The sequence below is a fragment of the Oncorhynchus mykiss genome, chromosome 8, assembly GCF_013265735.2.
Source record: "Oncorhynchus mykiss isolate Arlee chromosome 8, USDA_OmykA_1.1, whole genome shotgun sequence".
In the NCBI taxonomy this organism is placed as follows: domain Eukaryota; kingdom Metazoa; phylum Chordata; class Actinopteri; order Salmoniformes; family Salmonidae; genus Oncorhynchus; species Oncorhynchus mykiss.
In genome coordinates this window covers 74,185,443-74,468,836 of record NC_048572.1, presented here as the reverse complement: position 1 = coordinate 74,468,836, position 283,394 = coordinate 74,185,443, and the positions used below count along the sequence as shown (strand labels likewise).

General features: G+C 43.1%; 19 protein-coding genes and 3 long non-coding RNA genes across 33 annotated transcripts; 14 read left to right on the top strand and 8 right to left on the bottom strand.

Annotated features, from left to right (window-relative positions):
• Positions 1-1,380: 1,380 nt before the first annotated feature.
• zgc:66427 (mRING-CH-C4HC2H_ZNRF domain-containing protein) lies at positions 1,381-15,243 on the top strand. The gene is made up of 5 exons (XM_021613772.2): positions 1,381-2,131; positions 4,224-4,319; positions 6,621-6,726; positions 12,908-13,007; positions 13,176-15,243. Exons 1-4 carry the CDS (start codon positions 1,615-1,617, stop codon positions 12,963-12,965), a joined length of 777 nt encoding a protein of 258 aa, XP_021469447.1. The 5' UTR covers positions 1,381-1,614; the 3' UTR covers positions 12,966-13,007; positions 13,176-15,243.
• A 125-nt stretch (positions 15,244-15,368) lies between these two features.
• Positions 15,369-22,000, top strand: si:ch211-284o19.8 (protein lifeguard 1). Its single transcript, XM_036986223.1, has 7 exons — positions 15,369-15,982; positions 18,235-18,497; positions 18,739-18,821; positions 19,129-19,329; positions 19,720-19,848; positions 20,000-20,143; positions 20,284-22,000. The coding sequence occupies exons 2-7, from the start codon at positions 18,251-18,253 to the stop codon at positions 20,431-20,433; spliced, it is 954 nt and encodes a 317-aa protein (XP_036842118.1). The 5' UTR covers positions 15,369-15,982; positions 18,235-18,250; the 3' UTR covers positions 20,434-22,000.
• An 8,255-nt stretch (positions 22,001-30,255) lies between these two features.
• On the bottom strand, positions 30,256-37,093 carry parp2 (poly (ADP-ribose) polymerase 2). The gene is made up of 17 exons (XM_021613765.2): positions 36,855-37,093; positions 36,330-36,539; positions 36,081-36,248; positions 35,758-35,828; positions 34,321-34,371; positions 34,141-34,237; positions 33,982-34,057; positions 33,720-33,822; positions 33,218-33,371; positions 32,992-33,130; positions 32,837-32,900; positions 32,550-32,684; positions 32,270-32,397; positions 32,031-32,130; positions 31,825-31,923; positions 31,381-31,505; positions 30,256-31,174 (listed from the first exon to the last, which is right to left on the bottom strand). Exons 1-17 carry the CDS (start codon positions 36,928-36,930, stop codon positions 31,015-31,017), a joined length of 1,956 nt encoding a protein of 651 aa, XP_021469440.1. The 5' UTR covers positions 36,931-37,093; the 3' UTR covers positions 30,256-31,014.
• Positions 36,899-40,575, top strand: mettl17 (methyltransferase like 17). Of its 3 annotated transcripts, none has more exons than XM_021613768.2 (14): positions 36,899-37,309; positions 37,511-37,652; positions 37,817-37,966; positions 38,154-38,235; positions 38,343-38,424; positions 38,528-38,601; positions 38,688-38,782; positions 38,872-38,942; positions 39,030-39,137; positions 39,238-39,306; positions 39,406-39,456; positions 39,548-39,640; positions 39,777-39,967; positions 40,055-40,575. In XM_021613768.2, exons 1-14 carry the CDS (start codon positions 37,241-37,243, stop codon positions 40,140-40,142), a joined length of 1,365 nt encoding a protein of 454 aa, XP_021469443.2. In that variant the 5' UTR covers positions 36,899-37,240; the 3' UTR covers positions 40,143-40,575. The 3 variants fall into 3 exon arrangements, with proteins under 3 accessions (XP_021469443.2, XP_021469444.2, XP_021469442.2); XM_021613769.2 differs by having other exon boundaries at positions 38,148-38,235; positions 39,575-39,640; XM_021613767.2 differs by having other exon boundaries at positions 38,148-38,235.
• Positions 40,576-40,694: 119 nt separating this feature from the next.
• sdr39u1 (short chain dehydrogenase/reductase family 39U, member 1) lies at positions 40,695-44,390 on the bottom strand. Its single transcript, XM_021613770.2, has 6 exons — positions 44,025-44,390; positions 43,160-43,266; positions 42,759-42,841; positions 41,667-41,788; positions 41,392-41,544; positions 40,695-41,245 (listed from the first exon to the last, which is right to left on the bottom strand). Exons 1-6 carry the CDS (start codon positions 44,038-44,040, stop codon positions 40,815-40,817), a joined length of 912 nt encoding a protein of 303 aa, XP_021469445.2. The 5' UTR covers positions 44,041-44,390; the 3' UTR covers positions 40,695-40,814.
• LOC110530579 lies at positions 41,440-42,700 on the top strand. The gene is made up of 2 exons (XR_002474549.2): positions 41,440-41,580; positions 41,966-42,700. It is a non-coding gene; the product is annotated as an uncharacterized LOC110530579 (long non-coding RNA).
• A 673-nt stretch (positions 44,391-45,063) lies between the features above and the next one.
• Positions 45,064-46,459, top strand: LOC110530578. The gene is made up of 3 exons (XR_002474548.2): positions 45,064-45,290; positions 45,914-45,951; positions 46,139-46,459. It is a non-coding gene; the product is annotated as an uncharacterized LOC110530578 (long non-coding RNA).
• A 9,172-nt stretch (positions 46,460-55,631) lies between these two features.
• ltb4r2b (leukotriene B4 receptor 2b) lies at positions 55,632-60,452 on the bottom strand. Its single transcript, XM_021613764.2, has 5 exons — positions 60,218-60,452; positions 56,991-57,613; positions 56,486-56,686; positions 56,328-56,371; positions 55,632-56,199 (listed from the first exon to the last, which is right to left on the bottom strand). Exons 2-5 carry the CDS (start codon positions 57,594-57,596, stop codon positions 55,944-55,946), a joined length of 1,107 nt encoding a protein of 368 aa, XP_021469439.2. The 5' UTR covers positions 57,597-57,613; positions 60,218-60,452; the 3' UTR covers positions 55,632-55,943.
• Positions 60,453-65,049: 4,597 nt separating this feature from the next.
• On the top strand, positions 65,050-72,477 carry nfatc4 (nuclear factor of activated T cells 4). Its single transcript, XM_036986215.1, has 13 exons — positions 65,050-65,623; positions 67,153-67,316; positions 68,371-68,880; positions 68,972-69,147; positions 69,267-69,429; positions 69,541-69,641; positions 69,750-69,851; positions 70,035-70,222; positions 70,564-70,704; positions 70,880-70,935; positions 71,023-71,149; positions 71,320-72,018; positions 72,178-72,477. Exons 1-13 carry the CDS (start codon positions 65,443-65,445, stop codon positions 72,234-72,236), a joined length of 2,667 nt encoding a protein of 888 aa, XP_036842110.1. The 5' UTR covers positions 65,050-65,442; the 3' UTR covers positions 72,237-72,477.
• A 13,361-nt stretch (positions 72,478-85,838) lies between these two features.
• On the bottom strand, positions 85,839-91,990 carry ftr66 (finTRIM family, member 66). The gene is made up of 6 exons (XM_036986222.1): positions 91,280-91,990; positions 90,397-90,492; positions 90,001-90,234; positions 87,489-87,648; positions 87,306-87,365; positions 85,839-87,129 (listed from the first exon to the last, which is right to left on the bottom strand). The coding sequence occupies exons 1-6, from the start codon at positions 91,871-91,873 to the stop codon at positions 86,600-86,602; spliced, it is 1,674 nt and encodes a 557-aa protein (XP_036842117.1). The 5' UTR covers positions 91,874-91,990; the 3' UTR covers positions 85,839-86,599.
• Positions 91,991-92,060: 70 nt separating this feature from the next.
• Positions 92,061-100,700, bottom strand: si:dkeyp-66d1.7 (myeloid-associated differentiation marker homolog). 2 transcript variants are annotated; one of them, XM_036986227.1, is made up of 2 exons: positions 95,364-95,384; positions 92,061-94,540 (listed from the first exon to the last, which is right to left on the bottom strand). In XM_036986227.1, exon 2 carries the CDS (start codon positions 94,413-94,415, stop codon positions 93,531-93,533), a length of 885 nt encoding a protein of 294 aa, XP_036842122.1. In that variant the 5' UTR covers positions 94,416-94,540; positions 95,364-95,384; the 3' UTR covers positions 92,061-93,530. The 2 variants fall into 2 exon arrangements, with proteins under 2 accessions (XP_036842122.1, XP_021469436.1); XM_021613761.2 differs by lacking the exon at positions 95,364-95,384 and adding an exon at positions 100,542-100,700 and having other exon boundaries at positions 92,064-94,540.
• A 16,989-nt stretch (positions 100,701-117,689) lies between these two features.
• LOC110530569 (peroxisomal biogenesis factor 19) lies at positions 117,690-122,629 on the top strand. The gene is made up of 8 exons (XM_021613760.2): positions 117,690-117,844; positions 118,855-118,952; positions 119,168-119,330; positions 120,013-120,098; positions 120,257-120,430; positions 120,593-120,766; positions 120,877-120,921; positions 121,093-122,629. The coding sequence occupies exons 1-8, from the start codon at positions 117,781-117,783 to the stop codon at positions 121,177-121,179; spliced, it is 891 nt and encodes a 296-aa protein (XP_021469435.1). The 5' UTR covers positions 117,690-117,780; the 3' UTR covers positions 121,180-122,629.
• A 7,801-nt stretch (positions 122,630-130,430) lies between these two features.
• On the top strand, positions 130,431-147,507 carry LOC110530568 (coatomer subunit alpha). Its single transcript, XM_021613759.2, has 28 exons — positions 130,431-130,648; positions 131,046-131,159; positions 131,243-131,316; positions 131,441-131,521; positions 131,695-131,771; positions 131,877-131,986; positions 136,200-136,309; positions 136,490-136,589; positions 140,032-140,250; positions 140,479-140,629; positions 140,793-140,859; positions 142,536-142,611; positions 142,715-142,797; positions 142,928-143,153; positions 143,411-143,549; positions 143,739-143,901; positions 144,004-144,150; positions 144,241-144,430; positions 144,518-144,613; positions 144,755-144,967; positions 145,173-145,262; positions 145,358-145,464; positions 145,585-145,731; positions 145,819-146,142; positions 146,269-146,379; positions 146,480-146,641; positions 146,724-146,918; positions 147,083-147,507. Exons 1-28 carry the CDS (start codon positions 130,609-130,611, stop codon positions 147,140-147,142), a joined length of 3,672 nt encoding a protein of 1,223 aa, XP_021469434.1. The 5' UTR covers positions 130,431-130,608; the 3' UTR covers positions 147,143-147,507.
• A 3,557-nt stretch (positions 147,508-151,064) lies between these two features.
• Positions 151,065-166,890, top strand: LOC110530567 (nicastrin). 6 transcript variants are annotated; one of them, XM_036986212.1, is made up of 18 exons: positions 151,065-151,177; positions 154,385-154,568; positions 159,654-159,755; positions 159,881-160,004; positions 160,169-160,284; positions 160,387-160,532; positions 160,699-160,843; positions 160,941-161,053; positions 161,306-161,458; positions 161,571-161,675; positions 161,795-161,872; positions 162,000-162,169; positions 164,351-164,453; positions 164,577-164,675; positions 164,988-165,075; positions 165,245-165,411; positions 165,528-165,740; positions 165,970-166,890. In XM_036986212.1, exons 4-18 carry the CDS (start codon positions 159,973-159,975, stop codon positions 166,090-166,092), a joined length of 1,851 nt encoding a protein of 616 aa, XP_036842107.1. In that variant the 5' UTR covers positions 151,065-151,177; positions 154,385-154,568; positions 159,654-159,755; positions 159,881-159,972; the 3' UTR covers positions 166,093-166,890. The 6 variants fall into 6 exon arrangements, with proteins under 6 accessions (XP_036842107.1, XP_036842106.1, XP_036842109.1 ...); XM_036986211.1 differs by lacking the exon at positions 151,065-151,177 and having other exon boundaries at positions 152,943-154,568; XM_036986214.1 differs by lacking the exons at positions 151,065-151,177; positions 154,385-154,568 and adding an exon at positions 157,968-158,434 and having other exon boundaries at positions 159,881-160,082.
• A 5,364-nt stretch (positions 166,891-172,254) lies between these two features.
• Positions 172,255-186,056, top strand: LOC110530566 (vang-like protein 2). The gene is made up of 8 exons (XM_021613756.2): positions 172,255-172,646; positions 179,419-179,813; positions 180,044-180,167; positions 180,428-181,035; positions 181,236-181,369; positions 182,896-183,031; positions 183,494-183,740; positions 183,978-186,056. Exons 2-8 carry the CDS (start codon positions 179,743-179,745, stop codon positions 184,236-184,238), a joined length of 1,581 nt encoding a protein of 526 aa, XP_021469431.2. The 5' UTR covers positions 172,255-172,646; positions 179,419-179,742; the 3' UTR covers positions 184,239-186,056.
• Positions 186,057-187,993: 1,937 nt separating this feature from the next.
• Positions 187,994-194,127, top strand: LOC110530565 (high affinity immunoglobulin epsilon receptor subunit gamma). Of its 2 annotated transcripts, none has more exons than XM_021613753.2 (5): positions 187,994-188,239; positions 192,505-192,599; positions 192,876-192,935; positions 193,602-193,664; positions 193,783-194,127. In XM_021613753.2, the coding sequence occupies exons 1-5, from the start codon at positions 188,185-188,187 to the stop codon at positions 193,849-193,851; spliced, it is 342 nt and encodes a 113-aa protein (XP_021469428.2). In that variant the 5' UTR covers positions 187,994-188,184; the 3' UTR covers positions 193,852-194,127. The 2 variants fall into 2 exon arrangements, with proteins under 2 accessions (XP_021469428.2, XP_021469429.2); XM_021613754.2 differs by having other exon boundaries at positions 188,003-188,239; positions 193,644-193,664; positions 193,783-194,117.
• On the bottom strand, positions 189,069-193,511 carry LOC118965552. The gene is made up of 3 exons (XR_005052952.1): positions 193,182-193,511; positions 192,448-192,593; positions 189,069-189,106 (listed from the first exon to the last, which is right to left on the bottom strand). It is a non-coding gene; the product is annotated as an uncharacterized LOC118965552 (long non-coding RNA).
• A 13,520-nt stretch (positions 194,128-207,647) lies between the features above and the next one.
• LOC110530562 (nectin-4) lies at positions 207,648-222,913 on the top strand. 2 transcript variants are annotated; one of them, XM_021613749.2, is made up of 12 exons: positions 207,648-208,658; positions 208,795-208,907; positions 210,547-210,744; positions 210,924-211,091; positions 211,337-211,615; positions 211,703-211,820; positions 219,417-219,568; positions 219,782-219,947; positions 220,187-220,262; positions 220,387-220,449; positions 220,563-220,775; positions 220,898-221,380. In XM_021613749.2, the coding sequence occupies exons 2-12, from the start codon at positions 208,844-208,846 to the stop codon at positions 221,195-221,197; spliced, it is 1,797 nt and encodes a 598-aa protein (XP_021469424.1). In that variant the 5' UTR covers positions 207,648-208,658; positions 208,795-208,843; the 3' UTR covers positions 221,198-221,380. The 2 variants fall into 2 exon arrangements, with proteins under 2 accessions (XP_021469424.1, XP_021469425.1); XM_021613750.2 differs by having other exon boundaries at positions 207,649-208,907; positions 220,898-222,913.
• Positions 221,550-224,436, bottom strand: LOC110530563 (zinc finger protein 165). The gene is made up of 2 exons (XM_021613751.2): positions 223,999-224,436; positions 221,550-222,840 (listed from the first exon to the last, which is right to left on the bottom strand). Exons 1-2 carry the CDS (start codon positions 224,276-224,278, stop codon positions 221,897-221,899), a joined length of 1,224 nt encoding a protein of 407 aa, XP_021469426.1. The 5' UTR covers positions 224,279-224,436; the 3' UTR covers positions 221,550-221,896.
• A 14,287-nt stretch (positions 224,437-238,723) lies between these two features.
• LOC110530564 (gastrula zinc finger protein XlCGF48.2) lies at positions 238,724-240,726 on the bottom strand. Its single transcript, XM_021613752.2, has 2 exons — positions 240,299-240,726; positions 238,724-240,043 (listed from the first exon to the last, which is right to left on the bottom strand). The coding sequence occupies exons 1-2, from the start codon at positions 240,582-240,584 to the stop codon at positions 239,121-239,123; spliced, it is 1,209 nt and encodes a 402-aa protein (XP_021469427.2). The 5' UTR covers positions 240,585-240,726; the 3' UTR covers positions 238,724-239,120.
• tep1 (telomerase-associated protein 1) lies at positions 240,322-265,514 on the top strand. Of its 2 annotated transcripts, none has more exons than XM_036986208.1 (56): positions 240,322-240,898; positions 241,860-242,380; positions 242,510-242,686; positions 242,833-242,982; positions 243,095-243,259; positions 243,568-243,705; positions 243,800-243,871; positions 244,893-245,014; positions 245,149-245,306; positions 245,403-245,512; positions 245,764-245,842; positions 245,929-246,121; positions 246,349-246,580; positions 246,879-247,031; positions 247,199-247,273; positions 247,364-247,485; positions 247,715-247,780; positions 247,875-248,021; positions 248,296-248,587; positions 248,778-248,899; positions 249,066-249,179; positions 249,267-249,384; positions 249,479-249,667; positions 249,802-249,986; positions 250,124-250,265; positions 252,521-252,700; positions 252,967-253,059; positions 253,143-253,275; positions 256,707-256,866; positions 257,056-257,192; positions 257,290-257,378; positions 257,470-257,584; positions 257,693-257,737; positions 257,848-258,049; positions 258,168-258,288; positions 258,455-258,579; positions 258,684-258,783; positions 258,875-259,027; positions 259,142-259,354; positions 259,589-259,645; positions 259,734-259,893; positions 259,992-260,213; positions 260,331-260,488; positions 260,972-261,079; positions 261,214-261,318; positions 261,532-261,661; positions 261,780-261,865; positions 261,981-262,116; positions 262,215-262,345; positions 262,454-262,575; positions 262,779-262,910; positions 263,007-263,106; positions 263,228-263,342; positions 263,460-263,542; positions 263,642-263,746; positions 263,857-265,514. In XM_036986208.1, the coding sequence occupies exons 2-56, from the start codon at positions 241,862-241,864 to the stop codon at positions 263,974-263,976; spliced, it is 7,776 nt and encodes a 2,591-aa protein (XP_036842103.1). In that variant the 5' UTR covers positions 240,322-240,898; positions 241,860-241,861; the 3' UTR covers positions 263,977-265,514. The 2 variants fall into 2 exon arrangements, with proteins under 2 accessions (XP_036842103.1, XP_021469423.2); XM_021613748.2 differs by having other exon boundaries at positions 240,720-240,898; positions 241,857-242,380.
• A 312-nt stretch (positions 265,515-265,826) lies between these two features.
• On the top strand, positions 265,827-271,161 carry LOC110530551 (zinc finger and SCAN domain-containing protein 20). The gene is made up of 5 exons (XM_021613732.2): positions 265,827-267,495; positions 267,616-267,716; positions 267,853-267,967; positions 268,125-269,138; positions 270,660-271,161. Exons 1-5 carry the CDS (start codon positions 267,282-267,284, stop codon positions 271,088-271,090), a joined length of 1,875 nt encoding a protein of 624 aa, XP_021469407.2. The 5' UTR covers positions 265,827-267,281; the 3' UTR covers positions 271,091-271,161.
• Positions 271,162-283,394: the final 12,233 nt, after the last annotated feature.

Here is a 283,394-nt window from a genome sequence, read left to right as displayed (position 1 = left end):
AATTCTTTGGTTGTGCAAACCTACCGTTTCATCAGCTGTCCAAGTGGCTGGTCTCGGAATATCCCACAGATTAAGAAGCTAGATGTGGAGGTCCTGGGCTAGCGTGGTTAGAAATGGTCTGCGGTTGGTCATGCTGTTTGTGCATATGGAACATTTCTGGGATCTTTTATTTCAGCTCATGAAACATGGGACCAACACTTTACATGTTGTGTTTATATTTTTATTCAGTAGAGATTTATAGGTTTTGATGACTGTGGCACGTTTAGGAGCATGGAGAGGCCAGAGATAGATAGACTAGTAAATTGGGCTAAGGAACAGAAGGTGGGTATTGGAGAAAGGCCATCAGTATTTGTTCTGCAAGCAGTATAGCGAATGAAGATGCGGCATGAGCGTGGTGAACTGATAGACGTGGTTATGGACAGCGAGGAAGAAGGAGAAGAGCTGAGTGCAGAGGGAAGATGTGTGTTGAGGAAAAATGGCGCCAAGTACAAACCATATTCTGCTGTCTCTATTGTGATACTGGCCGTTTGGTGCGACTTAGACCCGGTGGCGAGTGTGGTGAAACTGAGAAGACACTGCCCTTTCGAGTTTTGAAGCAGAGTCTTTACCTGATATATTCCTGTTAGGATATGTCAGTTATCCAGTGAGAGCTTTGGTGCTGAACCCACTATAGCGTTTCAGATGCCAAGCTGAGGGTCATGTTACAGCAGTGTGTAGGTGGGAGATTCTGAGATGTGAGAAGTATGCAGGAGTGCATGGGACAAATGTGTAGTATCGGTGGAAAAAACGGTCAATTGTGGAGGTGACCATGTTGCTGGGGATCAGAAGTGACCAGTGCGAGGGAGACAGGTTTAGGTTGTCAGGGTCAGAGTAGAACAGATGTTGTATGCTGAGGCAGTGGAGAGAGTAGAGGATGATGGGTCAAGGGTGAGTAGTAGGCCTTAAGCCAATACAGAGTGATAGAATTTTCGCTTCAGTAACGTTGGCTTCTTAGCATTCATTGCCATGGTTATCAACTGTACCGCAGAAATGGAACGCAAATCACAAAAAATAGATGTTGTGGTGGCAGCTGCAGCGATGTACTTGGGTGCACAAGGTTTTACGGCAGAAGAGTTGCAAGGTGTGTTGAACTAAAGAGTGCCATCCTCTCATGCCGTTGGCCTGGTGTAGGATCAGTAAGGGTCAAAGTAGTGGAATAGGGTGGGGATTTTTATTTTAATGAAATAGTGGTATGTAGGTGTAGGGTTAGTTGGTGGTGCAATTTTTCATTTTCAACCTTTTTATGTGTTCACAAAATGCAACGTGATTGAACACACACTTCCGCACAGTAGGTGGCGGCATGCACAAACAAAATGTGAAAACGCCATGATACCGAAGAAGAAACTGAATTCACTTCCGCTGCTGCCAGCTGAGGGATATCAACCGGTAGACAATACTCTATTTATAGAACAAATATCATTTAAGAGATCGTGGGAAAAAAATTTAATAAAATTTTCGAGAATAACTCTATCTAAAATCTCCTGTTTTGTGGTCCGTAAAGGTACTGAGAAGGCTAGTTTATCTAACGTTAAATAGGTGAGTTAGCTGGCTTGCTAACTGCTCTCAACGAAAGAGATGGGGACAAGAGCTAGTCGTTTACAAGAGGACCCAGTGCCTTCGACTTTCGGGAAAGATGGCATCACTCGGGATTCCTATCGACGACCCCGGTGCAATAGGCCCACCAGTATTATGGTAGACTTTTTGGGGAGTTTTGACGATTCAGAGACCAACCGTAGCCGATCAGAGGAGGGCAGCGATTCGGACATGGGGCAACAGGCGAGCACCGGTGGAAGCCCCGTCGACCACAAGAGCCACCCGTCCATCAGCCCATCATCACCAGCAGAAGACAACAGCGAATGCAAACGAGAGGAAGACTGCAATAGCAGTCCTGCGGATGCTGTAAACGGGGAACATCTGCCTGGAGAGGAGACAGGCCAAGTGCCTCACCGCACTTTCTCTGAACGTTTACCCGGTAATCGACACTCTTCTGGGCGCAACGTCAGCGCAAGATCCGCACGGATGAGAGGCATCCATCAGCGCCCAGTGTCGGAGGCTTGGATTGGCCTCTACCGTGTCAACAACCGACATGGCAGTAAGTTTATACGAGACCACCCATGTTGTGTTTTTGTGTGTGTATTGTTTAAGTTGCTGTTCCTATTTTCTCTCGCAGATTTGACAACCATACATTATCACACACACAGTGTGAACAAAAACACAGTGAAATGCCCCATTGGTATAGAGCTTTGCCAGCTTGTGGTCCAAAAAACTTGAAATTAGTTATATCTGGTTCGTCCAGCCATTCTTGTAGGGGAAATAAATGGGGGTTGGGGATTTTGGGTCTGGTGTACTGTTCAGTTTATATATGTTACCCCTTGGCAGCATTATCAGAAAGCACAGCATTGATTTTCACTGCTACGCAGACGTTATAAAACTTTACATTCCTGTGTCACCAGATGATTTTAGCTTCATAAATAAATTAGACTGTATTAGTGATTTAAATACCTGGGTGGCTCACAACTACCTCCAGCCAAATCAAGACAAGACTGAGGTACTTATTGTTGGAGCCAAAGCACCGAGAGAGAATCTAGCCGCACATTTTAATTCACAGGCAATAAAGATACAACACCAGGTAAAAAACCTAGGTGTTATTTTAGATTCTGAACTAAATTCTGAATCACACGTTAGGATTGTGACCAAAATAGCTTTTTACGCCTTATTATGCCTCCAGCCTCTGGAATAACCTGCGGTCAGGGTGGCTGAAACTGTGGACATATTTAAAAGAGCTCTTAAAACACATATTTTTTAGCTTGGATTTTCCTGAATGTGCTTTTTAGTTGTTCAGTTTGTGTCATTTAGTTTTTTATGTTGTGTAGTATATATTTCAGCTTTTATTTTCATTGTTTTGTTATATATTTTTTTCCTGTAAAACACATTGCGTTGCATTCTATGTCTGAAATGTGCTGTATAAATAAAGCTGGATTTGATTAGATAAACACCTAAAATAAGGTCTGAGGTTAACACAGGCTAGGAGGTCTTATACATTTTGTTCTATGAGATAATATCAGTCAGTTAACATGACCATTATGAAGCCTTTATGTGCTTGTTTTGATTACATAAATGCTTAAAAATTCACAAAAAGTGCCGTTAGCTGATTGAACAAAATATCATAGAACAAAATGTATAAGATCTCCTAAGCCTGTATTTAACTTTCTTTCTGTGTTTATCCAAAAACCCTCAAACCCCCATTTAATTTCCCTATATGCTTTGGCCAAAGAGCCAAAGAGCCATGATGAAGTTAGTGGCAACAAAAATACTCCATTCTCTATTAGGCTAGGGCTCAACAATCAGTTTTACGGTGACACAAATTGTCCAGGCTTACTACTGAACCTGCATTCTTGGAGGTATGATCTTCTCTCGTGCTTACAAGCTACTTGACTTATTACAGCAGAACCCATTGTTTTAAGTTGTAACAATCAGGCTGCTGTTAATAGATTAGCTAGCTAATACAGTAGTACTACAAACTGACTGCTTTGACAATTTCAGAATGTAGCACACCCATGAATTCATTCGAGATTCATCAATGAGCTCTCTAACAATAGCCCATGCATCACTCTCAACAAAATCCATTGACTTACGATAGCTAGGGACGTTTCCAATATGACCCGTCCCAGACTGAGAGAGAGTCTCAGTGTAGACCTATGTTGTGTTATTCATTAGACAGATGGACAGATGTGGTTGTATATGAGTGAGACCCCTGCCCAAACACAACGTTGGATTTATTTTCCCACGCGCCATAACACACAAACACAGCTCAGAGCAAGTCTAGGAAATGGGTCAAAGTCCTCACTTGGGCATGGCTGACAGGAGGGCCAGAGAGGAATGTAGGCCAACTGGGAACGCTCTCCCCCACGTCGTCCCATCCCCGAGGCTGGACTCCTCTTCTTATGCGTGATTGCCTGGTCTGTTAGAATGATGATGACTAGAAAACTAATCACGGGTCAGTTGACCTTAATCATTCGTCATGACACGCTGATCACGCAAATGTCAACATCTACTGAAGACCAATGGCATGCATGATGGACAAGTTGATTTCATTAGTTGACTAGTTGATTTGATCAACTCCCCTCTTTTGTTTTTCTAATGTGTTGTTGTTAAACATGAGCATGTTGTCGTCTCCTCCCCAGATATCCGCTGTCCGTTCTGCTCCAAGCCTTTCCCGGGTGGCAGAATTGAGGATCACCTGTTGAGCTGTCTCACATCTCCCCCTCTCCCTTACAACAGTAAGTATCTCTCTTCAGCAAATATATAGTGAGTAATAAAAGAAGGGGGATACCTAGTCAGTACAACTGAATGCATTCAACTGGAATGTGTCTTACGCATTGAACCCAACCCCCCCAGAATCGGAGAGTTGCGGGGGGCTGCCTTAATCGAAGTCCAAGTCATCTGCACCCGAGGAAAAGTTGTTGTTGGGGGTAACTGCCATGCAGAACAGCAGATATTTCCACCTTGCCAGCTCAGGGATTAAACCAGCGACCTTTCAGTCACTGACCCAACTCTCTTAACCGCTAAGCTACCCTAATATGTTTGGAACATCAAATAAAATCGCAGTATCGACTCGCAATACATATAGAAACGGGAGAATTGCAATACATATCGTATCAGCTAGGGTTAAATATTTTCCAGGTTTTTTACAAATGTTCCATCACGAGAATAAATCACTTTTCACCCGGATAGCCCAGTATTTCCCGCCAAAGCCGTAAGTGTCATTCAAAGAAGCATATAAATGTCTGGATTTGATTAGAGATTTGATCAGCATGAACATTCAAACCTGATGCTAGCTGAGCCTGATGAGACATATATTAAATACATTTTACGAGCCATACATTTATGACATTTAATGAGCCCAAGCCCAAAAAAGCCCAAATGATTGGGCCGTTATGCAATACATATATGATATAGGCTACTGCACATTACGCACGACATTAAAACATAAAAGCCCATAGATGTAGCTAGCTATATGTGCTCTTGGGTAAATAAATTAAACTAACTCCTGTAGGCTCATCTTTCTGAGTGTGAACTGTATTACTGTACTGTATTATACTGTATTGCGCACATTGTTCAAATATACTGTATTGCGCACATTGTTCAAACCATTATAAAGCAGAAGAGAACATGCGATTCTGGTGCAGCACATGCAGCCTACAAAGTATAGGTTGGCGAATTTGATTTTAATTTTGAAATATAATAGGGCCTATTTGTATAATTAGTAGGCTGACGCATTTATACCTTTTATAATATTTAGACCTAATGCTATTAGCCTACCATTTTCTCTATTGTTGCTTCATTCTTTCCTCGCGTTCAACAGTTAAATTAAATACGTTTTGTTGTCCTTATCGTAATCATTCTAAAGACATCCTTGAATAATGTAGGACTACAATTAGATGCAGAAGGCTTTCACTTCTCTTCATGAAGACTGAATGGTTATGAGTCTGAATAAATAACTGCTATAGCTTACCACCATCTCGTGTTCTGCAGTATTTAACATTCAGCAAAAAAATAGTTTGCGTCTCTCTTCAAATTGTCTATTGGTATAAGAAATGCTAAAAATAATTATGTCCAGCAAGCTATTCTGGTCTAGTTTTTCCTGCCTGGGACTCCAAGAGCTACGGAGTGTTTTTTAAGGAGAGAGGGTAGTGGAGCACAGGTGCTTGTGTTTTGCTCAAGAGACATAGGCTATATGTAAGAAGCATATTTTGCATAACCCATCATTAATTTGCTAAATATAAGCTAAAACTGCATTGAATATATTGCCTGAAAGAGATAGGCTAGGACATGTATATCAATCTAGAACAGAATTATGTATTTTGGAAGCAATTTGAATGGAGTTGATGTAGAGAGAGAGAAAGAAAGACTGTGAGAGTACTCCCGCGTGCACTTATTTCAAGCAACGATATTCGAGTGATAGGCTGTTTTAAAACTCTGCAGCTGCAAAAAAAATATTATCTTACAGTTAAAAACAAGGTGACCCCCGAAATTCAGATGGAGATGTGTAAATTAGACACGCATTCGGTCTTTATATTACTGCAGATATTGATGCAATTTTTTTTCATGAGATGATACTGTAGGTCTACATGCATTGTGAACTGCTCTCCATACTGAGATGGGCTGTATGTCCCCACCCTGAGTGTTGATTCAACATGCAGAGGCCGTAGAGAAACCAGATTTAGATATTGCATATCATTTAACAGTTCCATTTCGTGCCATGGTGTTCATATAAATTATTCATTATAATTTACTGGTTTTGGATGGTAAATCCCGGTAACCGGGTTCCTGCCATTCAACCCTAGTATCGGCAACTAAGTATCGTGATAATATTGTATCGTGAGGTCCCTGGCAATTCCCAGCCCTACTGTCTTTACATTCACCCAGAGAAAGGGTTGACATTGCATGCTAAATGTAATACTCACGTTGGGTCATGAGTGGTGTTATTATGGTGTTATTACAGTCTATTACACAAACTGTGGTCTCAGCGGATGTGCTTTGTCTAACTGTCATTTCTGTGATGTGTGTGGTGGTCTCAGTGGACGTGCTGAGTAAGGACAGCGGTGAGTGCTCCATCTGTCTGGACGAGCTGCAGCAGGGAGAGACCATCGCCCGGCTGGCCTGCCTTTGTGTCTACCACAAGAGGTAATTACACTGAGGATTTAATACACACAATATATCTGTCTCAAATGGAACCCTAGTCCCTATATAGTGCACTTATTTTGAGCAGGGCCTCGAAAGTATTTCACTATATAGGGAATAGTGTGTCATTTTGGGATGCAGGCATACACTTTGCCCAGTAGGGAAAGGGGTGACATTTCTCACACACAAGAGCACAGATCTGATAATTCATTGATACTTTTCTATTCTATCTACCAGGAAGCAATTATGCAACTGTGATGCATGGGAAGCATCACATGCATGGGAAGCATGTGATACAATCATGAGTTGTATTCTTTTGAAATCTCATTTAGGACTGTAGCAGTTATGACAATTTGTGAGCTGGTAACTGTCATGCAAATCACCGCCGGTCTCATAATTGACGGTTAATTAACAAACACTTTAAAGCATCTATGGGCTTACACGCATTAAGCCACTGATGCAGACCCTTGGAACATCTACATTTTTAAAAAGTTTAATAATTCCATTTAATACACACCATCAAATTAAATCCATGATTTATTTTAGGCAGGTCTTAAGAACCTATGAAGAAAATGTATTTCAGAAGAACATGATTACTGATCTGGCATTTCATTTAGAAGACATGATTTTCTTATAATTCCCATGCCATTATTTCATATTATATTATTTTTATAGTAAGAAGAATACAATTTAAAATAATACAATTGAACATAGCTGCATGAAATAGAAAGGATATTTTCCGCAATCAATTGCAGTGTGATACTTTTTAACATGTCCTATATGCTTAATATAGAGTTATTTGGCAACTTTAGTTGTAATCCAAACCTTAGAATGTTTTTGAAAAATCAAACATATATGGGCTGCATGATGCGAATTTTGATGATGTGAAAAAGTCGCAAAAAAATGCATGCACTATTTTATTACACACATCAAAAAGCTGAGGAGCTGGCTCTCAGCTGCGTGACAGGTGATATTCAAATTCAATCATGAAGTGGTTGAATTGATTTTCAATTGTATTTGCATTGATGTCAGAGTGATTACAGGGACAATGGAGTGCTGAGTACCAGGCCATTTGTGACTTGAGGGCCATTAACAAGTTTGGTTGGCTACTAACGACCATCAGCATCATTATTTACAGAGAACAGTTTTGGAGTAGCCTAGTTATTGTTACTCAGCGGTCACTTGGAATTTGACTGCGGTCATGAACGGTCACTTGGAATTTGACTGTGGTCATGACTCGTGAATTGGCAATAGAATGGCCTTACTGAGGAACTCAGTGACTTTCAACGTGGCACCGTCATAGGATGCCACCTTTCCAACAAGTCAGTTCGTCAAATTTCTTCCCTGCTAGAGCTGCTCCAGTTAAATTTAAGTGCTGTTATTGTGAAGTGGAAACATCTAGGAGCAACAAAGGCACAGCTGTGAACAGGGCCGACAAATGCCGAAGCGCATAGTGCGTAAAAATCGTCTGTCCTCGGTTGCAACACTCACTACCGAGTTCCGAACTGCCTCTGAAAGCAACGTCAGCACAATAACTGTTTGTCGGGAACTTCATGAAATTGGTTTACATGTCTGAGCAGCTGCACACAAGCCTAAGATCACCACGCACAATGCCAATCTTCGCCTGGAGAGGTGTAATGTTCGCCACCATTGGACTCTGGAGCAGTGGAAACGCGTTCTCTGGTGTGATGAATCACGCTTCACCATCTAGCAGTCTGAAGGATGAATCTGGGTTTGGCAGATTCCAGGAGAACACTTCCTGCCCCAGATTTTTGACGAGCAGGTGTCCGTCCATATGTTCTTTAAAAGTAATTTCCTCACCATCTTAAATAAGCATGCCCCTTTCAAAAAATGTTGAACTAAGAACAGATATAGCCCTTGGTTCACTCCAGACCTGACTGCCCTCGACCAGCACAGAAACATCCTTTGGCGTACTGCACAAGCATTGAATAGTCCCCGCGATATGCAACTTTTTAGAGAAGTCAGGAACCAATACACATAGTCTGTTAGGAAAGCAAAGGCTAGCTTTTTCAAACAGAAATTTACATCCTGCAGCTCTAACTCCCAAAAGATCTGGGACAGTGTAAAGTCCATGGAGAATAAGAGCACCTCCTCCTAGCTACCCACTGCACTGAGGCTAGGAAACACTGTCACCACCGATAAATCCACGATAGTCAAGAATATCAATAAGAATTTCTCTACGGCTGGCCAAGCTTTCCTCCTGGCTACCCCAACCCCGGCCAGCAGCTCCGCACCCACCCGCAGCTACTTACCCAAGCCTCCCCAGCTTCTCCTTTACCCAAATCCAGATAGCAGATGTTCTGAAAGAGCTGCAAAACCTGGACTTGTACAAATCAGCTGGGCTAGACAATCTGGACCCTCTCTTTCTAAAATTATCCGCCGCCATTGTTGCAACCCCTATTACTAGTCTTTTCAACCTCCCTTTTATATCGTCTGAGATTCCTAAAGATTGGAAAGCTCCCGCGGTCATCCCCCTCTTCAAAGGGGGTGACACTCTAGACCCAAACGGTTACAGACCTATATCCATCCTGCCCTGCTTTTCCAAAGGCTTTGAAAGCCAAGTTAACAAACAGATCATTGACCATTTTGAATCCCACCTTACCTTCTCCGCTGTGCAATCCGGTTTCTGAGCTGGTCACGGGTGCACCTCAGCCACGCTGACGGTACTAAACGATATCATAACCGCCATCGATAAGAGACGGTACTGTGCAGCCGTCTTCATCGACCTGGCCAAGGCTTTCGACTCTGTCAATCACCATATTCTTATTGGCAGACTCAACAGCCCTGGTTTCTCAAATGACTGCCTCGCCTGGTTCACCAACTACTTCTCGGATAGAGTTCCGCGTGTCAAATCGGAGGGCCTGTTGTCCGGACCTCTGGCAGTCTTTATGGGGGTACCACGGGGTTCAATTCTCGGGCCGACTCTTTTCTCTGTATATATCAATGATGTCGCTCTTTTGCTACGGGTGATTCCTTGATCCACCTCTACGCAGATGACACCATTCTGTGTACATCTGGCCCTTTTTTGTACACTGTGTTAACAAACCTCCAAACGAGCTTCAACGCCTTACAACACTCCTTCCGTGGTCTCCAACTGCTCTTAAACGCTAGTTAAACTAAATGCATGTTCTTCAACCGATCGCTGCCCGCACCCGCCTGCCCGATTAACATCACTACTCTGGACGGTTCTGACTTAGAATATGTGGACAACTACAAATACCTAGGTGTCAGGCTAGACTGTAAACTCTCCTTCCAGACTCATATTAAGCATCTTCAATCCAAAATTAAATCTAGAATCAGCTTCCTATTTCGCAACAAAGACTCCTTCACTCACGATGCCAAACATCCCTCGTAAAACTGACAATCTTACCGATCCCTGACTTCGTCGATGTCATTTACAAAATAGCCTCCAACACTCTACTCTTGGATGCAGTCTATCACAGTGCCATCTGTTTTGACACCAAAGCCCCATATACCACCCACCACTGGGACCTGTATGCTCTCGTCGGCCGGCCCTCGCTACATATTCGTTGTCAGACCCACTGGCTCCAGGTCATCTAAGTCTTTGCTAGGTAAAGGTCCGCCTTTTCTCAGCTCACTGGTCACCATAACAACACCCAGCCGTAGCACGCGCTCCAGCAGGTATATCACAATGGTCATCCCCAAAGCCAACACCTACTTTGGCCGCCTTTCCTTCCAGTTCTCTGCTGCCAATGACTGGAACAAATTGCAAAAATCGCTGAAGTTGGAGACATATATCTCCCTCACTAACTTTAAGCATCAGCTATCTGAGCAGCTCACCGATCGCTGCAGCTGTAAACAGCCCATCTGTAAATAGCCCATCCAACTATCTACCTCATCTCCATATTGTTTTTAATGACTTTTTTGCTCTTTTGCACACCAGTATTTCTACTTGTACATCATCATCTGCACATCTATCACTCCAGTGTTAATTTGCTAAATTGTAATTACTTCGCTACTATGGCCTATTTATTGCCTAGGCCTTACCTCCTTACTCCCATTTGCACACTGTATATAGATTTTTCTATTGTTGTTGACTGTACTTTTGTTTATCCCATGTGTAAATCTGTGTTGGTGTTTTTTGTCGCACTGCTTTGCTTTATCTTGGCCAGGTCGCAGTTGTAAATGAGAACTTGTTCTCAACTGGCCTACTTGGTTAAATAAAGTTGATATAGAAAATAAACACTAAATGACCAAAAGTATATCACTAAAAGCTCCACTGAAGAACTCTTGTGCTAGCAGCAAACAATGAGCATCTAATAACCTCATTCATTTTTTCCCTGAAAGACCTAACCTTATTGTAAGTCATTCACCTCTTTAAGACCAGGAAGTCTCTTGAGGTGTGAACCTCTAGGCGTGTAACCACAACTAGGCCTGTGACAAATGGGGAAAGATTTCTTTACGTTTAAAATACAATTTTTTTCTTTGTTAAAAAGATATGAAAAAATGTATGAAATTGCATGCGAATTCAAAAGGCACAATATTGTCCTGCATATGACCTCTGGGGGGCAATGCAGCTCCTTTTACTGCAGTCATGGCTACTTCATCCCTGATCACTCTTCCTTCGTGTGAAGCTGTCTTATGTCTGTTGTTGGGGGCCTGAGCTCCTGCCCGCTACAGTTTGGGTCTCATGGTGCGTCTCATTCAGATGGTTAAGCATTGCACCTGGACTACAATTCTTATAAGTTTGTATTTCACCACCTTCTCATTTAACTTCTGAAAGTATTGCCATACAGGACTTCGCTGCTATCGCGTGCCTTTCTCTGCTATTTTTCCAACTGTTGACGACGATGACGTAGTGCTGGATAGTCAACTCCAAAATAATAGATTCCTCTACTCCTTGCATGTCGACTCCCGGTGTCAACTCCCATTTCTGAGTGTCACGATTCAATTCCACACACAATTGACTCCTAAGATTTTGTATTTTTGGAACAGAGGAGACTGATTAGTTCCTGTACTTTCGAGAACACAAACACTTCCATATTTCATAGCGAGTTAGCGAAGGAACGGATAGAGAGGGGAGGGGCACGGTTATAGGCAGGTCGGCTACCAGACAGACTATCCAAACCGTTCACTCGGCCTATCTATCGGTAATCAAAAGCTGTATCTCGCAATTTCTTGGCTTGCACATGTCTTGCAACTTCTGTAAAGCAAGGCCCTATTATCAATGAATAGGCTAGGACCATATTGTTTTATTTGATTTTAGTTTGTTCTTTTTACCCCTTTTTCTACCCAATTTTGTGATATCCAATTGGTAGTTAGTCTTGCCCCATCGCTGCAACTCCCTTATGGACTCGGGAGAGGTGAAGGTCGAGAGCCGTGCGTCCTCCGAAAACAGGACCCTGCCAAGCCGCGTTGCTTCTTGACGCACTGCTCGCTTAACCCGAAAGCCAGCCGCACCAATGTGTCAGAGGAAACACCGTCCAGCTGGCGACCGAAGTCAGCTTGCAGGAGCCCAGCCCGCCACAAGGAGTCGCTAGAGCGCGATGGGACAAGGAAATCCCGGTTGGCCAAACCCTCTCCTATCCCGGAAGATGCTGGGCCAATTGTATGCCGCCTCATGGGTCTCCCGGTCACAGCCGGCTGTGACACAGCCTGAGATCGAACCCAGGTCTGCAGTGATGCCTCAAGCACTACGATGCAGTGCCTTAAATTGTTGCGCCAGGCTATGTTATTCTACACACAAAAAAACTCAAACTGAACACCCATTCGCATCATTAACAAAGAGAACAAGCAGGCGAGCCAGCGTGAGGAAGAGAGAGGAGGGCCAGGCAGAAAGAACTCCATATGTCTTGGTAATCTGTATCTCACATTCACCAAAGTAGCCTAAAGTTTGCCTCTTCAGCCCTGGTTTTATAAATATTATTCAACTTTCCCTAGGCCTTAGGGATTTTTAAACGCCAATGATCCCAATGTTCTTTAAACGTTCACACCCCTAACCACAACAAGTGTTTCTAATCAGGCTGTCTCACAGTGAGTCAGCTGCACCATGGTCATAGTTAAGTCCCACCCCGGGACCACAGATGGAAGTTAGTTATGTATCTAAAACTCTGTTGTAATAGACATATTATGCATGGTCCCTGACAAATAAGTGAATATGTGATAATCAAAAGGGAAAATAGACATTTGTTTCTCTGTCCAGCTGTATTGACTCCTGGGCGAAGGTGAAGACCTGCTGTCCTGAACACCCTTTTGATTGACTCATGGGTCACATGTCCTGCTCAGTGACACACCTGACTCAGGTATGTACATGTTCATAACCACATTTGTTCCATCCTCATGATGTCACATTACCCAACTGGGTAGAAGTTAGTGTGGACATGATTATGTACTTGAATATGAAGAGATTTTTATATGAAGGATTACACAATCCAAATGTTTCTGACGTACTTTAGATTTTTACCCCACAGGAGACTGCAATGTATCTACAATTGCAGAAAATATACTACGACAATGATTAATACCAGAGGCAAGCCTCCTAATAACAACACAACCCCACAAGGATGCGACCAACAACCACTTTACCATCTTGGACCTGGTTTAGTCCATTTGAACTCAACGCAGACCACTATAATCACCCCTGGAATAGATGGCACCTTTCCTCTGTCAATGTAGCCGAAACTATAGCCAAAACTGCTGGAGGGGATATATTATCATACCAGGTTGGCAGTACCCTGAAAGACCTTTGGAACTCAAGGAAAGGAAAATGTGTTTCTGTGCTCCCTGCATTCTTCTTACCCTAATGTGGACTATCCATATGAAAAGGTAATGTTATCTTTCCTGATGCTGCAAAACAATATTGTGCAGAGATTCACGTTACAGTGGATAAATGTTTCTGTTCAAAAAACAACAGCCCAGCTCCGGAAAAAAATAAATGAGTTGATTATGCGTAAATATTGCAATGTATTGTTTGTAAAAGCCATATGTTGGAACGCAGGGCTTTATTTTGTGGGTGGGGTTGTTATAGTGATTGTAGGTGTTTTTCTGTTGTCACCATGACACATTTCAGGAGAAGGATGGTGGGTGTGAGTTGATTGATAGTTTGGTCAGTTTAGGTCAGTTTGTTTGGTTGGTGCTGACACCACTGTATTAGGTCCTTTACTGCAGCGGTAGCAGGTTGTTGATAGTTCCATACGGTTGTTTGTTTGTGTGTGTGTACACCGCCTGACTGGACCGCAGAAGTGAACTGCAGTCCTCTCACTGGCTGTATACATGAGAGGTGTGTGTGCTTAATGCCCTGGGTGAAAGCGATACTTTTAGGAACAAAGTATCACAATGATTAAAACTATCTGTGTGATTAAAACATTCTGCTACTTTGACATGCCCTCCCTCTGTGAGACCCACCTCGCCTGTTGTGATGAAGGCATGTGGTGGTGTTTGTGGGTCTTCATGTCCCCCTGCCTCTCTAGGGTGTTGTTCGGATTGTTGGACCAGGCCCTGTGTGCTAGTCTGGCTATCTGGCTCCCTGCATTCATGTCTGAATGGGAGGGATGATGTATTTAATGGCATGATTACTCCATAAGGCTGCCTTGCCTATTCCATGATTCCTGTCGCTGGAAGCAAAGAACAGCTGATGGGGTGATTCTTATATTACCCCACCCCCCTTTCCCCATAAGAGGATTTATAGACATTCTATTATTCCAGTTATTATTATTACTACTAAATGTGCTAAGCAGATACATTTGCCTGTGTTTTGGTTGCCTTTGCCTGGTGAGATTTGTCTGTCCAGGCTCCTCTGGTGTAGTGTACTCTGGGGATCAGTGGTGATGCTACAGTGATGCTACCAGCATGAGGATCAGCCCTGTTCAGCATTCCTATTGGATGATATCCCCGAGTTCTTGCCCCACATCTTGCATTCTGAAGTGAGGTGCTACGACCTTTCCTGACCCTAGATGGCAGCCCGGTGCATGTTACTCTTTCGTTCCCAAAAAATAAGAACTATTCCGCCAAAAGTATGTATGCATGTCTGTGTACATGAAACAGTGGTAGGGGATGTGTGAAAAAGAGAGAAATTGATCATTAGACATAAATGTTACAATATTTGTGGTGATGATGAATAATGATGTGTACTTCTGAGGGAGCGGAGGGAGGGGTTGTCAGTGAAAATATGGACAATCTGAAGCCCCAAATGTTCCTTTACTTTACTACTCTTCCCTTTTAGCTGTGTGGTGCAATACCTCCATTTTTACATATGTTATTACTCGGCAGCATAGCTTTTCTCCAAGGACGATAATTGATATATTCAATGATAATGTTTTTAAGGTCACCATGGTGATATCTGCATCCCAAGATATGGACAATCTGCCTTCTCTGGTATAACAGAACAATCCGTTTATTTATTAAAGTGTACATATGTATTGCAATTCAAAATGGCTTGGTCTTTGTCTGTTCATTATACTGTTTCTAAGCTCCAATCTTTTGTATGTCTCAAAGTTGTTTTTATATGTATTTTTTTACAATAAATATACTTGTGTGAGCCATGTTTTGTCATTGTCCTTGTTTGCATATGTGAGTACTGTAGTGTTCATAAGTGTTTTGTGGAATGTCTGCAATGGTCATTGCTAAAGAGGTAATGGTGTGACACTCATTTCTACAGTTAAGTTATTCATTGTAAATGACTATCCTACATTTTTTTTTCTCTCGACCATGTGAAATTTGGGAGTCAGTTTCACAATTATGTATATTCCTAACTGGTTGCATTCTTTAGATTTACCAAAGATGGTTACTCAAACCTTTACGAGCACCAGATTACATTATTGCATTTCCTGTTGTTAGGCCTCTTAACGATTAAAGTACATCCCCTTCTGACTACATTTGTGGAAAAGAACAGTGGAGAAACTTTGTGGTTTTCCATTTCCCCAAGCTACAGATCTGAAAATGTATGTTGGTTTGTTCTGTCACACGCTGGGTTTACACAGGCAGCCCAATTCTGATCTTTTTTTCACTAATTGGTATTTTGGCCAATCAGATCTGAAAAATATGTGATCGGTCAAAACAATTGGGCTGCTTGTGTAAACGCGGCCTTAGTTCCTCTAATCACCATCGCTGTCAGTGACAGTTAGGTTCAGGAAATAACACAAATGGGCACAGGCTGCTAAAGGTAGATGTTCCAGAGTCTGTCTGAGCCTAGCAGCAATTGACAGTCTGTGTGTAGGCTAGATCAACAGGAAGGACAGTACGGTCATTGAAGTTCAAGTGAAACCCAGGTGTAAAGGAGGTAAGTCATCTCCTGTTTTGTCTACCAAATTGAATTGGAAACAAATATGATGTGATTAGTTAAAAGACCAATTACTGGGGGGAAGAAAAGTCAGAATTGGGCTGCCTTTGTAAACAGCCAATTCATTGACTGAACCAGATGACAGAATTTTGGGGATGTCAAAGATCTCAGGCTGTTGTGGATGACCTATAGTATGTGTCAGTTTGGATAAAAACATGTAAGATACAGTACCAGTCAAAAGTTTGGACACACCTACTCATTCCAGGGTTTTTATTTGTACTATTTTCTACATTTTAGAAAAATAGTGAAGAAATCAAAACTATGAAATACACATGGAATCATGTTGAAACCCAAAAAACGTTAAACAAATCAAAATATATTTTATATTTGAGATTCTTCAAAGTAGCAACCCTTTGCCTTGACAGCTTTGCACACTCTTGGCATTCTCTCAACCAGGTTCATGAGGTAGTCACCTGGAATGCATTTCAATTAACAGGTGCCTTGTTAAATGTTAATTTGTGGAATCTCTTTCCTTAATGCGTTTGAGCCAATCAGTTGTGTTGTGACAAGGTAGGGGTGTATACAGAAGATAGCCCTATTTGGTAAAAAAACAAGTCCATATTATGTCAAGAACAGCTCAAATAAGCAAAGAGAAATGAAAGTCCATCATTACTTTAAGACATGATGGTCAGTCAATGCGGAAAATTTCAAGAACTTTGAAAGTTTCTTCAAGTGCAGTCGCAAAAACCAAGCTTTATGATGAAACTGTCTCATGAGGACTGCCACAGGAAAGCAAGGCCCAGAGTTACCTCTTCTGCAGAGGGTAAGTTCATTAGAGTTAAGCAGCCTCAGAAATGGGGAATTAACCACCTCAGATTGAACCTCACAGAGTTCAAGTAACAAACACATCTCAACATCAACTGATCAGAGGAGACTGTGAATCAGGCCTTCATGGTCGAATTGCTGAAGAAACCACTACGAGACTTGCTTGGGACAAGAAACACGAGCAATGGACATTAGACCGGTGGAAATCTGTCCTTTGGTCTGATGAGTCCAAATGTGAAATTTTTGGTTCCAACCGCAATGTCTTTGTCAGACGCAGAGTAGGTAAACGGATGATCTCCGCATGTGTGGTTCCCATCGTGAAGCAGGGAGGAGATGTTGTGATGGTGCTTTGCTGGTGACACTATCAGTGATTTATTTAGAATTCAAGGTACACTTAAACAGCATGGCTATCACAGCATTCTGCAGTGATACACCATCCCATCTGGTTTGTGTTTAGTGGGACTATCATTTGTTTTTGGAGAGTGATGGAGTGCTGCATCAGATGACCTGGCCTCCATAAATTCCTGACCGCAACCAAATTGAGATGAGTTGGACCGCAGAGTAAAGGAAAAGCAGCCAACAAGTGCTCAGCGTATGTGGGAACTCCTTCAAGACTGCTGGAAAAGCATTCCTCATGAAGCTGGTTGAGAGAATGCCAAGAGTGTGCAAAGCTGTCATCAAGGCAAAGGGTGGCTACTTTGAAGAGTCTAAAATATATTTTGATTTGTTTAAGACTATTTTTGGTTACTGCATGGTTCCATATGTGCTATTTCATAGTTTTGATGTCTTCACTATTATTCTACAATGTAGAAAATAGTACAAATTAAGAAACACTTTTGAATGAGTAGGTGTCCAAACTTTGACTGGTACTGTATATCTGATGATGAATTGGACAACACAAACATTTGATCTAATTTTGTATAACTGATACAGTAAAAGTGATTGCTTTTTGGGCTTAGCTTTCCAGTTGTCATTTTGATGTGTTCATCGCTGAACTCTGTCACAGTGGTTTGACCTTCTTCTTGTTTCTGCTACTAAGAACTGCATTCACACACATAGACAAAACCACCTGTGTCAGTGAGTACACTAATACAAAAAAAATATCTGGTAGTAACATGCACAGTATGTTCGATTGGTCGTAAATGCAAGGATGTTATTGTTGCATGATTTTTCCGATACATGGCTGTTATATTTCTTCTACTATATATTTCCACACAAGGAGAAACCATGGTTTACTCAACCCAGGTTTCTCCTTGTGTGGAAACCCCCCCCCCCCCCCCCCCCCCCAATGAGGCAATATGCCTGCAACACATTTTTACTTTCAAAATTAAGTTTTGCACCTCTATTTTCTTACTAACCTTTTGATATCAACGTCCTCTGTACTTTCCTTTCAACATCAGTGTCTTCTAACCACTCCTCCTTTTCAGACTACACTCTGCCAGAATGACAGATGCTCAGAATTACTCCATGCCCACAGAGTCTCAGGATGCCCTGAACTCTAACCTGCCACCCCCTTACCCCCATGGGGAAACTCAAGTGGACCCCATGCCACCATACATACCACCCCCATACTCTGCAGCTCCAGCCATGTATCCTCCATCCGCCTACCCCCCAGTCCTGTATCCACCACAGGCAGGGGTAGACATGGGAACTCTCCCCCCTGGAGAGTGTAACCCTTTGGGAGAGCCAGGTATATATCTGTCCTGCTATAGCAAGGAAAGAGGGAATCGATCATGCGGATGGATTATTCATGTCTTTCCTCATATTACTGCCAATTACTATAACATTGAACATTTCTGATTGAATAATTTATGTCCGCTAAATTCACTTGTGTTACATAACCACTGAAAAGTCTGCAAAGTCTGGTCACTACAGTATTCCAGTGTTGTGTCCAATAACAACATGGGACTGTTGTTCTGTCACTCACAAAGGATCGTCTTCACCAGAGGCAGACGCCGCCCTATTGGTGTCATCTTTTGATGACAAGACCATAAGGAAGGCGTTTATCAGAAAGGTCTGTACTGATGAGTCTCAGAGATTTGGGGCTTTATTCAATCCATATCGCCAAAGTTCAGAGCTATAGCGTGCTTGAAATGTAAAGGTAATTTCCAATTTAGTCGACATATACAGTGTTTAACACAAATGCAGTCTGCTACCGTGGGAACATTGTCTTTAAATGTAAATCGGGCTACAATGCGGAACTTCAGCGCTACGGATTGAATAGAGCCCTTAGTCTTTGACCCCCAGGTTTCATGGTGACCTCCCCAGTATACCTGGCAAGCAAAGTGGCTAACGGTAACCCTGTCTTTCTACCTGTGCAGGTGTTCAGTGTCGTAACCCTGCAGTTGCTGGTGACCTTCAGCATCGTGTGTGTGTTCACGTTCTCCAGTGTGGTGAGGGCGGCGGTGCAGAGCAACATCTGGATCTACCTCAGCTCATACATCCTGTTTGCTGTGGTGGCCATCTCCCTTAGCTTCTCCAATTCCTTCAGCAGAAGGCATCCCTGGAACCTGGTGGGACTGGTAGGTCACACACAGACAAACACAACCCCTTTCGCAGCTAGGTAGAGCAGTGACTGACATACTGGCTAATGCAGTCAATGAGTTAATACTGAAGTGTGGGTTAGATTGAATTGAGCTCAAGGTTCATCTGTTGTCTGATATACTGTATATAAACTACGCAATTGTTCTTTAGATGTTCCCAAACATTATTGAAAAAGAGAACTTACCTGTGATGGTTATAAATGCTTCTTCCTGTATTCACAGTTCCCTGTTAGTTAATGCCAAAGCCATTCTCCTAGAACCTAGTTGCATGACTAATGAGAACAACTGTCTTAAACACATAAGACAAAGATACAGTGTGATTTGTGGTTGGGTGAGTGTTATTCTAACTGTGTAATGTACTACCTTTAGTCAGTGGTCACTCTCACCCTATCTTACTTGGTCGGCACTGTGGCCTCATTTCACAATACCACTGCTGTAGTCATCGCCATGGGAGCAACAGTGGCAATCTCCTTCACCATCATCATCTTCTCAGCCCAGGTCAGACTCAGTCTTTTCAAATAACAAAAAACATGATGTTATGCTTAATTGGACCACTACTGTAGTACCTACCATGTGTGTTTAATGTGGTCAGGCTGATCAGTAACCAAGCCTATCTAGCCTTACTCACTATCCTCTCTTTGGTCTGCAGACTCGAGTGGACTTCACAATTTGTAATGGCATCCTGCTGGTGCTGGCAGTGGACCTTCTCATGTTCAGCTTCTTCTGCTGTTTCTTCTACTCCAATGTGCTGCAGATAGTCTACGGATCTCTGGGAGCCCTGCTCTTCTCACTGGTACAGAACTCAATGTTACTTCTCCTTTTAGGCCATTTCTGTTTATCCAGCCTTATAGCCAGAATGAATGCCTCCATCCATTGCACCCTAAACGCTTTCTTTCCTCTGTCACCTTTTCCCTTTCTGTGTCTCTCCCTCAGTTCTTGGCGATTGACTGCCAGCTGGTGATGGGCAGGCAGAAGTACGCTCTAGATCCAGAGGAGTATGTGTTTGCTGCCCTGATCCTGTACCTGGACATCATTAACATCTTCCTCTATCTGCTCATCATAATGGGAGGCTCCAGCAAATAGTCAACACCTGGCAGAAACCTACAATGACACACATATGTAGCTATAGTCCGTAGCACTCCAAACTAGAGCTGGGCAATATGGACAAAAATCCATATCGCGATAAATTGCATGAATTGATGCGATGACGATAAATAGAACGATATGTTTATAACAATGTGCGCCATTCTTTTTTTGTATCCTTTAAAACTACTACTACTACTTTGATGGTTGTAGTCATCAATTGTCCCATTAACAATCATCCATATTAGCAAACTTATTTAATTTCAAACATCACATTTCTTGAGCCTTTGGGTCCAGGCTTGTAGGGGGCCCAAGAGGCACAAAAAAAAGGAAATACATACAGTATATATAGGTAAAATATACATATTTTTTACTACAACCACCAAACACAGGAGGACTCAGGAGCCCGCTCTCAATGAATATAGACATCCTTCTGCCACTCTGCTAATCATCAGATGGGGGAAGAGAGGAAGTAGGGGGCCCACATGTGTAAAACACTTTAGTTGCCCCGCTACACATTTTGCCATGGGGCGGAGAGTCATTTTTGCAGTTTTAAAGCTAATTACCTGCAATTCTACACATTTTGCCATGACTTATGCCATGTTAATGATATCTCAGTGAGAGTGAATAACAAAATCAAAGGAGGCCCCCAGGAGGTCAGTGCCCCTGGGCATGTGCCCTGCATGCACAGTCGATGGGTATTCAGCCATGATTATTACAAGATTAGATAGTCTAGCCAGCTAACTTGTCTAAAAAGTGTTAGCTGACATGGCTTATTGAATGACTGTCAGTAAACAGGTTTCCATCCAATATTTTTATGCGAGAAAAATACATGTCACATAAAACATTTTATGACAGGCCTGATGGAAACAGCAAATTTGTTGGTAAACTTTCCAAATGTTGACTAAACTAAATATGCTAGACAAGGTGGGATCTTTTTGTGTCGGTAAAATTAATAATGCGCGAAATGGCAGTGGAAACTCTTTTAAGCACAAATATTGATATAATAACCATCATATCGATGTAGACTTGAAGTCATGCGATGACATGTTGTGTTATTCTCCCACTACGACTTGGGAAACCATGCAGTTTATTAGGCAACAGGTGAAATAAATTCTGATGAACTTTACAGGGTGGTGAAAGTGCAAGGTGATGAGCTTTATGCTCCTTTCCAATAAATACAATGGTTCTTATTCTGGTGACATGATGACAGATGCTTAGCTGCCGTTTGACAAATAAAATAAACTTGCTCTTTAGTCCATATTAATAACATCATGTAGGCTACACACGCATTGTATATACAGTGCATTCGGAAAGTATTCAGACCCCTTCGCTTTTTCAACATTGTTACGTTACAGCCTTATTCTAAAATTGATACATTTCATTTTTCCCTCATCAATCTACACACAATACCCCATAATGACAAAGATAAAACAGTATTTTGTTTGTGCAAATAAAAAAAAACAGATACCTTATTTACGTAAGTATTCAGACCCTTTTCTATGAGACTTGAAATTGAGTTCAGGTGCATCCTGTTTCCATTGATCATCCTTGAGATGTTTCTACAACTTGGGAGTCCACCTGTGGTAAATTCAATTGATTGGACATGATTTGGAAAGGCACACACACGTCTATAAAAAGGTCCCACAGTTGAAAGTATATGTCAGTGCAAAAACCAAGCCATGAGGTGGAAGGAATTGTTGGTAAAGCTCCGAGACAGGATTGTGTCGAGGCACAGATCTGGGGAAGAGTACCAAAAAGTGTCTGCAGCATTGAAGGTCCCCAAGAACACCGTGGCCTCCATCATTCTTAAATGGAAGAAGTTTGGAACCAAACTGAGCATTTGGGGGAGAAGGGCCTTGGTCAGGGAGGTGACCAATAACCTGATGGTCACTCTGACAGAGCCCCAGAGTTCGTCTGTGGAGATGGGAGAACCTTCCAGAAGGACAACCATCTGTGCAACACTCCACCAATCAGGCCTTTATGGTAGAGTGGCCAGATGGAAGCCACTCCTCAGTAAAAGGCACAATACAGCCCGCTTGGAGTTTGCCAATAGGCACCTAAAGATTCTCTGGTCTGATGAAACCAAGATTGAACTCTGGCCTGAATGCCAAGCTTCACGTCTGGAGGAAACCTGGCACCATCCCTGCAATGAAGCCTGGTGGTGGCAGCATCATGCTTTGGGGATGCTTTTCAGTGGTAGGGACTGGGAGACTAGTCAGGATCAAAGGAAAGATGAACGGAGCAAAGTACAGAGAGATCCTTGATCCTGCTCCAGAACACACAGGACCTCAGACTGGGGCGACGGTTCACGACATTAAGCACACAGCCAAGACAACGCAGGAGTGGCTTCGGGACAAGTTCCTGAATGTCCTTGAGTGGCCCAGCCAAAGCCCCGAACTTGAACCCGATCAAACATCTCTGGAGAGACCTGAAAATAGCTGTGCAGCGACGCTTCCAACCCAACCCGACGGAGCTTGAGAGGATCTGCAGAAAATAATGTGAGTCACTCCCCAAATATAGGTGTACCAAGCTTGTAGCGTCATACCCAGGAAGACTCGAGGCAATAATCACTGTCAAAGGTTCTTCAACAAAGTACTGAGTAAAGTGTATGAATACTTATGTAAATGTGTTAGTTTTTAATTTTAATTTTTGCTTCGTCATTATGGGGTATTGTTTGTAGATTGATGAGATTTTTATTTAATTTAATCCATTTTAAAATAAGGCTGTAACATAACAAAATGTGGGAAAAAATCAAGGGGTCTGAATACTTTCCCAAGGCACTGTATATACCTTGTTTGTATTCATTTGTATTTATTAGGGATCCCCATATTCCTGGGGTCCAAACACACCAAAGCACCCACATTTCATATAAAACAAAATATAAAACAGTGAACTGTTTGTACTGAATGAGCTAAAGATAAAACAGTGCATCATACAACATCCCTACACCACCACACATCCACAACACAAAATGTTCAATACCACCATACAGCAATATCACAATGTGTGCATATGCATGTGTCTGTACCTTTGTGTGTGTCTCTTCACAGTCCCCGTTGTTCCATAAGGTGTATTTTTACCTGCTTTTTAAATCTAATTGCTTGCATCAGTTACCTGATGTGGAATAGAGTTCCATGTAGTCATGGCTCTATGTAGTACTGTGCGCCTCCCATAGTCTGTTCTGGACTTGAGGACTGTGAAGAGACCTCTGGTGGCATGTCTTGTGGGGTATACATGGGTGTCCGAGCTGTGTGCTATTATTTTAAACAGACAGCTCGGTACCTTCAGCTTATCAACACCTCTTACAAAAACAAGTAATGATGAAGTCAATCTCCACTTTGAGCCATGAGAGATTGACATGCATGTCATTAATGTTAGCTCTGTGTACTTTTAAGGGCTAGCCGTGCTTCCCTGTTCTGAGCCAACTGATATTTTCCCAAGTCCCTCTTTGTGGCACCAGACCACACTACTGAACAGTAGTCCAGGTGTGACAAAATTAGGGCCTGTAGGACCTGCCTTGTTGATAGTGTTGTTAAGAAGGCAGAGCGGCACTTTATTATGGACAGACTTCTCCCCATCTTAGCTACTGTTGTTTCAATGTGTTTTGACCAGGACAGTTTACAATCCAGGGTTACTCCAATGTTATTAGCCAACCTCCTCTTTCTCTCTCTATTGTTGCTTCATTCCTTCCGTGCTTTCAACAGTTAAATGAGGGGGGGGGGGGGGGGGGGGGGGGGTCTTGTGAGGTTGCTTTGGGCCCCCAATTCAGCCATTTCCAACACCCGAGTGGCGCAGCGGTCTAAGGCACTGCATCTTGAGGCGTTACTACAGACACCCTGGTTTAAATCCAGGCTGTATCACAACCGGCCGTGGTTGGGAGTCCCATAGGGCGGCACACAATTGACCCAGCATCGTCCGGGTTTGGCCGGTGTAGGCCGTCATTGTAAATAAGAATTAGTTCTTAAACTTGCCTAGTTAAATAAAGGTTAAAAAAAATGTAAATGTGATATTTCTGTATTTCATTTTCAATACATATGCAAAAATGTTTAACATGTTTTCACTTTGTCAATAGAGCATATTGTGTGTCAATGCCTGAGAAAAAATGATGTAATCAATTTTGAATTCAGGCTGCAACACAACAAAATGTGAAATAGGTCAAGGGGTATGAATAGAGTGGCTGGTGAAGGCCAACTGGGAGAAAGGGGTTTGACCTTTTGCTTTGGTCATCTGCTTGTGGAGAATGAACGCATTTACTGTAGCAATGTCCACAAAGTGGTAAAAAAAGTATACCACTTCCTTGTCTTGATACAGTTGAAGTCGGAAGTTTACATACACCTTAGCCAAATACATTTAAACTGTTTTCCACAATCCATGACATTTAATCCTTAGTAAAAATTCCCTGTTTTAGGTCAGTTAGGATCACCACTTTATTTTAAGAATGTGAAATGTCAGAATTAATAGTAAAGAGAATGATTTACTTCAGCTTTTATTTTTTTCATCACATTCCCAGTTGGTCAGAAGTTTACATACACTCGATTAGTATTTGGTAGCATTGCCTTTAAATAGTTTAACTTGGGTCAAATGTTACGGGTAGCCTTCCACAACCTCCCCACAATAAGCTGGGTGAGTTTTGGCCCATTCCTCCAGACAGAGCTGGTGTAACTGATTCAAGTTTGTAGGCCTCCTTGCTCGCACACACTAAGTTCTGCCCACAGATTTTCTATAGGATTGAGGTCAGGGCTTGTAATGGCCACTCCAATACCTTGACTTTGTTGTCCTTAAGGTATTTTGCCACAACTTTGGAAGTATGCTTGGGGTCATTGTGCATTTGGAAGACCCATTTGCGAACATGCTTTAACTTCCTGGCTGATGTCTTGTGGTGTTGCTTCAATATATCCACATCATTTTCTTTCCTCATGATGCCATCTATTTTGTGAAGTGCACTAGTCCCTCCTGCAGTAAAGCACTCCCATAACATGATACTGCCACCCCCGTGCATCACAGTTGGGATGGTATTCTTCAGCTTGCAAGCCTCCCCCTTTTCCTCCAAACATAATGATAGTCATTATGGCCAAATAGTTATATTTTTGTTTCATCAGACCAGAGGATATTTCTCCAAAAAGTACGATCTTTGTCCCCATGTGCAGTTGCAAACCATAGTGTCTTTTTTTAATGGTGGTTTTGGAGCAGTGGCTTCTTCCTTGCTGAGCGGCCTTTCAGGTTATGTCAATATAGGACTTGTTTTACTGTGGATATAGATACTTTTGCACCTGTTTCCTCCAGCATCTTCACAAGGTCCTTTGCTGTTGTTCTGGGAGTGATTTGCACTTTTCGCACCAAAGTACGTTCATCTCTAGGAGACAGAACGCGTCTCTTTCCTGAGCGGTATGATGGGTACGTGGTCCCATGGTGTTTATACTTGCGTACTATTGTTTGTACAGATGAACGTGGTACCTTGAGGCGTTTGGAAATCACTCCCAAGGATGAACCAGACTTGTGGAGGTCTACAATTGTTTTCTGAGGTCTTGGCTGATTTCTTTTGATTTTCCCATGATGTCAAGCAAAGAGGCACTGAGTTTGAAGGTAGGCCTTGAAATACATCCACAGGTACACCTCCAATTGACTCAAATTACGTCAATTAGCCTATCAGAAGCTTCTAAAGCCATGCCATTTCGTGGAATTTTCCAAGCTGTTTAAAGGCACAGTCAATTTAGTGTATGTAAACTTCTGACCCACAGAAATTGTGGTACAGTGAAATAATCTCTCTGTAAACAATTGTTAGAAAAATGACTTGTGTCATGTACAAAGTAGATGTCCTAACCGACTTGCCAAAACTATAGTTTGTTAACAAGAAATTTGTGGAGTGGTTGAAAAACGAGTTTTAATGACTCCAACCTAAGTGTATGTAAACTTCCGACTTCAACTGTATGTACATGCCTTTAAAAACCTAAGAGAAGGACCTCAATGTAAATCAGCTATAAGGTAGTATGCAATAGTTACTTGAAATATATATAAATGAAGTTTAATTTTAAGTTCACATGAAACTAGTTTTTTGTCCTTTGTTCCCCAGCTGTGTCAAACATGTTATTTCTCTTTTCTCTCCTTTAATAAATACCATACCACATTTTCAGAATGGTTTCATTAGGTTGTGTGGATGAGAACGGAGGTGACAATATTTGATCATATATAAACAATGAATTTGTAGAAATGGTTGAAAACTGACCCACTGGAATTGTGATACAGTGAAATATAAGTTAAATAATCTGTCTGTAAACAATTGGTGGAAAAATTACTTGTGTTATGCAATGTAGATGTCCTAACCGACTTGCCAAAACTATAATTTGTTAGTGGTTGAAAAACAAGTTAATGACTCCAACCTAAGTGTATGTAAACTTCTGACTTCAACTGTAGGTCAACACCCCCCATGCTGGCATTGTAGTCCTTCACAGAATCAGGAATGGGGACATTCTCCTTTTTCACCCTCCTTGAGACATGGTCGCTATTGAATGCCTTATGCTGTGTGGTGAGCATGGTTACTTCCCTACTTTCACAAAAAGCAGCTTGTTCGTCCTGATACAACATATGGTCCCCCTCTCCGCTGTCTTTGTCATGTTGTTTACTTTGGTCCTGGGGAAACCGATTATGTTAGGACGAATGGTGCCACAAGCCCCTATTTTCTTTTCAAGAGGTCTATGAAAAGTGGATGTAGAACCATCAGATGGGGTGATTGACATAGCAGTGGGGAGTGAAGACCTTGACCGGGGGCGCTTGCTGGGGAGGGGTGGCTCCCAAACGTCATCATCATCCAAATCCTCTGCGGTGAATTAAATTATGGGATATATTGTTGTAAGACACACAGAATTGCAATTGACTAAATTTACAAAAAGGACATTACTGTAAAGTAAAAACACCAAGCCTTAACTTTATCTGTACAGTGTCTCATAGGTGTGAAACACACACAATGCAAACAATAACACTTTGGAGACAAAGGCAGAGGTGAGAACCACAAGTAAACATGGCCATGAGAGTTTAGTGGTCTCCCCAAAATTACAAGGATGAAATTTAGGAATTATATTACATTGAAATGACTTGTTACATAGGCCGAGGTAAACTAAATACATAGTAAAATTAGTTAAATAAAAGTCATGAAAAAAATTTACTTACAGATCTAAAAGTGGATCCAATCCTTCTAGAAAACTATCGTCGTTGGCCGAGTCTAAATCTCGTTGTCCAAATCGCTCCCCGATCCGAGTCCGACCAAAGCTTCTATGCCGGTATGCTCATTCATAGCTGCCTCCTTTTTAGCTTCCTGTTCAATATTCTTAGTTTTTTACACCCTGAGAAGCCATCTTTTATGCTAAAGTGTTGAAATTAAAGCAATTCATCGGTTTACAATCGAATGTGGCATACTCAGTGTGTCTCGTCTCTGAGCCAGGTAGCAATAGCTCGCATTACGCATCAAATATTCTAGGCCTTACTTTGTCCCACCCAGGTCAACTGCATATCCCTGGAAGCTCATCTCGCTGGCTACAAGACCGTCAAGGTGCCATAGTAGTCAATCCCGTGTAATGGATGCCTTCAGCGTGTAAAACGGGCAACGTCATATTTTTGATGCGCAAAGATAGTCACTCAGTGGACATTCGATGTTGCCATTTAGTCATACATCATCAGATAACATTGGCAATATGCTAGATTTGTTCCTACCAACCTAAGGATTAATTTGATACCACCCATGTATCTTTAGCGCAAACACAAACCAAATCGAAGCTTACTTTGTAAGATGACAAGCATTTCGCTACACTCGCATTAACATCTTCTACCCATGTGTATGTGACCAATAAAATTTGATGTTTACTGTTTGGTGAAAAAAAATGTGTAAAATAAAACATTTGGACTCTTGGGGCTGGTGATCAATAACGGTAGGTCACTGGCAGACAAATAAAACATCCTCATGATCTGTGGAGTCCCGGCTTTCGGTGTGTATCAACGTATTCCGTGTTTATTTCCTTTATGCTACACAACGCTAACCGGAATCTATGTAGCAGTCATCTTGAATTGTCATCACCTCAGCATGCATTATATTTTTGTATGCCCATATATGGTAATAAGTTACACCAAAGATTTTAAGGCACAGATCAATAGCCAAGATACTCAGCTTTCCACAGACACCCTGCTTTTGCAGATAGGGGCTACTGTTCTCATACCAGACTGAATTTAATTTTAAAAAATCTAATAGAGTCCCCAAATATGGGGACTTTACATTTATGTGGTTAAACACTAATTGCACACAGAGTGAGTCCGTGCAACTTATTATGTGACTTAAGCTAATTTTTACACCTGAACTTATTTAGGCTTCCCATAACAAAGGGGCTGAATACTTATTGACACAAGACATTTCAGCTTTCATTTTTTTACATTTTTTTTTATTTAAAAACATTATTCCACTTCAACATTATGGTATTGTGTGTGGGCCAGTGACTGTAACACTGGTATTGTGTGTGGGCCAGTGACTGTAACACTGGTAGTGTGTGTGGGCCAGTGACTGTAACACTGGTAGTGTGTGTGGGCCAGTGACTGTAACACTGGTATTGTGTGTGGGCCAGTGACTGTAACACTGGTAGTGTGTGTGGGCCAGTGACTGTAACACTGGTAGTGTGTGTGGGCCAGTGACTGTAACACTGGTATTGTGTGTGGGCCAGTGACTGTAACACTGGTATTGTGTGTGGGCCAGTGACTGTAACACTGGTATTGTGTGTGGGCCAGTGACTGTAACACTGGTATTGTGTGTGGGCCAGTGACTGTAACACTGGTATTGTGTGTGGGCCAGTGACTGTAACACTGGTAGTGTGTGTGGGCCAGTGACTGTAACACTGGTATTGTGTGTGGGCCAGTGACTGTAACACTGGTATTGTGTGTGGGCCAGTGACTGTAACACTGGTATTGTGTGTGGGCCAGTGACTGTAACACTGGTATTGTGTGTGGGCCAGTGACTGTAACACTGGTATTGTGTGTGGGCCAGTGACTGTAACACTGGTATTGTGTGTGGGCCAGTGACTGTAACACTGGTATTGTGTGTGGGCCAGTGACAAAAAAAGAAGTCTATTTAATCCATGTTAAATTCAGGCTGTAACACAACAAAATGTGGAAAAAGTCAAGGGGTGTAAATATTTTCTGAAGGCTCTATATGTGAGCTGTTGGCCAGATCGCACATGACAATACCAGAGCGGGCACATTCTATATACATGTTTTGTGACAAAACCATCAGTAGAGTGAAAATGCGATACCAGTTTTTTGTTTTTGTTTCGGTAAATGGGAATTTAAAAGCAAAATATATTTTTACGAGCACTACGTCATCACGCACATCCTTTTATCCGCAACAAGTCAAATAGAATGTAACATCTCTGGTGGGAAAATGTGTATATTGTTTTTATGCGTATTTTAGTATATTCACATGAAAATCTGTCACCAATTGGAAACCTAGCTATTGACTGACAGAGAAACACTGCCCCTCTGTATATAGCCTTATTGTATTGTGTTACTTTAGTTTATTTAGTAAGTATTTTCTTAACTCCATTTCTTGAACTGCATTGTTGGTTAATTAAGGGCTTGAAAGTAAGCATTTCATATTTTGAAATTGCACCGTGTATCGTACCATTTTAACTCTCAACAGTAAGTTGAGACCACGACTGAGTTAAAAAAACTAAGCGTAAGGCCTATGACTTGTTAATCTGGCCCTGGATAAGTGATCAGTATGGTTGGTGCTGATCATTTTTGGTTTATCGTCCCAGCTCTACTCCAAGCACACATGCAAAACCCCTGTTCACAATGAAAACAGTCTTTATTTAGTTTTACATGGAAACCCCTGGACATACATATTTGATGAGTGATATCTCTCGCTCTTACAGACTTACTTTTCATATTTTTGTTATCAATAAAAATCTGTTTTGTGGTGATAGTTATAGCAATAGCTTATATATAAAACAACCTTCAATTCATGCATTTTTATTATTTTGTTTTACATTAGAAAGAAACACTCAGGGTGACATTTGACAACATAAAACAAAATCTGTGCTGATGTCTAAACAAGCTGTATCACTTCAAAACACTCACATCATCCACTATTTCAAAAAATGCTTGGAATGCAACAGATGTATGAATTTAACCCATGTTAATTGTTGCTGCCCTCTTATGGACATCATACAATGCAAGGCTTTGAAATAAAGCTATTGGGAGTAATACAGCCTCAACACCACAGACATTAAAACCCCTTAGGGATCGTTTCATGAGTTGTGAATTTTTTTTAATCAGAATCTCTCTGGGTCTACTCTTCCTTTTTCATAACCACCGCTTAAGCTTAAGGGCGGCAGATAGCCTCGAGGTTGAAGCATTGGGTCAGTAATCGAAAGAAAAACAAAAAAATATGTTGCTGTGCCCTTACGGCATTTCCATTACACACTTGTGTGTAACAGGACAAATATAAGCACCCCCCCCCCCCCCCCAAATTACTAATATGCGACAGTTTACTTCATGTGTTAATGTCTCTTTTTGCTACACACGTCTTTACAGTATATCCCTGTCTCACCACAGCGAGGAATAGTTAAACTGAACTCTTAGTAAATACCTCATGTGGGTTTGGGCAGGGTTATAGACAATGAACTCGTTGTAGAGGAGGGAGTAGCCGCCACCTGCTCCCACCCCAGTCTTCATTCCAGGCCCCATTGGGACTGTCACTCCATTCCTGAGAGAACCACAGAACAGGGAAAGAGAGAGAGAGGAGACAATAGTGAACAATGGAAGACTCAAGCGAGTCATATACAACATGTAAGACGGAAATCTTGATTCAGGTTCAAGTAAAACTATTAGATATGTCTGTTTTTTATTACTCATCTGTGTTAGAGTAAACCAACCAAACATTTACAGTGAGTGAAAGGGAGAGAAACTCACAATGTGACAGCGTTACTGGGGTCTGGGCTTGTCTGTCCAAGGCCCTTGGTGCTGTGTTTCCCTGCAGGTAGTTTGGCAGCCTCATAGTCAGCTGCTAACAGCTCGTTACTGTCACCCAGGGCAACCTGTTACCAAGACAACGAATAAACAGACGACTTGTTACCAAGGGAGTACACACATCATATTGCATCACACACATATACATACATATAAACATTTTTTTTTTTTTACATGCATGTAAATTGTAATGTTTTTTTCCGTTATGTGTTGGATCCCAGTAAGACTAGCTGTCGCCATCGGCTAATGGGATCCTAATAAATCAAATGAAAAATAGCAGGTGTATGGAAACAAACGCTTCATATGATCATTTCCAGAAGGGTTATTCTCAAATTGGAAACAACGCATTTGTGTAGAGGAAAAAAAATAGAACTACAAATCTCATACCTCGCTCAACAGTAGGAGTCCAGTTTTGTTGCGTTGATTGGCAAAGCAGTAGTTGGCACTTTTCGATGACATGTCAGCAAAGTAAATACCTTTCCCAAACTAGGAGAAAGAAACAATTGTCATCGCCCTGTTATGCAGCAGGTGAACATGTGCCATTTCATTTCAGTCATATTCTCTCTCACAGTCTCTCACTCACACAATCTCACCATGTATCCAGTGACAGGAGCCTCTGGAGGGGCCACTCTGAGGCCCTGGCTGAGGATTCCAACCCAGTTAGACAGACGAGAGCCATGCCACAGCAGCGTCCTGAGGGAGACACACACAATAACAATGCAGAACACACCCCGAAGGACAACCATTCACCACGGGTACCATCTTTATTTTAAAATCCCTTTCAAAGTGGCATTGGACAGCCTGTGTAAGCAGACAATAAAATATTAGGCACCTGTTGTGTAGTTGTGAGAGGATGCCATTCTTCTCCCCCTCCCTGTCCACAGAGAAGATGTCCAGAACAGTCATGGTGAAGTCAGAGTGAGTGGGAGCATGGGTTGTCTGAAGATATCTCTCAATCACCTTCAGAGAGAGAACAACAATTGAGCAGTGGAAGGAAGAGACACCCTACCTGATCAATATATGCAGGCTTTTGTTCCAACCCAGCTGTAACAGACCTCTAAACTACACATGAACATACTTTGAGTAAACTCAACCAAAGCACAGGTGCTCACCTGATACTCTTGGCTACAAGAGGACAGTGGCTGTAGCTGGCACTGGAGGGCGTTGTACTGTCTGTCCAAAGGATGCTCATCACCGTAGGCACTGGACTGGACCATCTTCACTGCTATCTGGATGTCACTCAGTGCCTGGAGATAGACAACACACTGTCAAACAGGCTGCAGACGGCGTGATTCCATACCAAACCAACATCCAGCAATTTCAATTTGTAAGAACATGTTATTGAATGGTATGATCTGCAGGTAATAGAAAATATAGTACTCAAATAAGTCATGCTCACTTCTAATAAAGCAATTTTTTCCTTCAGCTCCTCTTCTGAGCGGATTATTGGGGGAGTTCGCAACCTGGGAAAAATATAATAAAATTGTTATTTACCATGAATGGACACATGCCAGTGGATAGAGCAGCTTGAAATACAGAACATTCATTACTGACCCAAAGTCATGGGGGATGCGTGTGTAGAACTGGTTGCATGCCTCCAGTAGCTCGCGGCTGCTTCCCTTTCTCTTCACACACTCCTCAATCTTCTTCAGTGCTGAGTAACCTGCACGGATCTGCTCTGTTGTAAGCTTACCTACCGGGGAAAACAACCACAATGAAAAGTTACAAAAACAATGTCACATTTACTTTGTCAGTTATTTTGACAGTTACACATACTCACCGAGAGGAGCTTTTCGGGTGTCAAACTTCATCTCCAGCACACATTCCTCCATGGCCTTGATGTCACAGATCAGTTCGAGAAGGGACTGGACCTTCACATCCAGCTTGGAGGGCTTTTTCTGGGACAGTGATGCAAGCAGGGGCTGGGGCTCTTCCTGGAAAAGGAGGAACACTGGTTAGGCACAGATTCACCTGCCTAAAGCTGGAGAACAGTGGACCATTAAGGTCAGAGGGGTGGGAGAGAAGATATGGAATGGAGAATTAATGAATGCAGAGCAGGGGGATATGTAGATGATTTCACACTTGTGTGTATAAGGTAGTTTTTGAGAAATTGTTAGATTACTTGTTAGATATTACTGCACGGTCGGAACTAGAAGCACAAGCATTTCGCTACACTTGCATTAACATCTGCTAACCATGTGTATGTGACCAATAACATTTGATTTGATTGAGAGATAAAACATTGACGATATGAGGAAAGTCTGAGATGATTTATTCCTTGCCTTTCCATTGGTACTGTAGTCCATAAACACCATGTCATATTTTCCTGCCACTTTCTCAAAGTCTGTCCGGTGTGCCCACTCGTTCTTGGTCTTATCCAGAAACCTACATCAAAACACAAATTTATACATTATCCTCTTAGCAATATTCACTTAGTTCAAAAATGTAGCTTTTTTCCCCAATCATTCAAACACCCAATATCACTCAACTCCCATCATATACACATACACACACACACACACACAACACCCCCAGCCCACTCACTTTTTCTTGAAGACTTCTTTGGCTTGAAGAAGATCTCCACCACAGGAAACTAGATTGTTCTGTCCAACCTTACCAACTAAATAGAGATGGCACCATGTGTTAGAAAACACTACTTCCCAATATCACAAAACATTTGGGAAAACAAAGACATGAACCCACCTCGTCCCCATCTAAACCACACGCTGTAGGCCTTAACACTGTCATCCTGAAGTAGCTGGATCAGGAAGAATTTGTTGTTGTTGAACTCAAGATTTGTCTGTGAAACAACAAACAAAACATCTCCCTTACAAATCATTTAGCAAATACACTTATGTAGTTACTATGTCGTTATGTTTTTACCTGGTTTAACATTACATCATATACGTCATCTCCTTCACTGTAGACATGGGCCTGTGAGGAAAAGAGAGGGTTTACAATTGGTGAGAAGGGAAGTCTGGAATATCCAACCCTAGGCAACAGTGACTAGAGACTGGTTTCAATTATGGACTGTTTAGGCATAGAAGAACTACGTCACTGCCTACATCACTACTCTATCCACTTGAACATTTTTATTTATTTCACCTTTATTTAACCAGGTAGGCAAGTTGAGAACAAGTTCTCATTTACAATTGCGACCTGGCCAAGATAAAGCAAAGCAGTTCGACACATACAACGACACAGAGTTACACATGGAGTAAAACAAACATACAGTCAATAATACAGTATAAACAAGTCTATATACGATGTGAGCAAATGAGGTGAGATAAGGGAGGTAAAGGCAAAAAAAAAAGGCATGGTGGCAAAGTAAACACAATATAGCAAGTAAAACACTGGAATGGTAGATTTGCTGTGGAAGAATGTGCAAAGTAGAAATAAAAATTATGGGGTGCAAAGGAGCAAAATAAATAAATAAATAAATAAAATACAGTAGGGAAAGAGATAGTTGTTTGGGCTAAATTATAGGTGGGCTATGTACAGGTGCAGTAATCTGTGAGCTGCTCTGACAGCTGATGCTTAAAGCTAGTGAGAGAGATAAGTGTTTCCAGTTTCAGAGATTTTTGTAGTTCGTTCCAGTCATTGGCAGCAGAGAACTGGAAGGAGAGGCGGCCAAAGAAATAATTGGTTTTGGGGGTGACCAGAGAGATATACCTGCTGGAGCGCGTGCTACAGGTGGGTGATGCTATTGTGACCAGTGAGCTGAGATAAGGGGGGACTTTACCTAGCAGGGTCTTGTAGATGACATGGAGCCAGTGGGTTTGGCGACGAGTATGAAGCAAGGGCCAGCCAACGAGAGTGTACAGGTTGCAACGGTGGGTAGTATATGGGGCTTTGGTGACAAAACAGAAGGCACTGTGATAGACTGCATCCAATTTGTTGAGTATGGTATTGGAGGCTATTTTGTAAATGACATCGCCAAAGTCGAGGATTGGTAGGATGGTCAGTTTTACAAGGGTATGTTTGGCAGCATGAGTGAAGGATGCTTTGTTGCGAAATAGGAAGCTGTCTGAGGAGGACCCGCACGGAACATATTTTTTTCCCGTATTGAAAGTTGCAAAAAGTGTCCCATCATTGAAACCAGACCCTAGTCAATTTTTCTAGATTTTGTGCATACATGGTAGATTGTGTCAGAGGCATGTGACTAAAACACTTTCAAACAGAAACACCACATTGAGAACTGTGACCAAAGCTTGTCTTAGAAAAGCTCACAGATGCCGTGGTTTTGTCACCTAGACGAGGGGTGAGCATCATAAGAGAACATTTCAGTTGCCAGTCTAAAAAAATCCCAGTGTACTGTACCTTGCCGGCTTTGGCTTTGCATTCTGAATCAACTGGAGCCTTTCCTTTCATGACCACAGTCTTCACAATCTCTGCACAACATAAACAGCACCGTTAATACACAACACATCAAAAAGACATCTGACATTAACCACAATTATTAAGAGAACATGAACACATTACATAGAGCCATCAGTATACAGTAATTGACACAACCCCTTACATTACTGTATCACACATGAACAAAAATAGATGTCCATGTCCTAAAACAATGGGTATTTATAGCATTGAAAGCACTTCAGACAACACATTTAAATTATAAAAATGGAAGGAAATGCTAGAACCTTTGCTCTCTGTTTCATCCATGGGCATCACTTTACTTTTCTTCTGGCTCCTTCCCTCACCCCGCTTCTTCTTGGCGATTGGCTGCTCCTCCATTTCCTCCACTTTAATCTGGACTGGACTCGCATCTTGTTGGGTTAAATCCACTGCATCTCCTCCATTTAAACTCTCTACAGGGGGATAGCATGTGTTGATTTGTTGTAGGTAACACACATACATAGACACATGTAATAACAACATTGACAACTAACCTGGTTTCAGTGTGTGAGAACGTATTTTCCTCTTGTACTTGGTTACTGTGTTGACCTGGACCATCTTCTTCAAGTCTACGTCATATGCTGCCCCAGAGCCAAACGTCAGTGAGACCGTGGCGTCTCCAGAGCTGAGGGCTGAGTCTAGCTGGGCACATGCTGATGGTGGGTATGGCTCCCACTGACCCTCATCCCCCTTCCACTGCCACACTGAGGAGAGAACAGTCACAGAGATATTAATTTCAACAACGCAACAGATGCTGTAGACTAGACATACACGTTTTTGCATAGCTATGTTTCAGTCAAACAGAGAGCTATACAGCTTTATAGCCAATCAATGTCACAACAGACTGAGTCAAGCAAACTTTTCAACAAGTTTTTAAAAAAGCAGAATAGTTATCAGCTCCTGTCAGTACTTTGTTAGTGTCTAATTAACGTTAGGTAAGCAAAATTACACGCAACCGAAGCGTAGCTAGCTAGCCAGCTAACAACAAAGCTAACGTTAGCCTGCCAGCAAGCACTAACCTGTCTTGGACGGAGACACTCCATTTGCTGATGCTACACCTTGAGATGTGTTCCTGGAGCTTCTTGTGCGTCTCATGTTGTACAATGTTTATGTTACTTGCCTAATAAGAACGTTTTTTTGTATCTAAGAACACTAAAGAATTTAGACAGATGCAGACTAGAAAGTGATCAACGCGGGAAATCACCCAACCAGCTAGCGCCTCTGTTGAGATATGTTGTGGATTAGCTCGGCAATAAAGGTTCCGCCTTAGCGGTTTCCTAGGCGGAAGTATTTGGTAAACGTACACGTGATCGCTTCGCATGTTGTGTCAGCCAGGTAGCCAATAGCTAGCTATTTAGTATAGTTATTATTCCATGTAGACATTTGGGATTGTTAAAACGAAGATATGGCTTTTCGAGTTTATGGTGCGCGTGTCCTTTATCAAAGGGTGGTTGCTGTGAGGATAATGTACAGAGTATGTATTGTTTTTGCTCTTCTCGCCCTGTCGTTGATCCATTCTCTTAAATGTGGCCTATTCTTCTATGTTACATCCTTAATTTTTTGTGACCTTAAAGTCTAATTGAAGACTGACCATCCTTATTCATAGAGGTTGGGAATAATAATATTGAGGATGTTAATGTCAGTTATGTCTCGAATAATTTATCTTTACCCACAGGCACTAAGTGCAGAAGTGCATCCCCAATCCCATGCAGACTTCCTAAAAGGTGCTCCCCACAGGAAACACCCAGGGGTGACAAATCTGAAGACACTGCGCCTGCCAGATGAACTCCAGAAAGCAGCACAAGCTATCATTCATGGTAGAGGATATTTGACATCCATATCTCAATAGTGTTACTTCTTGCCATGGTATTTATTTAGAGTAATAAAATATCACGAGACAGTGTTACCATTTAGTGACAGTGTTAATCTATTACCATTTAGAGACAGTGTTATTCTAGTCTTTTATCCTCCCAACTTGCAGGCACAGAAGTGAGTGGGTTGGTTGACAAAGCACGCAGTCTCACCAACTTCCTGTGGAGCAGGAAAAGAGCACCTGAGGATGTAACACTAAGGGAAAGAGCCATGGCCCTGGAGAAGAATCTGTGGGAGAAGACAAAAGAGAAGGGTGGAGGTGACAGACTTAATACAAATGGATGTTAAAAGAAAGAGAGGGGCAGAGATTGGCGATATGGAATGTTGGGTGTGAGGGAAAGGTGAACTGGATGAACAACTTCCAGGAAAGTGTCTTGCTCAATTGGACACAAGATGGAGAACATGTGGTAATGTGAAATTAACGTCTGTTTTTATTTAAGATGTAGATCTTCAACTACTGAAGACCCAAATCACAAAGAAAGTGCTCTCCGATCTCAGGAAGACAACATACCACTGGTCCCCTATGAGGTAGCTATGTGTGTTTTCCTCAACTATGTACATCTCTGCATGGTAAGCTTAAAGTAGCATGTAAATTAGTCTTTCTGTCTCACTCTGCTCTTCTGTCTCTGTCCTAGGTATGATGAAGAGTTGGGTGTGGTGTACATGGTTGCTAAGCTGGCAGGTGGCTACGCTGCAGTGAAAAGAGTTCTAAATGAGGTAAAGTAATCAGTCTTGCCACATACTAACATGCTTTATATACAGTCTGATCCCCTCTTGCCAACAGTGGGACCTCTTCACTTTTTTTCATCACTCTTTCCAGATAAAGAAAAGAGATCCCTCCTTCTCCCCTCATTCTCTCCTGGACTTTGGTTCAGGATTAGGAACAGCTGTCTGGTGAGGATCAGAACAATAACATAATTTCAGTTGTCTGTCTGTGTAGTGAGACTTCACATTTAAGATTCTCCTTCCTTTTTTCCCAGGGCATCACACTCATTTTGGGGTGATACGTTGAAGGAGATGGTGTGTGTCGACAATTCTGGGGCAATGAACACTATAGCAGATCGCCTTCTCAGAGGTAAAGTATGCACCTCCAGTCATTCATGTCAATGTACAGGGAGCGAGACAGAGAATTACATAATCATTATGCTGTTCTTTGTTGAGCAGGCAGCAGCGAAAAAGATGAGCCTGTCATCAAACAAGTATACTTCCGTCAGTTCCTTCCTGTCTCCCCTAAGGTTAGTCTAGTTACCTTCAATGTGTCTAGTTATGTGCAAGACTAACAATGTGATGGCATTAGTGATGATGCGGTGTTATACTTTCAGGTGCAATTTGATCTGGTGGTGGGGGCCTTTTCTCTGTCAGAATTGGCCAGTCAAAAGGAGAGGGAAGATGCCATACTCACTTTGTGGAGAAAGACCAGCTCTTATCTGGTTGGTGAAAATGTTCCCTCAAACCCCATCCATTGTACAATAAGTAATATTACCTTGAATCACCCCAACCTCATTTCTTTGAACTCTGCTTTTGTTGTAGGTGCTGGTAGAAAATGGGACCAAAGAGGGCCACCAGATACTTATGGATGCCAGAGACATACTACTTAAGGTCTCACTCTCTCAAACATATACTATAATCAACTGCTTTTAATATCTAAATACATGAGTCATTGAAAGTATAATGATGCCTTTATTACTCTAATCCCAGAAACAAGAAAGAACAGCCCATGACCCTAGAAGACCATCTGTGTTCGCCCCAGTATGTTATTATACATGAACCACCTTAAAATACATTGTCTCATTCGGCAGTTTATTTCACCTATGTGGTTTTTTGTCTGCTTTGTTTTGAGTGTCCTCATGAATCACCTTGTCCCAAGCTGTTCCAACTGCCCGTAGTACCCTGCAACTTCTCTCAAGCCTACAGCCCACTCCCTTTTCCTGGGGTAAGAGATCATTCTGAAGGATCTGACTGTATTTTCTGGTTGTTGGCATACTTGACCATGTGTCAACAATGGTGTCAACAATGAATGCAAGATAATCTGGCCTGTCCTATTCTTAGTCCTGTTATTTCTTTCACAGGTTCCAGACCGACTGACCGAGAGGTTCAGCTACCTGGTTCTGTCAAGAACAGACTGGGCAGGTGGAGAGGGGCTGGACTGGGCCAGGCTCACAGCACCAGTGCTGCGCAGGCCGAGACATGTTCACTGTCAGGTCTGCTGCTCTAGTGGAGAGATTAAACGGGTTGTGGTGACAGCCCATCGACATGGCAGGTACGTTGAATCCTCCAACTAGCATCATTACACTTCCACTGTCCAAGTTAAACTGCATACATGACTGATGGTATCTTTTCCACACAGAGACGTATATCGCTGTGCCCGGAGTAGTGATTGGGGAGATCAACTGCCAATCATTCAGCCAGAGGATGACTCAAGTAATTTAGACTGACCAGTCAGTGCCATTATGAATGAACGAGATGGAGGGTGTTTCTAAGGTCATTCTTCCTGGTGCTGTGAAATCAACTCTTCCCTTCATAGACTGATCAAAAACAGGTTGACATCATCATACTGAGGATAACTGACATGACATGAAACACCAACATTTGATTCAAGCGCAACTCTCCTTCTAAAAGGGTATGTGGTGAAGATTGTTAATGTGAACATTGTTCAGTATATAACTGTCAAGGACACGGCAATAAGTGTATGATTTGTTAAATCCTGTGTTTAAGTGAATAAGTGCCAAACACATTCATCATACTTTGGTCAGAACCCCACCCTCCGCTCACCACGGTCCATAAATTGCATGTTGTTTCCTGTAATGGGGAATAACATATTTACATTGTAAATAAGAGTTAATAAACAGTGAAGTTCAAGTGCTCAAATCATGTTACTCATTACATTCTGAGGTCACAGAAACCTCTAGGCTGAGAATGTAATATTGACTAACGTGTAGAAGATTTTATATATGTACATAATCCTTTCTTGCAGTGGACACTGGACACTTTTTTTGAAAGACAGGGTCCATCTCATATTTATTCAGGAAAAAAGCTCACATCAGTGAAGTTCTCTCACGTTACAAAATCTAATCTCATTCAGTCTCTTGACATCTCCTGTTTCACATCTAGCTCCCAACAATCTCCTTCAGGGCAGAGCTCAGGTCTGGGTACTGGTACTGAAAGCCTGACTCCAGAGTCCTCTTGGGTTCTACTTTCTGACCCTGGGTTAGCACTATGGCTCTCTCTGAACCCATTAGGGCATCAATGACAAATCCAGGCACAGGGAAGACAGTGGGTCTCCTCAGAACCCGGCCCAGCTCTTTGGTGAACTCGTAATTGGTGTTCAGTGCTGGGGCGACACCGTTAAACACTTGAGGGACAGCAGAGGAGGGGGTGTCGGGAGAGGGCACCAGGGCATGAGCGATGATTCCAGCCAGGTCAGAGACATGGATCCAGGGGAATGGTTGTCTGCCAGACCCCAACGTGCCTCCAAGGCCTAGCCAGAAAGGAGTCATCATCTGCTTCATGGCCCCACCATCACGGCCCAGTACTACCCCTGTTGGAGGAAGGCAGTAGAGCAGGGGTATCAGTGGTGAAATCACAAGACTGCTATCTCATTCAATGGACCGTATTCATATTAACATTGTCCAGTTGTATCTAACACACATACACACACTCTGATAATAAATGTATAGTACTCACCTGGTCTGATTACTACTTGTCTGGTATTCTGTGCAATGTTTTCAGGAAGACGCCCCGCCGACTCCCATTCCTTCACCAGTCTCGACAGGAGGTCAAATGGCGTCCACTCACTGTCTTCTGTGTACTGAGCTGTTAGACTGGGTTTATAACATGCTGTGGGGAAGAGACAAAAACCAACCAACAATTGTGGTAAAAATATTGTAATATTGTTTGTGACTATCTAAGGATGCTTTAAGTGTCACTGAAACTTTATGCAAGGAACCTAGGATACTTACCTACACCTGTGACAAGGACCCAAGCATGAGGGGGATTGGGGGACCCAGCAATGGCTTGAGACAGAATTGTGGTTGTGTCAACCCGACTGGAGAACAGATCCTTCCTATAACCCTCATTCCACCTGTACCAACATGGAGGAGGGAGAACCAATGGGGGGGTGGGGTTGAGAGGGACAAACATAAAAAGAAAAGAGAGAGAGGGAGGCAAAGAGTGGTATGGAAAGAGTCCAGTCCATGATGGATATTAACCTGTATTTAAAACGTTTTCATCAAACTGTCCCCTTTTCTTTTTATGTCAGATAGGGCCTCAGATCCTCAAGTTCTACAGTTGCACCAGAGAGCATATTGACTCGCTACATCACCACTTTGTATGGCAAATGCACCGCCCTCGACCGCAAAGCACTACAGAGGGTGGTGCAGACGGCCCAGTACATCACTGGGGCCGAGCTCCCTGAAATCCAGGACCTCTTTATCAGGTGGTGTCAGAGGAAAGCACGAAAAATTGCCAAAGACTTCAGGCACCCAAGCCAAAGACTGTTCACTCTGCTACCGTCCGGCAAATGGTTCCGGAGCATCGGCTCTCGGACCAACAGGCTCCGAGACAGCTTCTACCCCCAAGCCACAAGACAGCTAAACAGCCATAAGACTGCTAAATAGTTAATTGAATGGTTAGAAGGACTCTACGTTGACCCTATCTTGCAATGACTATGCACAGTCACAAGACTATATATACGCACCGACACAACACACTCATCATATGCAGCTGCTACTCTGTTCTTTATTCTTACTCTTATTATTATCTATCCTGATACCTAATCACTTTATCCTGCCTTTATTTACATATCTACCTCAAATCCCTCTCGCACATTGATCTGCTATTCATACTCTCTGTATACATCTTCATGGTTGTGTATTCTATTCCTCATGTATTTTACTCTGTATAGTTGGGAATGGCTAGTAAGCAAGCATTTCACGTCAGTCTACAACAGTTGCATTTGCCACGTGACAAATTAAATCTGATGGTCCAGCACCCTCCTCAGACAATTGCTTTCATTTTTGGAAAAGGCTTAAAATGAGGGCTCCATTGCTCACCATCGCAGTGGGTTCATAAGATTCTCCCCAGACAGATTGACAGCAGCCTCACATGGTGGGAGGCCACCAGACTCCAATTCACCCTGCAAACAGGGCATGAGATAGCTTTTTAATAATTGTTTATTAGATGACACCATATGTTATGTTTGGGTGTCAACCTGAAAGATTCCAATAGATAATAACTTCAATAATAAATGCCATTTAGCAGATGCTTTTATCCAAAGTGACTTATAGTCAGTCATTCGTGCATACAAAGATCACTTATGGTTGCTAATATGAAGAATGGTTACTCTGTAGGAGTGAGGAATACTTGTATTATAATACTAAAGGAAAATTAATTACAATTATTTCAGTGCGTGCTCTGCCCATGACAGTGCTATAAAATGAGGTCATAATCATACCCATGTGATCTTTCCCAGACCTGGCTGTCGGGATATTATTGTGACTTCATGACCTTTGTTCTTGAGTAAACGAGTCAGCTCTCTTCCCACAAACCCAGATCCTCCTCCTGATGAAAATAAAAGGCAGAGAGCATATTACAATATTACAAGCCAGGATAAGTACAAGATTGATTATATTAGTGGTTCTCAAACGTCTCCTTGGGGACCCCTAGATGTTTCACAATTTTGTTGTAGCCCTGAAGTAGCTCACCTAATTCACCTAGTCAAGGGCTTGATAATTAGTTGACAAGTTCAATCAGGTATGCTAACTCTGGAATAGATCAAATACATGGAACAGGTTTGACAACCACAAGATTAGATTAGGGAAGCTGCTGTTACTAATTTGTATTTTATTTTTCACAGTCCAAAACATAGACGATGCTAGAAATTTGGATGAGAACATGAATAAAACTCTGAACCTGTATTAACAACCAGCAATTACTCTAGGCATAAGAATCTTAGCTCACCAAACAATACAGATAAGTGTTCAAAGAAACGTCATTGACGCGCATGCGCACTTTGCTCAGTTACAAAACAAGGTAGCTGGCTATATTTACAAGGGTTTTCAAATGTGAACGAAATGTCCTTAGCAAAACTGACGCGGTTCCTCTACAGTTACCGCACACATGACATGAAACTGGAACCACAGAATGCATGTTTGATAACGATTTCTTTAACTAGCTAATAGTATACGTTCAATGTAACAAACACTCAGTTACAAGTAGCCAAGTAACGTTACGCTATTGAAGATCAGTGGTAACGTTAGGCCATCGTTGTAACTGACTTGCCTAGTTAAATAAAATAAAAATGTCTGATTTATACATACCTATTAACACTCTCATATCACACAATTTCCAGTTCCAGGGTTGGAATTCTGCTTTCCTGTGTTGATTGTTCACAGTACACTAAGTCAAATTGGCACGGCGCTGCAGGTAGCCTAGTGGTTAGAGCGTTGATCTAGTAACCGGAAGATCGAATTCCCGAGCTGACAAGGTTAAAATCTGTTTTTCTGCCCCTGAACAAGGCAGTTAACCCCTGAGTTAACCCCTGTTCCTACACCGCCATTGAAAATAAGATTTGTTCTTTAACTGACTTGCCTAGTTAAATATTATTTTTTTTAAAGTGTACGCAGAAGAATTTGTCCAACGGTGTCCAGTAGATATGTCACATGCCATACTGAACAGAGCCCTCCTCCATTTTTGTGAGGTAAGGAAAATAACTTACTGTCCTTTCAATCCAATTATACAATCACTATCTTGTATTATGCTTACAAGCGGAGATTTTTTTTAAACGCAGTGTTTCCAGCAACACTTTCAACTAAATGGCAATAGTGTCAGACATATGCATGTTTCGAAAATATGGATATACCAGATCAGTTATCAGCCAGTTATTGGTTTGTCAGTCAATTGGCCTTTATAAATCAATATCAGAATAATGGAACAAATGTTTGTTATGATAACATTTTGTTTGTATTATAACAACATAATAGTTTGATCCCAAATTATTGATTTGGACTGAACTAGGTGCCGGTACTCTTTTTAGGTGTCGGTATTGTTTACATTAAGGTTCAGGAGCTCCATAAAGCTTTTGAGCTAATGCTCTTAAAGAGGCACATATGAGCTCAAGCATCCGGTGAGTTCCTGCCCAAGTCAAGCACTGCACACGAGAAAGTGTGACTTGTTGTATTCTCAGATATCCAGATCGAAGGGGAAAATTATAGCGAACCATGACAATTTCTATATTACATCTTGGAATGATCTTTCGCGGTTTAAAGTGTTCAGCGTTGATTCGTTCCACGCGGAACTGAAACAAAGACATGTCTTAGGGGGAGATACCACACCCGGAAGCAACATGCGTGTTTCCCACAACAACACGTGGTTTTGTAAAACATATAAATCCGCCCCCAGTCCCCTCAATCAGTCTTTCTCACCTACTGCGGTTGGAGGACAAGTGGACATCAGCACATGTGGACGATTTCGCCATAAGCTACCAATTGATTCATTTTGATAGTCAGTTAGTTATTTTTTTATAACAATTTTTTTATTAGGTAATATTTGACTCAAGTTTTGGGTTATTTGCTTGCAATTGGCCGGTAAGTCATTTTGGTGGCTAACTTGCTAGGCTAGCTTTAGGCCAGCCTAATATATCTTGATACATTTTTAGTTTTATCCGATTTTTAAAAATGTAAGTTGGTTCAATAAACCGACCATTCAAAGGCCTTGGCTACGGTAAACATCAAGTATTTTCTTAACTTTTTACCTGTCTGAGAATTGGGCCTAACTATTTACATTTCTTTTTAACCACGAATTCGAATGCCGTAGGCCCTTATATAGACAGTAAGCAGATGTTGGGCATGTACTGTACAGCCGCAAGCCAGATGTGTTTAGTCTGAGGCACTATCGAACTGGTTCCATGATGAACCATGGCAGTATCTCTAAACGTAATTTTTTTTTGGGGGGGGGGGGGGCTTTGGTTCCGAGGACTAGTCATTTTGCTTGCTACCTGGGTCCATTATTACATCGCTAACGTTATTTACCTGTGACCACTTGCAAATGTTGTATCGTCAAACCCAAAATGATGATTTGCATGTGAGTCCGTGTTTCAGCTGAACCTCGTGATTATAATTTCACTGCACTGACTGGGTTGACAATGTCAACATTTAACACTTCTGTCAATGACTATAGGTAACTGACTTTTGTTTGTATGTCACTTTAGAGAATCTAAGCTCAATCCTTGCTGTGCTGGAAAATCGGGTAACTATAAGCTTTTCTGCTCCTGAATCTAGCCTTTCAGTAACCTTACTATGATGAGTTTGTTGCATGATCCGTGTTTCACCTGAATCCTAGTGATTATACACATGCGCTGAGTAAATTTAAGGAGTTGTTGTAGAATCTCTTCATTCTGTGTTGTACTAACGGTTTCCCATCTGTCCATCTCTAGGTAATGTGAACTGCCATTGTAGGACTGATCACCGCTTCCATTCAACCCCTGGATCTTCAGATCTGTTAACTAGTTTGAGGTCAAATTTATGTACATCTAATGACTACGTATGTACTCTACAGTTGCTAACCAGATGCGTTTTGTCTGCGGCACTATCGAACTGGTTCAAAATTGTACAAAATGTTACTTTTGGTTCAAAGTGTTCAATAAATGCAGTGAATGTTGACTGTTTATAATTTATGGAATGTCATTGGCAGTTAATACCTCTTAATTAATATACTGTTAATACCTCTTTAAAATAAAATAAAAATAAAATCATCACTATAGCGTCTCACCATTACTGGATTGGCTGACTAGCGGTCGGTTTCTAGCCACCACATGAGGGCTAGGCGAGTGCTGCTTGTAATAGAGAATGTTCTAGCGGCCCCCAATTTCCATGAGCATTCAAATAGCCCCCACGAGGGGGAGGAGTGTAGAGGATGTCTTGCTGCTGGTTTAGGGAGTTCCAATTCGGCGTGACCTCTGCATTGCTAGCACACGTGACCGACCTGAAGCGTTTTACCTAACCCATGAGGTTCCTTATTGCGTTTATAATCCAGTTACACATTTTAGCGTCATACCCGTGGTATTTTGCAATTGCGGCACCCCGTCCTATGGTCGATAAATCATTGGATTTGATTCAATGCAATTTTGATCTGAGGACTGCAACCCTAGTAAAATGTATACCTTTTAATAAACCATTAACTTCCCATCTATGGTTATTTTGCTCACTGTCACCCTATGTTTAAGTTTCTGCAAATGGAACTGGAGCCATGTGGGCTAAATAATTGTTAGGGTTCTCATTTGAATCCACTGGTGGCACAAGCCCGATTGGCCGCCAAATGGCACTTCTTTTAATGACGTAAAAGTTTAAAAGGAATAATGGTTAATATAGTAACCTACACATTCAAAATTGGCCGACAAAACGTTTACATGTGCATTATGACATGTGACTTTCCCATAGTAACCGTGCCATTCCAAGCACAAACGGGAAAATTAACAAATACAAAACACAGCACGATTCTTTTGATCCTAAAATTAAGGGGGGGAAATCGCTAAATTGTATGAGCGGACCCTCAGCTGAGGGTTAAGGTATTAGATGTACCTTTATAATGGTTGGCTCTTGAAATGATCCTGTTGTAATTTCAAACTAATAGCCCATCTATTTTATAAGCTAAATCAATAGCCTAATTACGGCACAATTTATCGCTACTATGGCGTCACCAGACCCCCCCCTATAGCCATATAAAAGTCATTCAGTCTTATCTATCAATCACAATTCCCAGAAGTCGCAGAGCATCCACTAGCTGCCCTGTCCTCAGACACCGCCGCTGCTCTAGTGCTCTAGTGCTCTACCTGACCTAACCGCCCCCTCCCTGTTCTCCGACTCGACCCCTGGTAGAGCAGCGATGTTAGTCTGTTTACCAAGATTACATTGAATGTTCCTGAGTGACCTAGTTACAGTTTTGACTTAAATCGGATTAAAAATCTATTGCAAGACTTGAACATGGCTGTCCAGTGATGATCAACAACCAATTTGACAGATCTTGAAGAATTGTAAAAATTATAATGTGCATATATTGTACAATCCAGGTGTGCAAATCTCTTACTTACCCAGAAAGACTCAACTAAGCCATTGAGTGCTTCTCCAGACCCCTCTCTGAAATGTGTTAATTCTACAGCCACTATGTATACTGTGCCTTCAGAAAGTATTCACACCCTCTTACTTTTTCCACATTTTGTTGTGTTACAAAGTAGGATTCAAATGTATTTAATTGTTTTTTTGTCAACGATCTATACACAAAACTTTCATGTGAAAGTGGAAGGCATTTTTTTTTTACATTTGTGAAAGATTTATTAAAAATTAAACACTTCAACCCCCCGAGTCAATCAATACATGTTAGAATCATCTTTGGCAGCAATTAGAGCTGGTTGTCTTTCTGGTTAAGTCTCTAAGAGCTTTCTACACCTGGATTGTGAGACATTTGCCCATTATTCTTTGAAAAATTCTTCAAGCTCTGTCAAATTGGTTGTTAATTATTGCTAGACAACCATTTTCTGGTCAAAATTGTAACTCGGCCACTCAGGAACGTTCACTGTCTTCTTGGTAAGCAACTCCAGTGGAGATTTGGCCTTGTGTTTTAGGTTATTGTACTGCTGAAAGGTGAACTCATCTCCCAATGTCTGGTGGAAAGTAGACTGAACCAGGTTTTCCTCAAGGATTCTGACTGTGCCTCTCCGTTCTGCTTCTTTTTTATCCTGAAAAACTCCCCAGTCCTTAACGAATACAGTGCATTCAGGAAATTATTCAGACCCATTGACTTTTTCCACATTTTGTTATCTTATTCTAAAATTGATTAAATAAAAAATGTTCCTCATCAATCTACATGCAATACCCCATAATGACACAGTGAAAACAGGTTTATTTTTTTTTTTAATTAAAAAATGGGGGGGGGTTATCCGGGTGGTCTCTGAGGTACCATAACACTTTGAGAAAAAGTGTCAAGCACAACGTAGCAGCCAAGTAGCCTACTATCTATGGAGGTGAAACGTACAGCACTCTGCAAAGTGCTAATTAATTCAAAGCATTTTAGACGTCACTGCAGTAAACCCACATACTTGAGTATAGCGTGGGGCTTACACAAGTCAGAATTTCTTATAGCCTAATTTTATAGACATCAATGTACAGCAACATTTTTATGCGACACTGCAGAACACCCACCATATGCACACATACTCAGCTGTGGGGCTCACAAGACCCGTATTTCATATTTCACGACAAATTTCGCAATATTGGAATATAACATAAAATAAATCTATGTAGGCTACAGCAGAACCCACATATAAGAATTTGTAGGCCTCCTGCCTATGTGATAATATGAAGCACATATTCAGATTACAAACTCCCACAATGACTTTACCCATGTCAAGTCCATTTAACTCTCGAGAGTCAACTTCTTGCTAAAAAAAATACTAGCTAGTAGAGTGAACTGGTGGGATAATTTGTTTACTTTATTTATTTAACTAGGCATGTCAGTTAATTAAGAATAAATTATTATTTACAATGACACCTACCAAAAGTCAAAAGGCCTCCTGTGGGGACCAGGGGCTGTGATTAACAAAATAAATACAATTAAAAATATAGGACAAAATACACATCATGACAAGAGACAACACAATATAAAGAGAGACCTAAGACAACAACATGGCATGGCAGCAACACACGGCAACACAGCATGGTAGCAACACAACATGGCAGCAGTACAACATGGTAGCAGCACAAAACATGGTGCAAACTTTATTGGGCACAGACAAGAGCACAAAGGGCAAGAAGGTAGAGACAACAATACATCACGCAAAGCAGCCACAACTGTCAGTAAGAGTGTCTATGATTGAGTCTTTGAATGAAGAGATTGAGATAAAACTGTCCAGTTTGAGTGTTTGTTGCAGCTCGTTCCAGTCGCTAGCTGCAGCTAAATGAAGAGAGACGAGCGACCCAGGGATGTGTGTGCTTTGGGGACCTTTAACAGAATGTGACTGGCAGAATATCTCAGATAGGGGGGAGTGAGGCTTAAGAGGGTTTTATAAATAAGCATCAACCAGTGGGTCTTGCAACAGGTACAGTGGCATGAAAAAGTATGTGAATCCTTTGGAATTATCTGGACAACCTACACTGTAGGATAATAAAAATACAGTAATTTGTGTGTTATTAGTTTAAGCACACTATGTTTGCTTATTGTTGTGAAGATCAGATCAAATTTGATGACCATTTTATGCAGAAATCCAGGTATTTCCAAGGGTTCACATACTTTTACTTGACACTGTATATTAGCATTGCCATCAGGAACAGTTTGCCCCTCACTCCTCTCACGCACTGACAGTTCTCTGGCCCGTACTGGGTTCGAATTCACCATCTTTCTCTGGATTTTTGGACTTCAAAAATGTCAAACTCGATTGCCTTTTTTTTATCAATTTTTTATTTGGCTTTCCCATGATTCAAATTCAGTAGGGAGATGACTAGACTAGGCTACGTGACGTGACTACGTAGGGACTAGCTGACCACCACTACCAGGACCTGTGTCAAGATCAGTTACTTACCCCACTGTCCCTCCCAATAACCTCTATGTACAGGATAGGATGATTACATAGAAGGATCACCGCACTTTTACATGATGGGGGGCAGGAGAAATAACGAGGAGACTATTTTTTTTTATTAATTTTTTTTTATTTAATTTTACCCCTTTTTCTCCCCAATTTCGTGGTATCCAATTGTTTAGTAGCTACTATCTTTTCTCATCGCTACAACTCCCGTACGGGCTCAGGAGAGACGAAGGTTGAAAGTCATGCTTCTTAACACAGCGCCATCCAACCCGGAAGCCAGCCGCACCAATGTGTCGGAGGAAACACCGTGCACCTGGCAACCTGGTTAGCGTGCACTGCGCCCGGCTCGCCACAGGAGTCGCTGGTGCGCGATAAGACAAGGATTTCCCTACCGGCCAAACCCTCCCTAACTCGGACGAAGCTAGGCCAATTGTGCGTCGTCCCACGGACCTCCAGGTCGCGGCCGGTTACGACAGAGCCTGGGCGCGAACCCAAAGTCTCTGGTGGCACAGCTGGCGCTGCAGTACAGCGCCCTTAACTACTGCGCCACCCGGGAGACGAGGAGACAACTTGATTTAATGCTTATTGCTTTTATTAGAATGTCTACAGTGCGAACAATGAAATTATGAATAAATCATGCTGCGAGGGGTACCGGATCTGGGCAAATAGGTGCTGGAACAAACAAAGTCAAATCTGAGAGGTGCAGGATCCTGTTCCGACAGGATCCGGCTCAAGTTAAGTACTGCACACCTGTCTAAAGAAGGTCCCACAGTTGCCAGAGCAAAAACCAAGCCATTAAGTTAAAAGAATTGTCCATAGAGCTCAGAGACAGGTTTGTGTCGAGGCACAGATCTGGGGAAGGGTACCAAAACATTTCTGCAGCATTGAAGGTTCCCAAAAACACAGTGGCCCCCAAGGTGACAGTGGGGTTATGGTATAGGCAGGTATAAGCTACAGACAACGAATACAATTGCATTTTATCAATGGCAATTTTAACGCACAGAGATACCGTTACGAGATTCTGAGGCCCATTGTCGTGCCATTCATCCGCCGCCATCACCTCATGTTTCAGCATGATAATGCACTGCCCTATGTCGAAAGCATCTGTACACAATTCCTGGAAGCTGAAAATGTGCAAGTTCTTCCATGTCCTGCATACTCCCCAGATATGTCACCTATTGAGCACGTTTGGGATGCTATGGATCGACGTGTACAACAGCATGTTCGAGTGCCTGCCAATATTGAGCAACTTTGCACAGCCATTGGGACAACATTCCACAGGCCACAATCAACAGCCTGATCAACTCTATGCAAAGGAGACGTGTCGTGCCCCATGAGGCAAATTGTGGTCACACCAGATACTGACTGGTTTTCTGACCCACTCCCTACTTTTTTTTAAGGTATCTGTGACCAACAGGTGCATATCAGCATTCCCAGTCATGTGAAATCCATAGATTAGGGTCTAATTAATTTATTTAAATTGACTGATTTACAAATAACTGTAACTCAGTAAAATCTTACATTTTTTTGTATGTTGAGTATATATTTTTGTTCAGGGTAAATACCTATAATGCTGATGAGTGAGATAGGAAGCGATGTGAATTATGAGTTTACTAGATGAATTAAAAGTGATGATCCATTCAGACCAGCCTTACTGATTTAACTTTCAGAACTGCATTTCTTCTGGAAGATATGCAGTCTCCGACAGCTCTTCACAGATATACGACAATGCTGTGAATCTGTTTACAAAGGTTATGGTCCATAAAGTCATGGACAACTTCTCTCAGTTTTCTGATTCAGTAATGCAGAAATAGTACATTGGGCGCTAAAGAACATCTGAAGATGGGGCCAGCATCCATGACAGAGAGGTGGACATCTCAACTGTTCTCCCCACTGAGTCTGAGGTTGATAAACAGAGTAATACCTGTCTTCCTCAGGCTAAGGCTGTCTGGAAAGGCAACAGCTTCCTGTCAAATATCAACTTCAGGATCATCTCTGAGGTAGACAAAAGATCACAGCTAAAATTGAAACATTGCAATTACATACAGTTGAAGTCGGAAGTTTACATACACTTAGGTTGGAGTCATTAAAACTTGTTTTTCAACAACTCCACAAATTTCTTGTTAACAAACTATACTTTTGGCAAGTCGGTTAGGACATCTACTTTGTGCATGACACAGGTCATTTTTCCAACAATTGTTTACAGACAGATTATTTCATTTATAATTCACTATATCACAATTCCAGTGGATCAAAAGTTTACATACACTAAGTTGACTGTGCCATTAAACAGCTTGGAAAATTCCAGAAAATGATGTCATGGCTTTAGAAGCTTCTGATAGGCTAATTGACATCATTTGAGTCAATTGGAGGTGTACCTGTGAACGTATTCCAACACCTACCTTCAAACTCAGTGCCTCATCATGGGAAAATCAAAAGAAATAAGCCAAGACCTCAGAAAATAAATTGTAGACCTCCACAAGTCTGGTTCATCCTTGGGAGCAATTTCCAAATGCCTGAAGGTACCACGTTCATCTGTACAAACAATAGTACGCAAGTATAAGCACCATGGGACCACGCAGCCGTCATACCGCTCAGGAAGGAGACGCATTCTGTCTCCAAGAGACCAATGTACTTTGGTGCGAAAAGTGCAAATCAATCCCAGAACAAAAGAGGACATTGTGAAGATGCTGGAGGAAACAGGTACAAAAGTATCTATATCCACTATAAAACAAGTCCTATATTGACATAACCTGAAAGGCCGCTCAGCAAAGAAGAAGTCACTGGTCCACAACCGCCATAAAAAAGCCAGACTACGTTTGCAACTGCACATGGGGACAAAGATCGTACTTTTTGGAGAAGCGTCCTCTGGTCTGATGAAACAAAAATAGAACTGTTTGACCATAATGACCATCATTATGTTTGGAGGAAAAAGGGGGAGGCTTGCAAGCCGAAGAACACCATCCCAACCGTGATGCACGAGGGTGGCAGCATCATGTTGTGGGGGTGCTTTGCTGCAGGAGGGACTGGTGCACTTCACAAAATCGATGGCATCATGAGGCAAGAAAATTCTGTGGACATATTGAATCAACATCTCAAGACACCACTCAGGAAGTTAAAGCTTGGTCGCAAATGAGGTTTCAAAATGGACAATGACCCCAAGCATACTTCCAAAGTTGTGGCAAAATGGGTTAAGGACAACAAAGTCAAATCAAGTCCTGACCTCAATCCCATAGAACATTTGTGGGCAGAACTGAAAAAGCATGTGCGAGCAAGGAGGCCTACAAACCCGACTCAGTTACACCAGCTTTGTCAGGAGGAATGGGCCAAAATTCACCCAACGTATTGCGGGAAGTGTGGCGTACAGCAGGTCAGCCACCAGGGGAAGACTCGTCAAGGCCTGGTGACAGACGGAGTCTACATCACAAGGCGATGGCTCCCTCTTCTGGATGTGCCAGGTCTCGCCGGGCTCTCTGGCAAGGACTAATTGGGGCTGAGTAATCAAGGGCTGATTGATCACCAGCTGGACAAGTCCCATAAAGCTGCCGGAAGGGAAGGGCAGCACATGGGAGAAGGGACTGGGGGAGGAAAGGTTGATCCCGCATAGTTGGGGACGGTTCCAGAGATAAAAGGAGGGAGCTCAGTTTTGTTCAAGATGGCCACCATTGTTCCTGTACCCAAGAAGGCAAAGGTAACTGAACTTAATGACTATTGCTACTTAGCACTCACCTCTGTCATCATGAAGTGCTTTGAGACTAGTTAAGGATCATATCACCTCTACCTTACCTGCCACTCTAGACTGACTTCAATTTGCTTACCGCCCCAATAGATCCATAGACGATGCAATCACCATCACTCTGCACACTGCCCTATCCCATCTGGACAAGAGGAATACCTATGTAAGAATGCTGTTTATTGACTATAGCTCGGCATCCAACACCATAGTACCCTGCAAGCTCATCATTAAGCTCAAAACCCTGGGTCTGAACCCCACCCTGTGCAACTGGATCCTGGACTTCCTGACAGGTCTCATTCGGGTGGTGAAGGTAGGAAACATCACCTCCACTCTGCTGATCCTCAACACTGGGGCCCCACAAGGGTGCATGTTCAGCCCCCTCCTGTACTCCCTGTTCACCCATGACTGTGTGGCCAAGCATGCCTCCAACTCAATCATCAAGTTTGCAGATGACACAACAGTATTAGGCTTGATTACCAACGATGATGAGACAGCCTACAGGGAGGAGGTGAGGTTTCTGGGAGTGTGGTGCCTGGAAAACAACCTCACTCAACATCAACAAAACAATTGAGATGATCGTGGGTGCACCCTCCTAGCTACATCGACGAGACCGCAGAGAAGGTGGAAAGCTTCAAGTTCCTTGGCGTACACATCACTGAGATGGACCACCCACAGACAAACTGAGATGGACCACCCACACAGACAGTGTGGTGAAGGCGCAACAGAGCCTCTTCAACCTCAGGAGGCTAAAGAAAGTTTTCTTGTCACCTAAAACCCTTAAACTTTTACAGATGCACAATTGAAAGCATCCTGTCGGGCTGTATCACAGCCTGGTATGGCAACTGCACCACCTGCAACCAATGCTCTCCAGAGGGTGGTACGGTCTACCCAACGCATTACCGGGGGCACACTACCCGCCCTCCAGGACACCTACTGTACAGCATCCAATGTCACAGGAAGGCCAAAAATATCAAGGACCTCAACCACCCGAGCCACTGCCTGTTCACCCCGCTAACATTCAGAAGGCGAGGTCAGTACAGGTGCATCAAAGCTGTTTTTCAGACTCTTGGTTCCAGCTCATGTCATGGCCACTAGCACATTAGAGGCTGCTACCTATAGGCATAGACTATAAATCTCTGGCCACTTTAAGGAATGGAACACTAGTCACTTTAATGTTTACATATCTGGCATTACTCATCTGATACCGTTTTCTATACTTCTACAGTATATTGGTCCCTTAATGAAGTTTACATATAAGTCACGGTATCTTAGTCACTTAATGTTTACATATCTTGCATTACTCATCTCATATGCACCTCTCTCTCTACTGTATTCTATTCTACTGTATCTTAGTCCTTTCCGCTCTGACATCACTCATCCATCCATACATGTATATAGTCTTAATTCATTCCTACTTAGATTTGTGTGTATTGGGTATATGTTGTGTAATTTGTTAGATATTACTGCACTGACGAAGAACAAGCATTTCGCTACACCTGCAATAAATCTGCTAATCACGTGTATGTGACCCTTAAAATTGGATTTGTTTGGTTAGGTAATTATAACCTGAAGTTGAGTTTACATATTCAGAACTTAAATTATTAATCATTTTCCACACTTATTTTAATCACAATATTCCACAGTATTATAAGTGGTATTTACAACATGGGATGCAACAAACATTCAAGCAGTACAAGCAGTGTATATTAAAAGTATTTTAATTTTTGGGGGGGGGCACATTTACAAAACGCATTTACAAAGATTAGTGGCAGTGAATTTGGGTCTACTGAGAAACTTGTCTAACACAAGGTGCACTGAATATTGTAGGGATTCTTTCAGATGGTCCCATTTGGACAGGTAAAGGTTTCGAAGCAGTCTGTGTGCAGCAGTGCATCGTCATGATGAGTGGATAGCATCTGCAGTGCAACTCTACACAAGTGTCTGTTTTTCGTTCTTCACAGCATTGCCCCCAGTGCTGCTGAAAGACAACGCATCTTTTAGTCCAATTCCCTTCTTTATCCCAGTGTCCAGAGATGTCCCCTCAAAGAGCCGAGCCATGAAGGCAATGCCGTCCTCTTTGATGTAGGATTTTCCAGCAAAGGTGTAGAGTATAGGGTTAGCACAGCTGCTGATGAAGGCCAGAGCGGAGGTCACGGCACGACTGGGCTGCCATACCATATCTAGTCTGCAGAGAGAGGGATAGAGTTCATGTTGCAGTTCCAGTCCTTTTCTTATTGTATGGGTGTTGGTGCTTATGTTAAATTTAACTTTAGCTAAATGGAGGGGAAAGATGTTGGGTTGGTTGGCACATACCTCTTTTTTGTTGGTGAGCTGTCATCAAACTGTTCAGCCACCACCTAGGAGAGAAAAAAAAGTACAGTCATTCACTGTAAAATAGTATAACTTTCTATGCTACACTCCACACTCTGAGTGAAATTGCAAGATAAACAATACCGTATGATCACACAGACCTGTATTATGTTAATGAGGTGATATGGCAACCAGAAGATGCCAAACATCACAACGATGGCCAGGATGAGTTTCTCACTGCGGACCTTACGACGGAACTTGGTCTGTCTGAGGCGTCTCAGGATGCAGACGTAGCTGTTCACTATAACCCCGTACGGAACCAGGAATCCCACTACTGTCTCAAAGGTGTACTGGTACACCACCTGAACATGAGAAATTATGTAATGATAAACTGCACACATGTAATGACATGGTACAATACCAGGCTTATTTGAACACGAATGGGTCTGTCATACCAAGATCAAGCTAAATGTAAGATTAGTTAGGATTTATGATGTCAGGAAGAAAGGGAGGCTCCTGTGATTTTAGTAGTCATATAATGACTGTACCTGTATCAACATGTAAACCTCTTCCTAATCCTGAATAACTATATACTTAAACCAGAAAAAATATATAATGTATCTAACTTCATTATTAACTTAATATTCACTTATCTCTTAAACTTACATATCGAGACCGGGAGTGATTTGAGGCACACACCAGGCGGGTGTTGTTCTGTTCATCATGATCATACCTCACCTGCCTGAACACCAGAGCAGGGATAGAAATTGAGAACACTAGGGCCCAGAGCACAGCTATTGCCCGCACCACCATCTTCTTGCTGGCCAGGGCCGCCACTCGATGGGGCCACACCACTGCAACTAGCCTGTGCAGGCTCATCAGCGTGATGAGGAAGATGGAGGCGTACATGTTAGTGTTGCACAGGTAAAACAGTCCTTTGCACATGAGGTCGCCAAAGTCCCAGTTCTGCCTGGCCAGATAAATTAGGAAGAAGATGGTAAGGCACATGAGAAAGCCATCGGCGCACGCGAGGTTGAGGATGAGGAGGGTGGTAACGGAGCGTTGGCGGGCACGGGCCAGGATGCTCCAAATGATGAAGAGGTTTCCTGGGACGCCGAGGAGGAAGACCAGGCCCAAGATGAGGGCTCCTATGGCTGTGGTGGCGTCATTACTCACGATGCTGGAATCCTCAACAGTGTCTTTGGTGAAGAGGATAGAGGTGGAAGTGGACTTGTTGAGATAATGGAGGAGGGAACTGCCATCCTTAGCCATAGTGAGGGTTATCAGCTCTGCGGGAGAGAGGGAGAAAGACAGAGTTATCCATGGACTCTAATGGCTACTGTGTGTTATCAACCTTCAAGTTGAAAAGTAGCACAGAGCTTGGGTCATTGACAAAGAGTATGACCTACATAAAACACAGTTATCAGTAGACATTTTACTTATTGAAGCTAAGGTAAGAACATATTGTTTTGATGTAAAGGTTTTAGTTGAGGGCTCAAGGTGCTGTCTGTCATCTTCAATTCTGTGTGATTAAAGAAGGAAGGAGCTGGACGAGTCAGAAAAAAGGAGGAAATCAATGTCATTGGCCATTTGTACGGTTATTTGCTCTGAGGTAAAGGGTGAAACAATAGCCCTGTTTATACCTGTTGCTAACATGTGCCCTTTGTCTTGATCATTTCTACATTCTGATTGTGCCCAGGCTACATTTCTAGACAGGTGTAGACAATAAAATTGTGATCTGATTGTGATCAGGCACACATTGTGTCTGGATATCAAACAGACCTGGATGGTGAAACCATTTAAATCATCATTATAATCATCACTCTAAAATCATTGACACAGGTAGCACCAATGATTTATGGTATCATTGTCTTAAATAAACTCCGATTATTTTTAAAGAATATCTGTCAAATAGTTTCCATACAGGGAGGCACCAACTTAGTGCTGACACGGTGGAAGGATAAGAGACACATTTTAATACAACGTGTAGACGCGATAAACCTTGATCAGATAGTGATCGGATCATATTGATCAGATCTCACAAAACTCACGATAGCACAAGATGTAAACGAGGGTAGAGAGAAAGAGACATATGTTTGGGAAGTACACTCTATGTGCAAAACTATGTGGACACCCCTTCAAATTACTGAATTTCAGACACACCCATTGCTGACAGGTGTATAAAATTGAGCAATCGCCATAGACAAACATTGGCAGTAGAATGGCCTTACTGAAGAGCTCAGTGACTTTCAACGTGGCACCGTAATAGGATGCCATCTTTCCAACAAGTCAGTTTGTTAAATTTCTGCCTTGCTAGAGCTGCCCGGTCAACTGTAAGTGCTGTTATTGTGAAGTGCAAACATTTAGGAGCAACAATGGCTCAACCGCGAAGTGGTGGGCCACACAAGCTCACAGAACAGGATCACTGAGTGCTGAAGTGCGTGACGCGTAAAAATTGTCTGTCCTCGGGTTGCAACACTTACTACCGAATTCCAAACTGCCTCTGGAAGCAACGTCAGCACAATAACTGTTCGTCGGGAGCTTCATGAAATGGATTTCCACGGCCGAGCAGTCGCACACAAGCCTAAGATCACCATGTGCAACAGGAAAGGGCTTTCTGTGGGCCTCCCGAGTGGCGCAGTGGTCTAAGGCACTGTATCGAAGTGCTGAGGTGCCACTACAGCCTTGGGTTCTGAGGTGCCACTACAGCCTTGGGTGAATTGTTTTGCATATGGTTTACACTAGTTTCACGAGTCCATCCTTCCAAATCTCACCTCATTGACGTGAGTGAAGCATGGGCATCCAAGATCATGTTTACACTGATAGAAATAGCTTTGGGATATAATTCTATTTGAGGTTGGGGCTACATGTCGCTCAACCCTCACTCACTGTTGTATCTTTGCGGTAGACAATGTGTTTGCAGCACACATAAAACATTTTGCCACTGACACAGGCAAGCAAATATTCACATTAGCCCTCCTGGCCAACAGTATATTGTCACAACACAGAGATGGCATGCTAAAACATGCCAAATATTAACGCTGCTCCTTTAAAAGACTCCACTTCGATAGTCATAGACTTCTCTTGATTTCCTCCCTCCTGCTCTCTCTCTCTGTGTCTCTCTCTGTATCTCTCTGTATCGCTCTCTGTACTCTACATTGCCACAATAATTTCCTCTTATCATCACAGGCATTATGCTTGTCTTCCTCCGTGGTGTAATTTCTATTTCTACCCCCCAAAAAATATATTTCTGTAAAGTTATGAAGAGGAAGGACACCAAATAATGGTTCACAGAAGTGGACATTTTGTCAATCAGGCTATGAACAGGGCAACAAGTTTCCACTTGTGCAGTTATTTTGACAAATAAAAAAAGTGAACAGCAGTGGAAAGTGCATTGTATTATACACTGAGTGTAGAAAACATCTGGAACACCTAATCTGTTGTCTTGCTCATTCACCCTCTGAATGGCACACATACACAATCCCTGTCTCAATTATCGCAAGAATTAAAAATTCTTCTTTAGTCGGTCTCCTCCCCTTTATCTACACTGTTTGAAGTGGATTTCAAAAGCTGACCTTATGTGTCAACATAAGAATCAAGGCAGAGTTACGTCAACAGCAAGTAACACACTGAACCACACAGAGACAGGATTCACTCATCAACACATGGATATGAGAGGGAAAGAAGATAGATAGAGGGAAGAGGATGGAATTGGAAAATAAGATAATTGGAAATGAATTAGGAATTATTATGAGATTAGGAATGATTATGAGAGAGAGAGAGAGAGAGAACGAAAGAGAAAGAGAGAGAGAGAGAAAGACAGAGAGAGAGAGACTGAAAATGAGAATCGAGTATATCCCAGGGAAAAATTCAGGATATTTGCATCCACTCACCTTACTACACAATCAAGACTTCAGAGGATGGCGAAGAAGGTGATGAAGAGCAATGGATCTGAGTAGGGTGTGTAACCATATGGTGGCAATAGTTTTGTGTTTATCTATACTCTTTGTTTATCTCTCTTTTCTGACAGCTTGTATCCAACTCCCTCTCTCATTCTATTTTTTTCTTTACAACTGCTTGTTTCCCCTGTCTTTCCCTGTTACTGTGTCTAATAAATGTGCTGCCCCACAAGCTGTAACATGCTCTGAAGGGCGAGAGAGGTGTGTCCTTCCTTTAGTCTCCAACCTCTCACTCTCTTTCACACACACACCCTCCACAGCGGTGTTTTTCCTGGTGCTAACCTTCCCCCCTTTGTCCTGATCTTGACAATATTCTGATTGTACCCACATTATCCGACAGGTGTAGAAGATTAAAAGACACATTGTGATCTGATTGTGATCTTCCTTTAGAGGTAGTCAGGCACGCATTGTGTCTGCCAACTGGGCACAGACATCAGTTCAATGTCTAGATTTGATTTACATTTAGTTGAGTTGTCAACTAACGTGAAGTCAACAAAAAATGTCACCATGTCATTGGATTTAGGTTAAAAATACGAAATGCCCTAAAGTCGATTACTTTTGCAAATCCAATCAGTTTTCCACGTTGATTCAACATCCTCACTCATGACATACCCTCTTCTAAGGCACTTATATTTTTTGTCTTGCCCATTTACCCTCTAAATGGCACACTATGTCTCAATTGTCTCAAGGATTAAAAATCCTTCTTTAGCTTGTCTCCTCCCTTTCATCTACAGTGATTGATGTGGATTTAAGAGACTTCAGTAAGGGATCATAGCTTTCACCAGGATTCACCTGGTCAGTCTATGTAAGGGAAAGAGCAAGAAAGGACACCTGTATAGTTGGGGACGGTTGCAGAGGTAACAGGAGTGAGTTCAGATTTTGATCCCCACAGGACACAGCAAGACCCGGAGCCCAGAAGATGGTATCCCGGAGAGGGTCTCATGGGGGAGACCTATTCTTTTCTTTTGAACTATTATTTTAATAAACACCTTTGAAACTGAGCTAATCCTACTCTGTGTCTGATCTGTGCAAATGTTTTGACACAACCCCCTGGTCTGCCACTATATATATACATATACAGTGCCTTGCGAAAGTATTCGGCCCCCTTGAACTTTGCGACCTTTTGCCACATTTCAGGCTTCAAACATAAAGATATAAAACTGTATTTTTTTGTGAAGAATCAACAACAAGTGGGACACAATCATGAAGTGGAACGGCATTTATTGGATATTTCTAACTTTTTTAACAGATCAAAAACTGAAAAATTGGGCGTGCAAAGTTATTCAGCCCCTTTACTTTCAGTGCAGCAAACTCTCTCCAGAAGTTCAGTGAGGATCTCTGAATGATCCAATGTTGACCTAAATGACTAATGATGATAAATACAATCCACCTGTGTGTAATCAAGTCTCCGTATAAATGCACCTGCACTGTGATAGTCTCAGAGGTCCGTTAAAAGCGCAGAGAGCATCATGAAGAACAAGGAAAACACCAGGCAGGTCCGAGATACTGTTGTGAAGAAGTTTAAAGCCGGATTTGGATACAAAAAGATTTCCCAAGCTTTAAACATCCCAAGGAGTACTGTGCAAGCGATAATATTGAAATGGAAGGAGTATCAGACCACTGCAAATCTACCAAGACCTGGCCGTCCCTCTAAACTTTCAGCTCATACAAGGAGAAGACTGATCAGAGATGCAGCCAAGAGGCCCATGATCACTCTGGATGAACTGCAGAGATCTACAGCTGAGGTGGGAGACTCTGTCCATAGGACAACAATCAGTCGTATATTGCACAAATCTGGCCTTTATGGAAGAGTGGCAAGAAGAAAGCCATTTCTTAAAGATATCCATAAAAAGTGTTGTTTAAAGTTTGCCACAAGCCACCTGGGAGACACACCAAACATGTGGAAGAAGGTGCTCTGGTCAGATGAAACCAAAATTGAACTTTTTGGCAACAATGCAAAACGTTATGTTTGGCGTAAAAGCAACACATCTCATCACTCTGAACACACCATCCCCACTGTCAAACATGGTGGTGGCAGCATCATGGTTTGGGCCTGCTTTTCTTCAGCAGGGACAGGGAAGATGGATAAAATTGATGGGAAGATGGATGGAGCCAAATACAGGACCATTCTGGAAGAAAACCTGATGGAGTCTGCAAAAGACCTGAGACTGGGACGGAGATTTGTCTTCCAACAAGACAATGATCCAAAACATAAAGCAAAATCTACAATGGAATGGTTTAAAAATAAACATATCCAGGTGTTAGAATGGCCAAGTCAAAGTCCAGACCTGAATCCAATCAAGAATCTGTGGAAAGAACTGAAAACTGCTGTTCACAAATGCTCTCCATCCAACCTCACTGAGCTCGAGCTGTTTTGCAAGGAGGAATGGGAAAAAATGTCAGTCTCTCGATGTGCAAAACTGATAGAGACATACCCCAAGCGACTTACAGCTGTAATCGCAGCAAAAGGTGGCGCTACAAAGTATTAACTTAAGGGGGCTGAATAATTTTGCACGCCCAATTTTTCAGTTTTTGATTTGTTAAAGTTTGAAATATCCAATAAATGTCGTTCCACTTCATGATTGTGTCCCACTTGTTGTTGATTCTTCACAAAAAAATACAGTTTTATATCTTTATGTTTGAAGCCTGAAATGTGGCAAAAGGTCGCAAAGTTCAAGGGGGCCGAATACTTTCGCAAGGCACTGTAAATACTACTGTTTAAAAGTTTGGGGTCACTTAGAAATGTCCTTGTTTAATATATATATATATTTTTAAATGTGTCCATTAAAATAACATCAAATTGATCAGAGGACAGTGTAGACTTTGTTAATGTTGTAAATGACTATTGTAGTTGGAAACGGCTGCTTTTGAATGGAATATCTACATAGCCATACAGAGGCCCATTATCAGCAACCATCACTCCTGTGTTCCAATGGGATGTTGTGTTAGCTAATCCAAGTTTATCATTATAAAAGGCTAATTGATCATTAGAAACCCCTTTTGCAATTATGTTAGCACAACTGAAAACTGTTGTCTGATTAAAGAAGCAATACAACTGGCCTTCTTTAGACTAGTTGTGTATCTGGAGCATCAGCATTTGTGTGTTTGATTACAGGCTCAAAATGGCCAGAAACAAAGAACCATCTTCTGAAACTCATCAGTCTATTCTTGTTCTGAGAAATGAAGGCTATTCCATGAAAGAAATTGCCAAGAACTGAAGATCTCGTACCACGCTATGGCCTACTCCCTTCTCAGAACAGAGCATACTGGCTCTAACCAGAATAGAAAGAGGAGTGGGAGACCTCGGTGCAGAACTGAGCAAGAGGACAAGTACATTAGAGTGTCTAGTTTGAGAAACAGATTCCTCACAAGTCCTCAACTGGCAGCTTCATTAAATAGTACCCGCAAAACTCCAGTCTCAACGTCAACAGAAGAAGCGACTCCGGGATGCTGGCCTTCTAGGCAGAGTTGCAAAGAAAAAGCCATATCTCAGACTGGCCAATAAAAATAAAATATTAAGACGGGCAAAAGAATACAGACTGTGGAAAGACTGTTCCACCTTTCTACCACATGGTGGCAAGATATCCACATTGTTATATCCTCCTTCCTCTGTCAATTAATTTGACATTCAACCGTTGACATCCAACAGCAACTGAAAGCCAGCCTGAGGATTTGACCCACATTAGCATCCTTTTCATTTGTAACACTCATATGCCTCCCAAATAAAACCCTACTGGTTATATAAACTCCAAAAAACGATTTTGATCTCTTGCCAAGACCTTATGAAGGCGAGATAATTCTACAATCCTATAGAATAAATCCCAATCCCCCACAATATAAACTATATTTTACCCTAAATAATGAGCAGTCTTTAGTCAATCTTGATTGCGCATAAACATTTACCAAATATAATCATCTTCATTTGGATAGAAGATACCCACATCTCCAAGAGTATGAAAGATAGAAAGTGAGAGAAAAAAGCATCCAGCTCCAGTATAACATGATGATTGTGAGAACTGGAGGAAGGGGTGAGAGAGAGGCAGGGGGGCGCAGGGGGGGGGGGGGGGGGGGGGGGGGGGGCTAGGGAAAGAGAGGGATTGAGGGAGGGAGAGAGCATGTTTATTTAAGTTTTTCGTCTCCCGTCTCAGACAGAGTACAGACTACAGAGGATAATGAGAAACAGATCTTGCAAGGGAGGGAGAGGGAGGGCGGGAGAGAGGGAGGGGGGGTGAGCCTGGGAGAGCAAGGGGAGTAACATGGGGGAGGGAAAAGAAAAGGGCTGAGATGGGTAATGGGAGTAGGAAAGGAGGATGACAAGACAGAGGGGGTAAATCATGTAAACACCACAGGAAACAGCCTGGCCTCCTTATGCTCTCTGAATGACAGCGAAGAATCATGGTCCTTTTTATGACAGAGAGCACAGGGACATACAGTGAGGCCACAGCAAGGAGGAACAGCCCACCAGCCAAACATCTGGCTCAAGAGGGTCACTTCATTACTTTTTTACACTCGAGTTGATACCTTTAAAAAGTTTAGTGTTTGAGGGAGGGAGCGAAAACAGAAAACTTCTGGAAATACAAGGATGTACTGTCAAACTGTCAGAGGAAATGTAGGCAATAATCTATAGGCTATAGCCTACTTAACATATTAGTTATGTTAAGAACTGGGAAAAAGTTTTTTTTTAAACGTAAACTAAGCACAGCATGTGAAAAGAAACATCCCGGCTCATGGACACAGGCAGGGGGAACAGGGGAGAGGGGAGGGTGAGAGGGTCTCATTGACTGACAAACGAAATGTCCAATTGAGATCGAGTAACTGTCCAAACTGGGCTGGGCAACTCACCCAAAGGCAATTAAGGGTAAAGGACGACAAAATATTTGATACACTTTTTTTTCTGGTCGGATAGAAGAAAGGATGGCGACAGAGCATTAGAATTAAAGACTGATAGATAGCCTGTGATGGAATAGATAGATACCGGTCCTATGGCTAACGGACTTCAAAGAACTCGATATATTTATTTAAATCTGTCTTCTCCAAAACTTCGAATGAACAGGACCAAGGAAATTATCATTATGAAATAACACAGCAGATCACACTATCTGTTCAACTGGGAGTTCTCTTCATCCGTTTCGCATACTTTTTTTTCGCTTGCTGTGGGGATGGGGGCTGCGCCGGGTTCTGGTTGGGAGGAGGGGGAGTTCGAGTTCAAGTTGGTTTTTGAGGAGGACCCGACGCGCCAACTCCGGGGCCCATCCCCGCTGTGCAACGCGGACCAGGAGCACACTATCGTGGGGGAGAGGACAGAGAGCGCCCTGTCGCTCCTAGAGTCGAGCAATACTGGTTAGAACCCTTTCTTGAATAGTGTGTGTGAATGTTTGTGAATGTGGGAGAGATTGACCGAGAGAGAGATTGACAGATAAGGAAATGAAGATTGAAGGCCGTTCAATGGTCCCCAATGTAGGCAACTCATCCACAACGTAGAGACATTCCTCTGTGTGTGGTGTATATAATGTGAATGATTTAGTTGACTTGTTCTAAGTACGTTTATCATTTATTTGTACAATTATTTGGCCTAATGTTCTCTCTCTCTCTACCCAGGTATAGATGAGTTATGTGTCTGATCAGGGCTCTCCAACCCTGTTCTTTGAGAGCTACCCTCCTGTAGGTTTTCACTCCAACCCCAGTTGTAACTAACCTGATTTGGTTGATCTACCAGCTAATTATTAGAACTAGACACGCTAGATTGGGGTTGGATTGAAAAACTACAGGACAGTAGTTCTCCAGGAACAGGGTTGGAGAGCCCCGGTCTGGATGTACTGTATGTGCACACGTGCTTATCTGTGTCTGGGGGATGTGTTCATGTGCATGGAGTTCTTGTGTTCTGTAGCCTACTATGTGTGCTGTGTGTGTGTGTGTGTGTGTGTGTGTGTGTGTGTGTGTGTGTGTGTGTGTGTGTGTGTGTGTGTGTGTGTGTGTGTGTGTGTGTGTGTGTGTGTGTGTGTGTAAGAGCAGAACTCAATGTGGTTTTAATCAGCTGTGCGTGTGAGTGGAGTTAACAGCTGCCATCTGGATGGAACCGCAATCTCTGTTTACTGAGCATGCACCACATACACACCTCCCTCCACTCTCCTCTCCTCTCCTCTCCTCTCCATCTACTATCCCTCTACTCTCTTTCTGTTCTCCCTCTCCTCTCCCTCCGTTCTGCCTCTCCTCTCCCTCCGTTCTCCCTCTACTCTCCCTCCGTTCTCCCTCTCCCTCTCCTCTCCTCTCCCTCTACTCTCCCTCTGCTCTCCATTTACTATCCCTCTACTCTCCCTCTGTTCTCCCTCTCCTCTCCCCCCGTTCTCCCTCTCCTCTCCCCCTCACTCCTTTCCCCTTTCAGCTTTTGATACACACCCCTCTCACCCACTAAAGCATTTATTTCCTGCCCACACTGGCATACAACACATATACCACACCCCAACCTAGGGATGTTACCACAGTGTATATTGTACCTTATAACTGATGCACTAGGCTGACCAATGATCCATACTGGAAAGTGATGCACACAGTGCTCTACAGTGAACCTAACTGTCCTGTACTGTCTATTGCACCACAGCAGGGAAATGTTTGATGTAAAAACACAAATATGGAACATTTACTTACCTATTTTATAAACAACCTTAAGCCCCCTCTACATTATTTCTGAAGCAATAGAGTTAGGGTATGTTTTTTATAGTTAGTGGACATAACTGGTTACTCTGAAACTTTAATGTATTCTAGATCTGTACCATCTCTTTACGGTGAACTCAATAGGCTAAAGCTTACCATGTCAACCTGTAACTGGGAGACTACTAACATCCCTCTCCAACATTTTTGTTTGGTCACAGAGAGCCACCTGGATACCACTCACGTAGGCCAGCCAATCGGCATCCCTACCCCAACGTATTCTTCAGCCAGTCAAAGGGCTGGGATGCATTCCCCGCCCCCCAGACGTGCCTTGGTGAGGGAGTTCAGTGGGACCTATGAGAGCCTTCCAGCGAGATCTGTACAGGTGAGCGAATCGGAGATGTCCAGTTACTCTCCTGGTCAGTGAGAGTGGGACAGTGACTCGTAAATGTATGTCATAAATGATGCTAAAAGCCATACAGTTCCCTACAGTATGGTTGCCTGACGACTCCAACAATTCTTCCGCTTCAGTCTGAGACTGTCATCATTGAAGTCATTTGTGGTGAAATTGAAGGGTGTTGTACAAAAGAAAGTCATCAGCGATTGGATCATCAGTAACCAATCAGAGTATAAAAGCCAATTACGAATGTTTATTTATTTTAGTGATATTTTAGTTTAATGATTTTGTGATATTCAATTACGATCTTGTCTTATCGCTGCAACTCCAAAACGGGCTCGGGAGAGGCGAAGGTTGAGTCATGCGTCCTCTGAAACATGACCTGCCAATCCGCGCTTCTTAACACCTGCCCTCTCAACCCGGAAGCCAGCTGCACCAATGTGTCGGAGGAAACACCGTTCACCTGACGACCGAATTCAGCCTGCAGGCGCCCGGCCCTCCACAAGGAGTCGCTAGAGTGCGATGAGCCAAGTAAAGCCCCCCCGGCCAAATCCTCCCCTAACCTGGACAACGCTGGGCCAATTGTGCGCCGCGCTATGGGACTCCTGGTCACGGCCGTTGTGACACTGCCTGGGATCGAACTCGGGTCTGTAGTGACGCAGTGCCATTGAGCGCTGCGCCCTCGGCAAATTTCCTAAATGCCACTTTACCCATGTATGTTCTGAATCTGGCCCAACCCATCGGTTTATGGGACCAATCAGAACGGTTAGAATGTGTTTGCATTCTAGAATTTTTGGGGGAGGTACTCAGATCCCCACTCATTGCGGAGAAGAAACTAACGGCCGTGGGGGTGGCGTAGCATTTCTCTATTGTTAATGTTCTAACTTATCTGTCTCTCTCTCTCTCTCTCCCATCTCTCTCTCTCTCTCTCTCTCCCATCTCTCTCTCCCATCTCTCTCCCATCTCTCTCCCATCTCTCTCTCCCATCTCTCTCTCTCTCTCCCATCTCTCTCTCTCTCTCTCTCTCCCATCTCTCTCCCAGGTGTCAGAGTCCCATGTGTTGGAGTGCCCTAGCATCCAGATCACCACTATCTCCCCAGAGGATGACACTGCCCCAGCAGGAAGTAACTTCTGGGACACAGGAGGTGGATGGGACAGGGAGCGCCTCTACCTTCCCCTAATGGACCCATTCTGCTACCGCGAAGGCAGCACCGGCGCTGGGTCCCTGAGCCCAAGCCCTGCCTCCAGCCCCTCCTCTCGCGGCTGGCTCAGTCCTGCGTCCAGCTGTGATTCACTGCTGGTGGAGGAGGAGGAGCTCAATGAGGTCACCTCCCATTTCTGCCTGTCACCCTCCTCCCGGCCCACCTCACCGGGGGGTAAGAAGCGCAGGAACTCCCCTCTGGCCTCCCCCTGCACGTCCCGCAGGAGCAGCTACTCTGAGGACCACTCCTGTACCCTGGAGGGAGAAGACTCCACCTCTCAGTCACAAGCTCACAACAGCAGCTTTGAGCTGAGCATTCCACAGAAAACTAGGAAGACGTCACTGGAGCAGGTAAGGTGGCTGGCTGGTGGTTCTTAGAACTTAGGTTCCATAGAGGTTTGTCTTGATGCTCAACCAGAAATCCATTGTTTGTGTCCTCCAGGTCTCCCCCAGGGATGTGGAGCAGGAGCAGGGTCCAGCCCATAGCTCCCACTGCCCACTGCCAGAGCCACTGCAGCAAAGGAGAGAGGTTGCATCCATGGGCATGGACTACCTGTCTGTGCCCCCTGCTCTGGGCTGGGGGAGGACCAGAGCCAGCGCCCACAGCCCTATGTTCAGGTTACACACTATGTTTATACAGTATCCCTCAACACTGTGTTGACTTGCCATTATTATTGTTTGGATGGCCAGGATAGCCCGCTCCGCCCACACATCTGACAGGTCCATTGTTCTTACAGATCCAATGCTCTACCGCCACTTGATTGGCCACTGCCAACTCAGTTTGACCAATATGAGTTGCGTATCGACGTGCAGCCCCGCCCACACCACCGAGCCCACTACGAGACAGAAGGAAGCAGAGGAGCCGTCAAGGCATCACCAGGGGGACATCCGGTTGTTACGGTATAATAAATAGATTAAATTAAAGAAAGCTTGATTTGTTTATGGCTTCAATCCCAGACTAACATATAGAGTATATATCTAAACAACAGCTCTCCTTTCTGTCTCTCCCAGCTGACTGGGTACACAGAGAGACAGCCCCTGTCTCTGCAGGTGTTTGTGGGAACAGCTGATGACAGGTCCATCCGGCCTCATCCTTTCTATCAGATACACAGGTAGGTTACCGTGCAACAATACACCAATCAATCTATGATAGTATGTGCTACATCAGTGTTTTGATGTGTTTTTGTTTTTATTGTTAAGATGCTTCTTTTGATCCTCAGGGTAACAGGTAAGATGGTGGGTACTGCCAGTCAGGAGAGTGTACAGGCTGGCACCAAAATACTGGACATCCCCCTCAACCCAGAGACCAACATGACTGCCCTGTGAGTATCTACCAGAGAGATAAAGCTCATAGATATCAACGGCTTTGTATGGGGGTAACTGAGTAGGCAGAAAGAATAGCTTTCCTGTATGTGTGTAAATACTAGGATGCACTTTTACATGCTATTTTGCACTGTGTGAGTGTCTGTCTGTGTGCTGAGTATAACAGCCTATCTCTGTTTCAGCATTGACTGCGCTGGCATTCTGAAGCTGAGGAACTCGGACATCGAGCTGAGGAAAGGAGAGACAGATGTAGGGAGGAAAAACACGCGTGTGCGCCTAGTGTTCCGTACCCACCTCCCCCTTGGCCTTCCCGTGGCCCCGCCTGGACGGATGCTGGCCCTGCAGGTTACCTCCGTGCCTATTGAGTGCTGTGAGTATGGCAGGTAGCCTAACGGTTAGAGCGTTGGGCCAGTAACTGAAGGGTTGCTGGTTTGAATACCTGAGTCAACAAGGTGAAAAATCAGTCGATGTCCCTTTGAGCAAGGCACCTAATCCTTATTTGTTCTAGGGGTGCTGTGGCTGACCCTGTAAAACAACACATTGTGACAATGCAAAACTTTTTTTGAATAGGTTTCTGAATATCCTAGTGAATCATCTGTATTCTGTCCTCTCTCTCTGTGTCTCGCTGTGTCTCGCTGTGTCTCTCTGTGTCTCTCTGTGTCTCTCTGTGTCTCGCTGTGTCTCGCTGTGTTTCTCTGTCTCTCTCCTCAGCCCAGCGCTCTGCTCAGGAGCTGCCAGTGGTGGAGTCAGTCAGTGTCATATCGTGCTCTGTGGAAGGAGGGGAGGAGCTACTGTTGGGTGGATCTAACTTCCTGCCCATGTCCAGAGTGCTTTTTATGGAAAGAGGGACAGGTAAGGGGTTCGGGATAGGGGAAGTTAGAAGTTAGGGAATGTAGGATTTTTAATGAAAATGAATCTTAGGTTCCCACAAAGATAGGATAACATAACATTTGTGTGTGCGTGTTCTTCTTTTCTTCAATGTGCACCATCCATGAAATTAGGTATAATTAATATCCATATTTACCAGATGGAAAGCTGCAGTGGGAAGAGGAGGCACATGTTGACCGTGACAACAGTAGTGAGGTAAATAGTATGTTTCTGGGTCTATTTGTGTTTCAGCGCACATGTATTAAAACTGTAATGTACATTGTTCATATTGTCATCCCACAGTGCTTGCTGTGTGTGCAAATTCCAGCCTATGGTGACCTGTCTGTGAACCGCCCAGTATCTGTGTGCCTTTATGTCTCCAACGGGAAGAGGAAAAGGAGCAGCACTCATTGTTTCAAGTACCTGCCGGGTGAGTCTCCCTTCACTTCATCCATCAGTCTCTCAGCTTAGACTGGAACTATCTTTGTTGTTTTTGGTTCATTTTGAACAATTTATCCTGATTTATCTACGAGGTTAGGGGCTTATTACCACTTATTTTCTCTCCCTTTCTCACTCTCACGCTCTCTCTCTCGCCCTCAGTCATGTTTAAAGAGGACGACCCTCTGCCCTCGCATCCCTCTGTCTTGCCCCTGGAGGGGGTGACACTCTGCTCCATGGGGGGGCCCAGCAGGGTGGACAGGGGTCTGCACCTGAGGAATGATCCCACGCCCAAGGAGAGAGGGCTAGCTTTGCACCTGCCCCCCTACCCTTCAGCCTACTCTCCCCCCTACCAAGGCCATGGCTACCAGGAGGAGTACTGCCACAAGCCTGAAGCTGTGGGTGACAGTAGAGGTTCTCTGTCAGAAAGACGCCCCAGCTTTGAGAACTTGGAGCTGGGCTTCACCGAGCTACTGCCTCCCCTGTACCCCAGAGTCTCCCAACCTCCCTCTCCCTCCACATGGCTGGACTCCCCATACCTGTCCTCCTCCCCCTCTCCCTCCCACTCCTCCTCTCTGAGTCCCTTCCCCGCAGGCAGCCCCATCTCCTCCTCCTCTCTTCCCCCCATGACTACCTCACCCTACCCCCACTACCCCTACCCTCAGGAGGTCTGCCCCTCGCCTCCTTCCAACTCCAGCCAGTATCAGGACTTCTACCCACCACCATACTCCCACAATGAGGTATGGGACCACCAGGGCAGGGGACCTCGGGAAAGGGAGGCTCAGGCTGGGTCTAAAATGCAGACGACCCCCCTGGAATTTGCCAGCTCATCATCTATTCACCACATTACATTAGAGGAAGGTGAGAAGTTTGCATGTACAGTACGAAGTTCTAATTGGTATTGATCTCCATTGTTACAATAATAACAATACATATAATATAACATGTTTGATGGATTGATATACAGCATAAATGAATGTCTAAACTTCTGACTGGCTGCTGTGTCTTTTTTGACTACAGTGAATGAGTTCATAGGAGAAGACATCAGATCGTTCCAGACGGACAGCCAACCAGGATGACAAGCTCAGTACTGTCCTGTCTGGTTCAGTTGTTATAGTATGAAGCGCTTTATTGCTACCCATATCACACCTTTTTCTATGCACTTGGTTTATGATGTATTGCTCAAATATGACAATACTGAATGGGGATTAAATGGTAAGGGCACAGTTGTAAGTATGATTACAGATACATTTTACCGTTTATATAAGGGAGACTAATGTTTTTAACCAGTTTTCAATATAAATTATACAAGTAAATGTGTGTTATTGGTCTGTTTGTGGATATGGTTTTGTGTGTGCTTGAATAGCCGATCTCTCTCCTCCTGAGGGTAACATCTATTATCACTGAAGATAAGTCAGTTTCATTAGGCCCATGTATGCATACAGCCTAAAGCTAGGCTAGAGTGGCTGAGTGAATGCAGTCTGGACTCTATGGAGGCTCATTGTGTCAGAGACGCTGTAGAAGGACAGATCTCCTGCCCTGTGATCCAGGTACACTCTTATCCTAGAGGACTCGGGGTCAGATAGTTTAGTCTTTATGTTGTTATGTAGGAAACTACATTCTTATTTGACGCAGAGTAAATTCCAGGACTTCTCATTATGAGGCCAAACTGGGCTTCTGGACCAAAGCCTGTCCTCCTGATGTCCTTGTATAAGACTGGTATGTAGGGCCTCTTCCCGCTCCACTCTACCTCCCAGTAACAGCAGCCTCTCTACACAGCACCTGGATACTGTGAAACCTCTCTGTGTGGTTGAGGCACGGTTTGGGCTCCTTCATTGTCACTTTCTGGTCTCTTTCAGTCAGGTGGAGATTGTAGAATGCTGTGTTTGGATCCAATGTGAGCTGACAGAAATCTATGGAGAGAGGAGAGGGAGGAAACAGAACAGAGGTACTTACGACATGTGATTAGTGTAGAATAGACCTTACATTTTGTGTAATAACATACATTTATACTTTCATTTTAGCTGTTTTTTTAGCAACAGTGTCTCCTGGTGACAGTGAAGAAAGACATGGATGCACAATTGAATGAAATAGATAATTGATTTTAGATATATTTGTGAAGTATTTCTCTGAGAGGGGCTCTGGGGTGTACATAATCTCCATTGTATTGACTGCAGATTGGGAAAGTTTTCAATTAATAACAACAAAGGGCTCAATCTGATTGGGTGGACCTGGCAGGGCCTGGCTCCCCAGGGGGCGGGCCTGTGTCAACCCAGGCCCACCCATGCCCACACCCCTGATCAACAAAGGGCTATCAACAATTATGCACCAATCCATTTTAGAGAAACGATTGAAGAGCAATATCATTTTTCCCCCAGTTTTATGAAATAGGTTATGTACCACTGCCAAGTTCTATTTATGTAGTGGTGTGGAATATCAGACATATCAGTGTCACACCTGCTCTTAAAATCTGAAGCCAATTCTCTTTCAGGATGTCTTCCTGTCTCTCTGTTAGTTCAGAGCGATAGAGTTTCAGGAGGGGCGTATAGAGACGGCCATATCTACAGAGGGAACAGTGAGAGGATACAAAATGATACAAATTAGAAATCCGTCAACATGCAATCATTGTGTTTAAAAAAACCTTTTTACATGTAATACTTGATAATACCTGGAGGAATGTGATCCTCTGTGTGTGAAAGGTGCTCCAGTTCAGTGTTTCTTCCTCAGCTCAGCTGCCTGCTCCAGTCTCTGTGTGAGTCCTTCAGGCTGACTCACTGCAGTCTTCTCCTGGGCTCTGATCAGCTCTCACACCTCACAGCACCTTCTCTCTATGGAGTGTATCAGCTCAGTAAAGATCCTCTCACTGTCCTCCATTGTTGCCTGTGCAGAGTGCTGGTGGGAGACGCAGAGAGTAACCTGCAGTAACCTGGAGACTGTGTACTCGTGCGCAACCATGGCAGCCAAAGACTCAAACCCAGAGGAAACTGTGGTAACCAGGATAAATGCGCAACCTGTGCGCTGCCTAATACCCACTCCTGGACCCAGCCATGAGAACCATGTGAGGCACACTGGGATCAGTTACATCCAAGCGATAAATCCTCAAAGTTATGTTGGGAAACCCAACTTGCTGCAGCACAGATATCACCAATCATCATGCACCTGAACAACGCCCAAGCAGCCACCACACCCCTAGTGGAGGGAGCATGTACACCAACCCTTGTCTTTTGCCGTCATGTTCCATTGAGATAGCCTCCGCAATCCAATGAGAAAGACACTGCTTAGAAAATCACCCTACCTTGAGCTGGATTAGCGAAACAGACCAAAAATTGGTCACGAACTGGGATATCCTTGGTCCTATCCATATACAGTGCCTTCAGAAAGTATTCAGACCCCTTGACTTTTCACATTTGTTACATTACAGCCTTATTCTAAAATGGATTAAATTCCTCTGCAATCTACACAGAATACCCCATAATGACAAAGTGAAAACAGGTTTTAACATAAGTATTCAGACCCTTTGCTATGAGACTTGAAATTGGTGCATCCTGTTTCCATTGATCATCCTTAGGATGTTTCTACAACTTGATTGGAGTCTGTGGTAAATTCAATTGATTGGACATGATTTGGAAAGGCAAACACCTGTCTATATAAGGTCCACAGATGACAGTGCATGTCAGAGCAAAAATAAAGCCATGAGGTCGAAGGAATTGTCGGTAGAGCTCAGAGACAGGCACCGATCTGGGGAAGGGTACCAAAAAAAGACTGCAGCATTGAAATTCCTCTGAGGAGATGGGAAAATCTTCCAGAAGGACTACCCATCTCTGCATCACTACACCAATCAGGCCTTTATGGTAGAGCGGCCGTATGGAAGCCAATCCTCAGTAAAAGGCACATGACAGCCTGCTTGGAGTTTGCCAAAAGGCACCAAAAGACTCAGACCATGAGAAACCAGATTCTCTGGTCCGATGAAACCAAGATTGAACTCTTTGGCCTGAAGGCCAAGTGTCTGGAGGAAACCAGACACCATCCGTACGGAGAAGCATGGTGGTGGCAGCATCATGCTGTGGGGATGTTTTTCAGCAGCAGGGTCTGGGAGACTAGTCAAGATCGAGGCAAAGATGAACAGATCAAAGTACAGAGAGATCCTTGATGAAAACCTGCTCTAGAGCGCTCAGGACCTCAGACTGGGGCGAAGGTTCACCTTCCAACAGGGCAGTCTTGTAGGAAAGGACCTTCAGGTCCACAGACTCCAATGGTTCAAATAGAGGCTTCCCTCCATGGAAGGTGCCAAAGGCTTAGAAACTGGCCTGAGCCGGCGCACGCCTTTCAGGAACCGCACCACCAGAGTACGAGACCCCGGGGTAGGGCTGTCAATCCTAAACTTGCGGACCTTGAGGTGCTTATTTAAAACACGCAAGTCCAGGATGGGACACAACTTTCCATCGCTCTTGGGAACTAAGAAGTACCGGCTGCACCAACCGCTCTATACTTCTGACACTGGAACCACCCGAATAGCCTGCTTTTGAAGACGACAGGTGCTAGGACCGCCACGAAAGGAGGAGGACGCACAGCAAACGGCAGGTGGTACCCCTTAGTCACTGTCCAGGTGGTACCCCTTAGTCACCCATGGTGAAACTGCATATGCCCGCCACTGGACGGAACATGCTCCCAGTCTCCCATACATTATGTCCTTAAGGGGCAGAGCGCCACCCTGAGGACTGGGATATTCAATTTATTTGTCATAATTTTTAAAAGTTTTTTAGGGAAGGATCTGTGTTTATTATGTCCACACCTGGACGATACCTCACTCTCGATACCCCTGAACACTGAGGAAGCTTGGGTAGAAACAATGTGCTTACGTGGTACAGCCATTCTGATACCCAGACCACACCGGATTCGGGAACTTCGGAAACCAGTAAGTTGCCCCCATTGACCGAGCCACTTGGGAGCACTGTTGCTACAGTAAATTCTTGGGGAGGTGGGCCCCGAGAACATAACTCTTCCCTCGGCCTGCAGCTAGGGTCATGAGATCTGCTCTTTCCCCGTGCTGTGGAAGAACCAGTTTGTACCTCCTCGAAACGGGCCTGTAAGGACTCCATAGCTGAGCCAAACAACCTTGTTGACGAAACCGACTCATCCAAATACATCTGCCTGTTCCTCTCAGGAACTGCAACCAGCTGATCTGCTGATAAACGGCATTGTTTATTCAGAAGCACCGTGCTAGGAATAGCCCCATTGTTAGACTCTGGAACTAAGTAACTCACCAGCTTTCCATCAATTGGCGATGTGCAAACGATCCTCGCCTCCTCCATACCCCCTACATTCATGAACTCCCCATAACCTGGTAGCACCAGCCTGGCTGAATGAGGGGAATCTGAGGTTGCCTTTAGGTCATGAGAGAAATATTTAAACAGGGGTAAGCAATGCTTCACCGCTGCATGGACAGGAAGTAAATACCTTCCCCCAACCTGGGGGAGAAGATGTACAATCCACCCCCAGATGGTTTCCGCCCTACGACACAGCTCCATCAAAGGCGCATTAACAACCAATGGTCACTCTCCCCCACTGAATCCAAAGCTGGGCTTTAGGCTGCCCCGGACTGATGTAATCCTATTCACACTGGATGGAGCCTCACTTGCCTGTGATGACACCCCTATCAACTCCGACCACCGCTGCTGCTCTCTCCTGACCTCCGACAACCCCATTCTTGAGGTTGCTTAACCCGAAGACCCTTCGCCAGCAGCCCCAATCTTTTCCACAAAGTCAGCCCGACACCCAATGGAAGTTGAGCCCAGCCGAAAACAATGGTCACACAAACTGGTCTGAGCCAAAGCCTCCTGTGTGTGTTTCCACCCCAGACAGCACTCATGAGTATCTTTACATGCCTTAGTGCCCTCAAACTCAACTCTGGACCTTGAAGCCAGTTCAACTGCATTTTTTCATTGTTCCCCTCTAATCAGGGACTGATATAGACATGGGACACCAGGTGTGTTATCAGGTAAAACAGAAAACCAGCAGGCTCTGGGCCTCGTAGGGTAAGAGTTGAGTACCCTTGTCCTAGGGCATAGTCGGAGGTCCAAACTCTGCTGGTTAGCCTTTTTGAACTTACTCTTACGACTGGCCGTCTTACTCAAGCAAGGAAGCACTGGTTACACAAGCAGAGCAAAAAGTAGTTCAATTTTAGCAAACACAAAAAACGATACCAAGACCCAAAACTCACAACATCTAGGGGGACAAGTACCCTCTCCCCACTAACAAACACCTAAGTACAAATGTTGAAAAGTTAGCAAATTGCGTGACACGTTCTTCCTTCAGGCGAGGTGAAGAGCAAAGAATTTAGGGAATGGATGCCTAGCCTGCCCTCGAAGACCCACTTCCTGGGCATAATACTGGGGCTTCGAGGGCGGGCTAGGCATCCATTTGCCCATTGGGCGTGATTTCAGTTTTCTTCAGGTGAATATGATTGGTCGTTGATTCCCCATAGTATTTTATACCGAGTGACCGACTGAAAGGGAACTAGACATTTCATGTCAGCTTTCCAGGCATTGTTTGAAAATATACATTTCCACATATTTATTGAAAATAATGATTTGATTGTTGTCTTGTGAATTTCCCAAAAACACTGCAGTCATTTGTCTCCCTCTATTGATAGCTTTAGTGTTACAGACAGGCATAAACGTGTATGTTTGATGCATTATTCTCCAGTCTCCAAATTAAGACCATGCATTTGATGACAATATTTCCTTTTGCACACAAAAAGAACACACCCTTTAAAAAATACAGCACTTCCCTGTCTCCCTGTCATAACCAATGGGCCCTATATGGGGTGTGTGAATGCTATGACAAGCCCCGTCTGTCTGTCTGTGTCTGTCTGTGTCTGTCTGTGTCTGTCTGTCTCTGTCTGTCTCTGTCTGTCTCTGTCTGTCTCTGTCTGTCTCTGTCTCTGTCTGTCTCTGTCTGTCTCTGTCTGTCTCTGTCTGTCTCTGTCTGTCTCTGTCTGTCTCTGTCTGTCTCTGTCTGTGCTGAAGCTGAGACGGTAGCATGGCTCCTGTGTTCATCCATCACACAAAGCATACAGACAAACTGCTGATCAGTACGACAGTAGATGAGAGCAGATATTATCCTGTAGTTGCCTGGTGGCGTCAACCAGTGAATGCTTCTTTAGAGAGGGTGATTCCAAATGGCGCTGAAGGTGAGTCTCACAAAATACAGCCAGACACACCAGACAAGACTTCAGGCCCAGCATAGCAGCAGCATCTTCAGGCCCAGCATAGCTTTGAACAGGAGGAGGAGTTTGGACTCCTAAGACCTTAACTTTCCTAACCATCTCTGCCAAAATGGTATTCCTTTCCAGTTCTGGTCTTTTGGAAAAGGGAGTTTCGCGCTGCACTGAGGGCAGCTGTATTCTCCTCAGCTTTGTTCAGCCTGGTCCCAGCAGCCTTCAATATAGACCACCCAGCTAATATCTCTAGGGGTAACGTTACCCGTAATGTTTGAATGTCCAGTTTTTCGTTATTCTCTCAATGTTAGCAATGACTTTTTGTTGCATGTTTTGGTATTAAAGTTAGAACATTCCCTTAAAGTCAAACATAACTTATCTAGAACATAGTTACAATGTTCTCAGAATATACAACAATAATGTTCTAGACACGTTCTGTCCAGTTTTCTGAGGATTGGAGAATATTTAATAATTTTCACATCAAACATACACAGAACTTTGGTTGCCAAGTTCTCAGAATGTAAGATATTAAAGTCCTAGACATGTTTCATGGGTACGTTGCAAGAGCATTTCTGTGTATCAGTTGTCAGGATGTCGCCTGAATGTCCAAAGAGACCCCCCCCCCCCCCAAAAAAAGAAAAAATAAATTAAATTACACATTACGCCTTGTTACTGTTGCCATGCCCATAATTGGTGAAACACTGAACCACCCACAGCTCCATTTGTCTGTTGGCAAGATTAGGCATAATCACACAGTGATTTTTACATACAGCGTTCTCAACTTACGTATTTGACTCACTTTGATATAAATGATTATGTTGTGCATGTTCATTTAAACAGTAATAATGATTCAATGTGTCCTCATCTGGGATTTGAAAACAACACCTCTTCGTTCACAACATTCAGATCTCCCTCCTACGCCACCATGTCTGTTAGTTATCAGTTAATAGGACTGTTCTCTCATCAATCATTTGATTTACTTATTTCAACAATATAATTAAGGGCTGTTGGTGGGACATATTAACCTGTTTTAATAATACTCCTGAATCACTATGATTAATACAAGTTTTTCTTGAGTGTACTTTTATTGGGCCTGTATAGTTGGGCCCTGTCCAGAAGATACCCTACCCCCTACTTCCTAGGCGGCACTTGTGTAGATCTGAAACAACTTGATAGGTATAAGCAATAGGGTGAATGCACTTTAAATTAAATCTCAGCTCTGTTAAAACACATAGTGATATCCCTTATTGGTACAGTGGTTAGGGTGTTTGTCATTGGTGCTGGTGGGCTCAGTTAGAGACCCACTTAGGGACTCATCGTATTCTTAGCATTATATGTTAAAGTCATTATTTGGCAACAGTTACAACAAACCTATCTGATCTAATTAAAATTTGTTTCTCATTGAAAGATGGGAATTGATAGAATTCTAGATAACTGAGAATCTCAAAGATAACATTTTTGAAATCCACACCACATACAGTATACCATGTAGAACAAACATGTCTTTGATATGTTTTCACTTCAGCTCTCGTCATTGCATTTATATCTTTAACATTCCTAATTTGTAACTGAAGCATGGCCCAGGTGGTATTTCTATTTTATTTAACCATTATTTTAACATGTAAGTTGACTGAGAACACATTCTAATTTATAGCAACGGCCTGGGGAATAGTTACAGGGGAAAGGAGGAGGGATGAATGAGCCAATTGGAGGCTGGTAGTGTTGCTGGTAGTGTTGCTTCTGATAGAAACATACCCAGAACATGGTTTCCATATTCTCAGAATATCATAACTTTGCAGTAGCATGTCTGTACTTTCTCACACTTGCCATTTAAGCAATGATGATGTCAGTTATACCAAAACAATACACAATACATAGGTCCATCTCCAAGTTTTTATGTGAAAAAATAGACAAATTGCAAAGAATTCACTTGGGACCAATATTGGGGGTAATATATTACTTAGTTACTAATACTTAGTTGTATTACTTTTATGAGTAACAGAGTACTAGGACAAGTTACTGTATTTAAAAATGGTAATATTATTAAAGTTACTTTTTCAAGTAAACCGTATATTACGTTCAGAAACATCTCTCTACCGGCATGTTATATAATTTTTTTAAGGTCTTGTCTCATGCTAACGGAATTCATGCTGTAGGCTATCTTAAAGCCGGAAATCTAAGAAAGATGTCAACTGTGTTGTGTCCACACTTAAATTTTTCCTTGTGGAAGTGCTCCCATTATTTGTGAGTTAATTGAGGAGAAAGAGATCAACATTTTAGACAAACTGCAAAGGCAGCATTGATCTCTTCATCTAGAAACACCACATCATACCTGAAAAGCATCTGTTTCTCAGAGGCACAAAGCTGGTAGCCAAAGTTCCAGAAACCTATGAAAGAGGAGAAATCTTTCGACATTATGGTAATGAACAAAGATGCATAAATCATATTTCCAAGTGTTCTTGGAAAAAACTACATTTCCACATAAACAATAGAAATGTCTGATAAAGGCTATTCCAAACTGCAATGATGACATTAACATATATTAATACGATTTTGAGAGCACCAATGACAAACACCCTAACTAATCTCCCAATAAAGGATATCTCTAAAGAATACAGAGGTAAAGTTAGTTTTATATTCACACATTCGTACATTCAACAGACATTCAACAGACATTCAACAGACATTCGCCATTTCTTAATCTTTAAATACAATTTGAGATTTTATGTATTTCTATCAAATCAAAACTGGAATTTCTACTCAAAGCAAAGGCTGTAAAAGTATACTAGTATACTAGACATTTATAGAACAAATCATACCTAGTTTGATGATTATGTCATAATCAGAGAAAATGTTGTTGATTTTTACCACTTTAAATGGCATTTTATAGAAGTTATGTATTTCTATCAAGTCAAAACTGGAATTTTTCCTCAAAATAAAGGTTGTAAAGTATGCTAGACATTTATAAAATAAATCATAATTAGTTTGATGATTCTGTGACAAACGGTGAATTTAGTTATTTATTTTTACATTTTGAAATGGCTTTTGGCGAATGTCTGTTGAATGTCCGAATGTGTGGATATATAACCAACTTTACCTCGGTCTAAGGAATGTGCTTAGAGATATCCCTTATTGTTAGGACGTTTTTCATTAGTGCTCTCACATTCTTAACAATATATGTTCATGTCGTTATTGCCATTTTGAATAGCATTTATCAGACATTTTGATTGTAATATGGACATTTCGTTACAACACTTAAAAAAATATCATTAATGCGTCTTTGTTATTATTGCCCCTTGACTTCTTCCACATTTTGTTGTGTTACAGCCTGAATTTGAAATTGATTCAATTTAGATCAAATTCATAAGAAATTAAAAGCAGAAATATCTTCAGTCAATAAGTAGTCAACCCCTTTGTTATGACAAGCCTAAATAAATTCAGGAGTAAAAATGTGCTTAACGACTCACATAAGTTGCATGGACTCACTATGTGTGCAATAACAGTGTTTAAAATAATTTTTGAATGACTACCTCATCTCTGTACCTCACACGTATCTGTAAGGTCCCTCAGTCGGACAGTGAATTTCAAACACAGATATAACCACAAAGAAAAGGGAGGTTTTCCAATGCCTCGCAAAGAAGGGCACCTATTGGTAGATGGGTAAAAAAAATTAAGCAGACATTGAATATCCATTTGAGCATGGTGAAATGATTAATTATACTTTGGATGGTGTATCAATACACCTAGTCACTACAAAGATACAGGCGTTGTTCCTAACTTGAGCAAGGAAACCGCTCAAGGATTTCACCATGAGGCCAAAGGTTACTTTAAAAAAGTACAGTCACATAGTTTAATGTCTGTGATAAGAGAAAACTGAGGATGAAGCAACAACATTGTAGTTACACCACAACTGACAAATTGAAAAGAAGGAAGCCTGAACAGAATACAAAATATCTCAAAACATGCATCCTGTTTGCATCAAGGTACTTCAGCAACACTACAAGTGTTATGTTTGGGGTAAATCCAATACAACACATTACTGAGTACCACTCTACATGCATTTTCAAGCATTGTGGTGACTGCATCATGATATGGGTAAGCTTGTAAAAGTTTTTCAGGATAAAAAAGAAATGAAAGGGAGCTAAGCACAGGCAAAATCCTAGAGGAAAACCTGGTTCAGTCTGCTTTCCACCAGACACTGGGAGATGAATTCACCTTTCAGCAGAACAATAACCTAAAACACAAGGCAAAATCTACACTGACGTTGCTTACCAAGAAGAAAATGTTCTTAAATTACAGTTTTGACTTAAATCTACTTGAAAATCTATGGCATGAGCTGAAAATGGTTGTCTAGCAATGATCAACAACCAATTTGACAGAGCTTGAATAATTTTGAAAAGAATAATGGGCAACTATTGCCCAATCCAGGTGTGGAAAGCTCTTAGATTCCCAGCTAAACTCAGCAAAAAAAGAAACGTCCCTTTTTCAGGACCCTGTCTTTCAATGATAATTCGTAAAAATCCAAATAACTTCACAGATCTTCATTGTAAAGGGTTTAAACACCGTTTCCTATGCTTGTTCAATGAACCATAAGCAATTAATGAACATTCACCTGTGGAATGGTCGTTAAGACACTAACAGCTTACAGACAGTAGACAATTAAAGTCAAAGTTATGAAAACTTAGGACACTAAAGAGGCATTTCTACTGACTCTGAAAAACACCAAAAGAAAGATGCCCAGGGTCCCTACTCATCTGTGTGAACGTGCCTCAGGCATGCTGCAAGGAGGCATGAGGACTGCAGATGTCGCCAGGGCAATAAATTGCTATGTCTGTACTGTGAGATGCCTAAGACAGCGCTACAGGGAGACAGGACGGACAGCTGATCATCCTCACAGTGGCAGAGCACGTATAACAACACCTGCACAGGATTGGTACATCCGAACATCACACTTGCGGGACAGGTACAGCATGGCAACAACGACTGTCCGAGTTAAACCAGGAACGCACAATCCCTCCATCAGTGCTCAGACTGTCCGCAGTAGGCTGAGAGAGGCTGGACTGAGGGCTTGTAGGCCTGTTGTAAGGCAGGTCCTCACCAGACATCACCGGCAACTATGGGCACAAACCCACCGTCACTGGACCAGAGAGGACTGGCAAAAGTGCTCTTCTCTGAGGTGGAGGGTCCGTCATGGGCTGGGACGGTGTGTCACAGTATCATCGGACTGAGGTTGTTGTCATTGCAGGCAATCTCAACGCTGTGCGTTACAGGGAAGACATCCTCCTCCCTCATGTGGCTCATCCTGACATGACCCTCCAGCATGACAATGCCACCAGCCATACTGCTCGTTCTGTCCGTAATTTCCTGCAAGACAGGAATGTCAGTGTTCTGCCATGGCCAGCGAAGAGCCCGGATCTCAATCCCATTGAGCACATCTGGGACCTGGTGGATCAGAGGGTGAGGGCTAGAGCCATGCCCCCAGAAATGTCTGGGAACTTGCAGGTGCCTTTGTGGAAGAGTGGGGTAACATCTCACAGCAAGAACTGGCATATCTGGTGCAGTCCATGAGGAGGAGATGCACTGCAATGCTTAATGCAGCTGGTGGCCACACCAGATATTGACTGTTATTTTTTATTTTGACCCCCCCTTTGTTCTGGGACACATTATTCAATTTTAGTTAGTCACATGTCTGTGGAACTTGTTCAGTTTATGTTTATGTTCTTTTTTTGCAGAGTTTATAATCGCTGCCAGTGGTGGTTCTATAAAGTATTGACTCAGGGGTGTGAATTCTTACATACATTAGATATTTCTGTATTTCATTTTCAATACGTTTGCAAACATTTCTAAAAACATGTTTTTTGACTTTGTCATTAGGGGGTTTTGTGTGAAGATGGGTGAGAAAAAAGTATATTTAATCATTTTGAATTCAGGCTGCAACAACAAAATGAATGAAAACTTTCTCAAGGCATTGTAGGCCCTGTCCAGAAGAAACCCTAACCCCTCCTCCCTGAGCAGTACTTGGGTAGATCTGAAACAACTTGATAGGTGTAAGCAATAGGATGAAAGCACTTTAAATTAAATCTCAGCTCTGTTAAAAGTACACTCAAGAAAATATGTATTGATCATAGTGATTGAGTATTATTAAAACAGGTTAATATGCCCCACAAACATTAGATAACTACAGATGTAGGATGTTAATTTGAGCCAGAGTGCTACAGCGGGAAAATAATCCTGCAGCTACAGGTAGTGAGAATTATTATGTGAATTATAATTAATGGATATTTTTTGTAGGGGTTGACACATTTTACATTTGGGCTAATCAAGTCTGATATTTTTTTGTTAAAATTACAAACTTCAGAAGCCTTTTTAAACCTTGAGTACATAACAAGTTTGCATTTCCTTCTGTGGAGGAAAATTCACATCAACCAAAGAGTGATCAAATAAAGATCCATCTGTATACAGAAAGCACTTTAATTGCTGAAATAAGTCAATGAAATCAATGATGAGCGAATAGTCAGATGAACTGATACCTGACATGGACATGGTGGTGTTGAGATCGGAGTACTGTGAACTAAGAGGATGTGAGTTCAAATCCCAGGTGAGTACATGTTTAATAATAATTCATGTATGAATGAACCTGCACAATGTAATCATGTATGCCAAATATGTAAGTTAAAAGCACTGTGTGTGAATATCCTTACCAACAGAAAAAAAGTTATCAATGGTTCACTAATCAGGGCCTTGATTGGCTCAGCAACAGTGATGTGTATAGCTGTTTTGGGCAGACACATACATGTTCATGAAACGTGTCTAGAACATTAATATCTTACGTTCTAAGAACATGGCAACCATGTTCTGTGGATGTTGATGGAATACTCTCTTAACCCTCAGAAAACTGGGCATGAATGTTCATGAAACGTTCCCATTAAACATGTCTATAACAATATCTTAAGTTCTGAGAACATGGTAACCACGTTCTGGGTGAGTTCTATTTGACATTAAGGGAATGATCTCTTGGAAAAATACCTTGCACATCCTATGAAAACGTTAGTTAAGGACCTAATGAGACTCTTAAGGGAACGTTCTCCATTCTCCAGTGTTTGTTGTTAGCTGGGCATGCAGTAACTGTGTCCACAGGGGATAGCCACTTGATTTCCTAGCACATCTAGACACACTGGACAGAGAAGTTGATCTTGGTAGATGAGTTCCTCTGCCTGTGAGATTTCAAAGAGGGAGAGGGAGAGAACCGTATTGATTTCTTTTGATAGTGAAAATGTAGGAATTATGTTGTACTTCCTGGTTCAACCAGCAGTTACAGGAGGTGTGGTTACTGTATAACAAAGAAAAAGGAACTTCCGGCCCTGTTCGTGAGTGTGTGCGTGAGAGACAGTATGACATTTGTTCATGTCTATTTCTGTCATGGCTGTTGAAGGAACTGGACCAAGGTGCAGCGTCGTGAGCGTACATTTTCTCTTTATTAACTCAAAATGACACCGACTAAACAATACACAAACAAACCGTGAAGCTTCATGCTATGTGCCATCAAACAAAGTTAACTTCCCACCAAGACAGGTGGGGAAAAAAGACACCTAAGTATGGTTCCCAATCAGAGACAACGATAGACAGCTGTCCCTGATTGAGAACCATACCAGGCCAAAACATAGAGATAGAAAATCATAGAAACACAACACATAGAAATGCCCACCCCAACTCAAGCCCTGACCAAACCAAAATAGAGACATAAAAAGGATCTCCAAGGTCAGGGCGTGACAATTTCGCAACAGACTGGACTTTTGCGCACTGCTGTGCTGTTGCCACGGAGGTTACTTGTGACACTTTTGATAAAAACATACCACAATAAATGTGTTTTAAAAACACAAATGTCAGTGCTATTGATATTGCCCTTAATTAGACAATTTGGAATCAACATAATGGGGATGTGATGACAGTCAGATTAGAGAATGGGGGAACAGGATAGACGTTTCTTTTAATTTCACAAGAAGGTATTTGCAGAATTTGCATTGAAATTATTGTACTTTGTTTTGCCAGCAAAATACAAATGATAAAAACTCTACAGTAACTAAACTACTAAACTATACTTTAACTCTTCAGTAATAAACAAATACAAACTGGTGTGAGCGACATTTGAGACTATCAATTATTAACTTCACCATTAAACAAATTTTCACACATGCTACTGCCTTTCTCTCAGCTGTTTCGCTTTCACTCCATCTGGCACAATTTAACGAAGACTCCGAAACACATAAACTCAAAGCCAAGATAGAGGGGCTGAGTGAATGTGGTTTGGACTCTATGGAGCAGGGTCATTGTGTCAGAGACGCTGTAGAAACACAGACTTCCTGCCCTGTGATCCAGGTACACTCCTATCCTAGAGGAGGTTGAAGTGGGTATTCTAGTGGCCACGTTATTGTGCCAGATGGTACAACCTTTTCTGGAACAGAACAAACTCCAGGACTTGTCATTGCGTCCAAAGTGGGAGTCGTTGCCCTCTCCTCTCCTGGTCATCTCTTTGTACGCCACAGCCATGTTGATGCCACTCCCGCTCCACTCGGCTTCCCAGTAGCAGCGTCCTGACAGGGCCTCAGTACACAGCACCTGGCTCCAGTGATCAAACCTCTCTGGGTGCTCCAGGCAGGAGTGGTCCCTGGCCCTCACTGTCACCACCTTGTTCTCCTCAGACACACTCAGGTCCCTGTGGGCTGTCCGGGGGTCCAGTGTGAGCTGACAGGAATCTACAAGGAAAGAAGATGAAGGGTATGAAAGGAGGAGTTAGTGTACTACACTATAAGAAAGGAAAGGTAACAAGAAGATGAATGGAATCCGTAGAGCACCGCCACGATGCAGATTTAGCCCTGAGCTAAGAGCAGATGCAGCGCTCTGGCTATTAATGGAGTTGAAACCGACTTACAGTATAAGAACTCTGGTCTGATCCGGGGCTCTGGACACTGCAGGAGTTTCACTGTGCCCGCTACAGAGGAATACGAATTAGACAGTGAAGAGTACTAATGTTCCATAGAGAAAAAAAAATCTGTACTTTTAAAACAGCTTTAATGCAATATAGAGTGAGTTACAGTAAAGTGTCCAGTCTCACCTGCCCTGGATATTTTGGGCCATTCCCCTTTCAACAGGTCCTCCAATCTCTTCTGGAGTGCTGATACCGAGGCTCGAACTTGACCGAAATCCACCAAAGGAACCACTGTGATTCTGGGTGTGTCTGTGAGTTCAGTCGATTTAGAGATTGACTGGCAGTTCTAGAACCCAGGAGAGTGGAAGACAAAGTGTGGGACGGATTACAAGATACAAATACAGTGGGGCAAAAAAAGTATTTAGTCAGCCACCAATTGTGCAAGTTCTCCCACTTAAAAAAATGAGAGAGGCCTGTAGGGGGCCCAGGTCTGACAGAATCTGTGCAGAAGATCTAGGTGCTGCTGCAGGCCCTCCATGTTTGGGGACAGAAGCACCAGATCATTAGCAAACAGTAGACATTTGAATTCAGATTTTAGTAGGGTGAGGCCAGTTGCTGCAGACTTTTCTAGTGCCTTTGCCAATTTGTTGATATATATATGTTGAAGAGGGAGGAAGCTGCATCTCTGTCTCACCCCCTGGGCCAATTTTAACCGCACACTTGTTGTTTGTGTACATGGATTTTATAACGTTGTATGTTGTTTCCCCGACACCACTTTCCATCAATTTGTATAGCAGACCCTCATGCCATATTGAGTCAAAAGCTTTTTTGAAATCAACAAAGCATGAGAAGACTTTGCCTTTGTTTTGGTTTGTTTGTTTGTCAATTAGGGTGTGCAGGGTGAATATGTGGTCTGTCGTATGGTAATTTGCTATAAAGCCAATTTGACATTTGCTCAGTACATTGTTTTCCCTGAGTAAATGTACGAGTCTGCTGTTAATGATAATACAGAGGAATTTCCCAAGGTTGATGTTGACGCATATCCCACAGTATATATTGCGGTCAAATGTATCTCCACTTTTGTGGTTTAGATTTTGTGGTCTGTATATTTTGTAATTTCATTGAGGATACCATCAACACCACAAGCCTTTTAAAGTTGGAGGTTTTGTATTTTGTCCTGTAGTTCATTCAATTTAATTGGAGAATCCAGTGGGTTCTGGTGGTCTTCAATAGTTGATTCTAAGATTTGTATTTGATCATGTTCAGTGGGGCAAAAAAGTATTTAGTCAGCCACCAATTGTGCAAGTTCTCCCAGTTAAAAAGATGAGAGGCCTGTAATTTTCATCATAGGTACACTTCAACTGTGACAGACAAAATGAGAAAAGAAAATCCAGAAAATCACATTGTAGGATTTTTTATGAATTTATTTGCAAATGATGGTGGAAAATAACTATTTGGTCACCTACAAACAAGCAAGATTTCTGGTTCTCACAGACCTGTAACTTCTTCTTTAAGAGGCTCCTCTGTCCTCCACTTGTTACCTGTATTAATGGCACCTGTTTGAACTTGTTATCAGTATGAAAGACACCTGTCCACAACCTCAAACACTCCAAACTCCACTATGGCCAAGACCAAAGAGCTGTCAAAGGACACCAGAAACAGAATTGTAGACCTGCACCAGGCTGGGAAGACTGAATCTGCAATAGGTAAGCAGCTTGGTTTGAAGAAATCAACTGTGGGAGCAATTATTAGGAAATGGAAGACATACAAGACCACTGATAATCTCCCTCGATCTGGGGCTCCACGCAAGATCTCACCCCGTGGGGTCAAAATGATCACAAGAACGGTGAGCAAAAATCCCAGAACCACACGGGGGGACCTAGTGAATGACCTGCAGAGAGCTGGGACCATAGTAACAAAGCCTATCATCAGTAACACTATGCCGCCAGGGACTCAAATCCTGCAGTGCCAGACGTGTCCCCCTGCTTAAGCCAGTACATGTCCAGGCCTGTCTGAAGTTTGCTAGAGAGCATCTGGATGATCCAGAAGAAGATTGGGAGAATGTCATATGGTCAGATCAAACCAAAATATAACTTTTTTGGTAAAAACCCAACTTGTCGTGTTTGGAGGACAAAGAATGCTCAGTTGCATCCAAAGAACACCATACCTACTGTGAAGCATGGGGGTGGAAACATCATGCTTTGGGGCTGTTTTTCTGCAACGGGACCAGGACGACTGATCCGTATAAAGGAAAGAATGAATGGGGCCATGTATCGTGAGATTTTGAGTGAAAACCTCCTTCCATCAGCAAGGCCATTGAAGATGAAACGTGGCTGGGTCTTTCAGCATGACAATGATCCCAAACACACCGCCCGGGCAACGAAGGAGTGGCTTCGTAAGAAGCATTTCAAGGACCTGGAGTGGCCTAGCCAGTCTCCAGATCTCAACCCCATAGAACATCTTTAGAGGGAGTTGAAAGTCTGTGTTGCCCAGCAACAGCCCCAAATTTGAAAATGTCCCTCATTTGTCTGTCTGTCATAGTTGAAGTGTACCTATGATGAAAATTACAGGCCTCTCTCATCTTTTTAAGTGGGAGAACTTGCACAATTGGTGGCTGACTAAATAATTTTTTGCCCCACTGTAAATAAAAACACTGGACACCTTAATTATACCGAAGCCAGAGCAGCAGTGATGCTACCTGTAGAAAATAGATATGATCCTCTGTGTGTGAAAGCTGCTCCAGCTCACAGTCTTTCTTCCTCAGCTCAGCCACCTCCTGCTCCAGTCTCAGTATGAGCCCTTCAGTCTGACTCACTGCAGTCTTCTCCTGGGCTCTGATCAGCTCTCTCACCTCACAGCACCTTCTCTCTATGGAGCAGATCAGCTCAGTAAAGATCTTCTGGCTGTCCTCCACTGCTGTCTGTGCAGAGTGCTAGTGGGAGACAGAGTGTGGTCAAGATATAACATTTAGCCTAGTATGAACAAACTCCCAAAACCTCCCCCATCCACTAAAATATTAGCTTATTAATACTTGAAAGTCGCTTCGGACTTGTCCATGGCTGCCATTGCTCTACGGATCGCCACAGTGCATCACCTTCAGCGATTGCAGAGCCTGTCTCAGATCCAGCAGTTCCTTTTCTTTGGCTTTCATTCTCAGTTTGCATTTCTTCCTCGACTTCCCCAGCTGCCTCTGCAGGGACAAGGACACACCCACAAGCCTATCTTAGTAAATATTTGGGGCTCATATAAGCAGGCTATTGGTCTTATGGTCGTTCACTTTGTCAAATTGAATATTTAGCTGATGAAAGCTGTGAGGTTGTTTAGTCTCCATAACACTCAACATACACTATTTTTTCCTTTTTACATTCTACATTCCTCAAATGAAAAAAAGCCTACTCAAAATGGACACATTGAGTCATAAAATGACCTACACATTCTATAACCTGTAACAGCTAGGCTATGGATGAAGGGAAAATGTAGCCTTCCCTTAAGAGAATCATGTTACACATTGGCATATCATCTCAGTCAGATAGTCAAAAGAGATGAAGAGGTTTTGCATGTGGAAACAGTGTATGGTGCCACATTCAAAGCAACTGACCGAACCGATGACAGGCACCTGACACACCTTATTCAGGATAGAATAACTTCCTCAGACCCCTGGTTACATATAGGCAGGTGTCAGATACAGAGTTAACATTTGAATTTGGGAAAGGAAGTTCTATTGATATAAATGTACCTCTAACCTTTAGATTTTATGGCCTCAACTCTGATCATTATCAGGGAAATGTTCACATTGTTCAAATGATATCCATCACTCCCAGTATAGAAGGCACCAAACATACCACTTCCTTATAGTTACCAGTCATAGGAATGGGCATAAGTATTCTTAATGCACATAACATACTTTCAGAAATATACATATTCTGTCATGGTTAAACAACTGAGTTTGAAGGACAATATTGTTTTTCAGTCCTTACCTGTTTCTTGGTGCTTTCTGCTACAGCTGAGACGGTAGCATGGCTCTTGTGTTCATCCATCACACACAGCAGACAGACACACTGCTGATCAGTACGACAGTAGATCTCCAGTAGTCTATCGTGATGAGAGCAGATCCGCCCCTGCAGTGGCATGGTGGCTTCAACCAGGGTGTGCTTCTTAAGGGCAGGAGATTCGTTGTGAGTGTGGAGGTGAGCTGCACAGTAAGAGGCCAGACACACCAAGCAGGAACTGGTGGCTTTGATCTGACCACCGAGGCAGATATCACACGCCACATCTCCAGCTTCAGCATACCGGCAGCGTTGACCAGAGGGTACAGCTTGGAGTCCTCCTGTATTCAGTTTCTCCACCATCTCAGCCAAAATGATGTTTCTCTTCAGAATTGGTCTTGGAGTGAAGGTCTGTCTGCACTGAGGACAGCTGAAGATGTAAGAGGAGTCATCTTCACCCCAGCAGGCCCTGATACAGCCCATACAGTAGCGGTGTCCACAGGGAAGAGCTACTGGCTCCTTCAGTATCTCCACACAAATTGAGCAGCACAATTGCTCTCTATCCAGAGGACCTGTTTGTGCCATTCTCTACCACAGAGACAGGGGGAGATTGTATAAGCTTCTCTGGAGCCGCCTGTGGCATCCCTTTTATAAACCTACATACTGTAAACAAAGCAGCAACCCATAACCACACCTCCCACAGCGGTTTGGGGTGTGTGTGTGTGTGTGTGCACATTTGAGAGAGATCGAGAGAGAGAGAGAGAGAGAGAGATTGAGAACACCAAAGTATTAGTTTATTTTGTTCAATTAACAAGGACAAAGACAGATATACATTGGCTATAATTCAGGGACTATCAACTACATTCAGCCAGACTGTAGACTGCAAATTGACTGCAAGAAGCCCAAACAGAAAACATTTGACTCAAACATAATAATTTGAAACTTAGCTGTGTATACAATCACATTACTCGCTCTGTTGTGTGTGGAAATAATTTTGAAACAGATTCCCAAAATTAAAAAAAACAGTTGAAGTTGATTTGCTGGTGTTTTTAGTCCTTTATGTCAAATCATTTAAATAAAACAACTTGGGGGCTAAATAAAATGACCCGTGGGCCCCCAGTTGACAAACCCTAATATAAATGTATCACATTGCTTTTACTGAACACCAGATTGTATGTTCCCATAACACTGATGTGGTACGCACAGTCTCAACAAGCACAGCGGGGGAAAAAACGTCATGTTTAGTAACAGCAGGAAGTAGTGAGGACGATGCAGCAAATGGATGTCTCCCTCTCTGACAAAGTGGACATTCTCATCCACAAGAGCAGACTGTTACAGAAGTGCAAAGCAATGGGCCAGATTAAGAATAATACATTTTCCTAACAACGTTTTGTTTTTATTCTGAGATGTTGTTTTTTGGAGACGTCATAGCCTACAGAGAACAGGTTATAACAAACACATAAGTGTCAAACAGTAATTGTTCATTACACAGTGAGTTTTAATTCAGTTACCGTCTGCATATATTATTTCAACATACAATATACTCCTGACATGTAGCTTGGCAGAATATGAAAATAGACAAATAAAAAAAAGGGTAAAAACAGGAATGTAAAATTAGCAAAAAACCTACACTAACAGAGTATATCTTTACATTAATTCAAACAATTTGTTCTACTTCATGTCTTGAAAGCATTTGGAGCAGTGTACCAATCTTCTAGGAATTACTTCGGGGTTTGATTGAATTACTTCTATCCCTTCGTAACTCATCTTAAACAAACTAGGAAGGTGTGAGTTGTTCTGTAAAATCTACCTACAGTTTTCCATCATGTAAAAAGTCATGCTTATTAAAAGACCATTGAAAGTTGTAAGACTTTACATGATCTATAGTAATGTCAACATACTCAGCAGATCCATCCTGTCTTTGGAATACTACATTTATGTGTCAGATAATCAGAGCTCAAACTTAGAAAACATCTGTTCCATCTGATCATAGTTCTTGGGTCCATAAAATCGTTGTGTAAGGACTTTTCCTTATGCATGAAATAAGAAATAATTGAGTCTTTCTCTATGTGTGGAGGTGACTAATGGCTTAACATTGATATATAAATGACACAAAATACAGTAAGCAGTTTCTTTGTTTCTCCCTCTTTCTTCACCTCTTCATTTCTACTCCTCAACCTCTCTTTCCATCCTACTTAAAAATCAACTACCTCTTCTCGTTCTTCCCCTCTATGCCTTTTGCTCACACAGTAATAAACACCAGTCGGGCAGAGTAGATCAGGTCTGCCAGGTAGAGCACAAAGTTGACTGCAGTGAGCACAGCCACAGCCATCTTCTTGTCCCATGAACACAGCCCTTGACTGTTACCACAGAAAGCGGGCCTGGAGGAAGTGCCCCCGTGCTCCTTGTCAAATGTAAAAATGGGCCAGACGATGGTAGCGGAGAGGTACATGATGACAGCCAGTAGGGCGTAGGCAGACAGGAAGCGGGCGAAGGGGAAAGGCAGGCAGCCAGTGCACTCGCAGATACACAGCACAATGATGGCCGCCGACAGGATGAAACAGATGCAGTAGACGGCCAGGCACCACCTCAGTGCAGCATGAGAGTTGTAGGACACCGGGTCGCTGATGAAGACAAAGATGACGCAGGCCACGAAGGTTTCACACACTTTCAGCAGACCCGGGGCGGTGGCCATGTAACCTGCTACCTCACCTGGCCGGGCTTTGCTGATGCTCACCTCACTCATGTAAGCGATGGTGGCCAGGCAGGAGAAGACGGTGGCCACGATGCGGTAGTTATGAGTCTCGTTGCGGGAGGTCTGGCCCTTGAGGAAATAGAGGGGGAAGATGATGGAGGCAGAGAGGCAGAGCAGGGAGGCATAGCAGGCGAAGGTGATGGGGAAGTTTTTCCAGGAGACGGGGGCACGGGTCTGCAGGCCAAACAGCTCTACCAGCAACACCAGCAGAGTCCCAGCGAAGCTGAAGGCCCAGCAGAACACACACCAGTCCCCTGTACCGTGCTTGAGCTCAGCCCCATGGATGGTCACAGCAAAAGCCACACAGGAGAAGACCAGAGCACACAAACGCACCCAGAACAGGGGGTTGGAGTGCACCACCACTATCGGCATGATGAGATATGGAAGATGCTTGACAACTAGGATGGGTTAGACTGAAGGGCTGAATTGGTCAGAGATGTAGGTGTTTGTGAAATACCCTAGGCCTACAGTTCTTGGTGCATCTGTGGCAGAAGGATCTATAAGGAGACACAGAATAGAGAGCAGCTGTCAGTAACAAAGAACAAATTGACAGCATGCATTCATATTTTTAAAAAAATCTCAAAGCAAGTATTGATTCCATTATGATTTTCAATGTACATTCTTGATGAGATATCATATTTGGACTCATGAGGGCAACAGTAGCAATGTGTCATTATCTCCATCTCAACATGAAAGTTAAAAATAAAAATCCTATTTTGATACCTTGTACAAGGAGAATCAAAAGTATGGATTCTCTTCAGTTTTATACTCTGTGAGAGTGCTTTATCAGCTGAGGGATTCCTGTTCTGTGAGTCAGTGAGTCCGTGTCACTGGACATTCCTTCACCCCCCCCCCCCCCCCCCTTTCAGACAGATGTGGTGCTGAGACCTCTACCCGACCTCTCAGCCAATCTGTCATCAGCCTCATCCACTAACAGTCCCAACATCCAGAGACACTCAGGGCTGCTCCCTCCCACTATCCCCCACAAGTAAGTGAGTCCATGTTCCCAGTTTACATACTGTTGAAGGACTCAAACAGAGACACACGTTTACATTAATAAAATAAGTTGTTCAAACAGCAGGGGACAGAGAGTAGGGGGAGGGATATGGAGAGAGAAAAAGAGAGAAAGAGAGGAAACAGACAGATGAATTAAGATTGGAAAAATGGACAAACTCAAAGTGAGAGTGACCAAAACAGTCAGGCAGAAAAGGCTAGCTGAAGTACGAGGAGAAAAAAAAGGAAAAATGGGGAAAGCCCTGTGCCTTAACCTCAGAAGGACACATTTTAAACATGATGAGGAATAGCAGAGCAGTGAGTCACCTCTCTCCCTCTCTGCCCCTCCCTTGTTCTCCATTTCTCTTCCCCGTAAGATTTTCCAACTCGTTGATTTATCCCAGATGTGCAGACTGCTGCCGAACTGCAAACTGGGTCAAAGGTGCCAAGTCCCTTCTACCTCTCTCACACACACACACACACACACACACACACACACACACACACACACACACGAAAAACCACATGGAAGGCAGTAATGGAAAATCCATCCCCTCCCTTCCATTACTTGAGTGTTAGGAAAATTGGTAAAAGACCATAAAGTCCCTACATGGAAGCCACCTTATAAATGGTGGCATGAAAAAGACTAGGTTATCATCCAAACAGAGGGACTTCCCTTTAGAGATACACTCACAGTCCCACACAGCCTGGGCAGGAGAGAAAACAGGATATTAGTCAAATTATCTCCCTCCCTCCCTCTCACACACACACACACACACACACACACACTTGAGGGTGAGGAGACTCAGTGTTTGTTTGCAGCCAGGGTCACGAGCGTTGTTATGACAACATGGTTAACTCGATTTCACCCATAATTCAGTTAAAGAGCTATGGGCTCCCAGGCTGGAGATGTTCACATGTTTCATCATGCTCCATAGTTCAGCTGCAATAATAAGGGGAAATATTTGCTTCCACGTGTTCTGATCAATAGTAGACTATATTCACACAAAATACACTAATAAATGTATGTATATGTACAGTTGAAGTCGGAAGTTTACATAAACTGAGTTTAAATGTATTTGGCTAAGGTGTTTCACAATCCCTGACACTCAATCCTAGTAAAATAATCCCTGTTTTAGGTCAGTTAGGATCACCACTTTATTTTAAGAATGTGAAATGTCAGAATTAATAGTAGAGAGAATGAATTATTTCAGCTTTTATTTCTTTCATCACATTCTCAGTGGGTCAGAAGTTTACATACACAATTAGTATTTGGTAGCATTGCCTTTAAATTGTTTAACTTGGGTCAAATGTTGTTTCGGGTAGCCTTCCACAAGCTTCCCACAATAAGTTGAGTGAATTTTGGCCCATTCCTCCTAACAGAGATGGTGTAACTGAGTCAGGTTTGTAGGCCTCCTTGCTCGCACTCTCTTTTCTGCCCACAAATGTTCTATAGTATTGAGGTCAGGGCTTTGTGATCGCCACTCCAATACCTTGACTTTGTTGTCCTTAAGCCATTTGTCACAACTTTGGAAGTAAGCTTGAGGTCATTGTCCATTTGGAAGACCCATTTGCGACCAAGCTTTAACTTCCTGACTGATGTCTTGAGATGTTGTTTCAATATATCCACATCATTTTCCTGCCTCATGATGCCATTTATTTTGTGAAGTGCACCAGTCCCTCCTGCAGCAAAGCACCCCACAACATGATGCTGCCACCCCCGTGCTTCACGGTTGGGATGGTGTTCCCTCGGCTTGCAAGCCTCCCCCTTTTACCTCCAAACATAACGATGGTCATTATGGCCAAACAGTTCTATTTCTGTTTCTTCAGACCAGAGGACATTTCTCCAAAAAGTACGATCTTTGTCCCCATGTGCAGTTGCAAACCGTAGTCTGTTTTTTTTTTATGGCGGTTTTGGAGCAGTGGCTTTTTCCTTGCCGAGCGGCCTTTCAGGTTATGTCAATATAGGACTCGTTTTACTGTGGATATAGATACTTTTGTACCCATTTCCTCCAGCATCTTCACAAGGTCCTTTGCTGTTGTTCTGGGATTGATTTGCACTTTTCGCACCAAAGTACGTTCATCTCTAGGAGACAGAACGAGTCTTCCTCCTGTGCGGTATAACAACTGCATGGTCCCATGGTGTTTATACTTGCGTACTATTGTTTGTACAGATGAACGTGGTACCTTCAGGCATTTGGAAATTGCTCCCAATGATGAACCAGACTTGTGGAGGTCTACAATTTTTTTCCTGAGGTCTTGGCGGATTTCTTTTGATTTTCCCATGATGTTAAGCAAAGAGGTATAATGGCCTTGAAATACATCCACAGGTACACCTCCAATTGACTCAAATTATGTCAATTAGCCTATCAAAAGCTTCTAAAGCCATGACATCATTTTATGGAATTTTCCAAAGCTTTTTAAAGGCACAGTCAACTTAGTGTATGTCAACTTCTGACCCACTGGAATTGTGATAGTGAATTATAAGTGAAATAATCTGCCTGTAAACAATTGTTGGAAAAATAACTTGTGTCATGCACAAAGTAGATGTCCTAACCAACTTTACACAAACTATAGTTTTGGCGTGGTTGAAAAAATAGTTTTAATGTCTCCAACCTAAGTGTATGTAAACTTACGACTTCAACTGTATGCATACACACAAAAGTACAGTACTAGTCAAAAGTTTGGACACCTACTCATTCCAGAGTTTCTTTATTTTTACTATTTTCTACATTGTACAATAATAGCGAAGACATCAAAACTATGAAATAACCCATATGGAATCATGTAGTAAACAAAACAAAAAAAGTTTATAACAAATCTCAAATATTTTATATTTGAGATTTTTCAAAGTAGCCACCCTTTGCCTTGATGACAGCTTTGCACATTCTTGGCATTTTCTCAACCAGCTTCATGAAGTAGTCACCTGGAATGCATTTAAATTAACAGGTGGGCCTTGTTAAAAGTTCATTTGTGGAATTTGTTTCCTTCTTAATGTGTTCAAGCCAATCAACTGTGTTGTGACAAGGTAGGGTTGGTTCACAGAAGACAGCCTTATTTGGTAAAAGACCAAGTACATAACATGGCAAGAACAGCTCAAATTTGCAAAGAGAAACGTTAGTCCATCATTACTTTAAGACATGAAGGTCAGTCATAGCGGCAGTTGCAAAAACCATCAAGCGCTATGATGAAACTGGCTCTCACGAGGACCACCACAGGAAAGAAAGACCCAGAGGATAAGTTCATTGGAGTTACCAGCCTCAGAAATTGCAGCCCAAATACATGCTTCACAGAGTTCAAGTAACAAACACATCTCAACATCAACTGTTCAGAGGAGACTGCGTGAATCAGGCCTTCATGGTCAAATTGCTGCAAAGAAACCACTACTAAATGACACCAATAATAAGAAACTTGCTTGGGCCAAGAAATATGAGCAATGGACATTAGACCGGTGGAAATCTGTCCTTTGGTCTGATGAGTTTAAATTTGAGATTTTTGGTGTAGTTCCCACCATGAAGCATGGAGGAAGAGGTGCTTTCATGGTGACACCGTCAGTGATTTATTTAGAATTCAAGGCACACTTAAATAGCATGGCTACCACAGCATTCTGTGGTGATATGCCATCTCATCTGGTTTGTGCTTAGTGGGACTAACATTTGTTTTTCCAACAGGACAATGACCAAACACACCTCCAGGCTGTGTCAGGGCTATTTGACCAATAAGGAGAGTGATGGAGTGCGGCATCATATTACCTGGCCTCCACAATCACCCGACCTCAACCCAATTGGGATGGTTTGGGATCAGTTGGACCCCAGAGTGAAGGAAAAGCTGCCAACAAGTGCTCAGCACAGGTTTATCAAATCGAGCTCACAGCCTTGCAATCTCCATAGACAAACATTGGCAGTAGAATGGCCTACTGAAGAGCTCAGTGACTTTCAACGTGGCACTATCATAGGATGCCACCTTTCCAACAAATCAGTTGGTCAAATTTCTGCTCTGCTAGACCTTCCCCAGTCAACTAAGTGCTGTTATTGTGAAGTGGAAACTTCAAGGAGCAACAACGGCTCAGCCGCGAAGTGATAGGCCACACAAGCTCCCAGAACTGGACTGCTGAAGCGCGTAAGCGCATAAAAATTGTCTGTCCTCGATTGCAACACTCACTAGTTCCAAACTTCCTACGAAGGCAACGTCACCACAAGAACTTCGAGAGCATCATGAAATGGGTTTCCATGGCCAAGCAGCCTCACACAAGCTTAACATCATCATGCGCAATGACAAGTGTCGGCTGGAGTGGTGTAAAGCTCGCCACCATTGGACTCTGGAGCAGTGGAAATGTGTTCTCTGGAGTGATTAATCACACATGGTCTGGACGAATCTGGGTTTGGCGGATGCAAGGAGAACGCTATGTGCCCCAATGCATAGTGCCAACTGTAAAGTTTGGTGGAGGAATAATGGTCTGGGGCCGTTTTTCCATGGTTTGATCTAGGCCCCTTAGTTCTAGTGAAGGGAAATCTTAACGCTACAGCATACAATGACATTCTAGATGATTCTGTGCTTCCAAATTTATGGTAACAGTTTGGTGTAGGCCCTTTCCTGTTTCAGCATGAAAATGCCCCGTGCACAAAGCGAGGTCCATACAGAAATGTTTGTCGAGATCGGTCTGGAAGAACTTGACTGGCCTGCCCAGAGCCCCGACCTCAACTCCATCGAACACCTTTGGGATGTATTGGAACACCTAGTGCGAGCCAGGCCTAATCGCCCAACATCAGTGCTCGACCTCACTAATGCTCATGGCTGAATGGAAGCAAGTCCCCACAGCAATGTTCCAACATCTAGTGGAAAACCTTCCCAGAAGAGTGGAGGCTCTTATAGCAGCTAAGGGGGACCAACTCCATATTAATGTCCGTGATTTTGGAATGAGATGTTCGACGAGCATGTGTCTACATACTTTTGGTCATGTAGTGTATATCAGAGCCCTCCTTCAAAAGAGTCAGCTAAAATCGGTTTACAACTTCCCCGTTATTCTGGCAGCTGTTGCCTACCGTTATCCTCCCGTTATTCTGGTTGGGCATTGACAACCACAGTCCGAGGTGATGCGTGAAGTGCAAATTGTGCCGCGCACTGGAGTTTCCCAGTGTTACAAAAAAACGAGTGTATCCACCATCAAGTCATTCATAGAAAACAAAAACATTTCCATGGCAAACAAGTTTTACAACACCGCAGCAGTTATTTTCTTGACTATCCTATCTTGTGTCCTAAATACTGCTAATAATAAACAATTTACTTGATCCCGTGCAAAAGTGATGTTTTATTTCCAGCGCTCACGGTGAAAATAATTATATTCAATGGACTGTTAAAACTATAGAAAAGCATGCAGGTAGGCCAAGTTGCAACTGTTTGTAGAACATGCTGTAGAAAACATGTATAAAAACTACGCTAACTCTCGGATAGACCAGTATTCTATTACACAATCTCAAATATAACTCTGAAACAAAAAGGTATTACCTTATCGTTAGTTTTGGGACTGCAAAATGTTTCGTTCTCTCTCAGGATATCTAATCGAATACGAATTTACACTGGTAGCCTTCCTAGTCCTGAATTTAACACAGTCATAGTGCGAAAAAACCCTCCCCCCAGATTCCCGCCCATTGCAACCAAATTAGGTATGAAATGTCTCAAGCGTTATTTCCACATCTTTCTACTGCGAGTCATCCGATACCACCCTCCTCCATTTAGATGAATAATCTTTATATTAACAACCTGATATAAATTAATGAAATAATGTCAATGAAATAATTACAGTTTAATTAATTTAATTGATTGTCATTTGGTTATTATTGTTTAATTTGGCGTGATGGTTCCAATTTAAAGCAGCAACGTCCTGCTATGGGATAAGATAGAGTGGTGAGGGCTACAGAATGATGTCATCATTGGCTAGGCTACCAAGATAATACATTATTTTGCATGTACTACTATTCTTTTTTTTTTTGCTCACATTATTTGTATTATGTTGCTAAGAAACAGAGGCCGTTCCCCTGGAAACCACTATTTATTTACTTATAATGTGATTTAAGTGACTCAGAAACATCCGTTTCCGGACCTGGGTCAAAGATTGAAGGCATACGAAGTTGCACAAAGCTGCACAAAAAGTGTTGCGCTTCAGCGCGACAAGCAGTCAAACACACACACACACACACACACATGTAACAGTACACACACACACACACACACACACACACGATTCAGAGGTTTTGGAAACATACTTTTACTTCACTACATTCATAAATAAAATACTGTACTTTTTACTCAATACATTTTCCCTGACACCCAAAAGTACTCGTTACATTTTGACAGGAAAATGGTCAAATTCACACACTTATCAAGAGAACATCCCTGGTCATTCCTACTGCCTCTGATCTGGTAGACTCACTAAACACAAATGCTAGATTTGTAAATTTGGTCTCAGTGTTGGAGTGTGCCCCTTTGCTATCCATCAATAAAATAAATACAAAATAGGAATTTAAAATTATTCATACTTTGACTTTTACTTTTGATTCTTAAGTATATTTTATAAATTCCATTTACTTTTGATACTTAAGTATATTTTAAACCAAATACTTTTAGATTTTTACTCAAGTAGTATTTTACTGGTTGACTTTCACTTTTACTTGAGTCATTTTCTATTAAGGCATCTTTACTTTTACTCAAGTATGACAATTGAGCACTTTTTCCACCACTGTTCAGTTGTGCAACTGACTAGGTAGGTATCTCTCTCTCTCTCTCTCTCTCTCTCTCTCTCTCTCTCTCTCTCTCTCTCTCTCTCTCTCTCTCTCTCTCTCTCTCTCTCTCTCTCTCTCTCTCTCTCTCTCTCTCTCCTCTCTCTCTCTCTCTCTCTCTCTCTCTCTCTCTCTCTCTCTCTCTCTCTCTCTCTCTCTCTCTCTCTCTCTCTCTCTCTCTCTCTCTCTCTCTCTCTCTCTCTCTCTCTCTCTCTCTCTCTCTCTCTCTCTCTCTCTCTCTCTCTCTCTCTCTCACTCACTCTCACTCACTCTCACTCACTCTCACTCACTCTCACTCTCACTCTCACTCTCACTCTCTCTCTCTCTCACTCTCACTCTCTCTCTCTCACTCTCTCTCACTCACTCTCACTCTCTCTCACTCTCACACACACACACACACACACACGCACAGGCACAGGCACCACTGTGTGTGCGTGTAACTACGGACATGCAGCCTAACATTCTGAATATTCAAAGGGAAAGTGTTTAGCCTACCCTCCATTCATGTCCTTGATCCCACAAGAACACCTGGTAGTAGCATTTAAAAAAAAAAGTTTTTTATTTAACCTTCATTTAACTAGGCAAGACAGTTAAGAACAAATTATTATTTACAATGACGGCGTACCAAAAGGCAAAAGGCCTCCTGCGGGGACGGGAGCTGGGATTTAAAAATATATAAATAAATATAGGACAAAACACACACCACGACTAGAGAGACAACACAACACTACATTAAGAGACACCTAAGACAACAACATAGCAAGGCAGCAAGACATGACAACACAGCATGGTAGCAACACAACATGACAACAACATGGTAGCAACACAACATGGTAGCAGCACAAAACATGGTACAAACATTATTGGGTACAGACAACAGCACAAAGGGCAAGAAGGTAGAGACAACAATATATCACCCACAACTACAACTACAGCAGCCACAACTGTCAGTAAAAGTATCCATATTGAGTCTTTGAATGAAGAGATTGAGATAAAACTGTCCAGATTGAGTGTTGTTGCAGCTCGTTCCAATCGCTAGCTGCAGCAATCTGAAAAGACGAGCACCCAGGGATGTGTGTGCTTTGAGGACCATTAACAGAATGTGACTGGCAGAATGGGTGTTGTACGTGGAGGATGAGGGCTGCAGTAGTTATCTCAGATAGGGGGGAGTGAGGCCTAAGAGGGTTTATAAATAAGCATCAACCAGTGGGTCTTGCGACAGGTATGCAGAGATGACCAGTTTACAGAGGAGTGTAGAGTGCAGTGATGTGTCATGTAAGGAACATTGGTGGCAAATCTGATGGTCGAAGAGTAAATAACATCTAGCCGCTCGAGAGCACCCTTACCTGCCGATCTATAATTGATGTCTCCATAATCTAGCATGGGTAGGATGGTCATCTGAATCAGGGTTAGTTTGGCAGCTGGGGTGAAAGAGGAGCGATTACGATAGAGGAAACCAAGTCTAGATTTATCTTTAGCCTGACAAGTTTTTCCAACACTTTTGATAAACAGAGCAAAATAGAAGTATGCCTATAACAGGATGAAGTATGAACTATGAACTATGGCTGCCCTCAAAAGCAATGGGAAACTCCCCAGAAAGGATAGACAGGTTAAAAAGGTCAGAGATAGGCTTGGCGACGATAGGGGCAGCAACCTTAAAGAAGAAAAGGTCTAAACCATCTGCCCCAGATGTTTTTTTGGGGTCAAGTTTCAGGAGCTGCTTTAGCACCTCTGACTCAGTGACCGCCTGCAGGGAGAAACTTTGTAGCGGGGCAGGGGAATTTGAGGGAGAAGCGTCGGTGCTAGTCGCATTAGAAGGGGTAGGAGATCAGGAAATATTGGATGAGCAAGGAGGCATGGCTGAGTCAAATAGGAATCCTGACTTAATGAAGTGGTGATTAAAGAGATCAGCCATGTGCTTCTTGTCAGTAACAACCACATCATCAACATTAAGGGACATGGGCTGCTGTGAAGAGGGTTTTTTCTCCAGGTCGTTAACCTTTTTCCAGAACTTCTTGGGGTTAGACCCAAAGAGAGAGAACTGCTCCTTAAACTTTGGCCTTCTGGATGGTCTGAGTGCACTTATTTCTCATTTGCCTGAATGAGAGCCAGTCAGCGTGAGTATGCGTGTGCCGATCCTTTCGGCAAATGCAATTCTTGAGGTGGAATAAATCTGCAAGATAATGGTCGAACCAGGGGCTGAACCTGTTTTTAATTCTAATTTTATTTATGGGGGCGTGTTTTTTAACAATACCACTGAAAATATCAAAAATAAGGTCCAATCGTCTTCGACAGGGATCAAGCTGATTCTATACCATTTTACAGAGACCAGTTCATGAAGGCTTGCTCATTAAAGTTTAAGCGTTTATGACAAATCAGGACAGGTCGTTTCACTGAGCAGCCATTACGAACACAGACTGTAAAACAGTGATCACTAAGGTCATTACAGAAAACAGACTGATAGCTATCAGGATTATTTGTGAGGGTAACATCGAGGACAGTAGCCTTTTCTGAGTGTTTTGGAGTCATATCTTGTGGGATTGGTAATAATCAGAAAAATATTTAGGGCGTCCCATTGCTTTAGGACTGGTCGGGTGGTTTAAGTATGTCCCAGTTTAGGTCACCTAGCAGGACAATTTCAGACTTAGTGTAAGGGGCCAGGAGAGAGCTTAGAGCAGGTAGGGCACAGGCCGGTGCTGATGGACGATAGCTCTTTTGACTGTTGCTGGGTGCTATTTTAAAGTTTAATGCTTAGAACCAGAAAATCAAATTGTTTGGGGACAGACTTGGTGGAGACAGAGCACTGAAGGTGATCCTTGGTGAAGATTGCCACTCCCCCACCTTTGCAAGATCTGTCTTGCCGACAAAGGTTATAACAAGAAATGTTAATAACATCAGTATTCAAAACACTCTTCCTTAACCACATTTCAGCAATGACCAACACATCTGGATTTGATCCAGTTTAGGTAATAAGCTTCTAGTGTTTAACGTGCAGAAAACCCAGGCTTTTACGAGAGCAGAAATCAGTGAAGCAGACATCAGAGCACAAGTCAGAATTGGGGCTAGCAACAGTAGATGAGCCAGGGTATACATGCACATTTCCAGATATAATCAGCAGTGTCAAGACCCGGTTACAAACTCGGGTCTCCAGTGTGAGAAACAGTCACTTAGAAAACTGAGCCACTAATAGTCGGCAGAACCCAGAAGATGAGGCAGACACAGCAGTACTTGAGATGGTGTTTTAATAAAGAAAAAGGAAAGTTCTGCAGGCAAAAATATAAATCCACAACATCAAAAGTAATTCCAAGAGAAAAAGGTAATCCTCAAGTCAAAAGGTAAATCCACAAGGTGGTAGGTACAGCAGGAGAAAGCCTCAAAAGATAATCAAAAATAAATAACCGAGAACAAAAACAGAGTGCCACAAGACAGTCCAACTGGAGCAACAAATGTTCACAGCATTGCTGGGTGCTAACATTCAAACACAGAGCAAAGAACTAAGGGTTTAAATACATTCAAGGGAAACGAGGCACAGGTGCAAATAATAACTGGAAACAAGGGAAAACAAAAGGGTCAAAAAGCACAATGGGGGCATCTAGTGGCCAAAACCGGAACAATCCTGGCCAAATCCTGACCAGCAGTAATGCAATCAAGGCACTGCAGAGGACAGGGAGAGCTCTGCAGTGCTGATTTATGACATCTGAATGTACATTAGATGGCAACAAGATCATATTATATAGTAATTTCATCATGTAACATGAATACAAAGCCGGTGAGAGATGGGTAGAATAGGATGGGAGGCCAAAAGTCTGTGTAACCAATAGATAGTCAGTGTCCCGAATGTTGGTATAAACATCGTCTGTCCCGTGGTTGGGTAAACAAGAAATTTCATAGTCAACAAAGCAAGCAGGAGTCATGAGGCAAATAGCAAAATAGCAAAATGCACAAGAAAAAAAAATATAATGACTTGGGGCTAGCCATTGTAAGTTCAGAGTCACTCGTCACAACAGTGTGTGTGTGCTGGAGGCGAGCGAAAGCTCGGGAGAGATGGGAGAGTGTGGTGGGGGTACCTATACCAGACAGGGGGAGACAGGCCAGGGCAGACAGTGAACAGATCGCCAGGTGGAATCCAAACAGCAGTGCAGCAGGCAACCGGAGTAGGTGTCACATCCACTTGGGACATTAAAAACGGTCATATCTTATGTTTCACAGAGCCGTGGCTGAACGACGACATTAAGAACATAAAACCGCACTCAATGAGCTATATACCATCATAAACAAACAGGAAAACGCTCATCCAGAGGCGACGGTCCTAGTGGCCGGGGACTTTAATGCAGGGAAACTTAAATCAGTTTTACCTAATTTCTATCAGCATGTTAAATGTGCAACCAGAAGGGAAAAAATTCTAGACCACCTTTACTCCACACACAGAGACGCGTACAAAGCTCTCCCTTTGGCAAATCTGACCATAATGATATCCTCCTGATTCCTGCTTACAAGCAAAAACTAAAGCAGGAAGCACCAGTGACTCGGTCTATAAAAAAAGTGGTCAGATGAAGCAGATGCTAAACTACAGGACTGTTTTGCTAGCACAGACTGGAATATGTTCCGGGATTCTTCCGATGGCATCGAGGAGTACACCGCATCAGTCACTGGCTTTATGAACAAGTGCATCGAGGACGTCGTCCCCACAGTGACCGTACGTACATACCCCAAACAATGAGACAGCCTATGGGGAGGAGGTCAGAGACCTGACCGTGTGGTTCAAGAACAACAACCTCTCCCTCAACGTGATCAAGGCAAAGGAGATTATTGGAGCCGGTTGAGAGCTTCAAGTTCCTCGGTGTCCACATCACCAACAAACTAACATGGTCCAAGCACACCAAGACAGTCGTGAAGAGGGTATGATAAAGGTTTTACAGCTGCACCATCGAGAGCATCCTGACGGGTTGTATCACTGCCTGGCTATAGCAACTGCTCGGCCTCCGACCGCAAGGCACCACAGAGGGTAGTGCATACGGCCCAGTATATCACTGGGGCCAAGCTTCCTGTCATCCAGGACCTCTATACCAGGTGGTGTCAGAGGAACGCCCTAAAAATTATCAAAGACTCCAGCCACCCTAGTCATAGACTGTTCTCTCTGCTACCGCACAGCAAGCGGTACCGGAACGCCAAGTCTAGGTCCAAGAGGCTTCTAAACAGCTTCTACCCCCAAGCCATAAGACTCCTGAACACATAATCAAATGGCTACTCAGACTATTTGCACCCCCCCCCCCCCCCCCCCCCCCCCTCTCTTATACACTGCTGCTACTCAATGTTTAATATCTATGTATTGTCACTTTAATAACTCTACCTACATGTACATATTACCTCAATTACATCGACTAACCAGTGCCCCCGCACATTGACTCTGTACCGGTACCCCCTGTATATAGCCTCGCTATTGTTATTTTACTGCTGCTCTTAAATTATTTGTTCATTTTATTTTTATTTTTTATTGGTATTCTTCTTAAAACTGCATTGTTGGTTAAGGGCTTGTAAGTAAGCATTTCACTGTATTCGGCGCATGTGACAAATAAAAAATGATTTGATTTGACACTCCAACACACACATAGTGTAGAATGCAGACATTTATACTCTCTTTTCATACACGCACACACAATCACATACAATCAATATTTACGCTGCTGCTACTGTTTATCATATATCCTGATGCCTACTCACCTTACCCCAATACATACGTATCTACATCTATTACTCCAGTATCCCTGCACATAGGAACGCCGTAGCCAGTATACACTTCCTCAAAAGAGTCACATGCCCTGGGACAAGACCTGTGACTTGCCTTGCTCTCTAGAGCAGGGCTCCTTCGAATTGAGTGATAACTGGGGTGATGTTAATTGTTTAGGCGGAGCAACTGAAATGGAAGATTTCCTGAGTCTGTGACACCCGCTGTTTGGTGCATGATGAAACTGAAAAGACACTGTCGGTCCTTTTGAGTTTCACCTGACAAAGTCATGTTAGAACATGTCAGTTATCCCGAGAGAGCTTTTGTGCCGAACCCACTAAGGTGTTTCAGATGCCAAGCTTATGGTCATGTTGCAGCAGTGGGTCGGAGGGTGATTCTGAGATGTGAGAAGTGTGTAGGAGGGCATGAGACAAAGGAATGTGTAGTATCAGTGGGAAAAACTGTGTGTCAATTGATGGGGAAGGGAAGGGAAAGGGAATACCTATGCCGCGTGAACATCCTAGTCAGAACAAGGAAACTCAGAAATGTAAGACTTGCTGATTAGTTGAACGCATCACGTGTATAACTACAACCAGCTAGCATGTTGGAAATGTCAGAGTTCCGACTAGCACGTGAATGCAACACTAGTCAGTTGCACAACTGAATGCATTCAATCAAAACGTGTCATCTGCATTTGACCTCACCCCTCTGAATCAGAGGTGTGGATGCCCATGTTGCTGGGGATCAGAAGTGCCCAGTGCGAGAGAGGCTGGTTGAGGTTGTCAGGGTCAGAGTATAACAGGTTTTGTATGCTGAGGCAGTGGAGAGAGTAGAGGATGATGGGTCAAGGGTGAGTAGTAGGCCTAAGCCAATATAGAGTGATAGAATATGTGCTTCAGTAACGTTGGCTTCTTAGCATTCATTGACATGTTTATCAACTGTACTGCGGAAATGTAACGTAAATCACAGAAAATAGATGTTGTGGTGGCAGCTGCAGAGAAGTACTTGGGTGTACAATATTTTACTGCAGAAGGTGTGTTGAACTAAATAATTCTGTCGTTGGCCTGGTGTAGGATCAGTTAGGGTCAAAGTTATGTTTTTATATTAAATAGTGGTATATAGGTGTAGGGTTATTTGGTGGTGCAATTTCTCTTTTCCCCCTTTCTTTTTATTTTTGTATCACAAAATGCTACTTGTGGCTTATTTAATCGAATACAAGTTTTGTAATGCTTAAGTTGTTACGAGTGTACTGATATAAATAGGACACATGACATCCTGGCAACTTCTTCTTCGATGAGGCTTATTGGCAGTTGCCATCCAATAAATGTTGCATTACCGCCACCAACTAAACTGGAGTTATAATTTGCGCAATTTAAAAAAAACATTCATCCACAAATGCCCAAAAACAAAAGCTAACTACACTCGTTACCCTACTCCACAATAATTTAGACCTATCTAGTCCTACCTCAGGCCAACAGGCTGAAAGGACAGGACACCACCACTCAACACACCCTGTAACTCTTCTAACGTCACACCCAAATACTTCTCTGCAGCTGCCACCACAACCTCTATTTTCTGCAACTTACGTTTCATCCCTGCAGTACAGTTGATAACCATTGCTATAAAACGCCAAAAAGCGTTTGGAAAATGAAAAAAGGATCAATGATGGCTAGAAGACCGGTGACGTCGAACGCCGAGCACCGCCCGAACAAGGAGAGGCAACGACTTCGGCAGCAGTCGTGACAGTACCCCCCCCCTGACGCGCGGCTCCAGCTGCGCGTCGACACCGGCCTCGGGGACGACCCGGAGGGCGAGGTGCAGGGCGATCCGGATGGAGACGGTGGAATTCTGATAACATGGAAGGATCTAACACGTCCTCCACCGGAACCCAGCATCTCTCCTCCGGCCCGTACCCCTCCCAGTCCACGAGGTACTGAAGGCCCCTCGCCCGACGTCTCGAATCCAAAATGGATCGAACAGAGTACGCCGGAACCCCCTCGATGTCTAGAGGAGGCGGAGGAACATTACGCACTTCAGCCTCCTGGAGCGGGCCAGCCACCATCGGCCTGAGGAGAGACACATGGAACGAGGGGTTAATACGGTAATGAGTGGGTAGTTGTAACCTATAACATACCTCGTTCACTCTCCTCAGGACTTTAAACGGCCCCACAAACCGCGGACCCAGCTTCCGGCAGAGAAGGCGAAGGGGCAGGTTTCGGGTCGAGAGCCAGACCCTGTCCCCTGGTGCGAACACTGGGGCCTCACTGCGGCGACGGTCTGCGCCAATTTTCTGGCGCCTTATGGCACGCTGAAGGTGGACGTGGGCTGCCTCCCAGGTCTCCTCAGCGTGCCGAAACCAATTGTCCACCGCAGGGGCCTCGGTCTGGCTCTGATGCCAAGGAGCCAGAACCGGCTGATACCCTAATACACATTGAAAGGGAGTAAGGTTAGTAGAGGAGTGACGTAGCGAGTTCTGAGCCATCTCTGCCCAGGGCACGAACGTCGCCCACTCCCCCGGCCGATCCTGGCAATAAGACCGCAGAAACCTACCCACATCCTGGTTAACTCTCTCCACCTGCCCATTACTCTCGGGGTGAAAACCTGAGGTAAGACTAACCGAGATCCCCAGACGCTCCATGAACGCCTTCCAGACCCTTGATGTGAACTGGGGACCCCGATCAGACACTATATCCTCAGGCACCCCATAGTGCCGGAAAACGTGTGTAAACAGGGCCTCTGCAGTTTGTAAGGCCGTAGGGAGACCGGGCAAAGGGAGGAGACGACAGGACTTAGAAAACCGATCCACAACGACCAGGATCGTGGTGTAACCCTGTGAAGGTGGAAGATCGGTCAAAAAATCCACCGACAGGTGTGACCACGGCCGTTGAGGAACGGGTAGAGGTTGTAGCTTACCTCTGGGCAGGTGTCTAGGAGCCTTGCACTGGGCGCACACCGAGCAGGAAGAAACATAAATCCTCACGTCCTTAGCTAAAGTGGGCCACCAGTATCTCCCGTCAAGACAGCGCATCGTCCGACCTATCCCAGGATGACCAGAGGAGGGTGACGTGTGAGCCCAATATATCAATCGGTCGCGTACAGCAGACGGAACGTACAGACGACCAGCTGGACACTCAGGGGGAGAAGGCTCTGCACGTGACGCCCGCTCAATGTCCGCGTCCAGCTCCCACACTACTGGCGCCACCAAACACGAAGCTGGGAGTATGGGAGTGGGATCCATGGACCGCTCCTCTGTGTCATACAGCCGAGACAATGCGTCTGCCTTAACGTTCTGGGAGCCTGGTCTGTAAGAAAGAGTAAACACAAAACGAGTGAAAAACATGGCCCACCTTGCCTGGCGAGGATTCAATCTCTTTGCCTGCCGGATATACTCCAGATTGCGGTGGTCAGTCCAGATGAGAAAAGGGTGTTTAGCCCCCTCAAGCCAATGCCTCCACACCTTCAAAGCTTCTACGACAGCTAACAGCTCCCGGTTCCCCACATCATAGTTTCGCTCCGCCGGGCTGAGCTTCTTAGAAAAGAAAGCACAGGGGCGAAGCTTCAGTGGCGTACCCGAACGCTGAGAGAGCACTGCTCCTATCCCAGCTTCGGATGCGTCCACCTCCACTATGAATGGCAAAGAGGGATCCGGATGAGCCAGCACAGGCGCAGAAGTAAACAGAGTCTTCAGGTGCTCAAAAGCCCTGTTCGCCTCAGCCGACCACTGCAAGTGCACCGGGCCCCCCTTTAGCAGTGAGGTAATGGGAGCTGCCACCTGACCAAAACCCCGGATAAACCTCCGGTAGTAATTGGAAAACCCCAAAAAACGCTGCAACTCCTTTACCGTGGTTGGAGTCGGCCAATTACGCACGGCTGTAATGCGGTCGCTCTCCATCTCCACTCCTGAAGTGGAAATCCGATGCCCTAGGAAGGAGATGGATTGTTGGAAAAACAAGCATTTCTCAGACTTGACATATAGATCATGCTCCAACAGGCGACCAAGCACCCTGCGCACCAGGGACACATGCTCGGCGCGTGTAGCAGAGTATATCAGAATATCATCGATATACACCACTACACCCTGCCCGTGCAGGTCCCTGAAGATCTCATCTACAAATGATTGGAAAACTGATGGAGCATTCATCAACCCATATGGCATGACCAGGTACTCATAATGACCTGAGGTGGTGCTAAATGCCGTCTTCCACTCATCACCCTTCTTAATACGCACCAGATTGTACGCACTCCTGAGATCCAATTTTGTGAAAAAACGTGCCCCGTGCATTAACTCAATAATCGTATTGATCAGAGGTAGCGGGTAACTATATTTCACTGTGATTTTATTAAGACCTCGATAATCAACGCACGGGCGTAAACCGCCATCCTTTTTTTTCACAAAAAAGAAACTCGAAGAGACGGGTGAAATGGATGGCTGAATGAACCCCTGATGCAGGGATTCAGAGATATATGTCTCCATAGCCTCCGTCTCCGCTTGCGACAGGGGATACACGTGACTCTTGGGATATGCAGCGTCTACCAGGAGATCTATCGCACAATCCCCCAGTCGATGGGGTGGTAATTGAGTCGCCTTGTTTTTACAGAAGGCGAGAGCCAAATCGGCATATTCGGGGGGAATGCGCACGGTGGAGACCTGGTCTGGACTTTCCACCGTAGTAGCACCAACGGAAACCCCTAAACACCTACCTGAGCATTCTCGCGACCACCCTGTTAGAGCCCTCTGTGGCCAAGAAACAGTGGGGTTATGACAAACTAACCAGGGTAGGCCTAGCACCACAGAATACGCAGGAGAATCAATAAGGAAAAGACTAATCTTCTCCTTGTGACCCTCCTGCGTTATCATACACAAAGGTGCGGTTACCTCCCTGATAAACCCTGACCCTAATGGTCGACTATCTAAGGCATGAATAGGGAAAGGCATATCCACAGGAACAATAGGGATCCCTAAACTATGAGCTAGACTTTTATTAATGAAATTCCCAGCCGCACCCGAATCTACTAGCGCCTTATACTGGGAATGCAGTGAAAAGTCAGGAAAAGAGACAGAGACAAACATTAGTGCAGCAGAGGGCTCTGGATGAGAATGGTGCCTACTCACCTGGGGTGACGCCAGAATGCCCTGCCTGCCCTCTCTATTCCCAGAGGAACCAACCCGGCACCGACCAGCAGTGTGCTCTCTGCGACCTTGAATGGTGCTCGAGCGGGAACCCCCTCCGGTCTCCCTGCGCACCATCCCTCCCAATTCCATAGGTTCGGGAGAGAGGGTGCGGGAGGATGGAACAACCAGACCCCGATCTAGACGTCCACGAGTAGCCAGCATGTTGTCCAGCCTGATGGACATGTCCACCAGCTGGTCGAAGGTGAGGGTGGTGTCTCTACAGGCCAGCTCCCGACGGACGTCCTCGCGTAGACTACAACGGTAATGGTCGATCAGGGCCCTGTCGCTCCATCCAGCGCCGGCAGCCAAGGTCCTAAACTCCAAAGCAAAATCCTGTGCACTCCTCGTCTCCTGCCTCAGATGATAGAGAAGCTCACCCGCTGCTTTGCCTTCAGGTGGGTGATCGAATACTATCCGGAATTGGCGGGTGAACTCCTCAAAATGGTCCAGCACCGCATCCGCCCTACTACACACAGCGCTGGCCCATTCCAGGGCTTTCCCGGTGAGGCATGAGACGAGGGCGTAACTCTTCTCACGGTCAGATGGTACTGGGGAGGCCGTGGCTAGATACAAGTTCAGTTTAAGGAGGAAACCCTGGCAGCCGGCAGTATCTCCGTTGTATCCCGTAGGTAGGGATAAATGGATCCTCGATTCCGGAGAGGAAAAATCGTTCACGGGAGATTCCGGTTGTGGTGGTGGTGGCGCTGGAGAAACTCCCTGTCTCTCCCAGCCATTTTCATGGCAATGTGATCCATGACGGAGCTGATAACGTCAAGCTCCCTAGCTTGTTCCTGAACGCGTTCCTCCAGCTCCATGGGCATAGTGTCCTCTCCTGCTGACTTCATATATTTGGTCAGAGATTCTGTCATGCGTAGATGTAATAGGTGGCAGGGAAGTCAGGCGCAGGAGAGTCAAATTGAGTGTAAAATGGAGTCTTTTAATGAAGTCCACGGAGTATGCTCCATAACACTAAATGTACATAAACATGGGTACAAGGACCCGACGCACACCTATACAACAATCACACTACACTGACAATAAAACAATCTCTGACAAAGACATGAGGGGAAACAGAGGGTTAAATACACAACAGGTAATGAATGGGATTGAAAACAGGTGTATGGGAAGACAAGACAAAACCAATGGAAAATGAAAAAAGGATCAATGATGGCTAGAAGACCGGTGACGTCGAACGCCGAGCACCGCCCAACAAGGAGAGGCAACGACTTCGGCAGCAGTCGTGACAGATACAGATCTACTACTCACACAAATCCTCTAAGGATCCCTCACCCTTTTTATCATTGTTTTTTATTTAACCCCCCTTTTTCTCCCCAATTTCGATCTTGTCTCATTGCTGCAACTCCCCAATGGGTTCGGGAGGTGAAGGTCGTCCTCTGAAACATGACCTGTCAAACCGCACTTCTTAACACCCACCCGCTTAACCCGGAAGCCAGCCGCACCAATATGTCGGAGGAAACACTGTTCACCTGACAACCGAGGTCAGCCTGCTTCCACATGCCCATAAGCTTGACACCGGTGACAATGTAATGTATTCGGGCACATACGCTCGTACGGGATAACTGAAATATCCTAACATCACTTTATCGTGCAGAGACTCAACATAAAAACTCAAAAGAACAGACAATAACTCTTCTCTTTCACCACTCACACCATCCTGTCTGCGTTGCACCAAATGACGAGCATCACAAACACTGGGAATCTTTCCATTCAGTTGGTCCACTTTCACATTCACCGCTGGCCTCGTAATCACTCTTTTCAATGGCAACCTTTTCTTGAGAGGAAAAAAAGTCACATCTCTTGTCCTAATTCATTTGGGGTGAAGTGCCTGCTCCTTCTGGCCAGCAGAACCACAAACATTTATCACAAGACCACTTCGAGTTACCTTCATCGATTTCACAGCACCCAACTCCGTTTCCATGTACCCTGAAACCACAAATGGATCAGCAAAAAGGCATAGGCCCACTTTCTCCAAAAATGTCACTCCTACCATCACAGAATCATCTTTTCCTGACCACCGGTGCAAGCCTCGGGCTCCGAGGACTTCACCACACCTGCCACCTCCGATAATTTGACCTCATAACTTCCATTTTTCCTCCAGACCTCGATTCAGCAAACAGCTCACTCTACTTACACTTTCTACCATTCTTCTTCGACAAAGCATCTCAATTCTCCCACCATTTTTACCAGACTCAATCTCACCCTCTTCCCCCTCCCTCTCTATCTTACACCTCTGCCTCTCTTTTCCCCTCCAATCCGCCTCCGTATTCCAAGTACATGTACAGTTGAAGTCGGAAGTTTACATACACTTAGGTTGGAGTCATTAAAACTCGTTTTTCAACCACTCCACAAATTTCTTGTTAACAAGCTATGGTTTTGGCAAGTTGGTTAGGACACCTACTTTGTGCATGAAACAAGTTATTTTTCCAATAGACGGATTATTTAACTTATAATTCACTGTATCACAATTCCAGAGGGTAAGAAGTTTACATGCACTAAGTTGACTGTGCTTTTAAACAGCTTGGAAATTCCAGAAAATTATGTCATGGCTTTAAAAGCTTCTGATATACATAATTTGAGTCAATTGGAGGTGTACCTGTGGATGTATTTCAAGGTCTACCTTCAAACTCAGTGCCTCTTTGCTTGACATCATGGGAAAATCAAAAGAAATCCGTCCTTGGGAGCAATTTCCAAACACGTGAAGGTACCACATTCATCTGTACAAACAATAGTACGCAAGTATAAACACCATGGGACCACGCAGCTGTCATACCGCTCATGAAGGAGACATGTTCTGTCTCCTAGAGATGAACGTACTTTGGTGCAAAAAGTGCAAATCAATCCCAGAACAAGAGCAAAGGACCTTGTGAAGATGCTGGAGGAAACAGGTACAAAAGTATCTATATCCACAGTAAAACGAGTCCTATATCGACATAACCTGAAAGGCCGCTCAGCAAGGAAGAAGCCACTGCTCCAAAACCCCCATAAAAAAGCTATTCTACGGTTTGCAACTGCACATGGGGACAAAGATTGTTCTTTTTAGAGAAATGTCCTCTGGTCTGATGAAACAAAAATAGAACTGTTTGGCCATAAGGACCATCGTTATGTTTGGAGGAAAAAGGGTGAGGCTTGCAAGACGAGGGAACACCATCCCAACCATGAAGCACTTGGGTGGCAGCATCATGTTGTGGGGGTGCTTTTCTGCAAGAGGGACTGGTGCACTTCACAAATAGATGGCTTCATGAGGCTGGAAAATGATGTGGATATATTGAAGCAACATCTCAAGACATCAGTCAAGAAGTTAAATCTTGGTCGCAAATGGGTCTTCCAAATGGACAATGACCCCAAGCACACTTCCAAAGTTGTGGCAAAATGGCTGAAGGACAACAAAGTCAAGGTATTGGAGTGGCCATCACAAAGCCCTGACCTCAATCCTATAGGAAATTAATGGGCAGAACTGAAAAAGCATGTGCGAGCAAGGAGGCCTACAAACCTGACTCAGTTACACCAGCTCTGTCAGGAGGAATGGGCCAAAATGCACCCAACTTATTGTGGGAAGCTTGTGGAAGGCTACCCGTAATGTTTGACCCAAATTAAACAATTCAAAGGCAATGCTACTAAATACTAATTGAGTGTATGTAAACTTCTGACCCACTGGGAATGTGATGAAAGAAATTAAAGCTGAAATAAATCGTTATCTCTACTATTATTCTGACATTTCACATTCTTAAAATAAAGTGGTGATCCTAACTGACCTAAGACAGGGAATGTTTACTAGGATTAAATGTCAGGAATTGTGAAAAACTGAGTTTAAATGTATTTGGCTAAGGTGTATGTAAACTTCCGACTTCAACTGTATATGTCTCCTTATGATAATATTGTACTTCTTCTAACATACAACATCTTGTTCTTGCCCTAACAAGCAACATCATTTCAATCTCCTCTCCTTGGATGGACACCTTTCTTCAAACTGCCTTGAAATGGATATTCCAACTTGCTACTGGTTGTCATTTAATTTAAATGTAGACAAATAAATAATTTCCTCTGTAATCAATAATGGTTTATGGAAATTGACAGAATATTTCTACATCTCACACTAGAGTTGCCAACTGTCTATCCCGGCAACTTTGAGAACAAAATATACTGAACAAAAATCTAAACTCAACATGCAACAGTTCATAGAAGGAAATCAGTCATTTGAAAAAAAATGATTAGCTTTTTGTGCTTATGGAACATCTCTGGGATCATTTATTTTAGCTCATGAAACATGGGACCAACACTTTACATGTTGCGTTTATATATTTTTTCAGTAGATATCGGAGTTGTGCCTGTTGTTCACACAGCCCTCTCATCGGCTAGAATGGTCCCACCTGATCTTGCCACTGACTTCCATTTTTGAAGAAATGTATTCTCATTGCTAGTACCATGTGTAACTGCATACTTTGAGAGTCTGAAAGTGGACGTTGCAAAAATAATTGGGTGGATCAACGGAGATGGGTGTAACATCAGCGCTTCATTATTGGTTATACTGGCCATAGCCAGCTGCACAGTGGGTCAGCTTAATGTTTACATAGGAGGTTAAGATAACTAACATAGAGGGTTAGGAGATTAACACAGCAGGTTAGGAGAATGAGGTTAAGGTTGGGAAAGGGTTAGGCTTAGACATTAACACAGGTTAGGAGAACTAACGCAGCAGTTTAGGAGAATTAACATGGCAGGTTAGGAGAAGGAGGTTAATGTTAGGAAAATACTTAGGTTTAGCAAAAATGCTAGTTGTCAACATTGAACTCGTTGTGCCATGCATTGAACTCAATCAGCCATGCAAAACGGTCTTGAGTAGCAACAAATCTGCCCAATCAGCTCCATATATGCAGTTAGTTATCGTTAATCTCATCTATGAAGAAGACTCGTTAGAGCGGCCACTTGAGTATCTGGTCAATATAATAAATAATCTGTGTAGAAATCCATCCCAGAGTGACGCACAATTCGCGTCGATTTTATACGCACACGTCATTTTACTGCGTCTACAGTACATTTGTTTGGAGAGAGAAGATGGCGTCAGAATCAGCGGAAACGTTAGCCGAACAGGACACAGAACTGGACGAGTTATTGGACAGTAAGATTTGACATTACTCCCGAGTGAAGTATCAATCCTGCCAATACATTAATTCATACAAAGAATTGTGTCAAACGTGGCGCAGTGGAGCAACGTGCCTTGTTAGCTAGTTTAGCCTAGTTGGTGGAATGTGGTTGGTCCTGCCTGGCAAGTCCAGAACCAAAGTCAGGCATTCTCTTACAAAATCTCCTGCGTTTGCTGTTTACAAAAAGGTCACCATTAGCATTACAACGCTGCAGCAGATGGCTCAGTGGGGATGTATAGCTATAATATAATTTTCGTCGTCAACTTTGACCCCGATTTGACAAAAATGTAACATCATAATGTGTTAACAAGCTAAACAGCTCTTGAAATGTATATCATTTTTGTATGGTTGGAGCGCAAGTATGACAGCTAGTGAGATCTAGATTTACAGACCTATCTGTTATTGTTTCTGTCAACTGTCCTGCCGATTTGAATTCATAATAGTATTGCATACTAGTAGCCGATGCCGTTTTGTGTATTGTAACGACCCTGCGTTTAGAGGTGCGGATATCGTCCATGGCGCTTGAGCAAGCTTTTGCGGCGCAGTCGATAGCCCGCTGGACTTCGGGATAGAAGGTCGAAGGTTCGAGACCTGCTCCCTGCTGATTCATTACAGTATTATTAACTATGGCCTACCAGACTACTATTATCTTGATAGCAGGAATTTAATGGAGATTATCATAATCTGTCGTTTTTAATGTTTCAAGTAGTTTGGTGAAGTTGTACTCCTAACATCAGAGATGGTAATGGTTTCTAAAGTAGAAGTAGTGACCTACTGACAATCAACTAATATAACTAACATACTGACAATCAACTAATGCATGACTGAATTGCACATTGACCCAGACTTTGAAGAGTTTACCTTTGACCTCTAACTACCTGCTCAATCCCTTCACCTTGCCTTGACCATGCTTCCACCTGTTCCTGTGAAATGCTTCTATCTGTGCCACTGCATTTCAGCTTTTACTGACTTTCCTCTACTAAAGGTGCACTCGATGACTTTGAAAAGACAAACCCAGCCCCCCCAGCCCCAGTTCCTGCTGCTGCCGCGGCTCCCCCATCAGCAAAGGGTAGTGAGGAGAAAGTGAGTGAATCTTTTCCCTGGTTTCTAGAATGTCCCTTAACTTCACCAATTGCCTGGAGCTTGCATATAAGAAGCTGTAGTTTTTATTGTTCAGATTGTGGTACAGACGTTATCTTTCAGTGTCTCAAGTCTGTCAACCCTTTCCATTTCTGTCTGTATATGGGGGAAGATCAATTTAACAGTTTGTTTACTTGTTGATGCACATCTCTCTCTAGCCCCCTCTACTGGAAGACAGTCAGTTCTTTGAGGCTCTGTTTGAAGGGGAGATGGCCTCTCAGGCGAAGGAGGAGTGGGAGAAAGCCATGACTGAACTAGCACAGGAAGAACCTGAGCTGCTGCAACACTTTCACAAATTGTCAGAGGCAGCAGGGAAAGTTGGTAAGCATCCACATATTTTCAGTTCCGTTCTTTTGTGCCTGTCAATGTACTACCTCGTACCCCTGCACATTGTTCTCAGTACCGATACTCTTTGTAAATAGTAACACAATAAAATGAGACCATTTCTTATTTTTTTTTTGCTAATTTAGCTCTGCATTGTTGGGAAAGTAAGCGCTTCACGCACTGGAGGCTGGCTTATAAAATAATGAGCAAAGTGAATAAAATGTCATCAAACACCTGGTAACCTTTTAGTCATTTAGCAGACGCTCTTATCCAGAGTGACTTACAGGAGCAATTAGGGTTACGTGCCTTGTTCAAGGGCACATCTGCAGATTTTTCACCTAATCGGCTCGGGGATTGGAACCAGCGACCTTTCAGTTACTGGCCCAACACTCTTAACCGCTAGGCTACCTGTCACCCAATGTTAGATGGATTTGATATCATTCCACTCTAGCCATTAACACAAGCCCGTCCTCCCCAATTAAGGTGCCACAACCTCCTGTGATTTCATGGTAAAATCACAGGATTTTGCGCTGTTGTATTCGGGACATCTGACAAATAGAATTTGATTTGATGATTGATTTGAGATGGGGGGGGGGGGGGGGGGGGGTTTCATCTCAGTATTTTTTACGCTGTGTTTTGCAGGGAAAACATTCACTCAAACTGTCCTCCATTTGAACAGGTACTGATGTAGCCTCCCAACAAGAATTCACTTCCTGTCTCAAAGACACCCTCAGTGGGTTGGCGAAAAATGCAGACAACTTACAGGTAGTTTAGATTGTAAATGTTTTTTATAAGTTATGGAAGGTTTGGTTGTCACCACCCTTGGACATTGTTCTGAAAATATTGAAACTTTGGACCATTAGCAAAATGTCTGTTTCTTTGGTCTTAGATGCGTTTCAGACTGTTCTGTTTTTATTCTTCAGAGTGCAGGTTTGGCTGGAGAGGATCTAGCAAAGACTCTGGAAGGGCTGGGATTGGATGAGGGTGGACAGGGGGGCGGGGAAGATGGAAACATCTTGCCGATTATGCAGTCCATCATGCAGAATCTACTCTCCAAGGAAGTGCTCTACCCATCTCTCAAAGAGATCACTGAGAAGGTTAGTGTTTTTTCTGTCCATATGTTTGGGTTTTCCCTAAAAATGTATATAGTTAACAAGACACTAGCAGATGTTGATTCTTGTTTTTATAGATCTTTCCCTTGTATGCCCTTTACACAACTTTCTAACTGGATAACTGACTGTTATTCCATCCTCATGCAGTATCCTGAGTGGTTGAACAGCAATCGCCAGTCCCTCCCGGCAGATCAGTTCCAGCGCTACGAACAGCAGCACAAGGTCATGGGAGAGATCTGCAGCCAGTTTGAGAAGGAGGGAGAGCGAAGTGGAAGGGATGGGGAAAATCGCTTTGAGAGCATTCTGGAACTCATGCAGCAGGTGAGACAGAGGACTGTTTCTTACCTGCATGAATTGTTGGTTGTCATTCATACTGACTGATGGTTTGCTATGCATGGATATTGATTATGAGTTATTGTCTGAATTTTCAGCTACAAGACCTGGGCCAACCACCCAAAGAGCTGGCTGGTGAATCGGTATGTTTCTCCTCTCACTTGCTCTCCTTCAGCTACCAACTTTTGTTATTGTAGCTGCATAGTATTTTTCCCTCCTTGGACAGGGTCCATCTGGTAAAATAAACTATCTAAATGTGTTATACAGAATGAATTCAAATTAAATGAAACCCACTCTGTTTTCCCCCCCATCAGCCACCTGGCCTGAACTTTGACCTGGAATCCCTGAATCTCCCAGGAGCCTCTGGGGCTGGAGCGGCAGAGCAGTGCTCAATCATGTGATGTCAGAGCAGCCAGATCAATAGATGCACAGGCTAGGAGCTGTGTGCGAGGGGGGATGATGAGAGAGGACGATCGATCACAAGACAAGGAGGAGAACGAGACTGTTTGCACTGCTCTCCTCGCAACAAATGTTTCTGTGTCTACAGAGAAGGCACAGTCAAGGGTGGCACAACAAACCAATGTTACCACCCTTCGGTAACTCACTGACCATCACTTCACTGATTTTAAATTAATAGCTTTGGTTTTTCGTAAGCTTTTCCATTCATAGTACAGGTAGTAGCATACCCACACACACAGCTCAAATGACTAGCGCTTGACTTATGAGTCCGTTTTTACACTCACCATTGTTTAGCCTCATGGTAGAACTGGTTGAACTGGCCTATTGGTTAAAATGGTGCCTTGCATTATTGTTATAAACCCTACAGCAAGGATAGTAGGATTCTCTGTTGTGAGAGTTGCTGAGTGATGATTGAGTTGTTTCATAGCTGCAGTATCATCATGGGGCTGCGTGCCCAACAAAGGGTGTTGAGCCACCATCACAGTTCCACTCAATCAATAAAGTAACACCAACACCCCAGGGGTTGATTAGGTTGTTTCTGACCACTCGTTTAGAGTTATACATTTTGCCATTTTCATCATTAATACTGTTAATGTAACATGCGTGTAGATTAATATTGTTGGTTGCATAACCAGTGTACATTTGTGAATTATTTAAAGAAAATCGAGGAGTTAAACTTACCTCGTTCTAATTTCATAATCATAAGACGGCTAACTGATTTTTAGAGACTGACTTTACCTTGGTTAGTTATATAGTATCTTCCCAAAAGCTACTATGTTGTACCAGAGACGGTATATGGCTGTGCACTTGATTTGACCTCTAGTTTTCTTGATGTCGGTTCAAACATTGTTACATCCACAAGATGTAAGAACCAGTCCTGTGGCCAATTGTGACATATATTTATAATTGACATTATTCAAGTTTTTAAACAGGTTAGCGAGGTTGGTGCTCTGGTTTGCGCATGGGGCTAGAGCCAAGGTCGGTCAGTAACCATCGGGACTAAGACGGTCCCCTGAATCCCGGGGCGTCTGTCCAGTAGTGGGACTCTTTTGTGACTGTGGTTATAACCCTCCTAGCTTTTTATACACTACAAGTTATGGAAAAAAGGTTTCTGACACCGTGACCACAATGTCGAAATTGGATTTGGGCCATGATGAGAGAATACTGTTTCGCATGATTATATCGAAACCAGTACCACTACTGGTATGTGACCCTGCTGTTTTTCTTGTGATCAAAATGATACGAATATATATATATAGCATTTATTTAAGGGACAGACAAGTAGTAAAACAGTTCAAATAATTTCAGAGAATCTTTACAAGAGTTGAAGTGATGTGCAAAAATGACTTTGCTGTGGGCACAGTGATTAGTAGTTAAAATTACTGTGAATTACCCCTTGTGTTTGCTGTTCATTTGGAGTGAGTGGAGTGACATTCTTGATATTTCATATGCCAACATATGCATTGACTGAATCTTGGGGAGTACCGCTGTAGTTAATGATTTTCATTAGTCAAATTGGGTGCTACTTCATTAGGTATGTACTCTTTCATACCCTATAACCAGACATGTTCGTTCTGGTTGTGTAATTTATTGGCAGCTGGCATCTAGAGTAGTCATCTTATCACCTCAAACATTGGGATTTACTTCACTTGTGGTAAACATGCAGTACCAGCCAAAAGTTTGGACACACCTACTCATTCAAGGGTTTTTATTTTTACTATTTTCTACATTGTAGAATAATAGTGAAGACATCAAAACTAACCAAAAAGTGTTAAACAAATCCAAATATATTTGAGATACTTCAAATAGCCACCCTTTGCTTTGATAAGCTTTGCACACTTGGTATTCTCAACCAGTTTCACCTGGAATGCTTTTCCAACAGTCTTATGCTGAGCACTTGTTGGCTACTTTTCTTTCAATCTGCGGTCCAATTTATCCCAAACCTCTATTGGGTTGAGGTCAGGTGATTGTGGAGGCCAGGTCATCTGATGCAGCACTCATCACTCTCCTTCTTTGTCAAATAGCCCTTACACAGCCTGGAGGTGTGTTGGGTCACTGTCCTGTTGAAAAACATGATAGTCCCACTAAGCGCAAACCAGATGTGATGGCGTGTCGTTGGATAATGCTGTTGTAGCCATGCTGGTTAAGTTTGCTTTGAATTCTAAATAAATCACTGACAGCGTCATCAGCAAACCACCATAACACCACCTCCTCCATACTTCACGGTGGGAACCACACATGCGTAGATCATCTGTTCACCTACTCTGCGTCTCACAAAGACATGGTGGTTGGAACCAAAAAATCTCACATTTGGAATCCAGACCAAAGGACACATTTCCATTGCTTGTGTTTCTTGGCCAAAGCCAGTCTCTTCTAATTGGTGTCCTTTAGTAGTGGGTTCTTTGCGGCAATTCGACCATGAAGGCCTGATTCACGCAGTCTCCTCTGAACAGTTGATGTTGAGATGTCTGTTGTTTGAACTCTGAAGAATTTATTTGTAATTTCTGAGGCTGATAACTCTAATGAACTTATCCTCTGAAGCAGATGTAACTCTTGGTCTTCCTTTCCTGTGGCGGTCCTCATGAGAGCCAGTTTCATCATAGTGCTTGATTTTGTTTTGCAACTGCACTTGAATAAACTTTTTCAAAGTTCTTGAAATTTTACGGATTGACCGACCATGTCTTAAAGTAATGATGGATTGTTGTTTCTTTGCTGATTTCTTTTCTTCTATGAGGTTTAACGGCAGTTGGCATCCAATTTGTTGCATTACTGCATTACTAGACTGGAGTTCAACCCCCTTATACTTTACTTAAAAAATAAAAAAGTACTAAACAAATACCCTACCATCTAACACTACTCACTAATTTCAAAATTATATAAAATAAAATGAACACCCCCCCTACTCCACTAATTAAATGTATTTATTCCTACCTCGGGACATTGCCACTTAACACATCCTGTAACTCTAAGTCTCGTACACCCAAATACCTCTCTGGGGATGCCACCACAACCTCCATTTTCGGAGACTTCCGATCTATCCCTGCAGTACAATTAATAACCATTGCTATAAATGCTAAAAATCCAATCTTACTGAAATGTATTTCACTTTTGGCCTATCCCTCTGTACTGGTATATCTTTACTACTCTCACCACTCCTCCCCTTACCCATCTTCCTCAACTTTCTTCACTGCCTCAGCATATGACAACTTCTGCACTACTCTAACCCTGGAAACCTCAACCTGCCTCACTCGCACGGGACATTTCTGATCCCCAGCTCCATGGCCACCCCTAAAATTAACACATTCCACTACTTTCCCCAATACTACACATTCTTTTGTCTCATGCCCTTCTGCACATTTCAAACACCTTGGACCCTCCCTCCAACACACTGCTGCCACATGCCCATAAGCTTGACACCTGTAGCATCTTAATGTATTCGGCACATACGCTCGTACAGGATAACTTTTTATCCTAACTTCACATTATCAGGCAAAGACTCATCTTCAAAACTCAAGAACAATGACTCTTCTGTTTCCCCACTCACACCACTCTGCATCACATCAAACCTTGAGCATCACATACACCGGGAATCTTTCCCCTCAGCTGGTCAATGTTTATTTTTACTGCTACCCCAGTTATCACTCCATTCATTGGTTCTGTTTCTTGAGAACGAAACAATTCACTTTTCTTGCCCCCATTCATTTTACTTTGAGCGCATTCTTCCTCTGCCCAACAGAAACACAAACTATTATCACTAGACCACTTCTAGTTACCCTCACCGATTCCACATGACCCAACTCTTTTTTTTCACCCACTGTGAATCCACAAATGGATCGGCCAAAAGGCACGAGTCCACTTTTTCCATAAACTTCCATCCTACTGTCACGGACTCTTGTTCATCCTGATCCCAGGTGCATACCTCCGTCTCCGATAATTTTACTGCACCTACCACCTCCGATACTTCACCCTCATTCACTTCCTTTTCTCCTCCTGTCTTCAGCTCCCTCTGCTTACACTTTCTACCATTCCTCTTTGACAACCCATCTTCCTTTTCCCACCATTTTTATCCGACTCAAGCTCACCCTCATTCTCTCACTCTTAGACCTCTTCTCTCTCTGATTTTCCTCCATTCCTTCTCCGTTTTCCAAGTACATGTCTCCTTATGATAATATTGCCGCTCCACCCCTGACACTCATCTTGTACTTGCTTTCTTTAGGGACTCCATTTTCCCCTTCCGGAGTTCTGCTCATGTCCCCAATAATGTGCCTACAACAGCGCAGCTGCTTTTTTCTTATTTGAGCCATAATATGGATTTGGTCTTTTACCATCTAGGGCTACTTAATTGTACAAATGAACTTTTAACAAGGCACACATGTTCATTGAAATGCATTCCAGGTGGCTAGCTCATGAAGCTGATCGAGAGAATGCCAAAAGTGTGAAAAGCTGTCATCAAGGCAAAGGGAGGCTACTTTGAAGAATATCAAATATATTTTGATTTGTTTAACACTTATTTGGTTACTACATGATTCCATATGTGTTATTTCATAGTTTTGATGTCTTCACTATTATACAATGTGGAAAATAGTAAAAAAATAAAGAAAATCCTTGAATGAGTAGGTGTGTCAACTTTTGACTGGTACTGTATATCAGGCTGATAGACTAGTGGAACAGCAGATAAGAGAAGTGTGATAGAATTAGCGGAGAACGTATAGGCTTACCATTGACATCTGGTAATGGCTGTGGAGATGAGATGAAGGTAGCCTATGAATTGTCAGAGTTACTGCCTCATGTTACAGCAAAAGGAACATGATCAGTCCATGTAACTGTCGGAGCTGATAGCCTCTGCTCTCAGGACTGGTGTCATTCAACCAATTATTTCTACCCGATTAGCTACATGTCTCTTTCCACTGTCATCATTAAATTATCAGCCTGAATATATTGTATAAATCAACTCTGTGGAATATGTAGGCCTATTAAGAAATAAACTAACAATGTTTATCAAATAAACAAACTCAGTGCAGTCTTCATTTTGTTTTATGTTCTGTTCAGATCTCAAAGCAATACCATTTCTGGTTGAGAAATTGGGAACCGGTAGTTGTGTACACATGATGTCCATGTCCAATTGATACCTTTTTAAAATGTACATTATTTAGTTTTTTTATTTTTATTGAACCTTTATTTAACTAGGCAAGTCCGTTAAGAACATATTATTATTTACAATGATTGCCTACTAGAAGGCAAAAGGCCTCTTGCGGGGACGGAGGCTGGGATTTAAAAATAAATATATAGGACAAAACACACATCACGACAAGAGAGACAACACTACATTAAGAGAGACCTACTCAATCACTTTTTATAGCTACTGTTTACAGGCCTCCTGGGCTGTATACAGCGTTCCTCAATGAGTTCCCTGAATTCCTATTGGACCTTGTAGTCATGGCAGAAAATATTCACATTTTTGGTGACTTTAATATTCACATGGAAAAGTCCTCAGACACACTCCAAAAGGATTTCGGAGCCATCATCGACTCAGTGGGTTTTGTCCAACATGTCTCTGGACCTACTCACTGCCACAGTCATACTCTGGACCTAGTTGTGTCCTGTAGAATAAATATCGGGCCACAATTTATTTACATCTGCAATCGCAACAAATAATCTGCTCAGACCCCAACCAAGTATCATCAAAAGCCGTGTTATAAATTCTCAGACAACCCAAAGATTCATAGATGCCCTTCCACTCCCTCCACCTACCCAAGGACGTTAGAGTACAACCATCAGTTAACCACCCAACTGAGGAACTTAATTTAACCTTGCGTAATACCCTAGATGCAGTTGCACCCCCTAAAAACAAAAAACATTTGTCATAAGAAACTAGCTCCCTGGTATACAGAAAATATCAGAGCCCTGAAGCAAGCTTCCAGAAAAGTGGAACAGAAATGGCCCTACACCAAATTGGAAATCTTCTGATTTTCTTGGAAAGCCCTCACTGCTGCTCAAACATCCTATTTTTCCGACTTAATTGACGAAAGTAAGACCAATCCAAAATGTATTTTGATACTGTCGCAAAGCTAACTAAAAAACAGCATTCCCCAAGAGAGGATGGCTTTCAAGTCAGCAGTGATAAATTCATGAACTTCTTTGACGCAAATTACGGACTCCTCTTTAAATCTGCATATTTCTCCAAAACTCAGTTGTCCTGAGTCTGCACAACACTGCCAGGACCTAGGATCAAGGGAGACACTCAAGTTTTTTAATACTATATCTCTTGACACATTAATGAAAATAGTCATCGTCTCTAAACCTTCAAGCTGCATACTGGACCCTATTCCAACTAAACTACTGAAAGAGCTGCTTCCTGTGCTTGGCCCTCCTATGTTGAACATAATAAATGGCTCCCTATCCACCCTATCCACCAGATGTTTACCAACCTCTCTAAAAGCCTCTCTTGAAAAAGCCAAACCTTGACACAGAAAATATAAAAAACTATCGGCCTATATCAAGTCTCCCATTGCTCTCAAACATTTTAGAAAAAGCTGTTGCGCAGCATCTCACTAGCTTCCTGAAGACAAAATATGTATACGAAATGCTTCAGTCTGGTTTTAGACCCCATTATTGCACTGAGACTTTACTCATGAAGGTGGTAAATTACCTTTTAATGGCGTCAGACCAAGGCTCTCCATCTGTCCTCCTGCTCCTAGAACTTAGTGCTGCTTTTGATACCATCGATCACCACATTCTTTTGGAGCGATTGAAAACCCAAATTGGTCTATACGGACAAGTTCTGGCCTGGTTTAGGTCTTATCTGTCGGAAAGATATCAGTTTGTTTCTGTGGATGGTTTGTCCTCTGACAAATCAACTGTAAATTTCGGTGTTCCTCAAGGTTCCGTTTAGGACCACTATTGTTTTCACTATATATTTTACCTCTTGGTGATGTTATTCGGAACCATAATGTTAACTTTCACTGCTATGCGGACGATACACAGCTGTACATTTCGATGAATCATGGTGAATCCCCAAAATTGCCCTCCCTGGAAGCCTGTGTTTCAGACATAAGGAAGTGGATGAAGGCAAATGTTTTACTTTAAACTCGAACAAAACATAGATACTAGTTCTAGGTCCCAAGAAACTAAGAGATCTTCTGTTGGATCTGACAATTAATCTTGATGGTTGTACAGTCGTCTCAAAGAAAACTGTGAAGGACCTTGGCATTACTCTGGACCCTGATCTCTCTTTTGACAAACATATCAAGACTTTCAAGGACAGCTTTTTTCCATCTACGGAACATCACAAAAATCAGAAACTTTCCGTCTAAAAATGATGCATAAAAATTAATCCATGCTTTTGTCACTTCTTGATTAGACTACTGCAATGCTCTACTTTCTGGCTACCTGGATAAAGCACTAAATAAACTTCAGTTAGTGCTAAACATGGTTGCTAGAATCTTGACTAGAACCAAAAAATGTGATCATATTAGTCCTCTCATCTCTTCAGTAGGTCCTATGATTGAGTGTAGTCTTGCTCAGGGGTGTGAAGATGAACTGAAAGGCACTGGAGCGACGAACCTCCTTGCTGTTTCTGCCTGGAGGGTTCCCCTCTCTCCACTGTGATTCTCTGCCTCTAACCCTATTACGTGGGCTGAGTCACTTGCTTACTTGTGCTCTTCCATGCCGTCCCTAGGAAGGGTGCGTAACTTGAGTGTGTTGAGACACTGTCGTGATCTTCCTGTCTGGGTTGGCGCCTCCCTCGGGTTCGTGCCGTGGGGGAGATCTTCGTGGACTATATTCGAGCTTGTCTCAGGGTAGCAAATTGGTGGTTGAAGATATCCCTCTAGTGGTGTGGGTGCTATGCTTTGGCAAAATGGGTGGGGTTATATCCTGCCTGGTTGGCCCTGTCCGGGGGTATAGTCGGACGGGCCACAGAGTCTCCCGACGACTCCTGTCTCAGCCTCCAGTAATTATGCTGCAATAGTTTTTGTCGGGGGGCTAGGGTCAGTCTGTGAAATCTGGATTATTTCTCCTGTCTTACACAGTGTTCAGTGTGAATTTAAGTATGCTCCCTCTAATTCTCACTCTCTCTTTCTCTTCTCAAGGAGGACCTGAGCCCTAGGACCATGCCTCAGGATGACCTGGCCTGATGACTCCTTGCTGTCCCCAGTCCACCTGGTAGTGCTGCTGCTCCAGTTTCAACCATTCTGCCTGCGGCTATGGAACCCTGACCTGTTCACCGGACGTGTTACCTTGTCCCGGACCTGCTGTTTTCGACTTTCTCTCTCTACCGCACCTGCTGTCTCTAACTCTGAATGATCGGCTATGAAAAGCCAACTGAGATTTATTCCTGAGGTGCTGACCTGTTGCACCCTCTACAACCACTGTGATTATATTTTTTTTTACCCTGCTGGTCATCTATGAACGTTTGAACATCTTGGCCATGTACTGTTATAATCTCCACCTGGCCCAGCCAGAAGAGGACTGGCCACTCCTCAGAGCCTGGTTCCTCTCAAGGTTTCTTCCTAGGTTCGTGCCTTTATAGGGAGTTTTTCCTAGCCACTGTGGTTCTACATCTGCATTGCTTGCTGTTTGGGGTTTTAGGCTGGGTTTCTGTATAGCACTTTGTGACACCGGCTAATGTAAAAAGGGCTTTACAAATAGATTTGATTTGAACAAGACAACAACATAGCATGGCATCAACACATGAAAACACAGCACGGTAGCAACACAACATGGCAGCACCACAACATTGTAGCAGTGCAAAACATGGTACAAACATTATTGGGCACAGACAACAGCACAAAGGGCAGGAATACAGCATGCAAAGCAGCCACAACTGTCAGTAAGAGTGTCCATGATTGAGTCTTTGAATGATTATATAAAGGAGAATTTGGTAGAAAGCTGGATTCTACATATAATTAATTCAGTACAACTCATTAGGATTCCAGCCAGCCCCATCCATAGACTGTAGTCAAAGATGTTCTAATCTGTGGCGGTTCCATTCTATCATCACTGTGCGGTGGAGTTTTTTGCGTCAGCTGTATCTTAATTGCTGCATTCAAAACAGCTAGAAAATGGGCACTCAGAAAACTCTCGACTTTCAATGTGTTCATGACTTTCCGACCTGAAAATCATTGACGTCATGATTTGCCCTCTTTTTTTCCCCCCGGGTTCCCAGTTGTCTTGAAAGCACCATTAATATGAACTTTATTGTTCCCAAACAGGAAGACATTGCACCAACACAGGTCGACGTGTCAGGAAACATTCAGTAGAAGTAAATGGGCTAAAGAAGCAGTTGGGAGACCAGTCTGCGAAAAATAAGAGTTTTATATTTTCAGAGTGAATTTGACAGATTCATATATAGTTATCATTGCGTTCCTGTGATGTTGACCAAATTCGAGACGAAGTCGGCCCGTGTGAAAGGTAACGTTACATTAGCAGCCTGTTAGCTAGCTAACGATGTTGCCCATGAAAATTGTTGTCATTTTTTTAGTGGTTAATTCATAAGACGAAGTTATTGATACGATTAGCAATGTCATGTCACTTTTTTTTAATATAATTTATGACTTAACGTTAGCTGCTACCAAGGAAACGTATGCTAGCTCAGCTAATGTTAACCAGCTAATGTTAGCAAGGTTAAGTTAACAAGTTAGCTAGCCAGTCAACACTTTCAGTTCATACCTCCGCTAGTTTTCAACCTCATTCATGTGATCTGCATGTGTATCATTGATGGTTTACTTGATTAAACTTTTGCCGTTCATTGGTGTCTAACTTACTAACGTTAATAAGCCAACTTTCTGAAAACATTTCTATTCCATAGGGCTGAGTTTCCACCCTAAACGGCCCTGGATCCTTGCTAGTCTTCACAATGGAGTCATCCAGTTGTGGGACTATCGGATGTGCACACTGATTGACAAGTTCGATGAGCATGATGGTAAAAATGTTTTTCACATTTCTTAATTAACATAAATGTAATTGACTTTGATTATTGATGATGATTGTGATTTTATTGTGAAGGACCTGTCAGAGGAATTGATTTCCACAAGCAACAGCCTCTGTTTGTGTCTGGAGGAGATGACTACAAAATCAAGGTTAGTCATTCATACACCCTCACATTCTCCTTCATACATGTTTTCATTGCAGAGAATACATTCTAAAACGTACTGGAAAACTGTGATGTCACTGCACCATTTACGATTGATCTCCCTTTACCAGGTGTGGAACTACAAGCTGCGGCGTTGCCTCTTCACTCTTCTTGGGCACCTGGACTACATCCGCACCACCTTCTTCCATCATGTGAGTCCATATTTTTTCACTCTCAAAATGGCTAGCCTACATCCATTCCATTCACACTTACATGAAGACCCAACCTTTAAATGTCATGTTTATCCCATAGTTTCATGTTCTTGCATAGAATTCCATATAGGCCTAATAATGCATTCTGAAATTAATTCCTTTCCTTTCTCCAGGAGTATCCATGGATTTTGAGTGCCTCAGATGACCAGACAATCCGTATCTGGAACTGGCAGTCCAGGACCTGTGTCTGGTAAGTCAGTGCCTGAGCCAAGTGTTGGCACCTCACGGAAACACTTGTGTCTATTGTTTTTCTAATTGTAAATTCTTATGTAATTTCTGTGTTTCTGTCCTGCAGTGTACTGACAGGGCATAATCACTATGTGATGTGTGCTCAGTTCCACCCCTCTGAGGACCTAGTGGTGTCGGCCAGCCTGGACCAGACCGTGCGTGTGTGGGATATCTCCGGTGAGGGCGTGGGGATGGGACTCGGGGTTGAGGGTGGGCAGTGAGGTTTGGGGATGGGGCTGGGTGGTATGGAGTGGAAGGCGGAGACACGTCCTTAACCCCTCCTTCCTCTCCTTGTGGAGAATTAATCTCTGGGCTTTTTGCAGAAACACCTCTCCTTAGTTGAGATGGACAGTTGAATAGAGTGAAAATTATAGTTTTAGAATAGGGAAAACTGATGAATAGGGCCTAGTTATGAACAGAACTAAAGACCTTTCACTGAAGATTTGTAGAGGGGGTTAAAATGAGGTAAGAAAGGTAACACTAGGTGACGTGAGAAATATGGAGAGCGAGAATATGGGAGAGGTGTTTCTGTGCTTCTGCATGTTTTAATATCTACTTTTCTTTGGTGTGTCTTGCCTGTCTTTCTGTCATTCTTTCACTTTTCCCATTCACTGACCCATTTTAGGTCTCTAAGTGTCCTACCTCATTCTCAACACACACTACATGTAATCCTGTCACCAGGCTGTTGGCCATCACAATTGCACCCCTCAAATACCCCAAGTAAACTGTATTAGCCATCAGCTCTGTGCTACCACTCACTACTAACTGCTCTCATTGATGAGAAGAACACATACCTCACAAATGTACTAATTAAGCAATAAGGCCCCAGGGGGTGTGGTATACAACCAATATACCACAGCAAAGGGTTCTTGTGCGCAACTAAGTGTCTGGACACAGCCCTTAGCTGTGGTAATTTGGCCATATACCACAAACCCCAGAGGTGCCTTATTACTATTATAAACTGGTTACCAATGTAATTAGTGCAGTAAAAATAAATGTCTTGTCATATCTGTGGTATACGGTCTGGCTGACAGCCATGGTATACTGTATCAATCAGCATTCAGGGCTCGAACCACCCAGTTTATAATAACTAATAAACCTGCACGATATAATGCTCAATCTGTGCAGCGCACAATGTCTCCATGGCACAGTCAGTAAGTAATACTGTAAGTAGCCATAACATCCCTGCTTTAGATTACTTTGACTGGTAAATGATAAGCTTGTTGGTCAGGAAGCATGAACTCTTGGCATGACAGAAACCTCACAGCAGCAGTAAGATGTTTTGTTTGTAGCAGTATCTAACCCAAGCATGGACTCAAATACTACTCACCCTCCTGACATTCAACGCCCCATCAGAGCACCTCTTTACAACCCCAACCACCACCTCCACCAGCCCATCGATCAAATCCACCTCTTCCCACTTCCGCTTGTCACCTGTCCCCATGCTCCCCCAGGAAACATCCACACCTGCACATGGGTTCCTAGTGCAGTTCTCCTTCATGAATCCCCTTCTTGATCCTGTTGGGTTATCTGTTCACCACGTGATTTCTCTGGGCTGGAGACACTGACGCAGCCTGTTTTCTCTAGATTAAGTGTGTGTTCTGACTCGAGTCCTGGGTGTCATCTCTTTTGTGATTTGATTAATTTAGGGCTGCCCCGACTGGAAAATTGTCTTGGTCTACCGAAGGTTGTCTCTTTAGACCAATTGTGGTTTTCCATATATAGACACCCTATGTGTTTTAATAAAATCAACTAAATATGCATTGAGCTTGTCTGATATCTGATGCGTTAAGCTCACTGTTTTCTAAAATAAGACACAAATGACTCGACCATCCTCCTCCCGCTCATATGGACTTTCGCAGATTCTGCCGTTACACTCCTGAAGTTGCTGGTAATAGGCTACATGAGGAGTTTGCAAACTTTTTTGTGTAGAATGCCAATTTCCCACCATTTCTACCGATCTGTGTGCCAGTTATGGTTTTCAAATGCCCATTTGTCTTTGTCGTGAGGTTAGTCAAAATGCTATCCAAATCGAAATGACAAATAACTTATAGTGCCAACTATGAAAAATAGCCAATAAAGCCAACAAACATTTCATGATACATTTCAGGATAAAAATAAATATCCTATAAATCACATTGGCTAGCGCGGCCTGTCTGCAATGAACTTTAAACATTATATCAACAACTTGGGTCCAGCCTGAAACTCCTTGCAACATTGTATATCATATTCTGGGCCAGTTGTAGGCTATTTTTGCGAGGGATAAGAAGAAATCGGGTAGGCAGTTTTATGACGTTTCTACTGAATCAGAGCATGACATTTTTCACTCATGCTGAGTGGTTATCAAAAGGGGGAGGGGGTGTCAAATAATTCGAGGAATTATTGTCATTCTCAAAGCTCCACAGCTCATTAGTGGTGGTGCATTAAGCCAATCAGAAATACTATCAGATCCCCAAATGGGCACATTTTACACTGAAATCAAAACATGTGAACTTTTAAAGTGTTGGTCCCATGTTTCATGAGCTGAAATAAAAGATCCCGGAAATGTTGCATATGCACAAAAAGCTTATTTCTCTCATTTTGTGCACAAATTTGTTTACATCCCTGTTTGTGAACATTTCTCCTTTACCAAGATAATCCATCCAACTGACAGGTGTGGCATATCAAGAAGCTGATTAAACAGCATGATCATTTCACAGGTGCACCTTGTGCTGGGGACAATAAAAAGCCACGCCCATATTATGGCAAGAACAGCTCAAATAAGCGAAGAGAAACGACAGTCCATTATTTTTAAGGCATGAAGGCCAGTCAATCCAGAAAATGTCAAGAACCTTAAGTTTCTTCAAATGCACAAAAACCATCAAGCACTATGATGAAACTGTCTCTCATGAGGACTGCCACAGGGAATGAAGACCCAGAGTTACCTCTGCCTCAGAGGACAAGTTCATTAGCGTTAACAGCCTCAGAAATTGCAGCCCAAATAAATGCTTCACGGAGTTCAAGTAACGCGACACAGCTCAACATCAACTGTTCAGAAGAGACTGCGGAATCAGGTCTTCATGGTTGAATTGCTACAAAGAAACCACTCATAAAGGACAACAATAATAAGAGACTTGCTTGGGCCAAGAAACACGAGCAATGGACATTAGACCGGTGGAAATCTGTCCTTTGGTCTGATGAGTCCAAATTTGAGATTTTTGGTTCCAACCGCCGCTTCTTTGTGAGATGCAGAGTAGGTGAACGGATGCTCTCTGCATGTGTGGTTCCAACCTTGAAGCATGGAGGAGGTGGTGTGGGGGTACTTTGCTGTTGACGCTGTGTGATGTATTTAGAATTCAAGGCACACTTAACCAGCATGCTACCACAGCATTCTGCAGCAATACTCAGTCCCACTAAGCACAAGACAGATGGGATGATCATTTGTTTTTCAACAGGACATTGACCCAAAACACACCTCCATGTAAGGGCTATTTGACCAAGAAGGAGAGTGATGGAGTGCTGCATCAGATGACCACAATCACCTGACCTCAACCCTATTGAGATGGTTTGGGATGAGTTGGACCACAGAGGGAAGGAAAAGCAGCCAACAAGTGCTCAGCATATGTGGGAACTCCTTCAAGACTGTTGGAAAAGCATTCCAGGTGAAGGAGGTTGAGAGAATGCCAAGAGTGTACAAAGCTGTGATCTAGGTAAACAGTGGCTACTTTGAAGAATCTCAAATATAAAATATCTGTTAACACATTTTTGGTTTCTACATGATTCCATGTGTTATTTTATAGTTTTGATGTCTTCACTATTATTCTACAATATAGTACAAAATTAAATGAACCCTTGAATGCGTATGTGTCAACTTTTGACTGGTACTGCATTAATGGGGGAATTGACAGACAGTAGCAAACAATTAGTCTACCGCTCAACTTTTATTTTAATTTTAATTTTGAATTAAATTGTTCAACCAACAGCCTATCAACCAGTCGAATAATTTGGGTCAGCCCTAGATTAACTGTAATCCAATGATAGGAGAACTGTGACGCTCTTTGTGTTGTTGATTGATTAATCAACAATCATCTCAATGATTTTGATTTTGATGTGCTAAATATGGTGATAGTGTTCCTCCTGAACTCGAGTTAGGACCACACCGAGAACACTGGTTGTGTCCTTGCTCTTCAGCGTGTGTGTGTGTGTGTGTGTGTGTGTGTTTTCAGTAATTCAACAGCTACATTTGTGTGTTAGTATGATCAGAAACCACTATCTTTGCCTTTTGTTGATGGTATCTATTTTAGAGTGTATTAATGTATCATGTTCTTTCTCCCTGACCTGTATCTGTGTGCCCCTGTGTAACACGTATATGGATCCCCCTTGTGCGTGGTGCTATGCATGTTGGTTTCAGGTCTGAGGAAGAAGAACCTCTCTCCCGGGGCCGTGGAAACTGATGTGCGAGGCATCTCTGGTGTCGATCTGTTCGGAGCATCCGATGCCGTTGTCAAACACGTGCTCGAGGTTAGTCTGTTTTGAGTCTCTCTGTAAGACATTGCTGTCTATTAATGGTACTTTAGTTGTGAGCACTGAGCAGGTCACTGAAATGAACAGTAATGTTATTGGTAGGCCCAGGAGTTTGTGCTTATTAAGATAAAGTCTTGGCCAGTTGTGAGCCATGTGAGTTTCCCTCTCTCCCTGCAGGGTCACGATCGTGGGGTCAACTGGGCCGCCTTCCATCCCACCATGCCCCTCATCGTCTCAGGGGCTGACGACCGGCAGGTCAAGATCTGGAGGATGAACGGTAAGTAGAATGGGTCATTCCATGAAATTCTTGCAATTCAATACATTCATTTAAAAAAATATATGAATAAAGACTTGCTAAACTGCCAAAATTCGGTATTTCGACATGTCCCTCTGTGCACCCTCTATGACATAGCAACATTAACAATCGTAATATTAAACATTCATGAAAATACAAGTGTCTCATATCGTTTTAAAAGCTTAATGTCTTGTTAATCCAACTGCATTGTCAGATTTCAAAAAGGCTTTACAGCGAAAGCATACCATGCGATTATCTGACAGCTCCCCGCTTACACCAGCATTAAAAACATTTTTCAAACCAGCAGAGGTGCCACATAAATTAGAAATGACGCTAAAATAAATCACTTCACTTTGAAGATCATCCTCTGTTTGCAATCCCACGGGTACCAGCTACACAACAAATGGTCGTTTTGTTTGATAAAGTACTTCTTTACATCCCAAAAAAGTAAGTTTAACTGGCGCGTTTGATTCAGTAATCTACTCGTTCAACATGCAGACGAAGGAATCCCAAAAGTTACCGGTAAACTTCTTCCAAACAAGTCAAACAACGTTTCTAATCAATGCTCAGGTACCCTAATATGTAAATAAACGATAGAATTTAAGACAGAATCTAGTATGTTCAAAACCAGAGATAAATAACAGAAGTGCGCGCCCTCATTCACGCGCGCCACAAGACTAGAGTCCTGATGAGAGACATTGAAAAACTATAATTACTTGCTCATTTTTTCAAAAAACAAGCCTGAAACCCTTTCTAGAGACTGTTGACATCTAGTGGAAGCCACAGGAACTGCAATCTGGGAGATATTTATTTGTATATCCCCATAGACTAGCATTGAAATGGCCTGTGACCTAAAAGAAAAAATCTGGATGGATTTTCCTCGGTTTTCACCTGCCATATCAGTTCGGTTATACTCACAGACATTATTTTAACAGTTTTAGAAACTTCAGACTTTTCTATCCAATGCTACCAATTATATGCATATCCGAGCTTCTGGGTCTGAGTAGAAGGCAGTTTAACAATTGAAATGCTAATCCTTTGCACATGAACGCTCACTCATTCGGGAACAATTGCTATATATATATATATATATATATATATATATATATATATATATATTATATATATAAACGCTCAGTGTGTCGTCTGGATCGCTGGTGAAAAGTTTGTTTCAGTTGGAGAGTTTTGTCCTCTCTCTCTCTCTTGGTTAGAGGGGATAGTGACATTAATTCATTTGTTATAGAATGGATGTTTCGGCGGTTGTCGTTCTTCGCGTTCAATGATACCGAATTCCTAGCTGCAGACTAGTAATTAATATCAAAGACTTGTTCTTATTCTGTTAGTATCGATAGTCTAAGAGTTTAACCACGTGGTATGGTTAAAAGATTGGTCTACAACTTTCGTCCTCTCCTAATGGAGAAAAACATGGTCTGCTGATAATTTCTCAGTTGGTTTTTATTTGGGAATTGCAGAAAAGGGCTGTCCCAGGATGCCTGACCCCAACTGGGCTCAGGGGCGGTCCTCTCCAATTCCCTTTTTGAGTTTTCCTTCATTAAACAGTCCAAAATCACATTGTACAATTGTGTAAACAGTATCATACTCACTCATTCCTCTTATACAACAATTAGATGTAAACCTCATATCGGAGACTATTATGTAAACAGCGTTATGGTAATGTGGCCACACCGTCTCCCATAAGCTTCCCCAAGTTGTAACAAACGGACCAGTTCGTAGCTGGTTTCTTCACCGATCTTTTATACTTTCTCCGGAACATGAAATTTGTTTGTACCTCAAGTTCTGTGAGGTGAAAGAAATTCCTTTGTTCTCTATGAAAATTGAGACTCTCTAGACCGTGTGTCCATGAGGAGATCCTCAGGAATTTACGACGTCTCTCTGACCACAGCAGCCTAGTTGAAGGGGGAGGCAGGGAGAGGGGGATGGGGCTTGCTATACCCAAAGAGGGCAATGTCGTGACAATCCACAGTTTTTATGTGAGTAAAGTCATACCGTATAAAAATACGAATCACGTCAGCTGCGATGGAAACAGGAAGTTTCTGTACAATTTGTTTTTTAATGCTGACAGAATTTGTTCGTTAGACATAGTGGGATCTTTTTGTGTCTGTCTGTAAAGTGAATTATGCGAGAAATGGCGGTGGAAACTTCGATAATAATCATCATATCGAAGTAAACTTGGAGTCACGATAATAAGGTGTGTGTGTGGTCCTCCCACCACGACTTGGGAAACCTTTCAGTTGTGAAAGTGCACAGTAATGTTGATGCTCCTTTCCACAAAATATATAGGGTCTTATTCTGGTGACATGATGATCGATGTTTGACTAATATTCTCACGTTTATCCATAATAATCTCATGTTGACTAGACTACCCGCACCGTATCTGCGAGCTGTTGACTTGTGCGCACGTGTGAAGACTAGAGTAGTCATATTTGCTATTTAATGCAACAATTGAAAATGCGATGGAAACATTGAACTTTTGAATTTTATTTGGTACATGAAAACTTAAGCCAACATTTTTTTTTTGTGTGCACCTCTTCATCACACACCTATTTTTATCCTCAACAAGTCAGTTTGGTGAAAACACTACAACATTTCTTTATGTGGATTCTACAATATTCGCATGAAACTGTCGCTAATTGGATGGAAACCTAGCTACTGTAAAGCCAGTTATTTTGTTGCGTTGACAGTCATTTCTGAACATTTATTTCATGTGATTCATTGGTAAAACAAAGTACAGGTTGTCTTTTTAAGGTCAACCCTCTTACATAACCTGAAATCTTGTTTTAATGAGGTGAAACTATTCAGTTTTTAACAATAAAAAAATAAAAAAAACATTGAACATCTAATAGTCAAATCACACTGTAAAATCAGGTGAGCTGATTACTCTTTTTGGCCATTTTCTGTTTTGTGGTGGAAAACTTGAGTGGGTTGAGCATAACACGTCAACCCTGTTACCCAAAGATGGGCTAGAATTTTTTTGAGCAATTTCATATTTTTTGGGACGCTTTCATTGAATTGTCCCTCACTGTTGCACACAAGAAGCGTCCATTCACCCTGTTACTTTATTTGACACTTAATAGGCACTTACTATCGTCATTTTTATTATTTAACCTCTTGAGATGGGAAGACATGTTTTTTTATTAAGTTGAACATGTGTTCTTTATGCATGAAGGGTTGTGTTAGTGTAAAAAATAAATATCTAAAAAGGGACTCATTTCATGGAACAACCCAGATAATGAATTGTCTTCACTATGTACGTGTTTATGAACTGCAGATGATACTTTTTAAAAATAAAGGTACAGTGCTATTTAAAGAACATACTTGGTTGCTGATTTAAAAAATAAAAAATTCTCCTTAAGATCCTAGCAATTTTCTAACTTGATTTGTCTTACTTTCTCCCCTCCCCCAGAGTCCAAGGCATGGGAACTGGACACCTGCAGGGGCCACTACAACAATGTGTCCTGTGCTGTCTTCCACCCCCGCCAGGAGCTCATCCTGTCCAACTCTGAGGACAAGAGTATCCGTGTGTGGGACATGTCCAAAAGGACCGGTGTCCAGACCTTCCGCAGGGACCACGACCGCTTCTGGGTGCTGGGGGCTCACCCCAACCTCAATCTATTTGCTGCTGGTAAGTGACTTACACATAATGATAACATTATGGGGCTTTTTAATGTGCTCGAAGTAGATTACATTGTAAGGCGGTTGGATCTGATAGTCTTAAGTCTTGACCCACCATGCAGATAAGACAAACATACTGAATATTGCTGCCCTTCATTTCACTGTCTTTCAGTGACCGTGTGTTGGAGGCATTTGTTAATTAGAAGTGGAGTGTGTAACCAGGCTGTTTGTCCTCCAGGTCATGACAGTGGTATGCTGGTGTTTAAGCTGGAGCGTGAGCGTCCGGCCTATGCTGTGTACGGCAACATGCTCTACTATGTCAAGGACCGCTTCCTGCGCCAGCTCGACTTTAACAGTAGCAAGGACACCGCTGTCATGCAGCTGCGCAGGTGTGTGTGTGCGTATGCATGCTCATTTAATACTGCAGAGTCTTTACTGTCCTGAAACTGAGTTCTGAAGGATGAGTGAATGCTACCGTTTTGTAAAAGAATGCGAGAGGTCAGCTGGTTTTGTCATTATATGGAATCTAACCATGTTCTTTTTTTCTACTAGTGGGTCAAAGTTCCCAGTGTTCAGCATGTCTTACAACCCCGCAGAGAATGCTGTCTTGCTCTGCACTGTGAGTCTCGCTCTTAAAAATAAGTGCATACACATAATAGGTTATACAGTACAGTCGTGGCCAAAAGTTTTGAGAATGACACAAATATTAATTTTCACAAAGTCTGCTGCCTCAGTTTGTATGATGGCAATTTGCATATACTCCAGAATGTTATGAAGAGTGATCAGATGAAGAAAAAAAAAAGTCCCTCTTTGCAATGCAAGTGAACTGAATCCCCCAAAAACATTTCCACTACATTTCAGCCCCGCCACAAAAGGACCAGCTGACATCATGTCAGTGCTTCTCTCGTTAATACAGGTGTGAGTGTTGATGAGGACAAGGCTGGAGATCACTCTGTCATGCTGATTGAGTTTGAATAACAGACAAAGCTGAAAAAGGAGGGTGGTGCTTGGAATCATTGTTCTTCCTCTGTCAAACATGGATACCTGCAAGGAAACACGTGCCGTCATCATTGCTTTGCACAAAAAGGGCTTCCCAGGCAAGGATATTGCTGCCAGTAAGATTGCACCTAAATCAACCATTTATCAGATCATCAAGAACTTCAAGGAGAGCGGTTCAATTGTTGTGAAGAAGGCTTCAGGGCGCCCAAGAAAGTCTAGCAAGCGCCAGGACCGTCTCCTAAAGTTGATTCCGCTGCGGGATCGGGGCACCACCAGTACAGAGCTTGCTCAGGAATGGCAGCAGGCAGGTGTGAGTGCATCTGCACGCACAATGAGGCAAAGACTTTTGGAGGATGGCCTGGTTTCAAGAAGGGCAGCAAAGAAGCCCCTTCTCTCTAGGAAAAACATCAGGGACAGACTGATATTCTGCAAAAGGTACATGGATTGGACTGCTGAGTACTGGGGTAAAGTCATTTTCTCTGATGAATCCCCTTTCCGATTGTTTTGGGCATCTGGAAAAAAGCTTGTCCGGAGAAGACAAGGTGAGCGCTACCATCAGTCCTGTGTCATGCCAACAGTAAAGCATCCTGAGACATTCATGTGTGGGGTTGCTTCTCAGCCAAGGGAGTGGGCTGACTCACAATTTTGCCTAAGAACACAGCCATGAATAAAGAATGGTACCAACACATCCTCTGAGAGCAACTTCTCCACACCATCCAGGAACAGTTTGGTGACTAACAATGCCCTTTCCAGCATGATGGAGCACCTTGCCATAAGGCAAAAGTGATAGCTAAGTGGCTCGTGGAACAAAACATCAATATTTTGGGTCCATGGCTAGGAAACTCCCCAGACCTTAATCCCATTGAGAATTTGTGGTCAATCCTCAAGAGGCAGGTGGACAAACAAAAACCCACAAATTCTGACAAACTCCAAGCATTGATGATGCAAGAATGGGCTGCCATCAGTCAGGATGTGGCCCAGAAGTTAATTGACAGCATGCCAGGGCAGATTGCAGAGGTCTTGAAAAAGAAGGGTTAACACTACAAATATTGACTCTTTGCATCAACTTCATGTTATTGTCAATAAAAGCCTTTGACACTTATGAAATGTTTGTAATTATACTTCAGTATTCCATAGTAACATCTGACAAAAATATCTAAAGACACTGAAGCAGCAAACTTTGGAAATTAATATTTGTCATTCTCAAAAATTTTGGCCACGACTGTACACACACACTCAATTTAGACACCGTTTCTTTAGTTGTTGAAAATGTAATGCTGTGTCTTGCTCTTGCAGAGGGCAACCAACCTGGAGAACAGCACCTATGACCTGTATGCCATTCCCAAAGAGAGCGACTCTCAGAACCCAGATGGTAAAGCGGCACCCTTATTCTCTTGTATAGCGAGACAACATCTGTGAAGTGTCAATGTAATTCCAGTTTCATATCCTGTTCATTCTTTCTCCCCCGCCTGCAGCTCCTGAGGGGAAGAGGTCCTCTGGTCTGACTGCAGTCTGGGTCGCAAGGAACAGGTTTGCTGTTCTGGACCGCATGCATTCTGTAAGTGTGTGTGCACATTATTAAATTGTATTTGTAATTTCTGGGCCAATGGCTGTAGTTATTCTAAATATGGGTATGGTACATTTTGAGTGGTCAGAGGATGACTATAATAACCCTGCTCTCCCTCCAGCTGCTAATCAAGAACCTGAAGAATGAGATTGTGAAGAAGGTGCAGGTGCCCAGCTGTGAGGAGATCTTTTACGCCGGGACAGGCTCCCTGCTGCTGCGCGACGCAGATGGGGTCACCCTCTTCGACGTGCAGCAGAAACGCTCGCTGGCCACCGTGAAGATCGCCAAGGTCAAGTATGTGGTGTGGAGTGCTGACACCAGCCACGTGGCCCTGCTGGCTAAACACGGTACGTACAGTACACTCTAAACACACTCAGATCCAATATCAGGATTACACTCTTATCTGTCCTCTACTTTCTCTACAGCTTGGCTGTCAAGGTTTTGGGCCCTCTTGCTGTTTTTAAACTTACCACGATTCACTCTCTATAGCTGTTGTCAACAATGTATCCTAGATTTACACCCTTTTTAGCTGTTCCCTCGCTCTCTAGTACCCCAGATTTACCTGCTGTTAAATTTGTTGATAAATCTCTGCTTTCCTCTGCAGCAATTATGATCTGCAACAGGAAGCTGGAGAGTCTGTGCAACATCCATGAGAACATCCGTGTGAAGAGTGGAGCCTGGGACGAGAGTGGCGTCTTCATTTACACCACATCTAACCACATTAAATACGCCCTCACCTCAGGGTAATGCACAAGACGCCACTAACGCACACTTTATTCAGAGTATATTCGAAGTACAGTATATTGATTCATTCCCTTCCTAGTCCTTTTTGAACATACTGGAATATGAAAGCTGTTTACTCCTTCAGTGATGCGTTTGAGAGACGAGGGGAGTATCCAACTTTTCTTATCACACTCTACTCTTGTCTGTAGTGATCATGGTATCATCCGGACTCTGGACCTGCCCATCTACGTGACCCGGGTCAGAGGCAACAGCGTCTACTGTCTTGACCGTGAGTGCAGGCCCCGTGTGCTGACCATCGACCCCACGGAGTACCGCTTCAAACTGGCCCTGGTCAACCGCAAATATGAAGAGGTGAGAACGATCCAATTCAGTGCTCCTATCTCTTAGAGTTAACATGGTCATCTCTTTTTCTTTTAGACTGACTTTGTGACCCCTGACCTTTGTCTCCTCCAGGTTTTGCACATGGTGCGTAACGCCAAGCTGGTTGGCCAGTCCATCATCTCCTACCTGCAGAAGAAGGGTTACCCTGAGGTAGCCCTGCACTTTGTCAAGGATGAGAAGACCCGCTTCACTCTAGCTCTGGAGTGTGGCAACATTGAAGTGAGTTTGAGACCCCAGGTTTCATTGGGAATCTCTTGAGATCATCTGTGTGAAACACTGTGTGATGTAATTTTTCCTTTGTGTCTGTAGGTGGCGTTGGAGGCTGCCAAGGCTCTGGATGAGAGGGGCTGCTGGGAGCGGCTGGGCGAGGCTGCGCTGCTGCAGGGTCACCACCAGGTCGTGGAGATGTGCTACCAGAGGACCAAGAACTTCGACAAGCTCACCTTCCTCTACCTCATCACTGGTAACCTGGCCAAGCTCCGCAAGATGATGAAGATCGGTAAGAGATTAATTTGTTGTTTTTGTCTTTTGTTTGACTGACGGTGTGTTTGTCAGTTGTATGACAGACGTCTGTGTGGTGTTGCAGCTGAGATCAGGAAGGACATGAGTGGACACTACCAGGGTGCTCTGTATCTGGGGGACGTCAGCGAGAGAGTTCGCATACTGAAGAACTGTGGCCAGAGTGAGTCCCCCTTAATTCACAAACACCTCAATCTCTCTCCCACTCTCTTGACATTTCTGACACAACTCTTGTTTCTGGTGCTTTTGGTCTAAACTGCTTGTCTGTAACTCTGATCTCTGTGTGGCTGTCTTCCATATGTAGAGTCACTGGCATATTTGACTGCTGCTACCCACGGGATGGACGAAGAGGCAGAATCCCTGAAAGAGACATTTGACCTGGAGAAGGAGACTGTCCCTGAGGTGGACCTCAATGCCCAGCTGCTGCAGCCACCACCACCTATCAACCCCCTGGATACCAACTGGCCCCTGCTTACTGTGTCCAAGGGCTTCTTTGAGGGAGCCATTGCAGCCAAAGGTGAGTGAGTCCTCAGCCCTGACACTCCATACACTCATTTGAGTTTAGATGTAATGTTTAGATGCAATGGTGATGTAATGTGCCATGTCAGCATGGCGTGTATTAAGTTGAAAATGTTTTTATGTTGGAGTGGGAAGTGGTCAGAGTACTTGTTGCATAGAGATGTTAAATGTGTTTTTTTGGTTTTGTTGTGTGTGTGATTCAGGGAAGGCTGGTCAGATGGCTGCAGACATGGATGTTGATGCCCCAGGAGGAGAGGGCTGGGGAGAGGATGCAGAGCTTCAGCTGGATGAGGGTGAGTCAGTCAGAAAGTAGAGACATCTGATGGACCCTGCCTGTTACTCCATCTCTTCCTATGTTCATCTCATTTATCTTCTCTGTTTCCATCAGATGGCTTCATGGATGCCCAGGATGGATTAGGAGAGGAAGGAGGTGCAGCGAAGGAGGAAGGAGGAGGTTGGGAGGTGGAGGAAGATCTGGACCTTCCTCCAGAGCTGGTGAGATGATTCACTATTCTTTGACATCAGTTCTGTCTTTACAATTTGGCTTAAGGAATGCAAATCATAGCAGGAATGATGACATGTCAGTTTGAGAATGTTTATTTTCTCTACCACTAGGAGTTGTCAGCTGGCTCTGGAGGAGGGGCTGAAGATGGTTTCTTTGTCCCGCCCACTAAGGGCATGAGCCCCACACAGCTGTGGTGCAACAACTCCCAGCTCCCTGTGGACCACGTCCTGGCAGGCTCATTTGAGACCGCCATGAGGGTAAGCTTACACACACACGTGCACACACACACATTCTATACAGGTTTATACTTTAGTACAAAGTCTCTCTCTTCCTCTACTTTTCAGTTACTCCATGACCAGGTTGGGGTGGTGCAGTTTGGGCCCTATAAGCAGCTGTTCATGCAGACTCTGTCCCGCGGGCGGACCTGCTACCTGGGCCTGCCTTCTCTACCCTGCCTGCGTGGCAACCCCCAGAGGAACTGGAAGGACTGTGGGACCAAGCAAGGGCTGCCTGCTGTGGGTCTTCGTCTTTCTGACCTCATCGCCCGCCTGCAGCAGTGCTACCAGCTCACCACTGCCGGCCGCTTTGAGGAGGCCGTTGAACGCTTCCGCGCCATCCTGCTGTCTGTGCCACTGCTGGTGGTCGACAACAAGCAGGAGATCGCAGAGGTATGCAGACTTGTTTTAGAGTGAAATGATTTCATTGCGGTCAATGTTATTTACTGTGGTTAATCAAGTGTGGGCCGGATGGTAGTTGGTGGTGGTTACCTGATTTGAGGTTACTGTCTCTCTTAGGCTCAGCAGCTGATTACAATCTGCAGAGAATACATTGTTGGCCTCACCATGGAAACAGAAAGGAAGAAGTTGCCTAAAGAGACATTGGACCAGCAGAAGAGGCTGTGTGAGGTATTGTCATTGTTTCTCTACTTCCCATCTCAACCGTTAAGTCTCTAATCATAAGAGTTTACTACCCAGTAGTCTTTTAATTATTGTTTGATATTTTCAGATGGCAGCTTACTTCACCCACTGCAGTCTCCAGCCAGTCCACATGGTCCTGGTATTACGTACGGCACTAAATCTGTTCTTCAAACTGAAGAACTTCAAGACAGCTGCCAGTTTTGCCCGTCGCTTGCTTGAACTAGGGCCCAAACCAGAGGTGGCACAGCAGGTAACAATCTAACTGTTTGTCTGTATATAAATGTAATTATTTCCATATTGTCACTTTTACCATCTCTATCGCTGTCTTTTAGACACGCAAGATCTTGGCAGCATGCGAGAAGACGCTGACAGATGCTCACCAGCTGAACTACGACCCCCACAATCCATTTGACCTGTGCGCTGCCTCCTACACGCCCCTATACCGTGGACGCCCCGTGGAGAAGTGCCCTCTGTCTGGGGCCTGCTACTGCCCCCCCTACAAAGGCCAGGTCTGCAGGGTCACACAGGTCAGTCAAGAGAACTGCTGTACTGTGTTATGTACACAAAGCCCCTCCTATTTAGAAGTGTCCCGCTTTTATGTAAATGTTGTATTAATTGCTTTGTCAGTATTTAAACAGTTTAGACATCACCTTCCCCGTGATATCTCTGACCCTTGAACCTTATTTCCAAGGTGACGGAGATCGGAAAAGATGTGATTGGTCTGCGTGTCAGTCCCCTGCAGTTCCGTTAGAGGACACGAAGAGGACCAGGGAAGAACGACATTGATCCGTTCAGAGAAACACATCCACACTTTATTCTATATATACAGTTTTTCTCACTAGGTTTGGAGAGAACAAAACTTGATTGATGCGAGAGAATGCTTGCTAGGATGACATGTGACTTATTGGTGAGAATGTTATTAAGCATTTACATTTGACTGTCTGCTTTACCTTTCCTGTAATGCTGTACGTCATCTCTGCTCCAACGATTGAGAATTGTAGTTTTATTAGAACCCTACTAGCCATCCCTGTTGGTGTATACAAGTCAGAAAGAGACCATCACTGCTTTGTGTAACTCGTTAAATAAAATTGTGTGCACCATTCTTTAATTCCACAAGTATGATTCTAGCTTGTTTTAAGTCCTAGTTATTCCTTTTTTTCCCAGAGTACAGGTTTAATCATTAACTCTACTCATGTAGGAATAATTGCCATTGTAACATTTTGACAAACCATCTTGCAGTTTGCTTTTGAACACAGAAGTTTGTTGTAAATTTCCTTCAGAACAAACTTCCTTTAGATTTTCTAAAGTGCCTGTCCTATATCTCAGAGATGTCAAAGATCAGGGAACTTTTAACATGTATTTATCCCCTTGTTTTAGGCACTAAACTATCTCCATGTACATCCATTCAAGAGACGTGTGTGTCCTAGAGCAAAACAGAAAGAATGACGGTTGTGAGCTACAGTGGAGCAAAAAAGTATTTAGTCAGCCACCAATTGTGCAAGTTCTCCCACTTAAAGATGAGGCCTGTAATTTTCATCATAGGTACACTTCAACTATGACAGACAAAATAAGAAAAAACAAATCCAGAAAATCACATTGTAGGATTTTTAATGTATTTATTTGCAAATTATGGTGGAAAATAAGTATTTGGTCAATAAAAGGTTTATCTCAATACTTTTATATACCCTTTGTTGGCAATGACAGAGGTCAGAAGTCTTCACAAGGTTCACACACTGTTGCTGGTATTTTGGCCCATTCCTCCATGCAGATCTCCTCCAGAGCAGTGATGTTTTGGGGCTATTGCTGGGCAACACGGACTTTCAACTCCCTCCAAAGATTTTCTATGGGGTTGAGATCTGGAGACTGGCTAGGCCACTCCAGGACCTTGACAGGATAAAAGGGATGTTCACATGCCTGTCTGACAGAACCTTCGGGAGGAATGAAGGTTTGGGGCGGAGAGATATACTCCTCCCACGGGGTCCATCCTGTAGCACTCATTACTTACCGGAAGAGCATGGAGCTCACCCATCCCTCTTTATGGAAGTAATGCTACCAAGAAAACCACCTTCATAGAGAGGTGTTTCGGGGAGGCAGGCTGCCAAGACCACATCAAGCCCAGCTCGCCATTAAGCAGGTCCTAGCTGGACGCAGGCGACAAACCCCCTTCATAAACCTGGAGACTAAGGGATGGCGCCCCACTGGCCTGTCCATCCACTCCACATGGCAGGCAGATATAGTGGCCAAATACACTCAGTGTAGAGGCTGCCAAGCCCTCATCCAAGCAAAACTGCAGGTATTGGAGGACATACTGCACCCTGCATGACTCGGGCACAACCTCAATACCAGTGCACCAAGAGCAGAACAACCGCCAGCGCAACTGATATGCCACGGTTGTAGCTGGTCACCTTGCACTCTGCATGGTGTTCCTTACGCCCTCCTGTAGTTCTAACATGGTGCCGTTCAGCAGCCAAGCCCACAGTCTGAGGCGGTGCGGTCTCGGATGCCACAGTCTTCCCCCGGCCTGAAACAGCAGGTCGGGTCTCGGGCATTTACCAAGGTGTCCCAGACAACAGGGACAGGAGAAGGCTGAACCAGGGTCGTCTGGGCCAGTATGGGGACACCAGCAGCAGATGATGCTCCACCATCCTGGTCCTGTCCAGCACAGGCTGGATCAGGGGAAAAGGGGGGTATGCGTAAGCTCCTGGCCAATCGTGAGTCAGAGCATCCAAGCCCAGAGTCCCTGGTAGCTCCGACATGGAGTACCACAGGGGGCAGTGTGCATTGCCCAGGGAGGCAAACAGGTCCATCTGCACCCACCCTAACTTGTCCCACAGGATGTAAGCTCCAGTCCCAAGGTGGCTGGCACTCCCTCGAGAGCATACCCGCTGCCACCCAGAGATGGCGCTCCCGTGCTGTAAAATTGAGGCGGTGGGACCTCAGTCCACCCTGATGGTTGATGTAAACCACCACTGTGGTGTTGTCCGTTCTCACCAGGACATGTCTTCCTTTCAGATGTGAAAGGAAAGACTGCAGTGCCAGTAGTACAGCTCAGAGCTCTAGTGTATTGATGTGCCTGCTGCTCCAAGGTGGTAGACAACAGCTGCTGGCCGACCTGCCCAGCAACACGTGGCTGGGGACAGCACGTGGAACCTCAGTACCTTCAAGTACCCATTGAGGTTGTGGAGGTCCAGAATCGGTAAAAACCCTCAGTCTCTTTTTGGGACCACAAAATAAGTGGAGTAGAACCCACCTAGCCGTTCTGATACCGTGGTGACACGAAGGCCCCTGAAGGACGGGGGCCGGAATTGGAGTTGGTAACCCACGAGCATTGTGGACAACACCCAGGGGGACTCCACATCCTCCTCCCACTTTGAGACAGGGAGAAGCAGCCGGTGAAGGGTGTGTCAGGGGTCCTGCCAGGTCCTGCCTCTCCTCTGGCGCCCTGAGCGCCTGGGTCTCCCAGGCACGTCCCTATAGCGGTGACGGTTGACACCAGCACACCTGTCACAAAGGGAAGCCATAAGCTCAGCCAACAAGGCCACGGAGAAGGGGTCCAACGCCCTGGGAGAGCTATGTCGTGACCCGCTTGGAGGAATAGGGTCCCGGTGAGGGATAAATAACCCAGTACCGCTGCAAACACAGGGGAAGACCCCTATGGGGAAATAAAGCAGACAAAACAGCAACCAGGTAATGGATTTCATTTATTTGTTTAATGCCAACTGCAATATTACTGAGCTATTTTAATATTCAAGCAGTAAAAACAGCACTATATGGAGTAACTCCGTTAAGGAACTCCAAAGTTAATGTCTCAATTAGTGGAAAGCCCACCACAATACTTTTACACTCTGCAGGGAAAAGAACAAGAAAAAAACCTGTGGCCGGTAAGCAGCATGTTAAAGCAAAGACATAGAACAAGCCAGTCGGCAAGTTGTGTAAAGTAAATTACAGTTTGTGGCTGTAAGAGCCACCATACTAATGGATGCACACGGCGTCGTAGTGTAACGCTAACGAAAAACAATTACAACAAACCAGGGGCGGAAGACACAGATCAACAGCGCGCAGCGAGTGGAGCACTCAAAGAGGAGGGGCTGGCCGTTTGGGCCGGCTGCAAACAGCCAGTGAGTATACTTCCACGCAAGATATTACACTTACCAAGCGAACTTCAGAAAGTTTGCATCTCAAACCATATGAACGTCCGCCAAGAAAATTAAAGAGAACTTGTGTGAGACAATGGGCCTGATCGGACAGCTCATAGCTTCTGCTCTTGTCCGTAAAAACAAATGGATTGGTGGAAGAGGCAGGCCAGGAGCAAGGAAGGAGGGTGTGGTCGAGCAAGGCATCCCCCGAGGCTAGATGCCCTAAGGTTTTTATCAGAACGGGCGTAGATTAGTTTCGCCTTTTTCTTTTCCCGCCATGAGTTTGTGGTCTTTACTTAAATAAATAAAATAGAAATAAAAAATAGAAATAGAAGATAAAAAAAACTTCATTCAAATTATAGCTCACAACTGTGCAGGTGGAGAGGGGTGGGGGCGCTTAGGAGTGCATTCACATATCCACACATTTTAATATACACACAAATTATTGTATTTATTTTTTTGTATTTTTGTATTTATTTTTGTATTATTATTTTTTTCCCATTCCTCTCTTCTAGGTCAGTTTCAGCATTATGGACGTATCTGTGGTCCATTTGGCCTGTCCCACGGCTTCCTTCAATGATGGGTTGTGTGTGGCTCTGTTGATGAACTTCTGGCCAATTAATGTTTTTATTTCACCTTTATTTAACCAGGTAAGCTAGTTGAGAACAAGTTCTCATTTGTAACTGCAACCTGGCCAAGATAAAGCATAGCAGTTCGACACATACAACAACACAGAGATACACATGGAATAAACAAAACAGAGTCAATAATAGAGTAGAAAACAAAGTCTATATACAGTGAGTGCAAATAAGGTCAAATAAGGGAGTTAAGGCAATAAATAGGCCATGGTAGCGAAGTAATTACAATATGGCAATTAAACACTGGAATGGTAGATGTGCAAAAGATGGATGTGCAAGTATAGATACTGTGGTGCAAAAGGAGCTAAATAAATAAATACAGTATGGGAATGAGGTAGATAGACGGGCTGTATACAGATGGGCTATGAACAGGTGTAGTGATCTGTGAGCTGCTCTGACTGGTTCTTAAAGCTAGTGAGGGAGATGGGAATCTCCAGCTTCAGTGATTTTTGCAGTTCGTTCCAGTCAGTGGCAGCAGAGAACTAGAAGGAAAGGCGACTAAAGGAGGAATTGGCTTTAGGGGTGAGACCTGCTGGAGCGTGTGCTACGAGTGGGTGCTGCTATGGTGACCAGCGAGCTGAGATAGGGTGGGGCTTTACCTAGCAGAGACTTGTAGATAACCTGTGGGTTTGGCGACGAGCATGAAGCGAGGGCCAGCCAACGAGAGCGTACAGGTCGCAGTGGTAGTATATGGGGCTTTGGTGACAAAACGGATGGCACTGTGATAGACTACATCCAGTTTGCTGAGTAGAGTGTTGGAGGCTATCTATAAAGATGACATCACCGAAGTCAAGGATCGGTAGGATGGTCAGTTTTACGAGGGTATGTCTTAGAATGTTATCCGTGGTTTTACGAGGGTATGTCTTAGAATGTTATCCGTGGTTGATGAGTGAAGGAAGGTTTGTTGATGATTTGCCAATGATTGACTGTCTTGTTGATTGATGTCAGTCCAGATATGCTGTTAACGTAGTAAGTAAGCCATTTTTATTGCCATGTTTTCAAAGAGGGATAGGATGTAGCTGATGTAGACTATCTGTAGCCGATTCATCTGCTGCGGTGAAGCTGTTATCCAGGCTAGTAGGGCGTATTCAAAGATGGATAGGATAGCTGATGTAGACTTTCAGCACTGTCTGAGGTGAGGCTCCATATTTTCTTCCGCACAGCGTTTTTAGGTTTTTAGTCTTTTTCGTCCCTCTCTCTCTATTTTCGCTATATGGATTCTTGCATGTTCTTCTGGAAGGTGACTCCATGGAATTTTGCTTATTTTTCTACTTTTATTGTTTCACCGTAGAGTTTGAGTTTTTTTTGCTGGTGTTTCTTTTTTTTTTCTTTGAATTTTACCCCTTTTTCTCCCCAATTTCGTGGTATCCAATTGTTGTAGTAGCTACTATCTTGTCTCATTGCTACAACTCCCGTACGGGCTCGGGAGAGACGAAGGCTGAATGTCATGCGTCCTCCGATACACAACCCAGCCGTACTGCTTCTTAACACAGCGCGCATCCAACCCGGAAGCCAATGTGTCGGAGGCTACACCGTGCACCTGGCAACCTTGGCTAGCGCGCACTGCGCCACAGGAGTCGCTGGTGCGCGATGAGACAAGGAGATCCCTACCGACCAATCCCTCCCTAACCCGGACGACGCTAGGCCAATTGTGCGTCGCCCCACGGACCTCCCGGTCGCGGCCGGTTACGACAGAGCCTGGGCGCGAACCCAGGGACTCTGATGGCACAGCTGCAGTACAGCGCCCTTAACCACTGCGCCACCCAGGAGGCCTGCTGGTGCTTCTTGTGAAGAGGACACATTGGGTCTTTTGTGGGTTCAATTTCTTTGCAGCAAGTTGAGGACATTTGGAGCTGGACCAGTAGCAGAGGTCATCGGCAAACTGTGAGACTTGACCTATGGTGGGGGGAGGGTAGTAAATATCTGATATGTAGAGTAGAAAAAGTAGCGGGCTTAGAACTGCCCCCTGTGGGACACCTGCTTCAGGGGTGAAAGGTGAGGATATTGCTGTGGAGACCTTCACTTTAATTGTACGGTTGTGGAGAAAGCTAGTGATGATGTTTCTGATGGAGAGCGGTAGTTTGAGATTGGAGTCTGCGAGCCGGTAACACAGTCCATTGTGCCACATCTTGTCAAATGCTTTCTCTATGTCAAAGAAAATCACCAGGGTAAGTTATTTTTTCTTGAAGTTCCGAAGGATGTCCTCTGACAGTCTTAGAATGTTATCCGTGGTTGATCTTGTTTTCCTGAAGCCTGCTTGGTTGATTCCAAGTAGGCCCATTTCCTCAGTGTGGCCACTCAGTCTTTGGGTGAGTACTCTCTCAAACAGCTTCCCGACATGACTGAGGAGGCTGATTGGTCTATAACTTGTGACGTTGTATGGGTCTTTGCCGGTTTGTGGATCATTGTGACAACTGCAGATTTCCATGGTAGGGGAAAGTAGCCTTCCATGAGACATGCTGTGAAGAGGTTAGAAAGGAGGTGCAGGTATTCATCAGGTGCTTGTTTAATGAGTGTGCTGTCAATGTTGTCTTCCCCTGGTGCTTTGTTTTTTGTTTTTTTTCAAGTGAGTCTTGATTTCTTCAACGCTAACAGAGCGAGTGAGGGGATGGTCTACTGGTGTCGAATTTGAAGTGTACACTGTTTTCTGTATTTCTCTGTCGACGATGGTTTTCCAGTCTTTGTCAAAGAGAGGATCGTTGGGACAAGAATTAACATTTTGTAGGTGGTTCATTGTCTTCGATTAGTTGGTTTTGAGACTTTAGCACGGGTATGATATTATTGGTTTTGTCTCCATTAATTGTTTAGATTTTTTTTTGCCAGAAGGTCCGGGGTTTGGTGTCTGTATCTAGCAGGTGATAGAAGGCTGTCCACTGTTTCTGTTTGTGGAGGGTGAGTTGGTGTCTGATGTGATTCTGCAACCGATTAACTTCTGTCTTCAGGTTGGGTGCTCTTGTTCTAATAAAGTCTCTCCAGATCTTTCTTTTCTGCTTGATGAGACTGAGGACATGTGGTGGGAGTTGTTGTTGTGGTGGTCTGATGGTGGTAAGTGAGATGGTATCTTCCCGGGCCTGGATCAGGATAATCCCTATTCTCTCAGCCAGCTGGTCCAAATCCTTGGGGTTCTGTGTTGTTACTGCAATATTTGTTATCTTGTCTAATGCTATTTCTGTATTTTTCCCCAGTCTGCTTTCTTGTAGTTGTATCTTTGTTTTTCAGGTGCTTGTTGGAGTTGGAGAGAGGAGGCAAGGACAGGAAGGTGGTCACTTCCCATGTCATGGCTGACGGAGAAGCTAAGGAGTTTAGCAGCCAAGTCCGGGGAGCAGAGGACAAGATCAAGGATGTCTGCCGTGGATGTTGAGGAATGGATGTGTGTGGGCTCGTTGGTGTTGAGGATGGCCAGGTTTGTGCTGTCGAGGACATCCCTTAATACTCTTCCCGAGTGATATGTGGTATTACAGTTGAAGTCAATGTGTTTGGCATTGAAATCTCCCATTATGATGGTATGGCCGTTGTCTGCAAGGGCAGCGATCAATTTTTCGGAGGGAGTTGTTGCCGGTGGACAGTATATGGTGGCTACCAGAAGAGTTGTTTATGCGTTTAGGAGTATTTTCGCAGCAGTGTACTCATTGTTGTTGAGTTCTAATTTGGTGAGGTTGAAAACGGCTTCAGAGTACTCGATTCCTCCCTTTAAAAGCAGTGCCACACCCCTTCTGCATCCCTCTAGTCGATCCTTCCTTAGAATGTTAAAGCCAGGAATACGGAATCTTGCATTAGTACTTAGAAAGGTTTCGTTGATAGAGGCAATGCTGGTTTGCTTTTCTAGAAGAAGTTGCTTCAGCTCCTGCTTGTTTCTCCTTAACCCTCTGATGTTGATATGTAGAATATTTATTGGAGTAGCCATTTGATTTGGAGTGTAGTTAAGGCTGTAGAAGGCGATTCCAAGTTAAGAGGTGGGGCCATCTGTGTTTCCTTATGCTGTCCATAACTCTTTACCATTTCTTCGTCTCTGCATATTCCTTTCAGATCCTCCTGCAGGTGAGTGGTGTTGGTGAGAGGCTGAGAGCCGGAGAGGTTTGGTGTTGTGAGATGGTTGGTTGTGGCTGTGCTGATGGTGGTAGTAGCCCTGGTGGGCTTGGTGGTGGTGAGGGCTAGATAGGTGGGGCATTGTCTGGAGACCGATGAGTGGGCGCCGCCACAGGTGGCATCATTTCTCTCTTTGGGGCACTCTTTATGGTGGTGGTTTTCAGCACATCGCAGACATTTGACCTGATTTTTGCAGTCGGTGGATACGTGGTTGAATTCTTGACATTTGTAGCACTGTTAATGCTGGTGGGGGGTAGCCGTGCTTTTTCCACCCTGAAGTGGAAGTAGTTCATGTAGAATCCCTCTAGCAGTAGGCCAGGCGCATCGTCCGGGTTGCTGAGGTTAATACAGATGAAAGTAGTCGGTTGCTGTGTGGCTCGGCTGACAATCCTGTATACTTTAGTGGTTGTAATGCGCTGCCTCTCCAGCTCCTGCTGGATTTTGTCGCTGGTGGTTTCCATTTGGATGCCCTTGATAAGCTGTTTAGTGGGTTTGTTGTCTTGGGTGGTTTGGTTTCCTCTCTGTGCCAACCTACACTTTATCGTTGTCCCATTAAAGACCCCTGTGGGCCAGGGGGAGAGGAGGGAGTTCAGGGAGTGGATATCCTTGACAAATACAAGGATTCCACCTCTTCTCATCTGGATGAGCTTTTGCAGTTTATTGCGTAGGATTTCTTTTTAGATGTCTTTGTTTGAAGGAGGTGGGCGGGCATAACTGTTCAAGAAGTTAATTACCACAGGAGACAGTTTCTGCTTGTCGCATGTGCTTTCCCTTCTGGCCTGTTTTTGTGGGTGGCTACTGTACAGCTTCCCATATCTTCCCATATTCTGAGTGACAATATAAGAATAGGTATCTTGAGGGGGATAGAGGTAGAGCTTGTGGAGGGTTAGTTGCTGTGGTATCGTCGTGTACAAGCGCCGTGCTCATTTCCATGAGGGTATCTTGTAGTTGGAGAGCAAAGGGGGCAAGAGGGGTTGATTGGGTATGTTTGCTGAGTTCGCTGGCAAGATATTGGAGCTGGACGAGTACTTCGTGGAGCACTATAGGGTCCATTTTGTCCTTGGTAAGTGGTATTTCTTCTCCGGTGGTGATGCTTGGTGGAGAAATTGAGATGGTGTCCTTGTTCGATTCAATACACTCCTTGGGTGGCCTGGTAGCATTCATTGGTTTGCTAGGTTAGATCACTGTAATATATTGTGAGGCCAGTTGGACATACTGCCAAATTCTTCAAAATGACATTGGAGGCCGCATATGGTCGAGAAATGAACATTCAATTCTCTGGCAACAGCTCTGGGGGACATTCCTGCAGTCAGCATTCCAATTGCATGCACCCTAAAAACTCGAGACTTCTGTGGCGTTGTGTGACAAAACTGCACATTTTAAGGTGGCATTTTATTGTCCCCAGCACAAGGTGCACCTGTGTAATGATGATGTTTAATCAGCTTTTTGATATGCCACACCTGTCAGGTGGATGGATTATCTTGGCAAAGGAGAAATGCTCATTTACAGGGATGTAAGCAAATTTGTTGACATTCTATTTATATATCTACTACTGTACAAAATAATATTATTTTGTGCTTATAGGCATTTACTGCATTATTTGATAGGAACTATGAACATAAGCATTTTGCTGCACCCACCATAACACCTGCTAAACTGTGTACCGACCAATACAATTTAATTTGGTTTGGTGTCTTGGGAATACATCATTACAGAAACTGGTCACTTCAATTCAATTGTTTCTCTTCTTTTGTCTTTCAGATGTGAGTTGTAACTGTTGTTCTGCCCCTGAACGAGGCAGTTAACCCACTGTTCCTAGGCTATCATTGTAAATAAGAATTTGTTCTTAACTGACTTGCCTAGAAAAACTAAATTTAAAAAAAATTGTAAAATGTCAAGAACTTTGAAAGTTTCTTCAAGTGCAGTTGCAAAAACCATCAAGCGCTTTGATGAAACTGGCTCTCATAAGGACCACCACAGGTAAGGAAGACCAAGAGTTACCTCTGCTGCAGAGAAAAAGTTTGAGTTACCAGCCTCACAAATTGCCCGCAAAATTAATGCTTCACAGAGTTCAAGTAACAGACACATCTCCAAAACAACTGTTCAGAGGAGACTGCATGAATCAGGCCTTCATGGTTGAATTGCTGCAAAGAAAAAGTTTATTTGTCACGTGCACCGAATACAACCGGTGTAGACCTTACAGTGAAATGCTTACTTAAAATTCTTGTCATCAAGGCAAAGGGTGGCTACTTTGAAAAATCTCAAATATAAAATATATTTCGATGTGTTTAACACTTTTTTGGTTACTACATGATTCCACGTGTTATTTTATAATTTTGATTTCTTCACTATTATTCTACAATGTAGAAAATAGTAAAAATAAAGAAAAACTCTTGAATGAGTAGGTGTTCTAAAACTTTTGACCAGTAGTGTATGTATTTTTTTTAAACAATATTTTTTCCCACAAATGTAGTGCACTGGGCCTTTAATAGTCCTGTATTAGTGGAGCAATATCGCCTATGAAGCATGGGCAAAAACTCTACTTCCCCAGCTATGCCTGTCTGGCTCCTGGCCTATTTAGAGTGTTTATATGCTGTTTAATATGACATGTAGCCTGTTTGAAATTATGAGCTCTTCTTACATTCACCTTTTCATGTTTATTAAAATAATTTTCATTCAAATCATACAAAGGCAACACATTTTTTTTCTATGGTTTTGTTTCAATACTTCAAAACCAAATGGTAGGTCCAGGTAGTCACAGAAATAGATGGGTGTTGGTTAAATTGTGATTTTAATAAATGGAGCTTATTTGGAGTGGCAGTTTTTATCCCTGTGAGGCAGAGAGGTTTTTAGCTGGAGTGGTTGGGTAGAACCTGAAGTGGTCTGCTTCATTAGCGGTTCAACTCCGCCACATACTTTGACTGGGTGGGATTTCTATAGGTTTGAAGACTCAATCGCGCTGCCCATGTTGTCAAATACACTATTATGGCTATAAAGATGAGTCCTCTATCTATCTCTATGTTCTGTTTTCACTGCCATTTTGATGAGGTTTTGCAATATCGGAACCCAGAACAAGTTTTACTGCAACGCTTCCTGTGTTTTTAACTGTTCTTTATGAAACCAGGAAGATGGTTTTGGAATCATCGAAATGGGTTATGTTCATAGTTGGTTGGCTTTTCAAAAGTAAGAATACCTTTCGTTTGTAACGTTAATACTAGCTACATGCTTTCACTTACCAATATCTTATTACAGTTTTAGTTTGGGTCAGTAAACTACAGCTAACTAATAGCCCAATTATTTAGCCAACGACGTTGCTGACAGTGAGGTCCTTTGGATTATAATGCTTTATAATTTTACACTAGACAACCCGAATTATGTAGCAAGTTTTTTTTTAATCCCGTATGTGATGCATTTAGCTAGATAGATAGCCATGTTAACCAGCTGGCTAGCTAGCAAACTTGTGAAACTAATAACAGTTGCTGCTAGGCACCACAACTTGAGTCTGCCACAGCGTGACCACTCGTGAGCTCAAGGCAAGCAGTGGGTGGGCGGCTATACAGGCAATATATACAAAACAAAAATAAATGCAACATGCAATCATTTCAACGATTTTACTGAGTTACAGTTCAGATATGGAAATCAGTCAATTGAAATAAAATAATTTGGCACTAATCTATGAATGGGACAATCATAGGTTTTCCCCACAAAAGGGTTTTAGGGTTTTATTACAGACAGAAATACTCCTCCGTTTCATCAGCTGTCTGGGTGACTAGTCTCAGACAATCCCGCTGGTGAAGAAGCTGGATGTGGAAATCCTGGGCTGGGGTGGTTACACGTGGTCTGCGATTGTGAGGCCAGTTGGACATACTGCCAAATTCCCCAAAATGACGTTGGAGGCTGCATATGGTCGAGAAATTAACATTAAAGTCTCTGGCAACAGCTCTGGGGACATTCCTGCAGTCAGCATTCCAATTGCATGCTCCCTCAAAACTCATGACTTCTGTGGCGTTGTGTGACAAAACTGCACATTTTAAGGTGGCATTTTATTGTCCCCATTGCACCTGTGTAATGATGATGTTTAATCAGCTTTTTGATATGCCACACCTGTCAGGTGGATGGATTATCTTGGCAAAGGAGAAATGCTCATTAACGGGGATGTAAGCAAATTTGTTGACATTCTATTTATATATCTACTACTGTACAAAATAATATTATTTTGTGCTTATAGGCATTTACTGCATTATTTGATAGGAACTATGAACACAAGCATTTTGCTGCACCCACCATAACACCTGTTAAACTGTGTACCGACCAATACAATTTGATTTGGTTTGGTGTCTTGGGAATACATCATTACAGAAACTGGTCACTTCAATTCAATTGTTTCTCTTTTGTCTTTCAGATGTGAGTTGTAACGCTGTTGCGCAGAAGATTTATGTCGAACTGAATAACACTGTACCATGCGTCCGACTGCTCAATGCTACACATCAGATTGGCTGCCAGTGTGAGTGACATGACACACACACACTCTGCTTGGTACAATACTGTGCTCTGTATCCTTGCTATATTTATGTAATGCTGGATATTTGCATACTAAGACAAGCATTTTTTTTCTATCCTGTGTCTCAGCCTCGATATCAGGTGATACAGGGGTGATCCATGTCTTGGAGTCTGAGGCAGATCTGGAATGGCCTTTGAGCAAAGGACCCAATCCTCCTTATATGGTCCTGTTGGAGTCATCCCTCTTCACCAAGTAGGCTACACACACACAGCCGAAAACAGTCAACTCCATCTCCATTGACCTCCAGAACAAAGTTGGAACACACTCACTGTGACTATTGTTCAGCACAACCACAGAATGATATTATCTATATCCTAGTAGCCCCCTCATACTCAAACATTGTCATCATTTTACAGGTCCATCATGATGAAGATGAAGAATGCCTCCAGCAGGGTGGCAGGGGTTGTGGTGGTCCCAAAAACTAGCCAACCAGAGTTCTCGCCACATACGACATGTCCCAATGAGAACACAGGTAGGAGGATCAGGCGTTAGGTTGCCAGTCTGTCAAAATGACCAAATGATCTTTGCTAACCAGCATGCTTTTTGAACGTCATTTGTTTACTTTTATCCTCAGGTGTTTACACGGAAACCTATGATCATAATTTAGCGCACTGTAACACGACTGTATGGAATCCTCGGGGGAACGGTCTGTCCTATGAGGAATTTGACTTCCCTGTCTTCTCCCTGAAAGAAGACAATGAAACAGAGGTCATCAAACAGGTGAGTCACTTCAAGCAGTCACAACCCAGTCTGGTAAAATCATGTCACTTAATGACCATGAAACGTCTTTATCCAAAGAACAGAGGTGATGTTTTATTCTACCGTATTTCTGTGTATTAAAACAATGTGCTCCTCATTCTGATAAATGTATCCACTCTACCTGCAGTGCTACTTTGATCATAATCGTGTGGTGAACGGCAGTGGCCTGCAGTACCCTCTGTGTGCCATGCAGCTCTTCTCTCATATGCATGCTGTCACTGACACTGCAACCTGCATGAGACGCAGCAGCATGGACTTCAGCACCTCCCCAGGTATACAAAGATGCATTATTGTATATGCGTGAGTAGTCAATACACACACTGTCATGTATATCTTACAGACATCTCTCTCTCTCTCTCTCTCTCACAGTGATGGTGTGTGACCCTCTTGGTGGTTATAATGTGTGTACTTTCATCCGGCCTTATAACAGCACCGCCTTTGGTCACAAGGAGAACGAGAGTGTTGTTATAGCAGCAGCCAGGGTGGGTGATTCATTGAGGCCTTGCCTCCAACTGACACATCTTGTCACATGTTCACAGATGTCTAAGCCTTTTGGAATCTACAAAATAGTATATACAATATGAGCCACATTCCAGTGTGTGTTATACACAGCCTGAAAAGTGCTTTGGTATTTTCTCAGTACCATTTCCTTCTATACAATCTTACATGGTTTTTCCTTGTTTGGCGTTTATGGAAAATTGACTGGACACTGGATTCTTTCTCCATTTTTGTAGCTGGACAGCAGGGCATTTTTCTTGGAGGATTCTACAGGAGCGGAGGGGAGTGTCTCAGGGTTTGTCACTCTGCTGGCTGCTGCCCAGGCACTACGTGAAGCCACTCAGGAAGCCCCTCCCACACGGAATATCCTCTTTGCCTTCTTCCACGGGGTGAGTTCCTTTGGTCTCCCTTAGCAAGTCAATCTGTGGTATGTAAATTATGGAGTCCCATGTTGAGTGTTGTACTGTAAGAGGATGTTTATAGCTCATTCCTCTCTTTCAGGAAGTATTTGACTACATTGGCAGCTCTCGAATGGTTTATGACATGAAGAATAACATGTTTGTGATAGACCTGGATAATGTTCACTCAATACTGGAGATTGGACAGGTTAAGACATGTATATGTTATCGTTGAATACTCAAATACACAACAGCCATCAATGTGTGGACATACAAATGCATGGATATACGATCAAATAACAATGAATCTGTTATGTAATTTGTTAGGTAGCAGTGCGCAGTGGCACCAACCTATTTCTTCACTCAGACCCTGTGTCCAGGAGGAACAACACCGTCCATGACGAGGTAAGGGTATATGCTTCTATTTGTGGCACGCTTACCTGGTCCATCCTCATCCACCCCTTTTTTTCTATATTCTCTTCATTATGCTCTCCCTCAACCAACTTTTCCCAACCTCTTACCTCTGTTTCAGGTTACGAATCTTGTAAAAAACTTACAGTCCTCCACGGCTGGTCTCAACTTATCATTTGTTGAGACAGGTTTTTCTCAACCACTCCCGCCCTCCTCCTTTCAGCGTTTCCTCCGAGCTCGGGCAATTCCAGGGATTGTTCTTGCAGACCATCAAACAGATTTCAACAATAGGTGAGTGTTGACTATGGTCTGTCGTTGCTGGTTATTTTTATTACTGCAATCTTTATCTTGCCTGATATGGATTTCTTTATTAGTGAAGTGTTCTACCCTATTTTTTTATTCCGCCTTTATTTAACCAGGTAGGACAGTTGAGAACAAGTTCTCATTTACAACTGCAACCTGGCCAAGATAAAGCAAAGCAGTGCGACACAAACAACAACACAGAGTTACACATGGAATAAACAAACGTACAGTCAATAACACAATAGGGAATAAAAGTCTACAGTGGGGCAAAAAAGTACTTAGTCAGCCACCAATTGTGCAAGTTCTCCCACTTAAAAAGATGAGAGGCCTGTAATTTTCATCATAGGTACACTTCAACTATGACAGACAAAATGAGAAAAAAAAATCCAGAAAATGACATTGTAGGATTTTTAATTAATTTATTTGCAAATTATGGTGGAAAATAAGTATTTGGTCACCTACAAACAAGCAAGATTTCTGGCTCTCACAGACCTGTAACTTCTTCTTTAAGAGGCTCCTCTGTCCTCCACTCGTTACCTGTATTAATGGCACCTGTTTGAACTTGTTATCAGTATAAAAGACACCTGTCCACAACCTCAAACAGTCACACTCCAAACTCCACTATGGCCAAGACCAAAGAGCTGTCAAAGGACACCAGAAACAAATTGTAGACCTGCATCAGGCTGGGAAGACTGAATCTGCAATAGGTAAGCAGCTTGGTTTGAAGAAATCAACTGTGGAAGCAATTATTAGGAAATGGAAGACATACAAGACCACTGATAATCTCCCTCGATCTGGGGCTCCACGCAAGATCTCACCCCGTGGGGTCAAAATGATCACAAGAACGGTGAGCAAAAATCCCAGAACCACACGGGGGGACCTAGTGAATGACCTGCAGAGAGCTGGGACCAAAGTAACAAAGCCTACCATCAGTAACACACTACGCCGCCAGGGACTCAAATCCTGCAGTGCCAGACGTGTCCCCCTGCTTAAGCCAGTACATGTCCAGGGCCGTCTGAAGTTTGCTAGAGAGCATTTGGATAATCCAGAAGAAGATTGGGAGAATGTCATCTGGTCAGATGAAACCAAACTATAACTTTTTGGTAGAAACTCAACTCGTCGTGTTTGGAGGACAAAGAATGCTGAGTTGCATCCAAAGAACACCATACCTACTGTGAAGTATGGGGGTGGAAACATCATGCTTTGGGGCTGGTTTTCTGCAAAGGGACAAGGACGACTGATCCGTGTAAAGGAAAGAATGAATGGGGCCATGTATCGTGAGATTTTGAGTGAAAACCTCCTTCCATCAGCAAGGCCATTGAAGATGAAACGTGGCTGGGTCTTTCAGCATGACAATGATCCCAAACACACCGCCCGGGCAATGAAGAAGTGGTTTCGTAAGAAGCATTTCAAGGTCCTGGAGTGGCCTAGCCAGTCTCCAGATCTCAACCCCATAGAAAATCTTTGGAGGGAGTTGAAAGTCTGTGTTGCCCAGCAACAGCCCCAAAACATCACTGCTCTAGAGGAGATCTGCATGGAGGAATGGCCCAAAATACCAGCAACAGTGTGTGAAAACCTTGTGAAGACTTACAGAAAACGTTTGACCTCTGTCATTGCCGACAAAGGGTATATAACAAAGTATTGAGATAAACTTTTGTTATTGACCAAATACTTATTTTCCACCATCATTTGCAAATAAATTCATTAAAAATCCTACAATGTGATTTTCTGGATTTTTTTTCTAATTTTGTCTGTCATAGTTGAAGTGTACATGTGATGAAATTTACAGGCCTCTCTCATCTATTTAAGTGGGAGAACTTGCACAATTGGTGGCTGACTAAATACCTTTTTGCCCCACTGTATATACAGTGTGTGCAAATGGAGTAAGGAGGTAAGGCAATAAATAGGCCATAGTGGTGAAGTAATTACAATTTAGCAATTAACACTGGAGTGACAGATGTGCAGTTGATGATGTGCAAGTAGAAATACTGATGTGCAAAAAAGTAAATAAAAACAATATGGGGATGAGGTAGGTAGTTGGATGGGCTATTTACAGATGGGCTGTGTACAGCTGCTGCGATCGGTGAGCTGCACAGATAGCTGATGTTTAAAGTTAGTGAGGGAGATACAAGTCTCCAACTTCAGCTATTTTTGTTTACCCATGCGCAGGTATTATGAGAGTTTTTATGACAATGCTGCCCACCTGAACCTGACTTATCCATCTAACTTGAGTCCAGAGGAACAGCTAGAGTTTGTGACTGATACTGCAAAGGTATTGTTACCATAGTAAACCCACTGATGGGTTTATTTGTAGTAGTCACAGTTTCCATTACATTATCCACTGTCTGTTAGAATAATATCTCTCTCTCTTCCCTCCCTCACTGTACTCTTTCAGTCTCTTACCGAGGTGGCTACTGCAGTTGCCCGCGCTCTCTTCAAGCAGGCTGGGGGAAACAACTCCCAAGTAAACAAAATCAATGCAGACCCCAAAACAGTAAGACTCCATGATTGATGAGGTGTTGTACAAGTGAAACTGATCAGTCATGGCTTCCCGAGTGGTGCAGTGGTTTTAGGCAGTGCTAGCTGTGCCACTAGAGATTCTGGGTTCGATTCCAGGCTCTGTCGCAGACGGCCGCAAAATGTTTTTTAAACTGATCAGTCATACTGTTATAGTCTGTTATTTTCCATGACACTTTCATTATGCCTGTTAACATATGTCATTCTCAACATCTAAAATATTTTAAAATTCACTTTTTTGGAACAGTGAGCAGAATTGTTTGACCAACACTGTGCATCTCTCTCTCAGGTGACCCAGATGCTGTATGGGTTTCTGGTTAGATCCAACAACAGCTGGTTTCAGGCAGTGATGGCCCCAGAACTGAAGGACATCCTCCGTGAGTTTTAGTCTGATACTTTTTCACAAGGACACCCTTTGACGCTATAGAGGTATTCTGCTACTACTGACGTCGTAAAACCCATGCAGATATGGACTAGTCACAGACACACTCACATCCATAAAGAAGGTACTTGGGTCTTCATTGCATTGTGTTTTCTGTCTCTCAGAGCCCAACCCACCCCAGTACTACGTTGGTGTTGCCAAGTCGTCCCATCAGGCTAACGCACTGACCTATCTGGTCCAATATCTCCTGGCTAATTTAACGGGAACAGCCACCAACCTCACCCAGAGCCAGTGCAAGAAGCCAGATGAGCTGCCAAACGAGAGCACATATGTAAATGTGGCTCTGTTTCTGTCTGTACTGATGGATAGATGTTTACAAATTAAAAATGTGTTTCTTTGTATTGCTGGAACCACACCGCACTCTGATTCACTCATTCTCTCCCTCAGTTGTACTCTTATCTCTGGGTTCAGGGCGTGGTCCCACCCAACAGCACCCAGAGGGAGTCTTTCTGCGTACGCACAGCAGTACGCCTGGTCAAGGCAGTGTCCCCCGCTTTCGATCTGGGGGATTACGTTTCCAAAGAATATTCCACATGGACAAAATCGCAGTGGAAGTTCATCAAAGCTCGAATTTTCCTAGTAGCCAGCCGGGACCTGGAGGTAAAACTGCACTCAATTTCCCACCATGATCCATCTGTTTAATTAATTACAGTTTTGTATACGTTCATACAGTTATGTTTGAATCTAGTAAGCCTGTGTAAGTGGTAAAACATTGTATTTTTATGGTATATATTTTTTTACATGTTTGACTATCCATTGTCTGATAAAGATGATAGTAGAAGAGAATCACATTATTTACCTTTTTCTTTCCTCTTAATTTCTCTCATAGATGCTGACCTTAGGCGTGGGAGTGGCCGTGTTGTTCACATCGCTACTGGTCACATACTTTGTCAGTACCAAGGCAGATGTCCTCTTCAGCTCCGTCAGGGAACCCAACAACACCGCATACTGATTGCCTCATACTAACCTGTGACCAGCGACCACTACTCTTACAACCAAACAGTTTTTTTTTTTTTACACACAATAGGTACACAGACAAATAGACAGACAGGTTAGGGTGACCAACAGACAGGTTAGGCAGAACTGGAGGTTTTAACTCACAGTGAATGGTCTGTTTGGACTCAAACAGATGGGTTTTAACACATAACCGGATTTGATTGGCCTGGATGGATGTGGACTCAACAGGGTCAGATTGCCACCAGTGTAAAATATGTTCATATTTCATTTTTTTTGTTTTGTCAAATAATGTTTTGTTTACTGTATCATGGGATTAGGCACTAAACTTTTTGACCTTGAGGTGTGTGTGTGTCCAAATGGGAGGTGAGTGTTTGCAAGTGTGTTTATTGAGTATGCGGTTGTAGTATGTACAATAGCTTTCCTGTCATTTCTCAGGAGAATGAAACCTTATGTCGGGCAAATGGACTTTGGATGTGGGTTCAGCTGAATGACCATTACTATGCTTAAACATTCAGATATCCAAATAGTATTTTTTTTATTTGGGTTGCAATCTTTAAAAATCAACTTTATTTTAAGTCTAGACATAAATTGCAGGATTTAATAACATCATGCCCTCATGTATTGATGGAATTGTTAATTGACCTGGGGTTTTTTTGTATGTGAAGGTGATCTCTGATTTTGACCAACTGGGGAATAAATGTGATTATTGCCTTGATAACAGGTTGCAATTGTAAATGAGAGCTGGTTCTCAACTTGCCTACCTGGTTAAATAAAGGAGAGAGAACTAAATAAACATGGCCTTTTTTCCTATCTAATGCTGCTTCTCTACTATTTCCCAGCATGGTTTTGGTACAGGACATGGTCTAGGACAGGAGAAGGTACTGCAGTATGCAATTACATACAGTGCCTTCAGAAACTATTCACACCCCTTTTTCCACATTTTGTTACAGCCTGAATTTAAAATTGATTAAATATAGTTTTTTTTGTCACTGGCCTACACACAATACTCTTCATTCAAAGACCCAATCATGGACACTGTTACTGACAGTCGTGGCTGCTTCGCGTGACGTCTTGTTGTCTCTACCTTCTTGCCCTTTGTGCTGTTGTCTGTGCCCAATAATGTTTGTACCATGTTTTGTGTTGCTACCATGCTATGTTGTTGTCTTGGGTCTTTCTTTATGTAGTGTTGTGATGTGTCTCTTGTTGTGATGTGTGTTTTGTCCTATATTTTTATTTTATTTTTAATCCCAGCCCTCATACCCGCAGGATGCCTTTTGGTAGGCTGTCATTGTAAATAAGAATTTGTTCTTAATTGACTTGCCTAGTTAAATAAAGGTACATTAAAATAAATACCCCATAATGTCAAAGTGGAATTGTTTTTTAAAATGTGTACTAATTAAAAATGAAAATCAAATGTCTTGAGTTAATAAGCATTCAACCCATTTGTTAAGGCAAACCTAAATAAGTTCAGGAAATGTGTTTAACAAGTCACATAAATTGCATGGAGTACCTCTGTACCCCACACACAATTATCTGTATGGTCACTCAGTTGAGCAGTGAATTTAAAATACAGATTCAACCGTGAAGACCAGGGAGGTTTTCCAATGCCTCCAGAAGGGCACCTATTGGTAAATGTGTAAAAAAAAAATAGAAATAAACAGGCATTAAATATCCCTCTGAGCATGGTGAGGTAAGCGAGAGAACAGCTCGTTCCTAGGGTGTGTGGGGTCCTTGATGAGGCCAATGGGGATTTTAAAACATTTAAGAGTTTAATGGCTGTGATAGAGGAAAACTGAGGATGGATCAACAACATTGTAGTTACTCCACAATGGTAATCTAATTGGGAATGAAAAGAAGGAAGCCTGTACAGAATTTTAAAAAATCCAAAACATGCATCCAGTTTGCAACAAGGCACTAAAGTAATACTGCAAAAAATGTGGCAAAGCAATTCACTTTTTGTCCTGAAAGCAAAGTGTTTGGGGCAAATCCAATACAGTACAGGAGTACCACTTCATATCTTCAGCATGGTGGTGGCTGCATCATGTTATGCGTATGCTTGTAATCGTTAAGGACTGGGTAGTTTTTTAGGATAAAAAAGAAAGAGAATGGAACTAAGCACAGACAAAATCCTAGAGGAAACCCTGGTTCAGTTTGCTTTCACCAGACACTGGGAGATTAATTCACCTTCCAGCAGGACAATAACCTAAATCACAAAGCCCAATCTACACTGGTGTTGCTTACCAAGACATTGAATGTTCCTGAGTGGCCAGGTTACAGTTTTGACTTAAATCTACTTGAAATTCTACGGCAATACCTGAAAATGGTTGTCTAGCAATGATCAACAACCAATTTGACAGAGCTTGAAGAATTTTGAAAAGAATAATGGGCAAATGTTGCACAATCCAGGTGTGGAAAACTCTTAGAGAGTTACCTAGAAAGCCTCACAGCTGTAATCGCTTCCAAAGGTCATTCAAACATGTATTGACCCAGGGGGTTGAATAGTAATCTAATCTAGGTATATTTGTTTGTTTTTTTACAGATGTTCAAATTTTTCCTCCACTTTGACATTACAGAGTATTCGGTGTTGATCGTTGACAAAAGAAATGACAATTACATCCATTTAATCTAATTTTGTAACACAGCAAAATGTGGAAAAAGTCAAAGGGTGTGAATATCTGAAGGCTTTGTATCTTTGATATTGGAGTTTAAGTCAGTGTTGCCAACTAATTTTCAGGGTAAGTTGCTAGAGGCAGGTTGATTTGTTGCTAAAAGTTGCATTGCGTGATAACGTAAAACTGCGTCATTACGTAGAATACACAATAACGTTACTCAAATTGACAGGCCATCTCACAAACTTTTCCAGATCGAGAGCATCCTGTCGGGCTGTATCACCGCCTGGTACAGCAACTGCTCCGCCCACAACCGTAAGGCTCTCCAGAGGGTAGTGAGGTTTGCACAACGAATCACCGGGGGCAAACTACCTGCCCTACAGGACACCTACACCACCCGATGTCACAGGAATTCCATAAAGATCATCAAGGACAACAACCACCCGAGCCACTGCCTGTTCACCCCGCTATCATCCAGAAGGCGAGGTCAGTACAGGTGCGTCAAAGCAGGGACCGAGAGTCTGTTAAAGACTGTTAAACAGCCACCACTAACATTGAGTGGCTGCTGCCATACATGTAAAAAATGTATCACTAGCCACTTTAAACAATGCCACTTAATATAATGTTTACATACCCTACATTACTAATCTCATATGTACAGTGCCTTGCGAAAGTATTCGGACCCCTTGAACTTTGCGACCTTTTGCCACATTTCAGGCTTCAAACATAAAGATATAAAACTGTATTTTTTTGTGAAGAATCAACAACAAGTGGGACACAATCATGAAGTGGAACGACATTTATTGGATATTTCGAACTTTTTTAACAAATCAAAAACTGAAAAATTGGGCGTGCAAAATTATTCAGCCCCCTTAAGTTAATACTTTGTAGCGCCACCTTTTGCTGCGATTACAGCTGTAAGTCGCTTGGGGTATGTCTCTATCAGTTTTGCACATCGAGAGACTGAAATTTTTTCCCATTCCTCCTTGCAAAACAGCTCGAGCTCAGTGAGGTTGGATGGAGAGCATTTGTGAACAGCTGTTTTCAGTTCTTTCCACAGATTCTCGATTGGATTCAGGTCTGGACTTTGACTTGGCCATTCTAACACCTGGATATGTTTATTTTTGAACCATTCCATTGTAGATTTTGCTTTATGTTTTGGATCATTGTCTTGTTGGAAGACAAATCTCCATCCCAGTCTCAGGTCTTTTGCAGACTCCGTCAGGTTTTCTTCCAGAATGGTCCTGTATTTGGCTCCATCCATCTTCCCATCAATTTTAACCATCTTCCCTGTCCCTGCTGAAGAAAAACAGGCCCAAACCATGATGCTGCCACCACCATGTTTGACAGTGGGGATGGTGTGTTCAGCTGTGTTGCTTTTACGCCAAACATAACGTTTTGTATTGTTGCCAAAAAGTTCAATTTTGGTTTCATCTGACCAGAGCACCTTCTTCCACATGTTTGGTATGTCTCCCAGGTGTCTTGTGGCAAACTTTAAACGACACTTTTTATGGATATCTTTAAGAAATGGCTTTCTTCTTGCCACTCTTCCATAAAGGCCAGATTTGTGCAATATACGACTGATTGTTGTCCTATGGACAGAGTCTCCCACCTCAGCTGTAGATCTCTGCAGTTCATCCAGAGTGATCATGGGCCTCTTGGCTGCATCTCTGATCAGTCTTCTCCTTGTATGAGCTGAAAGTTTAGAGGGACGGCCAGGTCTTGGTAGATTTGCAGTGGTCTGATACTCCTTCTATTTCAATATTATCGCTTGCACAGTGCTCCTTGGGATGTTTAAAGCTTGGGAAATCTTTTTGTATCCAAATCCGGCTTTAAACTTCTTCACAACAGTATCTCGGACCTGCCTGGTGTGTTCCTTGTTCTTCATGATGCTCTCTGCGCTTTTAACGGACCTCTGAGACTATCACAGTGCATGTGCATTTATACGGAGACTTGATTACACACAGGTGGATTGTATTTATCATCATTAGTCATTTAGGTCAACATTGGATCTTTCAGAGATCCTCACTGAACTTCTGGAGAGAGTTTGCTGCACTGAAAGTAAAGGGGCTGAATAATTTTGCACGCCCAATTTTTCAGTTTTTGATTTGTTAAAAAAGTTTGAAATATCCAATAAATGTCGTTCCACTTCATGATTGTGTCCCACTTGTTGCTGATTCTTCACAAAAAAATACAGTTTTATATCTTTATGTTTGAAGCCTGAAATGTGGCAAAAGGTCGCAAAGTTCAAGGGGACCGAATACTTTCGCAAGGCACTGTATATACTGTACTTGATACCATCTACTGCATCTTGCCTATGCCATTCTGTACCATCACTCATTCATATATCTTTATGTACATATTCTTCATCCATTTACACTTGTGTGTATAAGGTAGCTGTTGTGAAATTGTTAGGTTAGATTACTCGTTGGTTATTACTGCATTGTCGGAACTAGAAGCACAAGCATTTCGCTACACTTGCATTAACATCTGCCAACCATGTGTATGTGGCAAATAAAATTTGATTTGATTTCCTAGCCTCGGAGCAGTGGGAAGTTGGGAGGAGGTGCTCTTATTCTCCATGGACTTTACAGTGTCCCAGAACTTTTTTGAGTTTGTACTACAGGAAGCAAATTTCTGTTTGATAAAGCTAGCCCTAGCTTTCCTAACTGCATGTGTATATTTGTACCTAACTTCCCTGAAAAGTTGCATATCACGGGGGCTATTCGATGCTAACGCAGAACACCACGGGATGTTTTTGTGCTGGTCAAGGGCAGACAGGTCTGGAGTGAACCAAGGACTATATTTATTCCTGGTTCTACATTTTTTGAATAGAGCATGCTTGTTTAAGATAGTGAGATAGGCACTTTTTAAAGAACAACCAGGCATCCTCTACTGACGGGATGAGGTCAATGTCATTCCAGGATACCCCGGCCAGGTCAATTAGAAAGGCCTGCTCGCAGAAGTGTTTTAGGGAGCGTTTGACAGTGATGAGGGGTGGTTGTTTGATCGCAGACCCATTACGGATGCAGGCAATAAGGCAGTGATCGCTGAGATCTTGATTGAAAACAGCAGAGGTGTATTTGGAGGGCGAGTTAGTTAGGATGACATCTATGAGGGTGCCCGTGTTTAAGGATTTGGGGTTGTACCTGGTAGGTTCATTGATAAATTGATCATTTGTGTGACAGAGAGAATAGTTTTTGTGTCATTTAGAGGGGAAATGCATATATTTTAGCATTTGAGTCACTTTTCAAAAGTTGCTAAAAGTTCCAAATACATTTTTAAAGTAGCTAAATGTGTTGCTAGGTGCTGTTTGAAAAAAAAGTAGTCTGATAAAGCCAAGATAGTCTGAAAATTTGCCAAATCTAGCAACAAAATTTCTAAATTGGCATCACTGTTTTTTTTTGTTTTTTTTTGCATCACTGGTTTTGGTACTAGTTCTAAGTAGGATGTTACATGGGGGGTCTGAAGTTGGCTACGTCATCAGCCTTGAGGTTCCACAAAAAAAAGGAGTGGAGGAGGGGCAATGAATCGGGGGCGGGCCCCAGGGTACTACTGTTGAGTAGTATTTTGGGACATCTAAGCAGTTTTTCAGTGTGGATAGGTATAGAGAACAATGTTTGGACATCATTGACCATTGAAGTACAGGGGAAGACAAAATAAATAGGCGCTAGAGTCTCATGTTTCCGAAACAATAAGTATCTTATCGCTCGAGACCGCAGTTGCATGGAAGTTTAGAGAGGACCCCTGATCGGGCCTATTGTTATTTTCACCCTGGACACGTATCTACGGTATCTAACCAGATATCGGACGGTTCGTAGGGCTGAGTCCTGAGTCCCCAACAATTTGGGAGGAAGTAGCCTACCCTCATCGCGACGGCATGGAAACTAGACTCGGAGAGGATACATGGGTTCCAGCTTCGTGAGAATTTTCGCCGAAGGTTGGTGTTTATTTCAATGTGCATGATCCATTCATTCAGGGTTTTTTCTTTCGAAAAGAGGGTGAAAAGATTCGCCGACTGGAAATGTCAGTCTCGCCCCATTGTTTGCCCTAACCCTCATAATGGACGATGCTGATGTTGCATACAATTAGCATTTATAACTTGTTTTTCGTAGGTGAATCTTCGATTAACATATTTTGTTTGCTAGTTTATTGCTCATGTAGTAACAGGTTATTGTTTCATTCAGTCCTTTGTGGTTGTGATGTTTAATTATTAATAAACCTTCATGTTGGTCCCTGTTCCAAACAGGCTGGGCACGAAATGAGGCTGATGCATGCCAGTATGTTACGAATATAACTTGCTACAGTGTATCTGATTCAGCTGGTGGTTAAAGTACATGTTCTTAACATTGTTACAACATTGTAGCAAGGATTGCCCCCATTGTAACAAGATTGTAACATTGTAAAAAGGACTGTAGCTAGGCATGTAATAAATGTATTCTGCCGTCTAGAGATTAAAGTGAAACAGTATGTATGTAGACTACTGCAGCAGCTCAAATGCTGGTGCTTGTTTTACTTTCCGATCAAAGTAAACTACAAAAACTGGGCAGCAAGTAGCCTAGTGGTTAAGAGCTTTGGACCGGTTACCGAAAGGTCGCTGGTTCGAATCCCCGAACACACTAAGTGAAAATAATCTATATGTGTCCTTAAGTAAAGCTCTTAACCCTATTTGCTCATGTAAGTCAGAGTGTCTGCTAAATTACTAAAATGTACACAATTACAATGTTTTCAGTTGAAAGTTAGGTTAAAGTTAACTTTTGTGTTACACATAATGAAATCAAAATGGTCTTGTAAAATTATCAGAAGCTAATGAAAGTACAACAAATAACCAACTTTGCCACTGCAATCATCCAAAATATATAAACAAACAGCTGGCTACAATATTATTATTTTGTTAATTTTATGCCTACCTTTATCATGTAGTAATTGGCCACTAGCTTTTGCTTGGGCTACTGTAGAGTTCCCAATGCCCAGGCTATTGTCCCAGCTGCCGTGGCTCTCAAAATAAACAGGCCAACAAGTCATAGGCCTATAGATGAGGCGAAGTCAATGGTGACAGAGGCAAGACTTGGGACAGTGGTAACCTCTAACCCATGCATGGGCTTGAATATGGCTTATGGGCACAGCACAGTTTGTGTTTGGTAAATTGTCTTGCCCCTCTTCTATCAATCATAACAAGACTGCACTGTCCAGTCCATAATCTATTGATTTGGCCACACCCTATCTTCCACATTGTATTCTACACACACCAGCTCCACTTCATATCACATGGGCAGATTGGGCACAAAGGTTGAGAGTGCACAGTTGTCTGTTTTCCAGTGGGTTTTCTGGTGTTTTTGCAGCTAGCAGTAGGTGGGTGGGGTTTGAAATGGTGTGTGTGTGGCCCTCTCTCATACACTCTCTATCAATACCACTGGTGCTGGGCTTTGTACATTTATTTTCACAGTTGCCGTTTTTTCCTTCATATTACTCTGACATGAAGTAACATACCGCGTTGACACTGATCATTACTCTGACATGAAGTAACATACCGCGTTGACACTGATCATTATTCTGACATGAAGTAACATACCGTGTTGACACTGATCATTACTCTGACATGAAGTAACATACCGTGTTGACACTATGATCATTACTCTGACATGAAGTAACATACCGCGTTGACACTATGATCATTACTCTGACATGAAGTAACATACCGCGTTGACACTGTGATCATTACTCCGACATGAAGTAACATACCGCGTTGACACTGTGATCATTACTCTGACATGAAGTAACATACCGCGTTGACACTGATCATTACTCTGACATGAAGTAACATACCGTGTTGACACTGATCATTACTCTGACATGAAGTAACATACCGTGTTGACACTGTGATCATTACTCTGACATGAAGTAACATACTGTGTTGACACTGATCATTACTCTGACATGAAGTAACATACCGCGTTGACACTGATCATTACTCTGACATGAAGTAACATACCGCGTTGACACTGATCATTACTCTGACATGAAGTAACATACCGCGTTGACACTATGATCATTACTCTGACATGAAGTAACATACCGCGTTGACACTGATCATTACTCTGACATGAAGTAACATACCGCGTTGACACTGATCATTACTCTGACATGAAGTAACATACTGCGTTGACACTGATCATTACTCTGACATGAAGTAACATACCGCGTTGACACTATGATCATTACTCTGACATGAAGTAACATACCGCGTTGACACTATGATCATTACTCTGACATGAAGTAACATACCGCGTTGACACTATGATCATTACTCTGACATGAAGTAACATACCGCGTTGACACTGTGATCATTACTCTGACATGAAGTAACATACCACGTTCACACTATGATCATTACTCTGACATGAAGTAACATACCGCGTTGACACTATGATCATTACTCTGACATGAAGTAACATACCGCGTTGACACTATGATCATTACTCTGACATGAAGTAACATACCGCATTGACACTGTGATCATTACTCTGACATGAAGTAACATACCGCTTTGACACTATGATCATTACTCTGACATGAAGTAACATACCGCGTTGACACTATGATCATTACTCTGACATGAAGTAACATACCGCGTTGACACTGTGATCATTACTCTGACATGAAGTAACATACCGCATTGACACTGTGATCATTACTCTGACATGAAGTAACATACCACGTTCACACTGATCATTACTCTGACATGAAGTAACACACCGCGTTGACACTGATCATTACTCTGACATGAAGTAACATACCGCTATGACACTGATCATTACTCTGACATGAAGTAACATACCGCGTTGACACTATGATCATTACTCTGACATGAAGTAACATACCGCGTTGACACTGTGATCATTACTCTGACATGAAGTAACATACCGCGTTGACACTGATCATTACTCTGACATGAAGTAACATACCGCGTTGACACTGATCATTACTCTGACATGAAGTAACATACCGCGTTGACACTGTGATCATTACTCTGACATGAAGTAACATACCGTGTTGACACTGTGATCATTACTCTGACATGAAGTAACATACCGCGTTGACACTGTGATCATTACTCTGACATGAAGTAACATACCGTGTTGACACTGTGATCATTACTCTGACATGAAGTAACATACCGCGTTGACACTGTGATCATTACTCTGACATGAAGTAACATACCACGTTCACACTGATCATTACTCTGACATGAAGTAACATACCGCGTTGACACTGATCATTACTCTGACATGAAGTAACATACCGCGTTGACACTGATCATTACTCTGACATGAAGTAACATACCGCGTTGACACTGTGATCATTACTCTGACATGAAGTAACATACTGCGTTGACACTGATCATTACTCTGACATGAAGTAACATACCGCGTTGACACTGTGATCATTACTCTGACATGAAGTAACATACCGTGTTGACACTGTGATCATTACTCTGACATGAAGTAACATACCGTGTTGACACTGATCATTACTCTGACATGAAGTAACATACCGCGTTGACACTATGATCATTACTCTGACATGAAGTAACATACCGCGTTGACACTATGATCATTACTCTGACATGAATTAACATACCGCGTTGACACTGATCATTACTCTGACATGAAGTAACATACCGTGTTGACACTATGATCATTACTCTGACATGAAGTAACATACCGCGTTGACACTGATCATTACTCTGACATGAAGTAACATACCGCTTTGACACTATGATCATTACTCTGACATGAAGTAACATACCGCGTTGACACTGTGATCATTACTCTGACATGAAGTAACATACCGCTTTGACACTATGATCATTACTCTGACATGAAGTAACATATCGTGTTGACACTGTGATCATTACTCTGACATGAAGTAACATACCGTGTTGACACTGATCATTACTCTGACATGAAGTAACATACCGCGTTGACACTATGATCATTACTCTGACATGAAGTAACATACCGCGTTGACACTATGATCATTACTCTGACATGAAGTAACATACCGCGTTGACACTGTGATCATTACTCTGACATGAAGTAACATACCGCTTTGACACTATGATCATTACTCTGACATGAAGTAACATACCGCGTTGACACTATGATCATTGTTTCTGTTTGGACTTTGCCACTCCCTCAAGCAGTTGGTGAAAGTTTGGATTTGATTTAATAAAAATGGTTTTGAAGGGTCTCTCTGTGTGGGCATGTAGTTAGGTGTATATCACCTCCCCTGCTTATATTCACCAAGCGCCATTAAAAGATTAAGCTTTGTGAGAGCGGAAGGAGATGGTGGTGTCATTTGTCAGGCATGTGTGCTGTTATGGTAGTCTAGGTAATGGTGTAGGATCATGTGAAGAGAGAGATGTACTCAGAGAAGGCAAGGCATCTATGATACTCACTATGAAGCAGCGAGACGTGCATAGTAGTAATACACTGTCAGGAAAGCCCTTGTCTGACTGGATCATCATCTTTTTAAAATAAAGGTTAAATATAAAATTAATATTTTAAGAGACTAAGGTTCAATGAGACTACCTATTAAAATAAATAAATATGGGCCTCCCGAGTGGTGCAGTTGTCTAAGGCACTGCATCGCAGTTCTTGAGGCGTCACTACAGACCCGGGTTAGATCCCGGGCTGTGTCACAACCGGCCTTGACCGGGAGTCCAATAGGGTGTCGCACAATTGGCCCAGTATCGTCCGGGTTAGGGGAGGGTTTGTCTGGGGGGGCTTTACTTGGCTCATCGCGCTCTAGCGACTCCTTGTGGCGGGCCGGGCGCCTGCGTGCAGCTGGCTTCCAGGTTTAGTGGGCGGGTGTTAGTTCCACGGTTTGGCGAGTCATGTTTCAGATAGACATGTTTCAGCGAGCCCCTTGGAGAGTTGCAGCATTGAGACAAGATTGTAATTGAAATTGGGAGGAAAATAATAAAAACAATTTTTGTGTGTATATATCTATATATAATACGACTACAAGGCCAGATTAGGCTGCTAAAAGTGAATTGGGTTGATTTGGTACTGGGCTTGCTTGTGTAAGGATTTTCTACAAGCACAGGCAGGTGAATCTGACAGCTTTCTATGTTTGTTTAGATTGCTACGGTATGGTTGGCCTCAGCCGAGTATTTAGAGAGTTGGGCCATTTTTTATTATTTTTTTTATATTGTTGCAATTCTAGACATTCAGTTATACCATTATTTAAATATTCCACATGTTATGTTAACAAGGCGCTAACATGGCTGCCACAGAATGTTGGAGTGTCATGTTAATGCATCATAATGCAGAAACCTCAATGGCCCAACTCTCTAATTACGTGGCTCTGGTTAGCCTTTATGACATGATGATGTGGTTGAGTGAGGTTGGCGTTAGTCACGTGAGGAGTCACCCCCACCACCCGCACAGTTAATTAACTGGGTCACAAGACACACAGGGTTGAATAGGGAAAGGAAACTCTATCTAGGCCTATACATCTCTCCAGCAGACCACACCTTGATGGATCAGGTGTTCATCATATCCCCAGTATCAAGCAGACAGCCTGGTCTGTCCTTGGGGGATCAAGTCCAGATCACGGGAATACTAACAGCAAGCTGGGATGAGCATGTCTTCTCCCTGCCCCTCACTATGTAGTGTAGCCTACCTTGTCTCGAATTTCAGGAGTGTGCCTATACATTAAGCATACATTTTTCCCCACATCCTTTACACAGCACCTCCATAGAGACTGATTAATAGATTGTGTTTCTTTTCAGCATGCGATGGTAGCTGAAGTTCAGCACATGCTCTGGGGCTCATATGTTTTTATTGGTGTGTACAAAGGCTGTGTTTATTAGCATAAACAGTGGGGCACTCTACTAAGATGAGGTTTATGTCAACTTGTGCAAGCAGACACACACATACTTTTACATTTTTTATGGAAGGAGGGAACTTGAGAATATAATGGTATTTTGGTGGAGTTGTTTAATTGAATGCCTTGCATGGCTATGACTTACAATCGCCCCACATGTGACAAATCAAGCTCTCCAATTAACATCAAGCTCTCCAATTAACATAGTGCCCATATCAATTAAGCATGTGACAAGACAGTCACACAAACACTTGTATTTATTTGGCATTTTCCTCAGGGTACGAGAGGGTCAGGTCAGGTTCCCATGGAAACTGTCAACCTCAAATCCCCTCCAGCTGAACACCCTCTTTCATCACCATGGCAGCGGAGAGGCCCTGTTACCCAGGGGACCAAGGGAGACCAAGAGGGAATGTGAGATGGGGAAAGAGGGAGAGGTCAAATAAGTTTGTGAAAACACAGTAATCCAATGTGGCTGCCATTGTATCGGATCTGTAGGCTTTCCAGAACCTCATCTCACTGCAGTCTTATGGCCTGTAGAACTACGCTCACGTGAGGACCAACCTTCCCTGAGATCTGAAGGCTTATCTTTACCCCTAGAGCTAACATATTTTAGCTCAATTGGCTAACGTCGTCTTGAGTTGCACAGACAGTTGGGGTCAAATACCAAGAAACTGGTTGGTTTTAAACACCACAGCTTAGGGATAGGAGTTGGTTTTAAACACCACAGCTTAGGGATAGGAGTTGGTTTTAAACACCACAGCTTAGGGATAGGAGTTGGTTTTTGTCACTAATTCTACCCCTTTTCTCCTCTATTTCAGGACCTGTCCACTTCAACACCCGCATCCTATACTCCCAACCATCATATATTTTTACCCCCCCCTGTCTAGTCTAGCTTTTCTTCTCCTTCCCTCCTTTCTCTAGTCCATCGTTTCCCTGATTCCCTCTATCTGGTGGGCTCTTCTACCTCTCCCTGTCCTCCGGCCTCCAAAATAGATTCCTTCAGGAGTAAGGTTGACCTGCTGAAGCTGCCTCTGGCCCTGTCCACCAAGTCCATCTCTGAGCGCAAGAGCCAGCTGGGCGGAGCCAGGGAACAAGCCACGGGGGGAGGAGGGGCCCACAAACCCTGCCCACCGACCCGCGACATGGACAACGAGTCACAGTACTCGGGCTACTCCTACAAGTCGTCCCACTCCCGCAGCTCCCGCAAGCACAGGTACCAGAAGGGTGGTCACAAATGCCCCAAAAACACACAAGCGTGCACGCACACTGTAAACACTGAGATCAAAGGCATGTGTGTAATACACATCGATCAAATAGTCAATGGGCACATTGATGGGCAACCACACGCACAGATCACACATGTACCCCCAGGCTTCGGTCACACAATGACATGGGCTTAACACGCTGACATAATTGTGTGGTTGCCCTGTTTCTGTGCTCCAGGGATCGGAGGGACAGGCATCGCTCCAAGAGCAGAGACGGCAGCAGCCGTGGAGACAAGTCTGTGACCGTCCATGCCCCTGGGGAGCCACTGCTAGATGCAGAATCCACCCGCGGAGATGACCGGGTCAGAATCACAACCTACTCTCCAACCCCTCTACATCTCAAAATCCTTATCTCATAATAGGGCCAGAGGTTTTCCTGACCATGTGACCTAAGCAGGAAAAACTCAGATCATGTTATGTGGTCAGAATAACCTCAGGGCCCCAGTCATCTTCCCTACCCATCCAAATCTCAACATCTCTATCCTCTCATATCTCTTTAAAGCCCCCTTTCCAATCTCTCCTGTACGTTTACATTATCTCCTGTCTCTGTTCCTCTCTGTAGGATGACAACTGGGGTGAGACCACCACTGTGGTCACAGGCACATCAGAACACAGCGTTTCCAACGAGGACCTGACACGCGTCTCCAAGGAGCTGGAGGAATCGTCTCCTCTGGAATGCAAGCGCTTCCTGGGGCCTGTGCTGGGCGGCTGCCTGGGCCTGTTCGCCCTGTTCACCCCCCTGGCCTTCCTGGTCCTTCCCCAGCTGCTGTGGCGTGAGGCCCTGGAGCCCTGCGGCACGCCCTGCGAGGGTCTATACGTCTCTCTGGCCTTCAAGCTCCTGGTGCTCCTCATCTCCTCCTGGGCGCTGTTCCTGCGCCCTCCGCGCGCCACCCTGCCCCGCTTCTTCGTCTTCCGCTGCCTGCTCATGGTGCTGGTGTTCCTGTTCGTGGCGTCCTACTGGCTGTTCTACGGCGTGCGCGTGCTGGAGCCCCGGGAAAGGGACTATAGAGGCATCGTGGAGTATGCGGCGTCGCTGGTGGACGCGCTGCTCTTCATCCAGTACCTGGCCCTGGTGCTACTGGAGGTCAGACACCTGCAGCCTGCCTTCTGCCTCAAGGTGGTGCGCACCACAGACGGGGCTAGCCGCTTCTACAACGTGGGACACCTCAGGTCAGTCTGTGCTGTCTGTGTGTGACTGTAGTGTGTCAGGATGAGGATGATCATTACTGACACAATGATAAAGATTATGATGACGATGGATCTCACAATGATGATGGTCCATCCTGTCATGGTTTTACACAGGGCAATTATGTACATTATAGCTGTTTCTGCATGCTCAATGTGATGCTGATGGTGTCTGTGTGTTCCAGTGTCCAGAGGGCAGCAGTGTGGGTTCTGGATCAGTACTACAGGGACTTCCCTGTCTACAACCCTGCCCTGCTCAACCTGCCCAAGTCTATCCTCTCCAAGAAGATGTCTGGATTCAAAGTCTACTCTCTGGATGGTAAATAGCACTGTATACTACTTACTTTCTCTACCTCATCCCTCTATCCATCCATTCATCCACCAACTAACCAACCCCTACCTCACTCCATTCATCCACCAACTAACCAACCCCTACCTCACTCCATTCATCCACCAACTAACCAACCCCAACCTCACTCCTTTGATCCACCAACTAACCAACCCCTACCTCACTCCATTCATCCACCAACTAACCAACCCCAACCTCACTCCATTCATCCACCAACTAACCAACCCCAACCTCACTCCATTCATCCATCCACTGACTGATGTACAGTGGGGCAAAAAAGTACTTAGTCAGCCACCAATTGTGCAAGTTCTCCCACTTAAAAAGATGAGAGGCCTGTAACCTCAAACAGTCACACTCCAAACTCCACTATGGCCAAGACCAAAGAGCTGTCAAAGGACACCAGAAACAAATTGTAGACCTGCATCAGGCTGGGAAGACTGAATCTGCAATAGGTAAGCAGCTTGGTTTGAAGAAATCAACTGTGGGAGCAATTATTAGGAAATGGAAGCCATACAAGACCACTGATAATCTCCCTCGATCTGGGGCTCCACGCAAGATCTCACCCCGTGGGGTCAAAATGATCACAAGAACTGTGAGCAAAAATCCCAGAACCACATGGGGGGACCTAGTGAATGACCTGCAGAGAGCTGGGACCAAAGTAACAAAGCCTACCATCAGTAACACACTACGCCGCCAGGGACTCAAATTCTGTTATATTTTGGTAAAAACTCAACTCGTTGTGTTTGGAGGACAAATAATGCTGAGTTGCATCCAAAGAACACCATACCTACTGTGAAGCATGGGGGTGGAAACATCATGATTTGGGGCAGTTTTTCTGCAAAGGGACCAGGACGACTGATCCGTGTAAAGGAAAGAATGAATGGCGCCATGTATCGTGAGATTTTGAGTGAAAACCTCCTTCCATCAGCAAGGCCATTGAAGATGAAACGTGGCTGGGTCTTTCAGCATGACAATGATCCCAAACACACCGCCCGGGCAACGAAGGAGTGGCTTCGTAAGAAGCATTTCAAGGTCCTGGAGTGGCCTAGCCAGTCTCCAGATCTCAACCCCATAGAAAATCTTTGGAGGGAGTTGAAAGTCCGTGTTGCCCAGCAACAGCCCCAAAACATCACTGCTCTAGAAGAGATCTGCATGGAGGCATGGGCCAAAATACCAGCAACAGTGTGTGAAAACCTTGTGAAGACTTACAGAAAACGTTTGACCTCTGTCATTGCCAACAAAGGTTATATAACAAAGTATTGAGATAAATCTTTGTTATTGACCAAATACTTATTTTCCACCATAATTTGCAAATAAATTCATTAAAAATCCTACAATGTGATTTTCTGGATTTGTTTTTCTGATTTTGTCTGTCATAGTTGAAGTGTACCTATAATGAAAATTACAGGCCTCTGATCTTTTTAAGTGGGAGAACTTGCACAATTGGTGGCTGACTAAATACTTTTTTGCCCCACTGTATATGTCTTGATCCACAGAGAACAGCACCAATAACACCAACAGTCAGTCCCGGGCCATGATTGCTGCTGCAGCCCGCAGGAGAGACAACTCTCACAGTGAGTATTACTACGAGGAGGCCGAGCTGGACCACAGGTGCCGCAAGCGGAAGGCCAGGTAAGGGGGACAACATCCTGTTTCCGATACATTTCTATTAATGTTAATGTTTATGTTCAGTGAATTTTGTTATGAACGTTGCTAGAGAATGACCAGTCCCTTTCATAGTGTATTTCAGGCACACATGATGACTGATGACACTATCCATTAAGCTCTCCTGTATCATGATTTTTTTTTAAAATTATAATAATAATAAAATATTGAACCTTTATTTAACTAGGCAAGTCCATTAAGAACAAATTATTATTTACAATGACGGCCTACCCCGGCCAAACTCGGATGACACTGGGCCAATTGTGCGCCGCCCTATGAGATTCCCAATCACGGGCGGGTGTGATGCAGCCTGGATTCGAACCAGGGACTGCAGTGATGGCTCTTGCACTGAGATACAGTGCCTTAGACCGCTGCACCACTCGGGAGCATGATGATGGTGATCATAATGATGATTGTTGTGGTGTCCAGGCTGGTAGTGGCAGTGGAAGAGGCCTTCACCCACATCAAGCGTCTCCAGGATGATGACCCCGCAGCATCGTCCCCCAAACACCCACGTGAGGTGATGGACCCCCGGGAGGCGGCTCAGGCCATCTTCGCCCCCATGGCCAGAGCCATGCAGAAGTACCTGAGGACCACGCGCCAGCAGCCCTACCACAGCATGGAGAGCATCCTCACACACCTGCAGTTCTGTATCACTCACAACATGACTCCCAAGGTGAGAAACAACGTATCACGTTCACTTGTCTATAATGTATAACCTGCAAAGAGAAGGGATACATTGTGTCACTTCCTGGGTATAATGTTACAACAGCTTTTGGGATAAATAGCATGCATTTGATCAGATCTACAATTCAAACAGTCACTTGTGTTTAACTACTCATCTACTCTGTACCCATTCACAGGTCTTCCTCACTAAGGTTGATTTTGAAAGGCTGTATTTTTGTCTTTTCAGGCTTTCCTAGAGCGTTACCTCAGCCCGGGCCCTACCTTGCAGTACCAGCGCGAGAACGGCAGGGGGCGCCATTGGACTCTAGTGAGCGAGGAGCCGGTGACCTCTGCCCTGCGTCACGGTCTGGTCTTCTCCCTGCGCCGCCTTGACTTCTCCCTGGTCGTCACGGTGCAGCCCCTCCCCTTCCTGCATATTGGTGAGGAGTTTATCGACCCCAAGAGCCACAAGTTTGTGATGAGGCTACAGTCGGAGACCTCTGTGTAGAGGGGGTCAGTGGAGGCCCCTCATCCTATTGGGATACGCAGGGTGCTAGATCATGTAATCTCATATTGAACCGTTGTCATGGATGTTAACAGAATGTGATGAAGCTACAATCTTCCATAGAAAGAAGATGGATGCCTTGACCATGTCTTTATGATACACTGTAAAATTCCCTTGTTTTTCCAAAGGGAGCATTGGCCTACATTTATTCTCATGAATAACAGCAATTTTTTCTACTTTGACTGTAACCACTGGAATACATCACTGTGTAGTAGACTCGTCACTTAAAGATCACTATCTGACTGCCAGAGGGTCATGGCTAGAATGGATACAGCTTTTGTCAAATTAACATCAAAAGTTGCATTTTAGCTAACCCTTAACCTAATTATCTTAACCTGGTACATTAATTCTCCTAACCTGCTACGAAAAGTCAACCTAACGTTAATTTCACAAAAGCTGGATCCCTTCTAGCCATGACCCCGTTAGAGGGGCTCTGTCATGTCTTACAAAATGTCCAATCAGAGTACAACTCTCAAAGGTGGCAGGCAGGCTGACGGTTAAAAGCGTTGGGCCTGTAACCAAAAGGTTGCTGGTTCGAATCCCGAGCCGACCAGCTGGGAGATCTGTGCCCTTGAGCAAGGCACTTTACCATAACTGCTCCTGTAAGTCACTCTGGATAAGAGTGTCTGCTAAATGACTAAAATATAAGTCAGCTGACTGCAAAGTTGGTATACTGCTTCTACTCATTGCCAGTGTGTTGTGCTTGAAGTGATGACTAGGCCTGTTTTATATAGGGTGTGACTTTTTTATATTACTGAATGTATACGTATTGAGTTAAGGTTTTTCTTCTTGCCTGTAGGCCAACTGTCTTCATCTGTTTGGGAAGGAACTACATTCCTGAGCTTGTTGTACCTGAGACTGTATGTTGTAAGGAGTCATATATTCTGTGTATATGTGGCTCTCATTTCATTTTATGCTTGCCTTTTTACACACGTTATCATGATTTTGGTAACATTGAATGAGGAAATCTGAGAATACATCCCTGCCTTGGGACAGCTTTCTCAGACAGACTGTCCTGAATAACCTGTAGTTCAATTAAGCTTTTTTGAACGGACTCCTCTTGTCTTTACCCTGTGTCCACTGTCCTCCATCCATCTCCCTCTGACCAGGAACATGTGATTGTATCCTCACTGCAAGTCCTCTGCAGTTGTAGCAAATCACCAGATTGTGCCACATATTAAAACGAGCACAGTATGATTGCGGCATCCAACAGCCTTACCCATGTGTGAACTACAAAACGCTTTCCGGTCATCTCTGGCAAAGAACCACTTCTCTGACCACTAAACTTCTCGGTTCTAACCAAGACATACTGTAACTGGCAGCCTGGTGTTGAGACTTGAACTGCTCCAAACTGTTGTCTACCTTCTTTTGGACAACTGAGCCACTATGATTGCCAGTCATTTTAATTCAAGCAGAAATGCCCTTCATTTCTGTGAGAACAACCAATGAAACAAAGTTCAGAACTAGTTGACATAACTGACGAGAACATCTGGATGACAGAACGCAAATGGTTGTTCCAGTTTTTTATGGATTCTAGAATTTAGGGTTTAGGTACATTTTATATGATGAGCTTGTTTGTTTCTTTTTTTTTTAAAGATGCCTAAGTTATAATGCAATTCAATAAAAATTAAACATTTACTTTTGGAAAAGAGGACAGCTTGTACACGTGTACATTTGACTTGCATTGTTTATTTTATTAATAATAGTAGCTTGTATAGTGTGCTAGATGTTTTTGACATTATTAAACCATTTTCCTGTGCACCCGTTCTCTCTCTCTCACTCCTTTTTCTCACACACACCCGAGTTGTGATTGTGTGAAGCCCTGTCTGTCATTTTCCTAGCCTCATATTACTAGACTGATTACTGCTGAAATCTGTGTTGTGGAACAGAATGTAATCTTGGGAGAGTTCCAGATAGTTGTAAGAGGTTATCATTATCCTGCCCTGTTAGCAAAAAGAGTATGGTAAGCCTACTGATTAGAAGATGATTAAAGACTTAATGGAATATGTGAGGTCTTTAAACAAGGAACAATCTACAGTATATCTAATCCCTGATCTCAGGGCTCCTTCATAATTCAGAGAAGGATAAAAAATAATTCAGATTGAGTTTAAACTTCCCTTTCTTACCTAAAACATTTTTTTTCCTGATCAGTTCCATTGTATTTTTTGTGTGTGCACAGTACCCCATTATTCAATTTAATATAGCTCTTAAGCTAAAGCTACTTCAAACTGCACATTGGCAGTTTGAAGTGACTCATCCTATTATTTGGCATTTCTGATTTGAATCTGTTAAATTTCCTGTGGTCTGAACAGTCAAAAAGAACATGGAATAGGAATTTCCAGAGACAAATCTGATACAGTTTCAACTGAACTGCCTGCGGCTATGGAACCTTGACCTGTTCACCGGATGTGCTACCTTGTCCTGGACCTGCTGTTTTCGACTCTCTACCGCACCTGCTGTCTTGAACTCTGAATGCTCGGCTATGAAAAGCCAACTGACATTTACTCCTGAGGTGCTGACCAACCACTGTAATTATTATTATTTGACCCTGCTGGTCATCTATGAACATTTGAACATCTTGGCCATGTACTGTTATAATCTCCACCCAGCACAGCCAGAAGAGGGCTGGCCACCCCTCATAGCCTGGTTCCTCTCTAGGTTTCTTCCTATGTTCCTGCCTTTACAGGGAGTTTTTCCTAGCCACCATGCTTCTACATTTGCATTGCCTGCTGTTTAGGGTTTTAGACAGGGTTTCTGTACAGCACTTTGTGACATCAGCTGAGGGTTTATAAATAAATTTGATTGATACCTGGCCATGCGACTTGTGTCTGAACGGTCAAATCTGATTTATTTGCCCTCAAGTGATTTTTAGAATGTTATTTGGCATATCTTGTTGCTTGCTAGCTACTTTGTTGACAAGAACATGTGGTAGGTAACTAGATAATTGTTTACAAAGTAGTGAATGTGCTAGAAAGCAAAAAAGCTACCTAGCTAGTTGACTGCTGTGGCTAGGGAAACTCATTTAGAAAGTTGGATCATATCATTTGAGGCTTTTAAAAGGTTCTTACACTATGATTTTGAACATTCAAATCAACTGGGAAACGTCCAAGGCAGGCATTGTTGTCACCTTAGCTTGCTACATAACTTATGTGTGATAGGAAGCAGGAGCACCACCACCTATCAGCCTACACCACTGTGCACATGTCTGTCACTACTACGACAAATAGTGTAGCCATGTCAGCGAATGACTGCTGTCTGAACATGCACAAATCCGATTTGGTTACTTGTAACTTGCTGTTTGGACAGTCAATATTCCTAAACAAATTTGAAAAACAAAACTGATTTGAGCATTAAGGCCTGAAGTGTGAACAATGCTTTAGTGACAACATGCAACACCATGTCAACACCCTGAAAAGTAATTTCTTATTTAGCAATGTGTATGTACGTATATCATACTGTGTTGAAGTTTATGTTTCAGACCACCATATTATTTTATATTTACATCAGAACTTTAAAGAAAGTTAATCACACTAACAAGTAGCCTTACACAGTATCCATTCTTTTGAATTACAGTATGGTACATAATGAGGTATCCAGGCACAGTGTAATAATGTATGCATCATAAATGTGTACATGTTTGTGTTTCCATCTTCTCATCTCACTGAAGTTAACAAGTACTGTATATCTGTGGGTGGGAAGGGGACAAGCATGTGGTTTTAGCATATAAAAACGGACACCAGTATGAGCCCATAACTTCCTGCTAGAGCTCTCTGCACTTTCTGTTCAGAGGTGTCAGAAACCCACAGTCAGCCATTGAAATAACACCAAGTACTCCAACTCTCCATCTACTCTCTTTAACCGTGTCTTTCATTTTGTGCCTGCTACAAAGATGTTTCGGGGATCTCTGATCTTGGTCGCTCTACTCTTGAACTTCAGCATGGCAGGTGAGAATCCTGTTTTATTTTACATTATGATGTTCAGCACTTTTTTATTCCATCATGGACAGGGATATATATATATATATATATATATATATATATATATATATATATATATATATATATACACACACACACACATAGAGGGGCATGTATACTCAGTGTACTGTGATAATTACTCCTGATCCTCAACTTAATGGCCTAGTAATACAGTACTCTATGCAATAGATCAATCAATCAAATTTATTTTATATAGCCCTTCGTACATCAGCTGATATCTCAAAGTGCTGTACAGAAACCCAGCCTAAAACCCCAAACAGCAAGCAATGCAGGTGAAGAAGCACGGTGGCTAGGAAAAACTCCCTAGAAAGGCCAAAACCTAGGAAGAAACCTAGAGAGGAACCAGGCTATGTGGGGTGGCCAGTCCTCTTCTGGCTGTGCCGGGTGGAGATTATAACAAAACATGGTCAAGATGTTCAAATGTTCATAAATGACCAGCATGGTCGAATAATAATAAGGCAGAATAGTTTAAACTGGAGCAGCAGCACAGTCAGGTGGACTGGGGACAGCAAGGAGTCATCATGTCAGGTATTCCTGGGGCATGGTCCTAGGGCTCAGGTCCTCCGAGAGAGAGAAAGAAAGAGAGAATTAGAGAGAGCATATGTGGGATGGCCAGTCCTCTTCTGGCTGTGCCGGGTGGAGATTATAACAGAACATGGCCAAGATGTTCAAATGTTCATAAATGATCAGCATGGTCGAATAATAATAAGGCAGAACAGTTGAAACTGGAGCAGCAGCACAGCCAGGTGGACTGGGGACAGCAAGGAGTCATCATGTCAGGTAGTCCTGGGGCATGGTCCTAGGGCTCAGGTCCTCCGAGAGAGAGAAAGAGAGAAGGAGAGAATTAGAGAACGCACACTTAGATTCACACAGGACACCGAATAGGACAGGAGAAGTACTCCAGATATAACAAACTGACCCTAGCCCCCCGACACATAAACTACTGCAGCATAAATACTGGAGGCTGAGACAGGAGGGGTCAGGAGACACTGTGGCCCACTCCGAGGACACCCCCGGACAGGGCCAAACAGGAAGGATATAACCCCACCCACTTTGCCAAAGCACAGCCCCCACACCACTAGAGGGATATCTTCAACCACCAACTTACCATCCTGAGACAAGGCTGAGTATAGCCCACAAAGACCTCCGCCACGGCACAACTTAAGAGGGGGGGGGGGCGCCAACCCAGACAGGATGACCACATCAGTGACTCAACCCACTCAGGTGACGCACCTCCTCCAGGGACGGCATGAGAGAGCCCCAGTAAAGCCAGTGACTCAGCCCCTGTAATAGGGTTAGAGGCAGAGAATCCCAGTGGAAAGAGGGGAACCGGCCAGGCAGAGACAGCAAGGGTGGTTCGTTGCTCCAGAGCCTTTCCGTTCACCCTCCCACTCCTGGGCCAGACTACACTCAATCATATGACCCACTGAAGAGATGAGTCTTCAGTAGAGACTTAAAGGTTGAGACCGAGTTTGCGTCTCTGACATGGGTAGGCAGACCGTTCCATAAAAATGGAGCTCTATAGGAGAAAGCCCTGCCTCCAGCTGTTTGCTTAAAAATTCTAGGGACAATTAGGAGGCCTGCGTCTTGTGACCGTAGCGTACGTGTAGGTATGTACGGCAGGACCAAATCAGAGAGATAGATAGGAGCAAGCCCATGTAATGCTTTGTAGGTTAGCAGTAAAACCTTGAAATCAGCCCTTGCTTTGACAGGAAGCCAGTGTAGAGAGGCTAGCACTGGAGTAATATGATCAAATTTTTTGGTTCTAGTCAGGATTCTAGCAGCCGTATTTAGCACTAACTGAAGTTTATTTAGTGCTTTATCCGGGTAGCCGGAAAGTAGAGCATTGCAGTAGTCTAACCTGGAAGTGACAAAAGCATGGATTAATTTTTCTGCATCATTTTTGGACAGAAAGTTCCTGATTTTTGCAATGTTACGTAGATGGAAAAAAGCTGTCCTTGAAATGGTCTTGATATGTTCTTCAAAAGAGAGATCAGGGTCCAGAGTAACGCCGAGGTCCTTCACAGTTTTATTTGAGACGACTGTACAACCATTAAGATTAATTGTCAGATTCAACAGAAGATCTCTTTGTTTCTTGGGACCTAGAACAAGCATCTCTGTTTTGTCCGAGTTTAAAAGTAGAAAGTTTGCAGCCATCCACTTCCTTATGTCTGAAACACATTCTTCTAGCAAGGGCAATTTTGGGGCTTCACCATGTTTAATTGAAATGTACAGCTGTGTGTCATCTGCATAGCAGTGAAAGTTAACATTATGTTTTCGAATAACATCCCCAAGAGGTAAAATATATAGTGAAAACAATAGTGGTCCTAAAACAGAACCTTGAGGAACACCGAAATTTACAGTTGATTTGTCAGAGGACAGACCATTCACAGAGACAAACTGATATCTTTCCGACAGATAAGATCTAAACCAGGCCAGAACTTGTCCGTGTAGACCAATTTGGGTTTCCAATCTCTCCAAAAGAATGTGGTGATCGATGGTATCAAAAGCAGCACTAAGGTCTAGGAGCACGAGGACAGATGCAGAGCCTCGGTCCGATGCCATTAAAATGTCATTTACCACCTTCACAAGTGCCGTCTCAGTGCTATGATGGGGTCTAAAACCAGACTGAAGCATTTCGTATACATTGTTTGTCTTCAGGAAGGCAGTGAGTTGTTGCGCAACAGCCTTTTCTAAAATTTTTGAGAGGAATGGAAGATTCGATATAGGCCGATAGTTTTTTATATTTTCTGGGTCAAGGTTTGGCTTTTTCAAGAGAGGCTTTATTACTGCCACTTTTAGTGAGTTTGGTACACATCCGGTGGATAGAGAGCCGTTTATTATGTTCAACATAGTAGGGCCAAGCACAGGAAGCAGCTCTTTCAGTAGTTTAGTTGGAATAGGGTCCAGTATGCAGCTTGAAGGTTTAGAGGCCATGATTATTTTCATCATTGTGTCAAGAGATATAGTACTAAAACACTTGAGTGTCTCTCTTGATCCTAGGTCCTGGCAGAGTTGTGCAGACTCAGGACAACTGAGCTTTGAAGGAATACGCAGATTTAAGGAAGAGTCCGTAATTTGCTTTCTAATAATCATAATCTTTTCCTCAAAGAAGTTCATGAATTTATCACTGCTAAAGTGAAAGTCATCCTCTCTTGGGGAATGCTGCTTTTTAGTTAGCTTTGCGACAGTATCAAAAAGGAATTTCGGATTGTTCTTATTTTCCTCAATTAAGTTAGAAAAATAGGATGATCGAGCAGCAGTAAGGGCTCTTCGGTACTGCACAGTACTGTCTTTCCAAGCTAGTCGGAAGACTTCCAGTTTGGTGTGGCGCCATTTCCGTTCCAATTTTCTGGAAGCTTGCTTCAGAGCTCGGGTATTTTCTGTGTACCAGGGAGCTAGTTTCTTATGAGAAATGTTTTTAGTTTTTAGGGGTGCAACTGCATCTAGGGTATTGCGCAAGGTTAAGTTGAGTTCCTCAGTTAGGTGGTTAACTGATTTTTGTCCTCTGGCGTCCTTGGGTAGGCAGAAGGAGTCTGGAAGGACATCAAGGAATCTTTGTGTTGTCTGTGAATTTATAGCACGACTTTTGATGATCCTTGGTTGGGGTCTGAGCAGATTATTTGTTGCAATTGCAAACGTAATAAAATGGTGGTCCGATAGTCCAGGATTATGAGGAAAAACATTAAGATCCACAACATTTATTCCATGGGACAAAACTAGGTCCAGCGTATGACTGTGACAGTGAGTGGGTCCAGAGACATGTTGGACAAAACCCACTGAGTCGATGATGGCTCCGAAAGCCTTTTGGAGTGGGTCTGTGGACTTTTCCATGTGAATATTAAAGTCACCAAAGATTAGAATATTATCCGCTATGACTACAAGGTCCGATAGGAATTCAGGGAACTCAGTGAGGAACGCTGTATATGGCCCAGGAGGCCTGTAAACAGTAGCTATAAAAAGTGATTGAGTAGGCTGCATAGATTTCATGACTAGAAGCTCAAAAGACGAAAACGTCTAGATGATTTATCTTTATATTTAACTACAATGTTCTAAACACTAATGTGTATTACATGTATAATTCATTATTTGCAGTATTACAACATGAACAGATACAAATAGTAGACTTATGGAAGATAAAACATTTTTTTTACCTGATGATGGGATAGTGATGATGATGATGATGCAATGTGATCCCATAATGTGTGCAGAGGCCCAAGTGCCAGACGGGAAACTGTGTTATATCCTGGATGGGATTCTCGTGATCTACGGCGTCCTTCTCACCATCTTGTACTGCAGACTGAGGGTAAGGAATTATAAACGCTCTATAACACATTATAAATCATCCCACCATCCACAAAACACATGATACATCAGGGTATGCAGTGCACACATATCTCCATGACATATTAACAATATTCATACTGTAAAATTCTATTTATATTTCAATAATAATAGCACATTTAAAACATCAATAAGAATATAAATGCCACACCAATTAAAGACCAGCTCCCACATAAATAGAATATGTTTCACATTCACACAGCTGTTTAATTAAAATGATATTTATCATGTTCCTCAGATGCATCCCATCTACATAAACAATGGCGGACCTCCACAGGTCACTGGCGGGTATCCACAGGTACAATAAAAATGTGTGTGTAAGATGGAGAGAAAGAAAGAGCGAGAGAGAAAGTGAATGTGTATTGGGCATGTATAATTTACACAATATTCTCAATAACCAATATTCAACTAGCTTTCTTTACAAACCAAAAAACATATGTATACATCTGAATGTTGATCAAATTCAGCTGGCGAAATGTTTCATCCTGGTTGTTCAACAAATTAGCTATGCAAGAGGAATATGTTAAGTCATATGCCATCTTACCATGTCACCTCGAAGTCCACAGTTCTGCTTTTCGTCCCCCTCCTTCAGCAACTGTGATAATTTCCTGTTAACAAGAACTGACCACCAACCCTGCCACTTATAAACACAGTTTCCATTACAGTCAGACTAAAATGCAACACTATATCCTGTTATACAGAAATACCCCGGTAGATAGATGCGTAGAAAGAAAATCAAATTACAGTGGAAGCTAAGAGTAGTGAAAGCTTTAAACGGTCGCATCATCACCCTCTGTGTCTAGTCTTTTACACCAATTCCTGTCTTTGCCGATAAAAAGAAGTAGAGAAGGAGAACATGAGAAAGACGGAAGGAGAAATGAGGAATGATGTTCTTCTGTTAAATGTTCTTCTGATAAAATAAATTGTGTGTGTGTGTGTGCATGTGCATGTGTGCCTTCTGCAGATAACAACGCAGATAACAGCTCTCGTAATTTCCATTTTACAGAAAGGAGAGGGACTTTACGCAGTAAGATCATTTTTCTTATTCTTATTATGACTTACAGTATATCATAAATGATAAAGAGTATTGCAGTTTTAAGGATTTCAAGTTGTTTTCAAGTCCCTCATTGTTCTTTCTCTCACAGGGTTTGACCCATAAAGGTCAGGACACCTATGAGACCATCAAGGTGCAGAAGAAAGCGATGCTGGTGTGATAGAGGAAGAAGACAGTAGTGTGAGTGGTGGTAAACAACAAACCACAACCCTGTCTTACATGGCATTTAAATGAGTTTAGTTCTATATGACTGCTTGCTTTCCTTTCCTTAGGTTAGGTTGGGCCAGTAGTGTTGGTGGCTGTTGACTGGGGGCCCGAGATGGGCAGTGTTTAAGATGCATTTGGGTTATTCTGTAAAGCAGCCCTTTCACTTTCTATAATTGACTATCAATTAACTTGTCATTTAAAGATTAAATGATTCAGAAACTACCTTAAATCAGGGTCCGTTTTCTTTTTTGATTACGGCTTCATTGACATGAATGTATTCTGTCCATGTTTAAAATGATATTGCAAAACCATATGTGTTACTACTGTGTTACACATGAGTGTTACTATTACATACTACTGTGTCACCGTGGGAAGAACCAAAGAAAGGCTCAACAACTGACTGCACAGAGTCCGACTGACTGACCGACTGACTGACTGCATGTGAGATTATTTTATCTGTCAAAGCCAGGTATCCTTGCTTGAGATCAAGAAAGACCACTAGATGGCATTCGCAGATCCATAGTTCCAAATTATTGGTGCCTTTACATTGAGACTTACCCCCACACCAGTGAGATGTCAGTGTTTTATGTTAAAGGAGATTTTCACCCTGAGGGCTTGTTTTCATCATGTTCGAGGCATTTCTAAGACAGTGAGATGTGTTTCACACATAATTACCCAGGAGGATGGCAGGTCTGGGCTTTGCGTCCTGAATGATACACCCTATGACTGCTTCCGGTGTATTGATGGGGGCATTTCTCGAAGGCTTTATGTTATACTGATCACACTATTTGTTTTTGTGCGTGTAGATATGGTTGTTCTTGTTTGATAGAGCCATTGGATGTCTTTCAGCAATGTTCCTATCTACACCAAAGAATGGAGCCGTGGGAAATGGCTGCCGTTTTACGGACTCCTAACCAATTGTGCTATAGTGTGTGTTTTTTCGCGTTATTTGAAACTTATTTTGTACATAATGTTTCAGATACTGTCTCTTATGGCCAAAAATAGCTTCTGGATATCAGGATAGTGATTACTCACCTCGTACTGGACAAAGATTTTTTTATTTAACGAGTCGGACCTGAAGGATTTACTTCAGACACCCGACAAGGCCCAAATCCCTGTCATTCACATGAGAAAGAGACAGAGGGGTGTAGGTCAGGGGTAAGGGTGCCTTGTAAGGATCCGACGGCCAGTGGGTAATCTGCCATCAGTCCTATTAGCCAACGTACAATCATTGGATAACAAAATAAACAAGCTAGATCATGAATATTCTACCAACGGGACATTAAAAACTGGAATATTTTATGTTTCACCAAGTCGTGGCTGAGCGAAGACACGGATAACATACAGCTGGTGGGGTTTACGCTGCATTAGCATGATAGAACAGCTGGCTCTGGTAAGACAAGGGGGGGCGGTCTGTGTCTATTTGTAAATAACAACTGGTGCACGAAATCTAATATTAAGGAAGTCTTGAGGTTTTGCTCGCCTGAGGTAGAGTATCTCATGATAAGCTGTAGACCACACTATTTACCAAGAGAGTTTTCAACTATATTTTTCGGAGCTGTCTACTTACCACCACAAACCGATGCTGGCACTAAGACCACACTCAATGAGCTGTATAAGGCCATAAGCAAACAGAAAAATGCTCATCCACAGGTGGGGCTCCTAGTGGCTGGGGACTTTAATGCAGGGAAACTTAAATCTGTTTTACCTGATTTCTATCAGCACGTTAAATGTGCAACCAGAGTGAAAAAAAAACTCTAGACCACCTTTATTCCACACACAAAGACGAGTATAAAGCTCTCCCTCGCCCTCCATTTTGCTAATCTGACCATAATTCTATCCTCCTGATTCACGCTTACAAGCAAAAACTAAAGCAGGAAGCACTAGTGACTCGGTCAATAAAGATGTGGTGAGATGATGCAGATGCTAAGCTACAGGACTGTTTTGCTAGCACAGACAGGAACATGTTCTGGGATTCTTCCGATGGCATTGAGGAGTACACCATATCAGTCACTGGATTCATCAATAAGTGCGTCGATGACGTCATCCCCACAGTGACCGTACGTACATACCCCAACCAGAAGCCATGGATTACAGGCAACATCCGCACTGAGCTAAAAGGTAGAGCTGCCGCTTTCAAGGAGAGGGACTCTAACCCAGACGCTTACAAGAAATCCCGCTTTGTCCTCTGACGAACCATCAAACAGGCAAAGGGTCAATACAGGACTATAATTGAATCGTACTACATCAGGTCCGATGATCATCGGATGTTGCAGGGCTTGAAAACTATTACAGACTACAAAGGGAAGCACAGTAGTGAGCTGCTCAGTGACACAAGCCTACCAGACAAGCTAAATCACTTCTACGCTCGCTTCGAGGGAAGCAACACTGAAGCATGCATGATATCTTCAGCTGTTCCGGACGACTGTGTGATCACGCCGTTAAAGACCGTTAAACAGGTCAACATTCACAAGGCTGCAGGGCCAGATGGATTACCAGGACGTGTACTCCGAGCATGTGCTGACCAACTGGCAAGTGTCTTCACTGACATTTTCAACCTCTCCCGGACTGAGTCTGTAATACCAACATGTTTCAAGCAGACCACCATAGTCCCTGTGCCCAAGAACACTACGGTAACCTGCCTAAATGACTACGACCTGTAGCATTCACGACTGTAGCCGTGAAGTGCTGTGAAAGGCTGGTCATGGCTCACATCAACACCATTATCCCAGAAACCCTAGACCCACTCCAATTTGCATCCCGAGCCAACAGATCCACAGATGATGCAATTTCTATTGCACTCCACACTACCCTTTCCCACCTGGACAAAAGGAACACCTACGTGAGAATGCTATTCATTGACTACAGCTCAGCGTTCAACACCATAGTGCCCTCAAAGCTCATCACTAAGCTAAGGACCCTGGGACTAAACACCTCACTCTGCAACTGGATCCTGGACTTCCTGACGGGCTGACCCCAGGTGGTGAGGGTAGGTAACAACACATCTGCCACGCTGATCCTCAACACGGGGGCCCCTCAGGGGTGCGTGCTCAGTCCCTTTCTGTACTCCCTGTTCACCCATGACTGCATGGCCAGTTATGACTCCAACACAATCATTAAGTTTGCCAACGACACAACAGTGGTAGAACTGATCACTGACAACGATGAGAGCCTTTAGGCAGGAGGTCAGAGACCTGGCCGTGTGGTGGCAGGATAACAAACTATTCCTCAATGTGATCAAGACAAAGGAGATGATTGTGGACTACAGGAAAAGGAGCACCGAGCAGGCCCCCATTCTCATCGATGGGGCTGTAGTGGAGCAGGTTGAGAGCTACAAGTTCCTTTGTGTCCACATGTCCAACAAACTATCATGGTCCAAACACACCAAGACAGTCGTGAAGAGGGCACGACAAAGCCGATTCCCCCTCAAGAGACTGAAAAGATTTGGCATGGGTCCTCAGATCCTCAAAAAGTTCTATAGCTGCACCATCGAGAGCATCCTGACGGGTTGAATCACTGCCTGGTATGGCAACTGCTCGGCCTCTGACCGCAAGCCACTACAGAGGGTAGTGTGTACGGCCCAGTACATCACTGGGGCCAAGCTTCCTGCCATCAGGGACCTCTATACCAGGCGGTGTCAGAAGAAGGCAATGAAAATTGTCAAAGACTCCAGCCACCCCAGTCATAGACTGTTCTCTCTGCTACAGCACGGAAAGGCTTCTTAACAGATTCTACCCCCAAGCCATAAGACTCCTGAACAGCTACTCAAATGGCTACCCTGACTATTTGCATTCCACCGCCCCTTTTACGCTGCTGCTACTCTCTCTTTATTATCTCTGCATAATTACTTTAACTCTAACTACATGTACATATTACCTCAATTACCTCAACTAACCTGTGCCCCCGCATATTGACTCTGTACCGGTAACACCTGTATATAGCCTTGCTACTGTTATTTTACTGCTGCTAATTAAGTATTTGTTATTTTAATTTAATTTTTGACTTATCTATTTTTTTGTTTTGTTAAAAACAGTAATGCAGTAATTGACTAAAACATACAATATACAGTACTTAAAGTGAAGCTCAACAACTACATCACATTAGTCATCTAACAGACTCCCATCCAGAGCGACATACAGAAGCAACCAGGCTCAATGCCCTGCTCAAGGGCACGTCTACAGATCTTCCACAAGGTCAAAAAACAGGGACCCAAACCAGCGATCCATCAGCCACTGGCCCAAGCTCCCAACTGCCAGCACTCCAAGATCCCCCCCACAGATCCCTAAGAGCTGCCCCTCAACCATCCGAGACACCCCCCACATCCCCACCGAGAATTGTTAAAAATAATAATAATTTAAAAAGATAATTCCATTACCCACCCCCAAGGACTCCCCCCCATGCACCAACAACCAACAAAATGAACAAAAGAGGAAAAAGAGAGACAAAGGAAAACAGAAAACAACAATGCAAAAAACAACAGACATCAAGGACAACAAAAATCATAACAGCAAGGCCAACTGAATATGTTTGAGTGCATGTATGGCACTATTTACCTGTGTGTGTATCCGTGTATATGCACATGTGTGCATTTGAATGAGAGTGTTGTGTATATGCATGTGTCAAACACCTGCACTGCATCAGCCTCAGGCAAACTGGCATTAGCTGTAAAAACACTGCCCTTCAGTGTCATTCAAACATACTTTTTGTTATGGTTTATATTGACTTTATTTTATTATACTTTAATCTTTGACCATCATCCCCCGCCCAGCAACTCCACTCCCACTTGTCTCCAATTCCCCATCCCAACCCGTAGCTTCCCTCAGCCCCTCCCACCTATCTCTGCTGACCACCCTCTTTGGATTTCTACGCACCATACTGTGATGTTTAACATATAATTTCAATCTATCTAATCGAATAGAATCCACAGATTGTGAGTTGAAGATAAATACTTTTACTAAGAGTATTGGTATATTATTAATTGACTGACCCGGTCTCTCTAGATCTCCCAACAGCACTATTTCTAGGGTCAATTTTAGATCAATGTTCTGCATTTTCAGCAATTACTGAACCTGAGACCAGAAACAGGCTACCTGAGGGCAATACCAAAATAAGAGTCTATTGATTCTGTATCCCCACAACAAAATGTGCAGAGCTTCGATGATTTTATGCCCCAAATTTACAACATTTTGTTGGTGGCAAAAATTCTATATAATTTTAGCTGAAAAGCAGAAAGTCCTGAATCTTGCATTGTTTTATATATCAACTCATACACCCTGTACCATGGAATCGGTACATCAAAAATATCTTCCCAACTATTTTGCAATCTGTATGGCACAGTTGTCAACATCCTGGTCCTCAAAAGAAACTGGTATACTTTCCTATTTATGCTTTTTTATTCCTCCGCTAGTTTTGATCCTTTATATTAGGCAGACAGACCAGTTCACTACCTCCTCCCGCTGCCACCCGCCTCCTCCTCCTCCAATGCTGTAATCAATTGGTTGTACTCTTGGATTGAGCTGACCTTCATGTACAATTCTGATAACTCCATGAAGGACATAACTCTACCATTACAATTTACAATATAATTTAAGACCAAAATACCATTTTCAAACATCTTTCCCATAAATGCAGGTATTTTATCAACCAGCACATTTGAGTTCAGCCATGATATATGTTATTTCTTTTCAGGGGGATGAAATTGAAATTATAGCCATCTCTGCAATGCTTGTTTGAAAGAGACACTTTGAAAAAGTATCATCTCATTTAATTGAAAATGAGACATGGCAATCTGCAAAAAGGCAATTTTTAAACAATGGAGGAGCTTTTCTTAATAATCTACTTACTTGAACCTTTTAGGGTTCAAGTAAAACTTAAGTGAAGCTTTTAGAGAGAGGTTTAGTGCTTTTATATTAAATAATCTCAACCCACCCAATTCATTATATTGATAGGCACGCTTTATCTTGTCTGGTTTAGCATCCTAGATAAAGTGAAATATTTTTTGCCCATATGATTTGAAAAATGTATAGTAGGCAGCGTCATAAGTGAGTAAACTGAGATATGACTAAGGAGTTAATCAAGGCAATTTTTCCATAAATAGACAGGTATTTAACTCTCCATGGTTGCAGGATATTGTCTATTTTTACAAGTTTTCTATTGAAATTCCTTGTGGAGAGCTCATATCTTTTGCGATATGAATACCAAGCATGTCCACTTCACCGTCAGCCCATTTCATAGGTAAACTGCAGAGTAATGTAAAAGTTTTAAAGATACAATGCGTAATATTGTACACTTATCAAAATTAGGTTTTAGTCCAGAAAAGTTATCTAGATCTTCAATGAGACATTGCAGGGATCTAGCTTGCGGACTTAAAAATACAACTTGAGTCATTGGCATACATGGACACCTTCGTTTTTAAGCCTTGGATTTCTAATCATCTAATGTTGTTATTTGATCTGATTTTAATCGCTAGCATTTCGATGGCCATAACGAATAGATACGGTGACAGCGGACACCCTTGTTTAACTCCTCTTGACAATTCAAAACTCTCTGAGAAATAGCTGCTATTTACTATTTTACACCTGGGGTTGCTTTACACTGCTTTCACCCATTTTATAAGAGAATCACCAAAATTGTAAATATATAAATATAAAATATATATAATACATAAATATATAAATTATAAATAAAATCCAGTCTTTATCAAAGGCCTTTTCAAAATCCTCTATAAATACCAGGCCTGGCTTCTTAGATGTTTCATTATGTTCTATTATTTCTAGTAGTTGTCGTATATTATCTCCAATGTATCGTCCATGTAAAAGACCTGTCTGATCAGGATGAACAAAACCGAGTAAAACATTTTAATTCAGCGTGCTATGCATTTCTCTAGTATTTTTGCATCACAACATTGAAGTGTAAGAGGCCTCCAGTTTTTAAGATAGACTGGATCTTTATATTTCCATCTGGGTCTTGTTTTAATAATAATGAAACCAGAGTACCTGACTTATAAATTTTTTCTTAACACTTATTTTTCGTAAAACTGAATTGTTGGAACTTCTTCAGGATTGGTGGGTCCCCCATGGGACGGTTGAGCTAACGTAGGCTAATGCGATTAGCACGAGGTTGTAAGTAACAAGACAATTTCCCAGGACACAGACATATCTGATATGGGCAGAAAGCTTAAATTCTTGTTAACTGCACTGTCTAACTGCACTGTCAAATTTACAGTAGCTATTAGAGTGATGCTATTATTTGAGGAGAGTGCACAGGTATGAACTTGAAAAGTTATTAATAAACCAATTAGGCACATTTGGGCAGTCTTGATACAACATTTTCAACAGAAATGCAATGGTTCATTGGATCAGTTTAACACTATGCACATACACTGCTGCCATCTAGTTCCCAAAATCTAAATTGCGCCTGGGCTGGAATAATGCATTATGGCCTTTCTCTTGCATTTCAAAGATGATGGTACAAAAAAAATACAAAAAAATGTTGGTTTTTTTCTTTGTATTTTCTTTTACCAGATCTAATGTGTTACATTCTCCCACATTCATTTCACATTTCCACAAACTTAAAAGTGTTTCCTTTCAAATGGTATCAAGAATATGCATATCCTTGCTTCAATGCTTGAGCTACAGGCAGTTAGACTTCAGTTAGATGTAATTTTCTGTGAAAAAAAAACAAAAACAGTCTGATCCTTCAGAGGCTAGGCACCATATTTGGCATCTGCCTTCTTGGGGCTGGCATCAGCTGTAGCTGAGCTTTTTTAAAATTGTACCTTTATTTAACTAGGCAAGTCAGTTAAGAACACATTTTTATTTACAATGACAGCCTAGGAACAGTGGATTAACTGCCTTGTTCAGAACGACATATTTGTACCTTATCAGCTCAGGGATTCAATCTAGCAACCTTCTGGTTACTGGCCCAATGCTCTAACCTCTAGGCTACCTGCCACTTCTAATGTCATTAGTTAGCTAAATCCAACTCTTTGTTTCGAATCCTCTTCACTATATTCCGGTGGAAATATATATGGTTGAATGTCACCATATTGCTAATAGAACATAAAAAATTGTTGAGTTCATGTTGATGAGAGGAATCACTGGTCAGTTCTTTCAGTTTTGCCCAAAGGATTGTGTTTGAAAAGGAGTGTCTGCCTCCTTTAAAAAAAGTCTGCCTTGGGGGAGGGACGGTTGCCAGAGCACGAAGCACTGCCCAACACAAGTTGTAGTCTTCCAGAAACTGGAGAAAATATATCTGCTTGTATATTTAGCAATTAATCAAATCAAATTTTATTTGTCTCATGCGCCAAATACAACAGGTAGACCTTACAGTGAAATGCTTACTTACAAGCCCTTAACTAAGTAAGTTATTTTTCCTGCAAGCCACCTAGCTAGCTAATTTCAGTTTATCTACTGAAACCCAAATTGTGTATTGCTGGCTAACATACTATTTTGTTACAGTGGGGGGAAATCTAATAATTGTTCTGTAATATCTCAAATCAAATTTAATTTGTCACATACACATGGTTAGCAGATGTTAATGCGAGTGTAGCGAAATGCTTGTGCTTCTAGTTCCGACAATGCAGTAATAACCAACAAGTAATCTAGCTAACAATTCCAAAACTACTACCTTATAGACACAAGTGTAAGGGGATAAAGAATATGTACATAAAGATATATGAATGAGTGATGGTACAGAGCGGCATAGGCAAGATACAGTAGATGGTATTGAGTGCAGTATATACATATGAGATGAGTATGTAAACAAAGTGGCATAGTTAAAGTGGCTAGTGATACATGTATTACATAAAGATGCAGTAGATGATATAGAGTACAGTATATACGTATATATATGAGATGAATAATGTAGGGTATGTAAACATTATATTAGGTGATAGGTGATTAGGTGATATATTGTACATCATTTCCCATCAATTCCCATTATTAAAGTGGCTGGAGTTGAGTCAGTGTGTAGGCAGCAGCCACTCAATGTTAGTGGTGGCTGTTTAACAGTCTAGATAACTATCTAGGTAGCTAAGGTAGCAAAACTTCTACCGGTAGTCATATCTATACGCAAAAATAGAAGAGGTTTTACAATAGAAGATCGTTTGTATCTCGATTGTAAAACCTCTTCTCTTTTTAGTTGTAGATATAGCTACTAAACAGCAAGCTACAACATTACAACCAGCCAACTAAAGCTAGGTTTACCAGCAAACATTAGCACATGACTAGAGTTGAGGTCCTCTGCGTTCTTCTATGTCTAGATATTCCTCAAAGGACGTCACCCCGAACGAGCGGAGGATCTTCTACAATGAGTCGACCCAGCGATCCAGTGCCCCAGTCCATTCAGCAGTCAGCCCTTGTCAGCGATGCCCTTTTGTCTCTTCCAGACAAATATGATGGGACTCCATCCAAATGCTGTGTCTTCTTCTTCCAGTGCTCCCTCGATTTTTCTCATCAAAAAAGAGCCCCCACCACCGAGATGTCCAAAGTTGGGGTGCATGGGCTACGGCTGCCTGGGAGTGAGGAGAGGAGGAGCTGGGTTCCTATTGAAGGTTTATGGCACTGTTCAGAGGAGTCCTCGATCATCCACTGGAGGGCAGAGAGGGGTGTGAGCGCCTACTCCAACAGTGGACCAGACCGCTGCGGAGTACGCCCTCACCTTCCATACAGTGGCAGCATTCAGTGGATGGAATGAGCCAGTGTCCGCACCTTATTGTAGTCCACAATCATCTCCTTAGTCTTGGTTACGTTGAGGGATAGGTTGCTATTCTGGCACCACCCGGCCAGGTCTCTGACCTCCTCCCTATAGGCTGTCTCGTCGTTGTCAGTGATCAGGCCTACCACTGTTGTGTCGTCAGCAAACTTAATGATGGTGTTGGAGTCGTGCCTGGCCATGCAGTCGTGGGTGAACAGGGAGTACAGGAGGGGACTGGGCACGCACCCCTGGGGAGCTCCAGTGTTGAGGACCAGCGTGGCAGATGTGTTGCTACCTACCCTCACCACCTGGGGCAGCCCGTCAGGTAGTCCAGGATCCAGTTGCAGAGGGAGGTGTTTAGTTCCAGGTTCCTTAGCTTAGTGATGACCTTTGAGGGTACTATGGTGTTGAACGCTGAGCTGTAGTCAATGAATAGCATTCTCACATAGGTGTTCCTTTTGTCCAGGTGGGAAAGGGCAGTGTGGAGTGCAATAGAGATTGCATCATCAGTGGATCTGTTTGGGCGGTATGCAAATTGGAGTAGGTCTAGGGTTTCTGGGATAATGGTGTTGATGTGAGCCATTACCAACCTTTCAAAGCACTTCATGGCTACGGACGTGAGTGCCACGGGTCTGTAGTCATTTAGGCAGGTTGCCTTTGTGTTCTCGAGCACAGGGATTATGGTGTTCTGCTTGAAGCATGTTGGTATTACAGACTCAATCAGCGACATGTTGAAAATGTCAGTGAAGACACCTGCCAGTTGGTCAGCACATGCCCAGAGCACACGTCCTGGTAATCCATCTGGCCCCGCAGCCTTGTGAATGTTGACCTGTTTAAAGGTCTTACTCACGTCGGCTACGGAGAGCATGATCACACAGTCGTCCGGAACTGCTGAAGCTCTCATGCATGCCTCAGTGTTGCTTGCATCGAAGCGAGCGTAGAAGTGATTTAGCTTGTTTGGTTGGCTCGTGTCACTGGGCAGCTAGTGGCTGTGCTTCCCTTTGTAGTCTGTAATAGTTTGCAAGCCCTGCCACATCCGACGAGCGTCGGAGCCGGTGTAGTATGATTCAATCTTAGACCTGTATTGACCCTTTGCCTGTTTGATGGTTCGTTGCAGGGCTTAGCGGGATTTCTTGTAAGCTTCCGGGTTAGAGTCCCACACCTTGAAAGCGGCAGCTCTACCCTTTAGCTCAGTGCGAATGTTGCCTGTAATCCATAGCTTCTGGTTGGGGTATGTACTGTGGGGACGTCCTCAATGCACTTATTGATAAAGCCAGTGACTGATGTGGTGTATTCCTCAATGTCATCGGAAGAATCCCGGAACATGTTCCAGTCTGTGATAGAAAAACACAGACTAGTTTAGCATCTGCTTCATCTGACCATTTTTTTTATGACCGAGTCACTGGTGCTTCCTGCTTAAATATTTTATTTTAAGCAGGAATCAGGAGGATAGAGTTGTGGTTGGATTTACCAAATGGAGAGCAAGGGAGAGCTTCTCAGCTGTCGTCGAAATGGATTCCCCATCAGTTCAGCCTGAAAATCCCTCTGATAATCTTTAGTCACCGCAAGCAACATCATTCTTGATAGATTTTATTTATTTTTTTTATTTCACCTTTATTTAACCAGGTAGGCTAGTTGAGAACAAGTTCTCATTTGCAACTGCGACCTGGCCAAGATAAAGCATAGCAGTGTGAGCAGACAACACAGAGTTACACATGGAGTAAACAATTAACAAGTCAATAACACAGTAGAAAAACAAAGGGGGAGTCTATATACAATGTGTGCAAAAGGCATGAGGAGGTAGGCGAATAATTACAATTTTGCAGATTAACACTGGAGTGATAAATGATCAGATGGTCATGTACAGGTAGAGATATTGGTGTGCAAAAGAGCATAAAAGTAAATAAATAAAAACAGTATGGGGATGAGGTAGGTGAAAATGGGTGGGCTATTTACCAATAGACTACGTACAGCTGCAGCGATCGGTTAGCTGCTCAGATAGCTGATGTTTGAAGTTGGTGAGGGAGATAAAAGTCTCCAACTTCAGCGATTTTTGCAATTCGTTCCAGTCACAGGCAGCAGAGTACTGGAACGAAAGGCGGCCAAATGAGGTGTTGGCTTTAGGGATGATCAGTGAGATACACCTGCTGGAGCGCGTGCTACGGATGGGTGTTGCCATCGTGACCAGTGAGCTGAGATAAGGCGGAGCTTTACCTAGCATGGATGACCTGGAGCCAGTGGGTCTGGCGACGAATATGTAGCGAGGGCCAGCCGACTAGGGCATACAAGTCGCAGTGGTGGGTGGTATAAGGTGCTTTAGTGACAAAACGGATGGCACTGTGATAGACTGCATCCAGTTTGCTGAGTAGAGTGTTGGAAGACATTTTGTAGATGACATCGCCGAAGTCGAGGATCGGTAGGATAGTCAGTTTTACTAGGGTAAGCTTGGCGGCGTGAGTGAAGGAGGCTTTGTTGCGGAATAGAAAGCCGACTCTTGATTTGATTTTCGATTGGAGATGTTTGATATGAGTCTGGAAGGAGAGTTTGCAGTCTAGCCAGACACCTAGGTACTTATAGATGTCCACATATTCTAGGTCGGAACCATCCAGGGTGGTGATGCTAGTCGGGCATGCGGGTGCAGGCAGCGATCGGTTGAAAAGCATGCATTTGGTTTTACTAGCGTTTGGAGGCCACGGAAGGAGTGTTGTATGGCATTGAAGCTTGTTTGAAGGTTAGATAGCACAGTGTCCAATGACGGGCCGAAAGTATATAGAATGGTGTCATCTGCGTAGAGGTGGATCAGGGAATCGCCCGCAGCAAGAGCAACATCATTGACATATACAGAGAAAAGAGTCGGCCCGAGAATTGAACCCTGTGGCACCACCATAGAGACTGCCAGAGGACCGGACAGATGCAAGCCACTGGCAGAATTGTGGTAAATCTCTGGTAGATAGAACGTTGAAAGATAACATGTTTTCATGCTTGTTTGTAATTAGCACAGTCAGGCACAGAACACCACACAGGTATGATGACAGTGAAAAACAAATATTGTCCAAAGAAATCTTGCATACAAAATCTTGCTGTGTGTTCGTTTGAAGTACACATTGGCATCGCTCAAGTTTGTGGGCACGCCCCATCTACCTTAGCGGGCGTTATCTGCATTTGAATGCCGGACTTTGTGGTTGACTATGAGCAGATGAATACATGTAACAGTATATCTTTAGACCATACCCGGGCGCGAACCAGGGACCCTCTGCACACATCAACAACAGTCACACACGAAGCATCGTTACCCATCGCTCCACAAAAGCAGCGGCCCTTGCAGAGCAAGGGGAACCACTACTTCAAGGTCTCAGAGCAAGTGAAGTCACCGATTGAAACGCTATTTAGCGCGCACCACCACTAACTAGCTAGCCGTTTCACATCCGTTACATACACAGGAAGTTGAAACTTCCCGATTCTACCACTGAAATGAAAATGTACTAGTATTAGCTTGTGGTTTGGATAATTGTGTTTATGATAAAAACGTAATAATGTTAATATAGTAATGGCTGTATGCCGTGGCAGAGCCAAGGTGAAATTCCCTTTTGATGTTATTGTTTCCATCAATACTTGTGGCGAGCCGAATCAACAACCTCTGGTTGAAAGTATTGAAGTTTACAGTTAGCCATTGTTATGTAAATGGTGCTGAAAAGTACACAGGGCCTTGCCTTGGCTCCAAGACAGAGCTGGTCCGACAGAGCCATGGCCCAGTGAGATACGGGTGCCGGCCCAGGTAGATAGAAACAGATAAGTCTGAGACTTTTGGGTAAAACACTGGGGTACATCCTCATTGGAAATGAGGCACAAGTGTCTCCAAGTCTACAATATCTCATGCAACACCATTATTTACATACACAAATAACTGGTCATGGAACTGTATTCAAAACAAATTCAAAACAATAACCACTTCAATAGTTAAATAAAGGTTCAAATAAAAAAATATATAAATAAAATAATAGAGAAACGGCAATATGCAAGATTTAATCTCCACAGTAACATGAACTCACAAGGCCAAAAGCACAATAACATTCTAGTCCTGGTAGTAAAATACATGTCAGTATGTTCACTTTTTCAAAATGGTCTTGGTCTGAAACAGGAATGACAAATGTAGACCTTATCATGTATTTTTGTAACAACAGCATCCTCCTTTCTTATTTTCAAGGAACAACTGCCTTGTTCAACAGATTCGATCTTGCCACCTTTCGGTTACTAGTCCAACGCTCTAACCACTAGGCTACCTGCCGCCCCCTTGTGAATACCCATAATTAATATCAAACAAAACATCTACAATTCCGGGCCAATATATGACTGTAGACCTCGGTAAGAGTGAAAGTGACCAATTAGACGTCAACGTTACTTATTGAAATTAGATTTTATCTGATTCAATAGTAATTTCCATTAATCTGGCCAAATACGTTTAGATTTAAATACGACTAGAGCCATTTGAGAATAGACCACTTATAGATTAGGTGTACAGCATTGTGCATTGCATTGTGTCAAATAAAATAATTCACTGTTGTATGGTCAGACTTAAAAGACAAAAAAGGAGGCTACTTTACGTTGTATGATAATTAGGGGGTGGAGAGAGACGCAGGCAGTAAAATATGTATTCAACAATGGAATGCAAAAGCTTGAGCAAAGTGTAAATTCGAGACATTTCACAGAAGAATGTTAGTCTTGTGTAGGCTAATGACTTAATCTAATTATTTTCCGATGTTGTAGAGCAAGTAGTGTTACCCGATTGTCTGGTGTTTTGCAACTGTTCGAGTTGGAATGAACATTTTACCTCGTGCGTCAGGTAGGCTACGGACTACGAATACCTGGAGAGTGAGCGAAAGAAATGTTTGAAAAGTAAACCGAAAAGTTGGGACCTTTTTTTCTTGTTACTGAATATTTGGAATGTAGTTATACTGTAGAAAATGTGTACACAATTTGTGTGCTACTGTAAATAAATCGAGCAGCTTTGGTTTGATTGGCAAGACCTACGAAGAGACACGAACACCTGACGCACAGTCCACCGCCGTAAGCTTGTCTACAAATGTTTCTCCAAATAGGCTACTCCAATGGCAACACTTTACTCTCATGTTTTTAATAATAATGAGATTACGAAAATGCATTATTTCATACCATTTTGAAGCTTGTTGTTCAACTTGGATAGATTTTGGAACTCCCTAAGATTGATATTGGGAGTGCCACTGAATCAAGGGATGGAGTTACCTGTCCCGGGCCAGAGCCAGTGGGGCACAGCGTGGTTGGTGCTATGGGCATTTGGTAAGATTTGGGAATGTTTATTAGATTTTTTTCTTTAAAAAAATACAAATGTGAAGCCTAATTGTATTGTGTATATCTGGGTATGTATGTTTGTTGCATACCTGACACTATAAGGAAAGGGAGCGGTGACAAGTACTGATCGGCATCATAGAAATGTACTAGCGTAACATTCTTTGGAAAACAAAGTGCAGGCTACTTCCTTGCTGTTATCTTTTTGTTTTGATTAGTAGTGAGTGTTTCAACAAACACATTTTTGTAGCATGTGTAGGCCTATACCTGTGTTTAAAAGTAAGCTTCCTGTGTGGTGCACTCTGTTAGTGTGTTAATATAGGCCTTAGCATAACTGCCAAACTGAGGTGTGATAAAGGTCAATGAATGCCATGAACAGGAAAAGCAAGTAACACAGCTTTGTGGCACTAACGACCTCTGTCTGAGGCCCTGTGTGCGCCTGTCTGTTTCTCCCGTTTGTAAAATAGGTCACAACAAGTCCCTTTTTGTGTTCACTAGAAATAAGTGTGAGCCTGTGTGTGAGTTTGTTTGCATTCCTCTGTGGGTCTGTGTCCTTGTTCTTGTGTGGTTGAAATGAACGGAATGACTCGTATACAGGTAACATGCCAAAATAAAGGAAACACTTGGATAAATGAGAGATACAAAATATATTGAAAGCTGGTGCTTCCACATGTGTGGTTCCTGAGTTAATTAATCAAGTTGCCTATTATTTTGGCCACCATGGCTAGAAGAAAAGATGTATATTTATTTAACTAGACAAGTCAGTTAAGAACAAATGTTTATTTTACATTGACGGCCTACCCCGGCAAAACCCTCCCCTAACCCCAGATGATGCTGGGACTATTATGCACTGCCCTATGGGACTGCCGATCACGGCCGGTTGTGATACAGCCCAGAATCAAACCAGGGTCTGTAATGACACCTCTAGCAGACCGCTGCGCCATTCTGGAGCCTTAAGATCTCAGTGACTTTCAAAGAATGGGCTCAAAGGAGCATAGGGTCGTGGAATAGGGGCCTGAGGGCACACAGTCTGTGAATGTATTGTAATGTTTTTAAAATTGTATAATCTGCCTTAATTTTTCTGGACCCCAGGAAGAGTACTCTGCCAGGGGATCCATAATAAATACAAATAGGGGGTTAGAAGGGTGTGTGTGTGTGTGTGTGTCTCGGTCACCAAATCTCAACCCAATTGAACACTTGTGGGAGATTCTGGAGTGTCCCTTGAGACTGCGACTCCACCAGCATCAACAAAACATGATATAGATTTTCTCGTGGAAGAAGGGTGTCGAGTTCCAGACACTTGTAGAATCTATGCCAGGGTGCATTGAAGCTGTTCTGGCAGTTTGTGTTGGGCCAACGCCCTATTAACACTTTACAGTATGTTGGTGTTTTCTTTATTTTGGCAGTTACATGTATGTGCCATGGTCTTTCAACTGCGGGTGTAATCATTAATGAGTGAAGGAATCATTAACTACAGACAGTCTATACCCACCTCAACACTTCAAAGGGCAATGTTTGCGATTCCTTGTTTGTTATAGTGATGATGCATTACTCTTTCTCCACACCGTCACTCACCCTGTTTTGCTTTCTCTAACGCACACACACACACACACACCTCTCTCTCATACAGCAGTGTGTGTGAGGGGTGGGTTTGTGGAGCCTCCTCCATCCTTCTCCCTGCGTTCCTTGACGGAGGTTGAGACGCGGCTGCCCTGTCAGTTTCAAGTTCAGGAGGAGGAGCAGGTAGTTCAGGTCAGCTGGTTCAAGGAGCTACCTGATGGCACCAAAGAACAAATCATCACTGCCCACCTCACAGAGGGACACACAGGTTGGTGCATCATGCCCTCACCAACTCACACAGAGTAGACGGCCATCTTAACCACTTAGTCACTCAATCACTATAATCATAATGTTGTTTTCTTGCATTTGTCTGCAAGGATTGTAATGTTTACCAGGAATAAATCTGTCTTTGTCTCTCTGTTTGTCTTTCTGTCTTATGTCTGTCAGAGTTTGGGCGATACTCTGGGAGAGTGAGGTTTGAGAGCAGTAGCCCCACAGTGGACTCTGCCCTGCTCATCATGAACACGGAGGAGTCTTATGAGGGGAAATACACCTGTCACATCAGCACATTCCCCTATGGGAACTTTGAGAGGCAGCTGTCACTCACTGTGTGGAGTAAGACTAATTACTTTCACCATCCTCTTCATCATAGTTGTAAACCATGTGACTATTTTCATTGTTATACTCATCATAGTCATTTCCTGTTAATAACCCCACATTTGACTTGATTAGTTGGAGTCAACCACTGAAGGAAATATCTGTTCTGGCTGACCAAAGCCTTACTTACGCACTCAATTTACCTGCACAACATGGAATCTCATATAGCCTGGCCCTGCCCCTCTACCTCCCTTCCCCCCCAGCCCTACCAATCTCCTCTCTGGACCCAGTGGTTCTGGAGGAGGGCCAGTCCTTCCGCATAGCTGCCTCCTGCCGCTCCGTGGCCCGTCCTCCACCTCGACTGACCTGGGATACGGATCTCCCTGGTCAGAACCAGACCCGCAGCTCCGAGGGCGGGGCCGTGTCCACCCACTTCTCCCTGCACCCCCTGAGGAGTATGAACGGCATGCGGCTGGACTGCCTCGTCTGGCACCCTGCTCTGGAGCAACCCCGGAGGATCAGTAACCGCCTGGTGGTGCAATGTGAGTTTACCCTCAGCTGTCACTGTGGTGGGATAGTATAATTAAATGGTCATGCTTGGATTAAAGTGACAAAGTTTATGTTGACAGTTCCCCCAGATGCAGCTGTCACCGGCTATAATGGAAACTGGTACATGGGACTGAAGGGAGCTGAACTCAAGTGTGAGACTGGAGGAAACCCCAAACCACAGAGCTTCACCTGGACCAGGTATTACCTGCCTGACTGTTTCTGTCTGTCATTATTTGCGTAATGTAACACTTTGCACTATAAAATGTACTATTCAAATATTTGCAAGAGAAACACATGCACGATAAAGTGTCAACTAGAGGAGGGTGTCTTCCTCTTTGTTCCATTCAATATGGAATAAATACATTGTCGAGTTACAGAATTAGAAAACCGATTGAAAGGGATACATTTTCACACGAGTGAGCGAGCCAGGGAGGGGAGGGAGCCATGGAGGGAGGAAGCTCTGGAGACGCCTCTTAAGCACTTAATCATAGTGCCTCGCTTTAAATATCACTCTAATACACTGTAAAACACAGGGTCTGCGCGTAATTAAAGATTCTTCTCTGAGCATTACAATAATGACAGCACACACAATTAAATACTCACTATTGCAGCATGCTAACAAATCGTGTGTCTGTTTCCGCAGAAGTTAAAAATAATTGAAGAAGCGATACTTTTCCAAAATTGCTCTAAATGTACTGTATATAGAGTATCACATTTATGGCATGTTTCTAAAACCTTAATGCATTTGAATGAAAATAAACCCTATCAGTATAATTATTGTCAAACATGTATTCAGTGTCAGATGTAATCTCTGGCTTTGATTCCATTATAAAGGATTGGTTATAAGGTGGGGCTGAGTGAGTAAGAAGAGAAATGTGAGAAGCCCCTTGTTGGGCTGAGCAGTAAAATGGCAGCCTGGCTGGCACAGTGAAACTTGGGCAACTTGAGCCCTCTCAGTGGACCTAGTTCCTGGCGGGATCAGAAACTGCCTCTCTATTATAGTTCCTGGGACGTCTGAGCTTATTCAGGGGCCTCTTAGTCTTCCTTCATATAGTAGTTGGCTCGTACCAAGCCAAGCGGCATTTGTCTATTCAGATCAATAGGAGCAGTAATTAAACTGCTTTTACAGATGAAGGCAAATTGCTGGTTTCCCTTTTGTGGTAACCCTGATGTAACAAATGTATTTAGCTAAAACACCTCACCAATGCACACTGACCTATTGTTTGGATGTAATTATAGGCTACTTCTGTGTAGCTTAGTTGACATTCCCTTCAGAGGTTTATATTCTGGTAATGTTTTGCTGAACAAAAGGCCTTAACATTTTTTTTCGTAAATAGAACTTTTGAATTGTGTATTGATCAACCCTGTCCGATACATCTGCCTTCATGAACATAGCCGTTGTTTCATGCAGTGAGTCTGCTATTCCATTAGTCATACAGTGCATTCTGAAAGTATTCAGACCCCTTCACTTTTTCCACATTTTATTACGTTACAGCCTTATTCTAAAATTGATTAAATATATTTTCCCCCTTAATCTACACACAATGCCCCATAATGAAAAAGTTAGTTTAATTTTTTTTTTTAGCAAATGTGTGTGTGTATGTATATATACAGTGGGGCAAAAAAGTATTTAGTCAGCCACCAATTGTGCAAGTTCTCCCACTTAAAAAGATGAGGGGCCTGTAATTTTCATCATAGGTACACTTCAACTATGACAGACAAAATGAAAAAAAAATCCAGAAAATCACATTGTAGGATTTTTAATGAATTTATTTGCAAATTATGGTGGAAAATAAGTATTTGGTCACCTACAAACAAGCAAGATTTCTGGCTCTCACAGACCTGTAACTTCTTAAGAGGCTCCTCTGTCCTCCACTCGTTACCAGTATTAATGGCACCTGTTTGAACTAGTTATCAGTATAAAAGACACCTGTGCACCAGGCTGGGAAGACTGAATCTACAATAGGTAAGCAGCTTGGTTTGAAGAAATCAACTGTGGGAGCAATTATTAGGAAATGGAAGACATACAAGACCACTGATAATCTCCCTCGATCTGGGGCTCCACACAAGATCTCACCCCGTGGGGTCAAAATGATCACAAGAACGGTGAGCAAAAATCCCAGAACCACACGGGGGGACCTAGTGAATGACCTGCAGAGAGCTGGGACCAAAGTAACAAAGCCTACCATCAGCAACACACTACGCCGCCAGGGACTCAAATCCTGCAGTGCCAGACGTGTCTCCCTGCTTAAGCCAGTACATGTCCAGGCCCGTCTGAAGTTTGCTAGAGAGCATTTGGATGATTCAGAAGAAGATTGGGAGAATGTCATATGGTCAGATGAAACCAAAATAGAACAAAGAATGACCAATAGGACAAAGAATGCTGAGTTGCATCCAAAGAACACCATACCTACTGTGAAGCATGGGGGTGGAAACATCATGCTTTGGGGCTGTTTTTCTGCAAAGGGACCAGGACGACTGATCTGTGTAAAGGAAAGAATGAATGGGGCCATGTATCGTGAGATTTTGAGTGAAACCCTCCTTCCATCAGCAAGGGCATTGAAGATGAAACGTGGCTGGGTCTTTCAGCATGACAGTGATCCCAAACACACCCGGGCAACGAAGGAGTGGCTTCGTAAGAAGCATTTCAAGGTCCTGGAGTGGCCTAGCCAGTCTCCAGATCTCATCCCCATAGAAAATCTTTGGAGGGAGTTGAAAGTCTGTGTTGCCCAGCAACATCCCCAAAACATCACTGCTCTAGAGGAGATCTGCATGGAGGAATGGGCCAAAATACCAGCAACAGTGTGTGAAAACCTTGTGAAGACTTACAGAAAACGTTTGACCTCTCATTGCCAACAAAGGGTATATAACAAAGTATTGAGATAAACTTTTGTTATTGACCAAGTACTTATTTTCCGCAAATAAATTCATAAAAAATCCTACAATGTGATTTTCTGCATTTTTTTCCTAATTTTGTCTGTCATAGTTGAAGTGTACCTATGATGAAAATGACAGGCCTCTCATCTTTTTAAGTGGGAGAACTTGCACAATTGGTGGCTGACTAAATACTTTTTTGCCCAACTATATAATAAAAAATATTATTTACATAAGTATTCAGACCCTTTGCTAGGAGCTCAGGTGCATCCTGTTTCCATTTATCATCCTTGAGATGTTTCTACAACTTGATTGGATTCCACCTGTGGTAAATTCAATTGATTGGACACGATTTGGAATGGCACACACCTGTCTAAATAAGGTCCACAGTTGACAGTGCATGTCAGAGCAAAAACCCAGCCATGTGTTCAAAGGAATTGTCCGTAGATCTCCAAGACAGGATTGTGTCTCGGCACAGCTCTGGGGAAGGGTACCAAAACGTTTCTGCAGCATTGAAGGTCCCCAAGAACACAGTGGTGTCCGTCATTCTTAAATGGATGAAGTTTGGAACCATCAAGACTCTTCCTAGAGCTGGCTGCCCGGCCAAATGGAGCAATTGGGGGAGAAAGACCTTTGTCAGGGAGGTGACCAAGAACCTAATGGTCACTCTGACAGAGCTCTAGAGTTCATCTGTGGAGATGGGAGAACCTTCCAGAAGGACAACCATCTCTGCAGCACTCCACCAATCAGGCCTTTATGGTAGAGTGGCCAGACGGAAGCCACTGCTCAGTAAAATGCACATGACGGTCTGCTTTGAGTTTGCCAAAAGGCACCTAATGGACTGTCAGACCTTGAGAAACAAGATTCTCTGGTCTGATGAAACCAAGATTGTACTCTTTGGCGTGAATGCCAGGTGTCACATCTGGAGGAAACCAGGCACCGCTCATCAGCTGGCCAATGCCATCCCTAAGGTGGAGCATAAGGGTGGCAGCATCATGCTGTGGAAATGTTTTCCAACGGCAAGGACTGGGAGACTAGTCCAGGATCGAGGGAAAGATGAACAGAAAAGTACAGAGATCCTTGATGAAAACCTGATCCAGAGTGCTCAGGACCTCATACTGGGGCGACGGTTCACCATCCAACAAGACAACGACCCTAAGCACACAGTCAGCACACAGCCAAGACAATGCAGGAGTGGTTTCGGGACAAGTCTCTGAATGTCCTTGAGTGGCCCAGCCAGAGCCTGGACTTGAACCCGATCGAACATCTCTGGAGAGACCTAAAAATAGCTGTGGAGCGACACTCCCCATCCAAGCTGACCGGGCTTGAGAGGATCTGCAGAGAAGAATGGTAGAAACTCATCAAAAACAGGCGTGCCAAGCTTGTGGCTTCATACCCAAGAAGACTAAGCTGTAATCGTGCTTCAGCACCTGCATTGCTTGCTGTTTGGGGTTTTAGGCTGGATTTCAGATATCAGCTGATGTACGAAGGGCTATATAAATAAATTTGATTTTGATTTAATCACTGCCAAAGGTGCTTCAAAGTACTGAGTAAAGGATCTGAATAGTTACATAAATGTGATATTTCAGTTTTTTGCTTGTCATTATGGGGAATTGTGTGTAGATAGAAACAACATTTTAGAAGGCTGTAACGCAACAAAATGTGGAAAAAGTGAAGGGCTCTGAATACTTTACGAATGCACTGTAAATACGCTCATATATATATATATATATATATATATATATATATCAGTGCCTTGCGAAAGTATTCGGCCCCCTTGAACTTTGCGACCTTTTGCCACATTTCAGGCTTCAAACAAAGATATAAAACTGTATTTTTTTGTGAAGAATCAACAACAAGTGGGACACAATCATGAAGTGGAACGACATTTATTGGATATTTCAAACTTTTTTAACAAATCAAAAACTGAAAAATTGGGCGTGCAAAATTATTCAGCCCCCTTAATTTAATACTTTGTAGCGCCACCTTTTGCTGCGATTACAGCTGTAAGTCGCTCGGGGTATGTCTCTATCAGTTTTGCACATCGAGAGACTGACATTTTTTCCCATTCCTCCTTGCAAAACAGCTCGAGCTCAGTTAGGTTGGATGGAGAGCATTTGTGAACAGCAGTTTTCAGTTCTTTCCACAGATTCTCGATTGGATTCAGGTCTGGACTTTGACTTGGCCATTCTAACACCTGGATATGTTTATTTTTGAACCATTCCATGGTAGATTTTGCTTTATGTTTTGGATCATTGTCTTGTTGGAAGACAAATCTCCGTCCCAGTCTCAGGTCTTTTGCAGACTCCGTCAGGTTTTCTTCCAGAATGGTCCTGTATTTGGCTCCATCCATCTTCCCATCAATTTTAACCATCTTCCCTGTCCCTGCTGAAGAAAAGCAGGCCCAAACCATGATGCTGCCACCACCATGTTTGACAGTGGGGATGGTGTGTTCAGCTGTGTTGCTTTTACGCCAAACATAACGTTTTGTATTGTTGCCAAAAAGTTCAATTTTGGTTTCATCTGACCAGAGCACCTTCTTCCACATGTTTGGTGTGTCTCCCAGGTGGCTTGTGGCAAACTTTAAACGACACTTTTTATGGATATCTTTAAGAAATGGCTTTCTTCTTGCCACTCTTCCATAAAGGCCAGATTTGTGCAATATACGACTGATTGTTGTCCTATGGACAGAGTCTCCCACCTCAGCTGTAGATCTCTGCAGTTCATCCAGAGTGATCATGGGCCTCTTGGCTGCATCTCTGATCAGTCTTCTCCTTGTATGAGCTGAAAGTTTAGAGGGACGGCCAGGTCTTGGTAGATTTGCAGTGGTCTGATACTCCTTCCATTTCAATATTATCGCTTGCACAGTGCTCCTTGGGATGTTTAAAGCTTGGGAAATATTTTTGTATCCAAATCCGGCTTTAAACTTCTTCACAACAGTACCTCGGACCTGTCTGGTGTGTTCCTTGTTCTTCATGATGCTCTCTGCGCTTTTAACGGACCTCTGAGACTATCACAGTGCAGGTGCATTTATACGGAGACTTGATTACACACAGGTGGATTGTATTTATCATCATTAGTCATTTAGGTCAACATTGGATCATTCAGAGATCCTCACTGAACTTCTGGAGAGAGTTTGCTGCACTGAAAGTAAAGGGGCTGAATAATTTTGCACGCCCAATTTTTCAGTTTTTGATTTGTTAAAAAAGTTTGAAATATCCAATAAATGTCGTTCCACTTCATGATTGTGTCCCACTTGTTGTTGATTCTTCACAAAAAAATACAGTTTTATATCTTTATATTTGAAGCCTGAAATGTGGCAAAAGGTCGCAAAGTTCAAGGGGGCCGAATACTTTCGCAAGGCACTGTACATACACACATAGTTGAAGTTGGAAGTTTACATGCACCTTAGCCAAATACATTTAAATTCAGTTTTCAAAACTCCTGACATTTAATCCTTGTAAAATTCCCTGTCTTAGGCCAGTTAGGATCACCACTTTATTTTAAGAATGTGAAATGTCAGAATAATAGTACAGAGAGTGATTTATTTCAGCTGTTATTTGTTTCATCACATTCCCAGTGGTTCAGAAGTTTACATACACTCAATTAGTATTTGATAGCATTGCCTTTAAATTGTTTAACTTGGGTCACACGTTTCGGGTAGCCTTCCACAAGCTTCCCACAATAAAGTGGGTGAATTTTGGCCCATTCCTCCTGACAGAGATGGTGTAACTGAGTCAGGTTTGTAGGCCTCTTTGCTCGCACATGCCTTTTCAGTTCTGCCCACAAATATTCTATGGGATTGAGGTCAGGGCTTTGTGATGGCCACTCCAATACCTTGACTTGTTGTCCTTAAGCCATTTTGCCACAACTTTGGAGGTATGCTTGGGGTCATTGTGCATTTAGAAGACCCATTTGCGACCAAGCTTTAACTTCCTGACTGATGTCTTGAGATGTTGCTTCAATATATCCATATAATTTCCCTTCCTCATGATGCCATCTATTTTGTGAAGTCCACCAGTCCCTCCTGCAGCGAAGTACCCCCGCAACATGATGCTGCCACCCCCGTTCATCATTGTTGGGATGGTGTTCTTCAGCAAGCCTCCCTCTTTTTCCTCCAAACATAACGATGGTCATTATGATCAAACAGTTTTATTTTTGTTTCAGACCAGAGGACATTTCTCCATGTGCAGTTGCAAACCGTAGTCTGGCTTTTTTTATGGCGGTTTTGGATCAGTGGCTTCTTCCTTGCTGAGCGGCCTTTCAGGTTATGTCGATATAGGACTCGTTTTACTGTGGATATAGATACTTTTGTACCTGTTTCCTCCAGCATCTTCACACGGTCCTTTGCTGTTGTTCTGGGATTGATTTGCACTTTTCTCACCAAAGTACATTCATCTCTAGGAGACAGAGCTGCTAGAGCTGCTGTAAATACTGTTATTGTGAAGTGGAAAGGTCTAGGAGCAACAACGGCTTGCCGGGAAGTGGTAGGTCACACACGCTCACAGAACGGGTCCGCAGAGTGCCGAAGCGCATAGCACTTAAAAAATTGTCTTTCCATGACTGGCCTGCACAGAGCCCTGACCTCAGCCCCATCAAACACCTTTGGGATGAATTGGAACACCTACTGCGAGCCAGGCCTAATCGCCCAACATCGTTAATGCTCATGGCTCAATTGCGCAGCAATGTTCCAACATCTAGTGGGAAGCCTTCTCAGAAGAGTGGAGGCTGTTGTAGCAGCAAAGGGAAGACCAACTCCATATTCATGCCTATGATTTTGGAATGAGATATTCAATGAGAAGGTTTCCACATACTTTTGGTCATGTAGTGCATGTTAATTAGGTTACGATTACATTGTTGAGTAGCTCAGTATTAATATGGGCAATCTTCTTTAATGTATGTGTTTGTCTCCATCTGCAGGGGTGGTAAGGCCCTGCCAGACGGTCTCACTGTGAATGGAGCGAGGCTTCTGTTTGGCCGAGCCCTGAGACAGAATGACACTGGAGTTTATGAATGTGTGGTGAACAACGGCATTGGGACAAGGAAAGTAGAATCGAACATCACAGTGACAGGTAATGGGCAAAGTTACTCCTGTATTTTGGGAGAACCTGGACAGCATAATAGAACTTATCTCCCGCTGTGTTTGGTACCATTTGTGCAACATTGCTGCCCCCTTGTGATGATCTGAAATACCAACTTTGCTCAAATAGAAAATCTGCAACTTATCTCTATCACTGCAGTTGGTTGTTTGTTTACAATTGTGTATGTTCCCATCCCTCCCATAGAGAAAATTCGCAGTGTGCAGGAAACCACTGTTGACACTCTAGTGATGATCATTATAGTTGTGGCTGCTGGGGTTTTGGTCATCGTCATGATCATCATCATCATTTTAGTCAACCGATACCACAGGCGCAAAAACAGAAAATTAGAGATGGAGCTTAGCGAAAGAACGTGAGTTGATTTCCACAATACTTTGCTCCCCCTTTTACATTTTAGTCATTTAGCAGATTATGTTATCCAGAGTGATTTACAGGAGCAATTAGGATTAAGTGCCTTGCTCAAGGGCACATCTGCAATTGTTCACCTAGTTGGCTCTGGGATTCGGACCAGCAACCTTTTGGTTACTTGCCCAATGCTCTTAACCCCTATCCTCAAATCCCCTTCAGTTTGACATTCTCTGTCTTTCACAGGTTAAAAATCAACACACTCTCCAGACAGGACTCCTCCCGGAGACTCAACTCTGTCAGCACAGACCCCAGAGGACAGGTACTCAGTACTTTACATACTCAACTGAAAATTGGAGCAAAATAGATTAACTGTCATGATCAGTTAGTATCTACTTGTGAATGACTGTGATACCCAAAATAATTCTCTCTACTTTTCACACCAGAATGAAGACTGTACACTACTCAGACTAGACAGTAGAATGAAAAACAGCCTAATGTCCCTTGAGGTGAGTCCATAAAATATTTTTTAGCAATATTCTACATTTACAACATGTCCACTATCAAATATTTTTTTTCATTGATGTTTAATCTATGGCATTATTTGGATCCTTCCTTTTAGGACCGTCCCATCTACATAGGCAGTGAATCATCCCTGGGTGGGAGGCGGGGGACTGTTGGAGAGGGGGATGTGGACTACCTAGGCCGCCCTGTCCTGTACCAGTCTAGCTGGCATGAGGGCAGAGAGAGTATGAGGGGCGCAGAGATGGAGGGAGAGAGGGAAGAGCGCAGACGAAGGGTGGAGTCGTACCTGAAGAGAAGCAATATGTCCCTGGTGTGTATTTGTTTGATCAAGGAAGAGTATACGTAAAAGTTTAAATGCACATAGGCCTGTGAGTTATTACAAAATAAACTGTTTTTCTCAATGACTTGCAATATGTGGTCTCAATTTTGCAGGACTCTGGCCTTCCTTCCTCCCTTGTCCCCATCAAGCCCCAGGACCAGGATGGCAGTGTGGGGCCCACAGACATCCCCCCAATGCTCAGTGATCTGTGTGGTCAGAGGGAGGGGGTGACCAAAGGGGAAGACTGGGGCCACAGACGGGCAGTGCTGGAGGTTGATGAGGCAGACTGTGACACCAGTTCTTACCAGATCTCAGAGGCGCTCTCCAACCACTTCCACTACAGCAACGGGTTCCTGCGGCCCAAACCACACTCCAACGCCATCCTCCTACACCCCAGAGGACAGATCATCTAGACATGAGGCTTGGCTGAAAAGGGAACTGCACTCAGCTCAACCCTAACCTAGTGGTCATTATACAGAAGTGAGGGTTTGGCAACATGCTCACATTCATTGCCATTTGTCTTTTTTTTATCAGCATTGTCTTCTTGTATGTCCTATGTAAACAAAATTTACTAGCCTAAGTAGAGAATGGACAAGATTGCACCATCACTTTGTATCAACTATAAACCCAGTCTTGTGTAAGCACTCAGTTGTGATTGTGCTATCATTTTAGCTAACCTTATAGTTCGGATATCCAAATATATCCTGACCTTGTGAGTTAGTTATTTTCATGTTCATTTCAACAACAAATCAAAAGGGCTCAAAGTTGGATAATTCAGATTTTTATTCATACAAATGTATGCATTGACAAAAGCATGTCCATTGTAGTGTTAGTCTGGCATAGGTCTACAAAAACCTAAAGATGATGGAGATCCTCCTCTTAAGCGTTCCTTAAAAGGTTACAAGCAGGAAGCTGTAAACCTGCAACTCTGATCCCTCACTACAGTATATAAGCACCACTAGTGCAACAGTTGTGGTAGGGTCTCACTGCTCTCACTTTATAGAATGGGAAGACAAAAGTAACACACTGCTGATTTCTGCAAGTGTCTTGATGGTCTTATCAACTCTGTTCTCAGTCATTAGAAAATATTGTTCTACAATGCTCTTAGTTGTCTAGTCATGGTGATAACGATCAGTAGACAGTTTGGTTTGTTGTGAGGCCCTGTGTACTCGCTGGTGTCTGCGGAGATTACTCTGCTGAGCGAAACACCTCCCGCACGTGACACAGCTGTACGGTTTCTCTCCCGTATGAATCCGCTGATGCATCTCCAGGTGACCAAACCGGTCAAAGCTCTTTCCACAGAAGGAGCAAACAAACCACTTCTCTCTTGCTGGGGTTCTCCTTGGGGATACCTTTGCTGAGTTGAAACCATTTGAACTATTTGGGGCAAGTGAGAATACGTTGTTTAGCCAAACATTGGAATATCCTGCACCCTCATTGGCTAGTGTTTGTTTGTCTGATGGCACTCTGGTAGTTGTCCCATCCTGGGTTCTCTCTGGGTGCATGGTTTCTCTGTGCTGTCCTGGCTGTGCCTGAGCCAAATCTGTAGGGGCCCTTCTGTCATTCCAAACAGACTGTGCTCGCATCTCTTCTTTCATAACTCTGTTAATGTCACCCATCTCGGACGATGGACCGCTACTGAGACCCTCCACTGCACTTTGAATGAGCTGTATGTCTGTATCTTGATCCAGTGGATATTGTTCTGTGCACTTATGGTAATCTGGACCCTCTGAGTCACAGTTGCGCTCTGTTAAAGACTCCCAGAGCTGACTCTCTCTCTCATCCACAGCAAACTCAGTTTCCTCATGATCTGATCTCTCTGTGCCATGTTCACTTACTGATGTATGTAGTGAAATTACATCATACTCTTCCTGCTCAGTCTTCACGAACTCTAGTCCACTATCCTTCTCTCTGTGGCCTGACCTGTTCTGTTCAAGTCCCTCTACTTCTTCTGCAGGTGGCTGTGGTCTATTTTGATGCAGTTGGTCGTCTTTCTCTCTGGCATTCTGCTCAAATGAAGTCCTTTCACCAGGATCCTCATCACAGCCTTTGGACCCTGAAAGGGAAGGTTTAAAGGAACTGTCAGTATGTAATGTTTTTTAAATAAAAATGATATTTTACTTTATCTATACAGGGTGGGTCACCATTGAGACCAGGGTCTAATTAAGGGTGCCTTGTGAACAAGAACATACAAAATGTAAGAATAATCAAAACAAACAACTCTCACATATCACCTCCCTTAAACTCTATCTAAACTGTCCAATGAAGACCAGTGAGTCCAATTTCAATGTGGCCTGAAGGCTATTCCATGAGCTGGGGGCATAAAAACTAAATGCATTTTCCCCCAGGTCAATGTAGACCTGCGGGACCTCCGGAACTAGCCAGTCCATAGAGCGGGTCTGAAAATTGCTGTATCTCCAATTAACACATGAGCTGAGGTAGTGGGGGAGTCTGAAGAACCGCTTTATATACAAAAAGTAGCCAATGCTGGGCTCTTCTGGTAATCAGACTCCCAGCCAACAGAACTATATAAAATGCAGTGTTTTGTACAAAAATTATCACTGTGCTGAGTGAGACGATCTAAAAGGTTTTAAAACAGAGGCTGCTGCATGCATGTAGATTATATCACCATAATCAAGTACTGGGAGAAGCATTGCTTGAACAATCTTCCTTCTACTTTCCAAAGTGAGACAGGATTTATTTCTATAAAAGAAACCAATCTTAATTCTCATCTTTTGTCAGTTTTCAGTGCGTTTTAAGAGTATCATCAATCCAAATACCTAAGTACTTATAATGGGGAACTTGCTCAATTTGGGTTCCCGTCAATGTGCAAATATGCAGGTCCTCACGAGTCAACATTACGAGATCTACATAACAACAAACTTGGTTATAGTAGCATTTAGCACTAGTTTAAGATAAGTAGGCAATTTTTGAGTTGAGTCAAAACCATGCTTTAGGTCATGGATGACCTGCTGTACTGAGTGTGCACATGAGTAAATAACTATCTGCATAGAGATTAATGTTACAGATTTTTAAATACCAAAATTGAGAGCACTGCAATAGCAACCCATTATCTACACTAGTTAGGCATTGAGAAATAATTGCCATTGTTAATACTGTATATTTTTTAAGAATTGACCCTTGAGTTGAGATGGACAGCAACACATTTCAGATAGGTCTAGCTAGCTAGTACAGTAAGCCGGAGCTGGCTCACCCTGCTCTGTTCTGCTGGAAGACGAAGAGCATGTGGAAGAACATCCTGCTTCTCGCGCTTTGGACCTTGTCGTTTGCCGTTCGTTCTCCATAAACAATAATTTGATTTTTAAGGCTTCTATTTCATTTTCTCTTCTGCACATTTCCAAGCGTAAAACAGCAAACCCATCATCGAATAATTTACTTATTTCTGCCACCGCAGTTTTGGACAACACATCCATAACGGAGGTTAATTTGGTCTGAAAAGTAACATAATTTGTCATATTTTCCTGGAATAACATTTTATCTGACTAGTGTTATGTTTCTACAGATTTTAAATCTGAAAAAAAACAAGAAATAGTAATAGATGCTCTGCTTTGTTAGCTACCTCATTGACAGATTTTACTTCCGCGAAAGCAAACGGAGGGGAGGAACGAGTGGTCATATGATCATTAAAGAGTCCTACGGTGTCTGTAGAGTAGGGGATGCAGTCCAAACACATTTTTACCCTCTCAGCCCTCGCGATAGTCACTTCCCTCCGCGAAATCCCTGTCGAAACCGGATGCAGTTTAATTGCCATTTTAGGTCGAGAATCAATTCACTAACGTTGCCCCCTCGGCCCTCGATTTAGTCAACATTGGAGCAAGTGAAGAACTTGGCTGCAGTCCAAACACGGTATTTTTTTACCCCCTTAGCCCTTGCCATCTTATGTGGAGGTTGCCCCTTCGATTTAGCCCGAGGGAGCGAGTGAACAACGTTAGGTTGCATTCCAAACACTTAAGACACACCCTATCCCCTCAAATTAAGTGGACACTTCTGATGACGTATCATGACGTCTGGAGAGTATGCAGGGCAAGGTGCAAGGGAGGAAGGAATGCTTTTTCTATGGACTTCCCTTGCTCAGAAATTCATCCCGCCATGATTGTGTTTTCAGCCACCGGTGGCTTGTGGGTGCTTTATATGCTCTGCAGTCAATTATGATTGCATGTCAAATCAAAGTTTATTTGTCATGTGCTCTGAATACAACAGATGTAGACCTTACAGTGAAATGCTTACTTATAGGCTCTAACCAATAGTGCAAAAAAGGTATTATATTAATTAACAATAGGTAGGTAAAGAAATCAAACAACAGTAAAAAAGACAAGCTATATACAGTAGCGAGGCCACATACAGACACCGGTTAGCCAGGCTGATTGAGGTAGTATGTACATGTAGATATGGTTAAAGTGACTATGCATATATGATGAACAGAGAGTAGCAGTAGCGTGGGGAGGGGGACACAATGCAAATCATCCGGGTAGCCATTTGATTACCTGTTCAGGAGTCTTATGGCTTGGGGGTAAAAACTGTTGAGAAGTCTTTTTGTCCTCTACTTGGCACTCCGGTACCGCTTGCCATGCGGTAGTAGAGAGAACAGTCTATGACTGGGGTCTTTGACAATTTTTAGGGCCTTCCTCTGACACTGCCTGGTGTAGAGGTCCTGGATGGCAGGCAGCTTATATTAACTATCTAATTATTAATATACACCTACTGTGTGATAGCTAGCTAACTAAAGTTAGTCTGCCTAGTTACTTCTGAAGAAGGAAAATGTTTTAATTCTATAATTTCCCAAAGCTAACCAACCAAAAACATGAGACGTGTTTGTGCATTAGTGCCACAATTTCTAACTTAGTTAAATTCGTTTTTACTTACACTTGTATGTTGACTCCATATTAAAGTTGAGGTTTTAAGTTTTGGCAGAATTTTCTTAGCGGATGTAATCATCGTGAATGGAATTATGGGACGTTTCAGGCCCCGAAGTGAACATAATTGTACACTCGCAAACTCCATTAAAAACGAGGGCTGAGGGGCTTACGTTGCAAACTTTCCTTGCTTGGCTAATCGTTTGGACCAATGACAAATATGGCATTGGAGATTCCCCCAAGGGCATAGGGCCGAGGGCTGTCTACTTTGAGTTTGAAACGCAGCCATTGTCACTTGCGGTGTTGATATGACCCACAATTCATTGTAAATTATAGTCACTGAAGTGTTAAATTTAATCAACAAGGCTGCATTTTCAGACATGTCAGACAAAATTATGCTTGCATGCTAAAAAATATATAGAAATTACATTGATTTTAGCGTTGGCAAATGGGCTTAGTCTCGTAGTGAGGAGCTTATAAAATGTAGCTAGCTTCATAAACATTTTTGGCAATTCTGAAATATATTGGAATAAATGACCAAACTATAAAACTAACTATGGGTAGCTAGCTACCTGACAGCAGTGCTATGTTAGCTTGCTATGTACATTAATAGCTTTAGGTTGGTTGTTTTTAAGCTCAACTTCAAGATTTTCACCAAGGACATTGCCTTTCCGATCGTTACTGTCCCTCGCTTAGGCAAGGGACATTTAAGATACACTCGTACGTGACAACCTGCTTCATGAGGTAGTCAGTCACCTGTAATGCATTTCAATTAACAGGTGTGCCTTGTTAAAAGTTAATTTGGTGAATTTCTTTCCTTAATGCGTTTGAGACAATCAGTTGTGTTGTGACAAGGTATACAGAAGATAGCCCTATTTGGTAAAAGACCGAGTCCATGTTATGGCAAGAACAGTTCAAATAAGCAAAGAGAAACAACATTCCATCATTACTTTAAGACATGAAGGTCAGTCAATCCGGAATATTAAGAACTTTGAACATTTCTTAAAGTGCAGTCGTAAAAACCATCAAGCGCTATGATATAACTGGCTCTCATGAGGACCACCACAGGAAAGGAAGACCCAGAGTTACCTCTGCTGCAGAGGATAAGTTCATTAGAGTTAACTGCACCTCAGAAATGGCAGCCCAAATAAATGCTTCACAGAGTTCAAGTAACAGACAGATTACATCAACTGTTCAGAGAAGACTGTGAGTCAGGCTTTCATGGTTGAATTGCTGCAAACAAACCACTACTAAAGACACCAATAAGAAGAGACTTGCTTGGGCCAAGAAACACGAGCAATGGACATTAGACCAATGGAAATCTGTCCTTTGGTCTGAAATTTGATGAGTCCAAATGTTGTTGTTTTTTGGTTCCAACTGCTGTGTCTTTGTGAGTCACAGAGTAGGTGAACGGATGATCTCCGCATGGGTAGTTCCCACCGTGAAGCATGGAGTAGGTGTGGGGGTGCTTTGCAGGTGACACGGTCTGTGATTTATTTAAAATTCAAGGCACACTTAACCACCATGGAAATCGCAGCATTCTGCAGCAATACGCCATCCCATCTGGTTTGTGCTTAGTGGGACTATCATTTGAAGGAGAGTGATGGAGTGCTGCATCATATGACCTGGCCTCCACAATCAGCCGACCTCAACCCCTATTGAGATGGTTTGGGATGAGTTGGACCGCAGAGTGAAGGAAAAGCAGCCAACAAGTGCTCAGCACATGATCCAGCCTGTATCGCATCCGGCCGTGATTGGGAGTCCCATAGGGCAGCAAACAATTGGCCCAGTGTCATCCGGGTTTGGCCGGGTAGGCCGTCATTGTAAATAAGAATTTGTTCTTACAGACTTGCCTAGTTAAAAGGTTAAATAAATGAAAAAAATTATATTGGGAACTCGTTCAAGACTGTTGGAAAAGCATTCCTCATGAAGCTGGTTGAGAGAATGCCAAGCATGTGCAAATAAGGCAAAGGCTGGCTACTTTGAAGAATCTAAAATCTACTTTGATTTGTTTAACACTTTTGTGGTTACCACATGATTCCATATGTGTTATTTCATAGTTTTTCTACACTATTATTCTACAATGTAGAAAATAGTAAAAAAAATTAAGAAAAGCCCTTGAATGAGTAGATGTGTCCAAACTTTTGACTGGTACTGACTGTATATGTATTTTTATGCAAGCTAACGTCATAATTTTGTCTGACATGTCGATAATGCAGCAGTGTTGATTAAATTTGACACGTGTCTACAGTTTGCATTGAATTGTGGGTCATATCAACCCTCAAGTGATCAAAGCAAAGATAGAACAATGATACATATTTCACCATATGTATAAATGTGACGTATCCAAATATGGTAGTGAGAGGAAGCCCAGTGGTTGGCAGTGGGAGAAGATGGATTTTGACCGACTTTCTGCTTGTTTTGTCATTGATTAAACATTTGATCTGAATACAGTTTTGTGTTCCTTAAACTAGAATCAGAGTGGATTACGTTTTTAGACTTGACCTTTTCCCAAAGTAAAAATATTTTTTTTATTTGTTTAGGAGTGCAAAGGCGAATTAGCGTTATGGCACACGCGCACTTCAGAGTATGCGTTCTCTAACGGAAATATGCAAATGATGCTAGAACGCGCCAATAGGATCTCTCTAGCTCGTACTTGGCTCTGCCCACTTCCTTGCTTGTTCTGCCCACTATTACTAATTTGTTCCCGTTTGAAACGATGGGCTGTGGTCTCTTGGTTTAGTTATAACATATTTAATCAAAATTCTTCAATTGCTCTCTAGAGAGCAACGTTTGTGAATTGGACTTCCGCTAACAGCATTTCTACTTTATTTCAACAAGTAAATGTTTTGTTTTTGTAATGCCTTGATAGAAAACATAAATTAAACAGTGTCACTGACATTGTCACATTTTCTGTATGTCTGGAGTTATGGCAGGTACTGTGAGGTTCTGTGTTATGCACTATAGCCCGTTACCATATCATATGTGATTGAATATTATCTGCTGTTGGCTTGTGTGGATGTACAGTGGGGCAAAAAAGTATTTAGTCAGCCACCAATTGTGCAAGTTCTCCCACTTAAAAAGATGAGAGGCCTGTAATTTTCATCATAGGTACACTTCAACTATGACAGACAAAATGAGGAAAAAATATCCAGAAAATCACATTGTAGGATTTTTAATCAATTTATTTGCAAATTATGGTGGAAAATAAGTATTTGGTCACCTACAAACAAGCAAGATTTCTGGCTCTCACAGACCTGTAACTTCTTCTTTAAGAGGCTCCTCTGTCCTCCCCTCGTTACCTGTATTAATGGCACCTGTTTGAACATGTTATCAGAATAAAAGAGACCTGTCCACAACCTCAAACAGTCACACTCCAAACTCCACTATGGCCAAGACCAAAGAGCTGTCAAAGGACACCAGAAACAAAATTGTAGACCTGCACCAGGCTGGGAAGACTGAATCTGCAATAGGTAAGCAGCTTGGTTTGAAGAAATCAACTGTGGGAGCAATTATTAGGAAATGGAAGACATACAAGACCACTGATAATCTCCCTCGATCTGGGGCTCCACGCAAGATCTCACCCCGTGGGGTCAAAATGATCACAAGAACGGTGAGCAAAAATCCCAGAACCAGTGAATGACCTGCAGAGAGCTGGGACCAAAGTAACAAAGCCTACCATCAGTAACACACTACGCCGCCAGAACTCAAATCCTGCAGTGCCAGACGTGTCCCCCTGCTTAAGCCAGTACATGTCCAGGCCCGTCTGAAGTTTGCTAGAGAGCATTTGGATGATCCAGAAGAAGATTGGGAGAATGTCATATGGTCAGATGAAACCAAAATATAACTTTTTGGTAAAAACTCAACTCGTCGTGTTTGGAGGACAAAGAATGCTGAGTTGCATCCAAAGAACACCATACCTACTGTGAAGCATGGGGGTGGAAACATCATGGATTGGGGCTGTTTTTCTACAAAGGGACCAGGACGACTGATCCGTGTAAAGGAAAAAAATGAATGGGGCCATGTATCGTGAGATTTTGAGTGAAAACCTCCTTCCATCAGCAAGGGCATTAAAGATGAAACGTGGCTGGGTCTTTCAGCATGGCAATGATCCCAAACACACCGCCCGGGCAACGAAGGAGTGGCTTCGTAAGAAGCATTTCAAGGTCCTGGAGTGGCCTAGCCAGTCTCCAGACCTCAACCCTATAGAACATCTTTGGAGGGAGTTGAAAGTCCGTGTTGCCCATCAACAGCCCCAAAACATCACTGCTCTAGAGGAGATCTGCATGGAGGAATGGGCCAAAATACCAGCAACAGTGTGTGAAAACCTTGTGAAGACTTACAGAAAACGTTTGACCTCTGTCATTGCCAACAAAGGTTATATAACAAAGTATTGAGATAAACTTTTGTCATTGACCAAATACTTATTTTTCACCATAATTTGCAAATAAATTCATTAAAAATCCTACAATGTGATTTTCTGGATTTTTTTGTGCTAATTTTGTCTGTCATAGTTGAAGTGTACCTATGATGAAAATTACAGGCCTCATCTTTTTAAATGGGAGAACTTGCACAATTGGTGGCGGACTAAATACTTTTTTGCCCCACTGTATGTGTTATGCAACATGGCTGACTTGAAACATTGTTAACAGTTTCAGGGCCATGGGCCTTTCTCATGATGGAAAAATACAGAATGACAGGATGACAGGACCTGTGCAATGAGTTGTGGGGGACACATTCAGAACGTAGTGTTGAGAGATCAATCGGTCTTTTGTTAGATAACAGGAGCCAGGTGCCTGATAACTGTTTATTCTACACAGCTACAACGACTGACCGCTGAAGCGCTTAGGGGGCTGGGACCAGCCTCTGCGCCAACAATCAACGATAGGCTGGGTGAGTCTAAACCACACCCAGTCTCTACTTTGTGACAGGACGGCTCGGAAGCAGGAACTACCTCTGTCAGAGTATATTTATAATATCTTTGTCAGGAACAAGTCAGTTCTCTGTTTGCCCTGCGAGGTGGGACAGAGAGCCCATATATACGACAATTGCATTTACCATTTATTGCTTGAATTTAATTAAAGATAATTAACGACAAATTCTGACTTTTATTCTTCCTGATACCGGATTCGAAAGACGCAACTCTAACAGTACACAGGGCAAATGGCAGGCATTACCACAAAAGCCCATTACTGTGAGGAGGACAGGAATTGAAGGGGATCCTGAAGGCATTAAAAGTCAAAGATTATTTAAAGACGGCTGAAATAATTGGTGGGAATATATAGGATCACAATAGTAAATAATGAAATTCATTAACCTTGACTTCAAAAAGTAATTTATTTTTGGATTTGATAGATTTGAGAGACAGAGAACAGGCATTTTCTTACAGAAGGATTTCAGTCTTTACACCAACTCTTTTCTTATTTTTAGATGTTGTCGCCTTTTTTTTAAACATATAATTTAATTTATTTTTGGTCTATTTCTACATATTTCCATGTCCACAACCTTGAGGACCCCATACCAGTCAGCACAGCCTCACCTGGGAGGGGAATTTGTTGAGGGCCAGGATCTGATCGGCAAGTTCTCTGCACACTTTTCTTGTAAACATATTTTCAAAAATAACCTTGGTAACAGTTAACCTTAAGTATACAGATGTTTGATCTTAATTTGATCACTCTGTTGCAGGACAACTTATGCAACGCAGGACATTTTTTACTTATAGTGTATTTGAGGTTTTGAAAGGCTTCTGAAGTTTGTAATTTCTACTTTGAAATGTAGACTATTTTATACGAAAAACGTATCAACCCTGACAAAATGTAAATTTATTATAATTCACTTCACTCACATTTCCTGTTGCTGCAGGATAATTTTCCTGCTGTTGCAAACTGACTCAAATTAAGATCCTACATCTGTACATCTATAATGCCTTTAAAACACTCATACAGTACTGTGCCCATTGTAACGGTTTTCTATATGAGAAGGAGAGTCGGACCAAAATGCAGCGTGTCGATTGCGATCCATGTTTTAATAAACAAACGTAAAACACGAATCAATACAAACACTACAAAATAAAGGACGTAATGAACGTAACGAAAACCTAAACAGCCTATCTGGTGAAAACACATAGACAGGAACATCAAGACACTAAGGACAATCACCCACGACAAACTTTGACTCATTGGTGCGTTAATCGAAATTACATAACTAAAAAATCCCCATCAAAACCTGTCAATTTAAACTAGAGACCTGTTTTTTTTCGTGCATTGGATGCGTCTCAATCCACCGCATCCACCAGTGTCGCACTTCTTTATCTGCGTTGAAAGGAGGCAGAGCTAGAGCGGTGTTTGGCAGACCATGACACATCCCGAAAATCGGTCTTCTCATGTAAACGTCTGTAGTGTCCAAACGGCCTACAAACTATTATGACCATTCTATGGAAAGGGGAGACTCTCACGAACACGATGGTGTTATTTTGCTCTACGACCCCACAAGCGTCACGGGACTTTTCTAAAGGTAACTGGTACCGGTTTTTAAAAAACAAATGGAAGTAAGATAGTTTTGTTCCTACCACAAAAAGGGATTAATTGTGTAAAAAAAAAGGTTCTCTCTTAGATTTACGACAGACACTTCAAAACCTTGTTTCTTATTCTACCATTTTTTATTGTCCATTTTGACATTTATGAATGTGTTATTCAATGTGTTTCTATGGTCTACTAAACGAGTCCTAAAATTCAAAATCCCCCCAATGTCTTAGACTGAAGAATTAAATGATTTTTAAGCCTTCATACAATTGAGACATGGATTGTGTATGTGTGCCATTCATAGGGTAAATAGGCAAGACAAAATATTGACTGAATGTGGGATGGAAGTAGGTGCCAGGCACACCAGTTTGTGTCAAGAACTGCAACGCTACTGGGGTTTTCCACACTCAACAGTTTCCCGTGTGTATCAAGAATGGTCCACCACCCAAAATGACATCCAGCCAACTTGACACAATTGTGGGAAGCATTAGAGTCAACATGGACCAGCATCCCTGTGGAACACTTTGTAGAGTTCATGCCCCGATGAATTTCGTCGAGAGGCTGTTCTGAGGGCCCCCCCACCAATTTTTGTTTTAAATTATAAAATATATATGCCCCCCCTCTTATGCTCTTACAACAGCAGTGTAAAAGAGGGGGGGTGGGGGGCAATGCAAATAGTCTGGGTAGCCATTTGATTAGATGTTCAGGAGACTTATGGCTTGGGGGTAGAAGCTGTTTAGAAGCCTCTTGAACCTAGACTTGGCACTCCGGTACCGCTTGAAGTGCGGTAGTAGAGAAAACAATCTTTGACTAGGTTGGCTGGATTCTTTGACAATTTTTAGGGCCTTCTGGTAGTCCTGGATGGCAGAAAGCTTGGTCCCGGTGATGTACTGGGCCGTACACACTACCCTCTGCCTTGCGGGCGGAGGCCGAGCAGTTGCCATACCAGGCAGTGATGCAACCTGTCAGGATGCTCTCGATGGTGCAGCTGTTAAACCTTTTGAGGATCTGAGGACCCACGCCAAATATTTTCAGTCTCCTGAGGGGGAATAGGTTTTCTCATTGTTATCGGAGATCAGGCCTACCACTGTTGTGTCTTTGGCAAACTTAATGATGGTGTTGGAGTCGTGCAGTCATGAGTGAACAGGGAGTACAGTAGGGGACTGAGCACGCACCCCTGAGGGGCCCCCGTGTTGAGGATCAGCGTGGAGGATGTGTTGTTACCTACCCTTATCACCTGGGGGGCGGCCCGTCAGGAAGTCCAGGATCCAGTTGCAGAGGGAGGTGTATAGTCCCAGGGTCCTTAGCGTAGTGATGAGCTTTGAGGGCACTATGGTGTTGAACGCTAAGCTGTAGTCAATGAATAGCATTCTAACATACAGTTGAAGTCAAGTTTACATACACCTTAGCCAAATACATTTAAAATCAGTTTTTCACAATTCCTGACATTTAATCAGAGTAAAAATTCCCTGTCTTAGATCAGTTAGGATCACCACTTTATTTTAAGAATGTGAAATGCCAGAATAATAGTAGAGTGATTTATTTCAGCTTTAATTTATTTCATCACATTCCCAGTAGGTCAGATGTTTACATACTCTCAATTAGTATTTGGTAGCATTGCCTTTATATTGTTTAACTTGGATCAAATGTTTCGGGCAGCCTTCCAAAAGCTTCCCACAATAAATTGGGTGAATATTGGCCCATTCCTCCTGACAGAGCTGGTGTAACTGAGTCAGGTTTGTAGGCCTCCTTGCTCGCTCACGCTTTTTTAGTTCTGCCCACAAATATTCTATGGGACTGAAGTCAGGGATTTGTGATGGCTACTCCAATACCTTGACTTTGCTGTCCTTAAGCCATTTTCCCACATCTTTGGAAGTATGCTTGGGATCATTGTCCATTTAGAAGACCCATTTGCGACCAAGCTTTAACTTGGGCTTGAGATGTTGCTTCAATATATCCACATAATTTTCCTGCCTCATGATGCCATCTATTTTGTGAAGTGCACCAGTCTCTCCTGCAGCAAAGCACCCCCGCAACATGCTGCCACCCCGTGCTTCACGGTTGGGAAGGTGTTCTTCGGCTTGCAAGCATCCCCCTTTTTCCTCCAAACGTAACGATGGTAACTATGGCCAAACAGTTCTATTTTTGTTTCATCAGACCAGAGGACATTCCTCCAAAAAATACAATCTTTGTCCCCATGTGCAGTTGCAAACGTAGTCTGGCTTTTTTAATGGTGGTTTTGAAGCAGTGGCAGTAAATGTATTTGGCTAAGATGAATGTAAACTTCCGACTTCAACTGTATATGAGGACATATAAGAATCTTAGCTTACTGAGACTTTATAGTTATTCCTTAAATTGTTATCATTGACATAACTGTGGACAGAGAGGACAATTTGATCTATCCGGGGTCAGTGGTGCCAACTTCCCGACAGTCTCTCGTTCAAACTGCCAGTGTTTTGACTCCTCAAATGACTAATTTGTGAGCTTCCGGTGGAGCTTAATTGTTTGGAGATTTTTATTTATTTTTTACTACAACTCATAGTAAAAAATATTTGCATGTATGGTTTGATTTCCAATTTAAAATACAATAACTAACTTTCAGCATGCATTGGATTTAGGAAAAGCCAAGGTAATCCCCCTCAAGACACCCCACAATCGGGCTGCAGGGCTGCAAATTGTCGCAGGAGGTCCACTGAAATCGCTGTTTGAGTCTGATTGGGGGTGGCATGTTCCAGTTCACAGCTGCAAAACTGCAGCCAGACATCATGAGCTCGTCCTGAAATGAGGACATTCCATTTCTTAGATTGCATTGCAATACTTTACTGCCGATGTTGGTGAGATGCATGTCTTAAGAACTTTCAAAATGACTCCATATTTTCATCATATCCCAGCTGCGCTCAGGTCGGGAGGGACTCCACATCAAAAAACACCAGGGCAAACAAGCTCTTTTCCTTCTTGCCATTAACCACACAATTCATTCAACGTACATCAACCCCTCCAAGAATCTTCTTTAGTATATCAATATCTGATGTTGCCTGGCTACCCATCCACATTACTCTAGTTCAACTGACATTTCTACACCACAAAGAGTCTGAATTTGCCTCCCTCCCCTGCGACAATTTCTAGAATGTGAACACTTTCTGACCGTTCTGGTTGGTCACAGAAACGATGGGTTGAGCCAGAGCCGGCCTACACAATGATGTTATCAACTTTTATACTCGGATGTGGATAGATTTGTTAGAGGCGGTCGAGTCGTTGATTCATTTGTTTTGTACAATGCCCCCCCCCCCCCCCCCCCCCCCATTTTGAAGTCACAAAAACGACTTCTAGAATGGCAGATTTGGACTGAATGTATGAAGCGATCGATAGAGCAGCGGAATTAAATTCAGGGTGAGTTGTCAGGCAATGTCTGTGGCTCATGCAGTGGAATGTATTTTTTGTAATATCATGCTCGTTTGTTCCCTCCAGGCCTTAGGGCACACACTATCCTGTAGGCTTAGATTGAAGAGATGGCAATATATAGGAACAGATTTGTGAAAGTTTAAAAATGCACATTAAGTTTACTATGTAATAACTCACAGGCCTATCTATTTCTCTCAATGCCTGGCAATATGTAGCTCTCAATAGAGTACCACAGTATGAGTCATATTAACCATAAAACCTAGCGGTCAAACAAGGAAATGGTTCCAATCGTTTTTCCACCATTCATTTTTCCAATTATATAAACACTTCAAATAAGGGCTGTGTTTCATGTAGGCTTACCCTGGTGTGACATTTTGATAACCGTGTAAATCTCTCTAGGACAAAGTGACTTATTAATTATTCACCTGTATTTAACCCCCAAAAATGAAACACTAATTAGCTGCTATCATAAAGAACTACAAATGCCATGATGATCTGGACGAGACTGCCAAGTCGAGGCAAAGGTAAGAATCTCTGGATTAACCATCTAATGTTGGCTAGTAATGAATACATTTGCAAAATGTCTTTAAATTGATAATTCTGTGAACCGTCTTGTGCAAGTTTTAAATTGACATAACTGTTAGCAAAGGTGTCAGCTAAAGATGCTAATTAGCATTTTCAGATCTGAGAGTAAATAGAGCTGAATATATTAATAAAAGTCCTTGTCTGATAGATTTACATGGTTATCAAAACATCACATCGGGGTAAGCCTACAATAAAACAACCCTTAAGTGTTTCTAAAATCCCCTATGAGAAAGATGAATGGTGGAAAAACGATTGGAAAGATTTCCCTGTTTGACCGCAAGGTTTTATGACACCTCCACTGTGGGGCTCAATTTCTCAGGACTGGCCTTCCTCCCTTGTCCCCATGAAGCCAACCTGGTCCCAGAGAAAAACTTATAATATGGCAGTGTGGAGCCCACAGACATCCCTCAATGCTCAGCGACCTGGGTTGTCAGGAGGGGGTGACCAAAGGGGAAGACTGGGGACACAGACAGGTTGACAAGGCCGACTGTACACATCAGCTCTTACCAGATCTCAGAAGCACTCTCCAACCACTTCCACTACAGCAACGGGTTCCTCTAGCCCAAACCACACTCCAACGCCATCCTCCTACACCCCAGAGGACAGAGCATATAGAAAGGGTGGAAGAAGTCAGTTGAAAATGGAACTGCCCTCAGCTCCACCCTAACCCAATGGTCATGGAGGCTTGTTACTTATTCCAGTGAACTGAACGGGGATACAGTTTGACTGAAGAGTAAGCGTTTGGCAATCTCATGCTCACTTTCATGGTTGATTTTTGTTCTTTTTTTACATCAGCATTGCCTTCTTGTGTTCCACCATGTAAACAATATTTACCAGCGAAGTAGAGATTAGACAAGATTGCAGCGTCACTGTGTCAACTATAAACCCAGTCTTGTCTAACCACATCAGTGGTGCTTGTGCTGTCATTTTAGCTAACCATATACACTGAACCAAAAATATAACTATATATTGTAATGTGTTAATCCCATGTTTCATGAGCTGAAATAAAATATCCCAGAAATGCTCCATACACACAAAAATCTTATTTCTCTCAAATTTTGGCAACAAATTTGTTTCCATCCCTGTTAGTGAGCATTTCTCCTTTGCCAAGATATTCCATCCACCTCACAGGTGTGGCATATCAAGAAGCTGATTAAACAGCATGATCATTACACAGGTGCACCTTGTGCTTGGGACAATAGAAGGCCACTAAAATGTGCAGTTGTGTCACACAACACAATGCCACAGATGTCTCAAGTTGAGGGAGCTTGCAATTGGCATGCTGACTGCAGGAATGTCCAACAGAGCTGTTACTAGATAATTTAACGTTAATTTCTCTACTGTAAGCCGCATCCAATGTAATTTTATGGAATTTGGCAATAAGTTCAACCAGCCTCACAACCGCGAATCATGTGTAACCATGCCAGCCCAGGACCTCCACATCCAGCTTCTTCACCTGCTGGATTGTCTGAGAAAAGCCACCCAAATCTGATGAAACTGTGGGTTTACACAACCCGAAGAATTTCTGCACAAACTGTTAGAAACCGTATCAGGGAAGCTCATCTGCGTGCTCTTCGTCCTAACCAGGGTCTTGACCTGAATGCAGTTCAGCGTCAACCGACATCAGTGGGCAAATGCTCACCGTCCATGGCCACTGGCATGTTGGGAGAAGTGTGTTCTTCATGGATGAATGCCGGTTTCAACTGTACCGGGTAGATGGCAGACAGCGTGTATGACATTGTGTGGGCAAGCGTTTTGCTGATGTCAGCTTCTATACCTGCATTGCTTGCTGTTTGGGGTTTTAGGCTGGGTTTCTGTACAGCACTTTGAGATATCAGCTGATGTACGAAGGGCTATATAAATACATTTGATTTGATAATACACAGCCCCATGTCGTAAGAGTCTGTACATCATTTATGGAAGCTGAAAATGTCCCAGTTCTTCCATGGCCTGCATACTCACCAGACATGTCACCCATTGACCATGTTTGGGATGCTCTGGATCGACGTGTAAGACAGCGTGTTCCAGTTCCCACCAATATCCAGCAACTTCGCACAGCCATTGAGTGGGACAACATTCCACAGGCCACAATCAAGACTGATCAACTTTATGCGAAGGAAATGTGTCACGCTGCATGAGGCAAATGGTGGTCACACCAGATACTGACTCATTTTCTGATCCTCACCCCTACTTTTCTTTAAGGTGCATATCTGGATTCCAAGTCATGTGAAATCCATAGATTAGGGCCTAATGAATTTATCAATTGACTGATTTATATGAACTGTAACTGCATGTTGCATTTATATTTTCGTTCAGTGTAAATACACCCCCCCACACACACGCAAACATGTTGGCTTAAGACGTTAATAAGGGTTGAATTCAGTAGGGTACGTTACAGAATGTTCTGTATAAAAATGTAGAAATACATTGTGTATAATAGATATGGTTCTCATGTACATCAAGGACCCATGTCAGTTCTATCTGCAATGTTTCAGATGTTAGCCCTCCTGAACATTTATCCTGGCACCTATAGAATCCACACACACGAAAGGGCTCAAAGTTTGAGAGAATTCACATTTATTCATAAAAATGTATGCATTGACAAAAGCATGTCCATTGTAGTGTTAGTCTGGCATAGGTCTACAAAAACCTAAAGATGATGGAGATCCTCCTCTTAAGCGGTCCTTAAAAGGTTACAAGCAGGAAGCTGTAAACCTGCAACTCTGATCCCTCACTACAGTATATAAGCACCACTAGTGCAACAGTTGTGGTAGGGTCTCACTGCTCTCACTTTATAGAATGGGAAGACAAAAGTAACACACTGCTGCTTTCTGCAAGTGTCTTGATGGTCTTCTCATTAGAAAATGTTTGTCAATGAGGTTGTGTTTCATAACGTGTGGGATGGGCTTCTGGTTTCTCCAGGATGCTCTAAATTGTCTCGTCATGGTGATGGATCAGTAGACAGTTTGGTTTGTTCTGAGGGCCCTGTGTACTCGCTGGTGTGTGCGGAGATTACTCTGCTGAGCGAAACACCTCCCGCACGTGACACAGCTGTACGGTTTCTCTCCCGTATGAATCCGCTGATGCATCTCCAGGTGACCAAACCGGTCAAAGCTCTTTCCACAGAAGGAGCAAACAAACCACTTCTCTCTTGCTGGGGTTCTCATTGGGGATACCTTTGCTGAGTGAAAACTATTTGGGGCAAGCGAAAATACACTGTTTAGCCAAACATTGGAATATCCTGCACCCTCATTGGCTAGTGTTTGTTTGTCTGATGGCACTCTGGTAGTTGTCCCATCCTGGTTTCTCTCTGGGTGCATGGTTTCTCTGTGCTGTCCTGGCTGTGCCTGAACCAAATCTGTAGGGGTCCTTCTGTCATTCCAAACAGACTGTGCTCGCATCTCTTCTTTCATAACTCTGTTAATGTCATCCATCTCGGACGATTGAATGCTATCGAGACCCTCCACTGCACTTTGAATGAGCTGTATGTCTGTATCTTGATCCAGTGGATATTGTTCTGTGCACTTATGGTAATCTGGACCCTCCGAGTCACAGTTGCGCTCTGTTAAAGACGCCCAGAGCTGACTCTCTCTCTCATCCACAGCAAACTCAGTTTCCTCATGATCTGAACTCTCTGTGCCATGTTCACTTCCTGATGAATGTAGTGAAATAACATCATACTCCTCCACTTGCTCTCTCTTCACTAACTCTAGTCCACTACCCTTCTCTCTGTGGCCAGACCTGTACTGTTCATCAAGCCCCTCTACTTCTTCTGCATGTGGCTGTGGTCTATTTCGATCCAGTTGGTCATTTTTCTCTCTGGCGTTCTGCTCAAAAGAAGTCCTTTCACTAGCATCCTCATCAGACCCCTTGGACCCTGAAGAGGAGGTTTAAATGAATTGTCAGAAGCATAACGTTACTGGTATGTCAAAATCAATAGAGAGAGCACTGCACAATTTAACAAAGTGAACAATACAACTGAAACCTAGCTACAGTAGTTAGGCATTGTGCTAAAGGATTCAATCCTACTGCATTTTATATATTTTTGAAGAATTGACCCTTGAGTTGAGATTTACAGCAACATATTTCATAATTATATTTATATGAGTACAGTAAGCCGGATGTGGCTCACCCTGTCCCTCCTCCGTTCGGCTGGAAGAGGACGAGCATGTAGAAGAACAGCCTGCTTCTTGCGTTTTGGACCTCGTCGTTTGCCGTTCGTTCTCCATAAACAATAATTGTCTTTTCAAGGTTTCAATTTCATTTTCTCTTCTGCACATTTCCAAGCGTAAAACAGCAAACCCATCATCGAACATTTTACTTATTTCTGCCACCGCAGTTTTGGCCAACACATCCATAACTGAGCTTAATTTGGTTTGAAAAGTAACACAATTAGTCATATTCTCCTGGAACAACATTTTATCTGACTAGTGTTATGTTTCTAAAGATAATTTTCAGTCGGAAAGACAAATGTTAGTTAGCTAGCTACCACATTGATAGTTTTTACTTCCGCGAAAACAAACGGAGGGGAGGAGCGCCTGATCATATGATTTCCTACGGTGTCCGTAGAGGATAGATGTATAGACTGCGCTCGTCTGACAGACAGCTACTTGGCGGAGACGTATGCGGAAATAATATTTCATCTGGCTGCTCTGAACCAGTGATTTGGAAACTGAACACACATAGAATTATTTTTGAAGTGTTAGCCAGTAGTTGTCCCGCTACTTATTAGGTAAGTTTGCGTCCCTGTTTGTGACTTTCAGAAGACTTAGCTACAGTCACGCCCATTCAAAGTACTTGTAAGTCTGGGTAGCCTAGCTACTTCAATGTGCCTTTTGATTACTACCTGGTTTTAGACATTCGTCCCTGTGCAGTTCCCACAATATTGTTCTATGGGCACAATGTATTCTAGTCTGGACATTCGTGTTTCTGTGTTATTATATTTGTAGGAAGAACATGGATGCGCTATACTTCTGGTCCAGGGCGTTAGCGCGCGTCCCTAACGCCCTGGACCAGAGCTAGGCAGTACTGTACCAATCTGTCATTGTGTACAAGCACCACTTCTGTCTGGTGTTCTGGACATGGACAGAACAGGATTGGTTCATGGTTCTGGATTTGTCATAAATTTAATGAGCCAGTCATATCTAAAGCACAAGACAATCTTTGTGTGTCGAGTGAACTTTGTTCTTTTTTTACCACTCTCTTTGTCAATTCAAGCGACCCACCCAAACACATGAATGCCCTTTTGTATGTTTTACCGTTGACTGTTTAAATAAGACCTGGCTAGAATGCGGATGAACTGCTTATCTCTAACAAACGTAGTCAGTCGAGTTTCAAAGTTTACTTTCCACGTGCACAGGTTACAATAGGTGTAAAACAGTACAAATACATTCTTACCTTGAGGTACTGTGTAATCTGTTTGTCCTAGAGCTGTGTTTCTCAAACTCTCCCCGGGACCCCAAGGGGTGTACGTTTAGTTTTTTTGCCCTAGCACAACACAGGTGATTCAACTAATCATAAATGTTTTATTATTTGAAACAATTGTGTAGTGTTGGGGCAAAAACCAAACCGTGCACCCCTTGGGGTCCCGAGGACTGAGTTTGGGAAACGCTGTCCTAGATGTACTATAAAAAGGACCCTCCCTGTGCTGAGTGAATATTTGCCTGACAGTCTATTGACCTGTCTTCCAGCAGAGATGAAGGTGCTGACTTTGCTCCAGCCTCATGGGGCCCAGGACCAGCAGGCTGCATCAGGGGGGCTCTACTCTAACTACATTGGCCAGAACATGGAGAACAGATGCCTGATCCATGCATCTGTGCTGCCTCAGTCCTTCTCTGGACCAGTATCCCAGCCCTCCTCCTGCCCCTCTCTCCAGCCCTCCAGGCTCACCTCCACCACCTCCTCCCTCCTCTCCACTACCACCTCCTCCCTCACTTCTCCCTGTCTTACCTCCCCCCTCCTCACCTCTCCACTCCTCAGCACAGAGAACAAATTCCTAAAGAAGGATTCACTACTCTTCCCTCATTCCCTCTCCCTCCCCTCTCCCCTCCCCCATCTGTTCTCTTCAACCCTGGCACCCTCTACACGTGTCCTGCCTCCTACCTGTTCTCTCCCCCCTCCGGTTCTGAATGTAGACGAGCGGATGGGGGGAGAAGGAAGAATTAGGCAGCCTGCCTCTGAGGACGCGCTGTCTTACTATGAAGAGATGACTGTGGTATATGGCACAATGCATCCTTTTCAGTCTGGCTTTGTTCATGTGGTTTGCACAAGGTCCCTTCCAGTCCAGGCACATTTTGTTGTCATTGTACCAAATGTGTTTTCTTTCCTCCTTATGAAATGGTAGGATTCTGACCGGGACAGCGTCATGGCTGAGGAGACTGAGGCATCCACAGAAATGCCTGTCCTGGACATGGCATTGGATGAAGAGAAGTTGGACCAAACCATGCCATTCGGGGAACAGGACTTTGGTGAGATGGAGAGGGGGAAAGATAAACTGGAGGAAGAACTGAAAGACAAAAAGGTGAAGGAGTATTTTCTGCATTTAGTCTCGCACAGAAAACCATGTATCTCAACATCAACCTGAACCTCAAAACCATTCTCCCTCCCCTTTCCTGCTCTCTCTTTCTACCCCATAATTTATTTTCCTCACACTTTCGCTTCAATCAGTACTTGCTGCTGAACGAGGTGTGCTGTTCTCTGGTGAATAAGAACACTGCTCCTGGTCAGAAGGACTGGGATGTAGAGGAAAGTGTCTGGAAAAGGATCCAGAACTTGTCCAAAGCCATCTCTACCGACGATCCCCAGTTTCTCCTCAAGGTGTGTGTTACTGGAGAACCTCTCTTGGTAATGTCCAACTAGGGTCCTCTATGGATTTTCGGATGCATTAAACAGTTATCCTATTTTACCATATTTTCCTGTTCCCCCTTAGGTTGCAGTTTACACCAGACAGGAGTTGAACATCCGTATCACAGCTAACTTCCTTTTGGCTCTTGCTGCCCATCTGCCCACCACTAAGCCACACGTGCGTAGGTACTTCTGTGCAGCTGTGCAGCTACCCTCTGATTGGCTGGAAGTGGTGAGACTCTACAGCACGGTGAGTCTTGGTCAATCTCAGTGAATCTCTTACTAATCTCAACTGCTCTTTGTTTGTCTCTCTCTCTACATGTGACAGACTCAGTAAGGTACTGCACATGTTTCTCTCTCTCTCTCTCTCTTTCTCTCTCTCTCCCCACATGGGACAGACTCGGTAAGGTACTGCACATGTTTGCTCGTCTTGATCACTTAATGAGTAGTTGTTTGGGAGGCAAACTGATTTGTAGATCAGGGATTCTGTGCAGTGCTTTGCTCAGGCCGATCCACTGAATATCTCTCCTAACCATTTCACTGTGATGTCATCTTCAGTGTTTTGGCCACTCTTTACCCACCTGTCTGAAGAAAGCCCTGGGAGACAAGTTCAAGCAGTTCAACGAGTATCAGCTGGCCAAATACAACACACGCAAACATCGCTGCAAACACAGTTGCTCTAGAACCAAAGGCAAGGTACGGCAAGCATGTGTACACACACACACACACACACACACACACACAGCTTGTTTTTTCTCTTCTCCATCTTCTCTCTTTCTCTCCATCACAGAAACCATCCACTCAGCAGTTGGAAAAATGGGCAAAAATGCTTGGAAGTGATGCCACCAATCTGCAGAAATATGTGAGTGTGGAGCTAGGTTTCCATCCTATTGGCGACAGATTTTCATGTGAATGTTCTAAAATCCGCATGAAGAAAGATACTAAATTTCCCACTAGTGGTGTTTCCACCAAACAGACTTGTTGGCCGATAACAATCTGTGCATGATGACTTGGTGCACACAGTTTTCATGTACTGAATAAAAATGTGTTTTAATGCATTTTCAACTCTAGCGGTTAGTTTTGTCACAGTCTGTTGTAAAATAGCAAATTCTTGGCATGTGCACTCTAGCCAACAACTGCTGGCAGATACAGAGCGGGTAGGCTAGTCTAGAGGAGATTGTTATGGATAAGATTAATATTTTTAAGCATTGATCATCATGTCACCAGAATAAGACCCTCAATATTTATTGGAAAGGAGCATCATGCTCATCGCTGTGCACTTTTACTACCCTTTAAATAAATGAACTTCAATCTGTAGCCTAATAAACTGCAATAAACTGAGTCGTAGTGGGAGGTTTATTAGGCTACAGATTAAATAAATGAACCACACCATATCATCGCGTGATTCCAAGTTTACATCGATATGATGGTTATTATATCACTATATATGCGCATAAAGGTGTTTCCACTGCCATTTTCTTGCTAAATACATTTTACTGACAGAAGATGTCGAACAAATAAATTACCTGCCAGCATTTATAAAATTGCATTTCTTTTCCCTACAGTACGACTCTACTCGCATAAAACTTGGATGGAAACGTATTTTGCTTGTGTATTTTGTGTGTACAGTCTTGTGTCCTCTAGCATGCTAATAATCTCTTTTAGCCTCTGTGATGTCTTGGGAAATGTTGATATTGTAGCCTATACTGTGTGTGTGATATCTCTGTTTGAAGCTAGGAGATTATGAAGCTAGGACAGCAGTCTATAGCCTTACCCATCTTCTGAAAATATATAAACCCACAGCTATTTTAAGATTTTGCATGAACTGTAAGTTGCTCCGGATAAGAGTGTCTGCTAAATTACTATAATGTAAATGTTTGAAGTTGAAAATGGAGGAGAGACCTGTGGTGGATAAGAAGCAGAGTGAGTTCAGTCTGAAAAAGATGATCAAGAGGCTTCACATCAAAGAGCCTGCTCAGCATGTCCTGGCCATACTGGGAAAGCGGTACTGTATACCAAACACCGAAGTTGACAGATGTTTTTCTATTTTACAGATCCAACAATCTATTAGCTAACATTTTTTGTTACTTTTCCGAGCTGTATACAGTCTCGATACTGTGCTTTGTATGTGTGTTTCAGGTACCCTGGTGACCCCAAGGCGTTCTCCCGCAGTGGGCTCAGTGGGGTGTGGGACAGGGAGCGGGCAGGGCAGCGCATGAAGCTCAAACAGCCAGACACATGGGAACGCAAACTCAGCCATGAGGGAAACAAAGCCTCCACCTGGGAGAAACTGATAGGTCTAGTTTAAAAACACACACACACACTCACAGTGAATCAATGCTGCAGATTGTGGCTGTAATATTGTTATAATGCTGTCCTTATTTATTTTACAGACAGTAACTCTCTGCCCTTCATGGCAATGCTGAGGAACTTGAGAAATATGATAACCCAGGGCATCAGTGAGCGGCATCATCAGAAGATTCTGGGAAGACTGACCTTCAGGGTGAGTAACCATGATTCATTAAAAAACAAAAATTCCCACTTGTTTTATAATATGTTCAAGCAATCAGCAGAATACATCATTGGACAAATAAAAAATATATTGTCAGCACATGTCCAACATCCATGTAGATTTTGACCACTAGGATGCAAGTCTAGCGGAGGATCAAATAAAAGTTGCTAGAAATTACAGTAGAGAATACAGCATATTTACATTAACACCTATATCCCAATAAAACACTGGTGTTGTTACAGAAAGCAGTGATTCAGAGCAGACAGTTTCCCTTCCGTTTCCTCTCCGCCTATAAGGTCATAATGGAGCTCAACAACATGGGTTAGTATCTTTCACACAAACATACATTCTAGTTTGGAGAAGTCTACATTTGATGTTGTCGGAAAAGCTTTACCTCCCTCTTTTAGCCCGTGCATCAGAGAAAGCGGTCTCCAGCTCTAAGGAGATCCTCAGGGGCATTCTGAAGAAGATGCCTAAGAGCAAGTGCCTCAGTCGTTTGGATTGGGAGACGGCTGGGCAGAAGAGGCTGAGGGTGGCGTTAGGTGTGCCCTTTGTCTACCGCATCTACAACATGAAGAAGAGTCAGTTGAAGAAATCCAGGTACAGACATCAACACCGGGTATTCACCTGGGGGAGGAATCAGGTGATCCAGACAGGGAAACCAAGGGACATGGGAGATTTGATCATGAATATTTATCAGGTAGAGGAAGTCCAGAGGAAAACTGTAATATTAAAATCTGCATTACTGCGTTTGCGTGATAATAATTAGATATATGTTTATACTGAGTAAGGACGATGCACCCTGAAGTGTGTGTGTGTGTCCACAGCCAGAGACTGTATTCGCAGGCCCTTCTGGAGCAGTACCGCAAGGCTCTGGAAACAGCGGTGCAGATCTCGTGCCGTTACAACGTGCCACCCCTCCCTGGTCGCACCGTGATCTTGTTTGCTGGTAACATGGGCGAGGACGACACCTGGAGCGCCACTCAGGACTTCTGCTGCCCGCCTGACATAGAGGCAGAGAAAGTAGATGAAACTAAGGAAGAGAAACTCACACCCTCTGTAAGAACCCTCAACACACTACGTCCCTGACCAGAAACAACCCCTAGTCTCTACCCTCTATACACTTGTGTAGATCTAAAAAAAAAATGGGGAAGTATAGTCAGTATGGTAGCAGCTTCACCCTTCCCTCAGATATGCTAGGTCACATTTTCTCCATATTGCTTAGACTTGTCCAGTCCTCCCAGACAAGGGAGTAGGGGCTAGGGATCTTTTTCTAGATGGGGCCACACTCTACAACGCCTAGCAGCTGTAATCTGTGCTTATTACTGACCCTGCTGATTTGTGTATTTCCTCACAGATGCAGGAGGTGGCAGTGTTGCTGTCACTGATGATAGCCCAAAGCGCTGAGCATCCCCAGCTGATCCACTTTTACTGGTGGGGTTGTGAAGAAGTAGAGCTCAAGTCGGACGTGCTGTTGGATAATGTCAGGCATGTGATGAAGCAGTTAGAGGTGAGGCTGTCGCTTCCTTTCCCTCATGTCTATCTACACACTGTTGTAACGGTTTCAATACACTGACATAATGCCATTGCTGTGAAGTCCTTTTAAATAAACTGAAGGGAATATTTAAAGTCTGATGTATTGGAGATTGATAGTAGATTGAATAATTTCTCTTACAGGAGTCTCAGAATGCCTATGACAAGCATGAAACATTCTCTTCTTTCATGAACAGAGAGATGACGCAGAAAAACAAGGTGTGTTTATTTGCACATTTTGAATTGTTTTCAGGGCTCCATTTGACTTAATTGTACTTTGAATCGTGACCTTCCCGTTTTCATTCTCAGGTGGACAATATCATCGTGCTGGGGGATCGTTACTTGGAAAATGACATGAACATAGCGCTTGACCGATACAGGAAGGATGTGAACAACAACGTCCTCGTAGTGAAAATCTTCTTTGGGAAAAGGTAGGGGGTGCTTTTCTGTGTGCTGAGCAGCAGCATATCTCTGCCACGTAGGAGAGAGCAAGCAGTGGGCTGTCTCCATACATTTGCTATTCTATGAGAAACTACCTTTTCTATAGTCACCCTGTTTGCTTTCTTTCCTGGAAGGAGCATTTTCAGTCCATGTTCTATATCCCCAGTGTGTTAACAGCTACAACCTTCGCTGTGTATGTCCTGCCTCTGTCTGTTGCAGGAAGATAGACCAATCCACAGACAGGAACTTTGTGGTACTCCAAGGCTTCAGCGAGCAGATCCTCAGGCAAGCTTTCTTCTCATTTACCCTCTTGTCTCTGACACACACACGCACACACATTGTGGCATGGTGTCTCTGAAGTGTTTGTTTAACTCTACAGGTTTGTGGCTGAAAGAGGCTCGTCTAGACTGCTGGATCACGTGGAGCACATAGACAAGCTGCATCACATTATCCCACCACAGGGGGGTGCTAAAGAGGCTGAGCGAGAAGCTGCCATCACCCCACTTCCTGCCACTCCAAAACTGAGGTACTGTGGCAGGGCAGGTTGAATATGTTTCCTTCAAAACTGGTTTGGTTGTCCATGATTATCCATACTTGATGATTGGGCTGTCTCTGACAACATAGGGTAGCCATAGGGTTACCAAGAGAACCATAGAGCTGAACGAACACGAAACAATCTGAGCATTACTCTCTTTTCTCTCCTCTTGCATCACTGACTCTCTTATCCCCCTCCTTTTCTCTGCCTGTCGTTTGCTCTCTGTCCTCCTGTCGTTTGCTCTCTGTCCTACCTGTCTTTTTAGATGGCGAGGCGTGCGTGTGTTTGTCTCCTCCACGTTCAGAGACATGCACGCTGAGAGAGATGTGCTGGTGCGCAGTGTTTTCCCTGAGCTCCGGCGTCGTGCGGCGCCACACTGTCTCTACCTGCAGGAGGTGGAACTGCGCTGGGGGGTGACTGAGGAGGAGACTGGGCGTGTCGTGGAGCTCTGCCTCTCAGAGGTGTGCCGTAGCCAACTGCTGCTAGGCATTCTGGGAGAGCGATATGGACTGCTTCCTCCCTGTCCATCCCTACCAGACCTCCCACAATACAGCTGGGTAAGGCCTGCCTTCTCAAGACGCTATCTTTCTTTCCATCTCTCTCTTTCTTAGTCCTACTAAGCTGTCTGGTTGCACAAAATGTCATGTTTTCTATCAGGAAATACGTTTTTATTTGCAGCCACATCTAGTCAGAAAATCTGCTTAATAAGATAAAGATATTTCATGATTTGGTTACCCTTCTCTACAGCTGGATTCTGCTCCTTCGGGGTTGTCCATCACCGAGATGGAGATTCGACAGTTCCAGGCCCTTCATCCAGACACAGCTCAGAATCGCATATTTTGCTACTTCAGGACACCCCATCTGTCTAGGTACACTATCAAATCAGTCCACTTCACTTATCCAGGTTCACACCTTGAAAAATACTACTTTGTCCAATTGTTCACCTGCCAATGATTCGTATGAACAATACAATTGACTGTATGCATTTGAATATGAAATAATGTTAATAATCATCGTACAATGTTTGTTTCTCAGGTCTGTTCCTGTGGCGTGGAGGTCAGACTTTGCTCCTGAGTCCAAGGAGGCTGAATGTAAGATGGCTGACCTGAAAAGAAGAATAGTGGATAGTGAAGCGAAAGTCACAGAGAAGTGAGCTCAGTTTTTGTTCCTTACACATTGTCTTGAAGTAGCTTTATTAAGATTATTGGTCTCATGGGCTCTGTCTCTCTGTCTCAGTTACCCCTGTGAGTGGGGTGGTGTTGTGGATGGGAAGCCCTATGTGAAAGGCCTGGAGGAGTTTGGGAAGGTGGTGCTGGAGGACCTTTGGGGGGCACTGTTGAAGCAGTTTGTGGAGGTCAGAGACTTTAAAAATGACAGGCAACTTAACATTGAAGCCATTTTGGGTTCCACTTCCACCAATCATTGTATTGATGTTGTTTCTCTGACAGAAAACGGATGAAAGTGATTCCAGGTCAGATCTGTCAGAGCAGGAAGTGCACCAGGGCGCCTTGCAGCGGAAGTTCTTTGGCCGTGCCAAGCTGCTCTCTGGGGCGGTGGGGAAGGTGCAGGAGGCTCAGCTCAAAGGAGGAATGGTGCTGCTGGAGGGAGCTCCAGGAGAGGGCAAGACTGTCTTCATGGTAAACCATAGCAGCAGCTTTAGCAGAGATAAACAAACACAATTTATTCGCTCAGTATAAAGATGTTATCCATCTTTTAGTCCTCCCCGGTTTCTGTAAGGTTTTTCTCATAAATTGTCTCCTCCTTCACACAGGCTGCTCTGGCGAACGCCCTAAGAACTCCTACCAAGTCCCAGAAAACCCCTAGAGGTGATGTCATCTCCTACTCCACTGCTGCTACCCAATCAGCATGCACTGTGGAAAACCTTCTACGCTGCCTTGTACAGTGGTTACGGAGAGGCAATGAAAAAGAAGACTTGCCTCTCCCTTCCTCTTATAAGTGAGTGCAGACAGCAAACATTTTATCCAGATTTTGTCAAATGGACCTTTCTATGACTCTGCCAATAAATGTGCTTGAGTCAATAGGAAGGGCCAATGCTTCTCAAGACTAATCCAACCATATCTGTTTTATCATAGAGATCTTCTGACAGAATTCCACTCCCAGTTGAGTGACGCCAGGAAGGACCAACCACTGGCCCTGCTAGTTGATGGGGCAGAGCATGTGCAGGATGGTACAGGACAGCTGACCTCTGATTGGATACCACAGCACCTTCCTCAGGTCAGAAACTCAGCCTAAATGTACACAGACATTTTCAGTTTATCTGTGTACATGGTGACCAAAGGAAGTTGATGGCACCTTAATTGGGGAGGACGGGCTCGTGGTAATGGCTGGAGTGGAATTGGTGGAATGTTATCAAACACATGGTTTCCATGTGTTTGATGCCATTCTGTTCTTTCCGTTCCAGACATGAGCCATCCTCCCCTCAGCAGCCTCCACTGATGTAGTGATGTAGTATCATATACAGTGGGGCAAAAAAGTATTTAGTCAGCCACCAATTGTGCAAGTTCTCCCACTTAAAAAGATGAGAGAGGCCTGTAATTTTCATCATAGGTACACTTCAACTATGACAAAATGAGAGAAAAAAATCCAGAAAATCACATTGTAGGATTTTTAATGAATTTATTTGCAAATTATGGTGGAAAATAAGTATTTGGTCACCTACAAACAAGCAAGATTTCTGGCTCTCACAGACCTGTAACTTCTTCTTTAAGAGGCTCCCCTGTCCTCCAATCGTTACCTGTATTAATGGCACCTGTTTGAACTAGTTATCAGTATAAAAGACACCTGTCCACAACCTCAACAGTCACACCCCAAACACCACTATGGCCAAGACCAAAGAGCTGTCAAAGGACACACATACAAGACCACTGATAATCTCCCTCGATCTGGGGCTCCACGCAAGATCTCACCCCGTGGGGTCAAAATGATCACAAGAACGGTGAGCAAAAATCCCAGAACCACACCGGGGGACCTAGTGAATGACCTGCAGAGAGCTGGGACCAAAGTAACAAAGCCTACCATCAGTAACACACTACGCCGCCAGGGACTCAAATCCTGCAGTGCCAGACGTGTCCCCCTGCTTAAGCCAGTACATGTCCAGGCCCGTCTGAAGTATGCTAGAGAGCATTTGGATAATCCAGAAGAAGATTGGGAGAATGTCATATGGTTAGATGAAACCAAAATAGGACTTTTTGGTAAAAACTCAACTCGTCGTGTTTGGAGGACAAAGAATGCTGAGTTGCATCCAAAGAACACCATACCTACTGTGAAGCATGGGGGTGGAAACATCATGCTTTGGGGCTGTTTTTCTGCAAAGGGACCAGGACGACTGATCTGTGTAAAGGAAAGAATGAATGGGGCCATGTATTGTGAGATTTTGAGTGAAAACCTCCTTCCATCAGCAAGGCCATTGAAGATGAAACGTGGCTGGGTCTTTCAGCATGACAATGATTCCAAACACACCGCCGAGCAACGAAGGAGTGGCTTCGTAAGAAGCATTTCAAGGTCCTGGAGTGGCCTAGCCAGTCTCCAGATCTCAACCCCATAGAAAATCTTTGGAGGGAGTTGAAAGTCTGTGTTGCCCATCAACAGCCCCAAAACATCACTGCTCTGGAGGAGATCTGCATGGAGAAATGGGCCAAAATACCAGCAACAGTGTGTGAAAACCTTGTGAAGAATTACAGAAAACGTTTGACCTCTGTCATTGCCAACAAAGGTTATATAACAAAGTATTGAGAAACTTTTGTAGGTGACCAAATACTTATTTTCCACCATAATTTGCAAATAAATTCATAAAAAATCCTACAATGTGATTTTTTGGATTTTTTTTTTTCTTCTCATTTTGTCTGTCATAGTTGAAGTGTACCTATGATGAAAATGACATCTTTTTAAGTGGGAGAACTTGCACAATTGGTGGCTGACTAAATACTTTTTTGCCCCACTGTAGTATAGGATTTAACACTAGCAGCATACCACCCTGCATACCACTGCTGGCTTGCTTCTGAAGCTAAGCACTGTTGGTGCTGGTCAGTTCCTGGATGGGAGACCAGATGCTGCTGGAAGTGGTGTTGGAGGGCCAGTAGGAGGTACTCTTTCCTCTGGTCTAAAGAAAATATCCCAATGCCCCAGGGTAGTGATTGGGGACACTGCCCTGTGTAGGGTGCCGTCTTTCGGATGGGACGTTAAACGGGTGCCCTGACTCTCTGAGGTCATTAAAGATCCCATGGCACTTATCGTAAGAGTAGGGGTGTTAACCCCGGTGTCCTGGCTAAAATCCCAATCTGGCCCTCAAACCATCAGTCACCTAATAATCCCCAGTTTACAATTGGCTCATTAATCCCCCTCCTCTCCCCTGTAACTATTCCCCAGGTCGTTGCTGCAAATGAGAACGTGTTCTCAGTCAACTTACCTGGTAAAATAACGAATAAATAAAAAAAACTTCTGCTCTTTCTTTTGTTGTGTTCTTCTGACAGGGTGTGTCTTTGGTGCTGAGTGTCACCTCCACTTTGGCCCTGCTGCGAGTCCTCGCCAAGAGGAAACTGGCCTTCTTGTTTCCTTTAGGACAGCTTTCTTTGCCGGACAGAAAGGAGATAGTTCAGAAGGAACTTGGCGTTTACGGGAAGAAGCTTAGTGACTCAGCTTTCAATAATCAGGTTATTATCTTTACATTTTAGTAATTTAGCAGCTGCTCTTATCCAGAGCAACTTACAGTAGTGAGTGGATACTTTTTTTGTACTGGTCCCCTGTGAGAATCTAACCCACAACCCTGGTGTTGCAAGCACCGTGCTCTACCAACTGAGCCACATGGGACCCCATATCATCACTCTGAAAAGCCTACTAACAGTGTTGTGAATAGTATGACCTGCCCTGTATAATTTTGTCACCATTAATTAACTCTTGTCTCTGTGTACCTGTATAGCTTCAGACCCTTCTGATGAAGAAGGGAGCAGTGAGTCCACTTTATCTGCACCTGGCCTGTGAGGACCTGAGGAACTTTGCCTCCTTTGAAACGGTCAGACATCATGCATGTCACATTGACCCGACCCATAGTCATGATGATCTGTGTCAGATGATGAATAAGTGTCTGTGTTCCAGATGAAGGAGAGCCTGCAGGCTCTTCCTCCGTCTCTGAGTGAGCTGGTGCAGCACAGCCTGAGCAGACTGCAGTCCCAGTACAGAGAAGTGGGACTTGGCTGGGCGTTAGCCGCCTTGACTGTCAGCAGCACCGGTGAGAGCCAGGGCACTTCAAAACCACCTTATTCACAAACTGCATCCACTGTCTTTTATTTTTTGTGTGTTTGAAAAAATAATAATTACCCCCTTTTTTCTCTCCAATTTTGTGGTATCCAATTTTTTGTTTTTTTGTGTGGTTTTTTTCCGCTTTTTCTCCACAATTTCGTGGTACCCAATTGTTTTTAGTAGCTACTATCTTGTCTCATTGCTACAACTCCCGTACGGGCTCGGGAGAGACGAAGGTTGAAAGTCATACGTCCTCCGATACACAACCCAACCAAGCCGCACTGCTTCTTAACACAGCGCGCATCCAACCCGGAAGCCAGCCGCACCAATGTGTCGGAGGAAACACCGTGCACCTGGCAAAGAAATAAAAGCTGTGCCCAGCCCGCCACAGGAGTCGCTGGTGCGCGATGAGACAACGATATCCCTACCGGCCAATCCCTCCCTAACCCGGACAACGCTATGCCAATTGTGCATCGCCCCACGGACCTCCCGGTCACGGCCGGTTACGACAGAGCCTGGGCGCGAACCCAGTGTCTCTGGTGGCACAGCGCCATCCGGGAGGCACCATCCACTGTCACCATCCGCTGTTAACCACTGCGCCACCCGGGAGGCACCATCCACTGCCGGAAGTTTACCTTAGCCAAATTCATTTAAACTCAGTTTTTCACAATTCCTGACAATTAATCCTAGTAAAAATTCCCTGTCTTAGGTCAGTTAGGATCACCACTTTATTTTAAGAATGTGAAATGTTAGAATAATAGTAGAGAGAATGACTTATTTTAGCTTTTATTTCTTTCATCACATTCCCAGTGGGTCAGAAGTTTACATACACTCAATTAGTATTTGGTAGCATTGCCTTTAAATTGTTAAACTTGGGTCAAATGTTTCGGATAGCCTTCCACAAGCTTCCCACAATAAGTGATTGGTGAATTTTGGCCCATTCCTCCTGACAGAGCTGATGTTACTGAGTCAGGTTTGTAGGCCTCCTTGCTCGTACATGCTTTTTCAGTTCTGCCCACGAATTTCCTATAGGATTGAGGTCAGGACTTTGTGATGGCCACTCCAATACCTTGAATTTGTTGTCTTTAAGGTATTTTGCCACAACTTTGGAAGTATGCTTTGGGTCATTGTTCATTTGGAAGACCCATTTGCAACCAAGCTTTAACTTCCTGACTGATGTCTTGAGATGTTGCTTCAATATATCCACATAATTTTTCTGCCTCATGTTGCAATCTATTTTGTGAAGTGCACCAGTCCCTCCTGCAGCAAAGCACCCCCACAACATGATGGTGTCACCCCCGTGCTTCACGGTTTGGATGGTGTTCTTCGGCTTGCAAGCCTCTCTTGTTCCTCCAAACATAACAATGGTCATTATGGCCAAACAGTTCTATTTTTGTTTCATCAGACCAGATGACATTTCTCCCAAAGGTACGATATTTGTCCCCATGTGCAGTTGCAAACCGTAGTCTGGCTTTTTTTATGGTGGTTTTGGAGCAGTGGCTTCTTCCTTGCTGAGCGGCCTTTCAGGTTATGTTGATATAGGACTCATTTTACTGTGGATATAGATACTTTTGTACCTGTGTCCTCCAGCATCTTCTGGGATTTGCTGTTGTAAGGTAATTTGCTGTTGTTCTGGGATTGATCTGCACTTTTCTCACCAACGCGTCTCCTTCCTGAGAGGTATGACGGCTGCGTGATCCCATGGTGTTTATACTTGCGTACTATTGTTTGTACAGCTGAACGTGGTACCTTCAGGCGTTTGGAAATTGCTCCCAAGGATGACCCAGACTTGTGGAGGTCTGCAAATTTTTTTGAGGTCTTGGCTGATTTCTTTAGATTTTCCCATGATGTCAATCAAAGAGACATTGAGTTTGAAGGTAGGCCTTGAAATACATTCACAGGTACACCTCCAATTGACTCAAATATGTCTATCAGGTGCTTCTAAAGCCATGACTTCACTTTCTGGAATTTTTCAAGCTATTTAAAGGCACAGTCAACTTAGTGTATGTAAACTTCTGACCCACTGGAATTGTGATGCAGTGAATTATAAGTGAAATAATCTGTCTGTAAATAATTGTTGGAAAAATTACTTGTCATGCACAAAGTAGATGTCCTAACCGACTTCCCAAAACTATAGTTTGTTAACCTCTTGGAACCACCTCCCCGGATCTGGGATAATTGTCATCAACTACGCTAAATAGCATAGCGCAACGGTCAAATAATCTTACTAGAAAATATTAATGAAATCACAAGTGAAATATAGCGAAACACAGCTTAGCCTTTTGTTAATCACCCTGTCGTCTCAGATTTTGAAATTATGCTTTACAGCGAAAACAATACAAGCGTTTGTGTAAGTTTATCGATATACCAGCAAAACATTATGTACACCTAGCGGCAGGTAACTTGGTCACGAAAAGCAATCAAATTAATCGTTTACCTTTTGAGCTTCGGATGTTTTCACTCACGAGACTCACAGTTAGACAGCAAATGTTCCATAAAGATATTTTTTATATCCAAATACCTTTGTTAGTTTGATGTGTTATGCCTAGGAATCCACCGGAAATAGCGGTCACGTGAAAACAGAGAAAAAATCCAAATTATATCCATAATATCGTCACAAACATGGCAAACGTTTTTTATAATCAATCCTCAGTGTTTTTCAAATATCTATTAGATAATATATCAACCGGGACAGTTGGCTTTTCACTAGGACCGGGCTACCTCTCTGTTTAGTGCAAAAATCACACTTAGAGCCAACAACTGACCACTTACGCAATGTGGACGTTTACGCTCATTCTTCAAAATAAAGGTAAAAACCTGAGGGAAGCCACAGAAAAAGGAATCTGGTTGATATCCCTTTCAATGGGCAATAGGGATGCATAGAAAGACCAGGGGTTTCAAAATAAGAGTCACTTCCTGATTGGATTTTTCTCAGGATTTCGCCTGCAATATCAGTTCTGTTATACTCACAGACAATATTTTTACAGTTTTGGAAACTGTAGAGTTTTTTTCTATCCTAAGCTGGCAATTATATGCATATTCTAGCATCTGGTCCTGAGAAATTGGGAATGTTATTTTTCCAAAAATAAAAATAGTGCCCCTTAGCTTCAAGAGGTTAACAAGAAATTTGTGGAGTGGTTGAAAAAACAAGTTTTAATGACTCCAACCTTAAGTGTATGTAAACTTCTGATTTCAACTGTACTTCCTATATGTCACCCAAAACCTAATTTGGACATGCACTCCTTACCTGGTGGCTGATGGTGGTGTGGACAAACTTTTATATCTGCTCAAGTGACTCCAGTGGCTAAAATCTACCACTCACTAATATTCATACCCTACTTACTAATCACGTTTCCTCATCTCAATCAGCAATGCTGCTCTGTGACATGTCATAACAATTCCCCCCTGGTTCCATTGCAGGCCTGAGGGAGAGAGACCTATATGCCATACTGAACATGTGCAATGGCCTGACCTCTGGAGGTGAGAAGGCAACATGGCAGGATATGCTGCACTTGGCCAGAAAGCCCATAAAGCGTGTCCCAATGGCAACCTTCTCCCACATGGTGCGGAGTCTACAGAGGTATGAGACTGTGTCAAATGATGGGCAGTCGGAGGTCAGATTTGGGTTAATGAGGCAATCAAACTAATATTGGATGATGCTCAATTCTCTACCCTTCTCCCAGAAGTGTTCACTCCCTCTCATGGAATGCGCTGTTGTAAGGAATTGAACGTAAACACAGTCCATCTCTTTGTTGACTCTGTTCTGCAGCCTGATTGATCCATCCCACTGTTACGGCCCGGATGACCTCCTGGCACTGACCAATCCCGAGGTCAAGCTGGCCTTTAAAAAAGAGCTCCTCCTACCAGGAGAGGCTGACTGGACCAGGGCTCATATCCTGTTGGCAGGTAGCTACTATTATAAAGATCCTACACACAAATTCACTGCTTACATCTGTATATAAACAAACATGGATACATAAGGATTTGTTTATTTCTCTCTCAGCCCATCTTTGGGTGCTGGCAGATCCTCAGGGAACATGCACATTTCTTCACTGTGAGGCCAGCTCCATCTTGAACCTGCCATTCCACCTGGTCAGTGACACTTCCTCTAGCTTTTTAACCTCTCTCCCAGTTGACCTCTGTGTCACTGACCACACCTTAACACTTGGTTGTCTTTGGTCAGATGAGAAGTGGCCAGTGGGAGGCGCTGCATTGCCTGCTCTCTAGTTATAATTTCCTGTTTGCAAACGTGCGCCATGGCCTCCTGCACCACCTCCTGGAGACCTACAGCTTGTTTGGTAAGTCACCTCTCTGGAGAAATGGAAGAACTTCATTCGATAATGGGTGTTAGGTTATCTAGTAACTAATCTACTCTACTTCCACTTTTATTATTCTCTTCACTGCAGGCAAGAGGTTCGAGTCGGAAGGTATTGGTTCATGGGACACTTTAGGTAAAATAATTTAGCCCTTTTTACTGGTTACCTGTATAGAAAAGTCTCTAGAATCTGTTCCTCAGACAGAAAGCCCAGAGTTGAGTCTTTCTCTCCTTTTTCCTCTGAAGACCAGAGCGGTCTGACAGATTGTGTCGGGTTCCTGCAGCGCCATGCACCCATCCTGTCCTCATGGCCAGCCCTGTTTCTGCAGCAAGCTCTCAACGAGCCCAACCACACTGACGCCCATGTATGGGCACAAGGCATGATGGGAAAAGGGGTGCATGTGATGAGGTGGCTGAACAATGAACAACATACCCAGACGGAAACCAGGTAGCTAATCTGATTTTTACAGTTATTGCAGTTAGACCATATTGACCTCTGTGTTCCCTACCTCAGTGAGTTAGTTATATTGTTATCTTAGTGATGCTGGTGTCCTCTGTTACCACAGTAAGCTGGTCTCCACCTACTCCTCTGAGCCCACCTGTGTGGTTGTGAGTCCAGGGGGTGGGGTCATGGCAGTAGGGACTGGACAGGGCACCCTCCACCTCGTCCACACAGAGACTGGACAGGTAAACTCCTGCTCTATTTTCATAACAACAATATGCCACTGACCTAACAGACTAGGAAAGGACTTACTACTGACTATATGCCACCATCAGCACTAAAATATGACAGTAATATCTTTCAAATGCTCCATCTTTGAATCTAAGTCCATTTTACCTTGACCGTTAACAGGAAGTGAGGTCACTGGTGAGCAGCTGTGACGGAATCTCAGGATGTGTCTTCTTGAGGGAGGGGCTTATGGGAACTACTTCATTTGATGGACAGATTGAATTGTGGGATGTTGAGAATGGCTGCAGGTGAGACAATGCTTGGAATTTAAAAAAGTTCCCAAGGCCTATATGGGATTACAAAATTCCAAACTTGCAGACATACAAAATTGTTAACTGTCTTGTCTTCCTAGAACTGCCCTCATCAATGGCCACTCAAACAGAATAACAGGAAGTGACGTCAGTGCAGACAGGAAGCACCTTGCAACTGTGTCTCTGGACCTAAGCCTTAAAGTGAGTCTCACATCAAGACTATGCCAGTCGCTCTGATTCCTACTTCAGCCATTCATTTGAACGTTAATGTTATCAATGTTATTCTCCACAGGTGTGGTCATCTCCAAAAGGCAGTCTGGTCACAGCCCTCTCCAGCACTAGCCCTCTGAACTGTGTGACCTTTGACCCTGAAGGTCATCTTGTGGCAGCTGGGGGTTGGGATGGAGCTGTGCGTGTCTGGAACTGGCTGAAGGGTGAAGTTACGGTGAGTCGTATGAAGGACCGTATTGCAGCGAGAGATGTCACACTGTTAAATGTTTAATTCATTTGTTGTTTTAAAACAACCTTTCATCATTCCTCCTTCCTTCCTCCCTTCCAGACTCTCTCTGGTCATCAGAGGTCGGTACGCAGTCTGTCTTTCTCTCCCTCCTCTTCTCTGCTATGCTCTGGCTGTCTGTCTGGAGAGGTGAGGATGTGGTCAGTTCCAGCCTCTACCTGCGTGGGGCGCTACCAGGCTCACAGCGGATCTACAGAGGTGCTCACCTTCCTGCTGGGCGGGACGGTACTCCTGAGTGCTGGATCTGACCACACGGTGAGAAGGATGGTTTACCTACACACACACAGGGAAGATCTCAATTGCATACTCCTTGCATCCTCTCCTTGTCAAAACCCATTGTAGGAGTAGTTTCAGAGAGGGACCTCTGTCTTTCTCATCCAATGGGTTTTGAAGGAGAGCAGATGCGAGGAGTAAGCAATTGAGATCTTCCCATATGCACACACACACTTTGAGAGGTTCCTTATTTGCTTATTCCCCCTTCCTCCACAGGTCCAGTTATGGTCAGGTGGTCTGGGTCGCTCTGTGAATGTATTTGGAGAATCCAAGGTATGCTGTTCCACTCATGTTTCAGAAGTTCCTCAATTTCCATTTCTGTCACTTGGAATCTCAAAAATCACTTTGTTTGCCTTGACAGGAGTCTGTTATTCAGGAGTCTGTTATTCAGAAGTCTGTTATTCAGAAGGGAAAGAAGATGTCAACCACGGAGCCCGCTGCTCTATGTGTGGCTGTCGCTGGTGGTTATGCTGCAGTGGGTTACCATGGTGATGGGTTGAAGCTTTTCAGTCTTGAATCAGGTATATGGTTTTAAGTTTGCCAACAAACACAACTCTGCAAGCCAATGAAATGAGTCAATTGAATGAATCACTTAACACAGCCCAACCCTATTGTGCAGGTGATAGGACATGGGCTAGCAAGGACCTGCGGGTGTCTATCCTCTGCCTGATGTGGCTGGCTGCAGACGAACCTGAGCTGCTGGTGTCTGGGGGCGGGGACCAGCGGCTGAGGGTGTGGAGACAGGAGGAGGCAGACATGGTGTTGCTGGGATGTTTTGGGGTGCAACAAGGCCCCATCCTGGCCCTGGCACAAAACTCCTCTTATCTGGCCTCTGCCTCAGGTCAGACCAATAACTTAAACACTCAGTTGATCAGTAGTAAACTAATTTTGTACTAATCACTAATTCATCTAATCATTTTATTAACAATTTACTAACTTTCGCCATCTCTTTCCTCAGATGACTGCTCCATTGCTCTGTGGGCAGTGAAGGACTTGACCTCTGACCCCTGGGTTGACCCCAGTGTGATCTCTGTCCTGAGAGGTCACAGTGGAGGGGTAACCTGCCTGGCCTTCAGTCCAACTGGGGAGGAGTTGCTGTCTGGTGGAAAAGATCAGGTATAGTTTTAAAGAGTGTGTTCATATTTGAGTTTCGGTTGGTGTGTAATCTCAGTTAACCCAGAACTAAAGGGGTCAGATGCTCGATTTAAGTTCTGGGTCCATACGTGTTAAAGGAAGAGGGAGAACGAGGATCGGAACTAAGAGCTCTACCCGCTCTCTGCAAGTTACGGGCAAGTCTATGGGCCAAATGTCCCCTTCAGAAATGTGAAAGTTGCAAACACCTGTGAAATCGTGTTTTGTCCAAATAACCATTGACAAGTACTGAAATGAATGCTGCTCGTTATCTTATGCATCCCGTTGTGTCATGACAGATCTACGCTACCTGTTGTTTACGTAGTCAGTCCACGAGAGATTAGTTAGTGTGTTGAAATTGTACTTTTATTGTGAATAGTGGGGATGTTGTTGATGGAAACAACCAAGAATATTAAGAGCTGTCTGTTACTTGTGGCAGTTGTAGTGATAATGTGACTTTCTTTTCAGGTTCTAATGGTGTGGAATGCCAGTTCCTCTCCTCCTACTCTCACTCAGTCTCTACCACACTGCCATGGAGACTGGATAACTGGCTGTGTCTGGGGCCCAAACTGTGTGGTTAGTGTCTGTTTAGTGGGGGGGTTTTCTATGTCCTTTTGTTGCCTGTTTTTATCTTGATGATAATTATCATTTCAACCACAAAGATACTTCTGAATTAAACCCAAGTAACTTGATGTCTGTTTGTCTCTCAGGTGAGCTGTTCCAGTGACTGCAAGATCCGTATGTGGGACCTACAGAAAGGTCGCAGTGTGAGCGAGATCCTGGCGAGATCCTCCCTCAGTGCAGTCTGCTGCCTGGTGAGTCTAACAATAGGGGGCAGTATGGACCTCTCTAAAATGGTACTGGATGGATGGCTTTAAACTGTAGTCTTAATGGAGAAGGTGAGGAGGGGAGAAAAAAAGTATCTTCACGGTGAAATTGTGCTGTCTATATGTAATGAGGCACTGTAAGTTGTGATGGTGTTTCCATTTTGTCTTGATGATGTTTGTGTTGTCTTGGGGGGTCCGCAGGGAGAGTTTGTGATAGCAGGCTGTGCCGAGGGGGAGCTGCACGTGTGGAAATGGGATTCAGGGATGGAAATCAGCAGGATTTCAGCTCACAGGTCACGCATACACCACTGCTCTGTGCTACCTGACCCAGGTACTGCATCTTTACTAAATAATTAAACATATTAATATTATTCCCCTTTTTAAAAATACTATGATACACATACCATTGTGGTCATGTAGTGTATTGTTCCTAAATGTTTTGTATTCAGACAAGACCAAGGAAACTAAGCAGGAGGACATGATGGTTGCTACGGCGTCTGATGATGGCACAGTGAAGCTGTGGCACCCCTTCCAGGTGGGATTAATGCAATTTGCTTGTAATTTCTAGGATTTAGGTTGATTTGAATAAGATGCATGTATCAATATGCAGTGATGCTTGGTCTGATTGTCTCTTTGCCTCCTAATTATAGGTACAGCATCACAGCACCTTGCAAGGCCACAGCGGAGGGATACATGGAGCAGTCTCAAAGCAGAAAGGAGTCCCTGCATTCCTCACTGTGTCTCAAGATCGGTCGTTGAGGTCTTGGAGCGTTGCTGCAGCAATGGGTAACACATTTATCAACCTGAATTGTCAACCTAAACCAATCCTCCAATTTCTATACTTGTTTTATTGATTAATTTCCTCTCTTTATTTTTTCTTCCAGAGAGTCCTCTCAACCAGAGGGGCACTGTTACCGCTCTGTCCTTCTGCCAGAGTGGGGATTTGCTACTGTCTGGCTATGAGTCTGGCAGAGTGGAGCTATGGAAACACAATTCTGCAGTTGGCCACAAAAAGGTATCTCCATACAGTGCCAACCATTCAGAACCTTGTAGTGTTATTGTGATTCTCTCATTGACTAATAGAACAAAGTTGGTTTATCTTTGATTTGCTTGTGTCGCTCAGGTGTCTGACAGTAGTGTAACAGCGATATGCTCCATGCCTGATGACCAGTTTGCTGTGGGATGCAGGCAGCGCTCTGTGTCAGTGTGGAAGGTGGAGTGGAATCCTCAGCACAACGCTGCAAGGTCAGCTCTTGGCCATTATATGTCAACTATGGCGATGGTTGCTATTGGCCCAATTTGGCATTTGTAAGAGATTGATTCAGGCAATATCTGCTGGTTGCAAATTTGTAGAACTTTCATTAGTACAAGGATACAATTTTAGTCAACATTTGTTCTTGTACTCCTGCATTGCCTGCCGGCAAAGACTGTCATCCTGTTGTCCCTAGTCTGTTGAAGGTGTCCACATACTCAGTGCCTATCCCAGTGATGCACCTGTACTACTGCTCCATCCTGCTGGGAACCTGTGAGGATGGAAATATCATCAATGTCCTCGCTGACGCTGATAGAGAGATTGACAAGTAAAGCACGCACTCACTCACTCACTCACTCATGGTATACACATTATTAGATGAAAAATACTGACTTGAAATGTACATAACTTGCCTAAATTGCAGTTGGAAGGATAACACACACATTCTTGGGATGGTGGCCAATGATGAAAAAAGCACTTGGCTGGTGGGCGAAAAGAAAGGACAGATTGTGCTTGGCTTCATGGTAAGTTTACCACCATCACTGATATAATCCTCATCAATGACAACACTGCTGCTGTTTTAGATTGTTTTAATAAGAGTTCTATTGGTAGATTATAATATGGTCCTATCTGTGCCTTCCCTAGTATGCCATGGGCCCAAAGACTGAACTGCAGTCATCATGTGGTAAAATTGAGCTAGAAATGGAGGAGACTTGTGGTGGAAAAGGTGGCTGGATAACTGCTGTGACTGTGGATAGAGGTAGCTGCACTGCAGTACAATGACACTCACATACTCATATTAATTTTGATACTACTTGTGAATCATCTGTAAATTAATAATTTATTAACTGCACTGTAATTTGTGTCCTGTCTCCAGAGTTGGTTGTGTGTGGAGATTCCAAGGGGAATATGTGGTTCAACCAGCCACCAAACATCAACTCCTGGAGCAGCAGGAAACCTGTAAGATCCCTCCCCTTTTCTCTGATGGTGATGGTGACTGTCTTGAAGAGGAAACTGTTGTCTTATTTTTCTATGATAATTTTGATTGATTTTCCCTAGGCACACAGTGACAGGATCAGTGTTCTGAGACTCACCAACAGCACTATCATCTCGGCGTCCCATGACAGAACTGTCAAAATGTGGGACAGACACACCAAGAAACAGGTGCATGTCATTCTAACTCTTTCACACACTCAAATCATTTCACAAAGAACAGATGAATAGTCACAGTAATGGTGTGTGTGTGTGCTTACACCATCTGTGTTTCTGCACAGGTGGGTGTGTTTGTGTGTGCGGGTCCTGTTCTGGTCTTGGAGGTGAACCCACACTGCTCCAGTGAACTGGTGTGTGGCGATGCACTGGGCCAGCTCTACTTCCTCTCCTGGAGAGAATAACCACCCAGTGTACACACATACATTGTATACACGCACATAATTAACTTACTCTCACACAGATATACACTATATATATACAAAAGTATGTGGACACCCCTTCAAATTAGTTGATTTGGCTATTTCAGCCACACATTTTACATTGACATTTTTGTCATTTAGCAGATGCACTTATCCAGAGTGACTAAAGGTTAGTGCATTCATCTTAAGATAGCTAGGGGGACAACCACATATCACAGGCATAGAAAGTAAAAATGCTCCTTTAACGTAGCTGTCAGAGCTAGGGGGGCCATGCAGTCTCCATAGACAAACATTGTCAATCGAATGGCCTTACTGAAGAGCTCAGTGACTTTCACCGTGGCACCATCATAGGATGCCACCTTTCCAACAAGTCAGTTCATCAAATTTCTGCCCTGCAGAACGGGACTGCTCACAGAACGGGACCGCCAAAGCGCGTAATTTTTTTTGGTCTGTCCTCGGTTGCAAAACTCACTACCGAGTTCCAAACGGCTTCAGGACGTAACGTCAGCACAATAACTGTTTGTCGGGAGCTTCTTGAAATGGGTTTCCATGGCCGAGCAGCCACAGACAAGCCTAAGATCACCATGCACAATGCCAAGCTTCGGCTGGAGTGGTGTAAAGCTCGCCGCCATAGGACTCTGGAGCCTTCTCTGGAGTGATGAATCATGCTTCACCATCTGGCAGGCCGACAGAGGAATCTGGGTTTGGCGGATGCCAGGAGAACGCTACCAGCCCCAATGCATAGTGCCAGCTGTAAAGTTTGGTGGAGGAGGAATAATGGTCTGGGGATGTTTTACATGGTCGGGCTAGGCCCTTTATTTCCAATGAAGGGAAATCTTACTGCTACAGCATAGAATTACATTTTAGATCATTTTGTGCTTCCAACTTTGTGGCAACAGTTTGGGGCAGGCCCTTTTCCTGTTTCAGCATGACAATGTACCCATAGAGAAATGGTTTGTTGAGATCGGTGTGGAAGAATTTGACTGACCTGCACAGAGCCCTGACCTCAACCCCATTGAAAACCTTTGGGATGAATTGGAACGCTGACTGCAAGCCTTATCGCCCAACATCAGTGCTCGACCTTACTAATGCTCTTGTGGCTGAATAGAAGCAAGTCCCCGCAGCAATATTCCAACATCTAGTGGATAGCTTTCCCAGAAGCGTGGAAGTTATTATAGCAGAAGGGGAGACCAACTTCATATTAATGCCCATGATTTTGGAATGAGATGTTTGACAAGCAGGTGTCCACATACTTTTGCATGTAGTCTATCAGTACTACTGTACTTTTATGAATATTCTCTCAAGCAGCTCAATCAACACTATCTGCTATCTTCTACACACCATGTAATATGCATACTAATACCCAATACTTATATGTACGTGCCTTTTAAAACCTAAGAGAAGGACCTCTGAATGTTAATCAGCTATAATGCATGTAGTATGCAATAGTTACCTGAAATAAAGTGTGGGTTTGTGTGCTCTCTCTTGCTCTCTCACACAGTACCAGTCACAAATTTGAACACAGCTACTCATTCAAGGGTTTTTCTTTATTTTTACTATTTTTTTACATTGAAGAAAGCAAAACTATGAAATAACACATGGAATCACGTAGTGACCAAGAAAGTGTTTTATAAAATGTATTTTGATTTATTTATTTTAGATTCTTCAAAGTAGCAACCCTTTGTCTTGATGACAGCTTTGCACACTCTTAGTGTTCTCTCAACCAGCTTCACCTGGAATGCTTTTCCAACAGTCTTGAAGGAGTTCCCACATATGCTGAGCACTTGTTGGCTGCTTTTCCTTCACTCTGCGGTCCAACTCATCCCAAACCATCTCTGTATGGTTGAGGTCGGGTAATTGTGGAGGCCAGGTCATCTGATGCAGTACGACATCACTCTCCTTCTTGGTGTCAGCTAGAGATGTCAGCTAGAGATTTGTAGTCTTGCATGATGTCTTTGATGCTTATTAGCATTTTTGAATCTGAGAGTAAATCGAGCTGAATATTTGATAAAAGTCATAGATGTATTTGTTCTCAAAATGTCACGCCAGGGTAAGCCTACACCAAACACTGCCCTTATTTTAAGTTTTTCTAAAATTCCCTATGGGAAAATGAATGGTGGAAACAGCAATTGGAACAATTTCCCTGTTAGGTTTTATGGGTATTATGACCTCCACTGTGAGGTTCTATAGCTATCTAGCACCCCCTCCGCAAACACGCGTTCTCCAATGTTCAAATCAAATTGTATTGGTCACATACACGTGTTCAGCAGATGTTATCGCGGGTGTAGGGAAATGCCTGTTGGTTACAAGGCGGTACTTATGTAAATTAGGTAAGAGGATATCATGTTACCATTGGTGTATTAAAATGAGAGTTAGGGCGATGTCACCCTATTCCTTTAATAATCCTCTGTGAAACTGCAGGTTACAATTTGGGGTGTTCCTGCATGTGGGCATTACTGCATCTGTCTCCCGATTGTCTCCGCCTCTCGCTCGGGTGACACCGTGTACTAGCTATCTTGATAGTTAGCGACATCATGTACTAACTAGTCCCCGCATTCCGTGTACCGGAGTCATTGACAAACTATCTAAACTAGTACACAGTGTACTAAGCTCCCGCCTGCCCTCGCCGTCGTTAACAGAACTCGGGAAAACAGTGCCCGACCCTACTTCTGTGCGGTTTATCAGGAATGCTCAAATGCATGAACACTCCTAATCACAGGGCGCAATTCCACCCTTCTCAATAAGCGTGCCTCCTGAATCCAAGTGTTTGACATGGAGGAAGGGACCAGTAACTTTATGATCAAATTGTATCAATGTAGAACCAACAGTATTTTTTTCATACTTTAGTCATCATACTTTGATCAGGTTTCATCCAAATACCATCCAATCTCATGAAAAACATGTATTGTTCATGACCTGTAATAACCATGTGCGCCACTGCATTACACTACATGTATATCTTGTATTGACTAATACGTTTTACGATCTGAATTCTGAACGGCGTCTTTTTTGGTCAATAGATATGGCTATCCTACATGCAGACTATAATAGACCCTGCTATTTGTTGTGCCAGTGCTAATTCTAACAATTTTGAAGGTTTGTTGCAATCTCATATTTACGGTAATAAATACTTAGGTCACGAGTTGTTGAACGGAAGTGGAATTGCGCACGCATCACGCGTTGTTTTAATTTATCGACATTTACGGCTTGTTTATTGAACATTAGCTTGGAAATTGTAGACTTTACTTCACACAGATAATACAAATCTGTAATTTGGGCTGGACAAGATGGCCAGCTGCAATTTTCAGGTGCAGTTTATATCCATTATGGAGGTATTGGCTAAAGCAGCGGTAGCCGAAATAAACAATCGTGTAGATGATAGCTGTGCTGTTATACGCATGGAAGTTATCCAAAGCCAGCGAGATATTGATGTATTGAAAAGGAAGTGTCAAATGATGGAGAGCGAGCTGAAGAAGACACGAGGACGAGTCAGGAGAAAAGGTAGTTGATGTTATTCATGTTAAATTGATTGCATATGCAACATGTAAATGTGTTAATAGCCCTAATATTTGACTGAATACAATTACTAGTATTTTCCCGTGTTTTATCCCATGGCACCAGAGAGATCTTCATATCCAGTCAAGATAGTTTTGAACAAGCAGAGGAGTAGTTCACAGTGGAGAGGTGGAGATATGGCTGTTGAAGGGGACTCTCAACCCAAGGTGTGATACATCACATTTTAAAATGACAGTTCTGATATTGGAATATCAGGACAATTTACTTCTTTTGTGTGATTCATGAGTATGAAAAGCATTAGACATGGTGTTTCCAGAGTAATAACCTCAGTCCCTGTTCCAGCCTACAGATGTGGAGCAGAGAGTGGAGACTGAACCCATACTGATCAAAGATGAGGAGACAGCAGAGGATGTGTGGAAGACTGACCCTCAGGAAGAGTTCAGGATCACTGGAGAGGGTGGGTGTGACCATAAGGGGTACTGCTCTCTGTCTATTGAAGACTGTGGTGTTTTATGTTCTGGTATACGTAGAGCACGTACACACAGTCAGTTCTAAAGCAGTCATATTTTGCAACTGTTAAGGGTCTTTTGTTATGTTTATCTCCAAATCTTTAGAGTCTGGTTCCAAGCCTGGGAAACCACCATCCTTTGAGCAACGGCACTGTGATGAGGACTTCATCACACAACCCAGCATATCTCCCAGAGACTCAGTGGAACATTACACCAATTCTGATCGTCCAGAGGAACCAGGAACACCCCGGCTCGCATCTACAGAGGTGTTCAGCACAGAGCAGCACCTTTCGGACGAGGACTCACTAGACCTAGTGATGGTGAAGAATGAGAAAGAGGAGGAGCTGGATCAGACCACGCCCCTTGCAGAACCTGACCAGTTTGTCATGGATGAGACTGATGGGCAGCTGTTGACCTCTGTGGATCCAGGCAGAGACACTGACCCTGATGGCCACCCAGATTTCTCCTTTCATTCAACAGAAGAGTACTCTCAGGATATCTCAATTTTCCCATCTAATAGTGGGCTGTCATCTGTTCCTACTATGAGGGATGATGTAGGGCTGTCGCTTCACTCTTCTATTTGGAAACCACATGCTAACGTGTTCAGTTCAGCAAAACACATGAAAAGACATGTCAGGACATTGGCTGATGAGACTAGACAACAGATGCCAGAGGGACAGAGTAGCGAGACGCTGAACTCCAATAATGAAGGAAATAGTTTAGCTCTACAGCCAAGACTGCATCAATACAGGGCTGCAGAAGCAACAGTGAGATTGAGTGAGTGCACAACAGGGTCAAACATGGCCACCACCTCCACCTTCTCTGGATACAGCTTGAGTCACAGTAGTTTTAACATGGTGAAGAGAATGAGGACTCAGTGGAGATCAGGCGGCACCACCGAGAGGCGTTTCAGCTGCACCTTCTGTGGGAAGAGCTTCCCACGTTTCTGGCAGCTAAAAGAACACCTCCGGAGTCACACCGGAGAGAAACCGTACACCTGTGAACAGTGTGGCAGGAGTTTTACCAAGCAATGCAACCTGATCAGACATGCTGTAGTCCACAGCGGAGAGAAGCCCTACAAGTGCACACAGTGTGGGAAATGCTTCCCCCAGCGCTCTGGTATGAAGTCACATCAGAGAACTCACATAGGAGAGAGTCCAGTGTCTCAATACGGGGCACCCACATACCCAGGGGATCCACACACAAGTTTAATGTTGTCTCAGACCAGATGGAACAAATAGTTCATACTTGCATAGTTCTTTCTGTAACACTTTATGGGTAAATGTGGTACAGAAGGTAAAATGGTGGTCATGTTTGACTGTTAACGACTCCTCACTTGTAAAATAATCATCTATTTGTTTAAAAAAAAAAACAATATATTCTAATTTACAATGAAAATGACTCCAAAATGACACACTACATTATTTACTTTTAATTTCTATTGGGCACAACATAATGACGATAGAAAAGTTGGGCATACGCACATCCTTAAATGTGCTGGGCTAAGAAAGAATACATGTGCAGATGAGGAAGGCCCTTCACACTGTTTATGCTCCCAATTCACTGCTTTATTGACACATTTTTGATCCAAACACAAAAAATGCTAATGTTGCGTGCTAGGACTATGGGATAAAATACTAAACGTTTGACAATGTAATACTCTTAAGTAAATTTGTCCAAATACTTATTAAACTTTCATGGGGGCGACTAGATAAAGGTCATACATTTCTAAATTGTAAAGAAGTTATGTATGAAAATACCCTCAAATAAAAGGTCACCTCATAAAACATTTGATATCCAATCCAAAATGGAGTATAGCGCCAAATGAAAAGTTTTAGCTTCACTTTATAAATAAATACATAGGGGAGTGTATATGAAGAGTTTTATTCCAAAACACTATATCCATTTTCAGAAATGTTAGTAAATTGGTGGTCACACCAGATACTGATGGTTTTCCTGATCCACACCCCTGCCTTTTTTATTTATTTGAAGGAATCTGTGACCAATAGATGCATATCTGTATTCCCAGTCATGATGAAATCCATAGATTCATAAAAGAAATTGTCAATTGATTGATTTCCTTATATAAACTCTTAACTCAGTAAAATCTTTGAAATTGTTACATGTTGCGTTTTAAAGTTTTATGGTACGTATTGCTTTTTTGTTTTTACACTTACAGATAATTTCAAAATGTTTTAATTCTTTCCATAACAATGTGAAGAGGGGTTTGTTCTCTGCCTGCTTCATTTTATGGATAAAGAATCTGCCATGAAAAATAAACTAACAATGAAAGTTAAATCAGGGGTCCATATAATTTGCAGTTTTTCTTAAAATAAAATCTAACTCACTCCAAAATCTTGTAACATAACAGTCCCAAAATAAATGGTCAAGAGTCTCTGGGTCACAACCACAAAATACACATTTGTTATCAATAGCAATTTTGAATCTGTACAATAATGGTCTTTAGAGGGTAGATTCTGTGAATGAGTTTGAATGATACTTCTTTCATCTTATTATTAGATACACAATATTTGCCAGACAACGAGACTTTGTTCTAGTTCGCTTGTAGTCCTAAATTCTAAAGATTTTGGCAAAAAAAACATTTGTAATGTTTCTTAATATTTATGCCCAAATCTTTAGAGTCTGGTTCCAAGCCTGGGAAACCACCATCCTTTGAGCAACGGCACCGTGATGAGGACTTCATCACACAACCCAATATATCTCCCAGAGACTCAGTGGAACATTACCCCAATTCTGATCGTCCAGAGGAACCAGGAACACCCCGGCTCGCATCTACAGAGGTGTTCAGTACAGAGCAGCACCGGCCAGCCGAGGACGAGGACTCACTAGACATAGTGAAGGATGAGGAGCTGAAACAGACCACGACCCTGGCAGGACCTGTCCAGTTTGTTATGGATGAGTCTGGTGGGCAGCTGTTGACCTCTGTGGATCCAGGCAGAGACACTGACCCTGATGGCCACCCAGATTTCTCCTTTCATTCCACAGAAGAGTACTCTCAGAGTACTCAATGGTCCCATCTCATAGTGGGCTGCCATCTGTTCCTACTATGACAGAGGATGTAGGGCCATCGCTTCACTTTTCTATATGGAAACCACATGCTAACATGTTCAGTGCAGCAAAACACATGAAAATACATGTCAGGACATTGGCTGATGAGACTAGACAACAGATGCCAGAGGGACAGAGCAGTGAGATTGAGTGAGTGCACGACAGGGTCAAGCATGACCACCACCTCCACCTTCTCAGGATACAGCCTGAGTCACAGTAGTTTTAACATGGTGAAGAGAATGAGGACTCAGTGGAGATCAGGCGGCACCACCGAGAGGCGTTTCAGCTGCACCTTCTGCCAGCTCAAAGAATACCTCCGGAGTCACACCGGAGAAAAACCGTACACCTGCGAACAGTGTGGCAGAAGTTTCACCCAGCTGTGCAACTTGATCAGACATGATCCACAGTGGGGAGAAATCCTACAAGTGCACACAGTGTGGGAAATGCTTCCCCCAGCGTTCTGGTATGAAGTCACATCAGAAAACTCACATAGGAGAGAGTCCAGTGTCATAGTACGGGGCACCCGCATACCCAGGGGATCCTGGGTCCTGTCGTTTCTGAGATACTGGATCCAGCGCTCCTGGCACAGATGATCATACCACGCTCAAAGTCGCTTGGGTCACTCGTTTTGACCATTCTAACATGCAATCAAATGGTAACTTTTATTTTACCTTTATATAATATAGGCAAGTCAGTTAAGAACAAATGAACTGAATGCCTCCTGTCTGCCTGCTTTATATAGCAAGCCACTGTCTTTAGGAGAGATCCATTTTTTGTGAATGCTGTGGTGTACCTTTAAACTGGCCTGTGAGTATATAATGAAATTAAGTTTACATGAAACTGGTTTATCGACCTTGTTCCCCAGCTGTGTGTCATACAAGTTATATCCATTTTCCTTAAGTAAATACCATACCACCGTTTCAGAATGGTTTCATTAGGTTGTGTGGAGAATGGAAATGACAATATTAATGACAATATTTGATCATATTTAAACTGAGTTATGAATGGTTGAAGAAAGTGTTTTGTATTTTACCACAGTGCATTTAAATGCATATACAGTGCCTCAAAGACAGTCTGAATTAAAAATGGATTAAATTGATATTTTTTCTCACTCCTCTACCCACTTTACCCCATGATGACAAAGTGAAAACATGTTTTTAGAAATGTTTGTTGATTTATTGAAAATGAAATACAGAAATATCTCATTTACATAAGTATTCACACACCTGAGTTACCTTTGGCAACGATTACAGCTGTGAGTCTTTCTGGATAAGTCCCTAAGAGCTGTACAATATATGCAGATTATTATTTTAAAAATTCTTCAAGGTTGTCGAGTTGGTTGTTGATCATTGATCATAGATTTTCAAGACAATTTAAGTCAATTGTAACTAGGCCACTCAGGAACATTCAATGTCATCTTCGTAAGCAACTCCGGTGTATATTTGGCCTTGTGTTTTAGGTGTTTTGTCCTGCTGAAAGGTGAACTTGTCGCCCAGTGTCTGTTGGAAAGCAGACAACCAGGATTTACTCTAGAACTTTGCCAGTGCTTAGCTCTATTACAATTTTATCCTAAAAAAAACTCCCTATTACTTGCCGATGACAAGCATACCCATAACATGCAGCCACCACCATGCTTGAAAATATGAAGAGTGGTACTCAGTGATGTGAAGGATTTGCCCCAAACATAACGCTTTGTATTCAGGACATGAAGTTAATTTCTTTCAAACATTTTCTTTGCAGTTTTACTTTACTGCCTTATTGCAAACAGGATGCATATTTTGTAATATTTTTAATTCTGTACAGGCTTCCTTTTCACTCTGTCATTTATGTTAGTATTGTGAAGTATCTACAATGTTGCTGATCAATTCTGTAACTGTTAAAGTCACCATTGGCCTCATGGTGAAATCCCTGAGCGGTTTCCTTCCTCTTCAGCAACTGAGTTAGGAAGGACACCTATATCTTTGTAGTGACTGGGGGTTGTATTGATACACCATCCAAAGTATAATGAGTAACTTCACCATGCTCAGAGTGTTATTCAATGTCTGATTTTTTTTTACCGTCTTCTAATACAGTGCCTTGCGAAAGTATTCGGCCCCCTTGAACTTTGCGACCTTTTGCCACATTTCAGGCTTCAAACATAAAGATATAAAACTGTATTTTTTTGTGAAGAATCAACAACAAGTGGGACACAATCATGAAGTGGAACGACATTTATTGGATATTTCAAACTTTTTTAACAAATCAAAAACTGAAACATTGGGCGTGCAAAATTATTCAGCCCCTTTACTTTCAGTGCAGCAAACTCTCTCCAGAAGTTCAGTGAGGATCTCTGAATGTTCCAATGTTGACCTAAATGACTAATGATGATAAATACAATCCACCTGTGTGTAATCAAGTCTCCGTATAAATGCACCTGCACTGTGATAGTCTCAGAGGTCCGTTAAAAGCGCAGAGAGCATCATGAAGAACAAGGAACACACCAGGCAGGTCCTAGATACTGTTGTGAAGAAGTTTAAAGCCGGATTTGGATACAAAAAGATTTCCCAAGCTTTAAACATCCCAAGGAGCACTGTGCAAGCGATAATATTGAAATGGAAGGAGTATCAGACCACTGCAAATCTACCAAGATCTGGCCGTCCCTCTAAACTTTCAGCTCATACAAGGAGAAGACTGATCAGAGATGCAGCCAAGAGGCCCATGATCACTCTGGATGAACTGCAGAGATCTACAGCTGAGGTGGGAGACTCTGTCCATAGGACAACAATCAGTCGTATATTGCACAAATCTGGCCTTTATGGAAGAGTGGCAAGAAGAAAGCCATTTCTTAAAGATATCCATAAAAAGTGTTGTTTAAAGTTTGCCACAAGCCACCTGGGAGACACACCAAACATGTGGAAGAAGGTGCTCTGGTCAGATGAAACCAAAATTGAACTTTTTGGCAACAATGCAAAACGTTATGTTTGGCGTAAAAGCAACACAGCTCATCACACTGAACACACCATCCCCACTGTCAAACATGGTGGTGGCAGCATCATGGTTTGGGCCTGCTTTTCTTCAGCAGGGACAGGGAAGATGGTTAAAATTGATGGGAAGATGGATGGAGCCAAATACAGGACCATTCTGGAAGAAACCCTGATGGAGTCTGCAAAAGACCTGAGACTGGGACGGAGATTTGTCTTCCAACAAGACAATGATCCAAAACATAAAGCAAAATCTACAATGGAATGGTTCAAAAATAAACATATCCAGGTGTTAGAATGGCCAAGTCAAAGTCCAGACCTGAATCCAATCGAGAATCTGTGGAAAGAACTGAAAACTGCTGTTCACAAATGCTCTCCATCCAACCTCACTGAGCTCGAGCTGTTTTGCAAGGAGGAATGGGAAAACATTTCAGTCTCTCGATGTGCAAAACTGATAGAGACATACCCCAAGCGACTTACAGCTGTAATCGCAGCAAAAGGTGGCGCTACAAAGTATTAATTTAAAGGGGCTGAATAATTTTGCACGCCCAATTTTTCAGTTTTTGATTTGTTAAAAAAGTTTGAAATATCCAATAAATGTCGTTCCACTTCATGATTGTGCCCCACTTGATGTTGATTCTTCACAAAAAAATACAGTTTTATATCTTTATGTTTGAAGCCTGAAATGTGGCAAAAGGTCGCAAAGTTCAAGGGGGCCGAATACTTTCGCAAGGCACTGTAGGTGCCCTTCGTTGCAAGGCATTGGAAAACCTCCCTAGTCTTTATGGTTGAAATTAACTGCTCGTCTAGGGACCTTACAGATAATTGTATGTGTTGAGTACAGAGATAAGCTAGGCATTCAAAAATCATGTTAAACACTAATCCATTCAACTTATTATGTGACTTGTTAAGCAAATGTTTACTCCTGAACTTATTTAGGCTTGCCATAACAAAGGAGTTGAATATGTATTGACTCAATACATAAAACAAAAAAAAACATAATTCCACTGACATTATGGGGTATGTGTGACAAAAATGTCAATTTAATCCATTTTAAATTCAGGCTTTAACGCAACAAAATGTAGAAAATGAATACTTTCTGAAGCCACTGTAGACTTTTATGCATTTATAACCATGTGAGCCACAGCACTGCACTCTCCCATACATGTAGCTATATCTATTTACTTAAAACAGAAGACATTTTACTATCAACATTTGTAATTTTTTTTGTCAATAGATATGGCTGCCCTACATGCAGACTAGACTACCCCCAACCGGCCGCAAGAAGGCAGTATTATTCCTTTTACGTCGTTGATAAGCTCACAAACGACGTAACAGGAATAATACAACGAAAGATTTTTATAACTAAACCAAGAATAGAACACAACTTGTCGTTTCTAAAGGAAACAAATTAGTCATAGTGGGCAGAACGAGCAAGGAGGTGGGCAGAGCCAAGCATGCGCTAGTGATATCTTATTGGCACGTTTTAGTGTGCGTCTGCATATATCCGTTAGGGAACGCCTACTCTGAATTGCGCATGTGCAATAACTCGATACGCCTTTGCGCTCCTAAACAGTGCGATTTTTTTACAACTTTTTCAAAAGGTAAAGTCTACAAAACTTAGTCCACTCTGTTGATAATGTTCTGTTTTTGTGAACAGAAAACTGCGTTGAGATCAAATGTTTAATTGATTAGAAAATTTGCAGAATGTTGGCAAAATTTATCTCGTTCTATCTTCTTCCATTACCCGCCAGTTGGCTTCCGCTCCCTACCATATTTGGTAGTGAGTGGAAACGCCAACCGGTTGCTTCACATTTATACATCCAGTGAAATATCTATCTGTGATACCGCTGTCTTGCGACCGGTTGGGCTAGAATACGCTTTAGTCACGCAGGCGCTACTTGGAAACGAAAGCGAGGCTGACGTGGGAAACCACCGGAAGTTGCTAGTCAAAACAATGGCGTGGGCTAGTTTAAAACTGTTCAAATCAAATTTTATTTGTCACATGCGCAAAATACAACAGGTGTAGACCTTACAGTGAAAGGCATACTTACAAGCCCTTAACCAACAAAGCAGTTAAAAAAATATATTATATATGACAAAATAATTAAGGAGCAACAATAAAATAACTGTAGCAAGGCTATATACAGTGGGTTCCGGTACCGAGTCAATGTGCGGGGTCACCGGGTTATTCGAGGTAATTGAGGTAATATGTACATGTAGGTAGAAGTAAAGTGACTATGCATGCAGTTGGTTGAATTTTGGCCCATTCCCAGACCCAGTCTCCTGGTTGAATCTTGTGTGCCACCTCCTTCTGTAGTTCTCCTGTTGGGCATAAAACTTTTGACATACGGGTTTGGTTAATGAACACCCTCCTCATGTGTTCCACCATACTGCTTTCTAATTCTATATCTGCTTCCTCCAATCGTCCTAATTGGGGCATTCTATAGGGTCTACCAAAAACCTTCTCAAATGGAGATAGCCCCTCCCTATCAGGGGTTATTCTAATGCACTATGGGCAGGCATTTTACCCAGTTAATTCCGGTACTTAGGTGTGTTTTCCTTAATCAACCTTTTACCGATTGATTCATGCGCTCGATAAGGCCAGCACTCTGGGGGTGATAAGAACAATGTTTCTTCATATTTATATTCAATTTCTGACCTATATTATCAATTACTTGATTAGAAAAATGGGAACCATTGTCGCTATAAATAGTTTCTGGCAGTCCAAATCGCGGGATAATCTCTTGACATAATGCTCTAGCCACTGTTTCTGCGTCTGCTGAAGATGTAGGAAATGCCTCTATCCGTTTATTATATTTGTCAATAATTGTTAAACACCATTTCTTATTTTCACTTTTAGTTAATTCAATAAAGGCCATTTCCTATTGTTGGAATGGATACTTAGCCGCCGGGTATTCCCCCTGTGGTGCCCTCACTTTACCTTGGTGGTTACTTTGTGCGCATATAGTGCACCGTGAGCAAAAGTTTTTAAAATAGTTTGTTATTCCATATGCTACAAAGTGTTGTTTAAATAACCCTACCATACCCCCTGTTGATACATGGCTTTGCCCATGTAACAATATAGCAGCATATTTAAACAGTGACTTTGGTAAAATCGGTAGATTCCCTTTGTGCCAGATTCCTCCTCTATTTACGGCTCCCATTTTGACCCTTTTAGTAATTTCTTTAATGGGGGCTCCAAGCTGACTTGCCCTCAGTATTTTGGTGTTGATATAAACTTCCTCCTTTAAGTGTGAGTCTATGTGTGAGTGTGGTTTTCCCCGCTCTCTTCGCTTCCTCATCTGCCCGTCTATTCCCAATACTGACGCTGTCCATGCCCTTAGTATGTGCCTCGCATTTACAAATGGCTCATTTTTTTTGGTAGTAGAATTGCCTCTAGTAAATTCAAGATTAGTTGCGCGTGAGTAATGGGTTTACCTGTTGTGGTAACCATGCCCCTGTTTCTCCACTGAGCTGCGAATACATGAACAGTGTTAAAGGCATAAGCACTATCAGTATGTATCGTAATGCATTTACCCTTTCCTAATATACAAGCCCTGGTAAGGGCCACAATTTCAGCTTGTTGAGCAGAGTAATTCTTTGGTAAAGCTTCAGCTTCCAGCACCTTAGTGAGAGTCACTACTGCATAACCCGTAGCATTTGAGCCATCTGGGTTCTTCCTAGAAGACCCATCAACAAACAGTTATTTCTGCATCTGGCAAAGGCAGATCAGTTGGATCTGTCCTGGGGAGAACCATTTTCTCTGTCTCCGTTACACAATCATTGGGACTCCCATCTGTGGCTATAGGAATTAGAGTGGAGGGGTTCAAAGTGGTACAACGCTCAATTGTTAGGTTTGGCATATTCAACAGAATAATCATACAAGACAAATGTCTTGCTGGTGACATGTACGCCATTTTATGTTCCAATAACAAAATTGAGACGGCATGTGGGACCCTCAATGTCAAATCATGGTATAGTACTACAGAGGCAGAGTCCTCCACAGCCGTGCTGCAGCCACCACTGACTGCAAACACAGGGGCATTGCTTGTGCCACCTCATCGAGACGGGAGGAATAATAGGCCACCGGCTTATTCTTCCCTCCGTGTCTCTGAGTCAACACCTGATGTCATGAACCCCTCCCTGCAATCCACAGTCTGTGTGAATTCACGGTCATACCTAGGGAATGCCATAACAGTGTCAGATATCAATAGCTGTTTAATAGCCACAAACTGTTTCTCCGCTGGCTGTCTTCCTGGTTGAATTGATATCATCCACATATGTCCAAATTTGACTTCCCTGGGGAGGGTCGAATTTTCCAAGATTCCTAGTAATAGCCTGATTGTAGATAGTGGGGCTTTCCAAATAACCTTGAACCAGTCGGCTGTAAGTCTATTTCTTTCCTAAAAATGTGACCCCGAACCACCCCTGGCTGTCTGGGTGTAATAGAATACTAAAGAAAGCATTAGCAAGGTCTATCACAGTAAAGTAAGCATTCTCAGGCTTCAGCTGGTTTAACAGAGTATGCGGATCTGGTACACAAGGTGTTCTTGGTATCACACTGTTATTGACCCCTTGCAGGTCCATTACCATTATCCAGTCCATGCTAGGGAATGCCTTCTTTACTGGAAAAAGAGGTGAGTTACAGAACGCTTCATCCCCCGGTATGATAACCCCTCCCTTTCTTAACTGTTCAAAAGAGGGTGTTATTCCTTTAATCGCTTCTGGCTTTAATGGGTATTGTTTTTGGTAAGGTCTATAATTTGATTTTGGGACAACTTGTACCGGTGTTACTCCTTTAATTAATCCCACATCCCCGGGACCCTCAGATCACAGATATTCAGGTATTCCTTTTAAATCTTCTTCCTGTTCTTCTGTCAACAGGTATTCTGCTTCTCAGAACCCCCCCCCACACACACTCTCACTAATGTGCACTGCGGGGGCACAGTTTGCTCTCCAGTTCAGTTTACGTCTGTATCTATCAGTGGATGGGCTATGTTGCAAACCTCCCTCCCCCGTTACCCAGTCTGTCAGTTTTTTTCCCTTTGACACCCAATATCCCATATCCTTCCACTGCCCAGAGGGTTCTTTAGCTAGGGCCACATGGGGGGCTCCATTTTTCTCTGTACAGGACCTGGATATGAGTAGGCAGTTCCACCTCCACAGCTGCATGAGTTGAATCATAGTAAAGTCATTTCAGACCAATGGTTCGCTCAGTGGTTCTCAGAAGTGCCCTCTCATATACCAGGTCGGGGCCGGGGTGTCTGTTATACCACAGTGTACAGTGCAAATCATCTGGAGACATTTTAGTGGGTCCTGATTTTACATCATCTGTTAGTTCCATCAATGTCTGTTAAACCTCCCCTCAATAAATCTTGACTATACCAATAATGTGGATCTCCTTCCCCACAGATTACCATGTTATTTTTAACAACCTGGGCTTTCATACTTTTGTCTGTAGGTGTTATGGTAATATTCAAGAGTTTCATGACATCTCTCCCCAATAGATTCACAGGACACAACTTTGATATGAGTACTGGGACCGTTGCCTCCCCCTCAGTCATTTCATGTCTGAGAGTTATGGGAGTCGACAGTCTCTCTACACAGTGATGGCCAGACGCAGAACGAACAATTATCTTATGCCCTGAGGGATGAATCCCTTGTGGTGCATCCTCACTGCATATGGCTGTCCTGCATGCCCCCGTATCACACAGAAATGTAATTCTCTGTCCCATAACTGCAAGTGTCAAAAAAGGTTTTTCTTCCTGAGCAAGTGCAAGGTCTACTGTTGCTAATTCAAATACCTCAGTCTCTGCGTCAATCTTATCTAAATTGTTGAGGTCTGAAGCGCTATTACTACAGTCGCTGTCCTTTTCGCCGTACCAGTCCACTACTTCTTTCCTGAATATTTTAGCAGTATCCGTCTCTAGTCAGGATTTGTCTTCGTCGCTGTCTGAGTCAGGTTTTGGCGCCTTTTTCCTTTTTGCCCACCCTTCCCCTGTGGTTTTCGTTTACAGTTGCGTCTTTGATGTCCCTTTTTTATCACAATATTTACAAGGTGCCTCACACTTTCTGGCGAAATGTCCAGTTTTACTGCAATTGAAACATCTAAGCTCCCCTTTACCCCCTTCGCCTGACGTTCTCTTTCTATCTGTCCCCGTTGCTTTATCTTCTAGTACTGCCATTAAAAACTCATCTTTCCTTTTCTCTTTTTTGCTTTTTTCTGTCTGCCCGTGCTGTTCGTGGTGGACCGCATATCTTTTTACCTCTGCGAGAGTTGCCAATCTCCACCCCACTAAATTATTTTTCACCTCTCTACTGATTTCAACGCGCATTCCAGTTAATAAGGCTATTTTTAGTTGCTGATGATAAGGAGTATTTTGATCCCCCCCGGGGGCTGGTTCTGGCGTACCACTGTTGGCATTAAATACATCTCTTAAACGTTCTAGGTACTGACTGACTGTCTCATTTTCTCCCTGTCTACATTCAGTTACCTTAGAGAAGTCGGCGTGTCGATGGTAATGTTCAGTTAGGTTAGCGCATAGTTCTGTCATTTTTGCCCTGAATGGCTCCCCAAGTCCCGCGTTCCACTGTACAACGTCCCCATCATTCCCCGTTGGCACCCAGGCTCCGGGCACAGCAAACCAATCCTTTCCCACTATGGTTCTAACTGCTCTTTACACCACCCCTGTGTTTAGCCTGAAACTGGACGCTAGTCCGTTTAGATCTCTCTCAAACCCTGCCATTCCTGTTTTAGGGTGTGGAATTCCTTCTACTGTCTTTTCTACGTCCCTCTGTGTCCAAGGTCGATAGACCCAAACCATGGGTTCGTTGCCGTCCATCCCAGCTTGGGGGTTGGGTAGCTCTATCAGGGGAAACTGCTCTTCTCTCTCTGCACTGTCTTCTTCCCTGCTATAGTACTGGAAATCTCTCCTATGCCATGGTCTATTTTTCTCTCCTATATCGGAGGTTTTTCTAAGTAGTCCTGATCGGTTTTGATTCGGTGTCTGATATTTTTCCTTCCCCGACCTATCTTCCTCCTTCACTGTCTGAGTCTCTACCAATGCCCTTTCCATGTGCACCTTTCTCAATACTGCCCTAATCAGTTCCTGCTCTCTATCCGTGCCTCTCTGTCCCTCCTGACTTTCACCATCCGCTCCCAAATCATAAGCTGGGGGAGGCTCAGCACGGAGCGGCAATTGCACTCTCCTCTGAGCCATCACCACCTCATCGTCGGGATTATCTCTGTAAGCCTGGTCCACTAGAGAAGGATATATGTTTTGATCCACACCCAATTGGCCACTTTTTCCCGCTGTGGGAGCGGAGGGCAGAGTATCTTGGTTCCTTACATCTTTCTTTTTTCTATCCCCTTCCACTCTTTTCCTGGCATCCGAAAGCCAGACCCTGGCTGTGTACAACCCTTGTTTATTCTGCTTCTGCATGTCCTTGCCACATTCCTTATGTATCTGTTTTATAAGAAATTCTAACTTGTCCACATTTAGATGCCCATCAAAACCATATTTCTTCCTCCATTTTAGACCGAAATCAATGTTTCTCTTGTCTCTCTGTTCCATATAACGCTCGTCTCCCGTTAATTCCGGCATCTCCTTTGAGGAACTTCTACCCATCCTTAATCTTTACCGTTACTAGTAGCTATGGTATTTAATCACTTATCTTTGCCTTTCTATATTTAATTTTACCTTCTAATGTTTGTGTATTTCTATGAATCTGCAATTTACCGTTACTTAGTTACTTTAGTTCCTTTTCAGTCTGACTATGTGTGTGTCTCTTTTATGGAAATCTTATCAATAGCTTTGACTGTTGAATCAGATATTAGGTCTTACCTTACAACTATAAGCCCAGGAGTTGTAAATCCCTAGTTAATATCTTATTTTCCGGTTGTGTCAGAGGGCTTTTAAAGACCGCTAATAATCGTTATCTCACGCCACTATTTTTCAGGCTTCCCTCTCGCATGGAACTTCTTGTCTATAGATTTGGCTTTTATCCCATTCCTTTAGATTTTGGTTCCCTCTCCTCCTTATTTTGATATTTTAGTAGTATTTGTTGAATCGGAACGATGATCAATACTGCCACAATTCAAATGACCATTCCAGTTATCTTGAGCATTCCCTTCCTGTCTCCTCACGCCTAGTATTTGTACAAGATCACCGTCCTATCCCCCAGCACCTATTTAATATCCCGTCTTAATCTCGGGCGAATATGCCTCTCATGATTAAGTTTAGTTTATTTACGGTAGTGCACATTACCGCAGGTTATTTTCGAACCTGCTCAGTGTATATCGGTTATACAAAACCCAGTGTATGTTGGTCATACAAAACCCTGTGGGAATAGCAAAGCTCCCATTATTGATGAATTCTAAACATTTTAGAACATCAAATCAACAAACTGAAATCCCCCCAGAATCGAGAATATAGGCTACTGACCTGGTGCCGACTGGGAAAAGCACTGTTCGTTGGATCTAGTCACGTCCCTGTCATCTGGTGTGTATGCCGGCCTGTTTTTAACGTCAATCCAGAAGCCAGGTCTTAATAACGGGCCCAGACCCGGTCGTGCACGATTTTTCTGGCGTACGACCTCCAGATGGCAGGGATAGATATTTTAGATCCCGGTTCGAAGGACCAATTATTGAAGGAATTTAATTCCTGTGTTTTAATTCCCAATTAAAATTAAACATTTGTATGTTTGAATTTGAATTTGTATGACCCTTATTTTATAGGAATAGACAGAGCCCGGTCTTAAAGTCAAATAGCAGCCTTTATTCAAGAGAGTACTCCCGTAATACAGGTTACCACAGGTTATAAACTGAAAATGACGTCATTAGTTCCAACACCCCGCACCATCTCCGTTCCAGTACAAAGGCTGTATCTCGAGCATTCCCACATCCGTCTCCCTACCAATTTAATATAATTTACGAGTCAAGGTTTTCACGTGTAGATAAGCATTCTAGCCAGTCTGATTCATTTGTACCAAGGAACAGATAGTCATTGTTCTAAACTCTTGACCCCATTCACACACATTATATTCAATACTGGGATCAGATAAGAAAATTCATACATATACAGTAACATAAAAGTATTCTGATTAGTACATCCTGATTGAAATGTATACATAATTAGTCATTATAGATAAAAATTCCCTTAACAGTTTTATTACTATATCTCTTGACACAATGATGAAAATAATCATGGCCTCTAAACCTTCAAGCTGCATACCAGACCCTATTCCAACTAAACTATTTAAAGAGCTGCTTCCTGTGCTTGGCCCTCCTACAGTGGGGCAAAAAAGTATTTAGTCAGCCATCAATTGTGCAAGTTCTCCCACT

Coding starts and splice junctions, on each gene's coding strand:
- zgc:66427 (XM_021613772.2), top strand. CDS start 1,615: ATGGGGACAAGAGCTAGTCGTTTACAAGAGGACCCAGTGCCTTCGACT. Junction 2,132..4,223: donor TGTCAACAACCGACATGGCA/GTAAGTTTATAC, acceptor TCTCCTCCCCAG/ATATCCGCTGTCCGTTCTGC. Junction 4,320..6,620: donor TCCCCCTCTCCCTTACAACA/GTAAGTATCTCT, acceptor TGGTGGTCTCAG/TGGACGTGCTGAGTAAGGAC.
- si:ch211-284o19.8 (XM_036986223.1), top strand. CDS start 18,251: ATGACAGATGCTCAGAATTACTCCATGCCCACAGAGTCTCAGGATGCC. Junction 18,498..18,738: donor TAACCCTTTGGGAGAGCCAG/GTATATATCTGT, acceptor TCACTCACAAAG/GATCGTCTTCACCAGAGGCA. Junction 20,144..20,283: donor GAGCCCTGCTCTTCTCACTG/GTACAGAACTCA, acceptor TCTCTCCCTCAG/TTCTTGGCGATTGACTGCCA.
- parp2 (XM_021613765.2), bottom strand. CDS start 36,930: ATGAGACGCACAAGAAGCTCCAGGAACACATCTCAAGGTGTAGCATCA. Junction 34,058..34,140: donor GTGGTTTAGATGGGGACGAG/GTGGGTTCATGT, acceptor ATCTCTATTTAG/TTGGTAAGGTTGGACAGAAC. Junction 31,924..32,030: donor CTCCTGTCACTGGATACATG/GTGAGATTGTGT, acceptor TCTTTCTCCTAG/TTTGGGAAAGGTATTTACTT.
- mettl17 (XM_021613767.2), top strand. CDS start 37,241: ATGGCTTTTCGAGTTTATGGTGCGCGTGTCCTTTATCAAAGGGTGGTT. Junction 38,236..38,342: donor TACCACTGGTCCCCTATGAG/GTAGCTATGTGT, acceptor TCTCTGTCCTAG/GTATGATGAAGAGTTGGGTG. Junction 39,457..39,547: donor GACCATCTGTGTTCGCCCCA/GTATGTTATTAT, acceptor CTTTGTTTTGAG/TGTCCTCATGAATCACCTTG.
- sdr39u1 (XM_021613770.2), bottom strand. Junction 41,789..42,758: donor CTTATGAACCCACTGCGATG/GTGAGCAATGGA, acceptor ATGTTGGTACAG/GTGGAATGAGGGTTATAGGA. Junction 41,545..41,666: donor GGTCCTTGTCACAGGTGTAG/GTAAGTATCCTA, acceptor TCTTCCCCACAG/CATGTTATAAACCCAGTCTA.
- ltb4r2b (XM_021613764.2), bottom strand. CDS start 57,596: ATGGCTAAGGATGGCAGTTCCCTCCTCCATTATCTCAACAAGTCCACT. Junction 56,687..56,990: donor ATCACTCCCGGTCTCGATAT/GTAAGTTTAAGA, acceptor TCTCATGTTCAG/GTGGTGTACCAGTACACCTT. Junction 56,372..56,485: donor ACCTCATTAACATAATACAG/GTCTGTGTGATC, acceptor TTTCTCTCCTAG/GTGGTGGCTGAACAGTTTGA.
- nfatc4 (XM_036986215.1), top strand. CDS start 65,443: ATGGGGGCTGCGCCGGGTTCTGGTTGGGAGGAGGGGGAGTTCGAGTTC. Junction 69,642..69,749: donor CCTTTCTATCAGATACACAG/GTAGGTTACCGT, acceptor TTTGATCCTCAG/GGTAACAGGTAAGATGGTGG. Junction 70,705..70,879: donor TTTTATGGAAAGAGGGACAG/GTAAGGGGTTCG, acceptor CATATTTACCAG/ATGGAAAGCTGCAGTGGGAA.
- ftr66 (XM_036986222.1), bottom strand. CDS start 91,873: ATGGCACAAACAGGTCCTCTGGATAGAGAGCAATTGTGCTGCTCAATT. Junction 87,366..87,488: donor GCCCAAAATATCCAGGGCAG/GTGAGACTGGAC, acceptor ATTCCTCTGTAG/CGGGCACAGTGAAACTCCTG. Junction 87,130..87,305: donor CAGACCAGAGTTCTTATACT/GTAAGTCGGTTT, acceptor CTTTCCTTGTAG/ATTCCTGTCAGCTCACACTG.
- si:dkeyp-66d1.7 (XM_021613761.2), bottom strand. CDS start 94,415: ATGCCGATAGTGGTGGTGCACTCCAACCCCCTGTTCTGGGTGCGTTTG.
- LOC110530569 (XM_021613760.2), top strand. CDS start 117,781: ATGGCGTCAGAATCAGCGGAAACGTTAGCCGAACAGGACACAGAACTG. Junction 120,099..120,256: donor AAAATGCAGACAACTTACAG/GTAGTTTAGATT, acceptor TTTATTCTTCAG/AGTGCAGGTTTGGCTGGAGA. Junction 120,767..120,876: donor TTCTGGAACTCATGCAGCAG/GTGAGACAGAGG, acceptor CTGAATTTTCAG/CTACAAGACCTGGGCCAACC.
- LOC110530568 (XM_021613759.2), top strand. CDS start 130,609: ATGTTGACCAAATTCGAGACGAAGTCGGCCCGTGTGAAAG. Junction 131,317..131,440: donor GAGATGACTACAAAATCAAG/GTTAGTCATTCA, acceptor TCCCTTTACCAG/GTGTGGAACTACAAGCTGCG. Junction 143,902..144,003: donor TCAACCGCAAATATGAAGAG/GTGAGAACGATC, acceptor TGTCTCCTCCAG/GTTTTGCACATGGTGCGTAA.
- LOC110530567 (XM_021613757.2), top strand. CDS start 158,380: ATGGTTTTGGAATCATCGAAATGGGTTATGTTCATAGTTGGTTGGCTT. Junction 161,873..161,999: donor ACAACACCGTCCATGACGAG/GTAAGGGTATAT, acceptor CCTCTGTTTCAG/GTTACGAATCTTGTAAAAAA. Junction 165,412..165,527: donor TGCCAAACGAGAGCACATAT/GTAAATGTGGCT, acceptor TCTCTCCCTCAG/TTGTACTCTTATCTCTGGGT.
- LOC110530566 (XM_021613756.2), top strand. CDS start 179,743: ATGGACAACGAGTCACAGTACTCGGGCTACTCCTACAAGTCGTCCCAC. Junction 181,036..181,235: donor TACAACGTGGGACACCTCAG/GTCAGTCTGTGC, acceptor TGTGTGTTCCAG/TGTCCAGAGGGCAGCAGTGT. Junction 183,741..183,977: donor CTCACAACATGACTCCCAAG/GTGAGAAACAAC, acceptor TTGTCTTTTCAG/GCTTTCCTAGAGCGTTACCT.
- LOC110530565 (XM_021613753.2), top strand. CDS start 188,185: ATGTTTCGGGGATCTCTGATCTTGGTCGCTCTACTCTTGAACTTCAGC. Junction 192,600..192,875: donor TCTTGTACTGCAGACTGAGG/GTAAGGAATTAT, acceptor CATGTTCCTCAG/ATGCATCCCATCTACATAAA. Junction 192,936..193,601: donor TCACTGGCGGGTATCCACAG/GTACAATAAAAA, acceptor TGCCTTCTGCAG/ATAACAACGCAGATAACAGC.
- LOC110530562 (XM_021613750.2), top strand. CDS start 208,844: ATGGAGTTACCTGTCCCGGGCCAGAGCCAGTGGGGCACAGCGTGGTTG. Junction 210,745..210,923: donor CCTCACAGAGGGACACACAG/GTTGGTGCATCA, acceptor TATGTCTGTCAG/AGTTTGGGCGATACTCTGGG. Junction 219,569..219,781: donor ATCGAACATCACAGTGACAG/GTAATGGGCAAA, acceptor TCCCTCCCATAG/AGAAAATTCGCAGTGTGCAG.
- LOC110530563 (XM_021613751.2), bottom strand. CDS start 224,278: ATGTTATTCCAGGAAAATATGACAAATTATGTTACTTTTCAGACCAAA. Junction 222,841..223,998: donor TTCCAGCAGAACAGAGCAGG/GTGAGCCAGCTC, acceptor CTTCCCTTTCAG/GGTCCAAAGGCTGTGATGAG.
- LOC110530564 (XM_021613752.2), bottom strand. CDS start 240,584: ATGTTGTTCCAGGAGAATATGACTAATTGTGTTACTTTTCAAACCAAA. Junction 240,044..240,298: donor CCGAACGGAGGAGGGACAGG/GTGAGCCACATC, acceptor CCTCCTCTTCAG/GGTCCAAGGGGTCTGATGAG.
- tep1 (XM_036986208.1), top strand. CDS start 241,862: ATGAAGGTGCTGACTTTGCTCCAGCCTCATGGGGCCCAGGACCAGCAG. Junction 258,784..258,874: donor CTCTGGACCTAAGCCTTAAA/GTGAGTCTCACA, acceptor TATTCTCCACAG/GTGTGGTCATCTCCAAAAGG. Junction 262,346..262,453: donor CTGCAGTTGGCCACAAAAAG/GTATCTCCATAC, acceptor TGTGTCGCTCAG/GTGTCTGACAGTAGTGTAAC.
- LOC110530551 (XM_021613732.2), top strand. CDS start 267,282: ATGGCCAGCTGCAATTTTCAGGTGCAGTTTATATCCATTATGGAGGTA. Junction 267,496..267,615: donor AGGACGAGTCAGGAGAAAAG/GTAGTTGATGTT, acceptor CCATGGCACCAG/AGAGATCTTCATATCCAGTC. Junction 267,968..268,124: donor GTTCAGGATCACTGGAGAGG/GTGGGTGTGACC, acceptor CCAAATCTTTAG/AGTCTGGTTCCAAGCCTGGG.